Raw genomic sequence first — 206,962 nt, 5'->3', positions numbered from 1 at the left:
TCTGTGTGTAGAGAAGGCAAAGCCACTTTAAGGCAAGCTTACAAACTTAGCAAAATATGTATTTATTGATTTCAATAGAGAAGAGACTTTATAATAAATAGCTATCGTGAGGGAATAGCTCATCATATAATGAGTCGTCTGCAAATTTTTAACATGTTTTACACTAAACAATACTTTTGTTAGGAACTGTATGTAGGTTTTACTGTAATAGCCAGATCATGTGTACAGTTCGAAAATGGAGGTTGTACAGTGTGCTGACATATTCAATTATCTTGTTTTATCTAAAACAGTAAACAAGAATTATAGAAACAAACAAGCATAAAGTTATTTAAACAGTAAATTGGTTGACTTCTTTGAAGTAACCTCTGTGTTTTTTAGACCACATTTTAACTATATATTTGTAGAAAAACCATTCTAACCACAAATTTACCACTGTCTCACTGTGCCCACACTTATCCTTATCCTTATCTGTAACAGCTGGTAACATACTGAACGTAGGAATTTTGTCTTCTTTAAACAGTGTAATAAAGTTGTGAAGGTCTCCCCTAAAATGTATTATAATTATTACCCAGATAATTATAAACATTCTAAAAGTAATAATAGAATTTAGAACAACTATTCTTTTTTAGGGATTGGGTTTATTGTAAAATATTTTGAGTTGATTTCTCAAACTTTGTTAAAAAATATCCACAGACTTTTGTATAAGCCAAAATTGTATCCCTTTTGTATTAAGTTCGTTAATAATTTATTACTTTTTCTTGCAAAATGTTTTATTCCGAAATGTAATAGATTTTTTTAAATACTGATGTATATTTAAAATCCTTAGAGAAGTCTAAAAATCTCATGGCTATAAAGCGGAAGCAGAAGGGATTTTACCAAGCTGTCAGCAAATTGTTTCAAGTCATTTTGCGTAATTTGGGCTTTAACTAGTACTCAAGTAGTCAAAGTCAAATTCTGCTTTATTGTCAATTCTGCCACATGTACTACATACATGTAAAGGATTTAAATTGCGTTACTCTCAGACCCATGGTGTATACAAATAATACTAACACAGAATACAAATATATATATATATATATATATATATATATATATATATATATAAAAGATACAGATAAATACAGATTATTATATATATGTTAAATACAACTTTACAAGCAGGGACATTTAATTTTTTTTAAAAGAAGATTGGAGAAAGAGTGCAAACCAGTGAAATATACAACAGTGCAGATGTGAGGTAGTGCAAAGAGCTTATTAGTCTAATTAAAGTGACAAAGAGAGCAGGCTTTGTTTAACTCTGTCAGAAGAGGTTGAGGGGGGCAGACTGATGCTGAATGAATTAGTGAGCAGTCCAATGATGCATAAAGTAGTTACTTTGCGTAAATATGGGCTAATGGTTTGCACTAATAAGCCATTGGTGGATTCTTATTTTAAATCATGGATAAACAGCGATGAACAAAAGCCTACCTATCAACACTAGCAATGCATAATCAAATTTTTATTCGTCTACAATGTCAATCACCCACCAAAACCAATGCCTTCTGCAAAATGTTTTATTTAAACCTTTAAACATAAATCAGCAAATGTGCCTCAGTCAACGTGTACAGTACATTGGGTAAGATGATAATGTTATGCCAGGACCCTAATTTAGTCTTGCAAGTCCAGATAGAACATTATTTCCTGGCGATAAATTGTTTAATTTATCCAACCATTCTTTTTGTGTTAATTCGCTATACGCCTATGTCTACTCACGTAATTGCAAAGTCGTGCTCTACGTTTTGGTGTGTTTGCTAAGTGTGATTAGCTATACGAATAAATAACTAAACTAATCTGACGATCTGATCAGACAAAACGCGTCTTTTGTTGTTAATTTTTTTTTCAATCGGTCAGATATCTTTCTTCGGTTGTAGCCTATCTATCAAAGTTGTCCTAATAGTCAGCCTCAGACATCACGCCCACGATCTGTTGCCTGAACGTCTGATGCATTTGGCACGCTTTTTTGGAAAAACTTCGGCACGTTCGAAGTCGTCGTCGATTGGTTAAATTACACAGGATTTCCGGTAAATGTGCGTGTCGCGTTCCGTCTGATGAAGTGAGCTGTCGTGTTTGCTATAAAAAAATCACCACGATCGAACAAACGCTTAATTCTTAAAAGTATGCAAGGTTCACGGCATAAATTTATACTCATTTTGTTGATGTTAACTACACATTCGTGAATTTACACAAGTCTGTTACTGTGGGGACATTTTCACGCATCTAAACATTAACGCGACTCAAGCTGTTACTGTGGGGACATTTTCACGCATCTAAACATTAACGCGACTCAAGACGAAACGTGTTTGGTTGCGTAACCTGTCAGTCATGTGTCATATTGGGCGGGCCTTGTCCAAAGAAAGCGGCGATCGATTCCACGCGAGACTATAGTATAGCAGTGGCGGCCGGCCAATAGAGGGCGCTAGGGCGCCGCCCCCCTTAAGCCACAAAAAAAAAAAATTAAAACAATTAAAAAAAAAATAGTAATAATAATGAGAAAAACATCAGTATGTCAATATTTGTGTGTTTTAAATATGGAATGCACCCAGTAATACATGTAAAATATGATACAAAATCATATTTGCAACCTTTCCTCTGCCTGTCTGACCGCTTCATCAGCTCTGGGGCGATAGAGAAAGCGCCCCAAGGAGGCGGGTCTATGTAGCAGTTAAGCCAATTGCTAATTTAAGATATGAATGTATGACATAAAATTTAGCCAATCAGCGTTCTTAAATAGAATCCAAGAAGGGCGATCATTTTATCGCCCCAAGCCCTGATAAAATAAGGACTGGGCTCTAGGGGCGCCATTTTTACTAAACGACAATGGCGAGCGCGGACGTTACTCCTCCAAGACCCACCCTTACTCGGTGAAATCTCTCCTCCAAGATCCGTTTGAGAGGAGAACTTTGTCGGAGAAAGTTCGGGTGAAAGAGCTGGGCCCAGATCAACCTGACCTCTCAATCAAACAGCAGGCTAGCGAAAAAGGGAAGCAGTATATGCGCGGCTTCTCCCGTAGCTTCACACACACACACACACACACGTTTCTTTGTATATAGTTGACCTTAGCATAAAAATCATTCAGTTATATATGGTAGGCCTACTCTAAAAAATGTTAATAGTGTGTTTGCTAATATTACTGTATATATGTTTTGTATCAATTAATTGTTGCAGTTCTGGAGCACATTAACAATTAGTTACATTTAGTTTGATCATAAAATACTTTATGCTATTCTTCCAGTCAAAGGTTTGAGTTCAGCCACTTCATATCCATTTCTATATTATACATCCTTTATACAGTGTAAGAATTCCTATAAACTTTATAATAATTTAATGTTATTGTCCACTTTCCACTCTGTTCTGACAGCATGCATATTGTGTTGCATATTTACTACCAATGGCACCAACAGCCTTTCCAAAAGATGTTACTTATATGTAGAAATAGTCAATTGTTTACAAGTTCAGTTTAAATGCAAATAAAAGGCTTGTGTTTGTGCATCATGATGTTTATGTTTTTGTGTACGAATGCCTCAACTTTTTAATATTGGCATTAAATAATTACTGACTATTTCACTGAGCACTGCTGTCCTGCAGTTTGTGTTAAATTTTATTGCGATGGTTACGGAAACAAAAAAGTATGGCACAGCCCCACCAAGAATATTTTTCACCAGCCGCCACTGTAGTATAGTACTATATATAGACAAGAACCGGAATAGTTCAACATTTTGATGAAAGATTTTAATCCACTTCAAGTGTTGAATAGTTTATTTTAACAATTGCATTGTTGTAATGTTAGTTTATTATTCTTTATTGCCTCTTGGGCAACCTAGATGCTTACACGGCTTACCTTGTTGACAGGTTCTCGTTGTTGGTGGACAGGTTCTCATTGGCTTAATGCATCCCTATACACAGCATTGTGTTTTGATACATTGCAGCATCTATTTGCTTCAGGCTGAAGGCCGAAGGCTATTTGAGCTACATCAGCTCATCTGTGTGATAGTGCCAGATGGGCTACCTTCATTCCCCACATGCATCAAAATTTGTCCTCTTTTTTGACATATTGGATGATGCGGTTTTGTGCACAGAACAGGTACAGAAAAAAAAATGTAGTTGTAATACCTTTTACTGCTGAGAGAAGGAATTAAGGTAAAATGCTGCCCTCTAGTGTTTCAAAAACGCCCGGAGAAATTTGTTACATTTTTTCCAGTAAGGGGACAAGTTCCACAGTGCCGCCTATAAACAGTAATACGGACGTTTTGCATAACATATAAAGTAAATATAATATAATATATACAAATATATAATTGAAAACCGTATAATAATCTATATCAACAGTCTATATGAAAGGTCCCAAAATGCGCCTGTACATGTGCGCAAGAGTAATTAAAGGCTCTGTTGGCACTGGAATACAAGGGGACGTGAGAGAGAATCGAGCGTGAGTTTCTCACGAAACACCCAAAGGGGATAACAAAAAGACCACTTAAAATACATGAAGCTATGGTTTACTGAAGTCGACGTTTTAGAAAAATAAATAAATGGAAGGCACGTGCTTAGTTAATAAAACCGTGCTTTAAAATATAGATTGCAAGAGATAAACGCATGCCATGTTTAATGTGGCCTATAGATAGTTTTAGATATATGTTATATCAATTATGTCATAAAATAAGCGAAGCAGCTATTTAATAATGTTTTAATTTCGCAACAAATTATACAATAAATCTTCGTTACAGCTCTGTAGAGAATGAGATCTGGTTGCGGCGAAGAGTGCGCGCGGGGAGGTAACCAGAATGAGCAGCGCCTTTTACTGGAGAGCTGTGTGTGTACTATCATATTTTACACTGGGAAGCGTGTGAATATCAGTACACTGGATGGACCTGCAAAAGCGACATCTTTGCTGGGGCTCATGGTGGGAAATGGAGCACTTCAAAGCACAACTTTTGACACGAGCTTTGCCTATAGCTTGAATCTGGATTGTTGACATGGCAGTTGACGGTAATTGTTTTACTTATTTACAAAGATGATCGTACTCGCATTAGTAACTAGATGATGCATTGCGAACTATAGCGATGAGTCGCTGGTTTAACAGTTACATTTTATGTATTTTGTTTTAAGACTGATGCACTTGACATTCAGTTGCTCGCGTTTCTCATATTTGATAGAAAAGGATCAAACAAAATCACGTTTTATACCTGTAAATTACACATTTTAAGCTTAAAATAGCCTTGTAGTCAGTAATATGGTTATTTTAGTGAAGTGTGTTGAGTAATGTATGTATGAAGACTCATTGATTTTTCAGAACTACAGTTTGTACTGTGTACAACGCCATATATTTAAATGGAAATGAGTTTAGAACTTACTATGAATCCATCTTCTCACATAAAATTGACTCGACAGCAGTTCTGTAATGGAGGAAATGAGGAATTGTAGAACAGTATGTGTGTTTATGTTTTTGGTTGGCCAATATAATAGTGAATAGCCTACCAAACGTTAAAGGGAAACTATTTGTCTCTGTGTACATTTAATGCTTATGGTTGAGCTTTGAATTGTAAAGTGTTATTGACTTGACAAAATATCCCCTACGAAACTCCAGGTCTTGACTTGTCCTTCAAAAACCACAACAAGAAAACCCCAATCTTAGCTATGTACTGTTCTCGCGACTTTCAACCCTATTGTGGCGTGACATCATAGAACATAATGAAACAACTTTTGATTTCCACTTTACTAGGGAACCAGTTACCTGCTGTGTGCTTCATGTCACTACACTGCTTTAATGAAGGTTTGCATATTCATTTTTGCATCCATCTGCATCGATAATGAGGCCGGGCAGATCTGAAGGCTCTATCTCCAGATTTCTCTCCCTCTTGCTCTCTCTGTCTGTAGCTCATTACTCCGCACAGATGTTGTGTTTTTCTCTCTCGCTTAAGTTCTAACCCCTCGTGCTGCTCAGAGATCTCTGGCACACTTGCTTGGCTCTCCCAAGAGAACACATCATAAGTCCAGTGGGTTCAGCAGGTGAGGAAGAGACCTTGGCCTAGATTTTATCATCTCTAAGAAATAAGATTTCATCTCATTTGTTGATGACACATTTTTTCATAAAATTTTATTTTTGAGTTGTGTACGGTGTGAGTGTAAAGCTTTATGGACTAATGTTTGTTTTATTGATTGACATATGGAGCAGAATACCCAGTGCCTTGCGTGTTGCCCTAAGCGACTGTACATTTGTGATGCAATTTTCATTCACAATGCATATGTTTAAATCTTGAACAAATGTATATTTTTCAGTAAACCAAGTTAAATTACAACTAAACTCGATTAGCATTTTTGTTGTATGAACAAGAGCAGGTTTGATATTTTAATAATAAAGAACCCCTTTTATATCATCACAAGCAAAAGATAAAGGCATGATGGTTAATCAGCTTACAGCAAAAGATAATCGTAAGGTGCATCACGATTGCACCATGCACATTTATCTGTGATTTGTCTCTGAATTTCAAACACAACCGTTTGCCATTTCTAGATGCTGTTTCTAGATTTAGTCTTTTTGTGCCCGAACACAGAAAAGAAGGCCAACGTCTGTACAGGACTAACAGGCGTTGACATGATTTCGCCCTCTAGCCAGAGCAGCGCGACATCTCTCTAATGTCTGCTTCATAGGCACTGTGATGAAAGACTTTGTTCATCTGTAACTCCATCCCAAATACATTCATACAGGCAGGCACCCCCCATGCGCTCTTGATGAGGACAGCCTTTGTAGCCGCCTGTGGGGCTACAGGGAACGAGTAAAATACATCCTTTTATCTCATCCAGCCCACCACCTTCCAACAGGCACATCTCGTATGTAGACATAAAAAATACATGCACACATACATTTTAAAACCAAGGCGTATAGATAGATAACATTAATATGCTCTTTTGTTCCGAACCCTTGGTGGTGATTGGAAGTATGTAGAATACTGTCTTTGTTAATGCACTTTCTTCTCTCACCTCGTGGGATCAGTTCACCCTACCCACCAAATCATTTACAACCACAAGCCGTGTAAAACCACTCTGCTTTGTTGCTTCTGGATTTATGCACGTGTATCTTACACAATTATATGTGTATATACTCTCAGTTTACAGTGTGTTTAAGCAGATTCAGTTTTTTAAACGAGACAGGTAATAAAGCTCTCGCAGGAGTCTTGGTTAATTACATTTTCCGTTGCGTATCTGAATGGTCTGTCTTTTTCCAGCCCAGCAAGAATGTTGCTGTAATATGTTTTTCAAGTGGTTCGCTATTTAGCAGCACTTAATGTTTTCCTTCCTGGAAAACTGGAGCCTCATATGCTTTTCATTAGATTACCCCATGGGTTACCAATGCTCTGCTGTTTTATCACCCTCTGACACGCTAATGCATAATTCTTCCTGTTAACTTTGCTGACTAGCATCTTTAAGTATTATTCTGGGAGGAATCCAAGCCACCCAATCACCCGCTGGAGATGTGGGTCATTCAGATATTTCTTTCTGACAGGGCTTAGCTTTTAACTGTCCTCGCATAGATGCCATTTTTTGGACTGCTCACCTTTGTGTTGTACTCTTGTGTGGAAAAGAAAAGCATTCTGTCATACATTACTCATTTCTTAAGAAATAATGTTGTTTTTGTTGAGTGAACTCGTTTTCAAAAGCGACCCTAATTTTAACCATCAAATAAAACCATTTACATTTATGCACTTAGCTCATGCTGTTATGCAAAGCTTGTATGCAAAGTATACATTTAGAAAATATTTGATATGCATTAAAATGCTTGCACAGTGCACGCTGAGTATGTGCTGAATCTCCCACAATGCATTAGTCCCCCCTGAGGCCAGGTTGCTGACTGATAAGACAGGACTGCTTTACATCTCAGAGGTCTGTGTGTTTCTGAAGGGGGTTATGAATGAAAACATGTAGTAAAAGAATATGTCTACGTGCACAAATGCTCAATCTCTTAGTCTTTCTCTTTTTCTTATTAGCGGCCTCCAGTTTTACATTCTGTCGCCCTGCGGTGGAGTACAGGGCCCTTCCAGATGACTTTAAATACCAGCTGAGCCGCTGCGCAGGTGGAAACCTCACCTGGCATGAGGGGCACAGCCGCAAAACAGCAGGCGGCCGAACGGTCAAACTGCTACAGCAACCCGGAACTGAGGGACCACAGGTAAGAACAGTGCCCATTGAAGACTCCAGAGTCTTATCTAGTTGAAATCCTCTTTTTATCAAATGGGTGAATGGGAGTAAAATTCACATCTGCAGTGTTAAAAAGATACGCAGCACTCTTCCTTTAAATAAATAGATAAGAATTAACCCAAGGGTTTTATTATGTATTCCTTGTATGAGCTTCACATGATGAACATTTCATACCATCTCATTAATAAACTGAAGCAAAGTACCAAAACTGGGTACAGAACTTTCGAAATGCTTTTTTGTGAGTACAAATGGCACGTTACTTTAAAATGTATCAGGAAAGACCTTGATCTTGAAATTCAGCTGTGAAAAAATCGTTTTTAGGCTGTGGAAACTATAGTCTCCTTATGCAAAGGCTGCTTTCTGCTCTAAAGCCTATTCATAATAAAGTGTCAATGGAGAAGTTGTGTTTGTGTAGATGTCATCTATAGCTCCCCATTGTTGCTGTATTAATATTGGGCAATCGACGATCCATTAAAGGGGGTGAGGAAACAAAGTGCTCCATTTCTCTCGACAGCCATCCATCCATCCATCTTTCCATCAATCCATTTAAAAGGGTGCACGGTTTGTAGAGGCAGAATGCTGTAAGGCCAGAGGGTAGAGCAAAGAGAGGCCACGATCTACACAGTGGCTTTAAAAAGCTTTGGTCGGCCTTACGGTCACACGAGCACTGACTGCTTGTTGATTCGAGCTCTGAGAGCAGAGATATGGGCTGTAAGGTGTGGATTGAACTTCCTTTGATCTGCATTAGCATATTAATGAAGTGAGCGCCAGGCTGGTCTGTGGAGCTTTGTGGGTCAAAGTCAGACTCGCCCCGACAGTCAACCTCCTCGTACAATTTACAACAGGATGGCACATGCTAATTAGTCCCAAACCTGATTTAGGAAAACTGAGATAGATAATATTATCTTAATGAGTTTGTGTTCAGACTTTAATTAATGTTACTTAAAGGTCCAGTGTGTAATTTTTGGGATGATCTATTGATCAATATAATATATTGTACATACAGTAGCTGTGGCTTCAGGGGTGTATAAAGAGTTTACACAATGAAGGAGCGGATCCCCTTGCATGTAATTCACCATGTTCTGTCAGCCGTCGTAGTGGGAGCGGTTGGTTGCAATTCGCAACCTTGCTGCTAGACATTACTGACTGGATCTTTAAAAGTAATTGCTTGTGGTATATCAGCCTTCCATTTTCTTTTCCGTTTTTCTTTTTCTGGCTTTGAATTAGTATATTTTATCTCAATGAAATAAGAATAGGCGCTTTTCATTTGTAAAATATTATTTTTCATTTTACTATACTTAAAGGTTACTTGTGTAGAAATAATTTTCTTTAACATAATTCTTTGTTTTTGTTTTCTTATAAACAATGATCTGTATTTAGTATGTTTCTTGCTCTGTATTTTAAAACTGATTGTAGGGTACTCTGATTGTAGGATAGGGTACTCTCAGACTCTTATTATAGTCATATTATTCTCGCTGGAAACTATGGTGTGATTATATAAAGCTGCCACTATAGAAAGTAAGATTGGTCTATCTATCTCTGTGGAGTGGTCATGACCTCTGGCTAGAAATAGTTGTTGCTTGTAATTAAGTGTTAATAGTCTAAGGTGACAATAAAGGTACGTTTTAGCAGTGAGTTGCGCTGGAAAGACAGAACGGGCCTTCGCCATGCCACTTGGACACAATTGGGCCAGTGGGTGGTTGGTGGTTTTTCTTCTCTCACATTTTTACCACCTTAAATAATGAAAATGTTGTCATCATTTACTCACCCTCTTGTTATTTCAAACCTGTATGGCTTTCTACTGCAGAACACAAAAAAATATATTTTGAAGAATACTGGTTGCCAAACAACGCCAGTACCTATTCACTTCTATTGTATGGAAACACACACTATTGTTTGGTTTCCTACATTCTTCAAAATATCTTCTTTTTTGTTCTGCAGAAGGTTTGAAATGACAAGAGGGTGAGGAAATTATTCCAGAATTACCATTTTTGGGTTATCTATCCCTTTAATATGCAAAATACCAAGCATCAATTATTATTTAGGAAAGAAACAAAAATACATCTGTTTTGTCATCTAAAACCTAAATTAAAAATCTTAAATAAATGTTTGCTTTTTTTAAGTGATTGAAGAATGAACACTAAACCTTTTTAGCTTGTTTAAATATTTTTTTTCAAAACTGCATTAGCATGTAAGGGCACAGACTGTTTGCCTTTGAATTGAACTAAAAGTAAATTCATGATCAAAAGCTTGCCGTGATCCGACATCTATTTAATATTTTGTCCTTATAAGAACCCCAAGCGTGAGTTGATGAGATTCTGGCTAACCTCTGCTCCTCTATTTGGCCTTCATTAAAATCGTCGGTAATGAATGGGGAACCTTGTTAGCCCACAGTGACAGGAAAAAGAAACAGCTAAGCTCTGTTTTATCTTCCCCTAATGGTTTCATCCTCAAATGCTTTGTTTATACCGTCCACACTTGTTAGTATTTTCCCTAACAATGTAGGTTTGAAAAGTTGTTTGTCTCTACTGTACATAAAAAGAGTCACTGAGATCCAGAAAAAAAGAAAACAATCACTTTTATCACAAATCTTTTCCTGCTTTTCTCATTAGTGTTATTGCGTGTACACTTTGCCAAGACGCAGCACTGCGGACAGCTTTGAATGATAAAATGCAAAAAAAAGTAAATTTACCATTAAAATAAAATATAAAGAGTTTGTTTATTCAAGAATTTGAATTTTTTGTAGTCATTTGTGAGTTGAAGATCACTTGATGGATTGGATTTTATGTTCTCTTTGTGGACTCCCACTGATTCTCTAAGGGTTTTTCTGAATGTAACTTCACTATAAATAATTAATATTGTTAGTTCAAGGGGCGTGATTTTTCCTCCCCCATGTCTAGGCTCTGTCTGTACCACTGCCTATAGGGACATTCCATGTATGTGACTCCATCCTCTGTTGTACAGCGCTCTAATTATGAGAAATCGTAAATAAAAGGCTGGCTGGTTGTTGAAGTTTTTAAAACTTGAAAGCTCATTGTACAAAACCTTTTACAAGGCACAAACAATAGGGAGTTCAGGTTTTTAAAAAGAGGCAGGTAGATACAAATCTTCCCTGGTTGGCACAAACAGTTCAGATAGAGATGCTGTCAGTGCTATGCCTGATTGCCTAATGTTCTCATCTACAAGACATCAGTGCACTTATGCCCTCCAGAGAGCTTCAGAAACAAAGAGACGATGTACTTCCAACCAAATGCCGGCTGAGTGGAGCGTTCATCGATTCAGTATGTGTGCACACATGCATACATGTATGTGCATGTGCAAGAATGTATTGTGAGATTTTTTGCCGTTCCAGAAGGAAGAATTCCCCCGTGCCCTTAAGGGCAAATGCAGCAGAGATATAAAGTAGAAAAGTTGCCTGAGGGAGGGAGAGAGGCAGTTGGGGACGAAACTGTGAAGGAGAAAGAAAATTGAAGATGAACTTGAGGGATGGGGGACAGATGGTGGCAATGGTTTGGAAAAGCTAAACAAAAAGAGGGGAAGAGAGAAAATGAAGGGCTTGGATTCTGCGAGGATAGATGACTGTGGTGATGAATCAGAACAGTAAAGAAAATATGCAGAGCACAGACATTAAAGCTGAGCTGGTGTTTTATGGAGTCTTTGGAGTTTTTATTTGTCTTATGAGTATCTACACAGACTCAACTGACTCTTCATCGACACCGAAATCAATACTGTGGGTGACAACAGACGTATTAAGTATCATCTTCATTTAATGACAAACCAGAATTTGTTTGTCTGTCACAAGGGCAATAATATAGTGTGGTGTGTATGGTGGGAATAGAAACATGTAAGACCTCTGCATCCATGTGTTGTCTTCAGATGTTTATGTATGTGTCTATAGATTTAACTATGCTTAATTCAGACTTTTGCATATTTTGTTTCTTAATTTGACAAGAACGTTTTTTCTTTGTTTCTGCCACAAAAATGGATTTAATGATTGAATACTATGAATATTAAAGTTATGCTTTCTGTTTTAAAGATTTCACAAAGGATAAATAAAATACCATGTAAATATTTATGCTTTTTGGTGTCAAAGTAAACATCATTAGATTGTAGGTCACAGACACATTGAACTCCGTTTCAATTACTCTTATCAAAACTTGAAACGAAATGGCTCTAAAAGTGATTTACATAAGCGTTATTAATATGTGCTCACATGTAAGAGTGTGTGATGAAGGTCAGTTGGCTGGTATTGGGCAGGTTGTCGCCAGCGCAGTGAATGTAACGAATACTAATCACTCCAGAATGGCCTTCATTTATAGCTCAGTTTGTGGAATCAGGGGCGTGTCAGTTTGCCAGCCAATCAGATGGCTGTGTGAGATTAAACTATCCATCTTAATCACAGACAGTGCATGATGTGTAACGCTGTTATTCAAAAAATATATATTTCCCGCAGGTCCTAGTGGGAGGGAGACTCTTAACTTAAGAGGGAGGCGTGCAGTTTAAATGTGTACCACCTTTTTGTGATGCTAGAGATTCGTTTCTGAATGACTGTTTATGCATGGGGGGACTCAATTTATTTAGAAGTCAGTCACAATGTCTTTGTAAATACGAATTTATATTTTTGTCAGATTTCTCAATGCTTCTGTTTTTCTCCATCATTTCTCATGCTGTTTCTCTATTCTCTATTTCTCAGTTACGTTCAGATGAATCTTACTCCGGTTACCACACCAGCCCCACCTTGCCGTGTCTTTCCAGGCCGGTGGTTCTGTGGTCTCAGCAGGATGTTTGCAGATGGCTAAAGAAACACTGTCCGCACAACTACTTGACCTATGTGGAGGCGTTTTCTCACCATGCCATTACAGGTGCCTGTTCATCTAAAAAAAAATCTAGATCACATATACATTGAGTATGAGTCAGAGAGAGGCACAAACAGTGAGGCAGTGATTTAACACAGTGTATAGATGAGTGTTTTTTCCGACTGTAGACTGTATTTCATTGAAGAATTTAGGGCCTTTCTGTGAAAGATAGTTGGGCACTGGGTGGGGAAATGAACTCCTGGTGGCTTGTGCCTCCGGGCAGCAGCTCCACCAAGCATGTTACAATAGACACACATTCTTTCCTCCATTTCTTGTAATATCTGTCTCTGTCATTTTCCAACTGTCTTAGGTCGTGCTCTGTTGAGATTGAATGGCGAGAAGTTAGAGAGGATGGGTTTGGTTCAAGAGACCCTGAGACAAGAGCTTCTCCAGCAGGTTCTACAACTACAAGTACAAGAGGAAGGACGCAACTTACAGCTGCTTAGCCGAGGTGTGTGTGTGTGTGTGTGTGTTTCTAAGAATGCAGCAGAACCCTTGTAGCCAATGCAGTGTTTTATCAGGCTTCTTAACTAGTTAAACCAGTTGAAATAGCTTAACTTTTTTATATTTTTATATATGTGCGTGCATGTAGTATGCAACCATTGGAGAACTATTTGGAGATTTTACACCCATTCATTCATGCAGTCCATCTCAATCTTTTTACATTCCCTTTCTCCAGGGCTATCTGGAAACCTGTCATAGCTTCAGCCATGCGTGGGGCATCTCTTCCAGGCTGGTTGCACTTTGAAGAGTGTCTGCGGTTTCAAGCCAAAGACATTTGACTGAAGCTGTCATGGGTTTGGACAAATAGACATGGGGACAGCCTTCAGTTATGCTCCTTAACTCCCACATTCTTTCTATGCTTCAAGAAACTCCGACCAGATGAGATTTATGAAAGATTTCACATATGCCTGTTGATTTATCAACCCTCATCTGTTTCAAAATGTGGAATCCTGAATTAGGATATCTGATTGTGGACCCAGTGTTAGCTTCCTGCATTCTGTTGCAACGACCTGACTTTAATTTGAATATGCTGATGACCTCGGTGACTGATAATCTTTATGGATCACACTGTTACTGTTAGTGACGCTGAACGCTTGTCTACAGAAAACAGGTTTGCTTACTTTTATGCTGGAATGTGATCTTGCCAGACGTGCCCTCAAACGGAAGACTCTGGCAAAAGCTAAATGTGTTTTGTTGAATTCCTGCAGTTGTGTAAGAAGTTGTGGTGTGTATGAAATTTGCACCTAAAATATTTCAAAACGTAACTTGTGCAGCCGGTATCTGACTATAGGCTGTCTGCCTATATGTTGTAATAAGTTGGAGATAATTTTTTAAACAATTAGTTACTTTAATCTAATATAATTTATTTAATTCTGTTTCTGGGTAGAAACATAACAATTTATGTGAAAGTGGTGAAATTAGTCAAAACTGGTTCACGATAGCTCATAGAAGGTGAAACCTTTCGCAGCTTCGCATGTCCCTGGGTCAACATAAATCATACTTTGGAAACTATTATGTTCAAGTCAAAATGAGTACTGAGGTAAGCTCTTGTACAACATTATGATCCACCATCAATCAATCAAAACCATATTCCTCTAGTTTCACTTAAGGGTATAAATGATATTAGAACTTGCGTTTGAGCATTTTGCCATGACTGTTTTTTTTAGGACCAACAAAGGATTTTAAATGCAGGAACATGCCTTACCCTGCAAAATCGCGTGACGAAAGCATTGACATTGAAATTATTTCAGCCACAGAAAAAAAGCATGTAAATTACAAAGCTCTGTAAGCCTCAGAGAATCACAAATGACAGATGTAAAGTCAAGACAAACAGATGACATGCTGCGTCACTGTAGCTTAAAAAAGAATCAGGTGTGGGCTTGCCCGAGGGACCATTCAAACAGCCCACATCAAACATTAAGACGATACAGCGTGAGAACTCTGAAAGCGGATTGAGACATGCAAGAACTCTGTAAAACTGTGTGTCTATGTTTACTTTTGTGAGAGTGTATTATATCATGATGAGTCAAGTAATGATACGAGTCTGATTTCTCACACTATACATGGATTACTGTAATTGTGACTCAGCTTTTGATATAATTAGACCTGAAGATGAGCTTTCTGTCATGTTAGAGGTACATTCTTTCTGATTCAAGGGGCTGCCAGTTAGTAGCTTTCAGGCGACATGCACATCTTTTCAAAGATACAGGAGAAAGGTTTCTAATGAAAAAGCGAAACTAGTTTAAATGTTGTATTCTTGTCAAAACAAAATGCACATGCAAATTCTTTTCAGCCACTGCTCGGATTACACAATGTGGTTTTACCTGAGGGTTGCATTGGTCACGTAAAATTTGAATAAAACATTCCCTGACTGCTTTTTGTCATGTTTTCACATTGGCATAGTAAAAGTCTCTTCAAATACGTATATTTGTATGGTTTCTGTCATTTATTTTCCAAGAATATTAAATAATAAATCCAAGCTGTGGGGAAAAGGTGCAGACGACCGTCGCATCTGACGTTGCCAATGCAGACATTAGGATTGACCCACTACAGCTTATTTATTGTTCATGCGATTAATACATGGTATAAGTCGTTCAACATGCTTTTAATAACAATATCCCCAATGATGAAAAGTAAATGAATCATTACAAAACCCAAAGAAATATTCTACCCTGGTGTCCCAGTTACACAAGCTGGTTTTGTTCTCTAATGAGTTTGTATTATAATAAACAAGTCTCCTTCCTGAGTTTACATCTCTGCTGAAAAACAGTACAACCTGTCAGTAATAACATTGGATATAATGGTTTTAAAGGAAATTGTATTGAAATTTACGTGGTCCACCGGTAATGTATTGTTGGGATGTTATTTGGGGGATGTGAACCAGTTGAACACCATTAAATCCACAATACATAACGAAATGTTGTAATGGTGTTAATGGAAGACAGTTGATGGTTTATAATGGAATTTGTAATGAATACCCTTAAATTGTTTGGTGTTTTTACGGCACCCCTTTTCACAACCCGTGCCGCCCACCACTGTAAACTGATATAAGACATCCTCTCTGTTGGTGTAGTTCATAATAAATCTCTGTCTCCTGATTCTATTAATACACCTTATCAACGTCACCTGTTGATCTGATCCTCTTACTGTAGGCTACTTGAACAAGCCGTCACACTGTTTCTATTCATTTAAAGTTTCTTGAAGATATTTGTGGTCCTCTAACGTTCACACTTAAAAGTCGATGAAACAGATGTTCACATGGAGTCTGTTGGGCTGGTGTGGTTAAAGCAGGTGTGTGTTTTTCTAGCAGTTAAATGTCCGCCCTTCCATGACCCAGGCTTTTTGCCATTCCTTGTTATTATTTGCTGGTTTATCTGTGTTGGGCTGTTTGAGCTTGTGAATGAGAATGTGACCTTATTGGTGAATATGGATGACAGTCGTCAGGCTATCTCTCGAGTTGATATGAGCATACTGCCTGGATAAACCGGGCCCCGGGTATTAGGCTGCTGGGCTCTTCGCACAGATCCACTAGAACTTTAATCAGAACAGAACTACTACAAAGTACATGATTTAAAACCGGATAAGACTAATAGGCTCATTTGTTTTTCTGGTGCTAATCTGCTGTTTTGTCTTTTGACTGACCTTAAAGTTTTTAAGCAGCTCCAGCATTCAGTTTTGGTAAGTGTTGTTTTGCTGTTTTGAATGTTGCTTGCTGGCTTTTGCAGTGATGTGACTAGTTGCGTGAGGTTAAAACGGTGACAGGAGACATTTGATGTGCATGACATTGATGCGATGTGATGGTGGAAAGATGTTGTTGTTGTTTTTAGTTTATAAATGAGCTCAGTTAAGGATTTGTTTAAGGGCTTAAAGCTTGTTTGTCTCAGTTTGAGGCTGCGTCAGACGATCATCAATCTTGTGACATAATGCACAAGACAGCTAAGACATTGACACACAAACACACACACACAGACTAACCAGTCTGTTTTGTGAGGCTTCAGAAATAATTTGCCTTCAGCATTTACAATACATCCTGGATAAAACAAGTCACACAGGAAATACAATGAATTGCTTTGAACAGAACAAAACAAAAAACTTGTATTACTGAATTCATTTAGGTTCTTAAATAGAAAGCTATTGTTGAAATATAACTGAATCAGGAACCTTTATTTAGTTCTGTGATGCCTGCTTTGTTGTTGAGGTGACAGGTATGAAACTAAAGTATTTGGTTGTGTCCAATCACATTCTCTGTTAAATGTTAAGTCCCTCCCCTTAAAATCGCCTGACTAGCAGGAATCAATCATAGTTCATTGCTGTGACAAAACTCTTCAGTCTTTAGCATCAGAAAGGAAAAACTCTTCGATACTGTATGTCCAACTACTGTATATGATTTTAAAATAATGTATCTGAGAAGAAAACGGCTTGTCAAGTAATTTCATGCACTTTAATGTGGTTAAAGTTGCAATTGTTTCCATAGGAGAGCTGATATAACATTAATATGTCTTCTACATCGGTCTAATTTTGTCATATTAAAGAGAAAGTTCACCCAAAAATGAATTCTTTCATCAGTTATTCACCCTTACATTTAATTGGAAACCATTCATTTCTGTGATGGTTTCTGTTTCTTTTATTTTTATCCGCAGTGTTTTTACATTTGTCATCTGATCTCTTTGAGATCAATTTATCACATACAGGCCATATATATCTTTAAAGAGCTCTTAAAAAGGAATTTAAGGGCGCAACCATGAAAAGATTAAGGTTAAAGATTAAAACCACTGATTTAAAGGAAAAGTTCACTTAAAAAGTTTTTTCCTGTGAAGACAAATAACATGTCGATGTGCAAAACAATTTAACAATAACACAGTCAAACACAAAAATGCATATTGTGTGAGCACCCGCTGAGCACATATACAGTCCTTTTCATCACCGTCAAAGCACATATGGTAATAGGGCAGGAGCGCGATTTTTCCAGGCCTTTGGTCGCCCACATCAGCGATCAAATACGCACCTCTTATGTTACCCATCTGCAGGTTCTGTCTATGGAGGAACAAGCTCGGGCAGCCAAGTAATGACTATAATTTCATCATCCAGGAGCGCTTGACTTTGAGCTGCTTGTGACCACGCTGCGTAAACTTAAACAGGGGAAAAGTGCGAAAATCTCTTTGAGGGTATCATGTCGTTTGCAGACAAAGAGTTGTTGCAGGTATGATGGTGAACTGTTTCATCTTCTGAAGTTCTGAATGTTTATTATATGCTCAGAGAAGCGAGAAACATTTGCTTAAATGTGACCCTGGACAACAAAACCAGTCTTATGGGTAAATTTTTCGAAATTGAGATTTTTACATCAACTGAAAGCTGAATAGTTAAGCTTTTTGTTTATATATGGGTTGTTAAGATGGGACAATATCTGGTGGAGATACAAGAGTGTAAAACTCTGGAAGTAAAGGGTGCAAAAAATCTAAATATTGAGAAAATTGCCTTTGAAGTTGTTAATCCGAGGCACTGTAGCAGGCCATCCACTCACAAAAATAAAGCTTTTATATATTGTGGGTTGAAAATTTACAAAATATCTTTATGAAACATTATCTTTACTTATTATCCTAATGATTTTGGGCATAAAAGAAAAATCTATCATTTTGATCCACACAATGTATTTTTGTCTTTTACTAAAATTTTTCCTGTACTACTTAAGACTGGTCTTGTGATCCAGGGTCACAAATGTAGTCTTTTACTTAACTTTCTTTTGATAAGCAGTATTTTGTTTTACCTCCAGCTCACATTAAGGTTTTTGAAGAAACTGATTCAGATATTCCACTGGTACGGAGGCTGAGGAGGGACATAAAAGAGACGGGCCGGGACATTGAATGTGTCATTAAACAATACAATAAGTTTGTAACGCCAGCCTTTGAGCCTATTTACATTACCAATGTAATGTACTTACTCATTGGTACAGTACCAATGTGAGTTCAATAACTCACCATGGGACTGGCGGATATTGTAGTACCAGGAGGTGTGTTTTACATGCTGTGGTTACCACCACACGTAGCACCACCTGGTGGGGGCTGTTTAACTAACAAGCAGCACAAATGCATTCCAAGTTATCAAAACTTCAGTAATAAAAATAATAAACATAACAATGACAGCAACAAAATAAGAATGGTATTTGTGTGATTTTATATGGTGTCAAGTAAGTGATACTTGGGATGTCTAATTTGATCCAATGTGGTACTTGAGAACCACTGATGTAATGTAATGGATGATATGCATTTGATTTATGATTACTGCTGTTGTTCTTTTTCTCTATTTTACATACACACACACAGGTGGAGGTGACATGGTAGCCATTGACCCGATTGTACAGCATGTTCACAGCCATCCAGAAGAGGTGAGCATTGTGGGAAATTATATTCAGTTAATTGAAGGCAAGGTTCACACAATGAACCGGAATAGCATGCATTCTTCCGTGAAACACAGAAGGAGAGAATTTGATATTGACACAATTGATCCTGACAGCCTCAGCCACCATTCGATATCATTATATAGATTAAGTGAATGGTGACTGAAGCTGTTTGTTTTGTACCATTCTACTCAACCTTTCTGTTTGTGCTTGTTGAAAAAGAGACAGTCCTACATGTTTGGAGTTATAAATGATGACAGAATTTACTTTTTTCTTGATGAATTGTGTTTTTAACCTTATCCTTTCTTCCAGCTACTTTCTTGTTTCCAGACATTTCACATAAACACAGCGCCCTCTGCCTGTGAAAAACTGTTGTTCAGCTTTTCACACACAGGTCCTTCTAAAAAAATTAGCATATTGTGATAAAGTTCATTATTTTCCATAATGTAATGATACAAATTTAACTTTCATATATTTTAGATTCATTTCACACCAACTGAAATATTCCAGGTCTTTTATTGTTTTAATACTGATGATTTTGGCATACAGCTAAAGGAAACCCAAAATTCCTATCTCACAAAATTAGCATATTTCATCCGACCAATAAAAGAAAAGTGTTTTTAATACAAAAAGTCAACCTTCAAATAAGTATGTTCAGTTATGCACTCAATTCTTGGTCGGGAATTATTTTGCAGAAATGACTGCTTCAATGCGGCGTGGCATGGAGGCAATCAGCCTGTGGCACTGCTGAGGTGTTATGGAGGCCCAGGATGCTTCGATACCGGCCTTAAGCTCATCCAGAGTGTTGGGTCTTGCGTCTCTCAACTTTCTCTTCACAATATCCCACAGATTCTCTATGGGGTTCAGGTCAGGAGAGTTGTCAGGCCAATTGAGCACAGTGATACCATGGTCAGTAAACCATTTACCGGTGGTTTTGGCACTGTGAGCAGGTGCCAGGTCGTGCTGAAAAATGAAATCTTCATCTCTATAAAGCTTTTCAGCAGATGGAAGCATGAAGTGCTCCAAAATCTCCTGATATCTAGCTGCATTGACCCTGCCTTGATAAAACACAGTGGACCAACACCAGCAGCTGACATGGCACCCCAGACCATCACTGACTGTGGGAACTTGACACTGGACTTCAGGCATTTTGGCATTTCCTTCTCCCCAGTCTTCCTCCAGACTCTGGCACCTTGATTTCCGAATGACATTCAAAATTTGAGCAACAGTCCAGTGCTGGTTCTCTGTAGCCCAGGTCAGGCGTTCTGCCGCTGTTTCTGGTTCAAAAGTGGCTTGACCTGGGGAATGCGGCACCTGTAGCCCATTTCCTGCACACGCCTGTGCACGGTGGCTCTGGATGTTTCTACTCCAGACTCAGTCCACTGCTTCTGCAGGTCCCCCCTGAACTTTATCACAACATGTTAATTTTTTGAGAAGGACCTGTATACGGTTGATTCGAATTTAGTAAACATTTGAAAGTGAAAATGTAAGCATGTAGAAAGAGTGAGAGAATCAGAGATGGAGAGAGAGTGAGAGAATAATAACATCTATTATTCTCTCACTCTTTCTCCATGCTTACACTTTCTTTTACACAGTTTTGAATTATCTTTAATCTCTTTCCCCCTGCATTCTCTTAGCAGCGTGAACTTAGTGTCAGGTAGAGATGCTTTTATTTGCATGGTGTCTATCTCTCTTGCTCTATCTTTTGCTTCTTTATATCTTTTTCATTGGTTGTTCATCCCTGTGGAGGATATGGTGATGGTCAGGCAATGTTTTCATCTAGTTCTCTGTATTACATTAAAGGAGTCTTATGAGAGGGCTTAAACAAATATTATCGTTTGTTTCAGGTGTAATCCAATGTGTATACATGATTAAAAAAGATTGAAAACGCTGTATTTTCCACATACTGTGCATGTTTGTATCTCCTCTTAGCCCCGCCTCTCTGAAACGCGCGGATTTAAAGCTCATCGCTTTGAAAAGCGAGGTGTGCTATGATTGGCCAGTTAACCGGTGCGTAGTGATTGGTCGAATCCTGCAAGCGTGTGATGGAAATGTAACGCCTCTTACCATATTTGGAACATCAGGTTTCAAAGCAATTGTACTGACAGGTACGCCCACCTTACTTGCGTAAACATTCGGGCGGTCTTAGTCAAATCATACCACAAACTGACGTAGATTTGTGGGGTCTGGTTACACAAGGCTTTTTAGGCAGGTATGGGTGATCACTCGCTTTTAGATAGAATGTATCTTTTGTTCCGACACTTTAATTTTGCCATTATATGTTTCTAATGCATGCATGGGCAACTTTGAACACACCAAATATTATATTACACTATATTCATAGTTTATACTCATCAGTCGTTGCCTCTCCCTCTCAGTGTGTTGGAGACCACACCACAGGCCACAGGTCTCCACATCATTATCAGGTAAAACATTTATCAACGCTGATGTGAACTATCTATTTACCACATAAGAAGATACTTTTAAACATTGATATTGTCTGTGTTGTGTTTGGCTAGAAACTACAAGCGATCTTTGTGTATAATGCACCGTTTTATTTTCTCTTGTATTCTCGTTTTTAGAAACAAAGACACCAGCCGTGATGAGTTCATATTTTATTCAAAGAGACTGATGGGGTGGCTTATCGAATATGCTCTGTCATTCTTGCCCTCTGAGGTGTGAACAGGTATATTACTCTGCGAGTGAATTGTGTCATTTTCCCAAAGTTATAAATTATTTGTGAGATCAAAGCTGAGTGATCTTTCTTTTTTACAGACCTGCACTGGACAGACAACACAGGGCCAAGCATATGAAGGACGCAGATTTTGCGGGTAAATCTGTGTGATTATTTAAAGGGATAGTTCACCTTCGAGATGTGATGAACACAGAGAAAGATATTTGGAAGAAGCTTGTAACCAAACAGTTCATTGACTACCATAGTAGGAAACATGACAATGGTAGTCAAAAGTGCCCCAGAACTGTTTGCTCTCCTACATTCTTCAAAATATGTTCTTTGTGTTCAACTATGTCAACAACTGTTTGGTTACAGGCATTCTTTCAGAGTAAATGATGACTGAATTTTTAAACTGTTCAATTTGTAAACTGTTCCTTTAAACATCCCTGCAATGTATTATTATTTTATTAAACACTGCATATATTTTCTCTGGGCAGGCGAGACTATGGAACCTGCTTAAAGCGCCGTGTGCAAGGAGTTTCGCATTGATCAGACGAATATGGATTCATTTTATCCAGAGGTAATTTTATGCACACAAAAAAATTAGGACAATAATGGAAGACAGTGAGTGGAAACAGGATATGTCACAAACTAGATTTGAACTAGGTTGCCGACAGGAGCATCACTAATTTATCAACTTCAATAACCATGAAACAAGTTTAAGTGTGATAAATGACCCACCTAAAATGTATTAGAGAACGCTTAAAGACAAAAATAGTTTTGTATTACGCGGGACAACGCAGATTTTTATGCATTTAATCATTAGTTAATTCGTCCAGCACAATCTTTGTGTACTTAAATACATTTTAGTGTGATCTTTGACAGTGGCCTTTGTCAAAAAGTGGTGAACATTCACCTGTTACGTGTTTATGGATTTACTCATAGTTATAAACTGCGGTTAAATGTGTTGTTCAATAATACCGATTTCACTTTTCTCTCTCAGCCTCACACCTCTGTTTGTCCATTTTGCCTGTTGGTCTCTGTCTCCGTGGTAACAGCAATCTCCTAACTCCTCAATGTAATTCTTTTGGCTGTGGTTCCTCACTGTGTTTCCGTGGTAACTGAGGCTTTTGCTTCCCCGTTCTGTTTAGCTGCATTACCTGCGACTGCCCAGAGACATCAGTGAGGATCATGTGATTTTGATGGACAGCACCGTTTCCACGAGAGCGTCAGCCATGATGGCCGTGACAGGTGCTGGTATGTGGCTTCTAACCTTTGTACAGTCAGTTAAGTCTCTGTTCTTCACTTTTACACCAAGTTTATTGAATACTCTTTTCAGGAAATAAATGTATTATGACATATTGTCTGAATTTGTTGCATGCATGTCTATTTTGTTTGTGTGTAAACAGGATCATGATGTCCAGGAGGACAATATTGTGTTGGTGTCTCTCTTGATGACAGAATTGGGAGTTTACTCAGTGGTTTACACCTTCCCTCATGTCAAAATCGTCACAACTGCTGAAGACAAGAGTTTAGATGAACACCTTCATGTCATTCCAGGGATAGGCGAGTTACTCTGACAGAGTTATTGTTCTTGAGGAACTGAGGAGTTAAAGGTAATTTGGATATGTTACAAAGAACATCTTGAATGGTTCAATGAAGGCAATATAATCGTAACCTTTCGTTGAGAATGTATCAACGTTATCAGTCAGACACGTTATCATTTTCTTACTTAGCAACAATGAAACAGTGCAGAACCTTAACCTTATATTTTTTTTGCAAAATCTGAAACTTACTAAAACGAACTATAATAAAAAAAGATTTTGAGACATTCTCAACATGGGGTTGTGTGTATATATATATATACTAAGCAAACTCAAACTTGGCATATGATGCAATATCCAAGGTAGCAAAAGCTATAATGCGTTTATGTGGGTGTCTTTGATGTCCTTGAACGAGACTTTGGTGACCGTTACTTTGGAAAGGATGGGCCCTCATCATGGAGTGATGACAAAGAACTGCAGCAAGAACCGAGTTGAGCTGTTGGTGAGAGGTTTGACACATTGTTCAAGGTCATACACCTTGTACTACATGTGTGTGTACTACATAGTGGTAGGGCAGGTATCAACACTTCCTTTCATAGACCCAGTCAGGCACAAAAATTGTTGTGCTAGCACACCCATGAGGCACACTGTTCTGTAGCACTTCAGTTTTATGACAGTAATTCAGACAAAGATCCATGATATAGATAGATAGATAGATAGATAGATAGATAGATAGATAGATAGATAGATAGATAGATAGATAGATAGATAGATAGATAGATAGATAGATAGATAGATAGATAGATAGATAGATAAGATATAAACGTGTTTATTAATGCATTAATGCATTTTGAATCCGATTGAAATAAGGAAATTACACTTTGTAACAGTAGGCTATTTTTAACTAGTGGAGATTATTCTTTGAAAACAATAGTTTATCTATTTGGCAATGCATGATTTGCTTTCAAAATGGTGAGAAATAAACGTTTCAAACCCCTAAGAATGGCTTAATATTGAAATACTTCAAACAAGCTGTTTTTTGCATTAAATATGTGTTAGTGTATCCCAAGCACCAGGGGGCAGTATATGACCCCTACTGTTCAATTGCACCGTTTGCAAGTTGGATAAGGGCATATCGAACTCAACTGGAAATGTATTTGAAAAAATATATTGTTACATACTCACATATAGACACATCACATATACAGTTGTTTACAGGAAAGAGATAATCAAGCTATTTCTACAATCTAAGCAAAGACGAATTCGACCTAACCATGACATGATGTATGGAAACACGATTCATTTTCATTTGTCTAACTAGAATAGATGAGGGTAAATAAGCCTTCACAGGTACACGGCTCAAGGACTTGTTCATAGCTCTGAGTGAAGGTAAAGTCCTCATTGAGAGGATTTAGATGGAACAAGTTGCATTTGGTTAAGAGCTCAATTGAGATGAAATTACGAACAGCAGAGTTGCTGAGAGAGAGAGATGAGGAGATTTTGTCATAACAGTTGTTTGGAGGAAAGAGCAGTGGAAGGTTGAAAGTGGGATGTGGCAGCCAGTATACACAATAGGGAAAAGCTTGGTGTAAACAGGTTATTTTTAAGATCGGGCCAAATCGAGCAACTGGAAAAGAAGAAGAGAAAATAGTGCCAAAAAGTCACAGCATTGAATTGAAATACAAAATATGTCCAGACATAAGCAGTTTATTAAGTACTTTACAGATTTTACTTATTTGGCACAAATTAACATGCAAAATTCTGAAGTTCTGCATTTTGGATATCTGGCCAAAACTCATTTAAAGGGATAGTTCACCTCAAAATTTTAATTAATTTAATTCTCATAATTTATTCAGCCTCTTCTCATTTCAAACCTGTATGACTTTCTTGCTTCCACAAAACACGAAATAAACTATTTTGAAGAATGTTGTTAACTTGCACCCATTGACTTGACTATTGACAATAGAAAACAATGGGTGCTGGCACTATTCGGTTACCAACATTCTTAAAATAAAATTGTGTTTTGGGGAAGAAATAAAGTCATACAGGTTTGAAATAACAAGAGTGTGAGGAAATGATTCAGCTGATGTTTTGCTCTAGCGAACGACTTGGATTTTAACATAACAACAATATGTAACAACATACAAACCAATTTATATAGGGTGAGTACTTTCTAAAGGCTTTGATGACCTTCAATGGGTTATCACTTCCAAAATATTTTAGGAGGCAAACCCCCTCCAGTGTCAGTGTGGGTCTAAAGCGTGGGTGACATCTCGACTTAGCAAAGCTCCTCGTACATGCTGGATTCGCCTAGACAACAAGCTGGTCTGCGACTGCAGCCTCAAGGTTAACATGTTGCCATGGAAACAAGTCAGCCAATAAAAAAACAGCAGACAGTTGCTATGTTGACTGCACCCTTTTTGTTTTAAGGATGACCTATTTTTTTCAGAGCAAGTGAGATACAAGCTTGTGACACACAGCGAGAGGTTAAAAAACAAGTTTGTAAACAAGTTCAAGTGGAGGATTTCTCCTCATCTTACCTCCTTCGTATGTTTGTATTTTAGTCTGTTAATTGCGATGAGATTTTGTCTCAATGGAGGGGAGTTCTTCAATACCATACCATGACAGTGAGGCTGTTGTCATGGAACAGCATGTACCACAGTGAAAAAGGCTTATGTGACTGCAACTTCAATTGCTGATTAGAGTTAAGAACTCTAATGCAATCCTTCATCTACCTGAGCGTATAACCAATCAAAGCTGGTTAAGTCGGAGCTTAATCGTATCCAGATTTAGAAGGAGAATTGTCCCCTTTTAAATGCCTACAGACATCACAAGATGTAAATATAACACAGATGCACATCTGGTTCTTTTCTAAGTCGAACCAACACTTTGTGTACGTTTGTGGGATCATGTTTTAAAGGTATATTTGAGTTTTGACCTTTGAGTGTATTGTTGTGTTAAAACCCCTATTTTTAAGTAAGTATTTTTAAGATCCTTTAAGTAACAGATGAAAAGTTTTCGAATTTTGAATTGATTTCTTAAAAAGATAGTTCGCCCAAAATGAAATTCTTAACATTAACTCACCCTCATGTCATTCAAAACCTGTATGATTTTCTTTTTGTCTGCAGAACACAAAAGAAGATATTTGGAAGAACTTTCATGACAAAACAACATTGGGACTTATTGACTTCCATTGTATGGACACAAAACCACTGAGACATTCCTCAAAATTATTTATTTTGTGTTCCACACAAGAGTCATGTACAAGTCGTGAAATTGATGAGGGTGTATAAATAATGACAAAATTTGTATTGGGTATTTGGGTGAACTATCCCTTTACTTCAATTTGCCCAGTGATGGTATATTTGTTAACAATAAAAAGATCAGCCTACTGGTTTGACTATAGACGGTTTCATTGGACCATGTGGCTGGCCCAAAGTTTACTTACGGTCTGTATTTATTTTAACAGTTTATTTTATTAACTTTTAATATAAATTAATATGATTTTTTAGATTTCAATTGTTAACAAATTAAAACTACTTAACAGTTATTCATTCTTTGTGGAGGTCTACTGGAAGTTAAGTATGGGCCACATAACGTTTGTTTATGCTGTTGTAGCTGAAACCGTCTATATAGTATTTGACTACATATAAATGACTTAAAATAAAATAGATTAAAAGCTTTATTTCTGTGACCGATTTCCTTTTTTAAAAGAACAGATGATTTACTGAGAAAACACTATGTAAATGCTATATAGTTTGGGTTTTTTAAGTGCTACTTTATTAAAAAAGTATAAACTTGACCCAACATTTTATGAATAGTCATTTTGATATAAAAACATTACAATCTTTTGCACATTAGTACTTAATTACACAGCTTTAATACACACCACCCTGTTGTTTGATAAGCAAACGCACAACATTAGCTGCCACACCAAACTCAACTGGTCTTTGAGATACACAGTATAGCTAAAATTATGTGAAAATTAAACAAAATCCCAAAGCACATAATCAAAACTCACAGAGATACTGCTGAGATAATTTGTCACCAGAGAAAAATCATTCCAAAACGGACAACCGGAAAAAAACAAATACTTTCAGGAACACCAAGATCAAATCCCCCCACCCCTTTCTGCATTTTCTTTTGTTCACGTGTTTGTAACATATTTACAACATTGCACCAACATTTGACTATATTTGGACGACCTGAGCCCCTTTCTGTGCGCTCCAGGCATTTGGGATAATTTATTCCAGATCACATTAGTATCAGATTCAAGACATTGATAAAGCAGCTATTGTCCATAAAGAAGTGGCAGAGATCACATAATTTGACATAGTCCACTGTTGAAACCCCAATACACTCCAGTTACACTAATTCAAATTGCTGAGTCTTTGTACCATTTCACAAATCTCCCATTATATCTATATAACACAGGAGATTGTCTCAAGAATCAAATGGATTGTGATTCCACTTAATCTTATCGTAATCCACACGCACCCTCTTTTTTGTAAAGAATGAGTTTGACGCACACGGACTTCCTTACTGCTTCTGAAATGACAGAGGGGAAAGGAATCATCTATGACACACTACGTGTTAAATATTTCTTACATTTGTCTATTATTTAGAGAGTCCTCCTCGAGTCCTCATTGGTCTCCCCAGTACAGAAGCAAATCTCTATGTGCTTTTTCTCAGATGAAAAAGTCGTATAAAGCAAACAAACTACCAACAACAGCAAGAAATAAACCACAGCGTTCTCCGATACCATACGACAGTGCTTGTCACGGTTCTTTTCTTTTTTCCTTTTACAAGGGTGTTTTTTTCTTGAAAGCATGCATCTTTTTAATCAGGCAAAGTGCATAAACAGTTTTGATAAAGAAAAACACTCACTTTACTGTGATTGAAGTGCTGTGGTGACTTGTGACAGTGATGTTATGTCAAAACGACAAAAAAAAAAAAAAACATGTCTCCTGTCAGATATGTAATGTCTTTTTGTGTGCAATTTTTTCATGTTGTTGTCACTGTCCCTGAGCTGTTGCTAATTCTTAATCTTGCTTTATTCAATCACAGTTAACCATTTCATTATTTTGGCACAAAAATGACAATTCTGTCATTCACCCTTATGTAATTTCAAACATGACTTTCTTGTTCTGGAGAACACAAAAGAAGATATTCTGAAGAACGTTGGCATCCAAAAACATTAGCCCCATCGACTTCCATTATATGGACCACTGAGACATTTCTAAAAATATCTTCTTTTGTGTCAAATAGAAGAAAAGAGTTACATAGAGGTTTTAAATGACATGTGGGTGAATAAATTATGATAATTATTTATATTGGGGGAGCTATCCCTTTAATAGATTTTAAATGCATTTTTTAAATCTGTCCAATTTTTATTAGGGGACTGACTTTGACAGATAACACGCTGAGCAAGAGATATTTGTGCTTAATAAGAAAAATAATTCCAACTGTATGACCCATTGATTTAGAATATATGTTTAAATTATTAATTTTACAGAAATAAAGATTTTTACATTACAAAAATAGGACCATGTATTTTCTATAGCTTTTAGCCATTATAAAATAGGATCAATTCTTCTATGAACAGAATCATTATAGATTTCTTGTCAATACATCATCATTTGCTTTTGCAAAATTGTTTGCTTGGCTCTATAATAAGGTTTAGTTCAGTAAGTACATTTTTTTAATAGGGGACGATGATTTAGCTTTTGACTGTATCTAATCAAAACATAATTTTATCTTGCCAGGGGCTGCAAGGATGCTATTAAACTCTGTGCTTTTTCAGAAGCTGTTTTTTGTAATAGACTTGTGCTCACTTTCTCCTTTGGGATTTTCTAGGCATCTAATATAGCTTTGACCCGCAATTCCGATGGTCAAAAACCACAGCGTGTTAATAAGAAAAAAAACAAGGATTCCATATAGAGGAATCCAAGTGATGCTACTTTTTGTTGTGATATGTTATGTTCGCAGTGATATGTCGTGGCTGGTGAAGGGCACTGGTGACCATTTTCTTCTTTGCAATGGAGGTGTGCGACTAATTGAACTCTGTAATATTTTTCAACGTCAAAGGATTTTTCGCCGCAAGATTACTGATCTTGAACTAGGCTTACAAAACTCAATAAATGCTCAGTGAACACTTGGAACCCATGTAAAATACACAGCACCGGGGCAACGTGTGTATCCGATTGGGTTACGGCACATTGTCGTCTCCTTTCAAGATTCAAGTTGTTTTCTAAGAAAAAAGTTTCCACAGATCCCCCTACAGGCCAGTAACGTACATCTCCATGCCATCATTAAAAGTAAAGATGGTGGTTGTGCTGGAGTTGGACGAGCTCTGCTTCAGGTCGGGGATGCTCTCATACAGACTCTCCCCAGGAAGCACCAGGCCTTTGGCTGAGAGATGCTGCATTTTGGGGTTCTGCTGGGGAGGTGGAGGGGGAGGAGGCGGTTGCTGCAGTGGCTGCTGGGGCCTCTTCCTTTTGGGCCGCAGGGTAGCGCTGGCATTGGGCGGAGGCCTGTCGCGCCTCCAGCCGCCTCCACCCTCCATGGTATCATAAGCCAGGTCTGTTTCCTCTGTGCTGATGGCTTCGTAGCAATGGTCCTCCATGCAGCCAGGGGGAACTCGCGAGCCTTTGCCCTCCTGCGGGGCCCACGTTTGGGGTTTGACTACAACACTGAAACCCCCGTCACGGTCGCCACGGTCACCTCGAGCCAAGGTCCTAAAGCCGCTGATGTCCCTTGCTGCTGTGGGTGAGGCGGGCATGGCTCGCTTCTTCTTGCCTGTTTTGCAGACCTTGGAATACATTTCTGTGATCTATATGGCAACATAGAGACAACACATCTAAATCTGCAGTACACTGAAAAAAAATGTCTTTCAGTTTTTTTACATTGGTTATATATTAAAGTTGTGTTTACTCAGCACGATTTATTTATGTTTAAGTTACCCAAATATTGTATTTTTCCACATTGCTGTCACATGGCTTCAGTCATATGAACCATTTCTCTGATAGCTTTATGGTGCTTTTGTGTCCAATTTCAATCTTGAAGTTGAAGTTCAATCTATAATGCTTTTATAATTTCTCTTTTTGTGTTCCACAGAGGAAGAACACATGAACAACTAAAATAGAGTGACTTGAGGGTTAATAAATGATGTCAAACCCAAGAAGCAAGAATAACTGATTAGATGTTGAACTAACGTTGAGAATACGTAATTTAGCATTAAACGTATTATTCCTTATCAACATTAAACTTCTTAAGAAAAGAGTGTTCGAAGATCTTGAAAGAAAGAGCTGTTTCTAGATTCTTCAGAAGTCTTCTTAGAATGATGTTTTTTCAATTGCACAGAAAACTAAAAGCATACTAACCCCTGCTGCAGATGCAGCCATACTCTCTCCAGCGTGCAAGCTCAGCATACCCATCTGCTTGTGCTGGAAGATGAAGTCATCGTCTTCCGGAGGTTTCCATATGTACTGCTCTCCGTTTCCCATAAACACTGCCTCCTAAAGGTATTAAAACAATCGACTTGAATTGCAAATATTATGTTACAGTTTAACAAGAAATCATCTAAAATAATACACACTGGAAAGTACTGTTGATGTAATGAAACCCACGGTTCCCCTGGTATCCACACTATGTGCCATAGTCAAACAAACTGCATATACAAATAAAAATCTAAAGATTTAAAAAATGTCAGCTGAGGATTCACTTCCCAATTGTTGTCCCTAAACAATAAGCCCATGTAGCATAATCAGTCTCCGATCCCTCGGTTTAATGCTTCCCTCATGTCAAACCAATCCGTGGTTTAAATGATATTGGTCTTAATGTGTTTCCTATACTCGCGCTTTAAGGGAGTGAACCGATGCTTGCTGTGCACTTTCTTCTCATTGTAATGCAGGGGAAGCGAAGGTGGGCAATGGGGCGTGTCACAGTGCCATTTTTTAAGGCAGAGATTAGCATGTTGCAGCTTCCTGCATTCACCATAGCAATTTGCTTTGTCTCCCATTTGGACTGGCCCATTTTCTGGCTCTGGCTGTTTGCCTGGGTTTGGCTGATTGAGAAGTTTTCTTGCGAGTTTCCGTCAGTTGCATCATCCTCATAGTAAAGGGCCTCTGGGTAAGCAGCACCCCAAATGATGCGGACGGACATCTAAACACTGCAAGAATCATTGATTTGGACAGCTTTTTTCTAGAGGAAATAATGAAGTACACTTGCAGTGTACTTAATTGTAGACCCACTTGTTTTGCACTTTGTACATAAACAGAGGAAGCAGTCTATTTTTAGGACGTTCCATTATAAGTGCAATAAGAAAATTTAGTCGAAGGCCATTAGTGGTTGAAATAATGAGAAATGCTTTCAATCAGCATCGGCGCTGTTTGTCTGCAATGCTGTCTGTAGCTTTAGCTACACCCCTCTGGTTGCATTAATACATGAAGTGAATTGGTACAGTTGTTGCAATACTATAATATAAGTAATAATAAGAATTTCATCATGATATTGATTTGACAGCTAAATATAATGTGATCCTGCCTGTGAAAACCCCAGGTAATTTAATTTACTGTTTTGAACATAAAATCATCTTACCTAATGCAAAGAACATTCTATGAAAATAAAATGTGAATTTCTTTAATATTCAGTGAGTAAGGTCATGTAAAATGTTGAAATCACAGTGAAATTAAAGATTAAAATGAAACTTTGATTCTCTTATCTCATAATGATGTACTGAAAAACGTAAATATGAAATTACGGTTACTAAGGTTTTTGTCAGTAAACATTGCTTTATATAAAATAAAATAATAAAGGATTACATTTAGAGCTGTATATGTATGAGGAGTTAATTTGCAAAAACAGACAAATCTTGTTTTTTTGCATTGCCATTAATATAAATTAAACTGCAGTTGGATTGTTTTCATTAACTAATAATAAAAGCAAAAAATAAAACACTGCACTTACACAATAAACGAATTATAAAATCATAAAAACTTGATTTTAAACCTTTACTTTACTTAACTTTTCTAGAGCTATCTGTTTATGCAAATAAACTGTTCATATCAATAGTGGCCAACAGTGATGTTGCAATTTGCATTTTGTATCATTTTGCCTCATAATTTGATGGTTTAATCTTACCTGAAGGACTTTAATAGCAAATATTGTTCACAAAAATACATCACTTTTTAGCCACATGAAGATAATATGTACATACATATCTAATAGGTAGTTTCTTTAATTCTTCTGTACCTTAGGGAATGTGGGTAGGTTGAAGGCCTCCATATTTTTCCTAGGCATTTTCTGACTGTGTGGGTGCGTTGGAGGCGGGGCTTGGTGAGTAGGAGGGGCGTGTCGAATGTCCCCACTGCTGTGTCGTTGTTGTCCAAGTCCCTCCTCTGTGTCCGTCCCATTGTCCCTCTTCTGCGCTGCTTTGTCAGCTCTCCGGACCTTCCTGATGCAGGCGTACTCCACCTTCTCCTGGGGTTGAGGGGGCGTGTTTACCACCTGGGGGAGGGTCTCTGCCTCTGGAATCCCGCCTTCTAAGCAGTCTCCATCAGGATCAGGAGGAGCCGGGGTGTTTGCAGGGACCGCCGGCGGGGCTGGTGTGTCTGTCTCTCCGGCTCGACCTCCGACCCCATAGCGGGCATCCTCAGAACCACGTGTGGGAGATGAACGACGGCCCACCTCGGCGTATGTGTGTTCCCCATCTTCACCGGCGGGGATTTGAGGCAGCTGGCGGCCCTGAGCACGCAGGTCTGAGTTTGAGCGACGGCTGGGGAGTAGAAGCAGATCCATGCTGGCGGGACGATTCTTCTTCGAAGATTCTACAGAGAGCAGCGGATCAGTTAAGTGATGTCAACCGAGAACTAGAAGCATTTTGGTATTTTTAACAAGACGATACAAAGATTTGCTCGAAACTGCAGAGGCAAAGGGCATCAGAGACCTAACAATCACTATAGAATAAAAGTAGTTACAGATACTAAAATAGCTCTTATAGAAACTCCTCCCACCCCCTTAACTTCAGGTACTGTATGTGTGATGTTGTATCAGCTATCAAGCTATCAAGAGATGTGATTGTACAGTACATACTCTTGCCATTACAGTTGAGTCTGTTCATCTCATGAAGCTTGGTGTCTGACTTACTGATGGATCGCAGCTTGGACTGCTTCAGTATACTCTGAAAACAGACGCAAAGATATTACTGTAGAATGTCATGAACACAGTATACAATAATACTACTGTTGGGTTTAATTTAATATTTAAAATAAAATAAAGCTTGTGCTTTAATTCTCCCCTCACACGCCTTCAGGATGTGGCCTTTTTTCAGAAATAATCCGACAGCTGTATCTGTCCTTTATAAATTTGATCAAACTAGATACTCTTCAAAGATACGAAGTATGCAATACTTCTCTATAGGTACTCAAGATTAATATGGGATTGGCAGAAACTGCTACATCTGCTTTAAATAATTTGAAAACAGATAAATAAATTGAAATGTGTAATTAAGGCACCAAAGTTATTAAATGAAAAAAACCCACAAACAAATAAGATTATAACATTATAAAAAACAAACAAATAAAATCAAATAAAGCACATAACAAAATTGCAAAAAATTAAGATAAAGTAAAATGAAAAATATTAAAATATAATGTTGTTAAATTCAAAATATAACAAAAATTGAATAAAACTGAAAACAAAACTATAACTATAAACAAGTCTGATTGAAAAAAACAATCTTATCAAAAAGACCAGGGCTGCGTTTCCCAAAAGCATCGTAAGCCTACCTTGATCGTAACTCCATTGGTGACAATCGATCTAAGATCAATTAAGGTTACGATGCTGATGCGAAATGCAGCTCAGGACTTTTTTATCTCCAGCACAGTTTGGGATGCTGGTGTCCCGATTCTTCCACCGAGTTTCTAGCTTAACTTAGCTTGTCTGTTCTGACCATTATCTTTAGAAAGACCAAAGTCACTGCTAGTAATATTTTGTTGGTAAGGTGGACTACCAGCCAGCTAGAAGCAGCATAAACCCGCCTGGATATTATAGTAATCCTGTAGTCTTTTCCGTTGACAGAACACCAAAGTTATATTAAAGATCTTTGACAACACCTAAAAGAAAGAGATCGCTTTATACTAAATCTACATCCATTGAGCCGATTGGGAAGAATTTCCTAATTCAGGATGTGTCGTTACTTAAACTGTGTGAGGGAAGAATTTTAATCCTGAAACAAAAACATGAACTGGTTGACCAATCAGCTTGAACCGAGCCCAGAACTGAGCCCCTGTACAAAGAGAAGTGAAAGATTTAGGAAAGAAAGCTGTTCACCATGTCCATGAGTCTGTGTTTCCTCTCCTCTCCAGTGCCATTGTGCGTCTTTCCTTTCCTGCAGAACACATCGAGAGATTCACAGTTTTCCATCTGATCAGCAGCAAGTGCATTTCAACATCGTTTCATTTAACAACCGAGTTATGAAGAAGTGATGCTCTGACTCATTTCAGCTTTTTGATTCAAATAACTGTTTATCTTGTACATGGGAGAAAATATATATTTTAATTCAATTCAGGGGATTCAAGACAATTGTTGTCAGTGAAGTAGTAAGCACAGGTTATTCTAGACTTATTCTCATCAGGAAAATGGGTGCAGATTTCTTCGTCACAAATAAACAGATTGAGATTTAAAACAACAGAAGGCTTGGCTGGATGGGTGGATGAATAACAGGCCTTGCTAGCTGCGAAAACCAAATAAACAATCAACACAACTGAAATGTCAAAATGGGCTTTTTTACATTTGTGAAATTGTTTTGCATGTTCCCAAAACATTTTGTCTCAACATTGCATCTACCAAAACCCACACACTTCTGCAATTTTATGATTTTAGCATGTTTGTATATGCATGTGTGATATTTACTTTTTATGTTTTCTACAAGGTGGACATTTAAACGTGCAACTCACCTCTGGCAGCTGACGCACAACACGACGATGAGGATGGTGACGACGAAGGCAGAGGCTGCTGCGATGGCCCCCAGCAGCAGTACTTTGCTGTAGGGATGAGTTGAGAAGTTCACCCCGTCCTGCATGGAGGCCATGTGGAAGTGCTAGCACACACACTTTCACTATCACCCCCACACACGCACACACACATGCACACGCACTCCAACTATCACACAGTCTGCGAGATCTGAAAAGGAACGGCAGAGGTGCAAGATTTCAGCAACTTTGCTTCATAACAAGAACGTGAATCACAATAACAAAACGTGAATCATAGTCTTCGTTTCTCTCTCCCCTTACAGAGGTTTTCGTGTGAATGAATGACACAGTGTGTCTTCCCCACACTTTCTCTTGTTTTCTCTGTTTCTTTCTCCTGAACAAGTCTTTCTCTTTCTGCCTGTGGGTCTCTTCTCTCTTCTCCCTCAGTGTATCATTTTCTGCCCACTGACTGTCACTCAGTGTTTCTGTGAAATCGTTTGCTTCCAGCCGGGGGCATTTTTCATCTTTTGACATGCAGATTCGAGAGCATCAGGTACTTTACCTGTGTTTCGCTGCAAATAAACAACAGCAAAAGTTGATGCTGAACTGAGGGTTAACACCTCACTGCAAAGATTTTACTTTGGATAAGAGCGGCTGATAAATGAATAAATGACAAAGTGACTTACAAATCAGCAGATACAAAATGTCAAGGTCTATGTTTGACTTCTGCTGATGTTATAAATGCCATGGTCTGCTCTTGCTTGACAGGACCTAAAAGGGACAGTTCACCCCAAAATAAAAATTCTGTCATCATTTACTCACCCTCGTGTTGTTCCAAATCTGTATACATTTCTTTGTTCTGACGCACACATAGAAAGATATTTGGAAGAATGCTTGTAACCAAACAGTTCTTGGCCACCATTGACTACTATAGTAGGAAAAATTACAATGGTAGAAAGAAGTCCCTAAGAACTGTTTGCTTTACTGCATTCTTCAAAATATCTTATTTTGTGTGCAACAGAACAAAGAAATTTATAAAGAAATGTTACCACCCAATGGTGGCCAATTTCTGTACACAGCACAGCATTTCTCCAATTGTCCAATGTTCTCCGTTACATCTTCTAAATGGACCAGCAGCACTTCTGAATCGGCTCTGAATGGTTCAACCACCTTTTGTTAACAAGCACAATCCTGCCATTTATTTTCTTTACGAAGCCTTGTGCTGCCGATGGCGCTACAAGGATTTCTGAGGTTATATCTGACTTGTAACCTTGCATGCATCGTGCCAGAGCTGAGAGAGTGGATTAGAGATCTTAAGTTATTCCAGTTTTAATTAGTTTGGCTCTCGACTAGTTTAGTACTATCAAAGGGACATGAGTCATGTAATGCGCTAAAAATATGCACAAGAAAACAACAGCTTTGAGACATCAAAAGAAGGAAAATACTGCTTTTTCAGATGGACAGAAGTGCATACTTGCTGTAATAATTTAGTTGTATTCAAGTGTAGTAAAATGTAAGCATGCACACTTGCCCTGACTGAACCTGATGTCCTCGTTTAAACTCCACACAAGAGTCTTGACTATGAATCAATGAAAGAACATGCTTAAAGATTAATGAGTGGATCCATAGCAGACAGAGAAAAGAGATTGTGTTTGTCAAAGGCTGGCAGAAGTAGGGGAAAATTCTATGCTAAGCTACGGCATTCATCCAAGCTCTCGGATTCAAGATATTGATGAATATTGGGCTACGTTTGGCAATAGCACAAGTCTTTTGTATGCAAAAAAAACCTGGATGACTACCTGCCCTTCACAAAATGTGCAAAAGAAATAAATGTAAGCATTAGATAGTAGAATATATACAGCAAAATATTTAATAAGTATTATATTAGAAGTAATTCATTCCAGCCTCAAAATAGTATCTTCTGACATCTATCCATCTAGTACCACCAAACAAATAATTTACGTGCAACACAGTTGTGATTTGAGTTTAATGAAGTTTGGACAAATCCTATATCCAGGTAAAGCCTTTAGCCACTCTGGAGCAAAAGCCGAGGGCTGCGTTTCCCGATAACGTTTTCACTTAGCACGCTATGAAGACTGTAAAGGTACACCTTAACTCAAGTTATACCTTTTCTAGACGTGTTCCCCGGACTAGACCTTTTGAGGTTACTTATTAATTTAATAAAATTTTACATGTGAAATTAAACTGCAATGTAGAAAAGCTTATTGCATAGCGGTATGAACCATCAAAGGCAGTAAGGTATAGCTAAGAGCGCTCCAGACCAACCTTACAAAAGTATGACTTACAAAAGGTATACTTTACTAAGAAGGTTCTGGGAAACATGTATTAACGATAAGGTACAGCTTAAGGTATAACTTAACTACGACGTAGCATTAAGAAGGATTTTGGAAACGGGATATTACTTATTGCTCCCCGAACTCTTTGTAAGTCGCTTTGGATAAAAGCGTCTGCTAAATGACTAAATGTAAACGCAGCACAGAGCTAGTATAAACCGACATATAAAGCAACAACAAATTGGTGCTAGCAAATAATAGCTGTAGTATGGTGTGAAAGTATGCCGCCGCAAATCCAGTGATAGTCCTGTATGCAAATATTAGTGACTTGAATCTGATCCGGGATAAAACCCAAATCACATTCTCAAGTCTCAATGTAACCTGATGAGCTGCTGTTGGCACTAATGTACAGTTTCACAAATAGCTCTTTCTCTCTCACCTTCACTTTCTCAAGCTCTCCATGCCGTTGTGTTTTTAATGAGAGGAACTGCTCAATGGGTGGGCAGTACAAGTAGAGCAATAAAGCTTATTGAGCTTTTACTGAGTTTTCACTGTTTATTAAGTGTGTCCAGTCTGCTTTCTTACAGTGGATATCTAGGATGTATAGGTTAATACATTATGAGTCATTTTGAGATAAAAGTCAAAACAAATGTGTTGTCTTTAACTAGATTAAGAGATTTGTTCAGTTAAAGTTTGTGTATATATATATATATATATATATATATATATATATATACACCAACATACTTATACATATTTCAGAATTATGAGCAATATATATTTAAATATTGTCATGATCCTGCCTCTCCTTGTCTTGGTTTTCGAGTCTTGTGGCAAGATCATGACAGTCCCATGTGTTTTGTGTGGAGAGAGAGCATTGTTTTGGTTTAAGAAGCCATGCTCTCTCTCCAGTGTCGCGTCCTTTAGTCCCGCCCCCTTGTTTCCCCGGTTAGCGGTCCATTAGTGTTAGTCTTGTCTCCAGCCCTGATCCATCTTTCCCTTAGTGTTTCAGTCCCCTCACCTGCCTCGTGCTATCCTCCTGTTAGCTTTCCCTTAGTGTTTCATCCATGTCACCTGCCGCCACTCTCCCTGTGTCATCAGTCCTTGTTAGTGTTTCCCTTTATCAAGCCCCAGTTTCCCTCTGTCTCTTGTCGGTTCATTTTGCACACTTTGCACATTTACCCTTCGTCTGTCTGGATTACCCGTGTTCCTGTTCCCTGGACTCAAGTTTGTGGACTTAGTTTGTTATTCTTAAAACCTTGTTTGTTTTGTCCCCCTTGTGGGAAGTTTTAGTTTTCAGTCTTGTTTGTGTTCATGTTTTCCCCATCGAGGGTCTTTGTTTTGAAATAAAGTCTTGTTGTTCGACACATGTCTGCCTGCGCTTGGGTTCTGTCCACAACCATAACAAATATAGTGTCAATTACAATCTACATATAAATGTACAAATATTTATGTGTGCATGCATATAATATACATATTAATTTACACGCCACATACACATGTATATAAACACACAAAAACACTTATTTTAAAATGTATGAATCACGATTCATGGATTTGACAGCACTACGTGGGACATGTAGAAATTTCATTTATAGAAAAAATGTATAGGTACAGTCAGTGAAAGCTACATTTATTCAAACACCTTCCACATTTTCACCTTATCACAGTTTATTTCCTATAATTTAGAAAATGGTAATAAAACATGACAAGAACTCTGTCAGACCAAAGATAACTTTGATAGAAAGGTATGTAATAGATTAGGGTGAATAGGTGTCAGCTGTTAGGGCAACCAATTACCAAGCAATGCTTCATTTTGTTCAGTCTGTGGTGTAAAAAGATTTCATTAGTGATAAAAATAAAACATTGAAGCCTGGTCGAAGTGTCTGAATAAGTTATCAATTTTGCTGGTAGTCCACTTTATAAAGAATGTTTGGGCATTATATGTCACTGTGGTGAGCAGGGCGGGATGAGAGCCCTGATTTTTATTGTTTGTTTATTTAATTAAAGCTTGTTTTACGTTTGCCGGTTCCCACCTCCTTCCTTTCTTCCTTTTATGGATATGTGTTACAGTCACAGTTTACTTTATTTGGCTATCCTTATTTACATAAATGAACTACAACGTCCTGCACCCACTAGTAAAAATATAAAAAATTATATATTGTGTCTAAATAATGTTTGGATTAACTGTACTGTGTGTATCTGATGAATTAAAAGAATTGTCAAGATCCAGTAACTGAGATCTCCAAAATGGTATATGGTATGGTATCCTATGATATAATGGCCGTCAGCTATATGCTCATAAACCCTATTGCGCAACACTGACTTCTTTAATTCCTCCCTTTACAAATAAAGACAGGTAACAGCTAACAATCCTTCGTAGTATAGTACTCCTTGTTGCAAGCCAGTGCCAGGGATCCCAACAGTGACAATCTCTGTGGAATGAGTGTGTATTGTCCCCTGTGTTCATGGAAAGCAGTGTGATGAAACAGAGCATTATATCAGGGATTGTTCCATCATGAGCACATCATTAGTCTAAGGCCAGATGGAGCTCGATGTGAGTGTGTTTCACTCCAATGAATGGCCAAATCACATGTTGGTCCTATTGATTTGTGTAGTCATTCCCTGAAATGATGTGTCTCATGCAGAGACATAGGAAAAGCGTGAGCTGGGTGAATAAAATAGTCCCTGTTTGACCTATCCTGTGCTTTGTGACCTCAAAAAGACAGTTCAATCAAACAAATCACACCCAATTCTGTGTGCAGTTTTTGAGTATCTATAGACAGAAATGCATTATAATATACTTTGTCTCCAGATGTGTAAAAGATCTTACATAATGAAGTGTTATGCTTTTATTACCTCAGAATTACCCATTTCTATCTACATATACCGCGGGTTCTCTTGGAATTCACCATGTTGATTCTTCAGTAGCCCTGACTGGATAAACTGCCATAGAGTGCGTTTCTTAACTATATCTCCTTCGGCAAAGAAGCGAAACGTGACGACATCTTAGTTCTGTTTCAGCTGCCGTAGTGCTTCGACAGGGAGGGGTGGAGTGAGCTGTTAGTTGCAATTCACAACCCCACCACTAGATGCCACTAAAATATCCACATTGCTCCTTTATTACACTGTATAATATTGTCTCTTTTTTGTTAAAGCACATTGGTCAACCTTTGGTTGAAATTAATAGTGCTATATAAATAAAATGCCATTGCCATTGCCATTAAAGCAGGAAAGCCAAAGATGGGCAGTCCTTACATTGCTGTAAGATGAAGGTTGAGCTCATGATTACTAGGATATTGAATATGAATATTCATAAATATGAATCGTAAATATTTACGTTTGGTTTCATCTGTTTTAGGCAATCACAAACTCCAAATAAAAGCCAAATAAACGGTGCTGGGTCACTACATTTTTTAAAGAATACATTTTTACGTCAAAGTACTCTCTTGGGTTTGTCATTTTGGACCAAACACTATCAAAAGTGTCCAAAAGAAGCAGTGATCTACAGAAATTAACAGTTCCACTCCCATCACACTTTCTGGATGGAGACAAAATCGGTGTGAGGAATTTGGGGCTAAATCTACATCTTGTCTACGCTGTGTTAATCAAACAGTAAAGAGCTTGTTTACCCTGTAATTACACAGATACGGTTTGGAAAAGAAATAGAGCCCTGTCTCTTATACAAGGTCCCTGTCGTAACTCTCAGACTGATTTATTTCTCCTTTCTGAAAAACGTATTAGAGCAAGACAGAATCCTATTTAATTGGTCAAATCAGCTCATGCTGAGCAACTATTCAGGATACCACGACAATCCTTAAAAATGACTGCCACATATTATTATATTAATATGACCGAGCAAAATGAAACGTCCTGTTCGGTCCTAATTGGAAAATTCTGCTACATTTAAAAAAAAGTTGACACATCTCATCCTTACCAAAGGCTTACACTCTCTTTTATGTTGTTAAGAGACTTCTACAATAACCGATTACGAGTGAAATTTAACGTGTGAAACAATATATTTTCAAGTTACTGTATATGTGGCAAAAACACACGTCTACATATCCATCTTTACATCTATTCTGAATAGACATCAATGGCAAGCATGTTTATTGTGTAGTGTTGTAGTAGGGGTTATTATGCTGTTAGCTTCTGCTTATCATCTGGGCCCAGTTTTTCAAAAGTAATCCACTAGGATTTTGGATAACGGATTGGATCAAATCTTGAAAATGTGTTTTTCAAAAGAAAAAACGGATCACATAATCGGATTAGATCACGTAATCCAATCTTGGTTTTGATCCGGATCAAACCTTTAGTTTGGGTTTTTCTGAACTTTTTTGTAGGATTTGGATCACTTTGATCCAAAATATCTGGATTAAACTGATCCCATCAGAAGGGTGGATTCAGCGTGGATTTCATGCCCAAAATGTAATGAAAACTTAAAAAATGTATCAAATAATACTATATTTGGATCATGCAGTATCTTACAAGATATCCTATTAATTCATAAGGTTTTAATTGTATTTGTTCATCCGTCAGGCTACAGTGATTAAACATATTCAGCCTTTCAGTATAGGCCTAAAGCAAAGTAGAAAGAGTTTGGCCTCATAAAATAATTATCCAAACCAAAAACAATAATTGTCACTAATTGATATATATATTCATCACAATCGAAAATATTTTTGTTTTTAGAATATTTATTAGCGATGCATGCAAGGATTACAGAATAACCAAAAAAATGCAAAGAATGGCAATCACTGATTTTTGAAATCCAATACAAAACCAAATCAGAAATAGTGTCTAACTATTGTGTCCCTTGTTGCACGTCCTGTTTGCTCGTTCTGGCAGGGGAACAACTGCAGCAAACCAAGGCCAGACTTGAGATACGCCTCCTAAAGGCTACTCTCAGACAAGCTGGTCTCTCCACATCAGATGAGGAAGTCTGAAATTATTGTGGAGTATTTGACATTAAGTCTTTTTTTAATTCAATATATCTATACTTGATGCTTGTTATAAATATCCTCAATGTACAGTGTTTGTGTTGTAGGTCTCAGATGAGCGGACTGCAGGAAGAGGATGGGGTGGGGTTTTTCTTGTTTTTAGTTTTTTTTTTAAATGTGTGTGTTTTCATTTCAAATAAAAATAAACTTATATTGACCCCACATTGGCTATTCCACTTGTTGCTCTTTACATATCAATAGCTATACATTGTGATTTCCTATGCTGTTTGAGCACTGGTTATCCAGCACTGGTTATTCAGATTTGGTGATCCTGAAAAGTTCCTATCCGGATCAGATTGATCCAATCCGATGTAGCTTTAAAAAACTGGCTCCAAAAGTAAGATGGATCACGTGATCACGGATCGCAAAAAAGGATTACTAAATCCGGATCAATTTTATCCGGATTAAACCTTTTGAAAAACCGGGCCCTGGTTCTAAAAGGCATCTTTATCCATTGACAACCATTTAAAATTAGCTAGATGCGTTGGCGACATAACATTTATTGCATGCACCATATATTTTGTTTATATTTCATAATAGCAGTAAATTACAGCTTTCTGAAAGGTTTCATCTATGATGTAAAAACAAATCAACAATTATAAATTGTATCAATCATCCAAACATTCATTTCTATTAGCACTATGTATTCAGGTTTGAACAACGCATCCTTATGGTCACGGCCTGATACTACATCAAAAAACTAAAGGTTACAGGACTAGTGCTCAGCCAGGATCATCGGCATGTCTAAACTCCAGTCAGAGAGTTTAAATAACAGTCGTGTCTCTCTTTTTTTTATTCGATTCAAATGTATCCTTGACTAACTGAATATCAGATCACATAACGATAGCAGATTGATATCTCTATGTCTGACATCAGTTCCCATTTTCCAGTAAATTGCAGAAAGAGAAAAACATAAAACCTTTCTGTGTCAAAGGAGGTGAGGAATAGAGCAAAAAAAGAAAAGAAAAAGAGAAAGAGGCATGTTTTAATTACTCTTAAGCGCTAGATTTCAGTCACAGAAAATCTGGCAGGTCCCTCCAAATCCCCGAGACATGACACTCTCGCCTCCTCCCCCTTATCTTTTTCCCTTCTTTTTTATCTTTTTCTCCCCAATTACCATAAGCAAAAGATACAAGGTAATAAGACGTTAAAAACAAACATATTTAAAGTATGTAATTTGCCTAAACATGTCTCTATGAAAGATGATTTATGATTTATTTGTGAACAAGTGGTAAGTAAGCGTGTCTTCTGTCATCCTGTCTAAGATAGGAAACAAACAGATCTCTCAAGCTAAACCCCTCAGTACCACATACATAACTGCTATGTTTAAAGATAATTCACTCTTCCAGTACACAGAATACTTGACAACTCGAACTGAAGGTTACAGAATATGTCAGTACAATTCACATTTAAAACCAAACATCAACTATGGTTATCTTAAATTGTTAAGGCCGACATGGAATCATAACTGAAAAAATCATAGTTTTTATGGAATGATTGTCCATACAGTATTTGCCAAACAATGGTTAAAAACAACTCAACCTTTTTAGAGTATATTTATTGCTACTGTGTCAGCGATGTTTAATATAAAAAAAATTGGAATAGTTAAAGAATCAGCCTGTTGTGTTTATGATTATCAAAAGACCAAAACTGAATCCCAGCAGAGAAACATCTCGTCACACCGTTGCAAAAAAGAACATTTACTGTAGCTTACAACTACATACTGTAACTCTACACTCACTAAAACCAGATTTTTTGAGTTTGGCTAAATGGCTTACAGGAAAAGACCTTCCTGACTTATTTGAGTTGCTGGAGTGAATTTGTTTTGTGTATATGGCACTTTTCAGGAACAGGGCACAAACAGGATCTGAAATTCTTATAAAAAATCAGCAAATGATCTGTGCAAAAACGTTATTACAGGATATTTGATGAATATTTAACTATTTCATTTTACATTTATTTCAGATAATGTTCCTGTTTTGGCAATCCTATCAAAATTCTTGTTTAAGCAACTGTTTTTTTTTCATAAAAAGGTCAAATATACATCACAATAAATGTATGACGTTTTAACAATGTTGCAATAATGAAATTTCAAGGTTATCATCGTTAAAGATAAATAAAATAAATGTGTTTGAGATTAATGCTTGATATACTCCTACATTAAAACATTTCTTTGATCATTAACTTGTGGGTTGTTGGCTGAGCATGCTTGAACTCAGACCCGCACAGCAGACCCGCACTGACCGAAAATAACAGACTGCAGGGTCATCAGAGGGTCCTGTACTCATGACCTCCTGTGTTTACAGTAGACAAGAAACTTCTGACCTCTCTGTAAGAGCCTGCTGGGATGCATTTTTGCAAGTGTAATATCAGCCACATGACATATATATTTGAACTATCGAAACCAAGTGCCCCTGAAGCAAAGATGGCAGCATCCAAGTCATGTACTTTCTACAGAATTATCATCATACTGGCTTGATCAGAGAAAATCTGTCTAAATGACAACACCCACAGCCAGCCTTCCTTCATCTAGGTTGATCTTTTAGCAAGTTTTGCAGTTCTGAAATCCAAACACTTTATTGTGTTCAAGGACAGATAGTAAGTAGCCTTCTGTGTTTTACCAATGTCAGGAGATATGACCGCTCATTTGCTCCACAAAAAGACTCCTGTGCGATTCACAGAATCATCACCAGAGCCTCAAGTTTAATGGATGACTTCCTGAGGTGCCTTATCACACCGTCACATACCTACAACATACCTGACTTTTTCCTCAAAATCAGCAGGTTCTGTTCACTCTGCTGGACAATGCTGGACAAACAAAAAGTTAAAAAACTTTTAAACAGTAGAAACACATGCAAGTAAGGTTTCCAACTTGTTATTATAGTACTACTTGTATTATAGTGTGTTTCCAATTGTTTTTCACTCTTGTATGGATATTCTTGATGCTTTGTTTGACTGTACTCCATTTCCTAATGAAGATGCAAGATGCTTTAATGTTGCATCCTGTTGAGCACACTGCTCTGGTTTCTTTTAAAAGCCATGCAATGGAAAATGGGCTAAAGCAAATAAAAGAAAAATGTGACGATATCCAAAAAGAAACAGAAAAAACGAAGTCGTGACAAGGTTTAAGAAACAACACACAGCAATTAAGACCAGACACAAAACAACACAGACACTATCAATGCACTAAGATTTCGTAAATTAAAATATGAATGTTGTGAGGCTAAATTACACTTTTAAAAATAAAGGTGCTTCACAAGAACTTTTTTTGTTTAAATGGTTCTATAAAGAACCCTTAAGTAGTTCATCTTCAAATTGAAAATTCTGTCATCATTTACTCTTGTTATTTCAAACCTGTATGACTTTCTTTCTTCTGCAGAACACAAAAGAAGATATTTTTAAAAATGTTGGTGACAGAACAGCACAGCCCCCCCCCCCCCCCCATTCTATTGTAACCAATGCAAGTGAATGGGGGCTGTTAATGACATTCTTAAAAATATCTTCATTTGTGTTTTGTGGAAGAAAGAAAGTCATACAGGTTTGAAATGACAAGAGGGAGTGTAAATGATGATAGAGTTTTCATTTTGAATGACTGTAAACTACTCCTTTAAAACATTTCTATTTAACAAGTTTTTTTTGTGGAGAAAAGGGGTTCTTAGGATTATACAAAGGTAAGACAGAGATGGTTCTTCAAATGACCTTTGACTGAATGATTTTTTGTGGAACCAAAAATGGTTCTTCTATGGCATTGCTGTGAAGAATACTTTAAAGCGGATGTAACACGCAGTTTCTGCCTTTTGAGTACCTATAGAGTAGTATTGCATACTTCGTATATTGGAAGAGTTTTTAGTTTGATCCCATTTATAAAAGACTGATACTGTACGATTATTTCCGAAAACAGGCAACCTCCTGAACGCGTGCAGTGGCAGAACTAAAACACGAGCACACAATACATCATCGCATTATCCCTGCATAACTGTTGATTCACAATAAGTTCATGTGGTTTACCTTTTGCACGTCCATATGACTCAATTTCACCAACCGTGTGCGGTTCATGAACGGCATATTTAAGTGCCGGGTTTGCTCCATCTATCAGTTTCAAACGATCTGCATACCCAGTGTTATATCCACCGTTTATATAACATTCCTCACCGAAATGCAGTTAACAAACAGGCTGAACTTCGCGAATGAAGGAGCAAATTGATGGGCGTGCTCTTTCTCCAACTCTCGCTGGTTGACGTGTGGGCGGGCTTTTCCGGGAGAATTGTCCAATAAGAAAAGTTGTTACGAAACGGAATTTCATGTTCGAAAAATTCTTTCCGAAACCTTTACGGACGCTGGGGGTGTGAATCCAGCACAGAAATACTACGTTTTTTGACAAGTTGACCATGCATGTCAAGCATTAGAAGCCAGCAAGTTATCATGGTAAAGAAGTCAGAATGCATGAAACACTGTGTCAAAGGAGGTGTGGAATATGTAATTTGCTATGTATACAGGTAATATTATACCGTTTGAACGTTATGTTTTACCAAATAGTGTATTCTTATGTTTCCCAGCAACGTAAACAGAACACTGTTTAAAAAAGCATCAGAAAGAAACTGTTCAGTGACTTTAGCCATTACACGTAATAATATAAGAATATACATGAGAAAATGCTCTTCTGCATTCTCTGTTGCTCATGGTTGGGTACATTGCACATATCTTTTCCAGTCTCCACCTATCAACGGGAAGCTTGCTTGATTGAGCAGCTTGGACCCAATGGTCTGAATCACTGCAGCCACTTTCACAAGTACACACAGACACCCCACACACTTGTGTGTATGTGTCCACTGGCAGGTAATGGGTGGGGAATCATCACAGACTGGGAGTCTGACAAGCATTCTCTCCACACTTGTTACAGACACAACTATAGTTATTAATGCTCTCCGTTTGTAAATGGAATTAAATTGTGCTTCTCAATACACACTGGCAAGGGCGATATTGCCCAATGCGCGTGACGCCCTCAAGCTGTCCCGTGCGCTTTTGACTCGTCTCGTGCCCCAATAAAGACACATCATCTTCTGCGTCCTGTCAGAACCTCAGTCACATCAGATTGCGACGGTTTGTTCAGACATACAACCGGTTAAATGATTCAGTCCTTACGTACGCCATTGAAACACGATGGCACAGAGGACTGCGCACCGCTGGCAAAAACGTATCACGTATGCCAGCATTCACCACCATTGTTTTCACGCCACGCATATGTCATGTGAAGTGCGAATGCATTATATGTTAAGGCCCGCAGCTGTCGACCTCTTATTCGGCACGAGTAATTCGTCGCTCTCGTGAGTATTGTCCCGTCAATCACCGATGCACTCAGGAAATAATCTCGCAAGATCAAAGTGGCTGCTCCCGCAGCAGACGGCGAGAGGTTTCCATCGAAATCCGTTTTAATTGGAAAGGAAACGTATAAATAACCGGCTACGTCGCTAATTTGTTAATCGATTCCATAATTCCCTTAATTCAGTCAATCTGATACACGGCACTGATGTATCTCTGCCGAGTGAGAGTGTGCCACCGCCTGCTTATAAATCGTTTAATTAAGCGTCGAATCACAAAGGGTAATGCGGCTACATTGAAGCTGTTGCACACGTGTCGTCTGACTTGTATGAAGCGCGTCGTTAATCCCTTATAAACCGGACGCGTATTCTTGCTACATTCACAACATTCTGATATGCGTTTATTTCAGCATTTTGGGGGACTCCGCTTTGTGGTCAGCAGCACGTAGGCTAAAGTGCATGCCAATGAGATACGTACAGGGATGCTGCTTAATGCTCATACTCACTCAGTTTAGGGATTCAGGGGGCGCGTCGCCGCGCAGCATCCACCTCGCTGGACTCTCTGCTGCTGCTGAAATGTCTGGCACCCGGTCAGACGCCGAAACACCGCAAGCATAATCAATAACCTGCGTGGAGCCTAGATTCGTATGTTATGGAGGACATGTGTGCGGCATGGCATTTGGCGTCCTCATTGCAACCTCCAATCCCATTGTTCCCGTGCGTTACGCGTCGCGCACGGGGAAAGGTGCAAACACGCAGCTGGGTTATTCCAAGTCGAGGTTCGGTGGTGAGATCGGTACCACGTCACAGCCGCCTCCGTTGGGTCTCAGAGCCTCCTCGAACCTCAATCCTGTCTCGAGCATCGGCGACGGTACCATATGACAGCGCGGTACACATTCCATTGGCATCTGGATCTCGCGTTTTGCGCCACTTCGCGGCGAGTCCGGCTATCACAGTTATCAGAACGAGTGACATGGAAATAATGTCAATACTTGATCATTAACAGTTGCCACGTATTTCCTTTGCGCAAAGTGATGTGGACGTATCAACGATACATGATCATGATATGGTTTTGGTATTTTGATAAATATCACAGTACTAAATGTTTGCCATATTCATGTAGATGGTATTGCAGGTATGAGTACTGTCATGGTACGTGTTTATATGCTGTTATTTCTTTAAAAATAGTACATGATTGTGTCCAGAAATAACAAAATACTAATAATGGTATGGGTAGCATGATATACCAGCATAATCTTGTTTTAGGACGAAAATGGCATAATTCCATGGATCAAGTGAATAAAAGACACAATTTTATTTAGATACATCACATAAAAAATGGAAAGACATGTTTACAATGTGATTTATATCCCAAAGCAACCAGAAACCAAACAATCACACATTCAGCTCTGCAAGGTAGTAGCTATGTTTGTTTATCAGCACATACTGAGACACACAGACCTAAACCCTTGCCCCCTGTTGATAATCACCCATCTGTGAGACAAAGCACTGTGCCAGTGAATGTTTTCACTACAGCAGACAGATGTATTCGGGTCGGTGATATGTGCTAAACATGGCTGGGCACAGCAGGGGCTAGTCACGCAGGGGGCATTCAAATTATGAAAAATGCAACCTCAGGGTTGACATGTTCATTACTGAATGAATATAGAACAAATACACACTCAGGAGCCTAGACATACACAAACGTGAACAACTATTATAATAAATAATTCCTCTAAAGTGCTCCACCTGCCGCTCCTTCGTGACAGTACACCGGGAGCTGGGGGCCGCCCCTCTCGCCCAATTGATTTACCCTCGATCTCACCGTTTTTAACCCCCGCCCACTGCTTCATACATTGTTTTGAACCTCATGAAAAACTCGTGCTAATGCACACATCTCATTGTAAATGCGAAGTAATTGAGCAAACAGTGAGTAAATATCGAGGATCCTTAAAAATGAATCTGTTTGATGTGCAGTTTTGAGTTGAACGAGTATACAGGGAGTGAATTTTGAGATGGGGTGCTGCACGGGGAGGTGTATGTTCATATTCTTCTGCGCAGTTCAGCTGGTAAGACAAGACCGTGTTTTGTAGAAATATTACAATCTTTTAGTCGCTGTACTTTTGTAACCTATTTATTTTACCTACCGGTTATAGAAATGTTGTTTGTATTTGTATATTAACTTAAATGTGAGTTTATTTGATGTCTCTGCAGTCCGTTAGGTTGGCGCGCGTTCGCCCTAGAGTTTATTCTAATCGTTTATCTTTTGGATTCGTTTTTTTTCGCATGTGATATGAATAAAGCTTAAATGCACGTACACGTATGAGACCTAATATGTTTATTTCAGACATGCGGTGTATGACGGGACACTAGAACACCTTTGTGTATCATGTTAGTAGTCTTTGTTACCGTTGCCATAATAGGCACCTACCAATGTGTGGAATGCGTAAATGTAAATATTTTCTTTGACTGTTTTATTTTGATGTTGGCACAACTCCTACATGTCACTGACCTACAATTGCAACCTAAAATCATGTATAAAAATCTGCATTTGCTTATTCTTATCAACTTTCTATTGTATGTGTGTTCATCTTCATCACTCTTCATTGATTGGTCGGGGTCTTCCAGTGGTGTGGGGCCGTGTTCTCCTCTCATATGAAGTGTTAGTAATTGGTTTGTAATTGTTGCCTTATCTCAGTTCAATAGTTGCACTGGTGTCCTCCACAGGAGGAAACCTTCTTTCAGTGACCAACAGAGTATGAAATTCTGCCATGATTTACTCACCCTCAAGTTCCAAACCTGTATAGATATCTTTGTTCTGATGAACACAAAGAAAGATATTTGGAAGAATGTTTGCAACTGACATTTCTGGGGCATCATTGACAACCATAGGAAAATTATTGTACATATTTTTGTTCTGTTTAATACAAATAAGATATTTTGAGGAATTTAGGAAAGCAAAAAGTTCTAGAGCACCTTTGAATATCATTTTTGTCTACTGTGGTAATCAAGGGTGTCCCAGAAATGTCAGTTGCTAACATTCTTCCAAATATCTTTCATTGTGTTCAATCAAAAAAAAAAGCATATTTATACAGGTTTGGAACAACTGAGACAAAAATTTATTTTTGGGTGAACTATCTTTAATTGTTTTTTAACTGTAGCCAGAGCACAGCTTTCTTTGGGTAAATATCATATTGATTCGTTTGACTCTTCACTTATGTATCTCTTTTATATTGATCTAGTATTACATCACATATGACATTATAATCTCATTGGAGTTTTATCCATTTATCCATGACCTTTTACCGTCTATTAAATAAATTATGAAGATTCAGTGAGACATGACAGAACAGGCATGCTGTTATTAGTCATCAGTCCTGTATATTGGATTTCTGGTTGGCTTAAACCCAATATAGAATATAGTGCCTAATTGGCTTAACCAGTTGCACTGACTGTTTCACACATGTGTTTATAGAGCATGTCTAACACCATGCCAACACCTTTGATGTAGTCTATGGCAACAGGTTCTACCACGGTTGCTGCGCTTGTATAGGCAGTTTAATCACTTAAATAGCTTGAGTTTAAAATGTTTAGATGACCCATACAGTTGACCTTAAGCTGTGACTGTTCATTAGGCCGACTGATATTACTGAGATATTGCAAAATAATACATGTCGATAAAACATCTCTTAATGTTATTTTTATATTTGGTTATTAAAGACAGGCCATTCAAAAGCAAAAGCATGGTGACTGATGAAGATGTTTTGTGAATGGTTGATTTGAAGTGGAACCTCTGGGAACAGCTGGTAGAAAGCAGTGGTGTGGCACACGGAGAAAGAAGGGGGTTGGATTGTAGGGGGATGGGTGGTTAGTGGCAGAAAGAGGGTTTATGACTGCTGCAGTAAAGCTTTATAAGAGAGCATCCCCCACACGCAGTGCCTCCTGTCTGAATCATACATCCCTTCACTGAGCCTCTGACCTCCAGGGAGAGCTCTCATCTCTTCCATTCTCCCTCCCTCTTTTCTTGTTATCCATCTAGCGCTCTCTATTTTTCTGTCACAAGCTTTGTACCCCATTGGCTCTGTTGCCCTGGCAACCCTAAGCGTGTGGAAAAACAGAGGTGGGGGTTTCGAGTGTTTCTCTGGGAAAAAGCAATGGGGTCTTTATAATTATTGTGATTGGGCTAGCATGGTTTATCTGTGGAAAGCAGGGAAAAGGAGTGTGTTGTGTTTTTGCTTTTTGGTCATAGATGCAAAGTAGCTGGTGATTTTATTGTGTTAACAACATAGAGCTCATTTATCTTTTTCTTTCACTCTATCTTTCTCTCTTTAGATCGCTGCCGTGGAGAGACAGGTGTTTGATTTTCTAGGTTACCAGTGGGCGCCCATCCTTGTCAACTTCCTGCACGTTATTGTGGTGATATTGGGATTGTTTGGGACAGTCCCTTATAAGCCCAGATACATTATTTTGGTGTGTATATGCCATACTTTTGTTTTTGTAATGAAGGTTATACAGACACATATTTATTTTGTTACTAGAAATAATGTCATCATATGTTGTTAAACATCATTTTATTCTCTCTTTTAATTTTTTAGTATATAGTCTGGACTGTGTTTTGGGTGACATGGAACATCTTTATCTGTTGCCTTTATCTAGACCTCGGAGGCCTCTCTAAGGTAAAAAGTCCCGATAAATAGGGCTACTTATGTGGGTCAGTCTGATGCTATACTAAGATCACATACATTCATGGCATTTTTATAATTAAATATAATCTATGATACTTTATCTGTATTAAAGAAATACTTCAGTCATGATGTATAGTTTCATGGCATTTTTGTTCTGTGCTTTCGTAGGACAGTGATTTTATGTCATTGGGGCTTTCCTCTCACCAGACATGGTGGAAAGACAAGAGTCTTGACTGCGAGAATATAAACATCCCAAACACTAGGTGGCAGCATTTCAACAGTCCTGCTCAAGTCTCTGAGCTGGGGTGCATACTAGAGTATCAATACATTGAGGTCCTGCATAGCGCCCTTCAGTTGTTACTCTCTGTAAGTCAGTTCTTTTCAAATGACACCTAGGTAAAACTGGAAAAAGCTGTTAATATGTTTTATACATATTTATACACCATTACAGAAATTCAGGCACACCTGTGTTGTATGTGATGATCCTCAATCTGTTGCTTTGTTTGTATTTGTGTAGGCGCTGGGATTTGTTTTTGCCTGCTACATCATCAGCATCTCCAATGAAGATGAAGACACATGTTTGTAGAATATTTATATTTTCTACTTTTATGACTTATGGGAAAGAAAAAAACTCAATTTATATTTAATGATGCACTAAACTTATATTGTTTTTGAGTATGTTTCTAAATTTGTGTCTGTATTGTGTTTCTTTTTTCAGATTTATATAAATGAAAGGGTCCAGATTTTAAAAACCTTCCCAGAGAGAAAGTTTCAAGAAAGGTCATAATTTCTCAACTAACAAAGGACACCAGACATATTCCATTAACAGTACTTCAGACAACAAGTGTAAACAGTATAAATTGTATTCCATCTTCAAAAAAGCAAGATAGTTCATTTCTATTACAATGAGATCTTGATGAAATCTGAAGAACCATTGTACACTTTTGGGAAAAATCTGCAGGATTCTAAAGCATGTTAAACCCTTTGAATGGTGCTAAGAGTAGGCCTACCACAACTTTAACGGTATAGCTAAAAGCAGATTAAATATGCAAAATATTAAACACACAAGCTATGCAGAGGACATAAGATGTGTAGAATTTATGAATAAGGGTGGATCTTATTCTTCACAGTTCTTTAGAGCTGAAAAGTTGTCAATTTACCTGCAATACAACACATACCAGAGCCATTTTTGTGTAAGAGAAAGAAACGGTAGTGAGAATGTCTCCATGTCTCGGTCTGTTCTCTTGTTCACCCAAAGAAAAATGTAACACAAAACCAAACCTTATTTTGTGAGTGTAAATATTGCTTGCTGTTTTTATGGCCATATCATACATCGTTCTATACTAAATTTAATTTAAGTTATGACAAGCTAAATACATATTTTTGATTTGATAAAAAAATATTAGAACAACATTTGGCAGGCCTACGAAAATCGGCATTTTGTAAGTTTCTGGTTTTGAAGGGTAATCGAGGAAATTCCCAAATTGTAGTGTCACCTAGTGGACACACAAATAAACAGCAAGCGTTTGTGTTTACGTGTGCCCCAATTTATGCTTTTGATCAATAAACATGCCTCGATTATTGTGTATGACTGACTGATGATTATGCAGCAAATGTGCTTCTGTGGGACACATTTTGTTTTTAGATGTAAGCAAACTAAAATCACACCTGCCATTCTTTCAACACTGAAAATGCTAACGACTTACAATAACATGAAATTACGAACGTTTGCAACACACATTGCCAGTTGCCCTTGAAAAACGTTACAGCGTTTGAAGAAAAAGACTACCAGTTAAGTCATCAGGCTTTAGTTTCCCATGCGATGTCTAAAGACATTAGATAACGCCTTTGAATTAAGTTGATCCGGTAACAAAATGCAGAACACATTAATTGAAAGGCGACGTTCTTCATCCAGATCCTTTTCTTAATCGGATAATATGGGTTAAATCTGCAATTAAAAGAAATGTCACGGACACATTCATACTCACGATCCAGGAAGTAAGATAATTGTCAATAAAACGCCATCTGATATAATATTTCAAGGATCAGTAGGAGGACACATCGAGTTAAAGATCATAATTCTCGCTACTCTCAGGTTGATGAACTCCGCATGGCCACCCGGTCCATGTGGCGCCAGTCCCCTCCGCGCAGATCCCGGATGGAGCGGCCATTGGGCGGAAGTGAACAGAGGTGCACAATAACTGCGGCTGGGAGGAGGAAAAACATATATACACTTGTAAAAAATTATATACACTGTGTGACAGCGTTGGATTACTTAAAAAAACGGAGAGCCTCTGATACTAACAGAAACATCCTGAGGCTGGACTTTTAGTGCCCTCAGAGGACCTAATCGCCGGAATCAAGTCGTGGAACTTGCTGAAAAAAGCGCAGTTCAGCCCGCACGGAACCGAGAGGAACCCTCGGGCTTCGGGTTACGCCGAGCACCCTCGCAGCTGCTTCGTTTTCTCTGCAGGACTCTTGCCGAATTTAAAGGGTTTCTCTTGATGAATTATGTCTACCACCAGTATTGACCCACAGGTAGGTTGGAGCGGTAGGGGCCGGTGGAGTGGCACGGCGTCGTTAAGGCCTTTAGGAGGAGCAGGGAATGCGCGTCCAGCCTCCGCCGCTTCTGCGGAGACATTGCTGGCATCTAACGTTACTTACTTATCATAATAGCGATGGCTAACGAGTTAGCATATTTTCAGTCGTTAAATGGACATGATTTAAAAAATTGCATCGCGTTTCCTCAGTTAAACAACCGTTCATGCTCGTAACACGACAGATCGCAAAATTCGCTCTGCTCCAGTGTGCCATCTGAATTAAACTTCATTTCATGCTGAATCTTTCCTGTTAGCTGTCGAGAGTTGTAAGCAACCGTGGGCAGATGTTCGTTCTCGACAAAATCTGTAATGACTAAACGATTGTCTTTTTAAGCAGTCGGTTCTTTTTAATATGCAAGAGATAACGTTATTTGATGGACCTTTGATGTGCATTGATTTATTGGTGATACTCTGGAGGAGTCGATATCGCACTTTTGGCATAATTAAATATCTCACGGCTTTACCTTTATAAGGAACTAAGAGTTCCTGTCTGTATAAAGAAATAAAACAAGTTAATATTTTATCTTGTTTTTCTTTGCATCTCCTCTAATCGCCGACTGAATGGGAAGACATCCAAAGGGCAAGACGCTAAAGGTAAGTTTTCGAAATAAATTGTTCAGCTGTGTTTGTCTGAGGATGCACATCCCATTACGGCTCATTTTAATATATATTCCATTACTAAAGGGAGAGTGTTTTCCATATCCTGTTGCTAGTATAATTTGGCCATTCATTCTTGTATGAAGTCAAGGCCAGGTTGCTTTGGTGCTGGTCATATTTCATCCACATGTTATGTGAGCTATACAAGTATTTCTATCAATCAGCTGATGAGGCCATACCTCATGTGGCACATGAGTGCGACTTTGCCTTTTGTAGCATAAACCATTGCATCTGTGAATGAGCCCCAAGTTTTTACACTGTTCAATTATGATTTTGTTACTGTGTATCTTGTAACATTGTGGTAGTCAGACAGCACATGTGGGGCATGACTCACTAAAATGACAGACATTACTGTAATCATGTATTATTCAGTGCAGTTCTTCTGATAAAGTTGAATTATGTATTTTTGCATTGGGTTATTGATGCCTTTCAAGCAACGTAGGAAGCCATTGGCTGTAGCATGTTTGTTGTCAGATCAAAATCTAATCTTTATATCAAACATTTTTCTTTATTTTAGTGCAAAATGGCTCTCTTCATCAGAAGGAAACAGTCCACGATAATGATTTTGAACCATACCTCACTGGCCAGTCTAACCCGGTGAGAGATGTGTGTCTGAGTTTGTTTTTGTGTGACTTCAAAAAAACACTCGTTACTGTTCCACAACCTTGGTCCCTTTTGAAATGAAGTTGTGTTCATATGTTGACTACATTGTCGTGCCTAATCTAAAGGTTAAAAATAATATTATTTATAATAAAGTATAATAATATTTTATGTGTCTTATTATATGATATTTATTCAGAATTCAAATGAATAATTTAATATATTTTAAGATGTGTTTGTGTTGCGTAATTTATGAGTTTTGTCATGAATCTAACAATCATATTTCTGGTTATCCCCCCAGAATAACAGTTACCAATCCATGACCGACCCATACCTGTCGAGCTACTATGCCCCCTCCATAGGGTTCCCGTACCCCCTCAGTGAAGCCCCCTGGTCAACTGGCGGAGACCCACCAATCCCATACCTCGCTCCATATGCACCCCTCAGCAATGGAGACCATCATTTCATGCATGACACTGTGTTCGGACAGCCGGGTAGTCTGGGCAGTAGCATCTATCCCCACCGTTTTAACTTTTTCCCAGAGAACCCTGCGTTTTCTGCCTGGGGTACCAGTGGCTCTCAGGGCCAGCAGACTCAAAGTTCTGCGTACGGGGGCAGTTACAGTTACCCGCCCAGTTCTTTAGGAGGGACCCTGGTACCGGATGGGCAAACAGGCTTCCCCAGTGACACCCTGAACAAGGCACCAGGTATGAACAGTTTGGACCAGGGCATGGTGGGGCTGAAGATTGGAGGCGATGTGACAGGAGGTGGTTCAGGAGTGAAAACTGTGGGGTCGGTGATCGGTGGAGGGCCAGTGGCGGCAGCGGTTGCCCCGGGTAATGGTGGAACCCCTTTAGGACTTCCACCCACCAAACCTGCGTCCTGGGCTGCCATCGCTAGCAAACCAGCTAAGCCTCAGCAGATGAAAATAAAGAGTAAGCCAGGGATGCCCATGCCTGGAGGCACCCTTCCCCCACCGCCTATTAAACATAACATGGACATTGGAACTTGGGATAACAAGGGGCCTGTGACTAAAGTGCCCTCCCCACTGCCCCCTCACCACCACCAGCAGCCACCCCTCCACTCCCAGGGTCACCTACCACCTCATCCACATGGGCTCCCACCACCACCTCAGCACCCAATTCCATCTGCCCAATCTCTTGCCCATCAGATGGCAATGCAGGGCCCGCCCCCTCCACAGCCCTATCAGAACCATAATCCTGCTCCTCCCCCTCAAACCCGGTGGGTCGCCCCACGAAACCGTAACCCTGGTTATGGTGGGGGTGGCAGCGTGGACAGCAGCGGCTCCTCAGGTGGCGGAGGGGTTGGGAATGGTGGAGGTGGACCTCCTGGCTCCGGTATCATTGAGTCGCACCCGGTTCTGGACAAGCTGCGTGCGGCACACAGCTACAACCCCAAGGAATTCGATTGGAACTTGAAAAACGGGCGGGTGTTCATTATTAAGAGTTACTCGGAGGACGACATCCACCGCTCCATCAAGTACTCCATCTGGTGCAGCACGGAACACGGTAACAAACGGTTGGATTCTGCCTTTCGCGCCATTAACGGCAAAGGTCCCGTCTATCTGCTGTTCAGTGTCAACGGCAGCGGACACTTCTGCGGTGTGGCAGAGATGCGCTCACCTGTAGACTATGGCACCAGCGCCGGTGTTTGGGCGCAGGACAAGTGGAAGGGCAAATTCGATGTGGACTGGCTGTTTGTTAAAGACGTACCCAACAGCCAGCTCAGGCACATCCGCCTGGAGAACAATGACAACAAGCCAGTCACCAACTCCCGTGACACGCAGGAGGTGCCTCTGGAAAAAGCGAAGCAGGTGCTTAAGATCATCGCCACCTATAAACACACCACCTCCATCTTCGATGACTTCTCACACTACGAGAAACGGCAAGAGGAGGAAGAGGTGGTTAGAAAGGTAATGTTCAAAACATCTCTGTAAATGCAGGTGTCTCTTGGTTATCATTTTTTAAAAGCTGTGTGAGAGGTTGGGATTTAATCAGATTGTAGTGTGAAATTATGCATCTGTTGAAGGAATATACTCCTGTTGATTCAATGTATTAGACCTAGTAGTATAGTGTTAAATTTATGAAGCGTTTAAGCAAAGAATTTTTAACATCATGTGGGGGGTTGAGATATTTGTGTCTTTAACATCAATATAAGATATAAAAATGTTATCCTAGATCAGTGCAGATGCTTCATTCAGAATGGTTGATGTGCTTTTGCTATGTTCTGATTCAGTTCAGATATTCTGTCTTTGATGTTTCGTCTAGTGATATTATTTTATACTGTGATGCTTAAGTGTGTTACTGCTAAGAAAGATTGGTAAGACTTTACAATAAGGTGCTATTTATTAACAATTAGCTAAAAGGAACTAACAGTGAACAATATGAATACAGCATTTATAATAAGTTAGTTCATGTTACTTTCAGAATAGACTAATACATTATTAAAATTAGTTCATTTTAACATCAGTTAAAGCTGATTTTGAAAAACAAAATCATCACAGTAAACGATTATTGTAACGCATTCCATTTTGCAAGGATCCTTTATTTTCTTGTAGTATAAATCCACAGCGCACCCTTTTCTTTACAGTGGTTCAGCTGTGCTATTTCTTTACATTTATTTTTCAGTTACATTCAGAGTATAAAAGCCAATTTTTTTATTTTCTATGTTATTTTAAAGGATATGAGTAATCGTGTTAAATAATCGGGATCTTAATACTGGACAAAATAACCGCGATTATGATTTTTGTCATAATCGAGCAGCCCTAACATTAGTTAATGTACCATGATCTAACATGAACTCTCATTAACAAGGAATAATAAATGCTGAAAAACTTAATTGTTCATTGTTATCTAATGTTAGCTAAGGCATTTACTAATGTAAACTAATAGCACCTTATTGTAAAGTGTTTCTGAAAGATTTTGTCTTACCATTTTACTTGTAGTTTTTGTTATTTATGGTGGATTTATTATTTTGTTTATTTCAAACAGATGTTGTCTTTATTATTTAGTAAATGGGTGGTGCAGTTTGAGCTTAATTATTAACATTTGTATTTTTCTCTTTGATCTCCACTGACAGAACTTAGAGCCTGCTCCTCTGCAGAATCGATCCCGACTGGATCAAGTAAGATATTTTAATTGTTTATTTTTCGATTGTTAGTATGAAATTAAAAGACAGAGCTTTACCTTAACATATTAGAGCTTGTCTGAATTTTGTGATGACTAAAGTTTTGGTTCTGTCTACCGCAAAGTAATCTTCCCATTCTCTTTTCCAGGAACGCCAAAACCGAAATAAACAATAGAAGGGTGCCCCTACAGCCGACAAGCAGTTGTTTTAGGACTGACCATTTGAAAATGAAATTTAAAGAGGACACAAGATGAAATTAAAAAAATGAACAATCATTATGTTTTTCTATTTAATTCTGGTGACTTTAGCCAGTGTCAGACTCGAGCCTCTGTGCATCTGGCCTCACCTGCGGAGACTGAAGTCGTTTAGCGCCTTTTGAAGTCGCGTCATCGTTTTGATTTTTCTTTTCTATCATTTGGTTTTGTTTTCATACACCCCCTTTGACCAACCAATATCTGCACAAGTCCTGTTTTGTTTCTTCAGCCCCACCGGTCTCCTTGCCCTTCAGAAATGGTTAGGTGAGTGGGTAGTGAATTTTGTGACACGTGTGTGTGTGTATCGGGGAAGGGTGATGGAGTGTATGGCGGTCGTGTCAGATGGAGAGGCATCTTCAGCATCAGTAACTGTAATGGGCCAGTTTTTTCTTTTTGTTGTCGTTGTGTAGATCCAGCAGGTGATTGAATCTATTCGTGGAGTGTTCTGCATAGAAGGGACAATGAAATGTGTCTTGACATGAGTTGATAATGTTATAAAAATACTATATTTTTGAATTATGTAACACTTGACTTTTTTGTTCAGTGACGAGCCACATGTGTCACACAGGTTCTTTTCTTTTTGCTTTTCCTGCTTGGAGCCTTAACATTTTAAAGCTACGGTGTCATCGAAACCATATAATAATGTCTGTTCTATACCTCAATTGAAACAGCATTATCAGGGAGAAGACATCCCATGCATCTTTATCCAGGGGAAGTCAACATTGTCACTGGCTGGACTAAAAATCAAAGTAAAGCTAATGTTTATGGTTCAGAGCCCAGTGCTCAGACTCTGTTTCCATTCTTAATGTTGAAAGAGCAGAAATGTAACTACTTACTGTTCCAGTCCCCGCCCAGCAGAGGTCGCTCTTTCCTTAAGCCAATCTGAGAGATGTAGCAATTCAATGCTTTTCTTTGACATCGCTTTAGATGCATCACTTTCTGTTCTTTGTCCTTTAACAGATTAAATTTTATCCCCTTTTCCTCCCCCATGTCCTCAGTATATTGCTAAGCTTTAACGTAGGAACATATAATTATAATAATAACGGAGAACGCCTCAAACGTGTAACCTGAAAATTAATGTTACTGATTTACTGTTTAAAAAAAAAGAAAAAAAAGAGTATATGGTTTCTGTGCGTGATTTTTTAGGACCTGCTTGCTGTTTTGTGTGTTTGTGTGTGGGAGAGGAGAAGTGAGCTGTGTGAGGGTTTCAGATTTCTATAGTCATATAACAAAAGATCATGAAATATATGAAATACTAAAAATATTTAAAAAAAGAATTACGAGACAAACATTTTAGTCACCCCTGAAATGAATATGCATTGTATTGGAAGGTCACTATCTATCACGTTCTTAGATTTGATCATGCTCATTATTAAAATAATATTATATGGTGTAATCCATGTTTGAAAGTGTTTTTACTGCCTTGTTTGTATGTTAAGAGCTGTCTTTATTGTTAATTTACTAATTGTTTTTGCACAAAAATGCCGAAAACGATTGTGGGGTTGTGTATCACCCACTGACCTACTCACTTCAGCTGAAAGTTTATTTTATCTCTTTGGGGATAAGCCAGATTTAAGACATGGGATAAACAACAACCTCTATTTCAAGAGGCTTTGCGAATGTTTTTGTTAATTGTGTTTATTTCATAGATCTACAAATATCTTAGAAATATTATTGTCAGTGAATATGTTCAAAATGCATTTGCTGAGAATGTTTAGAAGCCTAAAGGATCAAATTATAACAAATGTAAAAAAAGATTCTCCTCGGAATAATCACCAGTGCTTTCTGAATGTTTATTTTTTGCCCTCATTATTTTTTTTTTTTGGTAACCCAATATTTTTAGGCTGTGTTGTTGGTCTGTTTTTTTTTAGAAAGGAACTGGAATTAGGACTTCGTCTTTACCTTAGTTGGGCGCTATTAATTGCTAAGAATAAGCAACATTCAACCACAGGCATTGTTACTGTGAGTAGTTACTAAACACTACTAACAATGTAAACGTTTTTTTTTATTTGCACACCTGACACTTGAGATTTAACACGATTAACTAAAGTGTATGGCCAATGAGAGTAGTTTAGTATATGTAAAAGGTATTTGACATGGGGTCTCTGTAACACATGGACTATGATAGGCCGCATACCTAAAGGTTTTGCTAAATGTCAGATGTTGAATGTTACTAAAACAGCTTGGACTGAAATTGACTTTGTCCAGGTGTTCAAAATAGATGATAGCTGTTTAAACTGATAGGCTCATTTTGCTTTTACCCATCCAGACCATCAAATATAGTTTGAGGGCGATTAAAAAGAAGACCAAAATTCTTATAAACCAATCTGGATCAAATACAGCTTTATTAAGTACTCCATGTGGATGTGGCAGATTTAATAGAAGACTATCTATACAGTAAAATATTGAATACACAGTATTTGGAACATTTTAAAACAAAACCTTTAAATCGCAATATCTTTCTGACTTTTAGTTTAAAAATCACAGCATTTTGCCCTTAAAAATGTTGATGTAACAGAAATACCTGCAGGTAATAACTTTGGGATAGATATTACCAAATAATTACAAAACAGTGTGAAGTGCTGTCAGAAGAAAATATGTGTCTATAGGGTAGCCTAATTATATCTATAAGTGTGTTTTCGTGGTAGAATCCCAATTCTGCTGAAATTTCCCGCGTTGCAACATATTTAATCTACACAGAGGTATGGCGTTTTGAATATGTACTCATTGGTACTTTAAGGTGAAACGTCCCGAGTTCCCATAACGGTCTTTATAGTGCAGGACGTACAATTCATTATACATTACCAAGCTGAATTTATTAGGCTATCGTATAGGCTGTTTGAAATGTGCTTAGTACAATTCTGAATAAATCAACAGCCTAGAATTAGAAAAGGAATTTTAAATTCCTGTCAGCTCTGTTCCCAAAATTAATATTCATATCATGCGCCCGCAAACCAAGCGGCCTCGGTGCCTGCTCGGCTTACAGCGCTTCTCACTCGGAATTCTGCTTATCTCTCGAGTTCCACTCGTGTTTCAGTTAAGGTTTGACGTTTTAAGGTCCCTCTCTTGGCATTCACCGCGTGCCTTAATTGTATGGATATTAAATCAAGGTCCGCCGTGAACACGCAGAGTGACGGGCCCATGTCACCGCCCTCCATATCACACCATATCACAATGCATGAAGGCACCACACACATTGCACACTACAGAAGGCTGATCTTCAAAGAGGAGACTGCCGCAAAAAGCTATGTCGTAATGCTTTTTGACGAGGCAACAGACTATAAAACGCCAACATAGCAACCGCAATTATATTTCCATATCGTTTTCTATTTCAATGTTAAATTATAGATTTTCAAAGAAATGCGCAGAGCAGACCAAGCATTGGCCTATATGCACTAGAGCTGCACTATGAGCCTCTATGAGATTCTGCTGTCTCAATTCAAGCAGCCATGGCTATTGTCCTCCTTTGAGTCCCTGTGCTTTCGTGTCTCTCTGGCAACACGTTTGTTAATTCAAAATCCCAAGCATGTCAGTTGTTAAATATCATGTAGGCTATTTATCAGGATCGTTTTAACCAAGGATTCGCATTGTGTGCGACCAAATGAAGGGAGCATCCACCGGCGTGTCCTCACATCCATCCGAAGGGCGCGCATTGTTATGATTCTCACTCGTTTTGCTGACCTCTGCAGTAGTACATCCCTTATACATCAGCTGTAAACAAAACCCTTTGACATTTACGAATACAACTATTTTACAATGAGCTGTCAAAATATTACCACCACCAAATCAAGCAAAACACCATTACAGCCCCCGTAAGCACAATGCTCCATTTTTCCGTCGAGCATCTTTTATGATGCCGCTGTATCCCTCCTGCATCCCGCATTGAGGTTACGCCTGTCGTTTAAAACGCCGACTGTATCCCTTCTTAAATCGTAATCGTCTTCTGATGCAATGTTAAATGTTCTCGTTGTCGTCTTGTCTTCGTTAAACCCTTCTGGAGAGATTAGTGCTTCCTTGCGTCCCAGTGCGCTCGCCCTCCTCTACTGATAGGTCTCGAGCGCGAGAGGATTATCGGGACATGGTGACGTCATGACCCGCACCGAGGGCCCCCTCCCTCCAAATCCCCATCAGTACGATGCCCTTGAAAACCAGCGGAGCTTACATTCGGAGGGCTGAGAGCCATTAGCGCTCTTAGCATTGAGTTGCAGTGCCCAAAATTGCCCCTTTAGTTGCCGACATGCTTCTTTATTAATGCAACGAATTGATACCACCTTTATTGTTGCCTCTTTAGTTGCCGTTATGCTTCTCTATCAAAGCAACGAATTATCAGCAACTTTATTATTAATGTCATGCGCACTAGTCTATCACAATGCATTAACTGTTTCCTATTTCAGACTCCTTTTTGATTAGTCCGTGGGGAGAGTGCCATGCAATCTCCATTTCTCAACACTGCACGACCCAGGATGATTATCTGGAGGGTAAAATGTATTATTAAAGAACTAAAAACGTGCTTCTTATAGAAAGCGCGCTCATAGCGTCTCACGCGAGTAAATTACATACAAAGTCAATGCGAATGACGCGAATCGGGCGGAGCGAACGTATTTGCCATAGCCCGTCAATTTGCTCAACTTTTCCCGAGAGTAATAAATAGCGTGGAGCAGTGGAGCGTCACTAAACTGCGCCTACTCGCGGTGAGTTGTGGGTAATATTAGTTCTGCAATTCGAATTTCTACCGGAAGTAGTAGACTATCCGGGAATCTTTGTTATACTCTTTTCAACATACTACGATTTGGGCCATACTATTTCTACTTTCGTTTACTATTTATGAGGGATAAAACATACTTTTCCCGCGAGTAATTGGATTATTTGATGAATCATCGCACTGCCCCACTCAAAACACACTCTAATTTCATTATTAATATAATAACTAAAGTATAAAGAGGAGAATAAATTAAAACAGAATCTAAAACCCCAAAAGCTCATTACATCTTTTCATAGATCTTACAATTCACTGCAAAATCTATCCAATAGGCCTATCTTACATTTTTTTCCAAAACCCCCAATTCATGTTCAAAAAGGTTATACAGTACATTCTTCCCTTGAAGGGATATTTTGGGCCTATTTCCTTCTTCACTGCAAGGGAGGAGTTGCGTCTTTGCATTACAATACGGCCGGACTATTCATCCAGTGAACCTCGGCTCCTTCAGCGGCCTGTCCACCCCACAGCGCGACCTGGGCCTCTTCATCACAAGACCTCACTATAAATGCAAGTCAGTGAGGGAGTCTATGGTGATGCAGGGGTGCGATTTAGCGGCTTTGTCATTGACGAGAACTCAAGATAATGTAGATGAATAAGGACTGAAAAAGCCTATTGAGTTAAAGTAACTGCCTGCACCTGCGTCTACTGTCATGTATATCTAACCCGGTTGGCGAGGTCAAGGAATCATTTTCTTTAAGGCATTATGAAAAGGCGTTTAAACCCTCTATTTGGTAATAAGTGATTTTTGACAGAATTTTAAGATTGCATATAATAGGGTGATGCAACGGAGAGCGTTAATAACTATGAACGAAGTATTGGTTAATAACGAACGAAGTATACACCAGAGATGTGGAGAGAGAATGCTTATCAGACTCCCAGTTTGTGATGATTCCCCACCAATTACCTGGTATTTTCGCAAGCACAGTCTTCAACGAGTTAAATAAAGTCTTGAATGAATGCAAAGAGTAAAAATAGGAAGCGCGTTTTAGACCTGCTTAGAGATGCAGCTTTTAAAGGAGCCGCGTTCTTAATCGTGCTGCTGTGACTCCTGACATATAATGTTAATCGAAGAACAAAATAAAATAAGAAATCAATGCGATTTTGTAGCTTTAATGCGGATTCTTCTGTATTTCATGTATTGAGCAGTAAAGACTGTAAAGTGTTTGAGAACTGTATTTATTTTCTGTATATTTCCTACCTGTTAAACACTTACATTTACATTTAGTCATTAAGCAGACGCTTTTATCCAAAGCGACTTACAAAGTAGGGGGAAACAATAGAAGCAATTTGTGCAACAAAAGATCAACAATGCATTTTTTGGAGGGGGGTAGGAAAGTAGAGAAGAAGTACTTAATAAATAAATAATAAAGCAGTTGCAAAGCCAAAGATTAGAATGTTGGCTTTCATTCATAAAATTAGGCTGTTAAAGAAATGCTGAGGATAAAATGTGAAATTATTAGAATGTAAAAGTATATATAAATACATCAAAGCTGTGTGTGATTAGAAAGTAAAAAAAATTATCGATTAACAGCGCTAACATAAACATGTTAAACAAAATAAACAGCGGATGTTTGATTTCACTATACGTGCAATTAATCGCATTTAATTACGAAACGATGTGATTAATCGTGATTAAAATGTTTCATCTATTGACAACCCTAGTTTTTACATCAATTTCTTCAGTATAATAAAATCCACTCTGCCCCACACGTCTCAGCTGATGGGACCAGCTGCTCAACTCATCTTCACCATAGCAACTATAATTCAGTCGCCCAGCAACAGGTTTTACTTTCACCCCACTACCTACTCAGGGACCCCGATCTCCCCACAGCCAACAGTCCAATGGGTGAATTTTGTAATAGGCCTAGTGATTAAGTGTGATTCTCTTATTTGACATTTGCAGTTTCAGGGCTGATCATAGCAGTAATGTAATCTGATGAATTATCTGCTATATATGTAATTAATTTAATATTGTTATTTTGTGAGTATTTATTTGTGTACCTGAACAAACTAAATGTTGTCTATAAACCCTGCTTATGTGATTTTAGTGTCGTTAGGTTATATCTAAAATTGTCTTCTTTATTCTAGTTAAACCGTAACACACAAACTTTTTTTAACATTTTATAAAGCAGATGAGCATATGCAAGATGTTTTGTGGCTTTAGTTTGTTTGCTTAAACTTGGTTAAAAAATTTGTTTATATTCTCATGATGTTTTATTTAGACCTTTATTTTGATTTATTTAAACCTTATCTTGTGGTTATATTACACCTGAGATGGTGTCTGGGAGGTCACGTGCATTTCTTGCTAAGTTCTGGTTACATTATTTAGTAATATGGCTGACAAAAATTGTGCTGTGATCAGTTTGACATTATTTAATGAATTCAGATTAAAAAACATTCTAATTTTTAATGCAGTGTGTGCAGTATCCTTTGTTTATCCAGCATCACCAAATTGATCCACATAAGAAGGAATAGTAATGTCGAATCAAGTCAGCTTTATTTATATAGCCCTTTTTACAATTTCCATTGTTGCAAAGCAGCTGTACCAGAAAACATTGACTATAAGCAAAACATATAAGGTTTTGCAAGTCAAAACACATGTCAAATATCAGACAGACTATAAATTCGCAGTGTTAATTAAATAAAACCATGCATTTCTAGCACCCGGCCAGTGCAAAAAACTATGCAAACGGTGGAGAGGAACCCAAAACTCCATTGGAGGAGAAAAAACCTCAGAGGGAAACCAGGCCTAACCAGGGGATTCCAGTTCCCCTCTGGCAAAAGCTGCAGTCTCTGCACAAGCTCGACAGTGCTTGCACATATAAGGCAAAAAAAAGATTTAAATCAAGTAATCATTAATAATCTAATACCGGCTGAAATGTTGTAGTCGCCACATCCTTTAATGTATTTTAGCTGTTACCATTTGACATAGATAATTGAAATGTGTTTGCATGTAAATTATTACAATAAACAAAATAAGACATCAACTCACACTTATTAAACAGATGTGTGGTTCCTTCTCACAAAATAGTTGATTAAACTCCATCCACCCCTCCACATCCTTCCAGCACTGGGAGTCTAATTTATAATCACGCTCATATGCATAAGTAAATGATGACTAATTAATCAGACTGGTTTGGGGCATACAGGAGAAATGTCATCATGGCATGATTGTAATTTAAAACAATAAGATGACTTATTTTCTGGAAACAGCTGTATCAAATCCTTTGCCTGATGAACCGCAAATTATGCCATAGAATTTAGAATTGATCGCAAACAACATTACAGGAACAAAGAATCAAGAAGAAAAAGTTGAAGTCATACAGATTAGACAAAGTAGCATACAAATATTTTATAATACAAATGCTTAATTTGTAGATTCTTGAAAAAGTATCTTATACTTGAGTTATTTACATGAATTGCTTTGTTAAATTGTATTAATCAATAAAGAGTTATCTAACTAAACATCCATATATGCTATTTTTGTTGCCAAAGACAATAACTTAATGACATAGCCTATCCTTTGTTGATTTTCTTTGTCTCCTATCTATAAAAAGCATGTTTATATGTGTTCCAGCCTCCTGCTGACTCTATGTGAGGGAGATATTTTTGCGCACTCTCTTGCATGCATACTATTTTTCCACACTAGATTAACTGTCGCAGCAGTAATTTGGCGTGATGACCCAGTTTTTCAGCAGCAAAGCAGCCAGTCTCTTCCATAGTCATTTCCATTCTAGAACCCTTTAAATATATATATATATATATATATATATATATATATATATATATATATATTTGTGTAGGCCTATATTGGTTTCATATAAAATCGAATGGTAAATTACGCCGTTCGTATTTCGGTTATAAACATAAAAATACCGAAATTAAAAGAAAAATATTTATCAAAACTATTGTGACTGATTTAAAACCATAAGCTCTCTTATTTGGTAGGAACAGCACCTGTTTGTTTACGTTTGTGCAGCCGGACCCAGATGTGATTGGGCAGTAGGGTTAATCCTTGAGAAGTTCCCTAGGTTAAATAGGCGTACACCACTGCGACAAATTGGACGTTGACAGTCTACTATTATATTTCCTGATAAAATGAACAACGGAAGAGAAAATGCAATATCAGTTGGTGAAGGCTGTGGACTGCACTTTTGCGCCTACACGCCCCACGGCCAGAATCTCGATGATGGAGTTCCCAGGCATCCATCCGACGAATTACGTATTGACCATAACGTAATCGACGAGACCACCACGGAGACTAAAAGAAAGAGTATTCAGCATTCGGGAGATGGATGGAACAGTGGAACAATCAAAAAGCCCAGATCGTTGAGGCTCCTAATAAATGCGCGTGAACGGAGGCGCATGCACGATCTCAACGATGCGCTGGACGACCTACGAGCTGTCATCCCATACAAACTGAATCAAAGAGCGAAAAAACTATCCAAGATCGCAACGCTGCTCCTGGCCAAGAACCACATCCTGATGCAAGCTAGGGCCTTGAAAGAAATGCGAAGAATTGTTGCGCAGCTGGACATGATACAGAACTTAAATACACCACACTTACTGTCACAAGCGCATTAAAGTTGTTTTATTTTTTTATTTTGTATTGTAAACCCTAATTTCTTCATAAAATCAACGATGTGTACATTTTAACAAATGTAAAAATGTGTGACCCCACAGACATGGTCATTTTTTTCTAATGAATTATGTCCTTAAATAAAATGTCAGCTATTTTGTCACCTGTAATGTATTAATATCGCTGAATTATGTATACAAAATAAAAACTTAATTTCGTTCAAGCGTGTCTTTTTGAAAAGAAAAAAACAAGGAAAGTAAAATCAGGGTAGGCTACTAATAAATAAATAAAATAATATATTATACATAAATCATATTGTTCCATTTTTTATTATGGTTTTTAGCGAATATAATGAATATCAAAAGAATGTATAATGAAAATGAGCTTTCGAGTTTATGAAACACTATTGTTATAAAATGCTAAATGTATTAAATTATAGACTACATTAGGGTAGGCTGCTCGTTGAATGGAAATGAGTACTGTATAAGATAATATTGCAAAAACACCCCCTCCCTTCCCCATCACAGGGAATTTCTCATCTCTGAATATGGTCTTCATAATAAAGGTGACAATCATAATCTCTGAGCCATAATCAATTATCCTTCAGCCCCCTTATTTCAGTGCTTATTTTGCAATAACATTGTTGTGTTAGATAAGAGGATTAGACATATTTAAGCTTGTTTGGGAAGGTTGGAGAGTATAAAGCTAAGGCAACAAAAGTTATTGTTTGTGTTGGGTGATTATATCCCTTCAAAGCATTCAGAACAATGAAAGCTACATTACCATTAGGAGAAAATTTTTTGAAAAGATGAAGTATGAATATGAAGTAAAATTGAATACTAAAATATATTTTCGATTCCTTCCGTTTACTATTGGTATTATACATTTCAGTTCATAATATAATTAGAAATGTCTAAAATATTAACTACTAAATATTGTTATTAAAATAAATCTGTGTATCTATGCACTTGATCTGGCAACCCTTTTTCTGATCTGGCAACTCTACCAGCTTTGCCACAGCAACCATGACGTCAGTATTCTGACCAATCACTGATCTCCCCTCAACTCTCGTTAGGAGTGCGTCCCGTTTTGTTATCGCGGGATATTAGCTGAGGCCCACCGCTATTTATAACAGTAAACAGTAAGTACTTTATTACTATTCCTCATATTTTTTACTAAACAATAATACGAATAAATAACATTTAAACTAATATCATGTTCTGGTTTGTTATCTGATAAATTGCGTTGTCAAAAATATGCTCGCCGATCTCGCTACTGTACGTGCACTCAAGAGAGGGACTGTTTATTTTTTTTGTCCCGATCAATAGGATTTTATTTAACACGGCATATTATTCATTAGTCTACGGCGATAGCGTTAATACAATCTGTCACCTTTATGTGTGTCATACATACAAATTATATTTACGTCGGTCACGCAGTTGGTTGGCCAGTAAGCCGCTTGCTGCTATGTTGTCCTGTCTGACAACAGAAACACCGCGAAAATATGAACGCACGCGGTGCCGTTCATTCAGTCATTTACCATAAAACATCAACATCTCTACGCTAAACTGCTTAAATGTTAAAACAGCTTCCACTTACAGCTGGACTCCGCGTGCAAATACCTACATCAGACGTCTGCTCTGATTTGAACACAAAAACACGTGCAAGTTTCGTTGCATGTGCACTAAACGATGTTTGTTTGTCCTTTTTTACTATAGCGCATCCATGATGAGTTATTCAGAAAAGCATGAAGATATTACCAAAGAAGAGTGGATGGACAAACTTAATAATGTGCATATTCAGAGGGCAGATATGAACAGACTCATCATGAACTATCTGGTAACAGGTAATGTCAGTGTAACGTTTGGTGGTGTTGTAGTAGCAAATATGGAGAACTAACACCATATATATTTTAAATACTTATAACTGCTCTAAATCCCAGCTGAGTTCTTAAGCAAAACTGCCCCAGTGAAAAAATGTTTGTTCACAGAGGGTTTTAAAGAGGCTGCAGAAAAGTTTCGGATGGAGTCTGGGATTGAACCGAACATGGATCTGGATTCTCTAGATGACAGGATTAGAATCAGAGAAATGGTTCTGAAAGGTCAGATCCAAGAAGCAATCGCACTCATTAACAGCCTCCACCCAGAGCTCCTTGACACCAATCGATACCTCTACTTTCACCTTCAGGTAAACATTATACCTTTTAAGAGTATACTGGGAGGGAGAGAGATGTCTAACAGAGGATGTGAATGATAATCTAGAACAAAATCTGGAAACAATACGCCAAACATGGCCATCTTTTATTTATTAACAATGCACAAACAAAGGTATTATTGAACCCCTCTGGTTCCAACGCAGAAGACAACGATGCTGAAAATATGATAATTGAACTGTTAGTATAAACATCAAACTGCAGTGAAGTAAGACAGAGTTACCCGTTTGCTCTCTTTCTTCTTGTAGCAGCAACACCTGATTGAACTGATCCGTTTGCGAGAGACCGAGGCAGCGCTGGAGTTTGCACAGTTACAGCTGGCTGAACAGGGGGAAGAGAGCAGAGAATGTCTTACTGAGATGGAGCGGACCTTGGCACTGCTCGCTTTTGACAACCCGGAGGAATCACCATTTGGAGACCTGCTCAATATGATGCAAAGACAAAAGGTGAGTGCGTTTAAATAATCTTCACAAATAGTTTGGGATGTTTGTTTTATAAATATAAGTGAAACAATAGTTTCTTTCTTCTATTATTACTGTGACTAGTGTAAATTCTGTCATTGTTCCCTAAATGCTGTATTCTGTCTCCCTCTATAGGTATGGAGTGAGGTTAACCAGGCTGTTCTAGACTATGAAAACAGGGAATCTACTCCAAAATTAGCAAAGCTGTTAAAGCTCTTACTTTGGGCTCAGAATGAACTGGACCAGAAAAAGGTTAAATACTCCAGAATGACAGACATCAGCAAGGGCACCATTGAGGACCCCAAGTAGAGACTGTAATGCACATGGACACATTTGTAATTTTTTTGTTCCTATTTATAAACAGTCAGTGACTGGATGGCAAATATATATCTAAATATAGTGGCTATTTGTTGATTCCCCAGTAAATAATTGAAAGTGAAGATTCATCATTTACTTTCACGTTATGTCATTGAAAACCTTTGACTTTCCTCTGGCCACAAAACTAATAAATATTCTGTTGGGACAATTCAATATTATCACAAAATATTATGACTCACTATTACACAAGATTGCGTTTAAAACTTAAAAGTAAGGGTGAGTAAAAGATTACTATTTTAAGCTAATTATTTAACCAACTGTGCATTATTATTTTATTTCAAATAGAATGAATTGAAGATAAAGCAAGATTTTTTGTAATCTAATATTAAATATATTGTTAGGATATTTTTGAAGAACAGATATTCTTAAATCATCTGTGCTTACCTTTTTTATTTTGAGTTAATTTATTTTCATATACATTCACGATTTATCAATGTTATGTTCTCATGCCAAGACTTGTTGGTTTACTGTTAGAGACTATAGCATACATTTTCTGACTTTTTATTATTTTTGGAATGTTATTTGAATAAATTCTTTATAAAATACCTTTAATGGTGTGCCATTTAAAAAAAAAATTATTTATAATTATATGCCTTAATTTTCCTATGTTCATTTAAAATGGATGGTATTGTTACTATAAGCACCAAAAGTTTATCTAATGTTATGACTTTATCTCCTATGTTACATGACAAATATGGTATTAACTATAGCAAACTGAACAGCGATGCTAAGAAAATCTGTTAGTTTTAGCTGTAATAAGATTCTATATTTTTAGAGAGAGAGAGAGACTTTATTGTCATTGTAATATTACAAATAAATTAGTTTGGTAGCTCATAGAGACTAGCAGCAACAGGAAATAGATAAATAAATAATTCCCATAATCGCGTACAATAGAATATATGTGCAGTGGCATTAGATAGTGCAAACAAATATTGCCCACAAGACAATATGTATAGAAATACAGTTCTGGATGTACAGTAAAATGTTCAGTATATTAGCAGCAAATTAGTGGAGAGGGAACACTCAAGATTGTAGCTGTCTTCAGGTTCCACCAGCTGAGTGTTTGTGTATGTTAGAGGAGGAGATGTGACGCAGGCAGCTCTGGGGAAGAAAATATTCCACAGTCTGTTTGTACATGTTCTGATTGTCCTGTATCTTTTGCCGATGGGAGGGGTTCAAACATTTGATGATGCTGCCAGCCCTCTTGTGAAGACGGCTAGCATTAACTAGTTTGGGTAGCTTGGTCCTATTCGCTGCTGGCATACCACACTGAAAAACAGTAGCAGAGAATGCTTTCTATTGTGCTCCTGTAGAAATTTTCTAAAAGCTGAGAAGATACGTTTTCTTAAGCTCTTAAGGAGAAAAGAGCTGGACTGAAAACACAGTCCTGTATTCAGAGTGAGAGTGGATGAAATAGCTTGGTTACCAAACAGAGCTAAAGTCCACAATATGTGTTGCGATGCTCTAGATGGGACAGGCTTGTGTGAAGTGTGATTGAAATTGCATCCTCCGTTGATCTGTTCCTATAGGCAAACTGGTGGTTATCCAAATTAGAAATCACGCATACTTTTTCTCTGTGGTCCTTTGGTGACGGTGTTGAAGGAACTGTCTAATCAACGTTAATGTACAATTTAGATTGATTCCTTCCCTCACAAAAAATTTACCATGATTTAACTAACCATGTTTTTGGGATTATTTTAAATTAACGCAAATAAACAGAATCTCTACACACTGAAAAAACTGCTCCAGATTCACTAATAAAAAAGCAACGTTTCGACCATAAGGTATTTGAATTTGTGCAGCAGTTTTTCAGTGTTCAGATATTGTTTTTTAGCTTGAATTTATTGAATTTTTGTCCTTCACCTGAGCCTTTGTGGCCTAATTATTTTATTAAGAATTATACCATAGTAACTGCACTTTTACAGTCTACTTCTTATAATAATATAAAACCATGGTTAATATTCTGAAAGGTTAGTATATAATTTGTATCTGCATATGATGAGAATAATATTTACTTCTTCAAAAAATCATATTGGAGATGAGGGGGTATTGCTCCTATCCACATTTTCCTGCACCCACTTTAGGCCAACACAGGAGTTATACCCCTTGTTAACATGACCACAACTTTCTCATGGTCATGAGTTTAACGTAAGGTCAGAGCAATGCAGTAGAAAATGTGAAAAAAAGTTTGTCAACATAACCTTAAATTGTACATTTTACTGCAGACACAATGTGTGCTATACCTGCAAGATATATTTTTAAGACCAAAGGGAATTCAAAGTGAGCATTTTTTTACTACTTAAAATAGTTAAATTGGTGGATCCATCAGAGAAGGACATTATTGTGAGTTTGTGCTTTGATCTAATCTGTTTTCAGGGTTCACTTACGTTCTCTAGCGATTGTTGACTTCAGCATCTGTGTTGGCCATGGCAACTATGAAGCTGCTTTTTTTGCTAGTGTACACTCATTTTAAAAGTCTGACTCACTATACACCACCATAAAACATAAGAATTCTTTATGTCCCTGCTGTGTTTTAACTAAATAGAGAATTGGTGATCTTACAACAAACATGTTATCTAGCAAATTTGACAGTGCAATTTTGTTCAGGTCTGTTTTCTCCGCTGTGATTCAGCAGATTAGCCAGGGGCCTGAAGAACCTGTTGGCTGCGTCTTCTTCTGACTTCATTCTGCAGGTCATCAGAGTGATGATTAACATGTTCCTAGAAATGTCAAACTCTGAAGTGCTGAATGAAATGTTTAAACAAAAGATGCACGAACTCTGTGTTCAGTGTTACCCAATGGGATTCATTCAAACAGGCTAGAGGAAGTGCGTGAGGGTTTGATGTTTTCATACCATTTTATATCAAGCCTTTGATTGGGGCTTTGAAGGAAATTGATGCAGAGCCCTTAGCTGAACTCCTTTTTTGGTTGTTTGATGTCATTAAAGCATTTGACAGGATGACAGGGTTTAGTATGGTCCATTGGTTTGTTGCTATGCCCTCTCTGCTGTTTGGAGGCTGGGTCTCTGATCATCTCATTAAGCAAGCTTAAATAACATTTCTTTCAGACTAAACATAACAGTTTCTGGTCATAATGACAACTTTTTATGACGATCCTGTTTCCATCACTTATAATGACATTGTGTTTTCTTTATTTTAGATTTTAGGACAGTATCTGACTACGAAAACTGATGGAAGTAGTTACTTGTGGTAAAAAGTCTACAGATCCAAATGTATTTTGATTCCACGGAGACACTATACATTTGAACTAAATGTGTGATCTGTATTGTAGTGTTTGTGTGTGCCTGTTTGGAAAATGCTTATGTAGTTCTGTGCTATGGGAAAAAGCATTGTGTATTTTATTATATTTTATGATATCTACCGGGTGGCAGGAGTAGTTGGAAAACAATTTCAGGTCATTAAAATGATCATGTACAGACTACAATAAATATCTACACTGTTTAATGTACACTCTAAATAATTTTGTCGTAAACCTATTTTATAATTAAACTAGCAATATGATTTTATACTGATACATTTTGGTTTGAATAAATGCTTGTTCTGTCACTCCACAAGGTGGTGACAGAGAACCGAAGCTGCAAAAGCAAGTGAAAGTGCGAAGAATATCACATTAACATCAAGTGTTTTGATATAGGAAAAACTAATATAATGTAGTAATAATATATTCTATTTTATTTTACACGTCTGGCCATATCTGGTTAATTACAATGTGGATCCCTACATTCGCTTTAAAAGAGGGTGACGCGCACGCCGTAATGATGACGCTACTGGTGGGCGGAGCCGTTCGAAATCTGCTGCATCTGCTACGTTTACGTGATCGCGCGGTTCCCGGGGATGCAACCACAAAATTAACATCGATTCCTTAACGCACTGATATTAAATCAAGACGCCGTGTTTCGGGCCCAGCAAAACGGTAAGCAGTGCATGTGTTTAAGACCTCTACATCTTAAGAGAACGCACTCTTCCACGTTCTCTTTTGATTTATCAGTGGGTTTGGCCGAATCGGTCTATTCGGTGTAACGGGTGCGCGAGCTAACAGGCCAGAGTAATATGGATGCTGGAGCGCAGAGCAAACCAAAGCAAAGCAACGGGGCCTTCCTGGTGATGTGGAGCCAGAGATTACAACAAATCCTGTTTTTAAATGATATTTTACGTTATAAACAGTCCGTATTCTAAAGAGCAGATACGATGTTGTATATTAGATCATCGACCCCTCCTCAAGCTGCGAATAAATGAGTGAATTATATGTGCATTTGCTCTTTTGCCATTGCATTTAAAAATACATATATGTGATGTGGAATAATAAATGCCACATACTATGACGTGTAATGTTAAAAGACACAGCGCTCTTTTTTGCAGACAAATAGCGTGTCTGTAGGCTAAGTGAAACGTGTGTCTCATTGCTCGTGTTTACAATTCTAACTTGACAGCATTGTGCGTTTTCTAGTCGCTATCAAACGGTCATATTTTGTTTTGATTTACCCAAAACTGCTGTGTAGGCACCAGGTTTGAATCATAGCCGTGGCTCACGTGAACTGTGTGATGCTGGATGCAGCCAGGCCTGTTCGTGACCGAGTCGTCGTGATGCTTCTGGATATTTCTATGTGTGCGGCAGTAACTTAACATATATATATATATATATATATATATATATATATATATATATATAGTATATATAGTAAATATACATACGACATACAGTTTCGGGGAGTAACATTTACAAAATAAAGTAACTGTAATGCGTTACAGTTACTGTGAAAAATATGTATTACATTACAGTTGTTAATGATTTCAAAGGGCGACTGAATATTTTCTTTATGCCTCCTAAAATTCTTTCAACATCGAAGGCTTCAATGCCGAACCTGATGAAGCAGCTGGAGGTCTGTAATTTAACCTTTCTTAATTGAATAAAAGCACACAGCTTTGTCGTTATTGTGAGTGTACACAAATAAAAGTAGACCCTTTAGTTTAGAATGATGTTTGTGTATTACACGATTCTGTATTCTAGGTCCAATTAGATGCTATGTGGAAAAATCCACCAAAATGGCGCATCATTAAATATAGTATTAGAAAAGCCAGTGACTGTTCCCGCATGCTACACAATGCTAATGTAAACGTATGGCTCTGTATTGCTTGTTTCTTGAAGCCTGGTTTAACAAAGTTCATCTCCATTCACAACAAATTCTGCGTATTTTTCATTGACCGCTACAAACTCAACGTGAGCGCATTACTACGATTCGCTGTTTGCTATGACGGATTTTTCATCCCCTAGACGAACGGTGTGATACATTTAACGCGGATAAATTCAGGAAACATCACATTCAGTTCAGTTTCTAGCCCGGTGTATTCAAACAGTTTCCCTACTTGGCACTATAACAAAGTTTTTCCGGAGACTCTGCCTCTTTAAAAGATGAGCAGATCCAAATGTTTGTCACCCTCAGTTAAACGCATCGACGGAGATCTCACAACCTTCAAAACACTACTTAAAACACACCTCTTCTGCGAATATTTTGACAGACAAATGAGAAAAAGAAATGAAATAATAATGTACACCCTCTTCTCTCAACAGGTAGTGGTCTAGGTTTTGTTGAAACTAGTAACTTTGTATTAAAAACTTAGCAAGTATTTAAAATGTGATAAATTGTGTAACAAGAGTAAATTATAATCCGTAACCTATTAAATGTACAAAGTAACCATCCCAACAATATGATATTCCTAAGAAATCTCTTTAGTCTTTGTCGTTGCAGCTTTGATTAAAAAAACACTGATTCTGAGCAGACGTTTTCTAACACATTTGACAAAATGTGCACAAAAGCATGAGGGAAAAAAAGTCACATTGTTCTCGACCATGTGTCTGAGTTATTATGGTCTGGGAGTGCTGAGTAAACTAGCTGAGATACAGCAGTCAGCAACCGAAAGCTCAAGATTCTTTTGACACAAACCCATGGTGCCCCAGACATGATGAGACAAGCAACCAAATGGAGAGACATATTAACACTTGCTTTATTCTCACGCCTTATATCCACTAGAGCAAAATAGTTCCAGCTTTGTACTTCATTTAGCATAGTGCCTAGTAATATGCATTTGTCTGATTCACATGGTAGCCTAACCATTATACGTTGTGTATAAGGTGATGCGTCCGCTTGAAACAATCACCTGTGATCAGGATTGGAACAGCACAAAAGGTTCATCTGACAGGAGGCTTGTGAATCATGGGTAAAGCGTGTGATCGCTGGAGATCACGGTTTATGATATTATTGGATTTGTCCAGACTTACCTGAATTGGTGTATGTTCTCAAGGACACTTTTGTGACTTTGTTCTCTTGAACATCATGCTGATTCACACGAACAAAAGAGGTGTAAAAATATGCAAAGAGAGCAAGTTAAACAGAAAAACAACAATCGTTCTATGTTTGTTTGTGCACTGTTAGAACCTCTAGGGCATCTTTAAAGGATCAAGCTGCACGGTTTTATTTCTGTTGCAGTATTGATTAGAAATCTGTTTAATGTACTAATTATCTTGAGTGTTTTTTGTGCTAAACCTTATGCAGTTATGTGGCGAATCTCAGACATGAATAGAATAGACTAGACATGTGTTGTACAGAACAAGATATAGCATAATACAGACATGATTACAGTTATACAACATGATTTCTGTTCATCTGATAATGCATTTTATGTCCTGTGGGTTTTTAAGAGGCAAATTTATAGATGTACATTTTACAAATTTAAAAGGTCAATAAACTTTGCAGACCTCATCACATATGAGTGAGGTTTTATTGGGTGTTTTTTATCGTGGTCAGGAGTTTATATGAAACTGTGAGAGTTAGCAGATAACCTTAGCAAGCCATAATGTAAGCCTATAATGCCATTCTGATCTTTAAACTCTAAATAAACACGACATTTTGAATAAGCCCAGATCTATGATTGTGTGTTTCCGGTTAGATTGTTAAGGACCTGAATTATCATGGCTGAGCATCAGAGGCAACGTACGCTCTCCACATCAGGAGAATCCCTCTATCATGTGCTGGGAGTGGAAAAACTGGCTACTGTTGATGACATCAAGAAGTCCTACAGGTTAGTTCCTCAGTGTCTCTGTGCACTGGGCTGCGTCTGTTTCCTGCAGTTCACTTCCAATGATTTCGTTGGAATGCTTTTCATCACATGCTTATCGACCAAATGTAGCAGACAGCAACGTGAAAACCTGCAGTTCAATAACATTAAGTGCATTCAGAGACTTTTAATTCTGCAGTTTTGCTGCATATACTTTCTGTATTGTTTAAGAGATTTACAGCATTACAGAATTGTGACGACATTCCTTTTTGAATTCTAATCTGGTCATCAATGTTTGCGCCTTTTCTGCTCGTGACAAACCAACCTGTGGTGTATAAATTTGTAGTATTTTGCGTAATTGTTTTGTCAACAAATTTAAATAATCCCTTGCTTATAGGGGACAAGAAATTTACAATGTTTTTATTTTTTCCGTATGGTCATAACCTCTAAGAAATTAAATAAATTGCATTTCATAGTCGTTAATTGTACCTGATTGCCAAAAATCGAATTTATTTTGTAACTGTCACAGGAAACTGGCATTGAAGTTTCATCCTGACAAGAATCCTGACAACCCAGAGGCAGTGGATAAGTTCAAAGAGATCAACAATGCCCACGCCATCCTCAATGACCCTACAAAGCGAAACATCTATGACAAGTATGGCTCTCTGGGTCTTTACGTGGCTGAACAGTTTGGAGAGGAGAACGTCAATACCTACTTTGTCCTGTCCAGCTGGTGGGCCAAGGTAGGACCTAGTTCTGTTTTAATGGGTGGGTTTTGTGAGCAGAAACCATTGTGACCTTTGACTGCACTGTATTGAGTTTTGCCTGCTGTTTAAAGAAAAAACGTATATAAATTGCATATAAAAATATTCCGAGAGTATTGGAGCTAAAATGCTTGATTTGAACCAATAACAGTGTTCAAAACGACAAAATTGACTTCAACCCCACTAATGGGTCATCTCGCCCTCTGTCTCCCCCTACAGGCTTTGTTTGTTTTCTGCGGCCTGGCTACAGGCTGTTATTTCTGCTGTTGCCTGTGCTGTTGCTGTAACTGCTGCTGCGGTAAGTGTAAACCACGACCACGTGAGGGACCAGAACCGGAATGCTATGTCTCTCCTGAAGACTTGGAGGCCCAGCTTCAGTCCGATGAGAGAGGTTAGTTTGTCTGTATGTGGTAGCCTAGCCCACATCACATATGATATGCTGTGTCTGTTATTGATTAAACTATAATTTCAAGTTGAAATCTCTGTGCAGAGGCAGGTGGAGGTGAGCCTATCGTGATGCAGCCCTCGTCGGCCACGGAAACCACCCAGCTGACGTCCGACGGTTACCACTCTACTTACCACACTGATACCGGCTTCAACTAAAGCTCGACCCTTTCCACCTCCACCCTGTGGCTTGTCTCCTGCCACACATCCCCACCTGTCTTAGGGAGAAAATGAGCAGAATCCTTAAACTACAAAAAAGCCTGTTTGTGAGAGGAGGATAGCCAGCGATGGAGGAATGTTTTTTGTTTTAGAGTAACTTGTGCTTTATTCACACACCACTTCCATGTCCCGCAGAAGTGTGGCTCCCATTCACCTCAGCGTAGCTTAAAAACGAGTTTTAGAAAAGTTATAAAAACATCCTGTTGGTTCCCCTGATCTCTTTGTTGCCTTGACCTCCGACCTTGCCTTCCACTTGTTCGCTCCTTCCTTCAGCCAGATTTGTTCGTCGTCCTGTGGCATGCACTGTTCCTTGACTTTGTTAGATGAAATTTTTGAAGTTCTGGTTTTCTTGTAGGTATATTTATTGACATGCAATATTTGTTTCCAGTTTTAAGTACTTCTGACTGTGGTTTAAATACGTGAATTTACCATAGGTGTTTGAAAACTAGGGAAAATAAGCTGAGAAGCAGTAGGATTTGATTAAATTCTTCATCAACATCTCAACATTTTCAGTTCTCATACCCCTTAAACCTCCAAGCTCCAGAGTTTGTTACATGAATTCTTTGTGTACCAAGCCATGATTTAAATAACATTGATGGGGTCACTTTTGTCATCCATCACTTTTTTTTTGAGAGATATACAACTGATGCAAGCGATAACCTGTGATTCCTTTCTTTGTTTTAAATCATCACATTTGGATGTTGGTGATCCTTATTACGAGGACCATTTGCAACAAGCTGAGCCAAAATTAGGACTTTTCTGTAAATGTGGAGTGGATTTACGTGTCATCTCTCAGTGTGCCTGTTTAGTATGTGGATGATGCTATGCTGAGGTTGTTCGGCGGTGTGCGATAACATGTTTGGCACTAAACTCCATTTGGCCCAATTGTGTCTCTATTGTCATTCAATGGGAATCACGAATCCCAACGAACCATTAAGTACTATAGTGTCATATCTGATGTCACATCTCGACTGTACACGTAAAGTCAATACAAAGAAGGATGATTCATTTTTATATAGATATACAATCGGCACACATCATGTGTATGTACAATATATGTATATTTTGTGCATTTTTGTATTTCAGTTACTTTGCGCATATATAGGAAAGATTGTGTGATATAGTTCTTCTGTGGTACTGGCCTCTTGCTTTTGCTCCCTATGCCAAGATATACGGTTTCTTGTGAGAGAGATGTGTGTATTAGTATAAAGTTGTTAATTCCAGAAGGATAAACATTCCCATAGATTTATTTATTGAAGTGGTGTGATGAAGGACTCATCGTCTTTACAGCTTTCATGCTTTTAACACTAAAATTCACTCTTATCTCTGTCTTTCCATCGTTTACAACAATACAAGTGCAAAAATATGTGTAAGGACTTAATCTGTGCATTAATTTACAAACAGATCTTTTTTTGGTTCTTTTTTCAGTTTAATGTATTAAACAGACTTTCTGTTTTGAATGGAAATACATTAAGTTTTGATGCTACATTTTACAAGGAAATAAGCTACTTATTCACTGATATTTTCACGCTTATTTGATAGGGTCTCCGAGATGTGGAATTATATTAAGTCATCCTTACATAATTTTTTTTGTAATTTTGTTTCTTGTTGTCAAGTTGTGTGAAAGGATTCTCATTGTATTGCTCTCCATTGTTAGATGTTTTGTGCTTTCAATGAAATTTCGAGTTGGATGCTTGTTGATCTGAAAGGTTTAAAAAACCTCTGTACATGTGGTCAGTGTTTTTTTTCTCGAATATATAAAAGTGCTTTAATTACCTTCTTATACCAAACCTGATTTTCTAAATCTGCAATTACACTGAGATGACCATCATTGCCATATTCACGATCATGTTCTTAACAGTTTTTCTCTTACATCACATGCCAGTCTACACAATGCTGGCTTATGGGCAGTCCTGCATGGTGTGTTTTCACTTGTCTAATCTTCAATTTTTTCCCAGCATAATACAAATGTCACCAGCCGTGTTCATTCACATTTTCCTGTTGTGCTTCAAATGCCAATGATTCATTTATTTGTTTACATTCATTTATTGAGCACAATAATCTATTGTCTGTCAGTATCTGCTCCTTATTGCAAGCTCTCCTTCTCTCACTCTGTCACTCTCTCTTTCTATCTTGTTCTCATGCGCTCTATGGCTTTTAATGGATGTTATAGCCTCTGTGGTTCCTTTTCCTGTGAATTTATCTGTTTCAGAACTGCAGTCATTTAAAATGTATGGCTTCTTTGTTAAAATGTTGGATTTTCCTTTAAAGTTAAATGGACCTTGCTTAAAGGAGAAAAAAATGAAACATAATAAAGTGAAATGGTCAGGAAATTAATGCATATAATGTCTTCATAAAGAAGAAAAATGTTTAGTGTAATTATTGTGAAATGGTAAATTTTATGCATTTTAATAATTTTATTTATGATCTTATTTTGTTTATAAAGAATTGGCTTTGTTTTAAATTATGTTATATGAATACATGACTCTGAAACTATGCGACTTATAGTTCTATAGTGAAAGTCTCTTGTACATACACTGAACTATTAAAAATAATAATAATAGACCTTTATGTTGTAGCATGGTTATTGTATGAGTAAAAGAGAAAAAAAAACATTTATTTGCTGGTGTAAAATAAATGTCCTGAACATTTGATGTGACTGAAAGTAGTTTTCTTTAAAAATAAACAAAATAATAAAGATTCTATTTTTAATCATGACGCATCACAACAATGCACAAATTGCACATCGAAATCGAAGTATAAAAACTGGCATCACTTAAAATTTTGGATAAGCATTTTAAGTATATATCCCAGTATTTATATTTATAGGAGTTAAATAGCAACTAGAATGAAAATATCCCAAAACTTTCAGCATTTATTTATTTTCAGTTTATATTTGAGTAATGTACATGGATTTATTTTGTAGTAAATAAAAGTTATCGAGCGCATAGCGTGGTGACGTCACCTCCGCGCTCCGGAAGCTCATGCTCGTCGTTGGCTTAAGCGCTGGTGTATGTTGTCGAAGTCAGCGAGATTCAGCTCTCTTTTATCCATTCATTTTAGTTTACTATAATCCGTGACATTTGTTAACGAACTTAAACACGTGGCGGAGGATCACATTTCAGCAGAAATGGACCCTTCTGGAAATGGTGAGGAGTGGTTTGTGAGAAGAGCATTGTGTATTTCGGAGCAGGTGCAGTAAAGCTGAGGGGGTGGCGCCTTTACAGCAGTGCAAATAGAATAGATTATAAAAATAGTATCGTATAATAAACCTCTCAAACCATTAATGGAATTTAGTATGTTTTTGCTTAGGTTTAAGAAGTGGCTTGAATTGAGTGTAGCCTACTTCCACGGTTGGCGTCGCTTGCAGGTACATGTAAGGGTGTGTGAGGGCAGTATTGGTGTCTAACAGCTGATTTTTGACTTTACATGGATATCTTATAGTAGAAGAACAACAACAAGTACAAAATAGTGGAAGAACAACAAGTAAAATATGACTAAAAAAAACAAACACCTAGCTATGTCTTTTTTCGTTCTGCTTAAGTAATCATAACAAGTAACAACGTCATTCCTGTTTTACACATCTGAATTTTGTGCCTCTAATTTTGTGGTATAGACTCGCCAATGACATCTACAGGTTTAGCCAGTGGAGAGACTCTACCACCCGGCCTTACAGAGGAGGAGGCAGAAGAAATGCAGCTGGAGCTCACCAAGGTACCTCACACGGCACTCCCTTCACCTTAAACACAAACCCTTAGCTACAAACCTCACCCTCACACAACCGGCTGCTAAGATTATATGTAGTATTGTGTAAGTCTGAAATTCAGAATAGCTGTGGAAGGTGTGTGCTTGTATTAGATTTTGCCACAGTTTACTCGATCATGTCAAGCCCATATTTTTTTCTTTCTAATACTTGACCAGTGATTGGGTGAACAATTTCCAGCCCAAAGGCTCTCTAAAACCCGCCAACTCCAACAAAAACCAGCCCAAATTTTCACTGCCACAAAAATGTGATAGAATTGTATGGCAATGTCGATCAATGATGATAATGAAGTTTGACAAAATATAATGAAAACCAGGAACACAGATCAACGGATCAAACATAGCAAATGCATTAAAGAGAGTCCAGGATATGTCACCTATTGTATTATTGCTGCTCTTTGTAAGTCGCTTTGGATAAAAGTGTCTGCTAAATGTAAATGTAAATCCTTAATTTACAGATTATTCAATCGCAATTATAATTCTACACACAATTTATTACCGTTAGAGACCGTTAGCGATAGGATATGTATACACATATCTTATATATTGCATATATTTGTGTGTTAGGTGGATGATGAGATTCAGACACTGAGGCAGGTTCTGACAGCTAAGGAGAGGCACGCCACAGAGCTCAAACGCAGACTTGGCATCAGCCCTCTCTCTGAAATCAAACAGAACATCACCAAAGGCTGGCACGACGTCCAGTGCTCCAGTGCGTAAGTACTTCCTTTGTGTCACATCTCATGCTGTTCTAATACTGTACATAAGGTATCTGGATCTCTCTGTAGTGTATCTATTTTAATATATGATGTATTCACATTATGCACATAAATTATTCTGAGTCTTTTCTAAGGCTTATCTTTGGTACTCTTTTACCAGCATCTCAGCTGAGGCCTTTTCTATATATACATTTCCATATTTCTGATTCTAGTTATATGAGAACCTCACAAACTGTTGGAGACTTGAATCGTAGGGTAACCTCATCTAATTTGTGAGTTTTCTATCTTTCGCCTGTTGCTTGGTCTTGTGATGTTCAGTTGCTAGGTGTGTGGACCTGCTTTCGTCTTGTCGCTGGTATTCTTAGTTTTCCTTTTCTTGATCCTCACCTAAACAACTGTGAAAACCATTTCACTACTTCCTTTCCCCCGTCGTCAGTTTGCCAGCTGTCAATTGAGACAGTAGCTAGTGTCTTGTCAAATGAGGCTATTTGTCCTTAATTTAATTTTCTCATCAGTTTATTTTTACAGTGATGACTACACTAAGTGCTGTTTATATTGAATGAAGCTGGCTAACTTTTGATGCTTTGAGACGTTTTCACTTGAATCTTCCTCCTTGTTACAAACTAGCAGCACAAAATGTCACAACAGTGAACTGTCCTGCTCACATATGCAGATGTACTATAGAATAAAGCGATGCGATGAAAAAAGAACTACATCTTATCTCACACAATACGGGATATCAGATATTAAAGTACATTTATAAAATAAAGCAGAAAGTCATGAAGATTATTCACTTTTACCAGAAGAATATAGAATATAGTTTTTCAGAATATTAACTGTCCATAGTAATGGTATCACACACACACACACACACACAAACGTCATGATGATGCGTGAGTTTAACACAATAGCTCATGTGTACTTTAGGTTGGTTTGTATGACAGCAGAAGGCATGCAGAGTATTTAGACTTGAAAGAGGTCAGACCTGTTTAAGCAGTCTGTCAGCTTCCCAGTCTAATTGTTTTTGAAGTGATATGCTGCTTATGGTCAAATGATAATTGATTCGTCTTCTTCATTTGATGTTTCCATTATACACACCATATAAATAAAATATTTGTATGTTAATACATTTATACTATGTGAAAATGTGTGTTTGTAGATACCTTACAGCTTCGGCGACACTGGAGGACATAAGCCGCTCTGAAACGTGAGTTTGTTCATTTATTGTTTAACATCTTTCACAATATGTAGTGTCACATTTAGTAATGCATTTTCAGCTAAATCTGACCGCAAATTATAAATCAATATTACAATTTTTCTGTTATGGTAAGGAGTCAGTTTTGAACACTGAATGATTATGTGCTCGCTGAATGTCAGATTTATTTAAACAGTTTAGATTTTAATAGACATAATACATCATTTTAAAGCTTTTGATCTTGCATTTGAGAGGTGTCCCTAAACAAACAATTATACAGATTGAGAACACAACAGAAGCAAGACTACAGATTCAAAGACTTTAATCTTGTAACACCACTGATTTCAAGATTCACTACTCTCAAAGAAACTGAACGGCAGGGTTCTCAATCACACTACTGCAGAGTTCCCTCTTTTAACAACCAAAAAGATCAGACGATAATCACAAAGATCGCAAGAGCATGAAAAACTGCAGCAGAATAGGATACTAAACTGCTGAAAACTGTTGCAGAAATTGGTTGTAGATATCATCCTTGTTGGCACAGTGATCTCTCCCGCTCTTGGAACTGTCTTTTCCGTTACCAAGATCCTTGGGTGCTAAGCTAACACCCACCCCCGTCATGTGTCTGATATAATATCAATACTGCTTGATCTAGGACACGGAGTCTGTATACATATGGTAGAAAGGTCAGGTTGTGCAAGTTATGTGGTTTGTTTACAGGCATGTGCCTGCATGTGACTTGGAGAACACGTGATGGGATTTTGCAGTGGCTTAGCCATAATTAAGGTCATTAGTGAACACTCTTAGGGAACCTCTGTGACTGTTTGGTTAGTCATGCATGAGTGTGCAGGAGCGAATGTGTATTTTGGAAAAGAGTAAGAGCTTATCTATATGCTTGTGCGTATGTAGGTGTAAACAGTATGCTTTGGTTATGTGTGAAATCAGGATGAGAATATGCATTTAATTCAGGCATCATAAGATCAGACTGTAGCATCTGGTATTCTAGCTGCTGCTCTTCAATAATAGTCCTGAACTTATTTTTCTTTTGAAATTGTAATGGTCATCAGCATTTATTGCACAAGCTCATCATTAATACAAATAACAGTGTCCAAAGAAGATTCAAAGTCGCCTGTGAAACCAGTTAGTAGAAAACTCCTTGCATGGCGTGACGGGGGTTAATTACAATATGATGTTTTTTTACAAGTTTTTGCAACTTGTTGCATCTCCGTTTTACAACCCTTAAACCAAAAATGTTAATATGTTCCACATATGTTCACAATGCATCTGACAACTGACAAGAATCTTTCTTTTTTTAGTTATAAGAGGACTCAGGATACTCTCTCTCAGGCAGGTCAGATGACATCAGCTGCCTTCTCCACGATGGGCTCGGCCATCAGAAGCAGATTTGGAGAGATGAGGTGAACATCACATTCCAGCATTCAATTTAACCCCTTTCTCTCCCATCTTTCAACAGCCCATCTTTCAAAGCTCTCGTCCATCTCTACATCATTTCCTCAAAAACTTGTTTCAGAGGCATTCAGAGTAGTTTTAACATTTTAATGAATTATTACAAATGCGGTAGTTTTTATTATTATAATAATAATGTGCATCAATTAATGATTTACAATGAGAGTTTCTTCAAAATGTACAGTGGTCTGTTTTTATATGATGCTGAATTCCACACAATCTTGTTCTTAACTTGGACAAAGCAGAAGTGACAACAGTCATATTTAATCACATTTAAACATATTTTACCCAGCAGTCATAATACTAGACATGAACTAACAGCCAGCAGCCTGTGACTGTCAGTAGTTGTTTTAATGTGATGGGAAATCTCCAGATGGCTAACCTCGATCCCTGTTTAGTTTTGCTCAGAACTGTTTGTTGTGAACACCATGTCAAGGAACAGATTGTATTAAAGGTGAAGTAGTCGGTGTTCACTGATAGATTTTACAGGGAAGAGAACAGGGTGTTTATTTCTTTGAATGTTCAAATTATCTTGCCTGTTTATTTATTTTGTGTCCAACTTACCAGTTGCATTGCTTGGTGCCAACTAACAAACAAACATTGTTGCAAATGTGTGTCTCTTACATTTCTGATGTTTTTGCATTTAACACTCTAGTGCTCTTTACATAGTGATTTCTGAAATATTTGTAAACGACTGTCGCACTTAAAATTGCCTGAATGCCATTGATTTTAAATAGTTGCAGATTGTAACGCAAACAAATGATACTAGAACAAATTTAACAGAATAGACATAACCTATTTTTTTTATTTATGCTGTTACTTTCAACTAACTGGTTCCCTTCAAGTTCACACAGGTCCAGTTTAAGTATTTGTAAAATACATTCATACATTTTTGAGTGTGGCCTAAGTGTATAAATGCTTTCTAGAGCAACAGTTTATCAGTAATATGTGGTGATGGAGTTTTGAAGTGTTGCTTATGTTTATTGCTGTATTTTTTCCCCTCAATGCTGCGATCGGGCTCCTCAGGGCTCTACCATACTCTGGGTAATAGGTTTGACTGTGAATGTTGTTGTAATGTAAAGCTTGTATTCTTACTTGAATATTTTGTTCTGATGCTCTAGTAAGATGTTCATTGTGCTGTACAATCTCTTTCTCTGCTCGTCTAACGCTGCCTGCTTGGCTAATGCTTCTCCAACCCGCTCTCTGCAGTAGTAACCTTTCCATGCGTCACTCTTTAAGTATGCCAGCTATGAGGTAAAGTACCAGCCACAGCAGCACTTCTTTCAGTTTCTATCAATACTATTATCTGTCTGAACGTTCTGTCTTCAATCTGTTGTCATACAGTGGGCAATTCTTAATGAGAATAATTTGAATTCACTTGGAAATATATGTATTTAATGCAACTAGTCTTATCACTGGATAAAATTGTGTTTTAGATACAATATGCATTGCATGACAAATATGTTATAAGGTTTTTGATATGATAATAATGCAGGCATTTCTCTGTCTTTTTCTGCATGGAAAGCAAGCTTGAATGAAACTCAAGCTTTCATGATTAGTCATTAATTGTAAAATATCTTCTCAGGAACTCGCCAAGCTTTAAATCCTTTGAGGACAAGGTGGAAAACATGAAGGTTTAACCTTTTCATTGTTTTCGGTTTTGTTTTCATATTCACTCCTATTTGTTTCATTTTCTGATTCAGACCTTGCTAATGTAGTAGCTGTGTCTGTAGCACTGATAATAATTTTAATGTGTGTTTATGTTTCAACTGTATAACTCTGTGTTTTGCTGTTTTGTACCCAACAGTACAAAGTAATGGGACGATCAAACGGAGAGAGCTCGCCGACTAGCAACAACGCACCCTTTTGAGCAAGAAGCACAACCAGCAACTGACCTCCGTGAACCCTGTGTGACATATTTCACTCCATTAACATCAAATGAATGTACGAACCGAACATTACGCTTTAATACGCCGATGCCAACATGTAAAGGAGCGTTTCACTTTCACCCTTGTAAAGGTGTTGTAGCCAAACCGTTAAACAAAACCTCTTAAATATGCATGTGGAAAAGGTGGAGGCCTATTGAAAGAAAGCTTTCTTCTCTATGCACCACATTACCTTCAAATGTAATTTTTTAAAAGCTGTTTAGTTTAGTGAAATGTTTCTACAACTCTTAGAATGTGCTCCAATATAGATTTCTCATCCTGCTACGTCGTAATTGTTTATTATTTTTACATGCTTTCTACAATAGTACTGCACTAGTTATTACCCTGCGTATTAAATGCTTTTACTCAGGGCTAAAGGTGCTACTGCACCAGATTCTCATGTTTGAAGGTGTGTGCTAAATCATTCACGCGTAGGGGTTGTTTTGTCTAATTTGAGCTATTTCCCATTTTCAAAATGATAATCCTAAAACTACCTGATGTTTTCTAACAACAAAATGTTACAAGATATTGAGTGAATATGTTTTCATTAAGCAAGCTAAACACATCTTCTGGCTACTCTAATATCCTTCAGAAGCTTTTAACTTGAGTTGAACTGTTCAATTTACTATTTCTTGGTTGACATTAAGAACTGGATTTTATCTTTTTGATTGCCTATATTTCTTAGTGTCCTGTCATGCATAGATAGAGTGCATTCGTAACAACGCAGTTGAGGCATTTGGTGACATGATAATGGTTGAATTATTTATTTTCTAAGCGAATGCATGCAATTGAAAAAGAGCATAAATGCAAGATCGGTGTATGTGGATTCGTAAGGCTTCAAACCTCATATTGTGGTGCGATTAAGGTCAGTGTCACTCGGAGGTGATTGAAACCCTCTTGTTTTGGGTCTGTTTATTATTTTGGTTTTGATTCTTTGATTTGACTGGTGCAGGTGGGAGTACTTGACATGTTGTAAAATATGAATGTTACAACGGTGACCTAAACACTGTATCATGATTGATGCTTTATGACTCTAAAATGCTTGACTGTTAAGGGTTTATCAAGGACAAATAAATTAAGAAAAACAACACAGTGACTGTTTTTTCAAGCACACACTTCATCCATACTGTAATACACAAAATGAATAGTAGGTGTCTTCATTTAGTTTCATATGCACTCGCCCCAAATTGTGTTGTAATTTCTTGAATATTCTTGCATTACCGGCGTTTTAGTGTTATTGGTGAAGAAACAAAAACAATCTGCTAAAGTGACCTTGATAAAATGCGCACTGTGTTTTGTTAAGGGTGGATTAAATGCCCTTGTGTGTGACAGCTGTCGAAACCCCCCACCCTCATCTACGGAACGACATTATTGTTTTGACAATGTGCCAAGAGAACAAGTCACGCCCCTGTTGTCCTGCCAGGGTTCAAACAACTTCGTCCACCCAAATGCCACCGACCAAGTCACGCATCGAACTCATGCTAGCAACCAAGCCACGCCCCCTCCAGGATGGACAGGTATCTGACGTCACTCCGATAATAAAAAGCCCAACGCGCCCAAGCGGCTGTATTATCCGGAGCGGACGAGAACGAAGGACCTTTGAGGTTCTCACCCAAACACCAAACTACAAATGGGCCCCGTCGCCTAGCGTTTACTCGACCAAACTTTGCATCTCGTGCTTTACCAACAACAGCACTCGCCACCTTTAAAAAGTAAGTGAATAACACACATTTATGAGAATGTAATTTATTGTATGTGATTATCATTTAAATAAACGTAAATATGCCTAATATTAAAACGTTATACATTAAATAATATAAATCTATTACATTTGAATAATTTCGTTTTTGCACTCGGACATCTTTGGTAAATTACACATGGTTTATAATAAAAATATAGTTAAGTGTATGACAGGTTGTTTAATATTAATATCGCTATAATTTACAAGTATTTCTGTGACGTGAGACCATGTTAAATTTGTTACGGAGTATTTTCGTATGAAATCCTTTACTGTATCATGAGTTTATTTGGTTTTAGTGGATATCGTTATTGTGTGTATTTGTGTATAACACAAATTGGCATTAACTGGTCACGTGGTAAATCCCTCTGTAAACTTGTTAAACATAAAAACCACACAAATTCTAAAGCTGTAACTGGGTAGTTGACAGATTAATACGCAAATTTGTTTAATATGGTGTGATGGCAAACAATGAAAAAACAACATATTTGATATGATACAAAAAAAAATTTAAAAGTGTATTTTACGGTGGGTTTTCGTTCAGTACACTTACCTTTAAATCATTTTTTTTTCACTTGAAGGTAGAGTTGCACTTATAATGTTGTGTGCATGGAATATCACAGACATATTTGGGTTGGTCTTCCCCTAAATGTTTAAAGTAGCTGCTTACAGTCCCTCATTGGAGAACAGGGTTGTGCAGGCATTCAACTCGTGAATGAAGTGTGCAATGAAATGAGAGCCTAAATACATGCACATGTCAGTGCTAGCTGAGTAATGCTGCTCTATGCAGTGACAGCTGCCGAAATATCATCACATCACTATCTGGAAAGTAAAGATCGTGAGGGAGAAATGGTCGTACACAGTTTCAGTAGAACCTTCTCTGGTTCTTTCACGTGTCAGATATGACTTAAATTTAAAACTGTTCTGTGCTTTATTGCACAGTCACCAGTACCAAAAATACACACGCTTAATGCGGTCCGATGTGACTCAGAGTGCACTGAATAATATGCATGTTTCAGCATGTTGATTGCCAGCACCATGTGTGAGATCTTGGCAGGGTTAAAACCCTGGGTGCCAGTCATGAGATACGGCACAGATTGTTTGGGCATCAGAGATGTTTTCCAGACTGCACTATAGGGTTAAAATGCCACATTGGTTTCATGCACATGGTCATGATTTGGCTTGCCCAGAAACATTGCTGAACTTTTTTTACAGGTCTTCCATCTTTCCATCTTCCACACGGTTGACATTTATAGGACGGGAAAATGGCAGCAATTCCATCTAGTGGTTCACTTGTCGCCACCCATGACTACTACCGAAGTGAGTTCGACTTTTAGATTTGATTCTGTTTCACATTATTATACATTTAAAGAAAAACAACACTTGTGCTGTATATTCTCAGTAAGTCAGAAGCATAATTTGATGAAGCAGTGAATGAACTATTTTTGTTGTGCTTCTTTGCAGGGCGCATTGGATCTACATCAAGCAACAGTTCCTGTGGCAGTTCGGAGTACATGGGGGAGGTCATTCCACACCCACCAGGTATCGGAAGATGTTTATATATAAACTAAGGAATGGAAAATGTATGAATGAAAGGAAAGTCTGATTGTGGTATCTAACGGCAGGCCTAGCACGTCAGGACTCTGGCCATTGGTGGGGCAGCTTCTTCTTTGGGAAACAGAACCAACCGAACGGATTTGAATCCCAGCAGAAGTAAGTTAAAGAACATATTTGTGTTTAATTTGGAAATCATGTCCTGTGCATTTATAAGATTGTCTGTTGGTTTTGATTGGCACAGGGCTGGTACCTACACTGTAACAAATGGCCAGGTGACCTGCGTTGCCCGAGAGATTGTGATGAAAAGAAAAATGAGCGAAAGCAGTGACTCTGGGAAAGAGCCTGGATCTCCCCTTCCTTCGTAAACCCCCCCCCAATCCAATGCCACACCCTTCGCCTCATCCTGGAGTCACCATGGGCAGACTTTGGCGACGGAGGCTCCGTTTTTTTATTTTGTAAAAACTGAATGCTTTATTTTCATGTTTAAATGCTGTTTGTTATTTATGACCAAATCAAAGCTGTTAATCTAAAAGCCAAAACTGCTTTTAACAGGAGAGTTTTAGTGTATACCCATTGTATTATGGGGTGTAATTGTTTATTTGCAATATATCAATAAATGACTGACTGCAGCCCACAATACGGTGTGATGTCAAGATGTGATGTTATTTCAATTTCTCCTATATAATGTAGTTACACATGATTTGAAGTTTGTGTGAAACAAATTAAATTAAGATATGCAGTTCCTTTGGAATAAATTAGGTCATGTTAAAAGAGGAACGGCTGGTTACTGTATATGGATTAGTACTAAACTATATCCGGAAACTGACTCTGCCCTTTTACAAGAGATCCTGTCAGCCAGCTATGCTCAAGACATTTGGAATTAAACAGGCTTTGAAGTGATTAAAACAGGGCACACTAATACGGTTTATATAACGCAACCTGCTGCCAATGGATGTATTTTTTTGTACACAAAGAAAGAACCCAATAAAGAAATTCAAGTCTTGTACTAAAATAATCCTTTACAAACCAGCCAAATAAAAAATCCTGACATGCTCATCTGGACAATAAGAAGGAATTAGCTGTAAATAAAAGGAAGGATAGTACTTTTGCCTAGTCATCTTGTGAAGGGTAGTCACTGCTGATCCTGTTGCTAATCATAGAAATAGTGATGATTATCAAGCAGATTCTTTGATATAAATAAAACTGCTGTGTTTCCTTTCCTAAAGCCATGACCTGCATTTCATATGTGCACACTATTGAGTCAATACTTATAAGGACAGTTTGTTCCCAAGCTAAACCAGATAACCTGCTGTATATCACCAAAGATGAAGTCCTTCAAAAAATAACCTAAACTGCAATCTCATCTTTTCAAAAACCTGTCATATGGCTTTTTTCTGTTCAATGTTATATGAACAATAATATGACTCTGCACTGTAAAAACAACAACTTGTATACTTAACTTTTGTGTCAAGTTTTTTTACTTGACAAATTTAAATTTGTGGATTTACTTTAAAACGTTATGTCAATTATGTTCATTTACTTCAAAGAGAAAAAGTAAGTCAATTTACTCAAAATGTTTTTGCAAAGGTGGCCACAAAAAATAAAAGTAAATTTACTTAAAACAACAGGTAGGATTTACACACACTTTGAAAAATAACAATTTGTAATATTTACTTAATTATTGTGTAATTATTTTTACTTGACAAGTTTGATTAACTTAAGTTTTATGTCAAGTCTTTGCACACATTTGTTTAACACGTAAGTCTGCTTAAATCTTTTGCTCAACGTTTTTCCAAATGAATTTTAAAAAAAATGGCGCGCTACTTAAGATCTACTAATTAAATATTATTTTAACAATACATTATCTTGTGGAAAACCATAGTAGACAACCCGCTTCAAAAGACTCATGGCTGTTCCTGAATGAATAAAAACGGATCATATTTAGGTCAAACTTTTAAGGTTTCCATTACTCGACCTTTCGTCTAGATATTTTGGGGTCATAGACTTCCCTCACAAGTTGTTTCCAAAGAGAGACACGTGCTAAAACTGGCACCTGCCTCAGTCTGTTGGTTTGGACTGTGGAATCTCCCACAAACTATTTTCTATGAACCAGACCGACAGAACCAGCTCTTTGAACCAGAGCTCCAGTCTCTCCTGAACAACAAGGTTACTCTGTACAAAGGTGAACATGTTCTTGGAATTGTTCTGAGTCGTTCTGTTTATTTTTGTCTGAGTGAGCTGTTCCTGGTTATTCAGATCAGGTTTGAATACCTATACATTCACATCGGCTAATTGTATTTCAAATTGTGCACAAAATAAGTAATAATACACTTATAAACTTTCTAAAAACAGTTATACGTTTTGGCAAATAAAATATATCCTGTTTGCATTAACTAACATTAACAAAGATAAATAGTGACTAATAAGATAAGTCCAAATATATGCTGGTTGTAAGTTGATCATCAACTAATGCATAAACTAATGGGACCGTATTTTAAAACGAGACCAAATAAATGAATAAAAGCACATGCCTTATTTAGAAGCAGACATCGGGATGAGGTCTTAGTCTTACCCATAATAGCAAATCACTTTTGGCTCTTCTTTGGTTTGAATCATCGGGTGTCTGTTTGCAGACTACGTAAGGTGCCCAAATTCCTGCTAGGAGTAATTCCAGCCAGTCAACTTGCAGAAGAGACCATGATGGGACACTCATCATGAGCAACTTGTATATTTTCCAATGAGATCTGGTCAAGCATGTCCAGTGTTGATTCTATTTCTGCTCCCCATACACCCACTTCATTCATGCTGTGTATGGGACGCAAGTCATATTGCATTATTGCAATGGGTACAAACTGCACATGTGTGGAGATATATGTGTATGTATTTATGAATCGGCAATTAATCTATGCAGGCTAGGACGAAATGTTACAAGATTGCAAGATCTACTTAAGCAAGAGATTGTGAAACCTACTGTGGTCACACACCCTGCCCTGGTACACTATGTTCAGGAATAATGTTCCCATAGCGAAACACAGCTTTATTCTTATTTATGATGATCCCTTTAAATATTTTTGTTTCTTTTTAGTCTTATTTTACTTAACTTAAAATGAAGAGGGTTTTTTTAAACATATTTTTATAGAATAGTTCCAGCCCTTTCTTACTCAAAATGTTCTAGTGCATACATATTTTCACATTCTACGTGTTATACATTTTACAAAGCTTATTGACAAGACTGTTGCCACAAGTACATAAACCAAATACAGATGTGTAAATCATCCTCAGCACATTTCCACAGAATTGCACTCATCTGTATCATTACTGTCCCCTGCTGGATCAGACATGTCATTGCAGATGTCAGAGGTCCTTTCCATGTATTGTGGGCAGGTGTTCATGAGGTGGTCTTTCAGCTCACTGAAATCTAGCCTTTCATCTGGTGAGATGTTCCAACACGTCTGCATTATGTTGTAAATGCGTGGCGGGCACCGATCAGGCGCAGGCATTATGTACCCCGAGCAGATCAGATTAAATACCTGGTGGTTTGAGTAACCTGTAGAAACACAAATAGAGAGTGGATGCACCTTCACCTGACCAATTTATAAAAAAAAACGCATTTAATCTTTACACATGCAATTTAAATATGCGTGAGGTACATACTTGGATATGGAATGCCACCATACGAGAACATTTCATATAGAAGAATTCCAAACGACCAGACATCAGATTTGTTGGAGAATCTTCCGTGAGTGATAGCTTCAGGTGCACACCATTTATATGGTATTTTCTTATCCTCAGATGTGTAAATCGGCTCCTGTAAAACAAGATCAACAAATGATCCCATAAAATGTTATTAATAAACTATTTAATCACTTAGAAGGTACTGTAATCCTTACCTTGATGATTCGTGCTAACCCAAAGTCGGCCACTTTACAAATGTAGTTCTGTCCCACTAGAACATTTCGGGCTGCCAGGTCTCTGTGAATACTGTTTTGTGCCTCAAGGAACGCCATTCCATCAGCCACCTGGCTCGCCATTTCCGTCAGTGTCTGTGAGTCAAGGTTCCTCCCCTCCTGTCCTGCATGCATTAAAAAATGAAAACAATGCTTAGGTTACATGCATGTTTAGATATGGTTTCTTTTTAAGTTTTAAGTAACAGTTTTAATATGTAAAATTAGCGAAATTTACATTTTATAATACATGAATGTGGATTGAAAGGTATAAGACCTCTTAGAAAATTGAGCAGGTTGCCCTTTTCCATAAGCTCCGTTATGATGTAGAAAGGGGCGGAGCTTGTACAAACAGCAAACAGTGTGATCAGATGTCTGTGCCTGAGTTTTTTTAAGATTTTAGTCTCCATCAGGAATTCCTTCTGATTCATAGAGTCTTGAGGGGATAAAAGACAGAATATCAGATCAGGCGAGACAGGAACCTGTGCTCTCATTCCTTCAGCTCATAGTCGCAGAACAAGAAACACAGCATTTCTTACATTCCCAAGCAGTAAAAAATATGTAGGTATTTCAAACAGTAAATGATCAGTAAAATTTAGATTATGAATCATTTTATTTCAAAGTGAGAGATTTACATGAACAAGCATAATTGAAGTGATTTTAATAGTTTTACTTCTGAATGTAATGCAGTGTGACTGCATTTGTATCTGCACATTTCTCACGGTGAAACAAATTAATAAAAATTAAAGGTAATAAAACTAAATTCATGCAGCAAGCCTACCATTATTCTTCAGGATCTTAATGGCCACATTGACTATGCCTTTCCACTTTCCACGGTAAACATCAGCGAAGAATCCTTTACCAAGCTCCTCTTCCAGAGTAAACTCTTCCTTTGGTAATTCCCAATCATCTACCGTTTCATGGGAAAGATCTTGTGGTTCTGGCTCAGGCTTTGAAAACAAAGAGAAACTTAGGACAAGGAAATACAATAAGAAAAAGATGCAAAAGATGCACATGTGTACATAAGTATATATACAGTGTACGTTGTTGTATTTTTTTAATTGTTAATTGTTTGTATTGTGGTTTCTACCACAACAAATTCCTCACATGTGAAGATATACTTGTCAGTTGAGTCATGAAACAGACCTAACATTAATTCGATGGTCTTGTTCCTCATATCACAGATGCTTTCTTGAGGTAGGTTTTCCCGTATCTCAGCTCTCTTAAACAGCACTTGTATAAGAATCTCGAACCTAACATATTTACATGTACATCTAGTCATTTAGTAGACGCTTTTATCCATTTTTTTCCTTTCTGAGCATATAATCTCACATACTTTTAGGCAGGGCTTTGTGAGATGGACAGCAGAATCCAGAGAATGGTTGCTGTAGTGCTCCACCAGCTTCTCCAGGCTCGCAAACATTTGACTTTGATCCAAATAGAAATTCCCTTTGTCGTCTTTATGAACCCTGAAGTGTATCACTTCCCTGTCAGTCATAATAACTGACAGATTGGGACAGAAACACAACAGATGCAGGACAGGTTTGTTAAGATATTTTTGTCATGCACCTGATGTACACCACATGAGCTTGGATAAAGGACTGGGTAAAATACTTACATTTTTATTGTAACAATCTTTGCCCAAATATTGTGCCTTATTATTTGTCTGATAAATATCAATAATGGTAAGTAAAGAAATCTTAGCACACTACAATCGTTCTGACTTACCGGATAATACACATCCTATTTTGTCTTTCTCACTGTGTCTCACAAGGAAAGATCCTATTCCATTACCTGGAGCCAAAAGCAAACTATGGGTCTCAAAGCGGTTCAGCGTCCCAAAATACCAACTAAAACACAATAATAAAGAGTTACAAATACTATAAAACAATTCCCATTAAAACTATTGAAAACTATACATTCTGTGTTGCTTTCTAGTGTTTTCTTTTCAGTAGGGTGTATACAAACAACGTAGTTTAGAAAGAGTTTGCAGTTAAGTGATGTTGCGCACAGGTTAGATTCGTAACACTGCATCAACTCACGGTTGCTCTTTCACCGTCTCTCTTCTCGCCAGGTAATTGTGAGGAACGAATCCTTCGGCTTTCACGGTTCCGTCTGCGCTGAGTTTAACGGCTTTCCACCAGGCACCCGAGCGCCTGCAGATGCGGAACAGCTCTCCCTCCTGGAAGGACAGTTCTTCCTCCGCTCGAGCCTGGAAGGGCCACATGGCCTTGTAGATCTCTTCATCGAACTCGCTCACCGGAGCCGGAGGTTTAAAGTCGGTTTCCATGGGATGGTCGTCATTTTCTCGCGGTTCTGTGATAATTTTCTTCTCTTTATCAACTTTCCAATTGAATATGTTATGCAGCGCCTGAAAATTGGGGCACGAACAGCACCCGTTCCTGGACATTTCATTAAGCTAAATGAGTTTCAAGCACAAAGTGAGAAAGGAAACAATGTAAAACAGGGTGGAGCAAAGGCTGCGTTTCACAACATCAGAATTCTTTAAAATAATGCTCTCTAGGAAGGCAGCACACTAGGCTTTGAGACAGTGTCATGTATTTTGGAGAGCTATACGCACTGTTTATGTCCTATGTTAACAATTAAGTCCAGCAGTAAAGGGGTGTGCATCTATGAACATTTTTACATTTGATTACTAAACTTAGGTGTGACTATACAATAATTAAAATGGACAAGTGTGTCCATATATTTATGTATATATATATATATATATATATATATATATAGTGTTTAAAAATTTTATTAGAACACCTATATGCCATAATAAAAAGAAAACTAATATTTTAGGAACCCGTCAAAACCCTTCACTTTATTTGATGAGATTAAATATGAGTTTTACTGCATCATATTGCTGTTCAAGGGAGAAAAATATCTTGGTAAAATTGAGTTACTGAAACAACAGACATAACTGGATCTCATTCAAATACATATTTTCAAAGTCTCTCTCTGTTAAATTAAAATTGTTCTCTAGTCTACAATAAAAAAGTGAGATATTCAAAAAGACATTTCATGTAGGCAAATTCCACACGCCACAGATTTCTTAGCAGCTCAACGCCAAAAATACTGTGATCATGAAAGAAACTCAGACTGCAGTATGATTTCAGTTCACAGATTTTATTCAGACACCTCTGGAGGAAAGACCAACTCAGGTTGCAGGTGCTTTCTCGTATCACAGCGATGACAACACAACGAACATTTTAAAATGTCTTCGAACGAGTCTCTCAGCAAAGTGATATGTAAAAGGCAGGAAAATCACCCACCTGTGCTTTTTTCTTTGTGTACATTAAACAAACAAAATTATTTTCATCTGCAATATTCTCCATATTTTAGTCGTTTCACACACATTTATATATATATATTTATGTTTATCAACACTTTTCTAAAGATTTCAAATATTCAGCCACATTTACTGGAGAAGATTCACTTTTAAATCACAATAAATATATAAAAAATTAACAAACAAACAAAACACATACATAGCAATCCAATATAACTGGGTTGATATTGGAGAGAGGGACGACTCGTCAGCAAAGACATACAGATCTGGTAAAAAAAAGTAACACAGATCCAAAGGCTTCCTGAGGTTTGCGTGTTCCCCAAACATACAAACAGTGTAAGAGGAATGGCTTTCTGACTCTCTGAGGCCAAAGAGCACATGTCAACATGAGTCGGGAGTGATCTGCTTAAGAACCCCCCATTCCAAAACAAAATGTCCCCTTCTTTATATTCCCAATGAAAATGACATCACATCAAGAGGATTTTCACTGTTTCTACAACAGCAGAGAAAGTATAAATAACTAAAGGAATTCTTATATGGGGCTTTTAAATCCCACATTTGTGGGGAAGAGAATTAGTGGTGCACTTTGTGCTGATGAGAAGTCCCTCCTCTCTCTTTCTTCTTCAGCATCTACCATCAATAGTGGCAATCACATTTAAAGGCCCTTACACAGAAGATGGTTTGCTTTGGATGTGGAAAAACAACCAAGGTATCGATTGACAGTGTTTTTACCCTGATAAACAAATCAAAACACATTTGCATTGATTAAAGCATGACATAGGCTATAAATGAAAAATCACATGTCTATTGTGAGAGTGTGACTGCAATCCAATACAAAAGTGTGCAAAGGCCTTTACTGTGGTATAAGTTAAGATTTTCCCAAAAGGTTACCCTCCCTTCAGATCTGACCCTAGCTAAAGTAAAAATCACGGTCAAACAGGACAAGAGGCGGGAGTTTTACCAGGACGAACAAAACCAACAACAACAACAACAAAAAATGCAGCAACAAAGAAAATCTTAAATTCTGTACATGTAAACATCACACACTTCCACTGAGTCAAGAACGAGAAAGAAATCATACAAAGCTTCACATTGGTATACAAAGAGAAACTGAGCCTCTGCCTACAGTTTCTAGTAAGTACAGGAGTAAAAACAAAGAAAATACCATAATAATAATAATATTACAAAGCACCACAAAATTAAAATATATCACAGGCAATGGTTGTTACCACATCTGAATGCAGATTGTAGCTGCACCGAATAGAAAAATAAAAGGTTGTAGCATTTTTTTTATTTTCTGTTTTTTTCTGTTGAATGTGTTGTGTTCACCACCTCAGATGTCAGAGCTCTTATAGCCTACGCCCTTTAATGGAATGTAAGAATCTTAATACACAAATGTCATTTAGGAACAAAAAGGTAGAAAAAAAGCTGAAAAAACTATTTAGGGCCTAGTACAATCTTTGTACTTTCAAACTGTTTGTTTTCCTGCAAAAACTGTTTACCTTAGAATAAGCCCTGAAGTATTTTGCTTGATGGCCAGTATCCAGAGCAGCTCACATTTTTTTAATCTGTGGCATAAAAGGGGGGGTGTGATAAATAACTTAAACAAAGGCATTAGATCTGTTTACTATTATCTTCTTAAATATTAAATATCCACTCAAACATTTCAGCAAATAATCACGACTCAGAAGAAATGAAGAAAGGAGATTATGGCTTGCGAACGATTAGCTGCATTTTATAATTTAAAATCATGGAGATGGTTTTAAGGCTCCGTCTCATTTGACTCCTTCTGCGTACTTTTCCCTTTGCGGATTGTAAAGTGCTACCATGTTTTTCACCAATCTGAATAATTTATAAAGTTTAACATATAAATTCCTAATGATCCTGCACATATCATTTGATATTTTCATCAATGTATCTATGTTAGAGGTAATAACAGGCTTCATAGCCACATATCAAAACCAAGTTGTGTGAGGCAACTTAGAGCTTCTTTTCTCTCCAGATGGATGTCAAATTCAGCCGCTCAGAGACCCATCTGAGATGCACTGTTTTCATTTGGAATATTGAGACTTGCAACACTGATCCTCTTCAGTGTCGCACAATATAAATAAAAAATAAAAATAACAGTAACAGCAAATGCAATGGTAAGACAGCAGAAATATACTGGCAATCCAAAAAAAGAAATGTTTTACAGCTCAAAAGAGAAAAACGCTGTTCCGCATAAACATGTTGAAGAGCAAGAACACGGGTCAAGCTATGGCTACAAGAGTTAACACCTGAAGGCCCTGTTACTCTGCTAAAGGCTAGAGAGTCGGAGTGAGATCTCATACAACGTTATGCAGTTTTACGAGGGATCAAGTCATAATTCTTCAGGATTGTCTTTTGCTTTTTTGTAATACAGTTTTTTAAAGATGGCGTTTGTGAACGTGAAAAAATGGCTGGCAAAACCAAATGCAAACTCGCAAGCGCACCTCTATGTGGGTGTTCCTGTCCCAGTCCACCGATCGCTGCCAAAAGTGTGCCAATTCAATATAGCTGTCTTGACAGAAAGGACATGATGACATACTCCTTCCTGTCAATAATTTGTTTCTTCCACTCAAATTTATTTGAGTGGAATTATTTCAAACTCACTATGCGTATACAGTACAGTATGTGTGCAGATGTCCCTCCGTATGGATTGGTCCCCGTGAAAGATGAAAGTGTCTCAGTCATGAGGTTAGAAAAGAAGAGCAGCATTCACAACCTAAATGTATTTGCAATGCAGTACATCATGAGAAATGCAGTCCTCTGTGTATATTTTTCTTTATCTAATTTATGTCAACAAGTCCTTCCATTTCGGCAGGTTGATGTCACGCATGTTTTCCTCCGTCTGTGAAACATTTTCCTACAGTTCACTGATGTGCTGAGCATGGAGGGTTGCCAAGGCAATAGAGCTTGTAGGAAAGGGTTTGAAGCGTTCCTCTCAGCACAGCTTCATTTGCATAATGTCTGACAGTGCACCATTCCCAACCAAGAGAATTTCCTCCCCTGTAGCTATAACCAATCATTGTTTTTAAGTAGACTTTAGAATGTGCATGTGTAAGCTTGAATGGAAATTCCTATATATGGGTAAGGAATATATATTTATATATGTACAAAAAATGTTATGTGTTTATAATTGAAAATGATACATTTTCAGATAGTAACACATTATAACGATTATCATCTACATTGCATCTTCTCCCCAAACCTCATATGCATTAAACTGATAGAAGAAAAAACCCTCTCTCTTGGATCTGTTCTGTTTCTAAATGGCTGGTTAAATCTGGATCAAGGTTGCAGCATGGTTATATTTATGATAACAGAAAAACTTAAATAACTGAGGTGTGTAAATTTTGGCTCATTGGTCAAAGAAACTTTTGTAGCTCAATAAGACATAGAGGAGATCATACATTTGATATGGTGTTTTTTGCCCACAAAGAACTTTAGGCATGAAATGACATCACGGGTTTGTAGTACAGAGAATGTTTCTTGAAGATGAATGGTTTCAGCTTGCTGTGGTGGACTGTCCCTCAGGCTTTTTGCTGAAAGCACTAACTGCAGGATTGTGCTCTGTGCAAGACATGCCTTGCTATGTGTTGCATTCTCTGATCATAAAACAATGCTCAAAAAGTCATCTCAGCCCTTCAGAAAGGTCTCAAGGGATAAGGAAATTTGACAAAGACACTATTTTGAACATAAACCTCTGATGGCCATGGGAGAAAAAAGAGGAGACTTTAGCATAGACATAGTTTGGGCTGATGGGTAATGGCAAGAGCTGAAAGTTATAATTATGAACATTAAATGTACCATGGCTCCCACCGGGTTTAAGGTGTTTGTACTGTATCTGTGTAAGTGCACATAGCTACATGTATCTTTCTAGTCAATGAATTTATATATGTGCATGTTTGTTTGTGTGCATTGATGTGTATGAGAAAAAGACAGGCAGACAGCACCAGACCGTGTGCAGTTCTCAGTTCTGCTGCAGTATGAGGTTCTCCAGTTCATCTGCCGAGCGAAGAAGGAAGGCTGCTGACTCGCGGTAACCTGCGATAAGTTGCCGAACAGCCGTGACTTCAGGCGGGCTGAGCTGGGCGGATGCTCCCCCGCCTCCTCCTCCTTGACCATGACTGTTTGAACTGGAGGAGGAAGTGCTGTTGGATGCCAAAGATTTCATGCTGAGATCAGTGGGACCTAAGACAACAAAAAAATGATATTTATTAATCTATATGTCAATGTTTAGTAGATCTACAGAATATAGTACAACAATGAGGAAAACAACAACAAAAACTTTCAAAGCAAGTGATCTGTGAGATTCAAATAGATTCAAACATCAACTCACCATTGGTTTGTTGTGTACCATTGTTTTGGAGGCTGTTGCCAAGTGTCCCGTATCCACGGAAACTGTAGTTAAGTCCACCATTGGTGTAGAGTTGGTCCTGGGAGTAAGCCGAGGCAGCCAGTGAGAAGCCTGAGTGTGCCAGGGCAGCCGGATCTCTGGAGCTAGATTTGTCTGATGAAATGGTCTCATCCTGAGGAGAGTGAACCGATGGGAAGAAAATAACGAACAAAAACGACACACGATTCAACATATATCTGCATTAAATAGACTGATGAACTGATTTGTTCAATCTTAGGCACAGGATCCAGAGCTAATAATACTTAAAGAGAGCAATATTCTCATAGCACACACACAGACTTACATGGGCCTGGTAGATGTCAAGGCGCATCCTCTTAGCTGCATTACGTGTTTCACTTTCACATGCGGCTGCAAGGATATTCTCAGCCATGGCGGAAGTGAGGTGAGGGGGCGTGGGCCGTGTCTGACACCGTGAAAGAAATGGAAAAAAGTGGCATTAGCTTAAAATAGCAGAGAGTGAAAATTCCATGCAAATTCAGTTTTTTCCTATACTATACTAACAATTATACAATTGCCTTTATTATGTAGTTATATTAACTGCCTTCAAATAGGAATTAAAGTCTTAAGGTTTTGAGCAATGGCAAACTAAAGGTACAGCCATGTGTCTTCCTGTTTAGTGTTTATTAAAAATCACATTTTTAAAAGTAGCTGTCTACATTTGTTTTTTTTGAGTGAAAGCAGAAAAATATTAAGTCTATTATTTAAGAACAGTGGTTCTCAATCCTTTTTAAATATTTTGGATGTGGAACTGACAGTTCAAGTAGTTATTAGCTAATGAACTGAATAAGGGTTGTTAACTTGTGAAGTCATGTGGTAGTACTTCGGTGAGCATCACAAAATTAAAGTGACCTCATCAGCCACTAGAGGGCAGAAGTGTGCTATTTCAATTTAATTATGAGCTAAAAAATTTGTAAATTTTATGGCTTTATTGCACATTACTTGCTAGCACTGACACAGTACAGAGAATATAAGCTAAAGTGTGTCTGTGTTTTGTATGTTTGTGCTTATGCAGACCAAAGATCATGTTTCCCTACCTCAAAGCCAACCTTCTTCATGCGGCGACAAGATTTGAGGTAGGTTCGGATACGTTTGCGTGCACGTTCTTGTAACTCTGGGAACTGCCGGCTGCAGGACTCAATGATGGCCTGGATCTTCTCTTTGGGCTGCTTTGAGATGGGAACCATTCGGTCCAAATTCTCATCCACAAACAACCGCACGAACATCTGCAAAAAGAGAAATCAATGAGGACAGAAAAACTGACAGCTAAAATAGATCAGCAGTAGAATTAAATTGCAAAGAAGATAAAATTGTCATTAAGGGAGGCGATCTCACGTTGAAAGCTTTGAGCCTTTCAGGGTCAAGACCCTCTGCATCATTAATCTTGTCACTGTCGTCATGGTCATCGTGATCATCATCATCATCGTCTATGACCTGAGAGCGACTCAGGGTCATGTCCTCCCCACACATGCTCAGTTCTGTCTTTACGGAGTCATAGCTTCCTGAGCTGTACTGAGGGGACTGTTGAAAGCCAATGGAAAGACAAAATAATCATCATGGTAAGTCAAAACAAAATCTGATTCTATACAATCTAAACACTGTTATGTTATGCTGATTATTATTTTAAACATATGTAAATGTACTATTACTATGTGTTTTGAAAAATGGGACATACCTTGCTACCGTACTCAGTTTTGACAGGGAATTTTCTGTTGAGGTCAGGTGGGAAGGATCCGAGTGTCACCCCCGGCAACAGTCTGTCACTAAGATTGACAGGCTGCTGTCCCTCCTGGGAGGAAGAGGACGACGAAGTGTTGCTAAAGTCCAGCGGTGCTGCAGCTCCGTTACCGTTCACCTCCCCGTATTGAACTGCCCCCTCGGAAGCAGGAACTCCTCCGGTCGCCATGGCAGCACCTCCGGGAGGAGTCAAAGCAGGGAGACCGTTAGCTGTGCTGCCATTCTCTGAAGAGGAATCATCTAAAAAGAGAGAGAGAGAGAGAGAGAGAGAGAGAGAGAGAGAGGGAATAAAGACTTTATAAAGTCACTGCACTTTAAGTGCATGTGTGTCAGTGTGCGTTTCACAGTGGGAGAAGGGGAGGCTGCTCCACTTTTAGGCTGTTTTTTCGTATGGTGTGTGTGTGTGTGTGTGTTGTTTCTGCATGACCAGGGGACCAACATTGGGGCCAACTGTCAAACCAGTGGAGGGAGGCAGAGGTGAAGAGGGAGAGAGTGAGAGATGGGATGAGGGGGAATGAGATGGGTGTGGGGCTCTGCTAGAGTCGATGGGAGTATGCTTTAGAGGGGGAAGGGGGAAAGATCAGATGAAAAAGAAAGATCCTTTTTTTGTGCTTAAATAGGGGAACGGAAGCAGATAAAATGCAAAATATGAATAGACCCTTTAACGTCTATTACACAGAAAAGCCACTTGGCGATGATCAAACAATGACTACAACAGTTTCAATACCGGGATGGATGTGGTTTAGATTTTTCTATGCAATTTTCATAATCAGTGATATTTTCATGTTTTATAGCAAAACAAACATTCTTACAAAAAATACTATTCATTCATAGCATTTTGTTTAGTGCATCCAGAATAAAAGTTTGTGTTTACATAATATATGACTATTATATTTTATTTTTATTTTATATAATTTTTATATTCTTTTTGTATTTATAAACACAAACTCGATGCATTATGTATTTAGGAAATTATTATATATAAATGTTTATTATTTTTTATATTTATTTCTTACATATATGCCTGTATGTACTTGTAATTGCAAAATTAATATGCACAGTACACAGACATATATTATGTAAACACAAACTTTTATTCTGGTTGCGATTAATTGTTTGACAGCTCTCTTTTAATGATAATTGATTTATACACATCAATGACATACTGTATATTAGACCATCCAATAATTTATATGTGTGATATAAATGATATGTGTGATGTTTGAGGCTGTGATCAGCTGAACATCCCAAAACCAGAAAATGTTACGATAGCAAGCAGAGAGGTTTAACTTTTAAACACAAATTTGACCATCATTCCTAAAACAATACCACCCCTGATTGGTATAATTCTCACAGGGGCCTCCACAGCCATCCGTCAAGGGTAAGGTGCACTGAGCATGTGCGCTGTCACTTTCTCTCTCCTTATGATGGGGAAAGCGTACACTACACGCGTCTGTGTGTGTGGCCTAGTCATTCCTCGCAGCCCCCTCTCAGCAAGATTACACAGGATTAACCCACAAAGGCGGCGACCCAAGCTGCTTCCTCCCTCTCTACCACCCACAAGACCTTCGACCATCCCAGCAGCCATTTTAAAAACATCACATCACATCCCATCCCCTCCCCCTGCCCCATTCGCCACCTCAGCCCCCCTGAATGAGAGACAACACGGGAAGTGAGATCTTGAGAAAAATAATCAAGTGTGTTGGATTTAAAAAGGAAGCAAAGTCAACAACAGTAAAGCCTGAAGTTGTTTACACATGTCGATATGAAAGCACGAGCCAAAGATGTTAATTGACTGTTGTTTATCAATAGATTATAACTTGTACATTTGCTCTTGGTTACATGTGAAATAACGTTTAACATAGATAATGATGAAGATCATGCAACCTGATGGTTTTACAACAACTTTTCTCCACATATGCTGTTATACTTCACACTGATGATTTTCACATATGGCAAAATCGAAAGAAAAATTAAGGCTCATCTCATCATGGCTCTGCAGACCCAATATCCATTTAACCGGCATCTGTCCAGAGCGTAATGGAAGAGAGACGCTAGAGTGCTGTAGGAAGTACTGTAATGGGCCTTTACGCTCCTCCTCAACATCAGCATTGCAGGACACTTATCAGACTCTCAGTCTACGCTAATCAACCCTGACAAACATTGGTACACTGTGGCTGTTATCTTAAAGAAATATACAGTATATCCACAGGGAGAGTGAGTGTGTGATAAGGAGAGAGAGATATATCATACCTTCCTCTTCTTTAATGTTGGCCTGTGGGGGTGTTGGCATCCTCTCTGTGTATGGGGCGGCTGGGCTGCTAGGCTCTGCGGCTGGAGCACGCTCAGTAGAGACCCACGCGGGCTCAGCCATGTCCAAATCCTCACTGCTTACCGAACTCTCATCCTGTATGTGAGAGGGAGGGGGGGTTAGGGAGGAGGAAGTCAGAGAGCTCAGGATACACAAAATGAAGCATATCCTCTCTTATTGCCAAGACATCACTGGACTCTCCCATGTCTATGAACACAGAGTCAGAGTATCAAACCTGTGTTCCCTGTTGAGTTATATATTATATCAATATCCGGAGGATGTAAATAAACAAATCTTGCTTTTTAACCTGCTCACATTTTATCAGCCCATTATGATCATTTACTGTGCTGTATCCCAGTGTAATCCTTTCTGAGGAAACTCCACATTGGTGAATGAAGGGAGGAGAGGGATGTAAAGAAAAAGAGGGTGGAGACTCTTAAATAATGAGTAACTATCAGGGAAGCTATTTTTAACCCTGTTGGAGCCAAAGCACAAAAGATGTACAACATAAGCGTTGAAAGAACATGCAAAATGTACACTGTGAATTTGGAAAAACCGAAAGAGGTGTAGTGTTCACCCAAATAGAAAAATTATTTCATCATTTACACAGCTCCAAACCAGTATGACTTACTTTCTTCTACAGAACAAAAAAAACAAGATTTCTTGAAGAATATGGGTAACACCTCCATTGACTTCCATTGTATGGACACAAATACATTTCTCAAAATATCTTAAAAAAGAGTCACATACAGGTTTAATGGACATGAGGATGAATAAACGATGACACAATATTGGCAAGCTCTACCCCTTGCCTTATTTATAATTCTATGAATAAACTGACCAATGTTTATATAAACTGGTGACCAAATGCCCCCACACCACAAGAATAATAACAAGGAAACAATATTATTAACACAAGTAACTATGTAAAAATGAAACAATTCAAATGGGTTTTTTAAGGATTAGTTGACAAAAACATCAATACATCAGCATAAAAACAAAACTACTGAAAGTAAAGTCATAGTAATCATAATAAAAGTACAACTGGGAGTATACTGTCGGTGTGTACGTGCAGCAGTAAGAGCTGGTCCAAGCATAGCGAATCCCATCGTGACCCTAGCTGTCACCTGCACTATAGGCGTGAACACACCTCACTACCTCTTCTGTTGCCATGACGATGAAGCTGTAAGAAAGTTCACAGCTGTAACATTTAGCATCTCTACTTTACATCTCAGCCCCTCCCTAAAAACACCCATAATGCACTGCTCACCCTGTGCCATCCATCTGCTCAGATCAAACCCTCACGATGGCATGTGGGCTAATCTTGTAGCCAGTGCCGTTAAAGACAAACATCCACCCCCACCTACGTGTTATTGTGCCACTTCCTCAATTTGTCAAAAACAAACCCCACATTTCACTTAAACCATCCCCCTTTGCAATACTCTCCTGCACACACACACTTCCTGTCTTACTCTACAGGACCTAATATTTAATTAATCATTTCTGTCCTGTTTTCAAAAGCCATGATTTCAGCTTAAGACACTTTGTCACCTTCGGGATACAATAAAACCTTGTGATGAGTGCAGTTTGCTGAAAATAAGTTTGATACCTTTTTTAAAACAACCGGACTTCAAGATCAAAAGCCATGAACATCTAGTACTCTATACAGCCATCAATATAAAAGCGAGTTTTTTATTATATCATCAATGCATCCATTTTCTTCTATACCACAAGACCAAAAGAAGTCTCTTTTCAAGCACGCACAAAAACCTCTATACTACATGTGTCCCTGAATCCCTGTTTATCGTTACCATGGCAACCTTAAGAGCGGAGAGGGCTGAAAGAATGTAATCATCCAGTGGGCTCAAAGAGAAAGTGAGAAATGAAGGTGTGTAGACGGAGACGTGTGTGTGAGAGAGAGACACACATATATACGGCAGAGAAAAAAGTCACTCTGATTTCAGCCCCAAACTGTCGCTGTGAATTGCCTCTCCAAATATCAGCAGTAACATGTTAAGCACTTCATTCTATTAAGAACTGCACTGCGAACAGGAAACTGGCTTGAGAACCATCTCCTGAGACTTCATACAGATGAACTGATTGACACAAATGTTTTGATGTTACATAAGATTTAAGTTAAAGTCTACTATTAGTCAATTTATTTTGCACCAAAATCTAATGCATTGCAGTAAGTTAAGGCAATAGTTTCATACCTGTTTTTGGTAGCATGCCTACATACATAAATACCCTATATGCATGTTATGTGGTGAAATGTGCAGGAAAACCATTAACTACTATTAAGCATGTGTATTAATCGTAATCATCAATTTTGGCCTTCATCAATTACAAAACCAAAATAATCGAGGTAAACGATTATTGTGCCGCATTCTACTTTTCTAGGATCCTCTCTTCTCTTGTAGTATAAATCCACAGCGCACCCTTTTTTTACAGTGGTTCAGCAGTGCTATTTCTTCACCTTTTTTCAGTTAAATTCAGAGTTTAAAGCCAAGTTATTTATTTTCTATGTTGTTTTAAAGGTTAATGAGTAATCGTGTTAAATAATCGGGATCTCAACATTGGCCAAACTAATTGTGATTATGATTTGTGTCATAATCGAGCAGCCCTAACTATAATAATCAAGGACCTTGATCAAAATACACTTCAGCTATAAACCAACATACAAGCATGTGCAAACACACACACACACACACACACACACACACACATCTGTATGCTGTAAACATGGGATTTACAGAATTATCCTCATGAGAAATTAGGCTCCCTCTGAGGTTTGTTTAGAGGGCTGATGTGTGAGCTGTTGGCTTCATTAGGTACCAAGTGGGGCATCAGTAATACAGGAAATGAGAAAGAAAATGAAAAAGACACAATACAGTTGCAGGTAGAAAGGTGAAAGTATCCCTATTTTTAGACTCTTAGACAATAACAGGGATGATATAGGGAATAAGATACAGTGTAAATTGACAGAAAGATAATTGTAGACCAAACCATAACCATCCCAACCCATTAAATACATGAGAATTTTAAAAGTCAGTGGATAAGTGCGTTTAATTAACCCTATTTATTCTAATCTTAATGTGCAACATAAGCCAAACCGATCTCTGCAAAGCGATATATTACTGTCATTTCTCACTTTGTCCCACTCAGGACCCACAGTGTCATTCTGTTTCAAATACAAACTAAACCCTTTTTCAGTTTCATGGACAGTGGTACAATAGCGCCCCCTCCCCGCAGGCTTGTAATATATCTACTCTCATCCACCTGCTATAGTTATCTACAACTGATTGAAGGTCAGCCTGCACTTAACATCTAAGGGCAAAGAAAGGAATAAAGAATGCCAACTAAAAACATTTATCAGCCAAGCAACATATAATATATAATTGTATTCTTGAACAAACGCATTTAAAATTACAAAACGTTAAAAAAATATTACGTTGAACTTTTGGTTAGCATGTAAATAGCTATACAAATAAATATACAAAAAAATACACTTTGTCTTTCACATGTCTATGTCCATGGAAAATTGATCCATTCTTGTGTGTTTGTCCACTTCGGTGTATGCAGGGACTAAAGCATTGCAGTGTCACAAAACACCCTTCAGACGTTGGCTGTTAAAAGCTTTGCATGTAATCTGCATGTAGTGTATTTCAAACTATGATGCTATTTGTACTGTAATTTGACCCAATAATGTTTTGTAGAAGCTCATTAACTGCTGATGGCTTCTGATCCTCCTTTAATATTTTATTCTCTATTCTAAAAATATAACTATATAATTCTCTAATTGTCAAATTAATTCTATATTTCTGGAAGCATTTTTTTTACCAGTATGATGGTAGTATGTATGCACCACAATGCTATTTATATAGCAAAGTGACCCAAAGACACATACATCTCTTGCTATTCCAGGCATCCACATACACAGTTGCTGAGGCAACCGTGTCTTTAAGAGTTTACCTTGACAACCACACATAAGGCCTTGTCGCAGTTTCTTTGAGTTGGGTGACTTTTCGATTCTCTGCCTAGATACTGAGGCATATTTAACATCATGCTATCAAGTTAAAATAGAACTCAATAGAAGTCAATACACCTGGTTTTATCTTAATAAGGGTTAGGAGCTTTCGGCAAATGCTTAGAAACATATTTTTGAGTCTTAAAATACGATCTCATCAAAAATAAACCAACAACTTAGATTTACAGTACAACACAACACTCTCACTTACTGCTACCTGCTCATTGGTGGCCATGCATTGTAGTTTCATCTGTTTCAGATAGGTGGCAGTAAGGGGCATGTTGTAATCAATGAGGTCAGGCACCAGAGAGGTGGGACGGTCATTCTCTGTGGATAAAAAGGTGGTGGTGTCACACATTTAAGGCAAATTCTGAAGTGACTTGAAATAATTCAAGATACACAGATGTATAACTACAGGAGGGTCAGTAAATTATTACTGAACTTTACTTTTTGAAATGTCCCATCAGGCAGACAATATGTTACACTTCTTTTAAACAAAGCATTTTCTTATGTAAACGTCTTATGTAAAAACAGGTTTTGAAATATTACAGTTGAAACATTTTTGTATTTTCAAGTCTTTATAAAGCCGATATTGTCCCATTCAATACATGGTACGTAACTCAATTATGTCCACTAGAGGGCGCACATGAGACAGAGCTTTAATAGGGCTTGTCGAAAACCCCCTCGGGTCTTTGTTAAAATCAAACAATGTAAATGCAGACAGGCATTTGTTTGGACACAAATTATCTGACTCAGACATTATATAGTGTGAACAGTTTAATCTTTAAGCTACAAAATTCTGCAGCGAGCAGCCATTGCCACAACCTTTTGAAGTCACCCGTAGGCAGGACCTGATCAACTAATTCACAATTCAAAGTTGGTGTGCTCTATCATTCAATCTATGCTCTACAAATGTCGAGAGAGCAGCTCTCCCCCACACGCCAGTCTGCATGTGCATGGGAGGAAATCAAGCTTATCTCTGACTGACTGTGGATTAGTCACATCAGTCTGTGACTAATGGCAGACAGACGTCATGTCTGCGCAGACAGCTGATTTACGCAGCATATGAACAATAATATCTCAGCTGTGGGAAAATGACCTAATCTATAAAATCTGAATATACGTTAGAGTGAGATGCTGGAAAATGATTATATACGCAATATTTTTTTAACAGTATGATAATTACGAAGGAGTTCAAATTTTAACAGCATTACTCAGTGTTACGTAATGCTAGAATTATGCTCATTTTCAGACAGAATGCATATTTGAAGGTGAAATGCAACATCAAGCACTATAGGAAAGCTTGATATGTTGTGTCTTGAAGGACTAATTGCTGATTAGGCTTTTTTGTTAATTTGATGTTCACGGTGGGATGTGCGTGGCTAGAATTATCCATGAATTAATTACACGTGGCCTATACAACTCCTGAGTTTTACTTTTGGCTCTGTGTTACATAAAAAAGGGTGCGAGTTTAATAAAGATGTTACTATCGTGTCTGGCTAATTACTGCTAATACACACCCAAAACTTTAATAAATGATAAAATTATCAAAAACAACCAATTTACCCAGCAGCGAAATGGCTTTTTAAATGTTATGCATAAGTCTGAATATCATTAAAAAACAATAACATATTCAGCTGACCTTTGAACTCGGCAGTGCTGGGGTTGATGTGCATCCTTTTCTGGCATTCTCCGCAGCTCATCAGAAAACGTGTCACGGCCTCACGTGGAAGAAATGCATAAGTCTCTGCAATCTGAAGAAAAATGAAAAGCACAGTCAGAATTTTTTTTTGATAGAGATTAAACATCTGGAGGAGCAGAAAATTACAGTGGTTGTTCTGTAAATTCCTGTCACACAGATATGAAAGCTTATAATAGTGAATAAACGGATATTCTAGCGGCAACGTAGTAAAATGTTTCTCAGATCATTTATCTGTAAATCGATGGGATGTTTGGGAATAGTCAATTGTATTCTTTTATGGATGGTAAAATGCTATTACCATCCAAACTCAATATGTCACCCACGTGTGAAACACAGCGTTTATAAAAAATGTAAATCTCACACAGAAGACAGCAGGCCAGCAGCAAAGACATATTTACAAATCTTAGACTATGTCTATTTAGTTTAGCCATAAATCATTATTTGTAGTCACCCTTTATGTTCGTCACTGGGTTTGGCAAATATCTAATCAATAAAAAGTTTTAAAACATGCTTGTCAACTTCGACAACACAGTATTTACATAATTAAAAAGTACAGTGTTTATACATTTACTTGAAAACAGCGAATTTGGAAACCCGGCTTTTGGAAGCATATCCGTCTTTACACTCGTTTTGTTTGACGATTGACAGCCCTACAGTATATCACATTCTACGTCTCTCTCTTGCGTTCTTCTCATGGTTTTTGTATGACCTTCACACAGAGAGGGGTAATCAAGCACTGGGAAGAGCAGAGCCTACATTCCCCCCTTGGGGGGCACAGAGTGAAAAGGCCACCCGGGGAAAACCGTACCTCCCAGAATGCCATGCTCCCAGACTGTCCCCTCCTGCCAACCTGGCAGGGCTAGTCTATGTGGGCTGCTCATGATATGAAACCTGACAGCAGGGCTCTCCAGGGCACTGGCTGAGGAGAGGAGGTGAATGCTGCCCCTAAGGACATCGTGCATCTCCCTGCCACCCCACAACAACCAATACACACATGCTCGTACACAAACACATTTTGCATCTTCCTAGTATTTAGAACCTATTATGTCCGGTACAACAGTTAAGTATTTTTATGTAAAAAAACTAATTCCAAAAGGCATATAAATAATCCAGATTTGAATGATACGGCAGGCATCTAAAATTTAAATTGACGCTTTATTGATGACACAGATTTACTGATGCCATTATAGAAGGCTCTTTTCACCATCAGACATGCTTTATTTATTCCAAAGTGTCAAAGGGTCTACTAAAAGAAGGATTATTGAAATCATGTCAGTGGTACTTGGCTGGTCATGTGATCACAGCATGTCTGCCCCCATGAGGGCTATGTAAAATAAAATCGTTTATTTAATCCACTGTTAATGACAGCAGTTGTTATCACATGCCTGAGTGTGCATTAAACATATCTTTCAACTATTCATATTTTTCATCTTATTCATTTCTTTGTTTATTAAACTTTTAAATAAAAAACATTGAGATACAAATCAGAAAACCCTCTCATATAAACCTAGTAAAATATTTAGAATGAAGGATGTCTGAAGCATGTATTTAAATATGTTTTGTTTATAACCACCTTGTTTTCATAAACATGAAAAAGTCATTAAGTAGAAAGAACTGCATCATTCAAGCTGTCCCCAAAACACCCAACAAGAACAGCAGCCTTAATAAGTGAAGAGTTTGGTTCCAAAATTAGTTAACTACAGTTAATTTAACAAAAAATAACAATCATCTTTTTTACTATGTTAGCATGTTTTTATTGTGTTTCATATTGGTAGTTATTTGTATTTTTTTAGTTATTATGGCTTAAATCAAAACAAAACAACTGCAGTTTTATTGATATAAATTGGAATGTTTTTTATTTTAAAATTTACAATTTAAGATTTAAAAACGTAGTTATCTCATTTTTGGATCCAAACTCTTCAAGTATTAAGGATAAAGTCATGGTAGTTCTTTAAAATTCAGCCAATAACTGAACGACCGAACATCAGTAATGTGCCAAGAGATATTGCAATTCAAAGTTTTGCTATTTTGGGGATAATGCATGTTACATCTCCATCTGTGTGCATGAAGAAAACATGACATGTGATTGTCAAGCATCAATGTGAGGACTATAGGTGATGTGATGTAATCTGTTATTTTAGGACATTGTAGGCCCCTTAGTGGCTGCTTTGTGTCTCTAACACTTTACTTTCAATGTGGCATAATATCAACCAGATCGTGAATTTCAGGAGGAGTTAGGGCAGAATTCATGACAAGATCATGGACGTAAATAATGTAAATAATGTAAATACTGTAAACCACCAATCATAGTCGTTCCCAGCTGATTACAACCAATCAAACCTCAGCATAATAAGCGAATCACAGACTGCCTCACCAGTTACAGCTGACTTTTAAGGCTCACAGCCAATCGGTGAGAACTAGGATCTTTGCAATGTGCAATGTTCGCCAAAAGTAAAAGATGGAGCTGTCAGGCAGTTAATTCCTATAATTGGGTTATTATAGAGCTTAGTGAGGTCTAGAAACCAACACCTTCACACAACAAGAAATCACAGCACAGGGGAGCGAAATCAAGCATGCGAATGTAGGTACACACTCTCTGCTACTTCTTAAGATATTGTTATGCTTACTGTGTGTATGTGTTCTGATTTAATTAGATCAGACATTAAATTCCGCACTAGCTCTTACCTTATATTGACTCTCCCAAATGAACATATAAAGGTGACATATTTAAATAAAACCTATGCTGAATAAATGTACAAAGGTACAATACGACTGTATTTGTTAACACTAATTTCTGCATTAGCTAACATAGATTAACAATACTACTACTGCATTTATTCATTTTAGTTTATGTTAATTTAAGTTTTTACTAAAACATTTTCATAAGCGAACACTATAATAATTGGTTAATGCAAACTGATCTAACAATAAACAACTGTATTATCTTTAGCCAACTTTAACTAAAACAAATGCAAACTAATTTTGTTCATTTAGATAATGCAATTATTAGTGTTTACAAATACAACCTCATTGTAAAGTGAGAAAAACTAGACTAAGCACTACAAAATACAAATAGGCTACAAATATTGCTAGTGTTAGTGTGAGATAAAAGGCTCTATCAGATTTGTTAATGACTTTGTCATTTGTGTGAGTGTGTATCATACAGTACATTCAGCATTCTGTACTTCCTCTGACACACCTGGGGCACGTTCAAGCTCTAACCGGTGCGCAATGTTTAGCTGGAAACGGTGTGCAACAGGGTTTGAGATACATTTCCTGCGATCCAATTCGCCTATTTATACTATCCCTTATAGTAGGTAATGTTTTTGTGTTGGAATAGTAGGTACTTTTGAGTGCATGGTAAAAGATATTGCACACACTGGGACATACTAACACAAAGCCGAAGTGGCCGTTGTTGCCTATACAACATTGTGGCCGATAACTGTCACACACATCAAAATACAGCTCTTCTTTTCATAAAGGTATTTATTCATTCAATTTAGTGATGCATCAGTTATATAGTTTATTAATGCAGTGGAGCGTCACCAAACTCCCCCTACTCGCAGTGAGTTGTGGATAATATCAGCCGTTAGAGAGTGCATCATTCTGCATTTCGAATTTCTACCGGAAGTAGTACACCATCCGGTAATCTTTGGAATACTATTTTCAACATACTATGATTTGGGACATACAAGTTCTACTTTCGAATATTATTAGGACAATAAATATGCTGATTTATTGCAAAAACACTTGAAAGAGCAGCGTTCAACCTGGTACATATCCCAGAATAACCTACTGGATGACAAGCAGTCCGGCTTCAAAACAAACCACTCCACTGAGACTGCACTGCTATTGGTCACAGAAGCACTGCGACTAGCTAAGGCGCAGTCTAAATCCTCGGTCCTGATTCTGCTAGACCTATCTGCAGCGTTCGACACAGTCAATCACCAGATACTACTGTCAACCCTGTCATCTTAAGGAATCTCAGGCACTCCTCTTGGCTGGTTGAAATCCTACCTCTCCGGCAGATCATTCATGGTTTCATGGAGGGGCTCACTGTCCACAGCCAACTGCCAACCGGTCCCTCAGGGATCGGTGCTTGGACCACTCCTCTTTTCCATCTACACAACATCCTAGGGAGCCATCATATAGGCATGCGGCTTCTCCTATCACTGTTATGTTAACGACACCCAGATTTACATCTTATTTTACCCAGACGATACCACTGTAGCAGCTCACATTACAGCCTGCCTAGAAGACATCTTTGCTTGGATGAAAGATCATCACCTCCAGCTGAACCCTGCCAAGACAGAACTACTCATGTTTCCGGCACACCCCACAGTGGAATACTATATCACCATCCAACTTGGCAATACCACAATCACAGCCAGGAACCTCGGAGTCATATTTGATGAACAGCTGTCCTTCTATGATCACATTGTAAAGACAGCTTGGTCGTGCCGATATGCCTTATTCAACATTAGAAATGTTAGACCCTACCTCACTGAGCATGTGGCACAACTCCTTGTCCAGGCACTGGTGATCTCAAGGTTGGACAACTGCAATGCTCTTCTTGCTGGTCTTCCGGCAAAGGCTATCAAACCACTCCAGCTGGTTCAGAATGCAGCAGTAGGCCTCATCTTCCAACAGCCCAAAAGGGCTCATGTGACACCACTTTTATTTCTCCACTGGCAACCAGTAGAAGCCCGAATCAGATTCAAGTCACTAATGCTTGTCTACAGGACTATCACTGGATCTGCGCTGGCATACTTTCACGCTCTCCTACACTCCTAAAAGTTCAGCAAACCAGCGGCGTCTTGTAGTGCCTTCTCAATAGGGCAGTAAAGAGATTTGCCATGTGATGTAATGACAGGTTGCATTAAAAGTCCTACATACTATGGGTTCTCATCTGTTCTTTCCTTGTCCATAAAACGACACAATTTCTGTTAATTTTTCGTTTACATAAATAAGAAATTTAATTTAGGTCATTAATTGGTTTAAGACTTATTTGTGTTTTATAATTATTTGTTTATGAAAGGTGATTAGAAAGTTGAATTGACAAAGTGTATCCGTTAAGCCACCTGTTTAAAATGATCTTGAGGAAAATTATCATGTAATTTGAGATTATCTGTGAGTTAAAATAACAATTAAGCAATAAATAAGATTGTCATAACAGAATATAACAGAAATGTAAATAAACTGCTGAAATTAAGATCAATTTATAAACTGCTGAAATTAAGATCAATTTAAGAACAAAGCAAGGTCAATGTTAATGTTACATTAGCTTTACATTGTACATGAAACATGTATTTTGCGGTATTAAACATGCATTTATACTGATTCTTTAAAAAGAACACAAAGAATGGCCTTCTCAGATGCCATAGTTCAACTCTTGCGTCATCACAACATGGGCTGTGTCCAGAATAGCCCTCTATACACTCATTCACTATTCCCTATATTAGTCCACTTGAAGTAGTGAATGAAAACGAGTCAATGAATTCGGACACTAGTGCCCCAGAAGTGTTGTGTCAATGCCGGACATAAAGTGTTGCTTAGTTCGGACTTGCAGTATAATCTTTACCTAAATAACAGTAATTTTTATGTGTAAGTAATAGACACACAACAAATATTGTATTGTGTAAATAAATAGACAATAAATAAATATTGTTTTGTGTAAATAATAAATATTTTCTTTGTGTAAACAACGCATTCACAACCAACATTAATTTTGTACAATATTTTTTATTTGTTTAAGGAATGCATACATGTAAATATCTCAATGTATAGTAAATACATACTTTTTTGTGACATGCAGTGCTCCTGCACGACTGTTTATGTACCAATTTCTCTATCAACAGTAAAATACATGACTGTTATCTGTCACGGAAACTAATAAAATGTTTTATTATTAATTTTCATCTGTATGATTCCTGTATTGAAAATAGGGCGTGCCTCAAGGTGCATTATGGGTGTGGTCAAACCGTTGAGTGTACATTGGTTATACTCGTTATTGCGGTGCATTATGGGATTGCACTCAACAATGTCCACTTTAATTTCGGACACCACTACAAAATGGATGTCCCTTCAAAAAGTGCACTATATTAGGTTATAGGAGGCTATTTCGGACACAGCCATGGTGTTCAACCGCACCACCTTTCCGTTTATAAAACGTTTTGTCGGGGCTGAACGCAGCCTGTATTTTATCCACTCACGCTTCCGGTATGCCAAATCGCGCAGTGAACATTCGCATTCCATGCACACGTTTCTCATTATATGTTGCATCCACCAAAGCATCCTTAAATAAGGCCTGCTTTTTTTTCAACTGTTTGCAATGGGAGCACTGCATTTTCCTGCTAGGAGCTGAGCACGGTGACATTTTTACCGGTTGCGTAAACCAGCGCTCGTCAATCTCATTTTTTTACCCCGTTGTCCAATCACAGTGAAGGACTGGGGTGGGACATTTACCACACCCACCAACCGGCACATCGTATTTACACAGCCCACTGTGTATGTTCAACGACTGAAAAACAATTCGGTCTCCGAGTATATATTTTTGTATCAGACTATATTCCCGGACTACTACAATTTAATACTAGTTGATTAAACTGATTATAAAAGACAAACACTAATTAAACACATTAATAAAGACAAACACTAGTACAACATTACTCCAATGGATATTCTAAATAGCCACCAAAGTGTCTAATTTGAGGAAAAAATGCTTTAAAAGGCTTTGGTGGACATCAGTAAGTATTTGATTCAAATTAAGTATTTTATTGTTATTTAATGAAATAACATTTTGATATATTCTGAAAAGTTAGAATTAATATATTTAGTGTGACTGTCTTTGTTGTGTGTTAGACTGTATGTCAGTTACTCTGAATAAAATTGTAGGTGTAAATGTTAAGAGTAAGTAGTTTGGCAAAGAAATTGGAAAGAGGTGTTTTGAGGAGAGGAAGAAATGGTGAAACTGTCTGACACCCATAAGTTTTAGAGATGACTGATTCCTTAGACATTCAAAGAGAGAGAGAGAGAGAGAGAGAGAGAGAGAGAGAGAGAGAGAGAGAGAGAGAGAGAGAGAGAGAAAAGAGGCTCGCACAGGAGAAAAAATGTACATAGGGTAATGTAATGTGACTCCAGTTTAGGCCAGATTGGTAGAGTTTAAAATCTTGTATGGTCGTTTTTACGGTCTGTGACTTCTGATGATATGATTGGTTCTGATGATATGATTGGGAACATCATCAGCTTCTATAGAGCACATCAGGGTGCAACTTTTGAACTAAATAAAAAACAAAGATGGATTGTGAGAAAAGTTTTGTTTCTCCTAGACAGCAATGAGATTAAAAGGAGACTCATACAATTTTTGACCCGAGAAATCTGTATGTAATTCTATTTATTTTTACAAGAAACATCTGAAACTAATTTGACACCTAAATGAAACATGATAACTCACTACAAGAGTTCTGAGCCATGAAAGGATAAACTGTAATTTTATACAATGCAATTTTGTACTCCAGACAAGTTTATTTAACTCTCATAAAGCACTTCCTGTCACTCGTTTATTTTCACGTTTTATGTTGACTTACATTGGTGGGTCAGACGGGCTCAGGTTTCAATACATTTCATGTAGTGTTGGTTTGTTTTTCACAAACATAGCTGGGTGTGATTCAGAAAAGGCTGGCCGCTGGTATACATCACAATAAATCTGTAATGTATGGTATATTATTTAAAGTTTAGCGTCTATAATGGCCAACAGTGCAACAGGTGTTTCATGATGGCTGATGTTGCCTTAGCAACAGCCTGTCCCCATTACAGTTAGCTATGCAAATGTTCTATTTTAGTGTTGGTTGTGTGGCTGTAAAGAAAAATTTAATGACAACAACAGTATAGATTTTTCTTTATGCTACATCTTTCAGCAGATATATTATATGCTAACAAACAATGAACTCCTCTTGTTCCATGAACCAAACTTCTATTTCCTTGAATTTAAAAGATAAATGGTTTAGTCTAAGTTTGTATAAGTACATAATTGAAAAATAAATTATGTAGTAGACTCAAGTGCTGTGTCTTACCGCTTTGTAAGTCTTCTTCTGACCGGCGTGTTTGGGCGCTCTACCAGGATCCACCCCCATCTCAACGTGCATGGCATAGATGATATCAAAAAAATCCTCCACCACAGCGACCCGCTTCAAAGAGCTGTCCTGGGTTCCCCCACCATCTGAACACTGGATTGAGAGAGCGAGAGTTAGAAGGAGAGAAAGAGACAGATCGGAATTATATTACATTAGGGGGCAGTCAAATAAAACAATCTTTCATACTTTTACTGTTCATACTTTATTATATTTTCAGGTCTTCATGCAAATTTGTAAACTCTGGGTTAACATCCTCATACTGTGTCTATGAGGTCAGTAACATTGACCAGTATACTGCAGTCTGCTTTGGTCGAATCAGGAGTCAGAGTCACAAGGCACTGAAATCTTTATAGGTGAATGTTTTTATAGCTTTGAGTGTTCACATATTAACTTAGTTCTGGGGTACACACTCCACATATATGCTGATCTCAGTCGCCTAAACAGCTCCTTGGATGCGTCTATTGCTGCAGGGTTTTTTGAGTATCACCACTGGGGTTATTGTGACTGTGTATACGGCTAAGTGAGTCTCTCAGTGTAGTGTATCATTCAGACTTTCATTGATCTGAATCTAATATTAAGTCATCCACAGCTCAAGTGGTTTTGTAAAGAATATTTCTTCCGTTAAGATTTGTGTGTGTGAGATGGAAATAAGAGTGTGGTTGTAAAACGCTTTCCTGCAGCATTTTAAAAATAACTGCTTTCTTTGCCACAGACATACATGACCAGCCCCACCTCCCACCACTGGCACCTTCAACCCTGCTTTCCATAAGGCTGACCCCGTTGTTATGGCAACCACCAGCATTCTAAGGCAGGTGTGTGGGCCAGCAGGTCATGTGACACCTGCCGTATTTTTCCGGGCCCAAATGACACCTGGCCTTTGTCTTTGTCTTAAATAAAGTTTCCTGTCTAAGTTCACTCAAAGATCACAAGAAACACTAAACAAAATGGCAAAACTTTCTGCTATTGGTTGACAAACAGACAACCTCACCCTAAACTCAGATGACTGGCTGACTTAATGTTGCTGTGTCTGGCTTGTTGGAATGCACAAACAGAGCAATGTTTTGCTAATGTCACAGTGTTTACCATTTTTAAGGAAATCCAATAATTGGCCTACAGTTGAAAGCACATTGAATGATGATAAAAGAAAATATTAGACCATTAAAGAAATTACACACTTCAATTTAAACTCCTTTATATTTCACAAATAATTCACACATCTATACTAGAGACATTTTGGTTTAGGTTATTGCTTTTTTCTTTCAGATTCTATAATGTAGACAAATGAAGTTAGTTTGTATTTGTTTCTAGTTTAATGTGGGCAGCAGGTGTGTGTATATGTGTGTGTGCGAGGAAGCTGTAGACAATGTCCTTCCTCTTATCATCCTCTCTCTCATTCTTATACTATTAATTCCTTTTTTTGATACCCAGAGGGCCAAAATGTAGTTTTTTTCATTTCTCCACATTTTATTTCTCTATAGCCTTTTCTAGGATAATCCTTTACCTCTTTCCATCCCTTCATTCTTTTCTTCTCCTGTCCCGCTCCATATTCCCTTTCTCTCGCTCCCCCTTTCCCAAGTGCCAGGTAATGAAGGTTGCCATGGCAACTAAAACCAGCACACCGAGCGGACTCGCTTTAATCCAGGCCCTCTCCAGCCGCCCGGCTCGTGCATGCGCTCCCTTCCTCTCGTCATAATTATCACTCTTATTATGCCATGATCAGTCAAACATGCACAAACCTCATTTTCCTAAGCCATGCCGCATCTACAATAGAGATAGAACCCGCTCTGTCTCTTTGCCCACCAGAGAATTTTCCAGAAACATCCCTCTAGGACACAAGATGCGGGCTGCTTCCATTCCTCTGAGAAATCTGTGGCGGTAGCCAGTGCTTATTTGAGCCTTGTGGCTTGACTCTCTCTGTCCTACAAACATCTCCATCTCAGCTTGATTGTTCCTATCTGGTTGCTTTCACACATGCGATCACAGACACAAACATTTCCTCCACAACCCCCCTCTTTCCCCAATCTGAGGGCGCATTACAGTGTGGGACAGACTTGTGTGGGTGAATAAACTAGGCCATCAGGACCAAGGCGATCTGCTCAGCCTAATCTTAAATGGCCTAACCAAACCCTGAAACTGTATCGATGTTAATGGGTAGGTGACAAATAAACCGCACATGTGTTCTATGGTGTGACATGGCAAAAATATTATATTATTATTAGTTTGTTAACAGTATGGAGTAATGCTGGTTACAAAGGTGCAAAAATAAATCCCAGATTTAAAGCGAGAGGTAAATTTTTTTATTTATAATGTTGGTGCCTTATCAAATTTGTAAATGAACGTACATAAAATTCACAATCTCACTGCTAGATGTCAATAGATTTCATACACTGGACCTTTAAGGAAAACAAAGCAGGCAAAATGAGACCTAGCACAGCTATATCAAATCTGTAGCCAAGGACGACAGTCAGTTATACAGTTGGTTAGCCATCATTATACCAAAATGTTATTGCATGCCACAATTTCCCTAATTTTGCGACCAATGTGCAATAAAAGTGATAACTATTTCAGAAGCCTTGCTTAACTAAATAAACGCGGGACCATTACTAATCCGATGTGGCAGCAATCCGTTGTGGCAGCAAGTACGGCATGACTCACAGACACAGATAGACTGTGAATGTTTTAGCTTCAGTCCTTCAGATCAAATGTACACACCTCTCTTACTCTTCCTCAAAGCACAAAAGCACAGTGTTTAAATTCTCAGGTTGAATCGGCTCTCTGTTCCTGACATGTAGGAACAGCATGTGTGTTTGAACTGAATGCAAGTGTTTAATCATTAAACCGCTGTAGAGTTGAACTAGAGTGTGTGCATGTAAGCAGTCGTTGCTGGGCCTAAAAGTGCACGATTTCATCATTCTCTCATCATTTTTAAGAAGATCTGTGAATAGTCAACAGTCGCAATCAGTATTTCCCTTGTGAAACTCCACCACAGTGTATCTCTGTTTCCATCCCTCTCTTTCCCTTCCATCTCTCTTTTCTCTAGACCTGGCATGCCTTTGCATTTTACAGATGTGGCATATTTTTTTCGATCCCCATTTTCTATTCTCTATTCTATTCTTTTTCACTCTGCTTTTCTCGGCCTTTCTTTCCCTCTCTCTCACCCGTCCCGCTCCAAACAGCTCTGTTGCTAGGAGACTGGAGGGGCTGATTCGGCAAGCGTCCACCCCCGACCCCCCACCCCCTCTGGCAGTCGTGCGCACACACACATTTCACAGTGAAGAGTCGTACACACAGGGCCAGTGAAAGGAGGTGGCATTAGAAAGGAGGCAGCTGGGTCACACTCGCACACACATGCATGCATGGGCCGGCAGAAAAAAAGGAGCCCTAGCAAATATTTACAATGATGAGGGAGAACAGATAGACTCGAGCAGTGCAATCAAATGTGAAGCAAGCTGGACATTGCAAGCGATGACAGTGACAAATACACAGATGAGTCACTCAAATGATCAGTGTTTGGAACAGAGCTGATGTTATTCGCTTTAGACAGATGTTGTTATACTGCATATGGCTGTAATGTTCACATTCTGTAAGTATAGTGAAAATCATAAGTCAGATCTCACCTCTTGTTTTCAAGCCTTACAATTTGAGATATCATTCATGTACATTTTAGAAATAGTTTGGGGCGACAATATGAAGTGTAATCGCAATTGTAATTGTGACGTCTGCTTTTTGAGGCACCGCTAATTATATAGGAGTGATAGTGGCTCGAGTGGTGTATGATCTCAGACACCTAAACACTTAATATCCAACAGTATAATTATGAATTGGCTTGTGTGTTAAAGCTGCCATAACACATTAAAGTGATAAAGCGCTGGAGGGAAAAACGGGGTGGGGGGTGATATTTGTATTACAGTGGAGGAGCCACTTATGTTTGTGTGTGAGAGACAGAGAGAGGAACTGTTTTAACGATACTGCAGATTCAGATCAGCTCGGCACAAATCTGATAACAGGTCGCTTCTTAATGTCCCGGGAGGCCAGCACCAGGTGTGGACCCATATATCGTTGATGCACCTTCTCTCAGCATGAAGCTGGGATTTAGAGGAGGTTAGGGTGCAGGAAACTGTGCGGGAATTTGTGCATGTGAAGGTCAAGGAAAGAAGGATGAGGTGTAATCCCTCTGTTGCTCTCCTCTCTCCACGTCTCCTTCCTTTTTAGTGCAACCCCCCTCCACAAATTGTCTCTGTCTCCCTGCCACTATAAGTTCACAATGCCCCGCTATTAAATCCACATTACGCCTGTCTATTGCTACTTCTCACTCGTTCCTCATTTCTGACCCTCCCTCTTATTCAGCTCCTCGTTGTACCTCTCTCTCTCTCCCTCTCTTTGACAGGGTGTGTCGAATGCGTTCAGCTTCACGTCTGGGCGATGCTCATCCCAGCTCCATCTACTCCCAGTGCTTGCGTTATCCAGGCACACAACTGATCATTAACTGTCACCTGCGTTAGCCTATAACCACACACAGGCCTTTGGCCTCTATCATGCTGTCTTAGAACCAATTGCTGAAACCATATTGATTCATTACTAAATATATAGATGTGGTTGCTTAAGCCAAACAACAGGAAACAAGATACTTGTTTGCATATTGGTATAGAATAGTTTTGTGCATGCTCTGAGGTGTCTGCTTGTGACCCCTGTGTCATGGTGTAATCGTGGGATGGGGAGGGGGTGCAGACAGTGAGACAACCGGACAGGATCGCAACGCTAATGAGAGACTGCAGCAGTTAATTACAAAGGAGAGAAAAAGAGAGAGAGAGAGAGAGAGTGGCATAGAGGGTAGGGAGGGAGGATGTAAGGAGGGGTTGATGGAGTGAGACACTCTTTTGTCCCAAAGCTGCATCCTCCCAGAATAGAGATGGAGGCTTTTATTCGCTCACAAACACACATATACGTACACACATGTCTTCTCTGTGCCGCTCAGGGATATGTACTGGGACTGTGTCTGTGTGTGGAAATCTGTGTAGGTGTGTGTGTGTATTTGTAGGAGCTTTCTTTCTCTCTGGTAGGGGGAAGGCCCTGGAGCCAGTTAAAAATGGTGTTAATTTCTTCTCCTATGGGAGAGGAGAACAGTCTCTCCATGGCAACAGAGAGAAGGAGCCAAGGGGAGGCACACCAGAGCAGCACCATCCTCGACCCTCTCTTAACACACACACACAAACATATAGTACACACAAAAATAAATACATTTAGCCAATATACATGGGCCCTAAACGCACACTCATGCATGTGATCACATACATAACCACGTGCAAACCTCACAAACTACATTTATACAATCCTTCTTATGGATCTACAGATTCCTGGCTGTCCAGGAGAATAATAGGATCAGGCATATCAACAAAATGTGAATGTGGATGCAAATGTATTAAATAATGTGAGATTAGAGATACCGGATCAGATTAACTACTACTGAGTCAAACACCAATTTCAAAGTAGGAAACGTCTGACTTTCAATTCCAAAACTGAAGTGGGTCAATCAGACAGAGTGTGTGTGTGTGTGTGTGCGTGCGTGCGTGCGTGTGTGTCTGTGCATGTTTGTAATCAGAACAGTTCTTGATAAATCTAGGCACTAATGTTTTTCTGATATGATTTCTAATTACACAAACTTTAAATCAAACAAAGCAACATTTAGTTTAAACTGCAAAGGCCTGAAGCAGCGTGTAAATGTGCAGCTCTAACTGAGCAGCATTTAACTTTGGTCATTCAATATTTCACCTAAAGTAATTACACAAATTGGCGTTTAATAAGTTCACATTTTCATATGATTCTTGAGAAAAAGGTAAACACATGAGTTGCTGCCCGTGTTGTAGGGCCCACATAGGTCGAGCCCTAAATTCCCCACTAGACTGCTTAACAAAGATTTTTATTATAATTGAATTATAAGTTTAATATTAAATAATAGAAATTAAAAGTGGATTTGGTGGTGGAGGGATAACAGATAAACTAATATAAGTGTGTCATTTATGCATTTATATACATGTTGTGTTGTTATTGACATAAGTAGGTAAACAAATCCTTAATAAACAAAAGCTTTTAGCTATTGAGTTTTGCCTAAACTTCATGAGATTGGACAGTGAACAAAGCTTATGGGATTTGTGGCTAGGGTCGCCAAACAAAATTAAAATAAGATGACATTTTCAACAGGTTTCCCACTTTTCCCATCTGCTATTGGTAAAAGAAAAAAGATATTCCCACCCCAACTAACCCAGCTAATTGGTTAGGTCAGTCTTGCTTTAATAGGCACCACAAAAGCAGTGTTTACACTTTTGGGGCAGATCAAACTAAAAATAGCTTATAGTCACATTACACTGGGACAGAAGGAAGTATTTTACCAAAATTGTGTAATATTTATGATCCTATGCAAATAAACAATATGAGATCTAGAATGTTTGTGTGTGTGGAAACTGTTGCTGGACTATGTTGCATGCCACCAGTGTGACAGGACTGTCCTGTCAGTGGGATTTTCATGTTGTATCCTGCTATTGCAAATGCATCATGCAAAACTGTTAGCATTCATGCAAATGGCTGGTAGATAAAAGGCCACTGTTGAGGCAGAGGTGGCATGTGTCTTTGGGTTTGGAGGGGGAGCCGGGGGACGGTCTGTGTGGAACCCTTTTTGCAGATACGCTCACTAATTAATCAGTTAATGAGATTGTTGCCAGTCTTTTCTCAGCTATATGCTAATAATGGAATGGAGAAGTGGTTTGCTACAGTTAAAGTCCTCCTTTCTCTTGTTTGAGTGTGTGGCTATTTGTGTACTCCTGTTATAGCTGTCATTTTGCGTGTTTTTGAGACCAGTGAGAGACAGCCTCTCTTGAGCATTTTTCTATATATATGTTAATGATATTTTACCCTTATGATACAATATCAGTTGGATTATTTAGATGGGATGGTTAATTTTAAATTACATTTTACACATGAATATATATGGGGACACTAGCGTGTCACCACAAAAAATATCATCCTGGCATTTCAAAATATCTAGAGACTACTCCTTTTGTTTACTGGTCCCAAAATTCACTCATCGGATATCCAACCATTTCAACAGATATGATGCATTAGGTTACAGGTATGATGTAAGACACCAAAGATTTTCGGAAAGAACTGTTTGCTTTTGTATCTACCCATCATCCTTCAGGAGATATGACAGATGAGTGAGTTTCGAATGCTTGACCAGAACATTTCAACAGCTCAGAGAGTATGAACATGCTCAAGGTTCTCTCGCCATGGGCCTGTACCGCAGAACGCAGACTAAACCCCCACACTGCCACATACAAGGCGATGAGGATATTTCTGTTTCCGTTGGCATAGCAACAGAAAGCAATCATTTCCCTCACTTAAAATCTTGCAGCATTCTTTCTTCTCCTTTGCCCTTTTAATAAGGAAAATCATTAAAAAAAGTCTCCCTCACGCTGGACTCTTCAGCAGTTTGGAAAAAATCCACTTCAGATGAAGGGGGAAAACTAATGTGGAAAGGTAAGGAGATGAGGGAAGTGTTTTTGATGTAAACTGTATGTCAAAGGAGTTTTACACACACACACACAAACACTTATTGAACTCGGAGTGGTCGCAAACGGGTATCAGATTGTATGATTGTGTGAGTGTGTTTTTGCTCCCAATGTTAGCCACAGGACATAACAGGTGATAAATGAAGTTACACCCCCTAAGTGAGAGGGAGAGAGAGAGAGAGAGAGAGAGAGAGAGAGAGAGAGAGAGAGAGAGAGACAGAGAGAGAGAGCTAAAGCAACAAACAGAAAGAGTAAAAAGAGGATCAAGAGAGAGAGTGAGAATACTAAAGTGATACAGAGAAAGAGTTTGACAGACACAGAGCAGAGCGAGCTTGTGATGCCCTGCAGCTGAATTCAGCACCACTCTCATAAAAACAAAGTCTACAGTGGGTCTGTGACACAACAGATACATATTTAATAGCTTTATAAATGATATGTAAGCTGTGAGCACAGTCAGCACTGACAGTATAACACAGTTCCCTTAACAAACACACTTATCTTCTCTCTCCATCCCATCTCTAAACTGAAGTATTTACGACTATTTTACAAATTGTCATGCACATTAAGATAAATTCGCCTCATTTTCACCAAACTGTAAAATAGTCAGCACTTCCCGTCTGTTCTTCCCCTAACTCTCTCTTAAAACCAGACAGGATACCCCACCAACATACACACAAACATACACTCCACCACCAGCCCGGAGCAGCCCCTTGCTTCATCTTTCTCCCTCCTCCTCGCCCCCATAAACTGAAACTTGGCACACCCATGGAGCAGCTGCATCAGAGAGGCCCTCCTTAACTAAACCGCATCCCTCACTGCACTGCCGTTTCAACCCACAACATGGCACCCTGTAGCCATGGTACCCAGGGGTAGGTGAAAGAAAAGACAGTTGAGACACACTTGGGAGGGTAAAAGGCGGACGGATAGGAGAATGTTGAGATGGGAGCAGGCAGGGAGCACCCTGGATGAAGTCAATTTTGTGTTTATTGCTGATGATAGAGAGAGACAGAGGGTGAGTGACTGATAAGAGACATAGTCTCCCATACACTATCTCTCCACACAAAAATAGCTCTGTGTCTCTCTCTCACACACACCAAGAAGCAGGAAGTATGGGCTGAACATTTTTTATAAATTAAAATTTTAATAAAATATGCACATAGAAACACACCTACTGTACGATTCTAGGTTTAAATATGTTTGCATAATACGCTGTCCTATCATTAAATATTGTATATTAAAAACCAGACTGATTTACAGTTGATTTATTGTTTATGACATGCACAAATCAGAGTGGAACCATAGAGATTTTTGTGCCACACTTTGTCTGTATCTTATTACTGTAAAAGGGTCCCTGGTTGACTCAGTTCCTCTACCTATTTGGCTCTGTATTGTTTGTTCTGTCTTTGTTTGTTGTCTAATTTGCGTATATAGAGCAGGTTGGGGAGCATCCCCTACTGTTTAATCCTTAATGAGATAATAACGCTGATGTGAACATCGCTCCCTCAATGTGTTTGTGTGCCTGGATGGTTACACTTCCTTGTTTTTGGACGGTTGTGTCACGCTGATTCGCGAGGGGCTCTGCAGGGTTGGTATTAGAGGAAGTGACATCAGTTTAAATTCATTGCCCTTTGTGTGAAAGCTGACATGTTCCATATTTCAGTTCATTCAAACTATGATTATTACATATATGTTATTACATCTTAACAATCTGAACATTTAACATGAATAAGCCCATTGTCCTGAAAACACAGTGGCCCAATCCACAAAACTTTATTAAAATGTGTAATTGAACCGAAAACCTTTAGCACTTGTGACAAACTAGCCCTGCTCTCCCTATATATGGCCGTAGATCTGATAACCTCTTACACATGACAAATGTGGTTATCTGTGTGACTGACAGATCGTTTGAGCGATGTACTGTACAGCTTTCCTGTAGCATGGTCTTGACAATGCCAAGGTCGTGGGTTCGATCCCAGGGGATTGCACATGCTTAGAAACAAGAAATTTATAAGATAATGCAATGAAAGTAGCGTCTGCCAAATGCATAAATGTAGTTTGTGTCATAAAGTGACAGGAGGCCTTATTAGGACGCAGAGAGGCTCCAGATGATTGCTGAACAATATAACAAATGTGGACATTAGGGAGCTTTTAAATTATGATTGTGAAAGCCAGTGTGTACAGACCTGAGATCAGCCTGATACATGTCCTCAGAGACATGTATGTGTGTGTCTTCGGGAGAGGGGCATATTTAAGTTATTTTTTAATGCTTCATGAACTTCACAGTGACATCTATCTTGATTTCAGTACGGGATAGTTTATGGCCACAGGCTCAATGTATGTCATTTGGGTGGTTAAGACCACACTTCTGTGTGGACTGTCAAGTGTGGTAAGAGTTGTTACTATGTTCAGAGTTCTGCCTCATTTCTTTTTAACACAGTCTTATGAATTAAAATCTCACTGGGAGCTGCCTGTTAGGAGCTGCCAAACGGTTGCATAGCAATTATCTGCTAACAAGGATTAATCAACACTAATTTAGCTTTGGTTGTTTAAAAAAAGAAGGAAAATGTAAAATGAATGTAATTTTTTGTACAAAGTGATCAGGAGATTCAAACGGTGGTTCCTGCTGTCATGAGTGCTGATCCTGTTTTCAAATAATCAAACAACACAAGGATTTAATATGAATACGTAACAGGTACGAACAGCCATTAAAAACAGTTTTGTCACCCTTGTTCTTAATTTACATGCTTATTTTTCTTTAACTGAGGTGTGCCAGTCTCTGGGGAGTCAGTCCCTCCTGCCTTGCAGACAAAGGTCTGTTGGTGGGACCCCTTGAGGGCAACACTCAAAATGGTGTCTGTTCCTGACACTCTGAACAACGGCATTATGCACAAGCGTTAGAAAAGACCACCTAATGTCTCCAGCACGTATATCTCAGCCTTTACTGTACAATAAATACAGTCACATTTGCATGATTTTATTTAAACAGCACATATTGTTTCTAAAAGCCTTATGTTTATAGGTCGTGATTATTTCTCTCCAGAAGGAATTGTTAACAAAACTATTACTGGCCACAAACTGGATCTTTAAATTCGCCCCCAGATCTTCATGACCAATGCTTATTATGCATATAAAATTGTAACATCATGACGAATCTTCGTTGTGCAGATTTTTGGGGCATCCAACTGATCGCTAATGAAATACAACACTGATTCTGTTCTGCTTGTCTTTATCATGGTGGATTCTGTCATAGTCCTGGGATGTGCGAGCATTCTGGAGCAGAACAGGTAGGTTACCAGAGCAACGGGTACCAACCGTCCGCTCCGCCCTCATCCGGCACAGAACAATGCAAGTGCTCGTCCTCTCCAGAATATAATAAATGAATACAGCGTAGGAGACACATTTTCAAATAAAAGACGATTTCACCTTATACTTACAATAAATGTGTATTTTTTCTCAAATGAACGGGTTATGGCTCTAATGATACATTAATAGCGAAGCGCGAAAGAATGTCAGCGCCTGATATGCCCACATGAGGAGGATGGTGCGCGAGACCCTCAAGTGGTCCAAGAGCAAAGTCCCTCAAACACCCATTCCAGAACAAGGGAACAGCTATCATACAACACATTTCACAAAACATCGATCATTTGTGTTTAAACGTGCATCACATCCCCGGTCCCTCGGGCAAAATTTCCTTTTGCGCGTGCACCACGGCATTCCCAATAATTGGGTACACCAGCTCACCATACGCGGGCATCCGCCTGTCATCGCCCAGTCACGATGCGAACAGTGAAAACTGCGCTGTGTACCACGTTGTCTCAATCAACATTACTGTTACTTGCTGGGATGGAAACGGGTCACGTTGCGATATTCTTTGCCATCCCGTCAGCAGGACAACGTCATGCTTATTCGTCAGGCGGTGCGTCTCGGGCGAGATACCATTACTACACCGCCGTTATTGCTGCGAGGCACAGGCGTTGCTATGGCAGCCAGCTCTCAGAGTAAGACTGTTCTGCCCGGTTGGGGTGAGGGATGAAATGCTCGGTCAACCCTCGGTGACAGAGAGGTGTAAGATTGAAAAGTTGCGCACAGCAATGTGGATTGCGCGCATTCTTTGTATTAAATCAACCGTGTGAGGGTACTGTTCAATATATTGGTAGAACCGTTTTGGGAGTTTACGTCTCACAAGAGACAGTTAACTTAGAGTGCTCATACACATCTACCACACACGACTGTCGGCACAAGCAAAAAACACTTACCGTAGACTTGACAGGGACGTACAGGACGGGCTTCCCCGATGTCTCTTTCTTGTTGTGCTCGCCTAAGATGTTGCTGCCGACCTGAAACCCTTTGGACTTCACCCAGAATTTGAATTTGGCATTGATGTGGCTGTTGTCGACATACACGCCGTCAGTGTCTTCGTTATGTTGCAGGGTCTGCATAATTTTGTTGTATTTTCTGCGGGTCACAGTCTTTGTTTTACCCGAGTCCCCGTAAGTCCGGAGACACCAGTCCTGAAATTCGCTGAACATCTCTGCCTCCAGCACGACGGGACTTCGGCTCCTTTTCGTTAAATCCGCGCATGGTTTCTTAGTTGCCATTCCTTCCCCTTTGTGAGCCGTGCCCCTGTTCGGAAACGAATGCAACTAGAAAGCTAACTGAAAATGATAGAAGACTCCCCCTCCTCTCCCTGTCCCGCTACGAGGACGTTGGCTTCGACACCGGTGCTGGATGTCCAGCTCCGCTAAACAAGCGTAAAAAGTCGTTTGTGTGCCTGTTTCGGGCAGCCGCACACCTGTTTGCAGAGACGCCTCGCCTACTGTCCCAAACCGCAACGGCAAATGTCACTTGCACACATCATCCGCTGAGGAACTGAGAGAGGGGGCTGTCCTACCAAGCGGGTATCTCCCACCTGTGCGTAAACGGCTCGAGAACCTGTGTAAGTGGAAAAAACATCGATGGCCGATTCCGGAGATTAAAAAAATAGGAAGGCTATGTGTCCAGTGAAATAAATAAATCTCTGCATAATGGAGTTGATCGTCGCACTTTGAAAACGACCTGGCTGAGGCGACGTTCTAGTATGGGATACGGCACGAGCCTGTCGATGTCAAAAGGCGAAATATTGTTCGCAAAAATGATTCAAATTATTTATTTATAACGAGGTATGCCAACAAAGATCCCTGTGTACAATAGAGTGCGTTCACGAGTCCCCGTCACGCGCTAGGACGGTCCCAGTCTTTCCACCTGTTTGAATCGGACCTGCGCGTGCAGCGCTGAAAAGAGCAAGCGCACTGCCACGCTAGAGACCGTCCCAAATTAAAATTTCTAGGTTGTAATCCTAAACATTTAACATCTCTTTGATTGCAAAAACGTATGGAGGGGCGTAAAATATAAAAAACTGACGTGATGAAGTGTTATTTTTCTTTTCAGGAAGTAGACGGTGCAGCGCGTGGACGCAGTGGTTACAAAGCGGACAAGCGCAGCAGCTGCCGCAATACAATTTTATAAATAAAACAATTTTACCAATCACACATAAAGTAAATGTCGCATCGTTTTAATGCATTATATTGGGTAATCAAAGATTGTTAAGACAAATATGCTTTGAATACAATAACGCACATTTTTACACAAAGCATGTTTTTGGTAGAGATTTAATGTCAAAGGCATTTAATAGATTATTATATTTAAAACTTCACATAGGCTAGGCTAAAATGGAATTTATGTTATGTGTATTATGTGCATTAACCATGATGTTTTGTGCCCTTTTGATGTTATGATCTACTCCCTCAAACCTCTATAATGATAGATGCCAGAAAATTTAATTTTCTTTATCTTCATAATTTTATTTCTTTATGTAGAGGGAATCTGTTTATTTACCTCAGCAGTGTTTAGGTTGAGCTGAGCGCACTGTTGACAACTCACTTTAACAATACACTGTCTTGAATATATATGTGTAAAAGTGTGAAGTTTTGTCACATTCAGGACAACATAATTGTAAGGTGGTGAAAAATGAGACTGAAGAAGAAGAACCACCAACCACAGTCGGAGTCCAGTGACATGGCGAAGCAACACATTAAGGCATACCTGCGTTCTGTTTTTCCGGCGCTCTGGGTTGTTTTTGTTAACATTTAACGTTGCGCAGTATTGTCAGACACCAAAAGATAAAATGGAAAACCCTTGTTGAATGATTTTATTTGTATTCTGATTATTATGTTTGATCATAATCGTGAAATTTGGTTTGATTTTTCCTTTACACTAAACTATGTTCACTTCTAGAACTAGATTCATCCTGATGTCGCGGCGCAGATATACGCAGATCTCACGGTCACAAACTCGTCTTGGTCACTGCCAGAGGCCACTTGCGTTTTAGATGGCTGCACCACCCGCAACTCACTACTAAAACCTACCTTTATGGTCACCAAGCAACAATTATTTCTAGCCTGAGGTCATGACCACTCCACAGAGATAGATAGACCAATCTTACCTTCTATAGCATTTCATAATTCTGCTATAGTTTCCTATACACTTAGAATAATATGATTGGTCAGACAACACTTTTGCTGTTCTACAGGTAAATTCACGTTATTAGCCATTAAGGTCTTAGTACACGTAAAGTAATGTCAAATTGTCAGCTAGATCTCTGGAATTCTCAACCGGGATTCTAATCTGTCACCTCAACGGGGATTTGCGGTAACAAGGGTGTAATGGGAAATTCTTATACCAAATTCATAATATAAGAAGGTTTTTACAGATTTAGAATAATGCAGAATGAATTCAAACATGAAAACTATTAGTCAGGTATTTATTTCATGCCTATTACAGAATCAATGCAGAGAATACAAAAACAAAAGAGATTAGTCTACGAGTCTAACATGCATAACTGACAACATGGTTTAATTTACTAAGTAGTTACTGTAATTTAATTACTTTTCCCTAGAAAAAGAAAATTTAGGGATTACTCTTATTTTTCTTTAATTTAATTACAGTTACTTCTGGTGTAGTTTAACTAAATACCGTCTGTAATATGTGGGCAATAGTGAAATTGACATTAAAACTCAAAGTCTAATATTGAAATCTGTGCTTTAAAGTTTAATTCTCACATTTGTAATACTTTTGTCAGTTAATAATACCACTTTAAAAGAGCAGTTTCATGTCTATCCTTGAATCCCTTTGCTAATCGGTTGATACAGGATTTAGAAAGTAATTAGTAATGAGTAATTAAATACTTTTTTGAGAGAGTAATTTGCACAGTAATCTGATTACACGATTGAATATATAATTAGTAACTAGTAATTCATATCTTTTTCAGAGTAACTTATTAGGCACCAGCACCATGGGTTCATCAATCCCCCTGAACATTTTGCAAGCTTTCCTTAAATACCCAGACCAGAATGCCCTTCCTCCACACAAAAACACTTTGCATTGTAAAGAACTCTGTGCTGGATTTGATCAGGCCACAAATGCTCATTTACATGAAGATACACCCTCAACATTGATCAGAATATCTTGAAACCTTCAAACCTATAGCTTATGATCTGCTCTACTGCTGTGGAAATGAAACCCTTGTATCATTCGCACTTCATTCAGACATTTCAAATGATACCAAACATGCATATGAAGATTCTTTTTTTATATAGGATAGTCAGGTATCATATAAGGTATTTGTCAAATCCAGTTCATGGGTGAGCTTTGAAGTGCTCTGAGTTAAGATGGAGACAAAGAGGAGAGGGGGAGAAGGGAACTGATTTAAAGATGTGAGTTGGTAATCATCATTCATTGTTGTATGTTGTCTGAGATGGAGATGCAAACCCATGGGGAGTTTATTGTTTTGCATGAAGTTCTGTGTTTCTCTGGAAGGGGTGCCCTTTTGGTGTGGACACCTTGGTACCGGCCTTGCATAATGAATCTATATATCCAATATATTTTCTCAAAATATAAATGATGGAACCTAGTATCTTTAAAGCATAGTTGCAGAAACACCGTAGTTATTAAGATGCCCATATATTTTTATATAAAACATCAGACTCCCATTATTTCCCTTTAATATGTGTGCGCTCTCATAATTCTTCGATGGAACCATATGTTTTTGCTATCTTACAATGTTGGCATGCTTGTCATTTGGCCATTTAGTAAAGTGTTTTGTTTCCTCTTATGTCAGATTCCATCTTTTATATGGCCTGCTAATAATTTTTAACACATTATTTTACAGTGTGTCAACGTGGTTGTATTGTGAATGTCCATATATGACTGCTGGTATGTGAACGTGCTCTCTTCTTTTGTCAGTAGTGTGAGTGCTCCGGGGCTGTGTCGAGGACCATGCTGGGACTGCTGGTGATGTCGGCTGCTGTTGCTATGACAGCAGCTCAGCTCCAGCAGCTGAAGAAGCAGAACAGGCCGCCTGTATCTGCCCCATCCAGACTGCATTGCCTCACTCCACTCTTACAGCTCCAGAATCTTCTTTCAGTCCTGGAACCTGTTCGGAGCTGTACAACATTTTCCTTGATCTGGAATAGAATTCTGGAATTCTCTTAGGTGTAATGAATAAAGATGACAGATTTGTACCTTTGATGTTCTCTTAAACACAAAGTGGGATCCTGTCATGTTAAATGTGTACATTTTCTCCGCACCATTCTAAATTGACTTCTAAGTGGCAATAAAATGTTTGATTGACAGCTCTAAATCCCACCTCTTGATTAGCAGCACCCTGTATATCTGTCCCAGATGTGCCCCCCCCCCCCCCTTCAGTTTGCAAAGTTATTAAAAAGCAATTAACATCAGAAGGCAAGACCAAATTTAGATTCAATTGATTTTGGGGGGAATATACTGGTTGTGTATTTGAATTAATTCTTGTTGTTTCATGTATTTTCTTCTCAAAAGAGAAATCTTTTATTAGTGCTGTTTATCTGGGATCTGTAATTGAGTGTTTTCCCTGTACCACTGGTATGGTTTACTGAAACAGAGAAATAGCAGAAGTGAGATTCTTTGTTTATTGGTCTTGAAAAAGCCGAAGCCTATTTAAATAAATAAATAATGTAAGAATATCACAAGGTGTGTGCAACTGTTAACACTTATCTTTAATTGCAAAACGAATTTAAAGTTAATTAATAAAGTTAGGCTAATTAATAACTATATCAAGCTCAAGATAACTAAGTAGAAGTAATTAAGGATAATGACCCTTCAAATATGATGCTGTGATAGTTTGAAAAAACAAACATTTCTGTGAATCTCTGCATTGTATTTGAATTTGTATTAACCATTGTGACTGTGGTGGTAGCCTATGTTACACACATTTACAGGGATGTACACCCAAAAATGACATTTCTGTCATAATTTACTCACCAAGCATTATTTTTAAATTAGCAGATCAGCTTTCTAGCATTAATCTAGCATTAAACATGCGGGCCGGTAGGCTCCATGCAGAGTTTACTCTAACATTTCTATGTCCTATGGGTCCGATTAAACACACTGAAGGAAGTGCTTATATTTAGTCCTTGTGTGCATGTTTCTATGCGCACATGTTCCTGTGTCGTTGCTTTTCTGTGTTTCTCACTTCACTTTGGCCACCACAACAGTGTTTATCCAGCAGGTTTCTATTACAGCAACAAAGAATGTATCTCACTCACATTGAGCGCATGCGTGTGCAGAAGTGAATGGAGGAGAGGGGATTACTCTGCCAGTGCAGAGGAGGCTGGTGTTTTGAATGTGTGTGTGTGCACTCTGTTGCTTATATTTGCCAGCTCAGGGTGGGTGTAACTAAAGCTGCGTATTAGCTTGGAATTTAGCTTAGAAAAAGACAGCTACTTTTTCCTCCAGTAATCTCTCTCCCTTTTATTCCTTGATTTCTCTCCATTAAAAGGTCTTTCTTCTCTTATGTTCTCCTTTACCTCTGTTTTCGTTTATTTCTCTCTCTCTCTCTCTCTCTCTCTCTCTTTACTAAATAAATTCAGAATTCTATAGAAACTAACTATAGGAAAATCAAGTATTGGTGTGTTTACCAGTAAATACCTTATAGGCACTAGTCTGTAAAGTTAACTGAATGTGTGCATCTCTCTTCTCTTCCATTAGGACCTTTTGACTCTCTTGACCTTTGCCCTTTTGATTGGTGCCGGAACACCCTGTGGCCCGAATTACATCAGGATCAGCTGGTGCCATGAAGGGGTGGAGGGAGCAGTGGGTGGGTGTAAATGCGTGTGTGTATTTGTGGAATAAGGAGGTTTATCATTTCACATTGTTAATAAGCCTCTCGCTTCATAATTAACCCCCTCCCCCACCTTAATAATCTTCCTTCCCCCATTACAGGAAGACAATGATGAACATTCAGCCATCGTCTATATAACCCTATCATTTAGGACTGGAGGAGGGAAGCAAGCCATAGAGAAGCAATCTCTCCCCTTTTCAGGTCTCTTAGAGGATCACATGACTCACTTGCACTGTAGTGATTAGTGTCAAGCTCATCCTGGTTCTTTTGTGGGATGTACTCTGACTTAATGGACATGTGAGCGTTTATAAGAAAAAGCCTTGTGTGCTTATGTATTCTCTCTCATATCGGATGCGTTGTTTGTTTTTATTCTCAAAAAACATATTTTGCTAATCTTAAGAGACCGCAGCTAAATGAAAGTGATTGGGGGAAGAAGGCAGAAAAATTGCGATAGAATGTATGGGAAGTGCTGAATCAGATGAAGTTGAAATGCTGACGAAGAGCATTAATATTTTCCTGTTGATGGCTGATGATGAGTTGACTGACGATCTGTTCACTGCTGCCACCTAAAGGTCAACATTGGACCTGCACTCTTGATTTAACCTGACACATTGCATTATGCCTATGTTTTAAAGCTTTAATGAAATAGATATGAGCAATACATTTATTCATTTTTCTTTTCCAGAAAAGAAACCTAAGCATCACATATTTTAAAGATATATTTACATAACATGTATTCAAAATGCGGTATGGGTGGTGAAATTGTGTTTTTTTCATCTGGATTTCTATTCAGAACTATTTACTTTGTTTATTTTCAGTACCGTAGTGTGCCTTTAATTCGGGTGTTCACAATCCTGGACTCAAACTCACTATGTCTTTTCACAAGAAAATTCTTCAGCGGGTGTTAAATTGCTGCTCGTAGTAGGTGGCCAGTCTATTTGTAACACAAACAGAGAAACAGTGAGAGGGCAGTCACACAAACACGTGCAGACAGCATCATGTAATATCAGTGTATAGGGTGGGCCTGGGCCTAGGCATGCAGGCTTGGGGCAGTGGGGAATGTCAGGACAGGAGAGACAAGAGGCTGTTCGGAGACGGCAGAATGGGCATGGTCACCATGGCAACGCAATTGGCCCAAGCAGTTCGAAGCAACCGGTAACCAAGTAACAGGAAATGAGCAGTGAACAGGATAGAAACAGAGAAGATGGAGAAAGAGGGAGGTCTCAGCTAATGGGACAGGCTTGAACTCCTTATAGATACAAATGTTAATTAATAAAGATGCATCATGTTTGTTTATTAATACACCTGTGTGCATTCTGTGGGTTGACTAACAAAAACATACAAACATATTACTATTATAGATATATAGATATTTATGCTTATAGTATTACCCATTTGATTTATGTTGTCATTTTTATAGCTTTTTGGATTTTTCCTCAATGCATTTGTGGTAAGTATCTTAAAAATGTTTAAGGATCAACTTTGTCGTCTTGACGACGCTCATATGAGCTTGAGTAGCAAATATAGTTTGTATGACCCACTCTGTTTAGCAGTATATGAGTTTAGTTAATTGACATAGACTTTTGTTAACTAAAAATATACTCACATATTTTTATCTACTGGTCTGGAACAACCCATACATGGATATGGATCCAACTATGAATGAACTGTGACATATGCTTTACTCCCATGTGAACAACATCATCACAATTTCCTTTAGAACCAAAATGATGAACATGTATCAAAGCAATGTATTTTCTTACATAAAATCCCACTTCACACCCCTGCAATCTCCACAATTATAAAATGTATACACAATGAAATATTCTAGACCTTGGCATAACTGGAATGATGTATATTTAGATAAAAAAAACTACCTAACTAATTTTTGCTATTTATATTTATTTATTTATATAGAATAGAATATTTCCCCTTGGTAGTAATACATGCAAAATTGAATAGTCTGTGAGAACTGAGATTATTGCACACCCTGTAGCTAATGTTAAAGTGGTTCATAATACACAAAATTATTGTTCCCCCCTTATGGTAATGAATATTGTATGGTCCTGGTTAAATCAAGTTCGGGGTAAAAAACAGGGGTCTGGTGTCTTAAGAGACCAACATTGTCTTATAGAGGGCATCAGAGTGAAGGGGTAGCTTATTTTAAGTAATTTGAAGTAATCTTAGAACCCCTTTGGAAATTTGTCGAGCCCCATTAGTGGACCTCAATATTGAGAGGCAAATGCACATGATGATGAGAGACATTCCTTAATAGATAAGCAAATTACAAACTTTTAGCATCTTACAATCTCCTGAGAATTGGATTGCTCTGCCATGTGTTAAAGTTACTTGACATGCACATGTTTAAGTCTCTATATGCATGCTTGCTCACTTAAGTGAAGCTTGATGTAGCGCAGAGGGGTTACCATGGCAACTCAAGGTCAGTGCCTTGGAGATTTGTGTATATATATGTGTTTGACTCCTGGTAGAGCATAATGGTATGATGACTAGAGCACAAAAGAAAAACAGATTAAATATTTTAAATAACTGATTTTGATCTTTCAGGAAGTCTGACATTTGAATGAGTATGGAAATGAGATCTTCTGATAGTTGTTGTAATGATCGTACATGTCCAATAGAGGTCACTCTAAGGGTTGGCTAACAAGGAATTCTATACACTATGCACCACATTTAAAGCTGCAGGGCTATTTTGTAACAGGAAGTAACTGTGCCACGTGGTGTTAGAGATGCCTATAAAGGTTTGAGCAACAGGTTTATTAACAGAAAGAAATGCAACACTTTTGTATTTTCAAAAGGTGGTTTGTGTGCTAGTTTTTCTGAGAAGCTTTATAGTCTGCAGTGCTGCAAACAATACTCACAAGATTGTAAGGGGTCCTGCTGAAGAATAATACAATGACTCTACACAAAGCCTAAGTGTGATTTTGACCCCATTGCCCCTAATACACCCTCACGCCTTAGAGGGATGGTTTAGTGATAGACATTCAAAAATGAAAAGTCATAATTTACTCACCCTCATGTTGTTCCAAACATGTAAGACTTCCTTGTCACAGGAAATGTCCTTAAAGCCTCCTATACAATATCATAATAATAAACCCATAAACACTAAATAACAGCAGACTGCATTTAGATATTTACATTTCATTTAGTCATTTAGCACTTGCTTTTATCCAAAGCGACTTACAAAAAAAGACAGGGAGCAATAAGCAATATGTCATACGATAGTTGCTAATACAAAGTTACTAGTTTCAACAAGCTAAACCACTACCTGTTGAGAGAAAGAGAGAGGGTTAATGTACATTTCTTTTGTCATTTGTCTGTCAAGTATTCACAGAAGAGATGGAATGCCGTCTCACCTTTAATAATCGTTTCTTGAGCAGTTATCATAAAAGCTATTAGTTCCACTGACCTTAAACACTTTGCAGCCTCTTCCTCATCCTTGTCAGTCAAACCCAAAATCGATCAAGCTGATTGGCTGGAAAAGTCTCATGGTGAGAAGACACAAACACATGCTGCCCTCTGTCTGATTGGCTGTGACAAGTGTAGGGGGACCCCATGTGGTGGCTGTGAGGTCCCATATCCTGGTTGAATGTGATGAGTTTGATCACACCTGTCAGGCCTTGACCTAGTATTGCTTTCTCTCTTTTTCCTGTCTGTCTTGAAATAGCTCACCTCTCATTCATTCATTTACATTGTCCTCCTCAGTTTTTCTCAGTTTAGCCCTACAAGACACAAAAGTTACCAATACTCTCCACACACTTTCAAAGCTGACATTTTGAAGGTTTAAAAGATAATACTGCTGTTCCATTTTAAGATTATTTTATCTGCAGCTCCATGCTCCCACGTCAAAATAAATACAAGTTGTACAAGTACAATGGCCCTATCCTAACCAACATGCAACTCCACGCAAGATTGTAATCATCACAATCAATTTTACGACTGAGTAAACATTTTTTAGTACGTTTTTATTCAATTTCAACTGATTGCTCAATACCAGGATTGCGAATGCAAAAGTTATTCAATATAATTATTGTTTTATAGTTTGAGTGCCTTTCTGCATAACTATTGTATTATTTTTTCTAACAGTATGTATTATACTGTTAATGCAAGTAAGGATATTGTAACTGTTTATAAGCAAAACTTAAAGGTCCAGTGTATGAAATTTAGCGGCATCTAGCAGTGAGGTTGCAAATTGCAACCAAAGACTCACTCCACCCCTCCCTTTTGAACCACTATGGCGGCTGACACAGAACGAAGATGTCTGTTCATTTAAGGCTACTGTAGAAACAACACAGCAATTCTATGTAAGCGAACCTGCGGTAGAAATATCTCATTCTGAGGTAATAAAAACATAATGCTTCATTATGTAAGGTATTAATACACCGCTGAAGGCATAGTTATGTATATTATTATGTCAATAGATTCTACGAAAAATAACATATTGGACCTTTAAATTGGTAACAACCATACTCTCTTTCTCTCTCTCTCTCTCTCTCTCTCTCTCTCCCTCTCTCTCATACAAGGTGTTGTAGGTTGATAAGTAACAAAAAGCAAACCACAACCCCTGTGACCCTGCTGTGGTCTTGAACAGACATGGCTCTACGCTGAGTGAGATAGGATTTACCATCTCAATAGTGAGGTCAGCATGATGTCACTCATTTGGTGTTGTCTTTGGGTTCTTAGATGAATGTGGAATGAAGTGTGAATCACTTCTGACTTTTTTGTTCTCATAGTGAATCAGGGTAGTTTTGCATGACGTGAATAATTTATACTGTCTTTTGCTAATTCAATCAGTCTTTTTTTTGTTTTAAACAGTGTTTTACAATTCTCAATTGACTAAATTGTTGCAGAGCACTTCTCTGCAAGTTGAGTATCCCAGTTTACATAGCATATGCAAATAACCAAAAGAGAAAAGGCACGTCTCTAACTTTATGTTGATTTATGTGAGGGTTTGAGGTAGTGAGGTAGTTTGTCAAACTGTCATTTTCCGTTTCAGACAGCAAACTTCTGGTGGCCAGGAAGCAGAAAAGATAAAGACCTCTGTTGTTTTTTTAAGTGGAGACTATGATAGCGATCGCTGACTTTCTGTTTTATTTCTGGTGACAAACTCACTTCACTCACCTGTTATACAGGAAAAACAACTTAGTTAGTTTGATTAAGTACTTAGTAAACATACAAAAGGATCACGCCTTTGTTTTTACTTTTTCTCTCGTGTCTCCTTTGTTATCTCCTTTTTAGTTTGAACCTTTTCCCCACATTTCTATTGTTGTTTGAACATTAATGTCCCTCACAGATGAGGGCTACCTGATTCCCTCATCTTCTTTGCTAAGGTTATTAAAGTGGATAAATGAAAGATCTACCTTTGACCGGTTTAATGGTCACTACAAATTTAGAATTTTCTAAGCCCTAATGAATTCTGGGGACCTCCTCTCATTGCAAACAATCAAACAACAAAAAAGAAGGGAACACAGAAAGAGATAGAAAGATCCTGCATGTTGCTACCTGTCCTGCCTGCCCAGCTGCTTTGCCTGTCTATACAAATGCTTCTTTCAATGAAAAAAGGATGAGACGCCAATCTCAGAATAGGCATTTAACTAATCCAGAAATAAATTGATTAAATTTATCAATTTATAATCAGCTTTCCTGTAGCTCAGTGGTAAGAGCATGGCGTTAACGCCAAGGTCGTGTGTTCGATCCCAGGGGATTATGCAATGTAAGTCACTTTGGATAAAAGCGTCTGCCAAATGCATAAGTGTAAATAACAGATATTTATTAATCATATAAAGATAGAATGCAGGATAGAATTATGCAATCTTGCAATTCGTTCCTGACGGGCGCACAAACCTGTCGAATTGGTTATGAAGCCACCATTTCACCCATACATGTTTCTGTTGCCAACATGCTTGGAATAGATACAGTTGTATGGTCGCATACAAATATTCACACTCCACAAACAGGGTAATGGGCTTGAACACTTATCACTTCCCTCTGATATTAGGGATAATTTTGGGATTTAGGCTTTCTCTAGAAAAATGTTGCCCCAAGTAGCCTGCATCTCTCACATGGCAAAATCAGTTGGGCAGTTCCCAACTTCCCACAATGTGGTTTAGACTTTTAAGTTCCTTGTGTGCTACTCACAATGTATAGAAACATACAGGCATGCACAATAGGCTGTGCATTCACAAAGCTGCTTCCCGTTTATTATAAATTCATGTGTGGGTAGATCAGGCGCAATCTGCTGTGATGTAACACTCGAATTGCATTTTGGGATATTGCAGAAGCCTTAATCGAAGTGTCCTTTGGCCAAAACCGGCTTCACGACAGTCAGTTAAATGCTGCCTTCTTCACGTGTTCTCTGAATGATCGGAAATATGCGTCTGCTATGTGAAAAATGCACAAGAATCGCAGTTATTACCTGGGAAACTCATATTTTCGATAATTCGGAGCACGTGAAAATATCGCTCGCGCATTTATCGAAAGATTCATCGGATTTCCAAAATGGCGGAAGAGATTTCCCATCGAGTGAGAAACGCAGCCCTCGTGGTTCTCGTCGCGCCGCCCGCCATATGAGCTTCAGGAATGCTCCCATTGTTAGGTCTTCAGAATAAATGGGACAATAATGTGATACTATTTGTCACTTTTATGCGCTTTACATAATACATGTAAACACATAATGTTGTGTCAGCTACAAGCAGAATATATCACGAAATAAAAAGACATAGCATTCGAAAACCAAATTATGCCAGAATAAAAACAACATGCTCGATGGGAATACGCGACCATTTGCCCGTGTCATTTAGAAAATACTGACAAATACTGAGTGTTTTTTTTCTGTATAACCGTGTCCAAGTCGGACGCAATGCGACATTCGAAATAACGTTACACTATAAATTATATATTTGTCATGTTATTAAGACTTTTTGTCCTTAACGTTACAACTCGAAGGGGAAATACGCAACGATCGACAGTTGATTTAACCTCGTAGCGTCGCGTTTGTTTTTCTAATCTGCCTCCCATGCAAACGAAAACGTATCATTCGATTATTTGCGATGCCACTACACGAACACAAAAAATAGGCCTAATACTATATATTGGAACAAATGGTTACTATGATAGTTGACAAAGTTTCGACTCTTGTTAGAAATAAAAATAGCCTACTGGACACATAATTATTAATACGTTTGTAATTGTGAAAAATGCACATTTCACATCAACGCGATTTTGTACGTTACAGAAATAATAACTAGTGACGTTAAGGTTAGCTATTGACTATATGGGACCTCCCATATTGGTTTTACAGGCCAATCGTTGTTAGCAAAATGCACATGTTGGGGGAAGGCACTGGGTTGGCTTGGATATTACCTTCTGGACTGGGGAATAGCGAGGTCTCGGGACCAAGGTTCAAAAGAGGTAGGACAGACTTAATGTTTTAATTGCGTGTTTTGATTCTGCAAATTACGCGAATAGTTACGTAGCTACTGTAATATAAATCATTACTACGTTTCATGGTTCGATATAGTTTAGCTACATGTTGTAGCGACCTATGCAGCTACAAAGGCACAAAGACTGACTGACAATAGCATACGGTTTTATAACAATGAGAACGTTGTTTCGGAAATAAGTTTATTCTATTAAAGTAATCGGCAAACAAGAACAGCAATATTGCAGTGGATGTAACACTGTATACGTTTGGTTAGACGAGGAAGTGAAAATAAAGACATTAAACACTTCCGTTACCATTTAATCCAGTTGTTTTAAGACGGTTAAAAAAGATAACAAAGACACGTTTTAGTGTCAAGATTCTAAAATACCAAGGGAACACCATTGTTTGCTAATGTCTTAATTCTGAAACGTGAAATGTTCGCGTTTCCTTGTTTATAATGCCACGTGTATTATTAATAGATTCGTTTCGGTATCGTGCACATTCTTTTCTGCCTGACATCAAAGTCTTACCGGCTAAACAACCTAAAGTAAAACCTTAACTTCAAGCGTGCAGCATTCGCGGCAAAATTACCCCGCGAGACTTTCTCTCCTTGTACGTGATCTGGGAGGAGTGTTTTACTCGTGTGTTCTGGCGCGGAAGAAACCCAACTCAAGCTGTTGTGGCTAGAAGGGATACAGCGACGGTCGAAAGAAATGCGGCATCTTGCAATAAAATGACTATAAATTGCATTAGCTAACGAATACACTAAACATAACCTTACAACAATAAAAAATGCAATTATCTGTTGTTGTCAGCGTCACAAAAATGATGCGGTACTGAAGTTTTTTGTTTTGTAAACACCGGTACAGAAACTTTTTATTTCTTTTTTTAAATCCTCCATATAAATTTTATAAGGATTAATGATATATGTAACTAGTATTTAAGTTGATTACTGGTGTTAGTTCTTTCTCACTAAAGTAAGTGTGCATGCCGAGCGGAGGTAGCTGTGACCATAACTCTCAAGCCTCTTTAAAACATGCTATAGTTCTTCCGCTTGGGGGCGTGACTATACTATACAACGTGCAGCAAGGCGGTGCTCTTTTCAGTATGTTACAATAGAGTGATTTCTACAATTACTGTTTAAAAAGGCACATTTATTTTTTAAGCTACGAAAAGACTGTTGTCTATGGACTATGGTTAACCAAACCACTATAAGTATACTGCATTTAATATACAAATTAAGTGATATGTAACAAAATTAAAGCATTCAACACTGTATTTAATAAATAAGAGTCACTAAGAGGGAATTACTTTTCAGTTATTATTTTCAAAGCAGACCTCCGTAGTATGTCTTCAACACACCATGATATCCAGCATATGAGGATGCCATTGGGATGTTAGATTCAAAATGAAATATCAATGTGACCGTATTTTTATTCGCACTTCATAGTCAGTGACAAGTACTCTAGAACCCACAGTACCTTCTAAACGTTACAATTAATCATAATTTAATTTAAAATAAGTGCAATTGATAATTTCTTTATATTGCAATCTTTAAACGTACATGCCTACAGATAACGGGCGATCTGAACACAACACACGCCTAATAATGCTTAACTCTCTCTCATGTTGGTAATAAAATGTATACTACTCTTCCATGCACAGTACATTAGGGTGGATGGACATTGTAATTTTAGCATTGGAATTGCTTGCGCTCATGGCTTACATTGTAGCGTTGCGGTGTGCTTGTGTTACGACTTGACTGTGGCGATTCGCTACCTAGTGGGGGTTGTAACAAACACGATTTGTTTGTCAAATCTTCATTCTTAATAAACTGCCGTTTTTGTTTGCATTTCAACGACTAAAGCTTGTGCGAATTACCAAAGCTAGAGCATTAAACACAATGTGTAAATATGTGAATTTTAATTACTAATCTATACATTTACCAGACGCTTTAATCGAAAGCGATTTACAAAGAGTTCAGCGAGCAATAAGCGATATGTCACAAAAGAGCAATAATTCGCAAGGTGCTAATACAAAGTTACTAGTTTCAACAAAAGCTAGACCACTACCTGTTGAGAGAAGAGAGCGGGTTAGTTTATTTATTTATATATATATTTATATATTTAATTCGAAGCTGACATTTGATAAAAAAATAACACATGCATGAAACATCCCCCCATTACTCAATGTACTTCCGGTCACGTTGTTTGTGTGAAAACGTGGCTTCACGTAGATACGTACTGCGATGTAAGATTGTTGTTGTAGCTTTTCATTTTCAGTTTTGTTTTTGTTTTTAGCAAATGCAGTATGACTGAGACCTTTAAGATTTTGCATTTGAGTTTCACGTGATTAGCGATCTAGCCAATATTTATTTCCTAACGCAATCCTTGGTTCATTAGTCTACACTTTTCACAATAAAAGCCTTAGACTTTTTTATGTTTTAAAAAAGTGAACACTTGCATCACCATTTTATTGTTTTCCCATTATACCCAGGAGTGTTCAACTACAACACTGCTGTATGATCACAACACGGTTGAGTTACTGCTTCTGAATTGTTCTTTGACATATATCATTCTTATAATCATAATATTATTTTACTGATGTAGGCATAATATGGCCACTAATGTTTGTCTGGACCTTGATGACAAGTGCAGCCGCTATGAAGTTGTGGCATGGATCAATGAAACATTACTCACCAAATTTAGTCAAGTGGAGGAGTGTCGTTCAGGTACTGACCATTGGTTGTTTTGAGTATTTTTGTTTATGTGTTTATTTTGTCATTATTTTTTACATTTGAGTTAAAGAATATAGGTGGAAGATGGGGGGTTAACCTAATGCATTTTGTGCCATTCAGGTGCATGCTATTGTCAGCTCATGGACTGTCTCTTCCCGGGGTCCATTGACCTGAGCCAAGTGACATTTCAGGCCCGCAGTAAGGCTGATTTCAAGAAGAATTATAGTCTCCTACGGAAAGCCTTTGCGAAAGCAGGTGTCACAAAGGTCAGACTTGCATAATTCAATTTCATTTATCTAAAGAACTTGACAGTAATGTTTTTAAGAGCAATTGTTTGCCAATCCCATATACTTAATGTACAGAAGCAACTGTTAAGGTTGCAACATTGCTTTGCTTTAGTGTCCAACACCCGGTTGTTTAAAAAAAACCAAATCAAACTAAATAGAGATGTTTTCTGTTAAGATCGGTACAATGCATTAATGTAAGTTTGTTGTCTCTTTTAGTCAATTCCTGTGGAGGACCTTGTAAAAGGAAAGTTTAGAGCCAATTTGTCCTTTCTGAAGTGGTTCAAGAAATTTTTCTTTGCCAATGAGAGACGTGAGCCATACAACCCAATTGAAGCCCGTAATGGTCAAGATATTGCAGTGGTGGATATCCCTGTAAAGTCTTCAAAACCTTGGAGATCTTCATATTATGGTTAGTCATCATTGTTGCCTTCAGTTTCGTTCATATGCTTGTTAATTAAAAGTAAATGTAGTTTACTTAAGAAGAGGGTCATTGTTTACAGATTTTTATCCTATGACATTTCTATTGAATAAAAAATTGAGCCTTAATAATTCTGAATATAAACACTAATCTGGCATGTTTTATGTTTTACAGCCATAGTAAAACCAGAATCTGACAATAATGAGGAATTGAATGGAAAAAGGCGGGTTGTGAGTTATGATCCTCAATGGCAAGAAACTTATCCGTGGGTCAGGCACAGCAATCTCGGGGAAAACAGCGCTTACTGCGCTTTGTGCAACATCAACATCGTTCTGCACACAGGCTTTTTCGATATGAAACGACACAAGAAGACTCAAAGACACACAAAGCATGAGATGGGTTCACTTTATTCGACTGAGAGAAAGCAGTTTGAAGACTCAATTTCATGTACTGAGACCATGCTGCTCTTCATTCAGACTCATTGCCTCACCAGTTTACACTCCAGGATCAATACCGTCTCCCAAAGGACAGCGAGATATATCTTAGGACTGCAGTATCCGAATGACATTGTTTCCGCATGCAAGTTAAACCCATACAGTGTTTACGTGCAAGGTCAAGTGCCACTGAATGGAGAAAGTGGAGAAAGGACCACTTGCCATGTGGTGCTCGTGGGTTATTTTGATGAAAAGCTAGCAAAATATTGCATCCGTATCCTTGACGTCTTTCAGCCTTCGGCTGAAGACTCAGATTGTTCTGCATCCGCACCTCTACTCAGCATCCTGCGAAAGTTTGAGATCCCTCCCGGCAACATGGTAGCTTACTACTTTGATGATGAGGATCATCAAACTTCAGAGAGTGTCGCCTCACAGATTCAGGAACTCAACCCAAAGGTGGTTAATCTTGCCGGACTTTACAGTTTACCAGACTCGGTCTGTAATGCTGCTCTAACGGCTCAATCCAGTCATGTTCAGGAATTTATTTCGAACATCTATGGACACTACTTGACTTGTTCCACAAGTAATGACAATCTCAAGATGCTGTTTGCTGGTATTGATGGACTAAATGAACAAAGTCCATCCGTTACAAGCAACTGTGAGGATTTATGTGCGCTTGTTCAGAGGATGCTTGGAATGTGGACTGATTTGGTGTCATACTTTGCATCCTGCAATGAGAACAAAGATAAAGTCAAACATATTTGTTCCCAACTGGAGAACCCTAAAATCAGGGTCACCTTGATGTTTCTGGATCACATCCTTGGACCACTCCGTGCTTTCGGGCGACGCCTGCAACACTGCCAAGGTTCTGCTCGTGCTGATCTTGAGCAGATCCTTCGAGAAGCAAGCGGACTTCTACGATCGTATGCCTCCAGCTTTCTTCGCCCTCAAGGAGTCATACGTTACCTGAAAGAGCGAGATGCAGCCATCATGAATAACTCTGCGTTCTGTCTTCCTGTAGCTGAGCTCAGTTTGGGGGAGGCAGTCGAGGATTACATCTCCGCACAAGAGATACTCGAAGACTCCCTGACTGAAATTCAGGATGAATGTTTTGCGTTTTACAAAACAATAACTACTTCAATCGCCGATTGTCTACCTCTGAGTGATGGTGTGCTCAGGAGCATGTCACAACTGCTCAGTCCAGAAGGAAGGTTAAAGGTCACGGGAAAGAGTATTGTTGAACTTGCTGTACAGTTTGGTTTCTGTGAAAAATCTGAAGATTCTGCTAGGCTCACAGATGAGTTCTTGGAGTACCAACTTGTTGAGGATGATGATACATTTTCAACCCTCTCACTGGAACTGTATTGGGCTAATGTCCTGAAGACCTTTGCACCAGCATCCATCTTCAGGAGACTTGTTTTGAGTCTCCTAGCTTTGCCTTGTCCATCCCTTGACTCTGAAAAGATCTTTGCTCAGGTATTGTAAAAATAAGTAGCAATATAATCTATGATTATTAGAAATATTGTGTATGATGTATATGTCTAATTGTACTTAATGTATACTTTATTTGATATACTTTGTACACCTATAATGATTTTTGTTATTTGGTAGGCTGTTGAAAATGGTGATGCTGTTCATTGGGATGATAGTTCAGTTGAAAGTGACAACGATGTCACAAAAGACCTGGATTCTACAGATGACTCCTCCATGGAGCCCACTGAAGTCAGGATGTCACCTATTCAAAATGGAAAGATGGAAAAAGCCACTGGAAACACATCAGGTGAGTTTGCCTTAAAGGGACAGTTAACCCCAAAATAAAAATGTATCATCATTTATTCACCCTCATGTTGTTTAAATCCGACTCTTTCTTCTGTGGAACAAAGACGACATTTTGAGATTTTGTTCTGGGTGTCTATACAGTGGAAGCAAATGTTATTTGGTTACCAATGCTTCTCAAAATATCTACTTTTGTGTTCTGTAGAAGAAAGTAGTAGAGGTTTAGTATGACATAAGGATGAGTAAATGATGGAAGAATTTTCAGTTTGGGCGACCCTTTAAGGCCTATAAAACATTTGCACTTAAACTGTTCATGCATGCATATTTTTCAGCCTCTGAGAAAGGTTTCCTGAATAACTGAATAAAATGACTTGGGCATTAGCGATTTCAGGCTTGCATGCCCCTAAAACATGTAAAATCAAAAAAAGATCTGGCAGTTTGCGTTTCATGATGGTCTGATATTTGATGTGGGTGGTTCTTAACCAGAATAGACTCTAGTGTTCTAAAATTACTACAAAGTAGTATTTGGGTCACATTTTCAAAGCGTTCATATTGCAAGCCTTCACATTTAAAGCAGGCAGTTTAACAATAGCTAAGGTTAGGAAATAATAGATTAACTCTCATGGTTGAATTTAGCGCCAGTTACAGAACAATATTAACTAAATTGTAACATTAAATGTAAATGCACTGCGTAAAAGTTTAGTCCAGTAAGATCCAGTCAGATTAACACCAGAGGCTTGTTAGATTAATGAGTGTGCTGTTTTCCAGAGATGGTTCTACACTCAGACACAGTGAAGCCGTGTGTGGTGCGACTGGAGAGGATGAGCAGGCAGAGAGGTGTGAATGAAATCCTTAAGATCAGTTTCTAGAACTACCAAGTAACGCTTTGCACATTTTGAGTTGCTTCTGGTTGCAAAGTCTGTGGGTCTTCACTCTCTTTGCGTCTACTCTTTGATTCTTTGTAGTGTAATTATTCTCTGTGTATGTGTGTGCTCAATGCTTTGTTTTTTTAGATTAGCATGGCCCACAATACATCATATTATACCTGAGGGTTAAACTTTTTGATTTGAATTAATTTGATGTTTTTACAGAAATGGAGTTGAGGGAAGATGGAGTGGACGGCAGTGTAATCTGGACTAGTAGCTCATTTCAGAAGGTAATTTTCAGATTTGTTTTTAGTGAAGACAATCATTTCTGAAGGTCGTTCTAACATTCATTTACATTTATGGATTTGCCAGTCCCCTTTATCCAAATCCACTGGATGTGTTTCCTGGGATCAAACCGATGCTATCACAATGGTGATCAAATGAGCCATATCAGCTAATAAACAGCTTTCATTGCAAAACAGCTTTTATCGCATATCTATCGTGGTCTTTTTATCAGGATTTTGATTCCGTTTTCACATTGGTGCATGTAAAGACTTGCTGGGTCATTGCACACAAAAACCAATGACACGCACACAAACCAACTGTGTCACCACACTAACCTCTTTATTAATCTTCATTCTTTCCTTTTCTATATATCTTTACTTTGTGACACTGATACTAATGACATCAATGTAGGAGACGGGTGAATGTGTGTGCGTGTAATATTTGTGTGTGTAACGTTTGTGCATATGTATATGTACGTCTGTATATGGGTCTGTAGGACGCTGTTAGGGGAATATTCGGTTGGGACAGCAGTTTACGGCAGAAACCGCAGGCACGTACAGTCTTTCAGGCTGGTTCAGGCACCTGGAGCAAGCCAGTGAACATTGACCAGGACGGCAAGCCAGAGGCGGTATGTAACTGCCCAGCTGGACATGCTGTGTGGCTAATCGCAGGTGTAGCGGGTCCGTCTTTTAGTTTTGTCCGGGCCGCTTGTAATGGCTGTGACGGAATCATGTTGTTTCCTTTTCTTTTATTCTTCATTCTGCTTTTCATTCTATGCTATTTCATTGCTAATCTTAATAACATCTGCTTCTGCATGGCTTATGGGCCAATGAACATAATCTGCAGTGCTGTGCATGATACACTAACACGCAAAAAGATTTTACTTAGTCTTAAAGTTGTGGACCCAATTTGTGTTTTACCTCCATGTACAAAGACAGGGACTGTTTACCCTTGGTGAGGTAAATCTGGAACGGAATTATTTGAAATTTTCTTGGCTAACTACATTAAGTGTCAAAGATATGTTGTCAATACTAAGTATTTTGATGGCACTGTATATTCCTGCAGAAGAGTTTTCAAGCTAATGTAACTTTAATTATTTTTAAGGGGAAAAATGATATTTCTTCCCCGTCTGGTGTTTCAACGTCAAGCCCTAGACCTGGGAAAAAAGAGCAACCATACCAGGTAAACCTTTCAGGTTTTGTTTAGTTGTAAGAGTGCTAAAATATTTTTTGCTAAAACAACATGACTGCGGCTGTAGTGGACATTTTTGACTGACTCTGTTTTCACTGCAGGATGGGAAGGGTTTTGCTATTGGAGAACTGGTGTGGGGAAGAGTAAAGGGTTTCTCGTGGTGGCCCGGATTAGTGGTGGCGTGGAAGGGCAGGTCGCCTCCTGTGGCAATGAGACGCGTGGAATGGTTTGGAGATGGCATGTTTTCAGAGGTTAGAAGTGATGTTTTCTGCTTTTTTACTGAATCTGTCCTTACTTTTTATCTGGAACATAAATGTTATTGAAGAAATCGTTGCCTGAATGGTTATAAAACTGCATGTAAACCTTTAGCGTATTTATTTACAAAAATGTGCTTGATTTTATTTAAAGGCTCTTTACTTTTACTAAAGCACATCTTTTTATTTTGTTCATTCTAGATTCATGCAGACGGCCTGCTTCCTTTTGCTGCTTTTACAAAGTCCTTTTGCAGTAAATCCTACGTAGGTCTGCCAACTTACAAAGAAGCCATTTACCAAATCCTGGAGGTAAAGTACAGATCTTTTAAACACTGACTAAATTAATTCAGTTTGTTTAAATACGTCGCATAACATTAAAACTTTCTTCACTGCTGAACAGCCCAGCATTACTAGTTACCAGGTATCTTGTGTTTGGGTGTGCCATCAGCACTAACCAGCAGGTTTAGATAATTGTTTATAGTGCATAGTCTCATGCTTGAGTCATAGTGACCCCTAACCACTTTAATAGTTAAATGAAAAATATTATTTTATGCTGTTGTGTTTGTGTAGTTGGCAGCGGACCGCAGTGGAAAGACTTTCTCTTCCTTTGAGAAAAGAGAGGATGAGTCAAAAGCCATGCTGGACTGGGCTTTTGGAGGCTTCAAGCCAGCAGGTCCTGATGGCTTTATGCCATCTGTGGGTACGTATTAAAAGTACAATTCTCTTTAATTAAAAAACAACAACATGTTTTCAGATTAACTGCCATACTACCACCACAATTGCAATCATTAAGGAATAGCTTATAATGTCCAGACCAGAGCTGTTGAGAGAGAGTCACGACAAGGGAGGTCTTCAGATAGTTTCAGGAAGTTATGTTTTTTCTCTTAATTCTTTATTTCTTTTATTAATTTGTTTATTTTTTCTTTAAGCATGTTAAAAGTTTTCATCAATCGGCCCGTTTAGCCACAGCTCCATGCGTCCAAGAACTTCGGACTGCCATTGCTGTGAAAGAACTGTCCCATTGGAGTCAATGGAGTAGATGCGACCCTCTCTCAATGGCTCTGGTCCAGACCACCTTTTTATATGGACTTCTTCAATATTAACCAAATTCTGATGTCATTTAGACTGGGTGCATTTACATTAGACGTTCTGCCGCGAAAACAATGTCCACATTTCTTTGAATGAGTTTGAAGTTTCCTTGTTAATCTTGCAGACAGCTCTGCCAGTACTAAAACAGAGTCATCAGATTCTTCTGTAGCCGATTATCAGCCACCAGCCAAGAAGAAATATGTTTACAAGAACAAACAAAATCAACAAACTCCTGCACAGGATTACACCAGAGGTACCAGAACTTTGCTGTAAAGTTAACTGTTTTATTTTTGTACATTTATATTTTTTTCGTTTTGGTGATAAAACATCTGATTTATTCTCAGAGCAAATGGTGAAAGAGGTCACCGTAAACCGCAAAAACATTGAGGGTGAGTTATTAGAACCCGATCCATATTGTCGAGCCATGTAAACTTACGTTTTAACGTGATATTTATATGTTCTGTGTGTTTCCTCAGATTTCTGTCTGTCCTGTGGAGCCAGCAACATTGCCATTTTCCATCCTCTCTTTGAAGGAAGCCTTTGTTTTAATTGCAAGGTATGATACCAGTCACATTTATGTATGAATGAACTGTGCTCCCATGTCTGTTACGCAATACTGTTTACAGTGAGCTACGTGAACATAGTTTATGTAAGTTACTCTGTATTAGCTGGTCAAAGCATAACATGGATTTGTGTATATCTGCACGTGTAGGGGAACTTCACCGAGACGCTGTACAGATATGATGATGATGGCTATCAGTCTTACTGTACTGTGTGCTGTGCTGGGCTGGAGGTCATTCTCTGTGGAAATGCTAGCTGCTGCAGGTTCGAATTCAAATGTTCTCTTGATTTCTTCTCTCTCAATGTTCATCAATACATATTGTCTTACAATCTCTCCCCTCTTTTCATTCTGTTCAGGTGTTTCTGTAAAGACTGTTTGAATGTGTTGGTTGGTCCGGGAACGTTTGAACAGCTGAAGGACGTAGATCCGTGGAGCTGTTACATTTGTCTGCCCTCTAAAAACTATGGCATTCTCAAGCTAAGACCTGACTGGAGCGTTCGTGTCCAGGAGTTTTTTGCTAATAACAGTGCATTTGAATTTGTGAGTCAGCATGTTCTCTCATCTATTTGATTGAATACATATATTTAACATGAAGAACAGTAACATTTGGTTGTTAAATATATAGATAATTAAATGTGTTTATTCCTTTTAGGAGCCGCATAGAGTATATCCTTCTATTCCAGCTCATAAGCGCCGGCCAATCAGGGTAATTTCCCTGTTTGATGGGATAGCCACAGGTCTGTCTTTCTATTATACATTATTGTTACATCAATATGGAGGAAAACTAGAAGAAATAGCATTGATTGTTTACTTCAAAGTTTGTGAAATTGCAATCCTTCATGGGAGTTTGTGTTTTTCTGCAGGATACCTGGTTTTGAAAGACCTGGGCTTTAAGGTGGAGCGCTACATTGCCTCTGAGATCTGTGAAGACTCCATCGCTGTCGGGATGATCAAACACGAAGGCAAACTTGAATATGTAAAAGATGTGCGGACCATCACAAGGAAACATGTATGTAATAGGAATTCTAACCTTCTGATCTTCATGGGAACTAAATAGGAAATGTTATTATAACATTCTTTTAATTAACCAAGTAAACATTACTGATTTACTATGTAAAGATCCATTTTTAAGCATTCTTAATATATGTTTCATTGTGTAGCTGGCAGAGTGGGGGCCATTTGACCTCTTGATTGGAGGAAGCCCCTGTAATGATCTCTCCATGGTGAATCCAGCTAGAAAAGGTCTTTTTGGTAAGAAAGTCTGGTCTGAAGATTCTTAAAAATTAAACAGTCTGTAGCGGCAGAATATTTCAGCAGCTTGATACTTATTATATAGATTTTAATTTGCCTTCATTAAATGTATTAAATTAAAAGGTAGTTTTTTCCTCGTCTTCTTGCAGAAGGCACCGGTCGACTGTTTTTTGAATACTACCGCATGTTAACCATGATGAGGCCAAAAGAGGATGACGATCGCCCCTTTTTCTGGCTGTTTGAAAATGTTGTAGCCATGAGCGCTCATGATAAGGCAGATATCTGCCGCTTCTTGGAGGTAAAATCAAGTTTAACAGGTTATTTTGGTGTTTTGGCTTCTAATGATTTCGTGCATGGCATTGGAGCTAATGTGTCTATGTGTTCTGCTTCCAGTGTAATCCTGTGATGATTGATGCTGTGAAAGTTAGCCCAGCCCACAGAGCTCGGTACTTCTGGGGCAATTTGCCTGGGATGAGCCGGTATAAAAAAGCATATAACAACACACATACTGTACAATGACAAAGCATAACATTTAGTTTGGAATTATATGCATGAATACTTATTCATTGATGTTAGATTATTGAAGAAAATTGATTTACTGTTTAATGTGATTGAAGGCCCATTTGTGTTTTTTAGACCACTTGCTTCTTCACTCAGTGACAACACTGAGCTGCAGGGCTGCCTAGAAACTGGACGAACTGCAATGGTAAAATAAATATTCAATGTTTTTATTGCTATTACTAACGATTTAATGAATTCATACTTCAGTTTCATCCTTTAAATTTGAAGCGTCTCTATAGAGTGTTGGCAAACGAGGCTACATCTAACATCTAGGCAAAGATGTTAGAATGTCCAAAGCATCTACATTATAACCTCCCTTGTAATACAGATTTACAAAATGTCAACATTTTCCTGCGTTCTAGTTCAGCAAAGTTCGCACTATAACCACAAAGTCCAACTCTATTAAACAAGGGAAGATGGGACCCCTCCCTGTGCAGATGAATGGAAAAGAAGATTATCTCTGGTGCACTGAGATGGAAAGGTCCGTTGTTTCTACAGTGAACTTTTTTTTAGTAGAACAGTCTGTTGCATGGATTTGTTTCAAACTTTGCATTCAGTATTTGTCTTTGAAATGAATTTTCAGGTTCAAAATAGGTGAACAGTTCTTTGCACAATTTTTTTGTTCTTTACAAAATTCCTGATGCTTTATTTCTTTCTGGACTTGCAGAATATTTGGGTTCCCCAAGCATTACACAGATGTGAATAATATGGGGCGGAGTCAGAGACAGAGGGTTCTCGGACGGTCCTGGAGTGTACCCGTGATCCGACACCTCTTTGCCCCACTGAAGGATTACTTTGGTTGCGAGTAAAGTCAGTTCTGGCAACAGACATCTGGATGAGGTGGAACTGTCTACCCACAGTTCCTAAAGTGTCTCAGATACATGAATTTGATTTTTTTTAAATGTTTTTAATCGTTTCTGCAGACTCTGACCTCAAAGAATATTTTTAATGTTTTTAGCGTTACATTTGTTTAAAACTTTTTTAAACGGGCGTTTGGATCTGGTTTTGAACATCATAAGTACTGTAGTTTTTAATCATGTAGACGTTTAAAACTGATTTAATGCTGGAGAGAGCCACATGAAACTCCACCCACTACCTCAGTGCCATTCTGTGATTGGTTCATTGTCTGAGGAAATGCCTCCTTATGCCTATTTATAATTTAATGAATAATTTAATATTGATTCTAGTTAGTTAGATCTAGTCTGATATCTGGAAAAAGGTTTTAACCTTATTTCATATTTTACATTAGACTTTCCAAATTTTAAATGGTGCAAATATTTTTTTTCTCAATTAAAATGGAACAACAGGATTTTCTCCAGTTCCAGGGTGCTATTTTATGACAAAGAATGTTTGACCACCATGACAACTGTACCCAAGTCAGCATTGGATTATTGTTGCCTTATTTAACATTACTATTCAGCCAGTGAGTTCGCAAACTAGTATTCTGAAGCACAAAATAATGTCTGCGCCGTTTTAATTATAGCATTGGGTTGTTGACACGCATTAGTTTGTTGACTACCCTCCAGCTTTTCAAAGCATTAAGATTTATTCTCATTATTTTATCACAAACCTTGGTCCTTTTGTGGCTCTGCAGTCTTTCTGGACCACTTGTTGCAATGTGGTCAAGGGCTTAAATTCAAAGTACATGCCTATAGGTTGATAGGATATATTTTTAAGTAGGTGGAATTGTAAGTTTAATTGGGGTGGTTTTAGATGAAAATAAAGGGAATTATTTTGATAATTCTTCATTTGTTTTGTGCACGTTTTGTCTACCTATTGTTATTACATTTTGTGTGGTCTATGAATACATTTGTATATCAAATGGTTGAAAGCTGTCAGTGTGATACTAAGTGCTTTGCAATGTTTGATAAGGATTTTCTTTGTAGTTAAGTAGCATAGTTTTGGTTCATCTAATCCTATGCTTTTGGTAATTGACTGAATCAGAAGTCTGTTGTAAGCAATCATTCCTGTTTTTATTTTATTTAGTTTGGCTTGGTTTGGTTTCTTTTAGAAATCAAACAAATATGGATGCAATATCAAGCTTGTTTGAATGACGACGTTTTAGCGATATGCTAAAATATCCAACATCAAATGCATTAATATCAGCAAAGCTTTAGAAAATCTAAATAAGAGCCTTATTGACGTGTTATGTCTTTTGTGAAATGTTGGTCTGTTTTAAGAGAGGGTACGGTACCTCACTGGGAATACCTCGGGTCTCTTCAACACCAGCAGGCCTCGTGGTTTTTTTAAAACCACCTAATTATTTTATCCAGTACATTGTGTAGAGAATATACTATATATTTGTACCCATTAATACCTCTTTTTGTTGTTAAATGGGTTTTTACAAAACCCTGATTTCATTTGGTGCTACATTAAATGCCAACTGTCTCTCTAGAGCTTTTCTAAAGGTAAAGATTGGCAGGATTTGTTTTGTTAGCTTTTGATATAGTTTAGGCTACTTTATTGGTTTTATTATTCCATGCCTGTACTAACATCAGTGATAAAAAAATAAAATTGCAGCAACCCTTTAAATGTTTCTCTCTGTTGATGTATTAGTTGGTTTAAAATTCACAGAAACTAATCACTTTGTTCTGAAGGCCAGTGTGTCATTTTTGTACTAATTTTGTCATACAATTTTACTGCATTTTCCTGTTGGATTACTGTCACGTAAAGAAAATTCTGTGTAGCAGATCAGTGAAAGAGTATCTTATATAGTATGTTTTAAAGAATAAACAGCTACATTAATTTTATATAGGGGCAATAAGATGAGACATTTTTGAAACTTTAACTACGTGATAAGTGGACCTAAAAGGAAATAGCACGACGCACCTCTTAATATCATTACAAATGTTACGCCATTAAATCGTAATACTTAAGCATATTACATACAACTACAGCTGGAGACTTTTATTTTGACAGTTCAGACTACGTAGCTATGCATTTATTTCAACGCTCGATACTGACTTTTATTTTGACAGCTGTGATTAGTTCGTAAACCTCTGCTGTGTGCATCCAGTTGTCCAGCAGCCTGCTGCCGAGTGCCGAAGCGGCACTTTCCGAACCACACACACGACGGTGAAACTGCAACCGGGTTCACTGACACTTCACCATAGTTTGGACTTTCTGAACCAAACGTAAGCTAAAGACAACGATTTAATGTGTAAAGTTCAAGATCAAACAGTAGAAAACAGTGTTTTTTGGTCACGTTCAGGATTATAATCTTTTGATGTTTTTATGTAACTTTAAATTGCGTACATGTTAAAACCTCTTTGATTTAAAAGACAGCAATTAAATATATATATACATAAATAAATTATGTATAACTTTGATAAGCAGTTGAAAACTTTCAATTGTCCTTACAGCACAGCGTTTAGTCGGAACTTTACAAAGTTACGCAAAAGTCAAACTTAAAACGAAAGTTCGTTTTTGATATGTGAAATTATCAATCTAAGGCAATGTGAGCTCTGCTGGATATTAAAATACAGTTATTAAAATATAGCGTAGTGACGCTAATAGGAAGTGAAGATGAAACAATGTGTTATTGGGTGTGAATGTCTGTTTAAGGAAATGAGGCTTAACAATTAAACATAACCTCTCCCTACAGTCTCTGTGGTCAAGTGATCTTCATTAGTGTCAGATAACCAGTTTTGCTTCATCCATGGCCGTTAACGTGTATTCGACATCAGTGACAAGTGACAATCTCAGCCGCCATGACATGCTCACATGGATAAACGAGTCCTTGCAGATGAGCCATGCCAAGATCGAGCAACTGTGCTCAGGTCAGTGACCAGCTGTCTTGCCCCTAAATTTTCACTTGAGCATCACAGAATTGCCGAAGCTTTTTACACTTTCTGAATGAATCTCAAACTTAGCTTGCATGTAAAAACGGTTTGTGATGAGTAACATTGATATGACTCTCATTTGCATGCTAAATGTGTCTGCTGCTATCACAATGAGATGATAGATAAAGAAAGTACAGTACTCAATACAGATGATAACTTTGCTTTGCTTTAGACTGTTTTTACAATGCTGGTTTGTTTTTAAGGCGCTGCTTACTGTCAATTCATGGACATGCTGTTCCCATCATGTATTCCATTGAAGAAAGTCAAATTCCAGGCAAAACTCGAGCACGAATACATCCATAACTTTAAACTTATTCAAGGTTCCTTCAAAAAGATGGGAGTTAGTAAAGTATGTAAAGCAATGTTTTTGCTTTGCTACAATAACATTACATGCAAATCAGTATGCTTGTTATTTTCAAGCATGTTTCATCTCTGTGCAGATTATCCCTGTTGACAAGCTTGTGAAGGGCAAGTTTCAGGATAACTTTGAGTTTGTGCAGTGGTTTAAGAAATTCTTTGATGCAAACTATGATGGAAAGGAATATGATCCAGTGGCGGCTCGACAGGGACAAGAAATGGCAACCAATCAGAGTCCAGCAGCGGCACCAGTTAGCAAGCCAAGGAAAGTCAGCTCAGGTGAGAACAGAGAACACATAAAAATTATGTAGTATACTTTATTATTTACTATAATAAACTGTACCATCTTATTATAGTAAGGTATACAACAATATTAACTACAATGTATCAATTCACTATAGTTAATTAAACAAAATACTATATTCTAGATTAAAAAAGTGTAGTAACTACTATAATATAAAACACTTTACTATAGTGAATACTAGTAAAGTATACCACAGAATTTCTTCATGTAGAACATCAGCCTTATTTGTCTTAGTCATTTCTCATGGCCAATTTTATCTATAAAATGTGATATAAAACCATAATTTAATAAAATAGTAAATATTTGTATATATATATATATATATATATATATATACACATACATTAAAAATATATATTTTTTATTATATCATTATTAACATATGAATCATTCTGGGTTTCATACTAGAAGTATATTGGTGTATTTGTCAAAGCTAGTTGCTCCATTGCTTAAACTAACAGGTGCATGACACGTGCAGCTGTTATGGATTATAACCCTGAAATATGTGGGTGTGACCCAGTGGGTCAACTGTTTTCACACGTAAGAGTGACTGGCGTCTCAGTTTGTGTGTGCATGGATTTTTGTTTACTTCAGACACAGGCAGCACACCACCAGTCAAGCCAGTGGCCCCAGTTGGTAAGATGTTCAGAGCTGCCAGTTTGCTTAATTAAGACTAAATCACACTTCCTGTCCACCTCTCAACATTTTGTTTAGCCTCTGGGCCTTTTTGGGTATTTTACAGTAAAATAGGTGTAATGCCATAAAAATTGTGTACATTTAAGCACATCAGTCATCCATAGGGTTGGGTTTCTCACAACTTTTGGATTGGGATTCGGTCACATTGGTTGAATTCATTTTTAGTTTGGATTTTACATTTTCCTATAGCTAAGTATGTATTAGATGATGAATATCATTGTGTTTATTTTTAGCTCCACAGCGTTCAGCCACAGCAACTAAGTCTGCAGCAAAGACCGCTCCAGCTGCAACGCGTGCGGCAGGAACAGGTGGCGGTGATGAAGACAAGGGAGCACTTACTCAGATGGTAGGACCTTAAACGAAAGACAAACACACTATTAACTGTTGAATAGGTTCGAAATAAGCTTTGGAATAAATGCAATGGTTATGATTAGATTAGCTTTTTAGTACAAATATATTTTGTTTGGTTTCTGATTCTGCCAGTTGCTTCCAAGAGTTTTAACCATACTTTTTTTATATTCCCATGTGAGCAGATAAATGACTTAAAGGCCACTATCGCAGACATGGAGAAGGAAAGAGATTTCTACTTTGGTAAACTCAGAAACATTGAGCTAATCTGCCAAGAGAAGGAGGGTGAGAGTGACCCAACGCTGCAAAAAATTGTGGATGTTTTGTACGCAACAGATGTAAGTGTAGTTCAAAATGTTTTAAGTGCATCTTAAGTAAAGATCTCTTTAACCAGCTCAGTTCTGTGGTTTCCTCTTTCTGTCAACAGGAAGGTTTTGTCATTCCAGAAAATGAGTCTGGTGAACCGGAAGAGTTTTGATCAGTTAGGGGGTGCCTGTTTTTTAAATTCCCCCCTTGGACACTTAAATGCACGTATTGGCTGATTTCTGCTGTTCTACTGCACTTGCCTTTGGTCCATTGTCTTGGACTTCAGACTTTTGAATGTGTTTTATTCAGGGATATTCTATACCTTGAATTACATTTTTTATTGACCATCATAACATTATTTTTGTGAATGAAAAATAAAGTGCTTAAAGACTGTTTGTAAAAAGCTGTCCATTGAGCAGAAATTTATGTTTCTTGTGTGCAGCTTGGCAATCACACACATCCACTAAAGAACTGTATTATGGGTATAAAATGTAATACTTCTCAATTCTGCGTTTCCATAAAGGAATAGTTCGCCCCAAAAAATGGTGACTTGACTGTATTCATTTTTATCCCTACTATGGATTCTAAAAGGAGACCATTTTATGGGTGAACTATTCCTGTAAGACCACATCAATCCATGCATGTATACAAAATTGTAAGTCTTTGACACTTTCAGGTCTGTTTCTTCATTATTTAATGCATTTATACAATTTACAAGTTCTTAAATCCTTGAAAAGATCCTGCAGTCAAAATCTGCACAGAATTATGATCCATAACAGCTGTATGTGTCATGCATCTGTCAGTTTAAGCAATGGAGCAACTAGGTTTGACAATTACACAAATATACTTCTAGTTTGAAAATCCAGAGACTACCTATCACTACAAAGTAATGGTAGTGAGAAACAGGCAGGATGAAACAAATCCAAGTATCTGATATGGTTTTGCTGTTTCTTTTAGTTTTTGAACAGCACATTTGATTGCTAGTTGAGCAGCACGGGAAGTTCACTTCCTCTAGCCAAGCTATGACCGTTAGCATGTGAACTTCCCTTTATGCATATTTGTTTCACACAGATATGAAGCAAAAGGGAAGCAGTCGTCATAAATTGGAATATAAGGCTTTGAGTGTCAGCTAGGTTCAGATCAACGAAATTAAGCGTTCAGTCTCATTTGTTTAATAATCCATCATATTATTTTGTATCACATTTCCTTAGGAATAAATATAAATATTCACGCAGTATCACAAACAGTGTCTGTAACACTCTTTATTTTATATTGGCGTCCAACTTTTTAATGCCATGTGCATAATTTGTTAACGTTTTAGTGCGAAGCAGAACGATATGGGCCAGTCTATTGGTTCGTCAACAACAATCATTTCTCCCATGGTTTTAGCTTTCTGTGCATCTGGGAAACAGTGGGCTGTTCATGACATGGTTTGATGTCCGGCTGGTGAAGTCCTGGAACCTGCTCCCCCGCTTGAATCCTGCGGTACACCTCTGAGAAAGAGAGAGTCTGGGATTGAGCATCTGCTCCCGGTCCGTCAGACTCACGAACCACCAGGGTGTCATTCTGCTTCTCCATCGATTTACTTATAAGCACAGACACCTCTGTAGAAAACAAATTTAAATAGTTTATGTAAATAATTTTATTGTGATTGTGTGGACAACTTTGACGATCTGAGATGACTTACCTGCTATTTAAATAAGTTCGAAAGCTTTCTTAAGTTGACCAAAGGCTATTAAAAACAACAAAGCTACGCACCTAATACATAGCGTTACCTCCTGTTTTCACAGTTTTACACATGGCTGCTTGTTCAACGTAAATGTTAATTCACATCATTGTTTACAGTCCTCGCGTAATAGTATATACTTCCGGACACGCCCCTCCAATCGTCCTCCAATCATTACCCCGTCATAGCTTTTTAAAATAAAAGCCACTAAATCTTATGGTTCTACATCGAATTGTGAAAATACTTTTAGTATTAAAATAATTGTTGTAATTAATTGTAATATACAAATCAAGCACTGATATATTAGATGTATAATGTAATTTATATTATAAAATATATGATTATAGCCTACTATATTTTACTCAGTTTCTGAAATATTGTGTTTTATTAAGCACTGTATTGAAATTTGTATAGCTTTTACATTTATTGTTTTTCCACAAATAATATAGTCATGTCTACATTGAGGTTGTGTAGACATGCTGGATGGTGGACTTGGCCCTCTACCTGCCGCCCTACCTGTTTAAGTCAATCATTAATATGTAAGCTTTGGAAAGACATCCATTAGACAATAGGAAGCCACCTTGATATAGATTTTTGTCATAACTTTTTTATATCTTTTGGCTTTTTTCCTATGTATGCTACTGTTAATGACATCCTGGGTTAGCCTATAATATTACAGGCAGGTATCCAAGCCTGTTTTTGTCATTTCAGCACCCGAGGGCACTTTATCACACTGCTTGAGTTTAGCGGGACTTCTCTGAATAATAAGCAGAATGGCGCGCAACTGTACTTTCATGGGGGGCGGGATCCCACTATCATCGGAGTTCTTTAAAGGTAAGAATGAGAAGTCTAGATATATGAAGCCAGATTATGTCTGTTAGAGTGCTATTTATGTAATCTGATTTTGGTAAAATGTTTGGGTACTTGTCTACTTTAGAGATCAAAAATGATCTTTGGCTGTTCCTCCTTCCTGCTGTGTTTGCTGTGTTGCTGCTTGCTCTTTTCTTGGAGGAGATTGGCTTCTTTGTGCGTCACGTTTCTTCACCACAGCGCAGATATCTCAGCTTGTGGATCCTGGGAATATACCCAGTAAAGAAATACCCACCACACGTCAATGAACTCTTTTCATTTGTATTTTTATTTTGCCGTTGGTAACAATCTGTTCTTTGACAGGTCTTTGGGATGACGTCTATCGTTTCGTTGTATGTACCACGCTCCTCATCTCTATGCAATTTCATTGCTTCTCTGTGAGTGGCTTCTGACCTCCACTATTACAAAAGAACTATGACAGTCAGACAACAATAATATCTATTTAGTTTGTGTTCTGTTTCTTTTCAGATATCACTCCATTACACTGTTGAAGTTCATGGGTCTAATCCAGGACTTCTTTGGAGGCAAGGCCCGTATGTTGGCAGTACTAGCAGGGGAGCAGGTGTCTCCAAACCCCTTTCCCTGCTGCTGCTGCTGCTGTCTTCCACTTTTCAACATCAACAGGTACTTCACAATACTAAATTAAATGCAATTTACAGGGGTTCTAAAGTTACCTCTACTCACAGATAATATATGTTGAAATAACTTAATCGTTTTTATTATAATTGGGCTTATTCTTTCTGATATTTAACATTATAATATTGTTTTTTTTCAGGAGCAGTGTGCGCTGGATGATGGCTGCTGTACTTCAGCTGTCCGTTGTCAGAACACTGCTGTTTTTCCTTACTCTTGTTCTCTGGACAGATGAGCAGTATGATTATGGGGATGTGAGTTTTTGCTAAATGCTTATATGTAAATGTTCTGTGTTCATTTCTGAGGAGTAAGTACAAGGAAAATTAGGTAACAAAAGTTGTCTTTAACAATGAGATCCAATTCAAAAACATTCAAAAATTTGATACGGACCAATAGATTATTTTCTTAACATAATCTGTTTTTTATAGGTGGATTCAGCCAACCCCAACTTGTATATCAATGGCATCATTGCCGTTTCCACATTTCTGTCTTTCTATGGCTACCTGCTGTTTTACAAAGCCACCAAAAGGGCATTGCCTGGATACAGCATTCGAGCCAAATTCATTTGCATCATTGTTATCCTGGTCCTTTGTGGAGTACAGAGTGGAATTTTGGAGACCATGGGTGCACTGAACATTATTCCCTGCTCACCTCCATTTTCTGACCTCTTTCGCTCTCAGTGTAAGATGTTCAAACATATTTCCTGAATTTTGCACATTGAAGCTTTACTTTAAAATAATAGTAATTTCTCTCTATTTTTTTTTAAGTAATTTACCACTATTCCGTTATCGTGGAGATGTTCTGCATCAGCCTCTTTGCACATCAGTCATTCCGGAAAGTTGAACTGTGTCACGAGGAGAGTGATGAAATAGAAGATGATCTCAGGAGAGTTCTCAGTGAGAAAGCGGTTCAGACAGAAGAACAGCTATCATGTGCTGTGCAGCTCTCCTGTCAGGAGGATGAGCCGTGCCATTCTAACATTGGGTACAACAGTGACAGTGAAGAAAGTCTCTGTAAAATTGAGCATGCCCCACTGGATTACTTCCCATTTTCCTTCCCCTTACAACACACACCACAAACTGAAGCCAATAATAATAAAGTACATACTAAACCAACTGCAGACTCCACAAGAATGGAGTTGCCAACCATAACTGTGAGGGCTGAGATTAACCATATTGACAATGCTGATGTTACTGTTGTATAGTATGCTATTTAATACTCTTTTAGTCAATCTAGGATATTATAGCATTGTATATGCCCCTGAAGCCCAAGATATTAAACACATTTTAAGTGCGTGCATAAGTTTTAATACGTTTTGATATAAACATGGGCACACCAACACCATAAAACAAACAACATGTAATCCTCTTTTCATAGCACCAGTGTAAAATTTATTTTTTATATTTCTTATAAGTAAATTAATAAAGAACAATAATTTATTCCAGTGTTTTTACATAATGCCGTAATACTTCCTCAGTGGTTAAATTGTGGATGCTAAACACAATGCATACATAAAAACGTTTTGCAATGGAAAAATGGATCTTGCAGTTATTTGCCTGTGTGGATTTTTTTTTAAATAAATATAATTATGTTAAATATTACCATTAGTTTATTATGCATATGATATTTTACTAATAAAATAAACAATTGCATAAATAAACAATTGAAAGAAAATAAAATGTCCGAATTTGCATTCTGAAAATACCAAAAGTGAATTTAAGTGACGCGAGGTCAGCGAGCTCGACCAATCAAATCTTAATACCCGTGTCCCAGCTACACCTCGACCAATCAGCAACGCAAATGCCCTGTTGCGCTTTTCCGGTGGCAGTGGTGAGGAGATTCAGGAGAACATGGCGCCTTATTTAAAAGGTAGATTTTACCGCATGTTCGTGAAATAGTGGATTGATCACGATTGATCAAAGAGTTAATCTGGAAAGTTTTCTATAAACGAAGGATAGGACTGTGAGAACTACTGAGAAGTCCATATAACACATGCAGTTTACGAGCTTTAACTAAAAAAAATTGGTATTATTGGTATTATTGATATTACACCTTTTATTTTATTTACCAGGTGTAAGGTTGTAGTTTCGGTAAGAAACAGAAAATTGAAGCACCGTACGTATAATTTCAGATTGCAGGGTCTCCTGTAAACTTTCATGGGATGACCTTCAAGCGCTGTGCCGCAGAGAGAGGCTGCTATGCAATGAACTGGGCGTGACTAAAGACAACTTCAATGACCATGAGGTGGAGTATTTGTGCAACTACAAAAAATATAAGGTGAGTTATTGCCTGTACAACTCTGCAACATGTGACATAATTTGTGGCATCCTAATTTCATATGCACACTGTACCCAATTTATTTTCTACTTAGGCTCGAGAGTTCTTTCTGGTGAAGTGGAAGGGGTACTCAGAGTCAGAGAACACATGGGAACCTCGAAGAAACCTTAGATGCCCCAAACTCTTGCGCCGGTTCCGACAAGACATGAGGACAGCGCTGATTCAGGCCAACGAGACCCTTGACTCCATGTCCTTGAGTCCCTCCATTGCCTCTTTTCTTGCCAAGAAGGCCAAGCAGCGCATAAAGCTTAAAAAATGGGAGGCGGTCATGAACCACACCTGCAAGCACAAGGGCCGCTTATTCGTTTGTAATGATGTCGACCTGGATGGACCTCCTAAGAATTTCACCTACATTAATGAGAATAAGTTTGGCAAAGGGGTGGAGGTAAACACTGTGACAGTGGGCTGTGAATGTGACGATTGTATCTCTCAGCCTGTGAAGGGCTGCTGTCCTGCATTGTTGAGTCATCGCAGGGCATATAATGACAGCAGACAGGTGAAAGTGAGACCCGGATTGCCGATCTACGAGTGTAACTCCAATTGCAGATGTGGGCCAGACTGTGGCAACAGGGTTGTGCAGAGAGGTATTCAATATGATATGTGCATCTTCAAAACGGCCAATGGGAGAGGCTGGGGTGTGCGGACGCTGCAGAGGATATTCAAAAATGCTTTTGTTATGGAGTATCTTGGAGAGGTAAGCAAGTTAAAGTCCCCATGAAATACAAAAATTCGACATTTTAATACTTTTTATTATAGCGTTATTGAAAATGTTTTCTGTATATGCTGATCACTGACCTGCTGTCAGCTGTTTTGCATCAGGTCATCACCACAGAGGAGGCAGAGAGAAGGGGGATGGTGTATGATAAACAGGGTGTCACTTACCTGTTTGATCTAGACTATGTGGATGATGTCTACACCATTGATGCGGCTCATTATGGAAACATCTCTCATTTTGTCAACCACAGTGTGAGCACTGGAATTCTTGTCCTCTGTCTTACATACTGTTTAGAAATTTAGAATTATTGTCGAGATTGATGTAGGGAATTGATGTTTACAGCACAAGCAAGTATATTTTTGGTAAAACCAAAACTTTTATATTACTGCTATAAGATTAATAATTTTTCATGTAAAAACATTGAGACAGAATTATTACATCAGCACATTCTGCATGTGCCAAATAGAGTTTCAAAATGATGGCTACCAGTCATGTGTTAATTCCAAAAACTGTGTTTTATTTGTACAACTTTATTAATGGCAACGTGCATGCAACAAAAGTATGTCATGAATACATTTTACCCATGTTCTTTTTTTCTCAGTGTGATCCAAACTTGCAGGTGTATAATGTATTCATCGACACCTTGGATGAGCGACTCCCCAGAATCGCATTCTTTGCAAAACGAGGTATCAAAGCAGGAGAGGAGCTCACCTTTGACTACAAGATGACAAGTATAAACAAAGTCTTCCTTTTATTACGTTATTAGGAGGTGGACACCTTTCAAAACAGAAAAAATCAGCGTACAGCATGAAGTAACATTGTTAGCACATGTTTTATTTAACTTAAGTACTTGTCTTTCATATTTGCAGTCGATCCAATAGATGCAGAGAGTTCAAAAATGGATGTTGACTTGAGCCAGGCAGGATTTGAAGAATCACCCATTAAAAGGATCAGTATGGAGTGCAAGTGTGGAGTGAAGAATTGTCGAAAATATTTGTTTTAATTTATTTTGAATATGTTTATTCATGTTAATATATATTGCTTTTATTCAGTATACTTTAAGTAGTTTTGTATTTATTGAACTTTATGGTGGACATTGAACTCTAACTTTGTTTCAATAAATTAGTGTTTATATTTTAGGACATATCTTTGCACGTAACTTTTTTCTTTGTTGCAGCATATTTTAGAATTGCTTTTTTAATAAATGTATGTGTCGATTGTTTTAAATTGATCAATGATATTAAAAGTGTTCATACTTGGGTTTTGATTCTTAATGCAAGAATATGGTTTAAATGTGTGTTTGTGTTTGCCAGAAGATGGTGCTGTTGTGTTCATATTGTCAAATCTATTTGAAGTCGATACCATTTAAGATTCAATTGCACCTTTCATTCAGTGTGATGCAACGTGTCTTCACATTGGTATTCAGAAATTAGAGAAGTTGATAGCAAGAATAGTAAATAAACACAGGAAGGTGCTTGTCAAGCACTAAAACTCACATCTATAGTAAGCACAATCAGTTATGTTTATTTCAAGAGCTGCACTCTCTGGATTCTGTTCAGTAAATATGTGGGAGGCTGTGGTAAAACTTAAAGAGAAAATCAATATGGCCTTGCTTTTTCTCTGACCTGAATCCCAAGCTAGGTACAGTCAGCCTTGAACCGCAGCTTCTTCCATTAACCTGAACTTCATGGTTCTTTCCTGACAGTTTTTTTTTCATTGTACTTATAAATATCAATTTTTCGAAGCGTCTCTACAAAATCTTTAAACTAATGGAATTTTATAGTATATGTTGTCCTGTACCATGGCTGTAGGTGAGTTTCTTTATTGGATTTGCTGTGGATCAAACCTCAATAAGCGTAGACTGAACATTAAGCAGTTGATTTCACACATGGTCTGATCATCTATCCGTAGCCTCTGTGTCCCACAGAGTGGACTAATGTTCATCCACCACACATATGATCACTTCACTGTTGATATTCAATGGAGTTATCTGTAAATTCAGAAAACATTGATGTGGACAATGAGACATTTAGAAAGCCTGGTTCAATGTTTACAAAGTTGGTGTTCTGGTACCAAACTTTTGTTTTAGCATTAGAACACAGGAAATATCTGCGTTAGAATCTTAGGTGGTAAACAAGCGTATCTGTTTTTCATGGTTAATCGCATGTGAAGTTCATCTCATGTTCTGCTGGAAGACTCAATATAACTACGTATAGACCTAACCAATCATCATCTAACACTTGGAGTATATAAGATTGTCACTTACCCTTTGTTTGCGTTCGCAGTTGAAGCGGCCGATATAATTTTCTATGGGCGATGAGAAATGACTTAATCAAGTGTATAAATAAAGAAATTAATAAATACCGACATACATTCAGAAATGAAGCAACAAAGTTAATAAACAATTAGACGTGCAGCCATCCCAACTCAAATCTGCTCAGAGTAGGGTTCGAACCAGCGATCAGACTTACTTTGTATGAGAGTCTGACGCCCTATAGGTGTCCAATCCACCATGACGTCTCATAATCAGCACTGGAGCACTGATTCTGAGTGAGAATATAATATTTTTTTGTTATTTCAATCTTATTTCTGTTGTTGCATTCATTTAATGATTAATTTATTTGTTTATTGGTGCATTTATCTATTTATAAATTTAAACTTAAGTCATTGTCAGCACAGCAAATGCACTGTATGCAGAGCGGAAAGTTTGCCTCGCTCTCAAATGCTTTCTGCTGCCATGTTGCTTTTTTTGGTGTGTTGCCATGGCGAATCTTAATATCGGAGCTCCATTGATGATGGCTTTTTATAGTCGTTGAACCTCCTTATTGAGACGGGCCCCAGGATGGTCCCTGTCTATTAACCTCAGGGGGATTGGGCCTTCAGGCAGGAATTGCCATCTAACACTTGGAGTATACCCTCTGGATGCAAGATATTTACTGGGGCTACGCCAAAAAACTATATATTTTACAATATTCGTACCTTGTCACTGATCAGTTATTCGCTAATAAATATTCACTGTCACATTTTCTGGCCCCCGAATCTTTCTGGTAGAACTAGAAAAATGCCTTAGGTTAGCATTCTCCTAGTTTAATACCTTTTTGCGATAATGACAGCATGCACTCAAGCTGGCACAGACTCCACAAGGTTTTGCAAAACCTGATGATCCATGGTCTCTTAGCATGACTTGAGAATGTTCCAAAGACCATCTTCTGTGCTTCAATGACCAAAACATCAAAGAAAAATGAAACCGTTATCATGGTCAACGTCACACGTTTTGTAGTGCAAAATCTCAGATTTATTGTATTTGCCATATTGTTTTTCTGTTTCTCATTATTTTTTAAATCTCAAAATGTTTACTTCAAGGTTTAAATTAGATTTTGAATTAGACTTGTTTTCATGCAGAATCAAACCTTCGGATGGCTTTGTAGATTTGTGCTGACTCATTTGGCCCTCCTGCAGTGCAGAGCATCAACCATATGTTTAAAGTAGATTAAGATCAGAGGTAAATCTAAGTGTAATATAAGTGGGCCAAACACAAGTGTTTGTTTAACCTCACTGTGAAAGAGGTTAGAAATTTAAGGGCAAAACACCGAACTGAATATTGCAGGCTGAATCATTTGGTGAATCCAAAACCTGTTTTACACATCCGCTTCTGCCAATAGATGAATTTATCATGCATAAGCATAACCTTTTTAGATATATCAGTTTTTATGAATATTTTTTGAAGGGTGAGCAATAAAAACAGTTCTTAATTTAAGCAGCTCCAAATTAAATTGGCAAATTTTTGATGCTTTGTTCAAGAAAAAGTACATCTTATAAATAAACATTATTAACAGTCAAAACTGCAACAAAAGTAAACTTTTATTGTCATGTTGGAAAAAAAATCTGTTGATTTACAGATCAAGATTTCTGAATCTGAAAGCTGACTCTTTTGTTTGATGATTTTCTTTCTAATTTTTTTCAGTTTTCCTTTTTCCCACCTTCATTCATCATGCATTCACAATGAAACAGCTCCTGAGTTGCTCAACTAAAATATTATCCCATGTATATTTGATGGATATATGCTGTCTATCGCGCTTGTAATAGCTGTATGAGTAACTGTGGCTTGTCATCTCTCTGTTAGAAGAGAAATTAATTTATAGAGTTATGAGCTGAGACAATGAAATCATGTTGTCATTTGGTTCATAAATCATAGACTTTAATTTACCAATTACTTGAGATTAAATGGTTATGTTGTAATGTGGTCAGACACAATAAGTAATCTGAAAAGCGAAATAATACTTGGAACTTAAATGTTTTCTATGATAACAGTTCTATAAGAATGATCAGTTTTTCATGAAAATACTCCAAACTTCACAAATTGCGACATCATATTCACACTTAGGTGTTCTGTTTGGAGCAACAATTTTCTTGGTTATGACCAATGCATATTTTGATCCACAGCGAACTTCTAGTCCATGTTAAACTAAAAGTAAAATTTTTAGTTGCTCAACTACAGGAGTGTTTCCTATCAAGCCTTTTGCTTGCTCTTAATAAGCAGTTTCATCCACACACTCATACGTCGCATAAACACTCACACACACATGCGTGGAAAAAGATGATGATCAAGGGTAGTAACCCCGCCCTTCACTCCACCCCCATTTGAAGTTAGTGCGTTGTCCATATATTACACATGAAATTACATAGAGGTTCACAGTTATTTTACAAAAGATAAGATGCCTGAAGCAACTAAAAATGTTCTACCAGGCATTTTTGCTTATTACAAAATCACATCCTTTTCACCCAACACCAATCCAAGCAATTTCCTATTCACAGGTGAATACACAATAACCCAAACCTTCATTCACATACTGCCCCATCCCAACGACGAAGAAGAAAAAAGTCTTGAAGAAATCCTTTAGAATCCAAGAAGTTCCTTCCATGGAAAATCAATTTAATTTAGTCTTTCTGTATTTGTGTTTTTAGAGATCTGAGCAGAATTGTATTTACTCCAGCGTGCCCACAATTTGCGAATCATCTGTAATGCAGCCGCAGCTCGTAGCCATGTTAAGGGGTGCGAGACGTCTCCTCCGATAATCCATAAATACACAGTGTTGTGTTTTCCCCAGCATATGTTCTTTTGTGATTTATTAGTGTCTATAGAAGCATAAAGCTTTCAAATAATTCTTGCATTATGATTAAACCTTGGTAATGGAGTAAGGCATAAAATGCAGATAACAGAAATAATTATTCCTCTTTTTCTGTTTATCATAGATGTTGTTATTAATTTCTGCTGTTACTCTTTGTTCTTGAAATTAAGAGTTTGGAAAAAAGTCTGATCAGTCCAACCAATCCCATGCCTACCCTTCAGAGCGATGTCATGTGTTCCCCCCCCCCATTAACATTCACAGAAATATTACAATCTCTATGTCCTTTCTGTATTAATTCAGCATTCTGATTCAAGTTACAATATGCAAGAGAAATGTCACCGATCAATGACTTTGTGTGCAAGTTGTGTGCAAAATATTAGGGAAATGTATTTGACACAGCAACCCATTTCAAAATTTAGCTTCTAATGAAATGTAATACTTAATAATAAAAAATCTAAACATTCCTCTAACATCATAATCTCAAACATATTCATTATTTTTAATTGCAAGAATTCAGAATTAGATTTTTGTTGATTTCTGCTTTGAAAGGTCAAATTATACACGCATTATGTCGATCCAAACATTTCATCTTGTAGCCTGTAATACACTTTCAATACAAAGAAATACATCTACTGCAACCTGCATGTCGATGACTTAAAAATCTATAAAAGTGGAATTGATTACTTTCTAAGATACACTTATGAAAATCATCACAAAAAAAATGTTTCAATTTTGTTTCAATCCAATATGCTAGCAAACTTTCATTCAAGTAATTTAAGAAGCAAAAGATTAAAGTAACTTCTCCTCTACAACATTTCTGTGCAATCATTTGGAAGGATAAATAAGGATAAATAATCGGCTTATTTAACCAAATTACATGACTACTGATCAGTATATTTACTCTTTCCTTAACACTCAAAATCTAGTTTGGTTGCAAACATTGCTTGTTAAGAGCCCACCTACAGTAAAATCCCTTTTATGGGTTTGAAAACCAGGAAATTATTAGGGAAAGTTATTTTGTGCAAGGCTATGAAGTGTCTTTCATCAAAAATCAACAGGTAAACAGAGTTTAGAAAGAGAGACATAAATAAATCAACAATAAATTACAGTAAAATCGCTCAGGGAAAAAGCACCTACAAACCTGAACAGGCATTTATACCCATAGATTTATATTATCAGTCAGCTCTCTGTGTCTCTATAATACCTTTGAATTAACTTGTAGATGATATACACTTTTATTTTCAATGTTTCTCTGTTGCTTTTTTACACAAAATTTTTATCATAATTCTTGTCTGATGGGCCACACAAAATATTCAGCCCAACGAATTAGCATAAATTATAGGAACTTGTCTTTTTTTTCAACCTCCATCCTCTATTCCTAGTGGCTATGCCTAGTGGGTTGTCTCTTGGCACGTATTCTTAAACATAGTTTAATCTCAAGTTTGTTTACCCTTAAAGATAAGGTAATATACATGCACATTGAATGTTTATGAATCATTACTTCAAATAATACAAATTACTCTGCCAAGAGTGCAGCTGTTCACAATTCATGAATAATACCTTTGCAAATCTTTGTTTTTGTGGCACAATAGCCAAATGGTAATCTTTGTTTATCTCAATCCTAAAATACCATTTGATATAGCCTTTACATTCCCCATAAAATATACCGGTTTGGTTTATTTAAAAACTGCTAGATTTGCCATGGTTTTTAACCCTTTTGATGCACCCCAATGAAGAAAGTATGTTTCTTCAGACCTATTTTGAGTTGATTTAGCATAACACATATTTATGTGGAGCCCATTTCCCCCTTAAAATCACTAAGGTGACAGCAGATGCTCATGACATCCACTCCTTTAAAGCATCTAAAGCTGAATCAAAGGCCACAACAGCTCTTCAAGTTCCTCCTGTTCCCTCCCCCCTGGTGTCCTCTCGCCAGTCATCCAGAAGAGAAAGGATGGAAAAAAATGACAATATGAATGAACACTCATCTTCACATAACACAGTAAGGCTCACGGGGCAGTTGAGGTGGAGTTCTACAACAAGGAGGCAGGTGGGCCAGCAGACCCTTCTTCAGGTCTTTGTTGAGGAAAAAGCAGATGATGGGGTTCACGCCGGCCTGGGCGAAACTCATCCACACAGTGGTGGACAGATACCGGTGTGGGATGGTGCACGCCTTAACAAAGACTCGCCAGTAACAGGCCACGATGTACGGGGACCAGAGCACCAGAAAAAACAAGGTGATGACATAGAACATTCTGCCAAGCTGCTTCTCGGCCTTAAACTCCTCCATGCCTAGCAGGCGTCTGTTCTGGTTGTGCAAGTTCTGCCTGATGCCCAATAAAGTGGGAGGCATTGGACCACGGCCGAACCCGGCTATCCAGTTTGCGGCTGCCTGGCCCGTGGCTCCGGGCCCATGAAAGGTCCAGTTTTGGCTGATGGCTGGAACCATCTGGACTGGCTTCATCTTTCGGTGCTTGTATTCGAACAGCAGGAGCTTCATGTAGACCACGTGAGTGGCCAGGATTAACACAGCCAGCATCAACATGAAGCCTAACGTATCATTGGCCTTGAAATAGCGATGTTCAAAGATGCATTGGTCTTCCTCACGGATAAACTTATAGGTGCCTACGTCGAAAACGGGTGGGAAGGCCATGGCCACTGACAATGTCCAGACCATACAAACAACTGCGACACAGGTCCAGAAGGTCATTCGCTTAGAGTAGAAGCGATGGTGGGCAATGGCCATGTAACGTGTGACGCTAATGCAGAACAGCATGAAGGCAGCATGGAAGCAAAAAAGTACAGCCATAAAGGCCACCACCTTGCAGCTGAGCACACTATATGTCCAGGCTGAGCCGTTTTTGATTGACACAAGTACGAAGGGGAAACAGACCGCTGAGCGAATTGTGTCAGCGAGGCAGAGGTCCAGAAGAAAGTAATAAGGTGCCTTGTGAAGGGCTCGGTCCCTTAATACCAGCAGAGACACCACTAAGTTCCCCACCAAGCTGATACAAATAATCAACCCCAAAAGGACGAGTTTAACATAGGTGGAAACAGCTGAGGACGGTGATCCACCCATCATGCCACCGGTAGTAGAGACTACGGCTGCCAAGGGGTTCCCAGGCCCATCACTGCTTGCGCTTCCGTTGGCCATCCCTTTTGCTGCTCTGATCGCACGACCCCTCCTTCTCCTCCTAAACCAACTTTACCCCCGCTTCCTCCACTCCCACCTCCACCTCCTCCGGCTGAGCTGTCGTCCGTCCTCGTGGTTGCCTGTCGTTGTTGTCTCAGATGGAACGAGAGAAGCTTGATTTGCATTGCCCCATTTTGCACAGTACTCTTTGGAACGCCCCTTCAAAGTTGCCTCCTCAATTGGCCTTTACTCCTATGAATAAAGAACAGAGCGTTTGTTACCGTTTTTCTGTAACGAAAATTTGCTGATTCTAACAGGCTACAGACACAACTGACATTGGAAATGTACAATTGCAAATGCATGGGAGGGAGATTTTTTTGGTCAGGTAGATAAAGATAGCTGGATATAAATGGATATATTTATGTTTGATAAAGAGCTTACTCTTAAAACCTTCTTTTTAACAGCTTGTTTTCTTTTTTACAAATAAAAAAGTTACAAAACTCTTGAAGCATTGAGGAGAACGTTTTCTGTTTATGTGGACATATCAACAAATCCAAAAACACAACATGATTGACAAACATATTTAATTTGGAACAAAACTGGTGTGGTATTAAAATTTGCTACATTACCTTTAGTAATAATAATTATTTTACATTTATGTGTGGATAATGTCGGATGCTACCTAATTTTTAAGTAATTGTGTAAATGTATTTTAAGACATTTCAATAATTCCATTTTTAAAATGTATAATATTATCAAAATTATTAAATCGTTAAAGCTAAATAAAGCTTCGGCCAATTAACGTGCAGATAATGTTAGCCAATCAAAATAGAAGGTTCAGGTAAAACAGTAAAGCAAGTTGTTGACAGCTTCGCTCACCTTCAGAATGACCGACAAATCATTTAAAGCCTATCTCTGGACTTTTAAAAAAAGAACACAATACAGGTAAGATGTAATAATAACCAAGGCTCGTGTGCGACATACATGTTAAATAACTGTGTATCTTAAATATATGTAGAAAATGTTGATTTATAGGCCTGTCGTTTCTGTCGCGTTCACGTTTGGGCTACTGTATGAACCGCATGCCGCTGCTGAACTTTCGTGGCATTTTACCTGAGAAATGAATGTGATTCTAAAATGAATAATGTGATAATATAAAATAAAGTAGTAGGGCACCGCGAGAGCTCTCGCGGTACTTCGATGTCGTCCGACTGTCGGATCTTGCGTCGCCGCATGATTATTTCGTCCTCGCGAGCAGCTGAGCGCAAAAAACAAAAACACAGAGGCATCACTGCATGCCGATACATAAGCAATTGATTCTTATGAAAAGGTTATTTTTTTAATCGCTTAAAAACCTGTTTGATTCAGTATTTCAGTCTCTCGATTCCTTTCCCGAATATGCTCTGAACTCTATCAAATGTGATGAGCAGGGCTCATGTAAGAAAGCATGTTGAGAAACATCTTCAGTCTTCCCCAGCTGTTGCCACCATGTGCTAGATGGTATGCCAGCAACAAGTCTTTCATGGTAATTACCTCATTGTTGCTAGGCTACATTACATCACTTTTTATGCGTTAAGTATGGGCATGTGGACTGGGATGTGAGACATAAAATGAAACAGTGATCTTAATTTTTCTTTGTTAAGGGCGTTGCAGACACTTCTCCCCTGGTGTATCATCGCAATGTCAACTAGCATCCTCCAATTTTTTCACATGAAAGAGCAGTGACCCATGAATTCAGGTGAATACCTGCACCTATGAAATATTGGTAGCACTTAAAGAGCCATTCGAGCTATCTCTCAATGGCAAACAGATTCTGGTACAGAGATACAGATATACAAAGAGGCCTCGGTTGATGACAGTCACTTGAGTCCAACAGGAGATGCGCCGACCCATTGTTTTAGAGCAAAAACACTGATTCACATGTGTCACAGCAATTACAGCTGCTTGTTGCTAGGTTACAGGGTCCTTCTGCCTTGTGCGGTGTATGTGTCTTTGTAAGCCTGAATTCAACACAGATTTGTCGAGGTGAGGTGGGAAGGAAAGTGTCACTCATGAGAAATAATCTGCCATAAAGAAGATAAAAGTGATTGTTTATGTTGTGGTGTTAGTAAAAAACTTCAGTGTTGTTTTACTGCAGCGTACGCTTACTGTGACAACGTGTTGTATCCGCTAAGAAGTTTTAAAGCTTTACATTAGTGTGTTTGGAATTACAAGTCTCTGATTTAGTTCTTTAATTAGCTTTTATGTCTTGCTATTCTTAAGTTGTTTGCTGTAGTAGCAACTGTTGATGTTTTCAAAGGATCTGCAGAGATAAATGATTAAAACAGAAACATAAGGTTTGAGTAAAAATAAGACAATGATGACAAGTTGGGAAAAGTGTAAATAATTATTCCCAAATCATCTGGTATAGGACAATCTAAATAAAGTAATTTCCAAAATATTGACCACGAAAATTAAACAGCCATTGGTTTTGATGATCGTGTTGTAGCCCTTGTCATATGAGAAATACCTCTACTGCATATGAACAAAAACGAATAAAACTGTCTTAACAACTGTTTTTAATGACCTGATTTTGGAATAGAGGGGTTATTACCATTTTTAAACTCCACAGACAAAACTTTTCAATATGTAAATTTCATTAATTTGCATGCATATTTGCAGTTATGTGGCTTTTTTTTGATGTGTCACAACCGTTACTGTCTTTTGTATCAACCTACTTAAGTGAAAGTTCACCTCATTTCAGCTATTGAGTAATACATACAAAAGAAAAACAGAATTTACATTCATCCACCAAACACTTCCATTTGGTACGTAAGGGTTTACCTCAGATTTTCAGGAGACTTTTTAGAATATCATCTATTACATAGCCTACATGCTGGCCCTTTCAGCTCACGTACATTTAAATGACATTATATATTACAGTTATGCGTTGGGATTCTTCTATTAATTATTATGATTCTGTAATAGACGTCTCCAAGGGCTCTTCTATATTGAACATCTCACATTAATAGATAGAAGGGCTTCGATATCGCTGGGAGGAGTCAGATGTAAAGGGAGTTGGTTGGAGGTGGAAGGCTGGATAGCAACAGCAGTGGATATCGCTACCGTAGTCTCGGTGGGAGGAGGCGACTCGGAATTCACCAACCAAACGAGCCTGAATCATTTCGACTCTCCCACACCTTTCGTTTTGATACGACAAAAAGAACAATGTGATCCCATCGATCGTGGCTAGCTTTTGTAATATTCTTTCTCCGTATCTTGGGCTAACGGGAACGCTGAGGTGTCCTGATGATGCGCCATGCTTATATACATTAATCTTTTAGTCAAGTGGAGACGTTTAACTGCGCGTGCGGGGTCCGGTTTACGGTTGATGTTTCTTCCTTCAGGCACACGGAAGAATATAATTGATTGCTTAGATCTAATGACGTGACACGCACAACCACTGCTGATGCACCTTATAGGCAAAAGGCCAAATTACCTGTATGGACGCAAGCAGAACGCATACGACGGTACCAGACAGCTGTGTCCCGTTAGTTTATTTGGTTGGGATTTAAATCTTACATTTTACCAGATGTTAACTACTGACGTGGTTGTTTTTAATATTGTTTTTATGCGTTTCCTTGTTCCCTCGTATTGATCTCGGGTAGCCTATGTGAATGCGCGGGCGGGCGCGCGTGTGTGTGTGCGTGCTTGAACGCGCGCGTTTGCTTGAGGGACAATAAAATAACAAGTGCATAAAACAGGGCTGCATTACACTTCAGTACATGGGATGCGTCATGCCGAGAGGCATGAATGCTTTGTTTTTTCTTTCAAAAATGCTCGATTTGACATTGGCACATGCCTTAAATTAAGTAAATAATTATTTAACAAGATAAACATTAAGACATAAATGTGACAAAGCTCTTACCTTTAGTTCTCGGTCTTCCTCCAGACAATGAATCTTGTGTCGATGGTAGGCCTTAATGGGAGCTTGTTGCAATTATACAAAATAAATAATAAAAACAAAATATAAACACAGACAAAAATATGCGGTAATGTTTTTTTAAACCGACGTAACCCGTCAAAGGAATCGCACAAGAATCCAAATTGTAATCCAATATGAATCTCGAAATCGACGTCCTTTACAAACAACAGAATGAAAAAATAATGAATTAATTAATACAAGGAATGGTCACGTCTAGAAAAAAGAAACAAGACCTGTTTCAATGTCTTTTCTCGGAAGGTTTAAGCCTTATTATGCAAGAGCTGGTATATTATATAAATACAGGTTTTAAAAAACAAAAAATATCGTTTCCTCTTTTTTCGTGTGCATGTCATGTCTTCGGGTTTTCCATAAAGCTAGGCCAAGCCTTAGCAGTATATTCCCATCACACTGTGACTCAATCAAAATGCAGTTCAACAGCAGAATTACTATTCTCTATTTTTTGTTGTTTCGTTGTATTGTTTAATCCTGAGGCGCAGCATCAATATCATTATCTTGTGCACAAATGTATATTTGTAAATAACGATTGGCATCCGCTACTGGGCTAAACGACAAGTAGCTTCTTCCCAGTCTTCATTTTCTTGCTGAAATCTCGACTGAACCCAAAAACATTTTCTCCCACGCCACAGCCATCCACATCTTATCTTCGAAGGGAATAAATCCGATTTCTCAGGCATCATCGCTTGGTTTATCCGTTGACATCAACCTTGTCCTCTCACATAGTCATTCTATGCGTAGACATGTACACAGTACATGCAAGCGCCCTATATATTTAAAATGCATAAGCCTGGTACAGTCTGTGATGCAAGGCGCAAAAAGAGATGGATCACACATGGCAGTCAGACCCGATTCCTTGCTCGGGAATTCGCCATGACCGTCAGCATCCCGGTGACATCGCTGAATTAAGAATGCTAACGAAAAATGAACAAAATGAAATGGGTTCCTCCGCGTTGGTGAATTGAAGATAGCGGCGCCCGTCTCTGCGCTCTGCCTCGGTTATCCCTGGTTCGGGTCATTCCGGAAACGGCTCGGGATTTGTCGGCAGCCTCATTGATGCCAACCATAGTAATGTGCGGTGCACTCAAGTATATGAACGAACATTAGACAACTACAAACATTTATATGGCTCGCGCTTGGGAAATGTAAAGGTGATCATAGACATGATATAATATAATCATAGATATATATTATATATCTATTTATGGTTAAACATGAAGACTGGCCAATTTAAGTAGTTGCATATACTTTGGGCTCTGTGGCTTGTCTCTTTTATTGAAGCGAGGAATTAAAAAAAAAAGGTCATTCAGTAGGCCCTTGGTTTGTAGACGTTTAATCTATCTGTAACTTGCTGGTAAAAATATGTTTAGTCTCTGCGTGGCACAGCGATCCGCTGTGTGCCCTCATGCCTGGCCAAACAGCTGGCCGAACCGCTGGAAGTCACATGAACAGATGGCCTTACCGACAAAGGGGAAATCAGACCAAACAGAGGACACGCAATCAGTCACCGCAAACGAACGAAACGTTCAACATCTGCCAACTGGATATTTTTCATCAATACGTTCAAATTTGTTGTAATTTATAAGCAGGACAAGATGGCTACTATGTAGCTTAAATATTGAAATATGTTCCATTTGCGATATTGCACTACAGCTTCGAACAAAAAAGATCTAAATTTAAATTTAAACTTAAACTAATTATTGTTATATCAGTTGGTGTAGTGGAATCACTGTTTATATTTGTAATAGTTAATTGTATATTATTGCCGTGGTTTGAACTAACCAAACCACTTTCTATTATGACCTACAATTGGCAGATACCTCTGCAAAAGTAAAGGTAATGTGTGCACAGCTGCACCCTCTATTGGACAGAGTGAAATAGGTTCAACTGCCTTTCGTCAATGTGTAGTCAAAATGGAGAATATTTATTTTAACGATGGAATATTTTTAGTATATTATTAAATCATTTTATATATTTTAAGATATATTTTTAACTAAATGGCTACATGAATATAATTAGTTTGAAGTGTATTTTAAATTATTATGTTATTGTAACCCCAAATAATAACATCAATATTTTGAAAAGCAATATTTTATTGCAACAACAATTTCGTTACAGTATTGATGTATTTCGGAATTTTATTTTTTTAATTAGGCATGGGCCGAATACCGGTTTCAAGGTATACCAGGTTTGAAAGAGTCAAGGTTTCAAAACCACATACATTTTCTGTGAAACCGTTTCCAAGGTATGAGCCGTGTTTACAGAAAAATTCATAATTAAGTCATGTAATGCAATGTTTAGATGTCAAGGCCTAATATACAGTATGGGCTATGACAATTTTCTTTTTACATATATGTTCTATGAATGTTTGTAAAACAAATTATTTGTTCCCACTTGCAGTGCAGTCATTTGAAAATATCTTTTTTATTTAGTGTTGTAATTGCAATACCGTGAAACCGTGATACGTTTGCTAAAGGTTTGATAACCATCAACATCTCATCTATGGTATTGCTGTGAAGAACCCTTTAAGCACCTTAAGTTTTTTAAGAGTTCAGTGCACAAGAAATAGATAGCACTTTCTTCTTAGTTGAATTTCGTCAGCTTGATGTATGTCTAAATGGCCAGTGCAGGGATAGTGGAGTTTGTTTGAGTGAGCTTCATAGTCTATAAGCTGTTTCAGCGACAACAACATGGGCCCAAACGTGACTTCCGGTAGACCTCCACAAAGACACAATAACTGTTGAGTAGTTTTAATTAAATTGAATTTAATACAATTAATATACAATATTTTATTGTATATTGTATTGTAAAAATATTAACATAAAAATGTATTTAAACATTTATTAAATAAATTATATTACTAGCTACTAGCCAGACTGAAAACAAGGTAAGGTGCATCTAATGAAACTGTCTATATGGCCCAAAACGTCTTTAACAAATGACCCAATTACCCTACGTGTTTTAACGGTCTGTCTTGCAGACTGGCTTACATTGGCCCACATAACACATTTCTTGCAGATATATTGCCGATCACACATTAATATATTTTTTTACTTGTTATATTATGCAATTCGCATATTTATTTGAATATGAATCATTTTGAGATGAGTAAGAATCTGTCTTTCTACTCAGAATGGCGGTTTGATACTGGTTCAGGTGAAAATGTTTATCTTTGCACATTTGATAGCATGTTACCGTGTGACTGACGGACTTTTAGAGGAAATCAGAACGTGTGACATTTGCCAACCACAAAAAGACTTCTCATCAAAACAAATGGTGTGAGGAACGTCATTGAATGCTGTAGTGAGGACAGTCCCATTTATGCAAAAATATATGTGATGTGATTAAAGTGGCCCTGTTAGTTTGTGCTGCTGTTATATTTGAAGCAATATTTAAAGGATACATTTTTTAGTTATTAGGAAATAGACAAGTTAAAACAGCATTATTTTGCATCAATCATAATATATAGAACTGCAACCTGTAAAGCGAGCAAGAGACGAGACTCTCAAAAAACGACAGCCTTGTTGATGATGTTGTTAAATGTTTCTCATGTTAGGATTTAAGGTCATGGTTTCACATATTTAGAGACCCAGTTTAGCTAGACTCGGTTTCAAAATCTTATAAACGGGTAAAAACAACATGTTACTTACAATTTGGTTAAGCACTCTGGGTGACACTACTGTCACGTGAGAATATTAGGTCATGTTTAATGTTAAAATGTCTCCAGCACATCCTATTAGCCACTGACACCCACAAACAGAACGAATCAGCTGAATCTCATTTGTAGAGAACACCTACTATAAGAAATACTGAGTCATGTACTTAAAACAAATATTTGACTCACACACATTTGTGTGAAGAAGATTAATATCTGTGTAACGAGAAACAAGATGCATGCTAAGAAAATTACTGAAAAAACAGCAGCCTTGCAGATGAAGAATACTGTCACTTTTAAGGTTTAGCCATTGATTTTATTTGACCAAGGCATTTAAGTTATCTTCATACTCCAAACTCCAAAACCAAGCTTTATCTCTCTTTCATTAGAACACGATTTTTTTTTGAAACAACAAAGTTATTTGTATCAGACACACAACCAACGGAACATTTAAGTGATGTTATTAGAATGGTTATTGTGTGTGTTTTATATCAAATTAGTTTTGGTACATTTATTTGCAGGTGTATTTATGCAAGTGGTATAGTTTTGTTTGGGCAACGTAAGGTAATTTTCATGTATGAATCATTATCTACTTTCTCTTAACAGATGAAACTAGACATAAGTTTAACGTCAGTCAGACACAGGCTTTTATTTTTTTATTTTGTAACAATTTGAATACACAGCTATTCAATTAGTGTGAAAAAACAAACAAACAAAAAGGCAGCACAACATCTCACTATTTTGTCATACTAAACACACATCCAAGACATTAGGCATTCATAGCCTGTAATGTCAAAGCATTTAGCAGTATTGCTGTAAATCAGTTGTTTTGGATATGTCTGTTTATGGTCTGTGTCAGCTATCTGTAAGATTGAATGACAGCACACGCTTGGTTGGACTGCACAAGTTGTGAAAAATATGATGATCCATCCCCTCATGGCAGAATGATGCCCTATAATGCATTTTTAAAGATATGCTTACAAGTTGTTTCAGCTCATGAGACAGATATGAGCTAGGTTCATTTAATCCATATGTATTTTTATTTCTGTATTCTAATGTCCAAAGATTCTTTAGATTTTGCATAATAAAAATAATTCTAAGGATCATTCATTGATTTATGCAGGTACTATGTATGTTATATGTGACTTTTCTGTCAAATTTTAAAATCCAATTTAAGAGATAGCCGAAAATAAATGACAAAAATATAAATAGTATTTTTATCACTGTAAATTATAGAATGTATGATCGATTTTGAGATACAGCACTCAAAATTTTCTTTATAAAACTACAGTTAATTATTTCAAACACTTAAATAATTTAATTGAAACGTCTCATTATTTTGCACATCATTTTAGTTTGTGTCTTTAACAGGATTTCAGTCTTTGACATTGCCTTAGTCAGTTTTAAAGATATCAATAAATTTGATAGATAAAATATATATTAGGTTATATTCTTTTAAATACTTAAGCATTAACTATACATTGTACAACTTAACATTATGTAAAACGAGTTTATGTTGAAAACAGTAAATCACTAAAAACTGTGTGGGTTTCTGGCGGAGATACAACCGTTCAAAACTCTGGAATCTGAGAGCGCAAAAAATCTAAATATTGAGAAAAGGGCCTTTGAAGTTGTTAATCAGAGGCGTTGTAGCCATCCACTCACAAAAATAACGTTATTTATTAATTTAGGGTAGGACATTTGCAAAATATCTTCATGGAACATTATATTTTCTTAATATCCTAATGATCTACTTAAGACTATAATAATGTTAAACAGCAGATAGAAGTGACAGGGAGATAATAGTGGAGTTGGGTCCAAAATCATCCAAGCCGTCTTTGGACCTCACCTGCACACAAGCACCAGCATGCAACATGTCCGAGCACATAATCCACTGGGTTTCATATAAAATGTCATAAAACGTCATAAAACGTATTGCTATTATACCCATTATTGTACATTGTTGATTTCTCCAGTACTCATATTTGCACACATAAATACGTTTATGTAAATTAACTTTTTGAAAATTGAAAATGCATAGAAGATTTCTATGAGAAATTGTAAATGTGTCACACTGTTTAGGTTAGTAATGGCATGCGGACATAGGTTTTATTTATTACTTAACTTTTGATGGTCACTAATTTAACATCATTTCGGTATGATGTGTATTGTATGAAATTATATTTTTCTAACTCAATGTGGTTTATAAATTTGACTGTGTTGCTATCTGTCATGTGTTGGAATGTGTGTGTTGTTTGTGGAACATCTCAACCTTTGTGATGACTGAGTATTTTCTGAGTATAAGAGCTGGATATTGAGTACTTGCAGTGACGCATTGTGTGAGTGTTAGAGAGGTGGCATCTACAGGTGAGTACATTGAGCGTTCTGCTAAAACATGTGAATAGAAATAATTTCCTTATAACTTATCTGATTTGTTGAGTTTGACAGTTATTGCTCATATGTCTGGAGTGCTTCTGATACACTTTACTTAACTTTGCTTCTGCTGGCTATGATGGATCACCTCTGGTGCGGATTACTGTTTGTGTGTATTAAATTCCAATTTGAAGGAGAGGTTAAAACACAAAATCGATATATTTGTTTCTGATTGACTAGATTGATCTATGAATGAATGTATTTATGGAAAATAAAAAATAACTTTAATTGTGTTATTAAAAAGGTCAAATGTTTTTAAATTAGAAGCAGAAAAAGAGGCATCATAAAGTGGCAAAACAATGTAAAATGTATATGTGAGATTTTTCTTTTGTGTTTAGAACCGGCATTATACCATCATAATATGACAAAGTGGGTTTAATATATTCAACCAAAATGTGACAAAGGTTGCGCCAAAAGTTCCAAACATTTTACCGAAGTAAATAATGGCCTATGATTTGCTTCTGCTACAAAAAAACCTACACATTTACATAACCATTTAACAAAAAATACATGAAATTTCCAAATCTTAGGGTCTTAAAAATCAATGTATAATGATATATATATATATATATATTGAAATATTGTCCCTTTGTAACACTACCCAAAATAGTTTACGTAAGCAAGATGAAATGTCTAGCTTTCGCTGGGACAACAAAACTTGGCTTTCCTGCACTTGTGATCAGTCCCTGCAGACTGGTGTGTTTGATTGTCTTTATCACGTATGCATATCATCATCTATCAGCTTTTCAATGACTGAAAGAAGCTAAGTTGGCATGAAGTGCTTTGATGACATATATGGGTTTTACAGACAGTCTTATTATCTTAAAAAGTTAATTTCACTCTCGTTTTAACCAGAACAGCACAGGAAGAAAACGGCTGACTACAAAGACGCAAGGTAAAGAACCCTTGTAAATATTTACATGCTTGTCTCTGAAACGTATTTGATTTAATATGCGTGTCAGTTTCTTAATACCCCAAGGTCTTACATGAACACTAGACTGCTTTGCATTAGTCTAAAATCCAGATCATCACATCATGTTGATTATGATAATACATTGTTTGGTGTATTATGGAGTCAATTGTAAACTTGATGTACAATACAGATTTTTACATTTGAAATACTTGCATTGTAAATAATTGTGCAAATCTACGCTACATATCAAAAGAATCTCAAGTCGTAAGACAGTTCAACTGATCAGTTGTTTTATTGTGCTATGCTTATCTGATTCTATGTTTCTTCATCTATTGTTCTACCATATTGATAGAAAAATCATTATAATATGCAATATGAGATTACGTTGACCCTTCTAGGTTTTTGATTACATGCCTGCCCTATATAGTGAGCCTCAAACTCTGGAAATTTGAGAGTGGGAGGATAAAAGAGATAAAGTTATGGTCACTATGAATCATTTTGCTATTTCTCATAAAACGTTTCAGATGTTGCCTTTAAATCTAAGCAATTTTTAGAATGTTCCATTTTTCAGCTCGTTTCATGTGGTCGAGATATCGATTGTATGTAGTTTCACTTAGATTTTGTCGATTAATCCTTTAACTTTCAGTAATATTCCATTACTGTGTGGTTTGAACCTGAAAACTAAATTAAATATGTAGTGACATACTGCATATTTTCTGGAAAAGCAAATGACTAAGAATACTTATAGATCATAATTCTTTTATTTGCTTGTTTTGAAGCAAATAAATAGAGACTTTTCATTGACAATTTTGATCAATTCCTAGCATTCAGTGTTTTTAAATTATTGTGAATAAAAAAGGCATTAAAAGCGTTAATTGTTATAGATGCTATGATCTCGTCTTAGGCTCAATAAAACTGTGAACCACATTCTATCGCATATCTTATATATCCCATATCCTGTTCCTGGGTTGCTTTTTTCGTGCATATTTTGCAAAATGCAAAGTGTGTGTGTGTGGTTTCCTGAGAGGTGGGAGAGGTTTGTGTCTTGTTTAGTTAGACAGACATCAAGCACCTTTTGAGCTTTTCTTAGTCAAAAAGCATAGGCTTAGAAAAGGGTTCGTTTGTCAGAAGTTATGATCATTATGTTATAATGATTCAAGAGAATGCACATTCTGATAAAACACAGTAATGTCAAGTTTGAATGCACTTTACGAACAGTGTGTTGCTTTGAATAAAAGCATTTGGTAATCAGTTGGTTCTTGATGATTATTTGCACATTAAACCTTGATGATTTCATGTTTCAGTCACCGATTCACTACACATAATACTTTGTGGTTGGCATAAACCATGTTTTTTCTCATTGCAAGCGAAACTGCATTGAAAGACGTATGGGTTGTATGCCTATGGTGCATGGTCATCGAGGAAAACAGCACAAAACCTGTCAACGTTGGTATTTGGTTGCTTCTTACAAGTTACAGATCAATTAACTGTATGCTTAGATTAGACGCGCAACATTGGTAAACAACTAAAGCTGGAAAGTGTGTTTCCTTCCTTTCTTTGTTCTGCTAGGTTGGCTATTAGAGGCATTATTATTTTCACATTATTTTAAGCATACTATTAACAGTTTTAGAAAATTTTTCAGTTTCAGTACCATCAGTTGAGAACGACTGGGAAATACTGTGAAATGACTGAACACAAACAGAATTTTTGAAATTCTGTGCTTCAGGGATGCCTCAGACTGAGAGAGAGAGTGATAACAAAGTGAGTGGGAGAGAATATGAACATCAGCCAACTCTGAAAGAAGAACGTGATGCATCTCCTCCTCTCTTAAACGAATGTTCTTCACTCCCATTAGAGGGTCATTGTTCTTCTGAGGTACAGTTGATGAATTCATTTCATTTGGCATAAATTATTTTGTGATTATGTCTTGTATAAGAATACATTGCTGTTTGCATGAAATGGTTTTTCAAGTTTTGTTTAGGACCCAGATTTCACACCAAATAACAATCCGCAACTGTTCGACACAACAGTAGACAAAATGTTTTGAAACAAAACATTGAAAATATTTACAGCACTTACCACAAACTGTATTTGCTCAACAAAAAGTAAAGCTGTTAACATTTTATTTATTGTTATTAAATTTAACAAAGTGGATAAACAACTTTACCATTAAACAAACACTGGGTTGAATATTGTTTTGTGTTGCATTGTATTAACCATATCACCAAGTGGCAGGAGAATTTGAGTCAAAATACTGTGGAGTATGATAGAGCGTGGCGCCCATTCGAGAACCACTAGTAGCGTTCCGCAAGACCGTAGTTCTCTTTCAAACAGCTCATCTTTAAACATGCTCTGTTACACCAGGTATAAGACAGTGAGATTTTAACGCTGTGCTGAAAGGAGCTCTCAGATAATGGATAGCCATTGTGGAGAGTGTGCTGACACGATTCTGTGTGTGTGGTTGCCCAGGGAGCTGGTGATGAAGAACGGATGCAGTTTTTGCAGCTTGTGTTTCAGAATTCTCGAGTCGGTCAGATCAGACCGTCAGTTCTCCGCTCTACAGCTTTCCTGCTTCAGGGTTTGTGCTCCAATGAATTATTCAAACCTACATTTTTTCCATTACTTTGCTTTATATTATATACATTTGTATGCTCTGTTGAGCAACAATGGTATCAACCTGAAGTGGCTAAAAATGGGAATAAAAAGTGCAAAATTGTTTTTCTCCATTAGGCTGATGTTTTCCAATGTTATAAGCGTTTATAATTAAAATAAAGATTTTTATGAATCGTATGTTTAAACAGTTCTTAAGACCAACCTTTGTGATGAAAATTATAAAATTGTTTCCCAGCAAATGTCTTGTAGCTGTAACATTCTTTAAGGATTATCTCAAAAACATGTTTTACCAAAGTACTCAACAATGTTAATTTTTTAGCAAATGAGAGCAACTCAACAGCAATGAGCAGAAGTCACAGTGCACAGATTTCCATCCAAGCTGTTCCATCCAGGTGAGAATCTCTGCACTGCTGCAGAATGATTACACAAAATTATTTTCAACACAACGATCTAAGACCTATATGGTATTTCCCTCAGCCTCGTCCAAACAGAGATGGAGAAATCTAGCTCTCTTTTTGTAAACGGACAATGCCGTTGGCCTGGCTGTGATGAAGTCTTTGCAGGGTATTCTGTATTTCTGAGGTAAGTTTGTATGTTCTTCAATGTCTGACAAGGCCAATAAATAGGCAAACAACCAATTATCAATCTCTCTCATTGTAAAGTTCATATATCTAATGACTCTTTAAACTTGTCTAGACACCTTAACCGAGACCACAATACAGGGGAGAGAACTATGGCTCAGTGGCGAGTTCAACGAGACCTGGTGTGTCACATGGAGAATCAGGTACCGACAGTAGACATCACTTATTATCATCGATCATCTTAAGTCATTATAAGAAAGTGGTTTATGGTTTCAATAGTTTTGAATCATCAAGAAAGAATGTAAACCTCACTTGTGGCTTGAGAAACTCACAGGTTATTGCGTGCTTGCTAAACTTGATCTTTCAGCTCCTTCAGGAGAAGCAGAGACTGAACGCCATGCAGCTGCACCTTCGGCTGTTTGAGTACATCTCAACTTACACCGTAAGACTCTTCTGAATACATTTGAATAAGGCCTGCTAGAAGTTTCGTGGGAGCATTTACTAAAATAGGTTCTCACAGAGTACGTTTCCTTTCTGTGATTTCATTACACGTGGGTTAAACTAAGTGCTGATGCGATTTGTGACATAAAAACTGATTGTCCTAATTGATTTTTTTACAGTGTATAACGTGTGTGTTCTCTATCAGGGAGGAACTTCAGGTTCGTGGAAGCCTTTGGCTACTAATTTTCCGCCATTGGGCGAGCAGGATGGCAGGACAGAGAAAGCTAATGAAGCACCAGTACGACAGGAACACTGGCACATACCCTCACCACATCTGCTGCCTGGTAAAACCTGCAACAAAAATCCAATATAGACACCCCACAGTGCTCCTAAACACACACATTGAAAATGACACATTTATTGAACATGACCTCTTCAATTAAAAATGATCTTAAGTGAGACCTACAAATAAAATGTTGATGATTGAATTGTTTATTCATATGCATGAGTAAAAGTTATACTGTTTTCATATTGAGAGCCACACCCCTTTTCTACTTGATGATGATTTTCTTGCGTTGTTGTTGGCCAGACAGTAAAAAGTTGGAGTTACTGTTACAGTTGTAAAGTTGTAAAACAGGCATGCCTGTAGACCTCAATGGCTGCTCAATCTGGTCCAAATGCAGTTCACATGGTCTCAGCTGGTGTTATTGCTCATGAGTTCTGTTTTAACATCTTGGTATTACGCAAGTAGTTCATTGAAAATGACACACAGCTCATTTTACACTTATGCATGAGCCAAAAGGCACAAATTACTGTTTGTGGTTAATCTCCAAGAATTGTTTTGCAATGAACTGATTCCACTCTTCTGTTTTGCAGATTTTGTTAGCAGTGTCGAATACTACAAATATGCCAATGTACGACCTCCATATACGTACGCTTTCCTAATCAGATGGGTGAGTGGATCATGTCTGCCCTTATGTGCCATTTATAATTCATTTTAATTTTAAAAATATTTTGAAATGTCGTAGAACTCCAATGATCTATAGGGGATGTTTTTGCTGTGTACTATTTAACATTATTTCCTATTATATATATTCATATATAACAATTCATATATTCATCTGAATTTTAGTGAAATTCTGTAGACTGTCTGTGGCTTTAGTCCTCTTTAATGTGGCATTTAAACAAATTGAAATGTTAATTTTTTCAATTTCTCAATCATTCCTGCAGTCAATACTGGAAGCCCCCGAAAAACAGCGGACACTCAATGAAATATACAACTGGTTCACCCGAATGTTCTTTTTCTTCCGTTATAACGTCCCAACATGGAAGGTACTGAATATGCAGTTTAGTAAGGCTAAATGCAATAACAGCATTTAAATCCATTTTTACGTCTATACTTACGACTGTGAAGTTTACTTGTCTTTTTGATGACATATTAAGTGGTCTGTTTAAAATAAAAATAAAATTATATTGAGCATGTTTAGATATAAAAAGGTCTAAGAAATTGGTTTAAAAGCAAGAAACTTTGGGACATTCGATTTTTGTCCACTTGGTGGCAGTATTGATACGACCATTTCATGCTGAATATTAACACGCTTTTATTTCACAAAATCCTATACCTATAAAAAACGATCTTTTCTGTTTTGTAACCTTTTTCCCAGAATGCCGTGCGACACAATCTCAGTCTTCATAAATGCTTTGTGAGGGTGGATGGAAGGACAGGGGCAGTTTGGACAGTAGATGAGAAAGAGTTTCAGAAGAGAAAGGGGCAGAAAATCAACAGGTCATCTTATGTTCTTTTTCCATCTTTAAATCAACAAAAAATAAAGTGAGATTCAAGATTACCAATTGAGGCATATCATTTAAAGAAAAATTCAAAACAAATTGATTCACTGTTTTGAAATAGCCTACCTGAGAATCTTCATTGGAATAAAAACAGGAGAAAATGTAGATATGGTTTGATTCTCTGATCTTTTTATTTTTTATTTTAAATGTAGACCAGAAGATCTTCTAGAAGAAAATGAAAGTAAATGAATGAAGTCTGGTGTTTTGCAGGGATTACACTTTGAAATTGCTGACACCCTTCCTTCATTCTCCATCCCATGATCCCTCAGATTTATCAATGACATCTGCAGATTCTCAGTGAAATTTCCAGTTTGTATTTGTATAAGTATTATCAGCTTTTTAATGGTGAAGAGTTGTTACGTTTGCATTTAGGTATTTAGAGTAAAGATAGTTGTTCATATTTGATTTTTACCAAATCTTTTTGTAAATCTATTTTATATGCTGTCCATTAATTTTCTTAGCAATTTCTGAACAATTTTTGCTGTGTAATTATTTATGCAGACATTTCGTTTTTTGTAGACAGTCATTTAAATAATCCTGTTTCACATAAACTCAATTTATTTAAATGTTTAAAGAGGAATAGTATTGTAGCATTGATATACCAGAAGAGGGCATCTGTGTGTGTATCATTGAATATGCCTGTGTGAGAATATATTTTGGGCGTGGTAATTCGGTAACAGTGCAGTCGAGGACAAAAAAAGCATCTTCGAGTGAGAAGACAAAGACATGTTCACGATGATATTTCCTGAGTTTCAAATCATACTGATGATGCTTATACAGCAGTTACTAAGTGACTCACTTGAAATCCCACAATATCATCATCTTTTAGATTTTTTCTGCTTCTTGTTTTTTCTCTAATCTCTAATTGACTCTTTGTTTTCACCTTAGATTTGTTTTCAGCTTGTTACTCCGTCACTCGCATACACCTACATATACACACACATATGCGTGACTGCGTTGCAGTTGAGAGGTAGAGAGTAAATAAATCCGCTGCATCTGCTCCCCTGTGTGCTTCTCTGCTTTGTCTTCCAGCTTGATGGGAACGCATCCATCCCTCATGATCCTTCAGCCTGTGCTTTTGTGTCCTCTGCTGCCCCAGGCTTTTGTTCAGCTTCACATATCAGTGTCACTATACCCACAATGGCAGTGTTGTGGCATTGCATCTTAAAGGAAAACAAGTATTGGTTTGCCACTTCTTCAAATAATAAGATTTTAATTTAAAGAACTATTTTACCTACAATGTTGAACTGGGGTGGTCTTTGTGAGTCTCTTACACAATCAGAAAAAGTTAAAAGCATTAGTAAATTGGAACAGAAATAATTTGAGGACTATGGCAACTGTGAGCTATTGTATTGATTTCAGCCCTGTAATATAGTGCGTTCGTATGGTTTATTGTACCTGGAGTTAACGAATGTAGATTGTATAGGCAAAATAATCTGGATTAGGCTGAATTGGATGAGAAATGTTTAAATTCAAATTAATTTGTATATATAATACATAATAATGTTGACATTGTTCAAATCTTTTCTCAAACTTTTATGGAGACATTTCCCTACAAGAGACAAAAAGTTTCTATTTACTCTCCATTCATTCTCATAAATGTCTCTGAGAATTAATTGAGAAATTAAAAGAAGTCATTTGTATTTTTTCTCTCATAGGAGACAAGACTGTTGTTTGTCAGTATTGTTGAAAATAATGTTCCTCTTATTTTATTACTTTATTTTCCAAGCTGTTGTTGCAGGACTCTTCTTGGCTGCCTATAATTGTTTTGGTTCAACATTGTTGTGACAAAACATCTCAACACACATCCAACACTCTTGCTGTTTTATTGTTTCCATGGCCTTGAGCCTGCAGATATATCCAAAAGATTAGGTTGACAGCCTCGGGGTAGAGCTCATAGCTGGACCCTCGGAGCATTTTCTTCAGACAACACATCTCATTATATTGGCTTCTGGACAGACTTAAAGATTCTGACAGCTGCCTCTCTATGTGTCGGGTGCTTATTATCTGTTCTTCCTCTCCTTCACCAAACAGGTGTCTCAGCTCCTGTATCCAGTGTTATATGACTGCTGTGTTTTCATTACCTGAACCTGCTATGCAGCGGAAATAAAACATGGTATGTCCTTCAGGGACTTTCGGTGGTGTTTTACTGCCAGTGAATCATTGCACATTAATGGACAGTGTACATTTTTTACATTTTCTCTCTTAGTCCAGAGGTGTGTGTCAGAAAACGTGTGTCATAGCAAAAAGTTATTTTTAAATGTTAGAAATATTTTTTTTCCTTTTTTCTTTGTTAACCATTGTTCTTTGATAAGAAAGACAGACGAAGAACAGAATTGGGCCTTCGGGGTTGGTCAAATCTCTGCATTGTGTCTCCATGAAAATTTTATATCTCTGAGACACGCAAACGCTTAAAACAGAGCCAGCGGGCTGGTATGTTTGACAGGCTGGAACAGAGATAAGAAATAGCAGAAATGACAGCCCTTCAACATCCCACATCACAGAAATAAGCAGTAAATCACCCAGCACCCGTACCACCTCACACAAGCGGTTGCACTATAAAATATAATTGTTTGTGTTTGCAGGATGTTTCTTTTTTAAAACATTGCAATACATGTCAATGTAAAACCGCGTTGTCTGTGGTATTATGAGAGCATAAGGTCCAGCTTAACCCTTGGCCTGTCTGTCTTAACTATCCGTCTTCAAAATAGCTTCATGATAAGGAAAATATTGAACGTTTTGGAAAGATATTTTGACTTTTATACAATTATTCATCAAGTACTTCAACTTCAAAATGAGAAGGCTGTCATCATTTACATGCCCTCTTGTCATTTCAAACCTGTTTGATAAAAGAAGATTAGAAAAATGTTATTAACAGAACAGCACAGTCCCCCATTCACTTATATTGTAACCAATGCAAGTGAATGGGGGTCTGTCAACAACTTTCTTCAAAATATCTTTTGTGTTCTGCGGAAGAAAGAAATGTTTGAAAAGCCAAAAGGGTGAGTTAATGATGACAGAATTTTCATTTCGAAGGTGAACAAATCCTTTAAAGTCAGTTATGTTATATTAGTTTTCCGTGCTAGAAGTTTCACAACATAACCGTATATAAACAATAACCATGATATCAAAAACCATGATTATTGATGTTGTGTTAATTCTACAGACATGATTATATAGTAAATAATTCAGCAGCCATAAAGTTTTGCTTAGGAGCCACAATGTAAAGCGCTCTTTCTACACTTGAATTTTAAGTGTGGTTTGTTTGCCAAAAATGAGAAAACACTAAATATACAAAAGTAAAATAAAATCGATAAAAAATTTAATGAAAGTGAATTCCTCACCCACAATAACCACGATAACATCATCACCGTGAATTATCTGGCCACGATAGCCATAAAAAACATAAATGTACATTTAAGCATTTGGCAGAAGGTTTATTTACATTGCTTTATCCTATAGATTTGTTTCTAAGTCTATCCCCTGGTATCGAACACACAACCTTGGTATTCTCAACACCATGCACTTTCCAAATGGAAAAGGAAAAGCCAAATAAATTTAGTCCATAAAAATAACCATAAAATGAGTCCCTATTTAAGTACAATTAAATTGAACCTTGTCACACCTCTAGTTCTCAATAATATAAGGTAATATAACAATTTTTTAATGCCTTTTAAAAAATTATTTCCTTTACCAAAAAATGAAATCTGTTCAAAGTGCATGAAAAAATGTCCTCATCAGACTGAAAAAGTAAGTTTTATGATGTGAACAACCTTCCTTTAGTTCAAAACAATTGACTTAAACCCAAGTCTATAATTTATTGAAGGCACTAAATAGCTTGTTTAATGTCTACTACAGCATACCTCATTTGTTCTTGTTTAAAGATGTGAGGAGTCATTGATTTGCAGACTGTGCGTCTTCACAATTAAAAAATCTTAATTAAACGAGGACACATTATCTGTTACTTCCATGACCTTGAAAGGAGAATATGATATTTAGCAGAGACACGTTTTAATGGGTTCCGCTAGACCTCATTAAATTCCCATCAGGAAAGCCCATGGTCAGCCATTGACGCTTGTTACATTTCAAGCTGTGCTATTCTTCCCAAACACACACAGGTGTCTAAATTGAGTATATAAATTCATTATACCGAACCCCTATGCATTTGATACTTTCTCAACTATCTCTTTGTTCTTTGTAGCATCCCAGTTGCAAGCAGAATTTCCCGCACTGCGTCTGCAATTTCTCTCACCTTGATGTTGTCAGACGTGTTGCCTTTGAGGGAATGAAAGAGCGTCTTTCTACAGGAGAGGATGAAAGGGCGCAGGCCTCCATCTTTGCGGCGCAGAGAGACAATCTCACCGCGGGGCACCACGGCTCTCTGATACCTCCTGACAGCTCAGGACTTTCCACAACTTTTAAGTCGTGATAAAACAGTCAAATAGCTTTGGGGGGAAAAGAAGAACTGTAATGGGATAGAGAAAAAATGAAGGAGAATCTTATCCGTCTTATTTTTTTCTCTTTAGCTTAACAACTGCTGTGATCTAATTACATGGATAGATACGTCTGGAGATGTGAGAAGGTTCTGAACGACAAAAGTTTTGCGTTGTGAAATCAGTATGAAAAAATCTTGTATGTTTGTTACGACTTTATAATAGCAAAATCACACCGTTTTCGCTAATATTCATTGAATGCTTACACACGCCCAGAAACGGATGAGCATTGAGGAGAAGCTTGTTTGAATTGATAATGTGAACACAAGCACATACATGTCATGCTTAATTCTGGTCTAGGGATTTCCAATGGGTTTGACTCGGTTAGACTGGTGTTTCTGTTGATGGGATTTTAAAAGGGACGGTCTTATAAAACAGGGATCATGATACCAACAGCCTTCCTATAAACCATCTTACATGCATGAGGACACGCATTCATTTGTAGCCACACACACAGAACATATATGGACGTACAGCGAGGTGCGAGGAGAATGAGAGGGTGGAATAGAGAGATTAGGATGAAGAGAGCGAGAAGATAAATAGCTGGATAATTAGCCTCATCTCCCAGGACCTGACAGAAATATGCGCTTGAGATGGATGAAGCCCGTGGAAAAATAGAGGCTGGTCCACCTCCTGTCCCCCATTCACCCATCCCCCAATTCTCTAACATCCCACCATTCATACGGGACAAGAGAGAGAGAGAGAGAGAGAGAGAGAGGGCGTTAGAGCATCCGTTTTGGGTTGGTTATCAAAAGACCCTCATTTCTCAGAAATCCTCTGTGAGAAGTCAGCAGGGAAAGTTTGAAAGAGAGAGACTAGTGTGTCAATGTTTTAAACCTGGATGACAAAGAAAGTCATAAAAATCACTGTTGAGTACACATGGAGCATTATTTTATGAGGCCAATCTAATAAATATATGTGACCCTGGACCACAAAAACAGTCGTAAGTAGCACTGGTATGTTTGCAATAGCCAACAAAATATTGTATGGGTCAAAATGATCTGTTTCTTTTATGCCAAAATGTCATCATGCAGGATATTAAGTAAAGATCATGTTTCATAAAGATATTTTGTAAATTTCCTAGAGTAAATATATAAAAACTTTACTTTTGACTGGATGCAGCAAATTCGCTAACAATAGTGTCCGCCTACAAACATCGCTCGCTGGTGCTCTTTGGGAACTACCCACTCAAGTTTCGTATCTATTTAAAGCTTTCAGGTTCATTTAATCTCAACGTCATTACAGCGGTAAGCCAACAGAGAGTGTTAAAACAAACCTGACGTAACATAACAAACCTGTTTCTTCTTAGCAACGGCCTGCTCCAGCGCTTCTAATGGACAACTTTAAAGATAATTTTCTCAATATTTTACACTCAGATTTTCAATAGTTATATATCATATAGTAGAATCTCGGCCAAATATCAATGGAGTTTCAGATGATGTACAAATCTCAAATTTAAAAAATGTACCCTTATGACTGGTTTTGTGGTCCATGGTCACAAATTTGGTTAATTTCATGATTTTTTCTGTGTTAAATATCTAATACTTTTTAATGGATCCAAAATACAATAACAGAAAAGTGCAAGTTTCACCAAGAGGCCATATAAACATCAAACACTCAACTGTCCTTTTGCTTCCCTAATCCCCAAGAGAAATAAATAAATACGAATGAAAATAGAAAAACACTTTGCAAACAAATTAATCTAATAATTGCCGAAAAGCGGTCTCAGAGGTCTCAATTTTAATTAATTGTTTCTCAAAAAACGTTTTTTTCCATCCTGTTTGAATATCTTGCTTTTTGTATCAGAATGCTTTTGACAATATGTAAAGATAATATCATTGAGCATTGAAAATCCTTTTATATTTATTTCTAAAACAAAGCTGGACCCCTTTTAATCCTTTAGCATCTGTCTGGTTCAGCGGCAATGCGACAGACTGAAAACAAAGCTACATTTATCAAGATTTAATCCTTAAAATGAACCAGCTCCATCGGTGCTAATCTCAGGTAAGCATTTATACAGAGTGTTATACCATTTCAACAGTCTGCCAGTCTATTGTGTGTCTTTCTCTTTTCTTATGACAAGCACATTACACCACATTTAGACTTTCTAGTACTGTTGGACAATGTGCTCATGTTTTGCAATTTTTCTCCAAAATCCATGTTAGATTAGATATGAGGTAATAGTCATCAAATTGGACTAAGGCCTCAGGTATGGATTATCAGCGGCTGATGTCTTTTTAGAAACAGAAACTCCTATTTTTGGTACCTTAGGTCACATTTTTGTTACAGGATTGTTTAAACCACATATTTCCTTTCAAAACTGCTTCCAGAATGTTGTTGAAAAAGTGCTTTTCTTCACCAACAAACTAACTACAGATACAATTTGTGTTTCTTTTGGCAGCTGTCTCAATCTGGAGCTTGATGATTGAATTGTTCTTCTATCTCAGGAACTGTGATCTTGATGATGTCAGCAGTATCATTATTGCTCGGTACAGTTCTCCCTGATAAAATCTGCAGCTCCCATTGGCCAGAGAGAGAATGGAAAGAAGCTAACAGTAACAGGTGGGTCTTGTTGACTCTTTCTGACCCTTTTTCCTATTCTGCTTTCCTGTTCTCTGATATCGGAAATTGTCATATCAGTTGGAGATAAATTACCTCAACCATTGGTCCCACAACAGCTTTACACAAGTACAGAGTGTGCTATACATTTAATTACTAAATTTCTTTGACTTCATAATCCTTTCTTCAGTATTGTTTACATTTTTCATTTAGCAGACAGTGTTATCCAAAAGGTCATGCATTGCATTTAAGGTATAAGGAACGTAATACACAATAAAGCTTGCACATTCTCAATAGGATTGTGTGTGTGATTATGCCTTGGGGATTTCCAGAATGCCTTTGCGAAACACCAACAAATCCAAGTTAGGTTTCAAAATAACATAAGCCAATCGTAAAAATTTGTAAGTTTCAGTATTCATGTTACTGTACACAAGTATAAGGATGACAGGAGAATACTTGTGTAAACACTCAATCCTGGTTCTCTTCTTTGCAGAATTTGGAAGGGATATATTTCCATGGTAAAGTTGCCAAAGCAAAGCAATGATGCTGGAAAATCCATTGGAAAAGATCCCAGGAGTTCAGATCAGAATACTCAGGTCTTATGACCAAACTGGGAACCAAATTAGACGTAGCTATCTACATTGTAACCACTGTAAATTTACAACTCTTTCTGGAGCATAAAGAAGAGCAAAAGCTGAAGCCGTTGTTACATTTATTTGACGAGGCCTTTTGAATGCACAGCTACTGCTGGGATAACCACGATATTTTTTATTTAAAGGGATGGTTCACCTAAAAGTTCTGTGATCATTTATTCACCTTCTTGTCTCCTGTATCATTTTCTTTCTCCTGCACAAAAGGAGATATTATGAAGAATACGGAAAACCAAACAACATCAGTCTTGCAAAGTTTTGTGTCCATATAGAAGTAAATGGGTACCACCATTGTTTGGTAAACAACAGTCTTCAAAATATCTGACAAGAGTGGGTTAGTAAATGATGAAAGAATTTTCATTTTGGGTGAACTATCACTTTAACAAATGCAATTCTGAAAGAGAAAGTGGTGAAAGAATCCAGTGTCTATGTTGCACGCTCCTTTTTGAGGAAAGTTATAATCTATATATTAGATTAGAATATGTACTGTGGCTTGGAAACTTCACAGGACACACACTGTTGATGCTGTTTTTCTGCTCAAAACAAACATGAGCATAAAATAATGATCTCACAAATCAAACAATGTTTCCATTATTCTAATTCTAATCACCTGGACAGTCCATTTACTGTAGACCGAGCTGTTTTGAAATAACAGATGTCCAGCTGCATTTGTGTACCACATGGAGGAAATGTTCACCTTATGGTTAACGTGGATGTGTTAGTGTTTTGTGGTCTCGGGTCATGGCAAACGCTACACATCTCCTTCTCAGAGGTCTCAGTTGATGAAATATATACAGAAACTTTCCTAAATCCTAAATTACAATTTCAATGTTCAATATACTACACAGATTCCGAAGTGAAATCGCCATGGTTACTAAGCAGATTCAACAGGATTCGCATCTTCATTAAAAAATCGCTGCACGTTCTGAATGTTGTTTTCCTGTCAAAAACCCTGCAGGAACGCTAGTGGTTTGTGACATTGCTGACATGACCTCTCAGTTCATTTCCACCGAGCTGCTTGCATTCTCTGAAGCCCTTCACCCAGATAGCTGCATACCTCGGCCGTCCCGAATTATTTTCTCCTTGTGAAAGCAAACAAGGCCAATCGATTCATCCTCCCAGCAGGTAGAGGAGCCCGGCAGCAGGCATGAGAGATTGAATAGGCTGTGTGAGACGTGCAGGCTTATACGACTGACTCGGGGGGTGAAGGGTCTTGGGCTCCATTGGAAAATAGGGTGACCTTCGCACAAAGGACCAAACAGAGACATGGGATTTGTTTTGAGAGTATAGAGGACACACACACAGTCAGACAGACGTGAAAAGCTATATTGGTGAACCCCTCTAATAGATGCAATGATTTCCATCCCAACTTAACGGGACAGTTCACCTAAAAATAAAGAATTCTGTCATCTATTCACCCTCGAGTTGTTCCAAATCTGCATAAAACGTGATGAACACAGAGAACGATATTTGGAAGAATGCTTGTAACCAAACAGTTGTTGGCCACCATTGACTACCATAGTAGGAAAATTTACAATGGTCAAAAGTGCTCCAGAACTGTGTACTTTCCAACATTCTTCTAAATATCTTCTTTTGTGTTCAACGGAACAAAGAAATGTATACAGATTTGGAACAACTTGAGGGTGAGTAAATGAAGACAGAAATGTCATTTTTGGCTGAACTGTTCCTTAAATGGATGTTAAAAGATAATGTGTTTTATTTACAATTTAAGAGCTTTTAAAAATATAGAGATCTCTTCAAATATCATTGGTTTTCAAAACGTTTTCCTATTTTCGTGAGCACATTTTTAATAACTTGGCCCTGGCGAGCATAGCCAAACCTGTACACGCACACGCACAAGAGAGGAACTCAAGCGTGCCCTGCTGTGAATGCCGTCTTTAATCCTTCTCCCAGTCATCCTGCTCCTTTCGTTGTGGGCCACCGAGGCTGGACTCTCAGGAATCTCAAGAATTCCCAGACTGCTTTTTACCCTATTCCCGAAACCGAGACACCGGGCACAATGACAACATCGGCCTGTCTGTGTACAGGGTCAGAATCCCCTAAGAGTCTTTCTTCCTCTGTACCACCTTTTTTTCTGATTTCTCTTACTATGCAACTGTGATGTGCCAAAAACCTGTTGGTTATTGTTGTTATAGAAACGTAGCAGAATCACCAGAATGGCACTGTTTTGAGGTTTTGTTTTTCTGCGTGCAACCTCACACAGGTGCTATATTAAGTCCTTTCACCTTTTTGGGGTTAGTAAAGAAGCAAACGTGATTTATAATATTGTTATTGAAAAGGTACGAATCACGCTGGTGAGGTGCACAGCTGTCATGTTTATGGTGTTTCGGTTTCCAGAACATTCTCTGTTCAGCCCATAAGGCAAATGTAAAGCTACATTAAACACAGATGTATAATTATCTCCAC

The 206,962-nt window shown here is 37.9% G+C and overlaps 16 protein-coding genes and 1 long non-coding RNA gene across 34 annotated transcripts; 12 read left to right on the top strand and 5 right to left on the bottom strand.

Moving 5' to 3' along the window:
- Positions 1-4,430: 4,430 nt before the first annotated feature.
- On the top strand, positions 4,431-16,203 carry samd10a (sterile alpha motif domain containing 10a). Its single transcript, XM_079468375.1, has 5 exons — positions 4,431-5,022; positions 8,019-8,200; positions 12,923-13,091; positions 13,396-13,536; positions 13,765-16,203. The coding sequence occupies exons 1-5, from the start codon at positions 5,010-5,012 to the stop codon at positions 13,785-13,787; spliced, it is 528 nt and encodes a 175-aa protein (XP_079324501.1). The 5' UTR covers positions 4,431-5,009; the 3' UTR covers positions 13,788-16,203.
- Positions 16,204-27,464: 11,261 nt separating this feature from the next.
- On the bottom strand, positions 27,465-49,190 carry LOC306900146 (uncharacterized protein). 2 transcript variants are annotated; one of them, XM_079466876.1, is made up of 7 exons: positions 48,791-49,190; positions 35,658-35,883; positions 35,032-35,089; positions 33,847-33,880; positions 32,953-33,527; positions 31,083-31,217; positions 27,465-30,532 (listed from the first exon to the last, which is right to left on the bottom strand). In XM_079466876.1, the coding sequence occupies exons 2-7, from the start codon at positions 35,789-35,791 to the stop codon at positions 29,978-29,980; spliced, it is 1,491 nt and encodes a 496-aa protein (XP_079323002.1). In that variant the 5' UTR covers positions 35,792-35,883; positions 48,791-49,190; the 3' UTR covers positions 27,465-29,977. The 2 variants fall into 2 exon arrangements, with proteins under 2 accessions (XP_079323002.1, XP_079323001.1); XM_079466875.1 differs by having other exon boundaries at positions 27,470-30,532; positions 33,793-33,880; positions 48,791-49,170.
- An 887-nt stretch (positions 49,191-50,077) lies between these two features.
- Positions 50,078-54,556, top strand: nkain5 (sodium/potassium transporting ATPase interacting 5). The gene is made up of 6 exons (XM_079466874.1): positions 50,078-50,353; positions 52,617-52,754; positions 52,880-52,960; positions 53,138-53,335; positions 53,487-53,547; positions 53,688-54,556. The coding sequence occupies exons 1-6, from the start codon at positions 50,300-50,302 to the stop codon at positions 53,699-53,701; spliced, it is 546 nt and encodes a 181-aa protein (XP_079323000.1). The 5' UTR covers positions 50,078-50,299; the 3' UTR covers positions 53,702-54,556.
- A 401-nt stretch (positions 54,557-54,957) lies between these two features.
- Positions 54,958-61,632, top strand: ythdf1 (YTH N6-methyladenosine RNA binding protein F1). Its single transcript, XM_079466873.1, has 6 exons — positions 54,958-55,507; positions 56,139-56,163; positions 56,744-56,823; positions 57,128-58,759; positions 59,926-59,970; positions 60,122-61,632. Exons 1-6 carry the CDS (start codon positions 55,481-55,483, stop codon positions 60,146-60,148), a joined length of 1,836 nt encoding a protein of 611 aa, XP_079322999.1. The 5' UTR covers positions 54,958-55,480; the 3' UTR covers positions 60,149-61,632.
- A 9,010-nt stretch (positions 61,633-70,642) lies between these two features.
- On the top strand, positions 70,643-73,166 carry gid8a (GID complex subunit 8 homolog a). Its single transcript, XM_079466996.1, has 5 exons — positions 70,643-70,706; positions 71,284-71,411; positions 71,556-71,752; positions 72,026-72,223; positions 72,374-73,166. Exons 2-5 carry the CDS (start codon positions 71,291-71,293, stop codon positions 72,545-72,547), a joined length of 690 nt encoding a protein of 229 aa, XP_079323122.1. The 5' UTR covers positions 70,643-70,706; positions 71,284-71,290; the 3' UTR covers positions 72,548-73,166.
- A 3,213-nt stretch (positions 73,167-76,379) lies between these two features.
- dnajc5aa (DnaJ (Hsp40) homolog, subfamily C, member 5aa) lies at positions 76,380-83,793 on the top strand. The gene is made up of 5 exons (XM_079468500.1): positions 76,380-76,549; positions 79,582-79,713; positions 80,219-80,432; positions 80,673-80,844; positions 80,944-83,793. The coding sequence occupies exons 2-5, from the start codon at positions 79,604-79,606 to the stop codon at positions 81,054-81,056; spliced, it is 609 nt and encodes a 202-aa protein (XP_079324626.1). The 5' UTR covers positions 76,380-76,549; positions 79,582-79,603; the 3' UTR covers positions 81,057-83,793.
- A 245-nt stretch (positions 83,794-84,038) lies between these two features.
- Positions 84,039-91,298, top strand: tpd52l2a (tpd52 like 2a). 10 transcript variants are annotated; one of them, XM_079466729.1, is made up of 10 exons: positions 84,086-84,265; positions 84,733-84,830; positions 85,446-85,594; positions 85,810-85,869; positions 86,757-86,804; positions 88,109-88,210; positions 89,286-89,303; positions 89,469-89,513; positions 89,845-89,893; positions 90,067-91,252. In XM_079466729.1, the coding sequence occupies exons 1-10, from the start codon at positions 84,247-84,249 to the stop codon at positions 90,127-90,129; spliced, it is 651 nt and encodes a 216-aa protein (XP_079322855.1). In that variant the 5' UTR covers positions 84,086-84,246; the 3' UTR covers positions 90,130-91,252. The 10 variants fall into 10 exon arrangements, with proteins under 10 accessions (XP_079322858.1, XP_079322860.1, XP_079322864.1 ...); XM_079466732.1 differs by lacking the exon at positions 85,810-85,869 and having other exon boundaries at positions 84,039-84,265; XM_079466735.1 differs by lacking the exon at positions 89,845-89,893.
- Positions 91,299-91,640: 342 nt separating this feature from the next.
- Positions 91,641-94,116, top strand: ppdpfa (pancreatic progenitor cell differentiation and proliferation factor a). Its single transcript, XM_079468466.1, has 5 exons — positions 91,641-91,896; positions 93,138-93,242; positions 93,387-93,464; positions 93,548-93,635; positions 93,721-94,116. Exons 2-5 carry the CDS (start codon positions 93,188-93,190, stop codon positions 93,842-93,844), a joined length of 345 nt encoding a protein of 114 aa, XP_079324592.1. The 5' UTR covers positions 91,641-91,896; positions 93,138-93,187; the 3' UTR covers positions 93,845-94,116.
- A 1,568-nt stretch (positions 94,117-95,684) lies between these two features.
- ptk6a (PTK6 protein tyrosine kinase 6a) lies at positions 95,685-99,904 on the bottom strand. The gene is made up of 8 exons (XM_079468465.1): positions 99,466-99,904; positions 99,152-99,273; positions 98,760-98,926; positions 98,205-98,373; positions 97,701-97,859; positions 97,370-97,551; positions 97,134-97,287; positions 95,685-97,026 (listed from the first exon to the last, which is right to left on the bottom strand). Exons 1-8 carry the CDS (start codon positions 99,831-99,833, stop codon positions 96,758-96,760), a joined length of 1,590 nt encoding a protein of 529 aa, XP_079324591.1. The 5' UTR covers positions 99,834-99,904; the 3' UTR covers positions 95,685-96,757.
- Positions 99,905-100,544: 640 nt separating this feature from the next.
- Positions 100,545-135,225, bottom strand: nol4la (nucleolar protein 4-like a; the record flags this gene model as incomplete). The annotated part of the gene is made up of 11 exons (XM_079468510.1): positions 100,545-104,933; positions 105,082-105,271; positions 105,443-105,562; positions 106,194-106,382; positions 106,492-106,677; positions 106,832-107,133; positions 109,147-109,300; positions 113,449-113,558; positions 114,874-114,985; positions 123,006-123,158; positions 134,884-135,225. 11 exons carry the CDS (start codon positions 135,223-135,225, stop codon positions 104,713-104,715), a joined length of 2,079 nt encoding a protein of 692 aa, XP_079324636.1. The 3' UTR covers positions 100,545-104,712.
- A 12,956-nt stretch (positions 135,226-148,181) lies between these two features.
- Positions 148,182-162,568, top strand: dnmt3ba (DNA (cytosine-5-)-methyltransferase 3 beta, duplicate a). Its single transcript, XM_079468338.1, has 25 exons — positions 148,182-148,250; positions 150,873-150,994; positions 151,121-151,266; positions 151,504-151,696; positions 151,880-153,615; positions 153,751-153,919; positions 154,684-154,752; positions 155,007-155,071; positions 156,171-156,248; positions 156,359-156,508; positions 156,713-156,820; positions 157,082-157,211; positions 157,725-157,853; positions 157,945-157,989; positions 158,077-158,156; positions 158,313-158,425; positions 158,519-158,702; positions 158,815-158,899; positions 159,026-159,171; positions 159,323-159,413; positions 159,563-159,711; positions 159,807-159,892; positions 160,050-160,119; positions 160,337-160,455; positions 160,642-162,568. The coding sequence occupies exons 2-25, from the start codon at positions 150,880-150,882 to the stop codon at positions 160,781-160,783; spliced, it is 4,398 nt and encodes a 1,465-aa protein (XP_079324464.1). The 5' UTR covers positions 148,182-148,250; positions 150,873-150,879; the 3' UTR covers positions 160,784-162,568.
- Positions 162,569-162,873: 305 nt separating this feature from the next.
- On the top strand, positions 162,874-166,628 carry mapre1a (microtubule-associated protein, RP/EB family, member 1a). 2 transcript variants are annotated; one of them, XM_079468086.1, is made up of 8 exons: positions 162,874-163,108; positions 163,579-163,753; positions 164,020-164,165; positions 164,257-164,452; positions 165,072-165,113; positions 165,407-165,519; positions 165,707-165,859; positions 165,949-166,628. In XM_079468086.1, the coding sequence occupies exons 2-8, from the start codon at positions 163,633-163,635 to the stop codon at positions 165,997-165,999; spliced, it is 822 nt and encodes a 273-aa protein (XP_079324212.1). In that variant the 5' UTR covers positions 162,874-163,108; positions 163,579-163,632; the 3' UTR covers positions 166,000-166,628. The 2 variants fall into 2 exon arrangements, with proteins under 2 accessions (XP_079324212.1, XP_079324213.1); XM_079468087.1 differs by lacking the exon at positions 165,072-165,113 and having other exon boundaries at positions 162,933-163,108; positions 165,949-166,518.
- LOC306900783 lies at positions 166,505-167,726 on the bottom strand. The gene is made up of 2 exons (XR_013787325.1): positions 167,515-167,726; positions 166,505-167,431 (listed from the first exon to the last, which is right to left on the bottom strand). It is a non-coding gene; the product is annotated as an uncharacterized lncRNA (long non-coding RNA).
- A 354-nt stretch (positions 167,727-168,080) lies between these two features.
- LOC306900200 (organic solute transporter subunit alpha) lies at positions 168,081-170,587 on the top strand. The gene is made up of 7 exons (XM_079466966.1): positions 168,081-168,387; positions 168,491-168,642; positions 168,727-168,800; positions 168,892-169,047; positions 169,199-169,310; positions 169,485-169,737; positions 169,824-170,587. The coding sequence occupies exons 1-7, from the start codon at positions 168,327-168,329 to the stop codon at positions 170,258-170,260; spliced, it is 1,245 nt and encodes a 414-aa protein (XP_079323092.1). The 5' UTR covers positions 168,081-168,326; the 3' UTR covers positions 170,261-170,587.
- A 217-nt stretch (positions 170,588-170,804) lies between these two features.
- Positions 170,805-173,612, top strand: suv39h1a (SUV39H1 histone lysine methyltransferase a). Its single transcript, XM_079467822.1, has 6 exons — positions 170,805-170,925; positions 171,188-171,333; positions 171,428-172,087; positions 172,213-172,359; positions 172,710-172,839; positions 172,978-173,612. The coding sequence occupies exons 1-6, from the start codon at positions 170,907-170,909 to the stop codon at positions 173,109-173,111; spliced, it is 1,236 nt and encodes a 411-aa protein (XP_079323948.1). The 5' UTR covers positions 170,805-170,906; the 3' UTR covers positions 173,112-173,612.
- Positions 173,613-179,227: 5,615 nt separating this feature from the next.
- On the bottom strand, positions 179,228-180,391 carry gpr173 (G protein-coupled receptor 173; the record flags this gene model as incomplete). The annotated part of the gene is made up of 1 exon (XM_079468525.1): positions 179,228-180,391. One exon carries the CDS (start codon positions 180,389-180,391, stop codon positions 179,228-179,230), a length of 1,164 nt encoding a protein of 387 aa, XP_079324651.1.
- An 807-nt stretch (positions 180,392-181,198) lies between these two features.
- Positions 181,199-198,960, top strand: foxp3b (forkhead box P3b). 7 transcript variants are annotated; one of them, XM_079468522.1, is made up of 13 exons: positions 190,334-190,371; positions 191,298-191,332; positions 193,077-193,225; positions 193,820-193,928; positions 194,283-194,355; positions 194,441-194,545; positions 194,660-194,747; positions 194,912-194,986; positions 195,191-195,329; positions 195,862-195,938; positions 196,216-196,317; positions 196,650-196,771; positions 196,986-198,960. In XM_079468522.1, exons 3-13 carry the CDS (start codon positions 193,079-193,081, stop codon positions 197,020-197,022), a joined length of 1,074 nt encoding a protein of 357 aa, XP_079324648.1. In that variant the 5' UTR covers positions 190,334-190,371; positions 191,298-191,332; positions 193,077-193,078; the 3' UTR covers positions 197,023-198,960. The 7 variants fall into 7 exon arrangements, with proteins under 7 accessions (XP_079324650.1, XP_079324645.1, XP_079324648.1 ...); XM_079468523.1 differs by having other exon boundaries at positions 191,293-191,332; XM_079468524.1 differs by lacking the exons at positions 190,334-190,371; positions 191,298-191,332 and adding an exon at positions 181,199-181,315 and having other exon boundaries at positions 196,986-197,833.
- Positions 198,961-206,962: the final 8,002 nt, after the last annotated feature.

This window comes from Barbatula barbatula (assembly GCF_947034865.1).
Source record: "Barbatula barbatula genome assembly, chromosome: 11".
Taxonomy (NCBI): domain Eukaryota; kingdom Metazoa; phylum Chordata; class Actinopteri; order Cypriniformes; family Nemacheilidae; genus Barbatula; species Barbatula barbatula.
Note: the sequence above shows the minus strand (reverse complement) of the source record. Positions and strands in the feature narration are given on the sequence as shown.

Excerpts from the sequence above, each read along its gene's own strand:
- tpd52l2a (XM_079466729.1), top strand. Across the intron at positions 85,870-86,756 it reads AGGGTAACCTCATCTAATTT|ATACCTTACAGCTTCGGCGA; the intron begins GTGAGTTTTCTA and ends GTGTGTTTGTAG. Across the intron at positions 89,514-89,844 it reads TTAAGTATGCCAGCTATGAG|GAACTCGCCAAGCTTTAAAT; the intron begins GTAAAGTACCAG and ends ATATCTTCTCAG.
- ptk6a (XM_079468465.1), bottom strand. The coding sequence starts at position 99,833 with ATGTCCAGGAACGGGTGCTGTTCGTGCCCCAATTTTCAGGCGCTGCAT. Across the intron at positions 98,927-99,151 it reads AATAGGATGTGTATTATCCG|TTATTATGACTGACAGGGAA; the intron begins GTAAGTCAGAAC and ends CCAATCTGTCAG. Across the intron at positions 97,288-97,369 it reads GGTTAGCACGAATCATCAAG|GAGCCGATTTACACATCTGA; the intron begins GTAAGGATTACA and ends CTTGTTTTACAG.
- ythdf1 (XM_079466873.1), top strand. The coding sequence starts at position 55,481 with ATGTCTACCACCAGTATTGACCCACAG. Across the intron at positions 58,760-59,925 it reads AGGAAGAGGTGGTTAGAAAG|AACTTAGAGCCTGCTCCTCT; the intron begins GTAATGTTCAAA and ends CTCCACTGACAG. Across the intron at positions 59,971-60,121 it reads ATCGATCCCGACTGGATCAA|GAACGCCAAAACCGAAATAA; the intron begins GTAAGATATTTT and ends TCTCTTTTCCAG.
- LOC306900146 (XM_079466875.1), bottom strand. The coding sequence starts at position 35,791 with ATGGCCTCCATGCAGGACGGGGTGAACTTCTCAACTCATCCCTACAGC. Across the intron at positions 35,090-35,657 it reads TTGTGCGTCAGCTGCCAGAG|GAAAGGAAAGACGCACAATG; the intron begins GTGAGTTGCACG and ends TGTGTTCTGCAG. Across the intron at positions 30,533-31,082 it reads TGGCTGCATCTGCAGCAGGG|ATCACAGAAATGTATTCCAA; the intron begins GTTAGTATGCTT and ends GTTGCCATATAG.
- mapre1a (XM_079468086.1), top strand. The coding sequence starts at position 163,633 with ATGGCCGTTAACGTGTATTCGACATCAGTGACAAGTGACAATCTCAGC. Across the intron at positions 163,754-164,019 it reads GATCGAGCAACTGTGCTCAG|GCGCTGCTTACTGTCAATTC; the intron begins GTCAGTGACCAG and ends TTTGTTTTTAAG. Across the intron at positions 164,166-164,256 it reads AAAAGATGGGAGTTAGTAAA|ATTATCCCTGTTGACAAGCT; the intron begins GTATGTAAAGCA and ends ATCTCTGTGCAG.
- nkain5 (XM_079466874.1), top strand. The coding sequence starts at position 50,300 with ATGGGGTGCTGCACGGGGAGGTGTATGTTCATATTCTTCTGCGCAGTT. Across the intron at positions 50,354-52,616 it reads TCTTCTGCGCAGTTCAGCTG|ATCGCTGCCGTGGAGAGACA; the intron begins GTAAGACAAGAC and ends TTCTCTCTTTAG. Across the intron at positions 52,961-53,137 it reads ACCTCGGAGGCCTCTCTAAG|GACAGTGATTTTATGTCATT; the intron begins GTAAAAAGTCCC and ends GTGCTTTCGTAG.
- suv39h1a (XM_079467822.1), top strand. Across the intron at positions 171,334-171,427 it reads GCAACTACAAAAAATATAAG|GCTCGAGAGTTCTTTCTGGT; the intron begins GTGAGTTATTGC and ends TTTTCTACTTAG. Across the intron at positions 172,840-172,977 it reads CTTTGACTACAAGATGACAA|TCGATCCAATAGATGCAGAG; the intron begins GTATAAACAAAG and ends TCATATTTGCAG.
- gid8a (XM_079466996.1), top strand. The coding sequence starts at position 71,291 with ATGATGAGTTATTCAGAAAAGCATGAAGATATTACCAAAGAAGAGTGG. Across the intron at positions 71,412-71,555 it reads CATGAACTATCTGGTAACAG|AGGGTTTTAAAGAGGCTGCA; the intron begins GTAATGTCAGTG and ends GTTTGTTCACAG. Across the intron at positions 71,753-72,025 it reads ACCTCTACTTTCACCTTCAG|CAGCAACACCTGATTGAACT; the intron begins GTAAACATTATA and ends TTCTTCTTGTAG.
- dnajc5aa (XM_079468500.1), top strand. The coding sequence starts at position 79,604 with ATGGCTGAGCATCAGAGGCAACGTACGCTCTCCACATCAGGAGAATCC. Across the intron at positions 79,714-80,218 it reads GACATCAAGAAGTCCTACAG|GAAACTGGCATTGAAGTTTC; the intron begins GTTAGTTCCTCA and ends TAACTGTCACAG. Across the intron at positions 80,845-80,943 it reads GCTTCAGTCCGATGAGAGAG|AGGCAGGTGGAGGTGAGCCT; the intron begins GTTAGTTTGTCT and ends ATCTCTGTGCAG.
- LOC306900200 (XM_079466966.1), top strand. The coding sequence starts at position 168,327 with ATGGCGCGCAACTGTACTTTCATGGGGGGCGGGATCCCACTATCATCG. Across the intron at positions 168,643-168,726 it reads GGATCCTGGGAATATACCCA|GTCTTTGGGATGACGTCTAT; the intron begins GTAAAGAAATAC and ends GTTCTTTGACAG. Across the intron at positions 169,048-169,198 it reads CCACTTTTCAACATCAACAG|GAGCAGTGTGCGCTGGATGA; the intron begins GTACTTCACAAT and ends GTTTTTTTTCAG.
- ppdpfa (XM_079468466.1), top strand. The coding sequence starts at position 93,188 with ATGGCAGCAATTCCATCTAGTGGTTCACTTGTCGCCACCCATGACTAC. Across the intron at positions 93,243-93,386 it reads CACCCATGACTACTACCGAA|GGCGCATTGGATCTACATCA; the intron begins GTGAGTTCGACT and ends GCTTCTTTGCAG. Across the intron at positions 93,636-93,720 it reads GGATTTGAATCCCAGCAGAA|GGCTGGTACCTACACTGTAA; the intron begins GTAAGTTAAAGA and ends TGATTGGCACAG.
- samd10a (XM_079468375.1), top strand. Across the intron at positions 13,092-13,395 it reads TTCTCACCATGCCATTACAG|GTCGTGCTCTGTTGAGATTG; the intron begins GTGCCTGTTCAT and ends CAACTGTCTTAG. Across the intron at positions 13,537-13,764 it reads CTTACAGCTGCTTAGCCGAG|GGCTATCTGGAAACCTGTCA; the intron begins GTGTGTGTGTGT and ends CCCTTTCTCCAG.
- dnmt3ba (XM_079468338.1), top strand. The coding sequence starts at position 150,880 with ATGGCCACTAATGTTTGTCTGGACCTTGATGACAAGTGCAGCCGCTAT. Across the intron at positions 153,616-153,750 it reads CTGAAAAGATCTTTGCTCAG|GCTGTTGAAAATGGTGATGC; the intron begins GTATTGTAAAAA and ends GTTATTTGGTAG. Across the intron at positions 159,712-159,806 it reads ATATCTGCCGCTTCTTGGAG|TGTAATCCTGTGATGATTGA; the intron begins GTAAAATCAAGT and ends TTCTGCTTCCAG.
- foxp3b (XM_079468519.1), top strand. The coding sequence starts at position 193,079 with ATGCCTCAGACTGAGAGAGAGAGTGATAACAAAGTGAGTGGGAGAGAA. Across the intron at positions 193,929-194,282 it reads TACAGCTTTCCTGCTTCAGG|CAAATGAGAGCAACTCAACA; the intron begins GTTTGTGCTCCA and ends TTAATTTTTTAG. Across the intron at positions 194,987-195,190 it reads AGTACATCTCAACTTACACC|GGAGGAACTTCAGGTTCGTG; the intron begins GTAAGACTCTTC and ends GTTCTCTATCAG.